This window comes from Filicampus tigris, chromosome 2, assembly GCF_054856515.1.
Source record: "Filicampus tigris isolate MCC_2025a chromosome 2, RoL_Ftig_1.0, whole genome shotgun sequence".
In the NCBI taxonomy this organism is placed as follows: domain Eukaryota; kingdom Metazoa; phylum Chordata; class Actinopteri; order Syngnathiformes; family Syngnathidae; genus Filicampus; species Filicampus tigris.
Window position 1 is genome coordinate 11,818,694 of NC_141218.1, and position 279,918 is coordinate 12,098,611.

The 279,918-nt window shown below is 40.4% G+C and overlaps 2 protein-coding genes across 14 annotated transcripts; one reads left to right on the top strand and one right to left on the bottom strand.

Annotated features, from left to right (window-relative positions):
• The first annotated feature begins 13,541 nt into the window (after window positions 1-13,541).
• On the top strand, window positions 13,542-157,985 carry LOC147151401 (uncharacterized). Of its 12 annotated transcripts, none has more exons than XR_015084783.1 (9): window positions 13,542-13,813; window positions 14,929-14,979; window positions 27,562-27,652; window positions 45,998-46,134; window positions 75,325-75,443; window positions 83,660-83,783; window positions 106,752-106,825; window positions 106,975-107,024; window positions 112,961-113,985. XR_015084783.1 is itself a non-coding variant. In XM_086022577.1 (9 exons), exons 6-9 carry the CDS (start codon window positions 46,097-46,099, stop codon window positions 83,934-83,936), a joined length of 357 nt encoding a protein of 118 aa, XP_085878703.1. In that variant the 5' UTR covers window positions 13,542-13,813; window positions 14,929-14,979; window positions 27,001-27,163; window positions 27,275-27,435; window positions 27,562-27,652; window positions 45,998-46,096; the 3' UTR covers window positions 83,937-84,026. The 12 variants fall into 12 exon arrangements, 9 of the variants coding, with proteins under 9 accessions (XP_085878703.1, XP_085878751.1, XP_085878695.1 ...); XM_086022577.1 differs by lacking the exons at window positions 106,752-106,825; window positions 106,975-107,024; window positions 112,961-113,985 and adding exons at window positions 27,001-27,163; window positions 27,275-27,435; window positions 83,861-84,026; XR_015084790.1 differs by lacking the exon at window positions 75,325-75,443.
• A 13,127-nt stretch (window positions 157,986-171,112) lies between these two features.
• On the bottom strand, window positions 171,113-275,048 carry fat4 (FAT atypical cadherin 4). 2 transcript variants are annotated; one of them, XM_086023900.1, is made up of 17 exons: window positions 269,635-275,048; window positions 221,413-221,544; window positions 214,995-215,256; window positions 213,856-214,206; window positions 208,974-209,896; window positions 207,425-207,599; window positions 194,237-194,417; window positions 192,098-192,348; window positions 187,012-191,361; window positions 185,487-185,591; window positions 185,034-185,341; window positions 180,982-181,067; window positions 179,491-179,670; window positions 179,050-179,174; window positions 176,657-176,874; window positions 175,273-175,534; window positions 171,113-174,053 (listed from the first exon to the last, which is right to left on the bottom strand). In XM_086023900.1, the coding sequence occupies exons 1-17, from the start codon at window positions 274,714-274,716 to the stop codon at window positions 172,150-172,152; spliced, it is 14,895 nt and encodes a 4,964-aa protein (XP_085880026.1). In that variant the 5' UTR covers window positions 274,717-275,048; the 3' UTR covers window positions 171,113-172,149. The 2 variants fall into 2 exon arrangements, with proteins under 2 accessions (XP_085880026.1, XP_085880027.1); XM_086023901.1 differs by lacking the exon at window positions 185,487-185,591.
• Window positions 275,049-279,918: the final 4,870 nt, after the last annotated feature.

Sequence of the window (279,918 nt, forward strand, 5' to 3'; positions counted from 1 at the left end):
AATTTTTAAACGCCCCTTTGAAAAAGCAGTTTCTCGTTACAATTGTAGCTTGGTGGAGGTAATGTGTAGTGTTAGAGTTGAAACGCTTGACCTTGTTTGTGCTAAGGCTATGTCTAAAATAAAAATATTGTTCTACTTAGTTGTAACATATTGTGGCTACTTGATGCCAAACAAATATGTTGAATTGGAGGGATCTGCTTCTTTTAGTTAGCGTTGCACCATTGTATTTGAGAATCGACTTATTTTCTTTTCGAGCTACCAGTCTCATTGATAAAATATTTCCACATGCCTGGAGCATCCATACGGCAGTAGAGTACACTGACATCAGTTTCATTAAACTGCTTTCCTCGCTGTCAGTCCCGAGGTACTGCTGGTAGGATTTTTTAAGTCGAGCAGCAATCGGAATAGCTGAAGCTAGGGAGGTTAACCGCTATGCTCCCACCACCAGCTTATTTTCACACTCTTGGAAATCTGCACAGATGTATGAAGACTGTGTCGCTTTGTTGGCTGGACATTTCACTGCCCATAAAGCGTTATAGTCCGGTGACGGCAGCAGATGGGCGAGTCAAATTTCCTCTGTAAATTGGCTTATTGGAAGACAAGGTACCCCCAAAAAAATGTTATTAACGGTTAGCCAACTTTACTGTAAATGTCAAATGTTGCTAAGGAGTTGTAAAATCGGTTCAATCCCTAATAGGAAGAAAAGTGCTTTGCCACCGACCTATAGCATCTATTGTCAAATACACATCTTTTTGAACAACAACGGCCTTAACACTCACCCCTGAGGAAGGCCACGGCTTACTCTTTGGAGCTGTGAGTCAGCTCTACTTGTATCTGCATATTGTGATCTGTTCTCCCAAAAAATTACCGTTCCAAAAATTCACTGTATTCACACGTTAGCCACTTTGCACTCAATACCTGTACTTACACTAGTTATCTGTACTTACACATTCACAATTAAATATGTTCTCCATATTTTCTATTACTTTTTCGTCTTCTCAATAAAACACATAGGCTAACCGACAGGAAGGCCAGTTCATGTTTAACCAGTCATCACTTAGCTAAACTGTGTTGAACTTAAGTTTAACTTCTTTGTGGGTTTTATAGTTTTGGAAGAAGTTAGATGTGGTAGGAAACAGGCAAGGCTTGTTTAGTCATATAATCCAAATCAAAGTCAAGTCGAGTCCCAAGTCTTAAAACTGACGAGTCAAATCTAACCCAAGTCCTCCCCACCCTACTTGAATGCACTCAATAAGGCTTATAAGGACCTTGCCATCTGTCATAGCACAATGCCGTGTACATGGATGTGCGTGAACCCTGACTGGCTCAACCCAAGGGTGACGGCGGGGGCCCCCAGACAGGCGCTCGGATCGTCGTGTTAGCAGGTGATGCACGGTGTGGAGGTCGTTCCAGTTTTTAAGCTAGAAAAGTCTGTTATTGTCGTACTGAGGCCAATGTCAGCCTCTGGCCTGCGGGACAGATGTGTTCCACGTGGAGCGTTCCCGTCTACGGCCTGTTTACACTGGCCACATTGCAGTATTACAGTGAAAGTATGACTAGTATTCTCGCTAGTTGTTCCCAGGATAATCTTTCCAATTCATTCAGCGAGTGAAGTCTTAGAAGGCAAAAAGTATCAACAATGGAGTAGGCTGTAGATGCTAATTTGATGTTTTTTCTTTGACTTTACTGCGATGCTATTATAGAAAAGGACATGAAATGATTCTTATTACGACTTAGGCAAGAGGTACAGTGAACCTTTTTCTGTGGAAGCTATCTCAGCTATTTTCAGAAACTCTTCTCATTTTTGGACTTCGTTTGTAATGCCCTTAGATGCCACAAAATTGCTCCAAAACCCTGGCTTACACAGAAGTAGTAACTGGAAGTATGAGTGATATGTCTTGACTGTTTTAAGATCTTTGTATGTCGAGTGGAGTGAAGTTTAGCTTGGGTCGTTAGGATCTTTTAAAAAAAGTTGTTTTTTTTAAATGAAATCTCTGTCAGACATTTTATTTTGAATGCTACAAGCTTCAATTTTTACAAGTAATGTAAGTTTAATTTGAAATAATATTTAATTGTTTTAGGATGAAGTTTGCGGCATATTCAACTTTTAAACTATTCATATAGCCTTTTTTTAAACATTCATTTTATTTTTTTATGATTGGCATCAATTACTTGCTGTTTTTTGCTATTTGTGGCAGAGCTTGGTTGGCCCAAAATGCTAACACACAGCTAACAGCTAGTGGCTAACAGCAGCTAACACAAACACTAAAACTAACACGAAAAAAGCTAAACAAATGGCCAATGTATGGCTAAAACAGCACAGCGCTAATGTAAGTGCTAATGAACTGCTGCTAAGATTTAAGGTTTGTGTGTAATGTACCCCGCTTTAAGGACACAATTATTTGTTTTTACATTCACTTGCAACACTGGTTAACTTCATTTTAAATGCAAATGACAATTACATTTTTTATTTAAAGCAGTGTTTCACAACCTTTTTTGAGCCAAGGCACATATTTTACTTTACGAAATCTCACGGCATACGACCAAACAAAAACGTCATGTGAAGTTCAAATACTTAAATAATGATGATGTCACCTCAATTTACTTTCAATGTACTCAGTGTGAAATGTGGACCTGCGTAGTTGAACATTAAGCTATCATTCTGTTATATAAATGGCAACAGTTGTGCACGCAGGTAAATTGTAGCTTCTTTCATCTAGTGTAAAAAACATTTAATTGTTCTTCCTGTCACTATACGTCTACGTAGTAAATAATTTTTGGACCAAGTAAATGAAATTGAATTTCTGAACTTCCTGTGGCACACCTGATGATCGGCCACAGTGGTTGTGAATCAATAACTTCAATCATTGCCTGCACAGTTTACATTTTTCTGATGCTTTTCAATGAAGAAAAGCTTGAAACTGGGTCGAGGGTGCATGCTTTAATGATTCACATCTTTCTTGCAGAACTTGTCAACTCATTTCAAGTGAATTCAAATAGAAGGTGCACCAGGTTGTAAACATTTCCTACGCTGTTTTATTTGTATGTGTGTGTGTGTGTGTGTGTGTGTGTGTCTGTGCATGCATGCGTGCGTGCATGTGCGAGTGTGCATGTGTAAACATCTGCAATCTATTTTCTGTCAGACCTGAAATGGCTTTCGGGTGCCAGGGCACGACTGTTTCCGCCCCCGTTTTTCCTCCTCTCCATCTTGCTTTTCTCTTTTTTAGGCAGCTTTTCTCCGCACACGGTCACACAGTTTGCCACCTTAAAAGACAGCTGAGGACATGTTGTAAGGGGTCCTGAGTGGTCCTTTATGGGTTGACATCTACAGAACTGCAGACTGGTCTTTGCCGCACCATCCTTCCTTTTTATCCATTGAGGACTCCATCATGAGCTTCATCTCCATCCATTGATGTATACACTGTGAATGGTGACATTGATGGCTCCATTGTTTTACTTGATTCTCAATGTGGCCCTTTTTAGAGGGCAAGGAACTATATTTGGTAACATCATGTGAAAAGGCCTCATGCTGAGGCGTTTGAACCATTTGATTCCTAAAACTAAGAAACTAAAATTATTTGTAATATATTCATGATGATTAAAAAAATTGTTAGATACTGTAAAATAACTATATAAAAACTTACATAATAGTATAGCATACATTTGAATTGTATATATCACTGGCGTCGGGTACGCATACGTTATGATGTATTATTAAATGATAACATAATTGGTAAGTGATAACTTAATTTATGCATTAAAAAAATGCTCCTGCATAAAATTTACATAAAAAATATAAAACATTGACTGAAATTGACTACCTTCAGTAATGGTTATGCAAATAGAATTGTCAGTATTATTTTTAAAAATGAAAAGTAAATAAATAGCAACACGTTTGGTAACTGGCACTTTTTTAAAACACTTTTTCTCTTCATAAATGTTCCTTCTTAAAATGTACATTACACACAAATATTCAAAATGGATTAATTGAATGATAATTAAAATAAAAAAGACTACACCCCTTTCAAACTGATTTCATTTAACATGATTACCTTGTTTTTTATTAACCATTTTATTGACTTATTTATTAAACTGCTGAATATTGTTCCTTGTGAAGTTAACATAGAAATGAATATTGAAACAATAATAGACAAAAATCTGCATGCATGAAATACCATAATCAAATTGAACAAGGTGGATTTATTTTTAACAGTGTGTAAAATGAATTGAGAAACAGCGGTTATGCCTCAACTGGCCTCTTGATGTCACGCTTGCACCACGATTTGGCCCAATAATACAGGCCAACTTGGCATGCGCTGTAATACTGAGACCAAAATGTGTGTTCAATTAGCAGCCCAGTCAACAGCATTGTCTCAATTGGAATGTCAGCCCAGTTTTACGATAAACGTCTTAGGTTTCTTTTATCTCACACTTCAGATCCCACTAAGGAACTCAAGGAGATAACGACAACAGCTACACTTTCTTTCCACACTCTTTGAATTGATAGCAACTTTTTTTACATCATGTTTTTCTTTCCATCCTTTTTTCGTAAAGCAACAAAAACTAACAACAAAAGCAAAACAGATGGGCAAGTTATGTCTAAAACAGCAGAGAACACTAATGTTAATGCTAATAAACTTCTAAATGTGACCACTTCACAGTAACGCACATCCAGAGGCTAACACGTTGTAGCACACAGACGGAGGTTAAATGAAAGCTAACAACAGCTAACAATAACACTGAACTTAAAGTAAAAGCAAAACAGATGACAAGTGGAAGTCTAAAAAAAAGTAGGGGGCGAACTGCTAACTCTGGCCAGTTCACTGCTCACACAAGGCGTAACACATTGTAGCAAGCGTCAACATGTTGTAACAGCAGCTAATGATAAATAAAAATAATAAATGCCAAACAGATTGCCACTTTATGTTAAAACAGTAGAGGGCGCTAATGTGTGTTCTGTCATGCCCTCTTAAATGGTCATGGATCACACAATGCTGATTTCCTTTGCTTTATTACCATGAGTGGTAACAGCATTCACCTTGATACCAGCTGACACACCTGACTGATTAATTTGAGCCAATGTTCAAGATGAAATGTTCCTTCGCTCTTTCTTCTTTGCTGATGTACCAACTGCAAATCACAAGGCCCGCTCTTAATGGCCCACACTCAGAGCTCAGATATTGAATTTTAACAACCTGCAAAAATGTGCCACCTCATGGTTGATAACAGACATCCAGAGGCTAACACGCTGTTAGGACACAGAGATTTTTGGCTCATATTGGCTCACAATTAGGGATGGGAATTTCGACTAATTTGCGACTAGTCGACTAGTCTATAAGCAAGAAAAATGTACATTTAATACATATTGAATTCAAAGTTTAAAATGCAAATATTTTGTGTATTTACAGTAGGGGTTATTTCAGCCCAAACATTCAGGACTGTTTGTTAATTTAAATTCTATTGATGTAACTGACTGAATAAAAGTGAACAATTGAAAGAGAAATACATTTCTGATACATTTGCCAATGCAATGCATGGCATTTATTATGAATAATGCAATGAATAATGGTACCGACTCCCAGTCCAGCAGGGTCTCATTCGCCATATGTTAGGTGCATTATCATGCACACAGGCGACGGCTTTATTTTCTAGTGCCCACGTACCCATCACACTCCGCAGGAGAGCAGCCAGGTTTTCAGCTGTGTGTATTTCCTCCAAGGTGCATGAAGCACACAGCTGCGGAGATGTCCTTCGTCCACATACGTTATACACGTTATAGTCATGTAAGATTCGGTGGCTATGGACGTCCATCCGTCTGTAGTTAAGGCATTGGCCACATAGCTGAACCGCTCAAACGGTCATAATATCTACGCTTTCATTTGGTTATGGCTACTCTCGAGTTGGGGCGTTATTGTTTTGCGACTTGGCACCACGTAGCCTGCTCAGGCTCGATATACAGCCTTAATTTTTTCGAACCGTTTGCCCTCAACAAAAGAAAGCGGCAGCATATCGCCCCATTTTACAAATTAGTTGGGTAATCTTTGCTGTGCTGTGAGCATCACAGCGCCTGGCTGGAATAAACGCTCTCAAGCTCGTCTGCCTGGCCCCGCCGCCATCGACCTGCAGGTTCACATCGAGATTTACTTTGGATGTGGTTTGTCATTGTGCCGAGAGAGTGGTTGTAAGCGAGTTTATGATTACAAAGCCTACAGATGACCTTGTTCTCATCTGCTGCATCAAAATACTGCCAAACGGTGCTGTTGTTTTTCGTGGTAGCTTTGACATCTTAAGTTCAGAATTTACTTTTCTTCCCCAAACTTAGTGTCCCCGCCCCGGCGGGGGGGGGGGCAGCGGAGCAATTCTCTCTCTTGGTCCTCAGCTTGTTCACAGAGGACGAGGCGTGAGGAACAAGATGCGTGACTCTTAATGCAGCGACTAGTAAAATACTAAACATTTAATAAATCGTATGGACGGTTAAACGACTAGTCGCGCACATCCTTACTCACAATAGCTATAAAAATGAAAATAAAAGCAAATCAGACAAATAATCCATGTGTAACACAGAGAGAACATTCAGGAAAGTGCAAACTGCTAACGCTGGCCAGTTCACAGCTAACGCACACATAGATAGCACACAACAAATTGAAGCTAATGTGCTCTTAATGTGCGGCTAACAGTGGCTAATAATAAAAGTAAAAACAAATCAAATGATCCATTCATCCATCCATTATCCATTTATGTCCAAAACAGCATCAAACTGCTAACACTGCCCAAATCACACTGACACATCCAGAGGCTAACACATGTTTGAGGCGAAAAGCCTGTTTCACAGTTAACCGCAAGCCTAATACAGGAAACCCTTGACACCAATGACTATTTTCCCATTATCCGGGTCTTGGACGAAATTTTGTAGCATCTTAGGGCATCACAGAAAGAGTACAAAAATATGCCTGAAGGTTATGAATTGGTGATTTTGTTCTGCAAATAGCTGAGGATAGTTTCAACAGAGAAAAAAATGGCAATTAGGTGAATTTGTTTGCTTTATCTTGGCCCAGATCGTCCAGCTTCTAAATCAGCAGTATTGCCTTTTCTTCCGTTATCTACGTGTTTGCAGTGTGTTAGCCACCGCGTAATGTGTTTGCTCACTGTCGACTTCTGTTTGCTGTGTGCACTTTCAATGTATTAGATCTTCTTGTAGCTCTGTGTCAACAATGTGTTAGCCTCCGCTATCTCTCTGCTTTCAATGATCGCCTTTGTTTGTCGTGTTTACATCGTTTTAGCCTCTGGATGTGCTCAACTCATGAAATGGCTAGTGTTAGCTGTATGTAAGCATTTGTATTAGCACTCTCTGCTATTTTTATGTGAACTGGGTGTCAGGTTTACTTAAATTGTTAGTTTTATAGTTATATGTGCTGCTATTAGTTGTGCGTTAGTGGTGCCTTAGCAATATGAGTTTGCTGTGTGCTATGGTACTCTAGCCTATATATTGAATTGAAGATGTGAAAAGCTTAAAACAAAATGAAATAAAACAAGTTTAATTGATATTCGAAAAGTAGTAGGGTGAAGTAAAAATTTATTTTAGAAGTGTGTTAGCTGTGAATTGGCAAATTCTAGAAATGTATTAGCATCTATGTTAACTTCTGTTTTAGTCCTAAATTGGCCGTCTGTTTAGCTTGTACAGCTGATTGTTATTGTTAGCTATTTTTATCCTCAGTTTGGTGTGTGCTACTGCGTGCTAACCTCTCGATGTGTGTTAAACTGATATAGCCAGTTCACATTTACATTCTTTTAGCTTGTTACATTATGCTTCATTACATTTGGTTAGGTTACCATCACTTATATTATGTTATGGTTCAACATGATTGATACATTACGTTATGTTACTTTAATATATGTTAGAATGTGGTATGATATGTTAAGTTATGGTTTATGATGTTACATTGTTTTATACTCTGTGTACTTGGGTGCTCAATCATAACCGGCAGTACTGTAGTTCAGAAACTACTGAGTGTGTTGTAAAGTCTTCCACCTGCCTGCAGCTATCAGCAGCATTTTCGACAATGTGCACACACATTAACCCCCCCCCCCCACCAACTCACACAGACACATAGTACTGTAGGCTCCTCGGTGTGGGGTTGAGGTCACGTTCTTTGTCCAACTTAGCAACCTCTCCTCGAACTTTGGCATGGCGCTCTGACACAATAAAACAGAATCCCTCCAGCGAATCCCATCACTCCTGCCTTATTTTTTTTTTTTTTGGTCTCCAAAGTCATTTCCAGGCTTTTCCAAATCTCGCTCCCGTACCGCCTCGCCTCATCCAAAAGTATGCTTTCAATAAAGCTCAAACACGGTGCGTGGCACACTCACGGCGGCCGCCACGGCGAGGAATATGTTTGCAATTAAAGAAATATTAATGCACGGGTGAGTCAGTGTTGTGTGCTGATGTTGTCATGGGCTTTGTGCACGTTGCCTGGTAGCGCCACTGTGGGAACACAGGCGGTGGGTTGGAACCAATAGCGAATTTCTAATTTGTTTATCATGATTATATTAACATCAGGATCTAGGTCGATTAAAAACACATTTATTAAAATCAAAACATAAACATGGCGTTTTCAGTTTAAAAATGTTAAAAATCATTTGAGTTTTGGTTATCCGAAGCCTGTTACAGAAATATATTGAATTTTGTTATGTGATGTTACCATATGTTGGCTCTGTTACGTTATCTTACATTTTACTATTTGCATTACATTATCTTAGATTATGTTATATTATGTGATGGTGCTGAATGGTAGTTGTGTTACATTATGTTGTGCCATGTCATTTTATGCTACGTTATGTTATATGCTATTATTTTATGAACTTTTATATTATGCACTATGATGTTGTGTTACATTACGTTATGTGCTCTTATGATATTGTCGCTGTCATGTGAAAAACACTTATGTCCATTTTTTTTCATTTTCTTATTTATACATGAATCATGTTTCTGCGTTACAGACGTTGTATTAAAGTGAAAATTAAAAAAGTTTCCAAAATTGGAGATAAGTGTTTTTCACAGGACAGCGACGATATGTATGATTGCATTATGCCAACTTTGCTTGCCTCACTAAATTGTGACTCACTAAATTGATTTACGGTATGCTGTTATGCTATGTTATGTCAAGCTATGTTATGATACTCTGTTATGTTATGTACATGTATGTTGTGTACATGATGTGACGTTATATAGCTTGTGCTAGCATTGGCATTTACATGCCTGCCATTTGAGATGGAACTTTATCAATATTGTTTAACGTTTCATTTCGATACATTAATTACCGTATATACTTAGGGGTGTGCATTTCAACAATAAAAGAACATTTTATACGTATCTCGATGCACGGGGTGCAATATGATGCTTTTTTATTTTAAAGTGGAAATAATATATTCAGTTCAGTTCAGTTGGAGTGCAATTTGATTTGATACTGTATGATACGGCTGAGTTCGAGGGAATATGATGCAATAAGTTTCTTGTTGTCAGTAGGCAACTCTAAATATGGCATCTCCTTCAAAGATACTGTCATAGCTCTCCAATAAAAGACAATTCGCAACATTTTGAAATGGAACGATTAGATTTGATTTGCTGCATTCACATCTTTTAAATCCAAACCGATTGTCCGATTAAAATAGTTTTTTTACACCCCTAATCTTAATACAGTGCATTTCAATTGACGTATAGTATTAATTGTCTAAATATTGTAGGGTTAGGATGATTTTTATGCATATTTATAGGTGATTGTATATTTATTACATTTTAACTTCATCTTAATGCATTCCATTGAAAAAGGGCTACCAAATTATTGTACCTCTCCCCAGTGTCAGTATCGTGCGCTGCTATTGGTTCTAAATGCTGTCACATAAGTGTAGGTTTCTACTGTTGTACGTTTGTGATGCCTTCCATGTTCCCGCAAACACGGTGTTGCTCTCTGCGTCTGTGGATGAGAGCGCAAACCCAAAGTCCACACAGCAAATGGAAACAACGTGTGTGAAAACATTCCACATGTGATGTGCGTGACTTAGTATGAAGGAGATCTTATTAGTGTGTACCTTTTGTATATGTACACATGTTCTGTGCGAGAGTAAATCCTTCTCCACTGGCTGGCTGATATCCGGGCCAAGAAGACGCGGGTGACATGGGAACCGAACCATCTGCATCTCCTCCCGCTGCTCCGCCGCCGGCCAGTAACTTGCTCCAGCTGCCTCCCTCCCAATGGAAAAGAAGGTCCAGGGATGCTCCCAGACGCATGGCCGTATAAAACAATGAAAGACAGTGGGAAAAGTCAGGGCTGGGTAAGCCTATGCACATGTCGGGGCTCTTTGAGTTACCACGCCGTACTGTTGAGAATCACTCGCACTGTCAAGCAAGCAACCGACATGCTGTATATCAAGTTCACCGAGGTAGTTGGCAGTTGTCGTACACAAAGTCACAGCACGTAATGCTGTTACGTTTCGCTAAACTATGTTCGGCAATGCTACGTCACACTAGGTTATGTTACCGTGAGTTATGGTACACTAGGTTATATTACACTGTTATGCTTTATGCTAGGTTATGTTACGCTACGTTATATGAGTGATTGTCCACTAGTGGGCCGTGGACAGCTAGCAAAAAATTACATGTATATGTATGTATTCTGTTTTTGGGGTAAAATACCCAGAGGAACCATGTTAGGTAAGCAACAGGAAAATTAATACTCACTTGTCCTGTAGTCACTGGTTTACTCTGTAAATATACCTGTAAAAACTTCCATAAAAGTGGGTTGTGACTACAACAATATGATTTGGATCAAAGGATGACAACAGTTTTAGAACCACTGTGTTATATTACGCTAGGTTATGTTGCATTGTGATACGTTACCTTGTGTGATGTCACATTATGTTACACCATACTATATATATATATATATATATATATATATATATATATATATATATATATATATATATATATATATATATATCACTTGGGGTTATGTCGTGTTATGTTATAATCAGATGTGTTAAAATTAATGGTTAATCGACAACTTATCAACCATCAAGTTACAATTTACAATTAGTTTGATCATTGATGAATTGTTTAGAGCACAGGTGTCAAACTCAAAGCCCGGGGGCCAGATGCAGCCTGCGACATCATTTTATGTGGCCCGCGAAAGCAAATCATGTCTCTTGCAAATTGTCTTCACTTTTAACAAGACTGTGATGTACTGTAAGATATTGCAAGCATTTTTTTAATAGCAATTCCTTCTTTAAAATAAATGGAAAAATAGTCGAACAAACATTTGTTTATTGGCTTCTGATTTCAAAATTAGTTATCCATCACTTTGTTGTATATATGTTCCGTAATAATGTAAGGGGGTCATACATTTACAGTATATGGGTTCACAGTCATAACGGCCATCCGAGGGACACCATAACTACGATGTAGCTCGCGCCAAAAATGAGTTTGACACCGCTGCTTTAGAACCATTGATTAACGTAAAATTCCTTTGATTTCAGCCTCTCAACAGTAAATATTCTCTGATTTCTGTAATCCTCCATGAAAGCAGACTGATTATATTTGTGTTTCAACAAAAAAAAAAAATAAAACAAATACCACACACAGACACATTTACGATCATCTGCTTTTACTTTGGAAAATAATGATCAACATTTTCGCAGATTTTCTGACATGTTTCGGACCAAACATTTGTAACCAAAAAAGCATGAATAACCGGCAGCTGACATGAAGTTGAACGTGAAGCAGCTTTGGGTTACATTAGGTTAGGTTGCGTTTTGTTTTGCTACGTTACTTCATGTTGCGTTAGATGACATTATATTACTGGATGCAGATTTAAATGCTCTTTGTTGGAGCTAACCACATTTTACCTCTGCAGTCTCTGTTAAGAATCACGCTGAATGAGTCACTTGATCATAGAAAAGCTTGCATTTCGACCTCTAATTCCTGGTCGGACCACAGTCAAGGCTCAAGCGGGGTACTCTTTCATACTTTCACGCCAGAACTGTCAGAAACATTTCAAAATAATTGTAAAATGTTTAGATAATTTTGGAGTACAGCGAATCTTTAATGGCAAACAATGCAACATTTGACCGCCATTTTTGGGAAAATGATGCCTCAAACGTCACGCATAAAGGATTCCTTCTGCGTGTTGCAACATTATCAAGAAACAAAAGGAATGCTTTTTAGTCTTAGTGCATTCCAAATACTTTTGTTAGGCTTCACTGTGAATGTCAGCACTTTATATCAAAGTTAATGCATATTTCAATTATTTTTGTTCTTACAGTGCTTTGATATTGTGTGAAACAAAAGATTTGAAGAGGCTCATTTTAGTCGAGTTATTCTGGTAGAGCGCTGACCATAAATTTGTACGGACAAGGCAAACCAAATTCTATGTTGTCGCATCTCTTTCATTTTGGGGTTTCTTTATTTAACGACGCTGTACTTTTTCAACTTATTTTCTCGGGTAAGAACATACAGTAGTCAGCATCTGGTTCAGCTTCAAACATCATAAATCTGCAGCCATGTTTCCTGGCTACAAAAACGCTCTTCGGCGATTTGCAGAAAATTGCCAGGGCAAGTGCTGCCTTGGACCTCGTTCCTGGGGGCCCGAGGCCAAGAACGTCGCCCTTGTAAGTCACAGTGGCAGGCAGGTTAAACACTGAGCACGGATGATTACCGTATCCAAAAAGAAGCAAAAGATTCCCTTCCCCCCCCGGACTATTTTCTGCATTAAATTGCCGAAAGGCAGCGTGCCAAAGCACTTTAGGACCACAAGCTCCCTGAAGAAAAACAATGTCTTCAGGTGGAATAAAGAGCATCTATTCATGTGAGCGTGTTTCCATTGCTTCTTAGTTTCTGTTTTAAAACTACCCCGCACAGGCAAATTCAGGTACTTTTGAGTGTCAATTAACCCGGATGGCTCGGTGTCAATGGCTTGCGGTTGAGCCCTCCGCCGCAGACAGGTTTTTGGAGAGTGTCTGGCTGTGAAAGACAGGACGAGTCCTGTGGGAAAGCAGATGGGAGGTGTGGGTTCTGGAGTGGGTTCTGGTGTTTTTTTCCACAGTATCTAATACGGGATCCTTCTCCGGAGGTATGCGGTGTCACAGATGGTTCAATGTCTTCATTTAGTCACAAAAAGTGGGCGTCAATTGCTATCTCTTAAAGAACTCGGCTTCGGGATCAGAGGACGGCTGGTTCATGATGTCTCAAAGTGCTGAGCAGTGAATTCCACTTCTGACACAAATGTGGCAATTGACCCTGTCTGACTCTGTAAATTTGCATTTGTAGAAAAAATTGTTTTTGTTGTGTTTTGTTTTTTGGGGAGGGGGAGCTTCCGTGTATCAAACAATGCGTTTCTCTTACTCTGTTGATTCCACTTCTGACACCGATGTTGTGAGGAGTCTTATTAGAATGGAGTATTGTTGTTCCGATACCGATACTGGTATCGGATAGTGTCCCGATACCGCATTAAAACGCTGGTATCGGATCGGGTTGGACTACCAAATAAAACGCCAATACCGGTTATCGATAATGGTATCATTATTTGAATGCAGCGCGCCTATATTTGAGAGGCGCATGCGGAAGGAAAATACGAGGAGAAGCCTTATCCATTATTAGCGTTATTGGTCATCGGTCTACTTATGTCTAGTTTGGTGAAAAAGGTCGCTATAAGGACATACATCGCCACATTGGAGGCAGTTGCTTGGGGGGACTTTGATGCTATCAAGAGGCTGAAATTACTTTGGAGGCATGTCGGCTGGATCTTTGTCTCGTAGCAAAGTATGTTGCTTTTGTTTGACACAGTACATCGATCACTAGTTTAATGGTGTAAAACGTCTTTCATGAAATGGTTTGTGTCCAGAAAAACTCGTCTTTATGACCCGTCGAAGCTTTTCGAGCTCGCCCTAGCTTGCTAACTGCTAACAAAGAGACGAGTTTGTTTACAACACATCGCTCAGCAAAATGTTCTATAATGTTCCATCAACGTATATGAAATTTGTATACCTATATAATTAACAGATTAATGTTGAACAGCAGTGCGAACTAAATACTGAAGAAAAGTAAGAAGAAAACAATAACTGATATAAAGTCAACCGATCATAACCTTGTATGTTATGATGGCGTTAAGTGGTCACGTTGAAGATTTGACAGCCATTGTGCGCGTCTGCTTTCAAACAACTTCGTTTTTGCCTCCGGTTAATTTGAATCACTGCCGGTATCACGAAATGAAATCTCTGGTTGACCAATTAGAACAACCATAAACAGCACAGGTGTTAACCATTTTTAGAAACACATAACGGACTTCTGTTATCTCACTCACTGCCTGCCCCTCTGGCAGCATACAAAGGTGATGTCACGCATGGGGGTGGGGGGCGGGGGGTGTCGGTTAGAATCATTTTATATATTTTAGAAGTACAAATGCTGCACCTTGCTTTATTACAAATGTACATTCATGTGAATACAGTATGTATCCCATGTGTCACTCTCACAAGCACAAAGAGCTATGAAAACAGGATGTTTATTCAACATACTGTATGTATTTTGTGTGTATAAGTTACTACAGATACTATAGATATGAATAATTTGACATCCAAGTGAGTGTGCAATTCTTTAGAATTACCCCAAAAATTGCGCTTATTTTGGATTTTTTTCAAACGGCGAGGTATTGGTACAGTGTCGGCAGCCGCACGGAGTCACACCCTGTCTGACTCCAAGAATGTAATTTAATATATGGAAGAACTGAAACTACAGGGCCTCTGTGCTCCCACAATAAGATTTTTTCACAGTGTTGATCCCACTTCTGCCACCCAGGTGGCAAGCAATCCTATCGGAATGAAAGTTGTCCATTTCCATGCCTTTCTGTGACTCTTCCTGTCTCTCTCATCTAATCTCAGATGCAACCTGCTGATGACATTCAAAGCTGAGTGGCCATTTCCTGTTTGATGGTGAGGTACTGTCGATCTGTTTTTCAGTGTCATCTTGTTGTGTCTGGTGTTGTTAAAATGTGAACAGCTTATTGAAGAGGACTGTTTAAATACAAATTCTAATTCAACCAGGAAATGTAATGGTACATTCATGGTCCAAACACGTGTTGTTAATTTTGAGGCTCATCTCCTGGTTAGTCACCCTAAAATTTCAACCGAAAGCCGAATATCCTTAACGTTTTGTGTTTGTTTCCTTGCCATGTAATCAATCAATACGAAATTTATGGACTACACGTTACAAATTTCACTCTCTGCTTGCTGAACCGCTGAACACATCTGTTCGTTTGATGCCTCTGTACATTTGTTTGCACGGTTGCCCAAGGAACAAAATGTTTCCAAACAGCTCATCTCCACCAAAGCTTCGGAGGTACGTTGCAGCGGTTTTTGAGGCCAGGCCAGCAAATATCAAAAGCGAGCACGCTGGCGAGGTGCAAGTGAGGATGAAACACGGATTGGAGTGGGTTTAAAGGTGGCCTAATATGAAATAGAATAGAATAAAATAAAATATGATGTGACCGCCATAAAAAACATGTCACTCAATCTGCGCTGAGATCAGTTTTTCGGACGCTCGGTCCACACCGCACACGTTATGACTAGTAACGACAAAAATTCAATTTCTACTCTGGCCCATCGAGTTTGAATTTACTGTCAGCTGATGTATGAAGTTATTATGACAAGTTTTGGAGGAGCTGGCATTTACCAGCCGCAAATTAAATACAGCAGGCACATTTTTTTGATTGTTCTCTCGCTGGCAAAATCAATCGACGCATAAAGAATGATGTGATTTACTTTTCCAGACGCTTCGCGCCGAGCAGAGGAATGAGCTGCCGCCGAAAATATTCTCACGGAACACACCGCATGTTTTCTACGGTTTTAGAGTGGATGCGTAATTACGACAAGACTACTTTGGTGACGTAGTTAAAAATCTGTCAACTATGTGTGTGTCCAAGCATACAGTTAGGAGGCCACACTAAATATAGCCAAGTGAGCCTATACTTTACTTGAATACTCTCATATAGGGCTGCCTGCAACTAACAATTATTTTAATAATCAATTAATCTACCGATTAGTTTGTTGGTTATGTGATTAATTGGATTTAAGAAAACATGTTTTGATTTCTATCCTTTTATTCAAAATCAGGACATGTATTTTATATTTAAAGTGCAAAAAAATGCACTAAAATCTTTTTTTTTTTTTTTTTTTTAAATAATGTGGTTACTGGTTTGGTCCGTGACGTCAGAAAATAGGCAAACATGTTGATCATTGTTTTCCAAAGTAAAAGCAGATGTTTGTCAATTTCTTATTTTGATTCAATACAATGATCAGAGAAATTAAAACAAAAAAAAGTTAAAATGAAATAAAAACGAACTATATAATCATAATAACTATAATCCCAAATCATTATAATCCTTGTGTATATACACTTTGTGTGATTCCACCAACCCCCACCCCCCTCCAACAAAAAAAAAAAAATATGTGTCTTGTCTTAATAAATGCTGCGGAACATTGAAAGAGGACATTTTAACTGGGGGCATGATTTGCAACCGAATGTGCGTCAGAATGTATCAAAAACAAGTAATTAGCCATTGGTTTTATATGAAAAATATAAACTTGTAAATTGCACCAGATGCCACTTCTTAAGGTTTCCCCACCTCTCGTTCACCCTGAATTCTAACAACTAGAGCCGAGATCTTGATGGATGTCCCAAATCAGTCGTGCTTTGTCGGTCAGTTGAAACACGTGTGAACATTCCAAGGATCAAGTTGACCCCTCCAAAAAGTGGGAGCAAGGAGTTTGGCTGAGGATAACACATGTAGACATGACATCATTCCCATTAGGGAATTTCTTGTCTCATTGTACCCTCCTAGTGGCTGCAGTCTAGTAGTAGAAAGTAAAGTGTGGAAAAAAAAAAAACAACAACCCCCCCCAAAAAAGTGGAGCAATGAAGGCACTATAATGCCCTCACATGTGGTAACGAAGAGCCTGGTCACCGATGCACTTTCATCTGTTTATTGACTGGACAAACAGTCCAACACACAAAGACAAAATACACACACAAGGAGCAAGTCCAACTCCTGCCGGTCACTCACTAGGCTACGCCCCTTTATGGCACATCTCCAACACACAAATACAATTTCACCCTCTATAATGGCGAATATTTTCTAGTAATTCACGCCCACAAAGGTTTATATTCACATTTAATTGCCACAAGATGGCAGTAAAACACTTTTTTTTTTTTTTTTTAAAACAAGGCTATGGCCTGACTAACTGAAGCTCCTTCCCTCACTTCAACATAGTTCTTTGGCTCCACGGTGGCACAACATGGCGACACAGCATTATTTTTATATAATAACATAAATGATGGAGGACAGGACCAGAACCAAAAAGAAATAAATAAATTGGCTTATTTGGGAATGCCAAACCCTGGATGAGCGGGAGTTTACTGTAATGTTTAAATATGACTTGGGCAACTATGCTTAGGCTAACATTATCTTGCTAGTATCTCTACATCTTAAAATTGGGAAAATTGAATGCGTTACGAGCTTGGTCATGGAATGGATTAAATTTGCAAGGCAAAGCAACTGTATAAGAAATGCATACGAGTTGCTGGTTTTTTTTCCTCTTCCTTTTGAGGAAATTATTCACCAGCAGTCATTCTTCTGACCCTTTCTTTTCACATGTTTAGTTAAAGTGACCCCTGCGGTTGTGAATCAGCGTTTTGGAATGCCTCCTGTTCTATCGGAAGTTACTGGAAAAATAAAGGCTGGCGCACTGTTTCCTCTTCACATTTTGCAGAGGAAAGGACAGAAGGGAAGTTTCCCAAATTCAGATTTGACGCCTTCGATGCTTTTGTGCTCTGCGCCCATCTCGTCGTCCCCGAGCCTTGGCCCAGGCGAAGCGAGTCAAACCCAGAGCGGCGCGACCAAGATCAACAAACTGAGTTAAATACGCCAAGGGGGGTGGAGGAGGGGGATTGGGGGAAGCAAAATAAGCACGGACGCCGTTCGCGGTGCCGTGGCTCGGCCTTGGGAGTAATCCCGGGAAATTGATTAGTCAAGAAAAACAGCAGCATTGTGGGTAAAAGCTTTTGGAAGGCAGTATTTCTAAGATGCGGCTGGCTCACTAATAATATGGTAATTAGATCAATATGTTTTTTTGGACGATTCGCTATGAAACGAGACACCCGGGGAGGCCACGCCACGGGCGTGACGGCGCAAAACAGATCCTTGTCTTTTTCAAATACACAAAGGGGTAAAAGTTTTTACGCATTTAAGCTCAAGAAGTTCTGTTTGCCAGAGAATTTGTCACGTTTATTTTTTAACTAGCTACCAAAAAGAGTTCAGAAAAACGGTTGTTATTGGGTAATATCCATTAGTAGTTCTTTTGGTTGCGATAATTTGCAAAGATAACATATAACAATCAAATTCGCATAACGTACTGTACATTTTTGTTATGTGTCATACGGCAGTTTTCTTATTTCTTCTTCTCCTTGGTGCAGTAAGCCTCAGTTAGCTTGATGTTAACTCGCTAGAGCGATTATAAGATAATGCTTTTATAAATTACAGCCATTTAATGTTTGATTTAACCTTTATTTCAAATCACCACAACCACAAAAAAATTAAGAAAAAATATGTATAATAGAAGTATTCTTTCATACGGGGAAACAACTGTAGAGCTTGTCCGAAAAGGAGTAAGAAGTAAAGCTTATTTAAATCCTACCCCTTCACTGTTATGTAAGAACTGCAGTCCTTCTAAATTCTTTAAAACTGGTTAAAGATTGGATTTGTATTCAATTAAATTAGCATTTCCACTCAGTGTCCACAATGTGACGTTAGCTAGTTAGATCATTCTTACATTATGTGTGAACCTTGGCTGGGAACTTAAAGTTGTCATCGACACTGTTGTCATAGTCCATGAAAATAATGTTATAATAACAAATTTCTAACTGAAACTGGATAAAACTTCTCCATTTTTGTTGTTGTTGGTGATTCTTATACTTATTATCTACTCATATTTGAATATTCTAGAACTGGTATGTTTAGGTAGCAGATGTTAGCAGGTTGCTAATGTTGTATGATCAGGACAACGCAGTAAAATAAAGGCCTTATGGCAAATGCTTTTTTTGGTACCAGTCAGCCATCATTTCAGTGAAACACAGTGGTTTTAAAGATGGTTGCTCAATAAAGAACATACACAAAAGCTCTTATTATGTATAAAGTTGACTATTATTGTACCACTAGCCACCACTGTAATTGGTACCAGCTATGAGCTGGTGCTTTACTACACCCTGGATTTGGTTATAACCTATGGCTTGTCTGCTGGTGTGTCCTCTGTTGTTGACTTGGCAGTGTCAGACCACTACTGTGTCTATTTTAACATCGCCAGTTTTAACCATCTAGCAGTCCCGGTCAGAACAGTGAAGAAACGCTACCTATCTTCTGAGGTGGCAGCAAATTTTATCGAGATCTTAAAAAACACTCCTGCTGACATTTTACCTGCACCCTGTGATCTTATTGTTGACAATTTTAACCTACATCTTAAATCATCATTAGATTCAGTAGCTCCACTTTTAATTAAAACAACAAAAACAAAGACTGTACCCCCGTGGAGAAACAATGCTATCAAAATATCAAAGAGAAAATGCAGGAGTGCAGAGAGGAGGTGGAGAAAAAGTAAACTTACAGTACACTATGAAATTTTATGCGAACAACTGAAATCTTACAATAAAACAGTAAAACTGGCAAGATCTTCCTATTTCTCAAACCTCATTACAGTCAATAAAAACAACCCCAGGGTTCTCTTCTCCACCTTTGAACTTTTAACTAGTTCTGATTTTAATAAGTCCCCACAGAGACCAACAGATGCTCTCTGTGAGGACTTTGCAGACCACTTCAGAAGTAAAATCGATGACATAAGATCCAGTCTTTTAGCCCGTCAAAACACAAGTTTTAATAAACCCGGACAATCATATTTACATGAGGAAACACTGGAAAGTTTTGCCCTGGTTGATGCAAGGACACTTGTTCGAGTTTTCTCCCAGGTAAACCCAACAACCTGCCTTTTGGATCCAATTCCCACATTTCTTTTTAAGACATTTTATGGATTTTTTGAAGAACAAATTTTAAATATAGTCAATTGCTCTCTTCAGACAGGCGTCTTCCCAGCTGCCTTTAAAACGGCGGTGGTGAAGCCCCTTCTGAAGAAGAGCGGTTCTGACCCGAGCGTTTTTAATAACTACAGACCCGTATCCAACTTACCGTTTTTAAGTAAGATTTTAGAAAAACTGGTTTTCATCCAGTTGAATCATTTTTTAAATACAAATAATATTTTGGAGAAATATCAATCTGGTTTTAGGATGAACCACAGTACGGAGACTGCTCTTTTAAGGATCTTAAATGATATTAGGTGCACTGCAGACGTGAGAAAACTCACAGTCTTGGTGCTACTGGATCTAAGCGCTGCTTTTGATACAGTAGATCACCAAATTTTATTAAATAGACTTAAAAATCTAGTGGGCATCTCTGGTACTGTTTTTGACTGGTTTTATTCCTATCTCACAGACCGATATTTCTTTGTAAGTATGGATACTTGTTCCTCTAAAACTCATGAAATTAAATGTGGGGTTCCTCAAGGTTCGATTTTAGGCCCCTTACTTTTTAATCTTTATATGCTTCCCCTCGGGGATGTCATCAGGGGACACGGCATCAGCTTTCACAGCTATGCTGATGACACGCAGCTGTATATTGCCGTGTCTCCTGATGACACAGGACCCATTGATACCCTTTTAAATTGCATTTTAGATATCAAGTCATGGATGGCAGATAATTTCCTACAGCTCAATGAGGACAAGACTGAGGTCTTAGTTATCGGTCCCGAAGGTCAGAGAGAGAAGCTTTTACCAAAACTACACATTTTTAATCCCTCACACTGTGTGAAGAACCTTGGCGTCATTTTTGACTCTGAGCTCAGTTTTATTCCTCATATTAAAAATGTAACCAAGATTGGTTTTTATCACCTTAAGAATATCGCCAGAGTCCGCCCGTTTCTCTCTCAGGCTAACACGGAAGTGCTGATGCATGCCTTTATTTCCTGTCGTTTAGATTACTGTAATGCCCTGCTCTCTGGCCTCCCGAAAAAGAGCATTTCACCACTGCAACTACTGCAGAATTCAGCCGCTCGGGTGCTGACGAGAACCAGAGGGCGGGAGCACATTACGCCAGTTTTGAAATTGCTGCATTGGCTCCCTGTGTGTTTCAGGATCGATTTTAAAGTACTTTTATTTGTTTATAAATGTGTTAATGGTCTTGGGCCATCTTATTTATCTGATTTGCTTTTATCATACCAGCCCTCGCGGATCCTGAGGTCCTCTGGCGCCGGCCTTTTATTTGTTCCAAGGGTGAGGACCAAAATGCATGGCGAGGCTGCATTCAGCCATTTTGGTCCTCACCTTTGGAATAGCCTGCCAGAGGATGTCAGGTCTGCAGAGACTGTTGATATTTTTAAGAGGAAGCTCAAGACACACCTTTTTAGTTTGGCTTTCAACAACTTTTAAATAATTTATCTTTTCTTTTGATTGAAGATAATTCTATGTTTTGCTTTGAATGTTTTAAAGCACTTTGAGTTGCATTTTTATGTATGAAAAGTGCTATATAAATAAAATGTGATTGAAATGTGATTGATACAGTCCAGGTCCTGAAAAATATTTTTGAAAAAATATTAAGTTTGGTTGAGTTTTGAAAAATCATTAACTTATAAAAACAATTCAGCAACTGTTAGTCCACCTAATTATATTATATTGACTTATTTAACAAATACTGACCTAGTTCTGGTAAACATTTAGAACCATATGTTTATGAAAGACTTACTTAAGTCAAATTCTACACCAACTATGGTATATAGACTATAGAAAATGCAGAGACAAACAGTTTTGGATAAGAGACGAAAGCTTATCGCCAACTGCTAGCTTGGCATGCACATTACAGCATTTTAAGTCAAGCTTAAAATGATTGGCTGATGTCATGTAGTGTAGAAGTTTAATATAGACCTACTGCATCACAAAGCATGGCTAGCAAACATGTTAGCATTTAGCTCCGCCTGTGCATGGATTCATGCTGCAATGATTTATGCTTCCTTGTCTGGCTGTGGTCATTATCTTCCAAACACACATTTAACTCATTATTTTTTTATATGGGCACTTTCGCTTTGCTGTGCCAAAAAATGCCAGCTAGTCTGCCTCTGCACATGTCAAAAAATAGCCAGCCACACATATCAATTGCCGGTGTGTATTTTTGAAAGTATAATATCATGTGCAGGGCAAATTATGGCAAAAGGGTTCTGACTCCCAAACCGCCTTTTGAATGTTGTTTCTACAAATAGATTAGAGAATGAGCGGTTTATGGAGGCGCGCCACGTCGGATAATTTATCAAACGCTTCCCTGCGTAGTAGATAATTTCAGACATACTGCAAGGATCATAACTTTATACGTGACAATTTATTGCCAACTATGTCTAGCAGTCATTCATTCTTCATTTTGTTGTTTCTCTTGGCTGCACTTGCACTGCTTCCAGTACTGTATGTGGATGTTGTATATTTTTTGTACAATCAGATTTAAACCTGCATGTGTTGCCATGACAATGTAATCTGCCCAGGGCCTTCAGAATCAGTAGTGCAGGAAAAATTATGTAACCTAAACTATGTTAGCAATGGGACTGTTTCTTTAACCAATCAGATTTCTAATTCTCCCTCACAGGGCCAGAACGTTTGCCCTCAATGTCCTCAGCATTTTTCCGTCTTGTTATTGGATGGTCAGGGCAAAACCTGTTGGTAGAACACAGTGCCGCAAATGGCAGCAAAGCATATTTTGGCGTTGAAATAAAACACCTCAACTAATGTCAACAAAGTTCCTTGACATCAAAATCCAACAAAATGGCGGCAATATATATATATATATATATATATATATATATATATATATATATATATATTTTTTTTTTTTTTGTAGAAATAAAGCTCTTCAGCACCAAGATGCCACAAGATGGAGGTGAAGCGCTGTTTTTGTCCTGACAGAGCTCCTCAAGTCACTTCAATGAATATTCTTGGGACCAAGACGCAATGAGATAGTAGCAAAACATATTTTTGTCAAAGTGAAACTCCTCACCTGACTTCAACATAGTTCATTGAAATGAAGATCACAAAAGATGGCGGCAAAGCTCTATTTCTACCAAAATGCAGCTTCTCAAGTCACTTCTACATTGTTCCTTGGCACCAAGATCCCACAGGAATCTCATTTTTGTCTGATTGAAACTCCTCAAGTCACTTCAACATAACTGCCTTGGCACCAAGATGCAACAAATTAGCAGCAAATAATGTTTTTTTTTATAGAAATAAAACTCCTCGACTATATTCAACAGAGATCCTTGACACCAAGATGCGATGAATAACGGAGGATAGGTTCCACCCCAAAAATCTACAAACGCTGAACTATGCGAGAGTTATCTGTACTGTGTTTTGTAACGTTGTGATTGGTTTCTATTATCGTGGCTTGATTGTGGCCCAAAACACCGTAAACAATGTTGAGTATGGATTTGCAAGGCTCTACAGCCACACGAAAGCCCCCCCTCAACCCCCTTCAGGAAAGACAGGCAACGTTAAAAAGTGGCCCTCAATATCATACTGGGTCCAAATCAGATCTAAACAAATAAATCAAGGCCCGCATTCTTTGGAAGCATGCAGCTTGCCACATCACCAATGTTAACGCCGCTGCCGCATCAGGAGGGCTGAGCTTTGGTTTCACCATTTGCCCCCGACCGCCCCGCCTCCAACCCGGTAGGGGGGTTTACATGAGGTCATGTCGGTCAGCCACTTGAAACCTACAGAAGCAACAACAGTGTCATTGCCCCCCAACCCCGAAGACACACATTTGAAGAAGACGTATGAGGCCGCGGCTGACTTTGGGCCGTAATGAGGACAAGTGCTCGCGAAAGTGGATGAATGGGTCAATCTGACCCGCAGCATCACAGGAGGGCTTTAATAGAAAAAGGACCAGATCGTCTGTTTCCCGTCATTGTAAAAATGTCAAAGTAACAGCGACACAGTTAAGTATCTGCTCATAAATAGGAACGAGGAAGCTCCTTTTGGGAACCCCAATCTCGCCGGCGTGCAGCACTTGGATTGGATTACGGCAATTACGCCTAATGTCTTTTTGGCTCTGCTCGTAGGATGTGATCTAAGGATGGGAAGCAAAGGCATGGTTCTTAATAAAAAGTCTCCCGAACCTCTCCTCTGTTGAACAAAAATTGGAGAATTTAAGCCGTGGGGTTGTTGACGCAAGTGTGAATATTTCCAATAAGCGGCGGAGAAGATGAGACGCAGCTGCTTCTTGTCGGGAGTGACACAGTGAAGAGTGACTGGCGACTGGGCTTGTGTGAGGTCTTGATGGCCGAACTTCCTCACTTCAATCAACGGCCACTTCCTGTCCAAGATGGAATATTAGGCTGCCCGTGATGACATGTAGAATTACAGGTGGCAAAAGTACTCACACTCTGTACTTATTGTAATGGACTCCTAAGAAAATAAAAGGGAGGAGGTGTAGGAGCCGGGCAGAGGGTTTTAGGAACTGTAATCGTACACTTCCCTGCAAGACAATGTGAGTCGATAAAACTGTTAGGGCGACGGTGCCCTGTACGATTACAGTTCCTAAAATCCTCTGCCCGGCTCCTGCGCCTCCTCCCTTTTATTTTCTTAGGAGTCCCCGATTGCAAAGGTGTTCCAGCTCTAAGGGAAAGGGTAGCGAAAGAAGCTGAAACACTCTGAACTTGTTTTGTCTATGTGTGTGTGGGTGTGTGGGTGTGTGAGCCTTTATCAGACATGTGGAAGCAAAGCACACCAAGCAAGTTGGGCCTTGATATGGAAAAAGCTAAAGCCAAAACCTTAAGCTAACAAGCCTAACCATGAAAAGTCTAACACATGAATTATGATATACATTATTATTCTTACATTCCCTCCTGTTTTTATATAATATAAAGCTAAACCTACAAAGCTAATAAAGCTAACAAGCCTAATCATGAAAAAGCTAACACATGAATCATTATATACATTATTATTCTTACACTTATGGAGAAGTACATTCTTGTATTAAAAAAACAGATTAAAAAAGATTTTAGGGCTGAAAAAAATTAACAAGCCTAATTTGACAAGGAAAGGAGTAAATAAGATGTATTTGTTTTAAAATGTAGGGAGTAGAAGTAAAAAGTTGTCAGAAAAGTAAATACTCCTGTAAAATACAAATAGTGTCCCACCGCTATTCGTCACGAATAGCGAAAATCCACAAGTAAGCCGGTCACTGACGCCACCACCAAAAAGGTTTATCATTGCATATAGTTGCCAGAAGATGGTGGCAAAGCACTACGTTTGTTAAAATGAAACTTCGCAGTGCACTACAACATTGTTCTTTGGCACCAAGTGGTCACAAGATGGTGGCAAAGCACTACATTTTGTCTAAATTAAACTCCTCAACTCACGTCAACATAGTTCCTTCCCACAAAGGCGTCACAAGATGGTGCCAAAGAGCAAAATAAAGTTCCTCAATTCACCTCAATATTGTTTCTCGGCACCAATACGCCACAAGATGCTGTCAAAGCACTACTTTTGTCCAAATAAAACTCCTCAATTCACTTCAACATCTTTTCTTGGCACCAGTATTCCTCAAGATGGTGGCAAAGTACTTCTTTTGTTTAGATGAAACTCCTCATCTGAACGTCCCTTGGCGCCAACATGTCACAGGCTGCAGCAAAACACTACTTTTGTCTTAATGAAACTCTTCAACTCACTTCATCTTAGTTCTTGGCACCAAGATGCCCGAAGATGGTGTCAAAGCACTACTAAATGAAGCTCCTCAATTCACGCCAACATCGCTCATTGGCACAAAAGTGCCACATTTCAGGTTCACTGTACCTGCTTAAGTACAGAAACAAAATATTTGTTCTTCATTACCCCCCATCTGTGTAGAATAATTACAGCGAACATGCGTAAGACGCCGATGTCAGCCGTGCGTGACAAGAATCAGTGCCTTCCCCTCGTGTTGTGTGGGCTCATTAAGGCCCTAAAAGGGGGGGGGGGCAGCGCCCATTCATGATGAGACTGAGGGGCTGCGGTCACAACTCAATGTGTCCCATATGAGATAAAACTCCAGGGATGAGTTCAGCGGTGGTTGTGTCCATGGCATCCAAGCTATGTTAGTCAGCACTCAAAAATGAGAACAAAAAAAATGTCACATGATGTCACTGCAGTGTTTGTGCTGCTTTCTTCTAAATTCGACTATCATGTCTTTTGGAATGCAGAGCAACTTTTCTAGCCCATATTTGGAGGTGCTCAAGCACCCCTAAATTGAATCTCAGCACCCCTTGAGTTTGAAAGTTTGTTTCATTTTATGTATATATTTTTTAAATGTATGTCATTTCTAAACAAGCTAGAGAAGCGTATTAACATACAGTCTTTTGTTGTAACGTAATAAAACATTTCAGGCCCCCTGCAAAGTTTTTCAGTGATAGATCATTTCAACAGACTTTCTTGACACCAATTACAACTATTACTAACAGGTGAATTTGTAAATAGTGAACCATGAATTGACGGGGCGGTTACTGTACTACAACAACACTGACGAGCGGTACCGTGCTTCAACCACTTATGACACATTATTATGACCTCACTCACACATGGATGCCATTGAAAGATGCCTCTGACAGCATGCAAGTGTGTGTATAAATATTACTTACTGGAGCCATTAATGCAAAGTTAATGACTCATACTGTGTGTGTGTGTGTATCTGCGTTTAAAGCCATCCAGACATTTTACAATCAAAGAACAATCTGCTGGCACACCGTCAAGATGACTTAAACCAAGCCACAAAAAAAAAAAAAAAAAATGCACGCATGTAATCATTCACAGGGTCAAAGTTTTTTTTTTTTTCTTTTTCCTTCCAGAGACTTTCCAGACTATTGTTGAGTGTTTCTGGACAGCGAGCGCTGGAGAGTGACCAGCAGAAAGGATCTTGAATCTAATATATGGCAAAGAACTACACAGTTCTTTTGTATGCATGTGGTACAAAGGAAGTCCTGACTGGATTATTAGCCAAGTCTGTGATGTGTAAGAAACACGTTAGCATCACTCATTCAGATCATCTGCGTATAACCATGCAACATATGTAGATGGATAATATAGCAAAACTCACGGGCATGTATTCTTTATCCCCGGTAGAGAACAACAAACATGATGATAGCCATCTTACTGAGAGGCTGACACTTGTATCTCAAGGCACCACTGTATTATGGAAAACTAACTTTTTAATAGTTTGCATACAAAATAGTTGAGTCTCTGGAGTGCCTGCCCACCCATAAAGTGTGAAATTCAACAACCAGGTAAATGTTTGTGTTATCTGCCTATTTGTAAAAAGGTGTTTGTGAGTGTGCTGTTCTGAATTTTGCAGAATTGTGACTTCATAATTCAACATATTTAACTGTACATAATCACCACCCTCCAACCAGGTTTCTCCACCTGTGACTGATGGCTGGGGTGGGCGAACATGCACCATTTTCAAGCGACTTCGGTAGAGCACTATCATGGCACGGCCGATAGGTAAGCAGAGCTGCAGTGTTGTTGGATGCTTATTAGCATTAGCTTCTTATTAACTTATTAAAATGTACAATGGAGCTGTCAACATAGTGGGGTGGTTGGTATTTGATGTGTCCCTAGTGTGGTGATGAAGTGCTGCCTGCACAAGTGAAAATACAATAGATCTTTGCTGATATAGTAACTGCTGGGCTAATAGTAGCTGTTCACCTTGCCGCAACCACCTATTGTACGTCATGGTAACAAAATCTATGCTTGTTATTGGGTTAGGGTTGTGAGAATGAGTTCATTTTCGTGAGACAACTCCACCCCCCGAAAACAGGGTAATTTCCAGCTATCACTTTTGACGACAGGGGTTTTTGACAAAAACTTTAACACCTGTGGACGGGTTTTAAATTGTGAAAAAAAAAATGTGCATACTCTTATTGTATCGCTAAGCCCTGATTAAACATTGTTTTAAACTAGCCTTGCCAGGCACTTCATTAGGTGCACCTAATGAGAGCTGCATCAGATTTGTGATTCACATTGTTATTTATTTCCTCACAACATTGGTATTACGTCCCAACGGGGTTTGAGAGCTCCACATAAATAAACATGAGGTCTGGAAGAGAAAGTGGCTTCCCCATCCAAGAGCTCCGCGTTCTGCAACGTTGGTGACTTTTGAATCCCAAAAGGAAACATTCCCATAACATGGCATATGGGCAGTGAAAATTGAGTTAAGACCCCTCTAACCCTCAGACGTAAATTACATCAACCCCTATTGCTTTTTACTTTTGAGAACATTAAATTTAAAACATTTTGTTTGTTGGAACAAATTTATTTGAGCAGTCACCTTATTACCTTACACTGACAAAACACAAACCCAATAAGGATTAAATATCTCAAATCAAAGCAAAATTTGGTTGCTCTTCGTCTGGGGTGTACCCATAAAATTAATAAATACATGAATACAAATATTGGATTTTTTAAAAATCTGACTGTATATGTTGAGAAACCTTAAAACATCCTTGGAGTGAAAGAGATTGTATTTTCTGTAATGCCTTCTTTATCTCATTCATACTATATGTCTCCATAGAGCTTTAATTATACATGACGTCCTGTGGCTCCCTAAAATCCCATTCCGTGTGGTCTCCGTTTGAAATACTGTATATATATATATATATATATATATATATATATATATATATATATATATATATATATATATATATACACAGTGTGTGTGTGTGTGTGTGTGTGTGTATTTTATGGTTCACTGCCACAGTTTATTGTATAATAAGTAGATTACAGCCATTGTGGTGTGGATAAATGACAATACGGCCGTGGTGGAAAACCTATTTCATGGCCGTATTGTGAGTGAAACTGACAGAAACATGCACGTGCTTACTGTCTTAGAGATGGAGACGGAGATTTTTGCCTTTACATTAGGGCAGCCTTTTCTTTGCATTTGTAATGCAAATATGTAGCAGCTGTATTGGTATATATTCATTCAGAAAAAAAGCGGGTTTATCTGTTTTTCTAATCTTACTACAGCAACCACACTGAGGTTTGCTTTATCCTGTCAAGTGGATATGTTTAAGGCAGGTTCAAAGCCGTTACTCCGCAAAAGTATTTGCAGTCAATTATTATGTGGTATAATTTGAAAAAGGGCATATTTCTATTACCGACAAATGGGGACCAATGTTCCAATATGAACAAAGATACTGCACAATTTACTTGTCCCTACCTTAGCTTTGGGGCAATTCAGACATCACTGTTTGATGTTATTTATTTATGTATTTATTTATTTATTTATTTTAGAATAAAATGCATTTTATTAAAGCAATAAAGTCTTTTCAAAAACAAAAAGTATGTTTTTTTTTTTTTTTTTTTTAGAAGAGATCTATTTATTTGGAAACTAAAGGTTTCTTTTCAGGATACAATTTTTAATAATAAGTTTTATTTTTGAAACATCACATTATGACTTCATTTTGGAAAAATACAACTTTCATCTCTAAATTTGCTTTCAAATTCTATGAAACTCAAAGGATTCCTTTATCTTATTCTTTGGCTTTTTCATGCTTTTTGACGGGAGATGCTGACTGCTTTTTGGACAGCAGTACACAGTGTTTCAGCGTGGGTTAATAGTTAAGTTTGGCCGATATTGAAAATATTCAGTTTCTTTGTTTGGTACTGTATGTTCAAAATAAACATTTAATAATACTTTATTTCACTTAGTATTCACAGTATTAGTATTTCACACATTCATTTACTTTGGTGTAAATGAATGTTGCAGTTTATTTCAACAACGGAATATTGATTCATGCATTAATGTAGTAATTAACCAATTATAAAATACATTTAAATACAGGTGTGGATTAAAAAAAACTAACAATTATAAATAAAGTAATTGTATCGCTTGCAATAAATCAGCTAATGAGATAACAGAAGAAAAAGCGAATAACGCTACTTTTGAACAAGAGTGTAAATTCCAAATGCCCAATTTCAAGAAAAAAAAAGCCAAATTAATACAACGATTTTTTCATTTTACTTGTCAAAAATAAAAATGCTTGTTGGGCTGGATTAAAGAATGGAGCCCACAGGCCATACTTTGCCCACCGCTGGTATTGTATAAAGGCTGCACTGTATGTGATTAAAACCCCCCCAAAGCCCTTCCATCTCCCGTGTCGTCATCATGTCGCCGAGTTCACGGCCGCTATCAGTGCTCGGCACTCTGGCGTGGATGAATCATGGAAAATTGCGGCAATTATCTTTGGACCGGATTCTCTTCATGTTTATAACCTTTAAACCCGTGTTGTTGTTCCTCACGCTCATTTCCACAAGAGGAAATATCAATATGGCTTGAATCAGGCCTGAGAATACATTATTCTTAATGGCTTGCAGAAACTTTACATGCCAGCGAGCAGAATACTGTGGTAAAGACTTCAAAGTGATGTGTGACGTATGACAATGATCACGACGATGAGAGCTATAGTATAGCGGTGATTCGAGGTAAACTCCAGAAGAGCTCATTGTACGCTGCGGAAAATTATCGAGTTTCACCAATGTATGGATGGATAATTAATGTATCCTTTGTTCATCTATCCTTGCCATCAACTTGAAGATGATGAAAGTTAACCTATGTATCCACCTGTTGCCAATTATCCAGTTGCAAACGTGAGAGGATTCGGTTGCAATACTGTGAGAGGATTTCAATAACGGGTGTGAGAGCATTTTAGTAACTTATGCGAGAGCATTTTAGTAACTTGTGCGAGAGCATTCCAACAGTGTGTGTTAATGTCTCAGTAGCATCAGAGCATTTCAGTTGTGTGTGCAAATAATTTTACAGCAGTAAATGAGAGCATTTCATCAGTGTTTCAGTAGTGTGGACAGAGAGTAGTGTATGTGTGAGACCATTTAATTTGTGAATGCGACCACATTTTTGTTGTTTCAATCGTGGGTGAGCAAAAAAAACAAAAATCAATTTTACATAAGAGTCTTTCAGTAGTGTGCTAGAGCATTTCACTGGTATGTGTGAGAGAATTCCGTAGGTCTGAGCAATTTTTCAGCAGTGCCTGAGAGTTTTTCAGTAGTTTGTGTGAGGGCATCTCAGCAGTGGATGAGTGTTGCAGCAGTGTGTGTGAAGAAATAATTTTTCAATTTGACAAGGCTATTAGCCTTTCATTAGTGTGGGAGAGCATTCCAGTAATACGTGTGAGAACATTTCAGTACATGTGAGAAATTCTTCAGCAGGGTCAGAGAGTTTTTCAGCTGTTGTGTGAGAGCGTTACAGTAGAGTGTGAGAGCATCTCAGTAAGGAATGAGAGTTTTAGTCGTGATGCGAGCAAATCATTTTTCAGTAGTGTGTGAGCGATGTGAGAACATTTCAGTAGGGTATGTGTGAGAGTGTTTCAGTAGTGTGTGTGCAAATGAGTTTTCATTCGTTAGTGAGGGCATTTCAGTGGTGCGTTTGAGAGCACTTCAGCATTATTTGCGACAGCATGTGTGATAAATTTTCAAGATTGCACATGAGAGAATTCCAGTAATATGTGAGACCTTTTCAGTACTGCATGTGGGAGCATTTCAGTGGTATGTGAGCCATTTATTTTAAAGGAGTGTGTGAGAGGGTTTCCGTAGAATTTGTGAGATAATTTCAGCGGTGAGTGTGAGAGCATTTCAGTAGTGTGTATAACAGTATTTCACTAGAGTATGAGCAATTAGTTTTCCAACGCATTTCAGTAGAGAACCTGAGAGCTTTTCTTGGTGAAATGAGAGTGTAGGGTGTGTGAACATTTTTTTTTTCAGAAATGTGTGATTAATGTGAGCATTTTAGCAAGGATGGTGTGTGTTCAAATATTTTTTTTCTTATGAGTCAGGGCATATGAGCAGTTGTGTGACGGCATTTTACTTGCCGCCGTGATAGCATTTGAGTACTGTGGACGAGTTGTGTGTGTGAGTTTCAGTATGATGTGTGATAGCGTCAATAGTGAATGTGAGTGTTTCAGTAGTATCAGACAGCTTTTCAGTTGTGTATGTGAGGGAGTTGCAACAGTACGTGAGAGTGTTTCAGTAGTGTATGAAAGTGTTTCAGTAGAGCATGAGAGGCTTGTTTTGGATTTTTCATTACAGTTAGTTTTTGTTTCATTTTTAATTTGTTTTTTTCAATTAAGTTAGTTTTAATTAGTTCTGAGAGAAAGTTCGTTAATTGTTATAATTTTTTTTTAAATGCTTCTTTTTAGTTGCGTTTTTATTAGTTGCACAATTAGTTTTAATTTTGTTTACAAATATGGAGTATTTGTGCAAAATTCTTAATAAAAAAAAAAAAAAAAAAAAAGGTCACTAGGTATTGTGTAATAAAGTCAACTAAACTACAATCCTCAAACAACCGGCCTTCCTTCTTCTATTGCTATGGATGTACAGCAATATCTAAAAAAAATGAACTCCAAAAGCGCATATTTGATATTAATTGAAAATGATTCAAATGAAGGACATTTTCCCTGTAATTTTAGTTAGAAGGTTCATTCAAAATTTCATGTAGTGTTTGCTTTTTAAAAGCATTTTTGTTTTCATTTTTATTTCATTAATGATTTTTATTTTATTTATTTTTTTTTCAATTTCAGTTAGAGTTATTTCGTTCGTTTTCGTTAACCGTAATAATCTTGGTGAGAGGTCATGGTGAATTATGTCCGTGACAACCTCACGTAGTGCTGCGCTCGTGGATTAATTCTCACTGCGGGCATTCTAGTTTTGCACCGTCGCTGCCAGAAAAGAGACGTTAACGAATGGAGGACAGACAGACCACCGCGACGTTTTCAGAAAGTGGGTGTTCTTCTCTTTGACTAATTTATTGCTATCTACCACAATAAGGGAATTTCACTACAGCTCCCAAACACGCCACGTTCCAACCCTAGCCGCTTGCGACCCGAGAGTTTTTATCTTAACAGTTGCCAGCAGATGCGAATATACGTTGATGAATGTACTTTTCCCCTCATTTTAAAGCTTGTCGTTCCTGTGCCGTCCCTCCCATCCTCCTCAGGCCAGTTTGTTCTTCCAAGGCCTCGCGCGGGCCTGCTAATGCAATCAGGCCGAAGCTCACTCAGACATAAAATATAATAGACGGGGAGAGCGTAAAGAGTTATTGGATCGGGATGAACGCTTTCCTCTGAGTTCCGTTTTGGTTCAATTTATTGGCCCGTCTGACCTCCTGATAGTTTGCTTTGTTTGCCATCCAAACTGACGTCGTCACAAAGCGGCCGCGTGTTCGAAGGCTGCCGTCATCCGTGTCGCCTACCGGCGGATGGATGAGATTTAAAGTGGGCCCCTAACGCCGTGACAGGTGGATCCAAACACGAGAAGCAGCTGTGGGTCCGGCGGCTTGCAAGAAATTGACATTGGATAGGAACAAACCAAACAATGGAGCTGATGGATTTCCAGGTGAATGGATGGCGGCTGGAACAGCAGACGCAAGGAAATGAGGTTCGTGAGGACCCGTTTACCTCCAAACAGATACAAAACTTAAGAGTTACCCAGTAGACAACAGACCTGATTTGGTTTAGCGCTGAAGTGAAAAAGCCACACCCCCGGAATGCAGATTGGCCAATCACAGTGCAGAACTGAACAGTCACAACACTTTTTTTAGGAGCACTCCTTTGAATTCAATGATACAGTTTAATATAGTTTTGCTCTTTTCAGATGTACGGCACATATTAGATTACGTTTTGTTTTGTTGACGCCGATGAATGGATAAAGCTATGCGGTCGTTTGCAAAGTTAGTTGATGTTGTTTTTTTTCTAGTAATAAAATTGCCTTCTTTCCAGGAAACACTGAAGACAAGTAAAATCGATAGGTTAAACCCTTGATATAGAGTAGAAATACCTTATTTAAAAACACTCATTTATATTCTAAGGTCATATTCTAAGGTCTTTCAGTACACTTTTAAAATAATATAATCACATTTAATAACATGATCTATTGAGAGAGAGCACAACAGGAATAGTGTCCTGATATGTTACAGTAAAAAAAAAAAATCCAATTATTTTCCCAAACAATCTCACAATGCTCACCAATAATAATACCCAAAGATTACATTGTGAAATGTGTCAAATCAGTCGGTGTAAAAAACAGGAGTAACATTAAATTAAACATTGAATCTTTAGCAAATAGGCTAAGCTTGAAATGCTTCCTGTTTTTGCTCTTCTTCTTTAAAAATTACACAATGTAAAGCAATAGCGTGCCGCCATCTACTGGACAAAACTGAAATCACACCTCAAATAAACTGCAGTCAAAACAAAATTGAGTTATAAAACAGAAAAAAAAAAATATGTGAAATATTATGACCGCAAACCCCTAGGTTAGGGGAGGGTTGTTTACTGTATTTGTTAAGCAGAATTAACAGAACAAGAGGTAATCGCACTTAAAAAAAAAATCTGATTGGAAATATGTGCCGTTATACTCCATGTGATTGTCCAATGACGTAAACATGCAGTCCAACTGTAAAAGCTCACAAAGTGGCCAAAGAAGACATTGAATACACTGATGAAATTGTGCCCGTTCCAGACATCTTTAGGGCGGAAAAAGTCTGCCATTTCCTAAGAAATGGAAAATGGTCACTTCTGGACTTTCCCCCTAATATAGTCGAGGATGATGGGCTTGGATGGCTCTGGCGTGGATGGTGAATGACATCAACGTGGTCATTTTGGAAATCTGCTTCTGATCTCGACCCAGGAATGTCATTTTGCCGCAAAAGGAAACTGGATGACTAGCAATTACTGTATTTACCTCCGCCGCAATACGTTTGAACTCAGTCGCAAAAAAAAAAAAAAAAGACTTACATTACAAATACAGGAGAACCTTGAGTTCAGAGTTTTTTGAGTCACGAGCCGTCCAATTTTTGCTTTTGTATCGCTATCCTAAATTTGAGCTATTTGAGCAAGCTCCACATACACCACTACTAGAGTGAAGTGAAATTCATTAAATGGGACAACGAGTTATACACACACAAATACAAAATGACACACTCACAAAGAGCTGATCTAACCCACAACTCACAGCCAGATGCTCACACATAGACTAACTAGCCAATGTCACTCACTAGGCCGCACTCCTAAAAGATGCACATCTAACACACATTAGAGTCTAAACAGTCATTACTAGGGCCCAACTGATACAGATTTTTTTTTTTTTGAGGCAGAAGACAATTCTGATATTTGCCAGGATAAAATTCTGATAACCGATTAATCAGTCAAATACTTAAAACAAATTGTAAAATTACTTATTTTCTGGTCCCTTAACACTTACAACAATACAAATATACAGGCAGAACATTTGACTGTTTCATAACACTTTGTCCATAGATATTTGTTTAACTTTACAACAGAGAAAAAAAACTCAGCAAAAAGAGCAATTTTAGGGATGGGGTGTGTGTGAATGTGTGAATTATATTTGTCTTATGGTGTGATGTGTAAAAAAAAACAACAAAAAAACAAAACATCAATTAACACAAAAAAAAGAAATTGATCAATTTCAGCCGATTTTAAAAGAGCTAATCGGTTGATCCCTAGTAATTTATACTTTATAAAAATAGTTTATTTCTTTGTATTGTATTTTATTGTGTTTTATTCAGCTTTTAGACAAAAAATGCAGTTTTTACTCATCAAAAGAATGTAACCATGAAAAATTGTGTTTTATGGGATTCTGTAATGGAGTAATGGCATTTCAATTCATTTCAATGGTGCAAATTGATTTGATACGGATAAACTGAGTTACAAGCTGGTCACAGAATGAATGAAACTTGTTAGTCAAGGTACCACTGTAAGTAGTTTAATATATGGACTTGTGTGTTGATGTTTTGGTTTGTATTTGATTTTGGAGAGTGGAGTCTTATTTGGATCCGGGCTATTCTGTTAGCATGTCTTTTACAACCACAGCCATCCACATGCTATGAGTACTTCATTTTCATGTTACACTTGACAAGTTAATGTTAAGATAAATGTTTACACGGAAAGTATTTCATTTTGTTGGAATTAAGAACAATACTGTATGTACAATGGGAAAACCTCCTCCATAGGGATATACAGTACATTTTTGGCCACTGTTAAAATTGTGTTGGAATTTAGGCCATCATACATAATTTAAGATCATTTACTCCTTCAAATGAAAACCATTACTGTTGTTTGGAATTCTTTCTAGTGGCGTGTGCTTGTTTTGTCCAAGCCACAAGTGTTACTGACAAAATGAAGACATTCCTTAGAAAATATTCCGAATATTACTAAGAAGTGATGATAAGTGAAGTGTTGGCCGTCATTTTGGAATACCTTTACAACTCTCCTAAATATTGGATTGATTTTAAATAGATTTCATTTGAGTGCAATTCCAAACAAATGTGGTTGGAATTTCACTCACTTCTACCATGCAGTCACACCAACAACACCTTCACATCCGTCAAAATTCACTCACAGGAAAACAAATTTTGATGGAAATGACTAAAATAAGTGGTGAAAAAAAAATATTGCGACGTTTTCATCAGTGGCCCTGCTTCGTCTCATTGAGGCGTTCAGATTAAATTTTTGCTGTCTGGCTTTCATTACTTAGCCTTGTGTCACTCCTCATAGTGACTGCTTCCATTTGTTTCATCATCGTTCAAGCAGAGTCCCTCGTTCTTTTTTTTTTTTTGAACTCGGTGATGGTTTTATTGACGTTTGCCTGACCACACACACACACACACACACACACACACACATACACAGAAATCTTGTCATGTGGGTACCCTCAGTGATTCACCCTTTAAACTACGTTTATTGCCTCGGACCACACCTGTACACTTTGTCCTGGAAATGGAACAAGCCAATAATTAGTCCCATTGGGTACATTAGTGAACCTTGGAGTTTGAGGGACTTTTTTGCTTTACAGGATTACATAAAAACATTGCACAGATTTCCACCAAAATGCGCCCATAAAGACAGTAAAAGGTTTGATTGTATTTTCACTTCATTACCAAGTTACTTCAATTCAACTTAAACATTTATTTAAATTCAGACGTCATTCATTTTCAGGATGTCGAGTGGATACAGGACAGTAAAAAAACAACAAAAGAAGTTAGAACAAACATGATTGAAAACGATGGCATTCAAAAAGCTTTTTTTTTTTATAGGAACTGTAGTGTTGGATGTGTTTCTTCAAGGGGCAGGGCCAACACTGAAAAAAATGCTGTGCATCATTTACTCAATTTTATTTCGTCAAATGGTTGCACTAAATAAATTCACTTAAATCCAGATAGATTTTTTAAAGCAGACTATACATGTACTTTAAAAATGTATCTGGATACAGATGATTTTATTTTGTGCAACCACTTGAGAAAATAAAATTGAGTAACTTCAACCATACATTTTTTGCAGTGTAGCAAGTGACATCATAAACTTGGCTGGTTAATGTGCGTTTGAACGTCCGGGCATGAATGGTGGCAGTACCTTGCATGACCGATCCCAGAAAACAGGTGAGCTGTGATGTTTGCAAGCTGAGCCCGTGGGCACTTTGAGGTCAATTTCAGTCGACAGCAGGTGGCACTACAGGACAAAATGGCCGCCCTCTGACATGGATAAAAACGGGTATATTATTCTGCTTACTTCTTATTCCACAAATGCAATATAAATCAGAATACCATGTTTGGACTAGTGAGGGCACATAGATCACATAGATTCTTTTTTTTTTTTTTTTTTACTTGATTTCTGATTTAAGTCAAGCTTACCACAGTTTGTCACATTTTAGGCATACTTGTTCTCATTTAATTGTACCAAATGCTTTGGCTAGTGAGTGTACATAACGTGTATATGTCTGTCATTGTTTTTCAATATTCCCAGCACTTTGCATCAGAATTCAAAGCGTGTGAATGTCAAAACTGAACAAAAGGATCCTAATCAGCCTCATGAGTTGCAACCGCATGCACATCCGCTAACAACCACGACAAACAGAGATCAGTTTCAAAAACGTGCAAACAATAGAGACTTTGCTATGAGTGGTACAAATGGATTATGGGTAACTAAAGCTCATGTTTGACAAATCCTCATGCGTTTCAAAAGAGGAAAGGCACGTCGGTTTCAAGTGTTTCCAAAACAGACAAAGCATATTTTGGTAACAAATTCTTCAATTGAGATTTCCTCTGCAATGTTTGACACTTAACGTGATAATTAGGAGGAGCTCCGCGGGGGCTCAACCTCCCCACTCCCTTTTGACCTTCATCAGACTCACTTGGCTAATGACGCAACCCCGCCGCTTGGCTTTTCGGGTCGAACCATCTGTTCTCATCTCCCCGGGACGCAGTTTGGTCGGGAAATGATTGACTTCCTCTACAAAAAGTCCTTCAGACAAGTCAAAGTGTGTGTCTGTGAATGACAGCAGTGTGTGGAGTCTGAGGTTTTGCTGGATGGACGCCAGTTCATCGTTAAAGTCCTGAAACACCCTTTAAAGACCAAAGCCTGACGTCAGTCTAATTGTCCGCTTCCACTGCTGATCAGTATTTGCTGCAGGTCATTATTAATGATACTTACTTGGATAGCAATCTTAATGAAGTAGTCAACCCAAACCTATTTTTTTCCAGAATATGCTCTATGCAAGACCACTAGTTGAAACAAGGCATTCTGATAAATATTGCATTTGTGGAATAAGAGTTAATCCACACGTTTTTAGCCATCTCTGGGGGCGGCCATTTTGTCACTTCTGTCGACTGAAAATGACATCACAACTGCGCAGGGCTCAGGGAACGACCAATCACGGCTGACCTGATTTCTGAAGCTGAGCCATAATTAGTCATTGCATGAGCCCTGAGAAACTGTGATGTCATTTTCAGTCGGCAGAAGTGACAAAATGGCCGCCCCATGAGATGGTTAAAAAGGGGTGGATTTTGCTGCTTAACTCATGTTCCCACAACGCAATATTAATCAGAATGGCATGTTTCAACGAGTGGGCCAGCTGGGAACATGTTTGGGTTGATTTCCACTTTAAACACTGTTGGATCAAAGTGTTACAGTGAAAACCTGTCATAGTTTTCATATGAATGGTTTTTTGACAATTTTTGTGGTCTAAAAATGTTCCCGGTTTTCATGCATCTGGAAGGTTATTGTACGAAGAAAATGAAATTGGATTTTCCGGGAATCGTTGCGTGTTCGTCCAAAGCATTTCCGAAATTTTGTATGAGGGAAACGTCGGCATAACACATCCTCTCAAAATACAAAACTTCCGAAATAATAATAAATAATTCTATATAGAAATAAAAGCATGCAAGCTAATTAATACAGTTTAAACACACTTGAAACATTATTATATTTTTATGCTTTTATTTTGAAGCCCTGACTTTTGACAGGATGTTACGCCACTGTTATCGCAACTTGTCAGAATGCAGACCGGGATGCTTGTGATTGCCTTTCGTTAATAAAAGCTTCCACTGCGGAATACCCCTTTTTATGCAATGCGACAGAAAGTTACGAGTGCCGGCCATTTCCTAACGAAGGCAAGAAACACACTAGAATTCAAGAAAGAATTTGAAATACAAAGCTGGTCTCTCAGCTGATGTGTATCACTTCAATATGCTTCCGTGAACCGTACTATTTCCCTATTTCGACAGGGCTTTGGTGCCGTCTTGTGGCATCTTGTACGTTTCAGAAAGTGCAAAAGTATGGAAGGGAACCATATGACCATGATGGTAATATTTCGATGTTGTTAACTTGTAACCCAAGGCAATAAGCAATAATAGTGTACTGCTCCATAGATTTAAGACTATTCCAAAGGGAATCTCTTACATATTAAAACAAAGACTCCTACAAATAACATGTTCTCGCAGCTTGTCTCTGATCATGCCAACATTGAAGTATAGTGCGACGAAACGTGATTTCAAGATCGTGCTGCTCGGGTATGGCTCTTGGCAGTTAGCCGGTCTCAAGACTGGAAGTCAAAACATGGTGGCGCCGCACATTCATAAAACACTGGACCAAAAGGTCTGCATTCAAATGGCTCTTCCAGACATGGAGTGCAAGACTTTAGGTCAGGGGGAGAATGAGTTTTCTAGTGGTCCACAGCCTTAAATGTCAAAAGTCCGGAGAGGCAGCCTCGTGGTTACTTAAACTTTATACGAGCCCACAATGGATAGTCGGCCAACTTGCGGATGGGATCTGACACCATCTCACCCGGTCGGAGCAACAATGATGTGAAAATGTTGCCCTCAGTAAGGTCGAAGTAAAAAAAAAACAAAGTGAGTGTTTCCATTGGCAGGATTATGACTGAGATCTACAGTACACGGGCAATTTTGCCGTCTCCCCTTCTGTCTGCGGAAATGTTCCAGTTCAATTCATACCAATTTAATAATCAAACCAGTGTGCACCCTGATTCTTAATTCCAAGACATTTCAAGAGGGACGTTCAATCTTTAACAATCAATACCCCCAAAAAATATTTCATGTTCCTTTGGGCAGTTATAACAAAAATCAATACGGTTGTGCCTTCAGCTGTGCCTTTTTTCTTGTATTTCTTTTCTGGTTTTTCAATCCATGGCAATATTTTCGAAAATAAGTCATCCTCATCTACTCTCTGTGTTGTGCAACAGCATACCTTTAGTTTTGAGTTTTGAGTTCTACAATAACACAACACGTTATGAATCTGAAATATGTTCTTTAAAAACATGGGCTACCCAGCATTGAGCTGTTGACAGTTCATCCATGGTCAACCCCAAAATTATTTTTACAATAAAATGTTTCTATGCATCTTCACTAGTCAAAGCACAGCATTCTGATTAATATTGCATTTGTAGAATATGTGTTAGGCAACAAAATCCACCCGTTTTTAGCCATCTCAGAGGGCGGCCATTTTGCCACTTCCTGTCGGCTGAAAATGAGATCACAGTTGCTCAGGGCTCACTTACGACCAATCGCGACTCACCTGTTTCCTGAAGCTGAGCCATAATTAGTCATTACATGAGCCCTGACCAACTGTGATGTCATTTTTCAAGTGGCAAAATGTCCGCCCTCTCTCCAGCAACCTGCCCTGCTTCCCACAACCATTTGTGGCAGCTTTCACCACAGTGCACCCATTCGAATGGGAAAACCCCTTCTCCCACTCACGCACCCGTAATAGCACATCAAAACAAAGCCGATTGTGTATAATGAAGGCGTTATGTTTGCTGAAAATGTAAACTGAAAAGGAACATGAAAGATTCACAATGGGATGTCCCAAAAAATTCAATTTGAAATATGAATACAGCAGCCCCCTGCTATTCTGCGGTGCATCATTCAGATGTCTTCACTCGTCTGTATTGAGAAGGGACGACCACACCGAGTCGACATGAGAGTAAGATAGGAACCAATCACAGCAAACTTGCCTTCAAAATTGCAGAGGTTAGTCTGTCTGTAATATTTTTTTTTAAAAGTCCTGTGTGCATAGAGATTGAGCCAGGATGCGACGTAGGTCACTTCGGGGCACTGGAGTGTTGCACCCCTCCTTGGTCCTATCTGTTGCATTGAAGAAGAGCTACTGCACATGGCAAGCAACAAGATTCATTGGGTAACCATTTTTGCTCCCCTAGACCGAAAGTGTCATTATCAACATTTTTATGAATTTTTTTGTCATCAAGGAAAATAATGGGGTGACCAATGTGTGAGTGGTGGGGCAATTACCTACTAGCACCTTATTGACCACCCGCCAAGGTCAACTATAAATACAAAAATGTAATAGTCCTCGTACATATTACGGGTGGTGCTGGAACTATACTTATATTTTATATAATCTAACTTCCACTTCACCGTTGTTGACTATTTTAAATAACCTACAATTATTCTGACTTCGTAGTGACGAGCAGGCCCCCCCTCGGCTTCCACCCTACCTTCCAAGTGTTTTGCAAAAGAAGAAGGAAAAAAAAGCAATGCAATCTTTTCATATGCCTTCTGATTTTGGAGTCTCCACAAGAGCCACAAATCCCCCGGGCCGTGCCTCCACCTCGGACCACCCGTCCTCAGCGTGTATCACGCTTGAAAGGAGTCATGTTTTATCACAGACACGCCAGAGATAAAACTTCAGTCGACCTCCTAATAATGCGAAGCAAAGTGTTTTTCTTGTATCCTGAGCTCCCTATTAGGTCTGAAAAACAACAGGACCTGAAATGCGGATGTAAATCATCCCAACGGGCAGTCCCAAAATTGCAATTGCTGCTTTCTTGTTTGAACTAATAGGTGCGGATATTTGTCATGCGGCAGCCGCTAGGTGCTCAACTGTCTTCAACACATGTAGGTTTTAGTGGGCGGGGGGCGGCCGGCCAAGTCGTTCTCGGTGGACGGCAGCCAAAAGGAATGGAAACAACCTCAACCAGAGAGAGAACAAAGCGCACAAACAATCATACCGTAAAAAAGAAAAACAAGCAAAGACCTTATTTAGTCTGAGTTGAGTGATGGAGTACATGCACTGCATTTTTATAACACAACAGAGGGATTGAAATATTTACATTGGCCAACCCAAAGACAACACTTGATCTCCAAGAAGCTAACAAAGGCATGAGGCCCGTACACTTCATAAACCACCCCTCCCTGAATATTTGCTTTTCCCGTTATGGCCAGACCAAGGTTGTGATGGTTAACAAAAACTAATGAAATAACTACAACTAAAATTGAGAAAACATTTTTGCTAATGAAATAAAATGAAAATAAAATAAATGAATAGCTGAAACTACGTCTTACCTCAGTGAAACTAACTAAAACTAACTATAATTATAGTAAAAATGTCCTTCATTTTCAACTTTGCCAATTATCAATTTTTTTCACTAGAAATGTTTTTTTTTTTCATTATTGCTTTATGTCCTTACAGAAGAAGCAGAGTCAAACAGTCGTTGGAGTCGTAGATTACTTTATTACACAACACTTAACTTTGTATTTTATTGTACACATGACAAATAGACCATATTAAAAAATAATAGTAATAAAACTATAAAACAAAGTATTTAAAAAATAATAATAAAAACAAACCAAACCTGCTTAAAAGATGATTAAAACTAACTGAATTAAAAAAAAACGGAATGAAATACGTAAAAGCAAACTACAATGAAAAATACCAAACTATTAGAACCTGCTCCGGACACAGTGTTTTTTTATTTTTTTTTATAATTGTGTAGATAGCTGGATAGGATGGATAGGATTATGCATCCCATGAGGGAAATTCGATCATGGCAGCAAAATTCACAATTACACGCACCAAAAAATTACAATGTTTCACAATGTTACCCAACTCTGTCGCATTTTATCTTTCATGCCCCAATTTTTACACAATACGTACGGTAATGCCTTGTGAAAATGTTACTTTCCTTCACACTGGGAAAAAAGTATAAACTACGACTTTCCTCCATACACCGGGTACAAATGTGAACCATGTCCAAATGTTTCCTCGCTTCTTCTTTCAGCTGCTGATGGTTTGATATAGGCTTGGTTTTCTTGTCGCTTGTGTTTACTTGGCGTGGAAACACCGCATTCCATGCCAAGAGAATCACGTTCGACAATTTGGCTCCGGTAGCCTGACAGGACTCGGCCCTGGCCTTCCACAATGGCGACGTTGAGAGAGGTTTTTGTGAATCAGCAATAGTGTATCCTGCAATTACGCACGATGTGAGAGGGATAAAAAAAAAAAAGATCCTTTCAGCACTTTAGTTTGACGCAAATCGTCATTTTTTTCTTAACGTGAGCCACAGGTACATGTTAATGCGCCCCCCCCAAATCATATTAAACACGAGAATGCCTCGCACCGTGTAATGATCCTCATTATATACTCGTTGACAGATGAAGTGCTATAAAAAAGGAGAAAAAAGAAGCGCGCTTAAGTCGGGTCGTCTAAGCTGTCAGCATTGGCTTCCCGTTGCCCCAGCGTGGTCACGACTGTTTCATTTCCTTTTCCGTGCAGGTAAATCCCCGCTCCTCCTTTTCGTCATGTTTTTATTACAGGTCAAGTTTTTAATATTCGTTCCTCAAGATAAGACAAGGTTTTTAGCTATATGTATTTATTATGGCTTCTGTGGGGTTTTAAATGACATGGGACTTGGTGCACTGTGGGAAGAAAAACTTTATTAAAATATGTCACATATTTGTATTCGGTTTCAGTGGTCCCGTAGAGAAAAGCTTACTTAAAGACGGTCGGGGAGACATCATTATGAACGTTAGAGGCTATATGTAATTTACTTACAGTATATGTATCGCTGCTTTTAGACAGTATATAGGGGCAACTGGGTTGGCGAGAATACAAATACAGTGGAACCATTTTATTTGGAAATATGTTTTTACATATGAGAGAATGCAAATATGAATAAGCACAGTGAAGGTATAAGTAACATAATACGGTATTTTTATGTCATTCAGTGAATATGGTTGTGTTGGATGGATATAAGTTGGAAAAAAAAGTACAACTGTCAACCTTGTTTCTTAAACTAGCCTAAAAATGCCAAAGGCAAACCAAAAAAGTTCTATTGAAAACCATTGAAAATTCCATTTTTGCACAAGCACATAATACTTTGTTTGACAGTGCATCCAGAGTACAGGCAGTAAAACAAAAATATTACAATAATTGGAGACAATAAAGAGTATGCAGTATTTCCATCCAGTACAAACAATTAGTATCGTTTAATGAACCACCCACCATATTAAAGACATTTTCCAAGCTAAATACTTGAACACCCAATAGATATTTTGCATGTATTGTAAATGTCACAGTTTGTGCTCGAAGTCGGTGGCTGCACATTGTTGCCGGTGACCACAAATTTCCACCGACTTCCTCCCGAGACCTAATCAAGACTTCCTGTTGCCTTTGGAATTCACAGATATGCGGTGTCGCCTGCACTGATTAGCAGTGACAATAAAGAAACAAAAAAAAAAGCAACAAAGGCTCCCCAAGGCGGTGGCTTTAGCCTCAAAGAGATATGATTCACGCTTGCGGTTTGTGGTGGAAAGCCTCAGCCACTGGTAATCACCTCTCACTTCCTTCACTTTCTCTCGCCTACGATCACTGCACTCATTACGGATCCCTTAAAGCCTAAGATGATATGGAAGTAAAAAACAACAACTTTGCGTTCCCTGGGAAAAAACTTTACGTTCCCTTGCAAAGATTGCGAGATAACGCAAAGTTTTTCTGCGAGTGACCTTTTTTTTTTTATGCGTGTATGTACTTCCGGGTCATCTTCTGGGTAAACAAAAGCAACAAAAGGAGCATTTTCAGCCGTAGGCGAGTTTAATTGAATTACCTATCTGTATAGCCAGCTACCTGCTAATTATCCAGCTTGCTAGCTAAGATTTCAATTTGGACAGCTGCCTTTACAGTTTTAATTTTATATTTATCCATCACATGGCGTTTTTTTCTTCAGCAATGCCTTGCTACTGAAATTATAGGTGCATTGATATTGGCTAATTATTCATGTTTACATACACAAATTCAGTTGTTTCAATTTGGACTACTGTTCTAGTTTTAAAATTGTCAGCCGGATGACTTAATTTTACCCATTCAAAGTTTGCAGTAATATTTCACGACTTTCTCCTACTGAACTGAAAACTGTGTTGTTGTTGAATAACGGTTTTCCTCAACATAAATATTGAATTCTGGACTACTGCATTTAGTTTAGTGGCCTTTTTTTGCCTGAAAATATAGATTTATGAATGCAGTTTTACATCTTGGGTGATTTCCGCGGATAGTCTAGACAGGAGAGGACAGACTTTCCTCATCATTTAATTCCATTGAAAAATGGCCAAATGGCCTAAAAGCATCCCATGGTGGAGAAAACCAAACGTAAATGTGAAAATCAGCCTTGTACTCAGCAATAGTTCACTCAGCAGCCTGTATTGATTGTGACAAAGTGCCCTACTCCGCACAGGTATATTTTCCAGCCGTGATGCAGCGCATTGGTGTCACCACCCAGACAGGTGGCTCACAGCTGATGGAATGGTAACTCGAACCCTTCTGGCTTGTCTGCATGAGCGCCGTTCTGCACCTCAAGCCGCCCACGTCAAAGTAAGTCCACCCCCACAACCCCTTAAGCCCCCCCTCCGTGAATGATGCCGGGGTCAATTCCCAGCAGTGGCAACTGGATACGGTAGCCGGGCAGCAAATGGAGCGACGTGGAGGAACTGGGGCGAGTTCACGGTTGCGTAGAGTTTCACGTGTTGTCGACAGCTCGCCGGGTGCCTGAATACGTCAGCAGCATGACTCCTATTTGTTTTAGTTGTGGGTGAGTGTTTTTTTTTCCAGGTGTTGTTGTAAACCCCCTCTGTTCCGTAAACCGCAAGTAATTGACGCGTCCCCAACACTGATGGAGAAAGTGGTTTCTACAATTGCGACAAGAAATACAATATATGTTCTGTCAATCATCTTCTGGAAATATTGAACACTAAATATGGTTAAAATCGCATTCCTCTTTGGGGACTCCAGTACAAAAGGGAATTAAATGGGCTTTCTACACACGCCAACATCTTGATCTGAAATAATCTGCTTACAAAACGCACCGAAAGCCATCTGACTCAGACAGAGGGGAGAAAAAAAAGACCACACAGTTTTGGAGTAAGCGAGGCGTTCACGTGACTGGCGTACTCCGGCTTGTTTGCACAGAAGGTGCACGTTAGTCGGGCAGATTTAGCCGCAGCTGCGTGCAGCCTGCAGGTATGTGTGGTGCTGTCGCGCTTTGAGCTCGGCGGGGGCCACACACGCCACCACACGCTATTGGTCACTGGAAACGAAGAGGACAAAGGTTCAACCTTTTACAGTTATGGATTTTGCTTGATTTATGCAGAAAAATTATCCTTGTTTTTAACTGCAACGAGCAAATTGCCACTGTTGCAAACCTAGACTCCAGATGGCATTTATCCAGAATACATCTCAGTCAATTTGCATAAGGAAAATACAAAGTATCATCCACTTTATTAGGTTACACCTGCAGTAGTACCAGTTCAAGAGGAGCATCCAAAATGTGGCTTTATAATGATATGTTTTCATTTACACACTCTCTGAGGTATACTTACTGAATTGTATTGTTAATTATTATTATTATTATTATTATTACTGTTATTATTATTGTTATTATTATTATCATTATTATTATTGTTATTATTATTGTAAAATCAGGTCTACAAAATAAAATATACATAAATAAATGCAATAACATTTTAAAAAGGTAAAATGATAAAACAAATAAATACAAAATTATGTTGACAATATTTTAGGAGTGTAAGTATATTGTGCATATAATAAAGATTAAAAAATAAAAAATAATAATAATAATAATAAATTCAGTAACTGAATGGGACAAGGACACAAATCTCTCCAAACCTAAAACATGAGTTTAAATAGGCACTAAAATTAAATAAAAAATATTTTTTTTTAAATGAAATACAAATTTCAAATTTCAAAAATACAAAACACCAACAACTGTGATAAACATCTCTCAAAATCTGAAACCTGAGGAGAAAAAAGTGAAATCATATCCTCAAAAAACAGCAAGGTAAAAAAATAAAAAGCTCCCAGAATCCTAAACCAGTGAAAAAAACAACAACATACCCACAAGAGCATTTTATTTACTTTACTTGACATTGCCACTCCCAGAACATTTTTGTGTTGATTATCATGTCTGTGTCCATGCCGTCATCGACCGGACTAATTACTCTGGCGACAAATCCTGGCGAAGTTTATCGGAGGCCTCCGCAACATGGAGACAATTTCCTTCTGCTGTCTTTCACGTGTGGAATAAGGCTTTGCTAATCAAGTGTAAAGCCTGTGCCAAAGTGACCCGGGCTCCAAAATATTCCCCCGGCGGCGTCCCACCGTACCGGACAGCTGGAAGCCATTGTGCTGATCGACTCAAGGAGGTCACGAAGCAACGGCCAGCCGCGTGCGCTCCGTGCCTAATCGTTTTATTCCGAAACAACCTTGGAAGGAGCGCAGAAGCACCTATGAGATGCATGTGAGGGGCGCTTGTTTTTTCTGGCTGGTTTAGGAGTCCTTGAAGGCACCACTTTCTGTAAGGGGCACGTGGCTAAAGATCATTTCGCACATTATTGTCCTCTAGTTCAGTGATTTCCAACCACTGTCCTGTGAAATAATCCAGTTTCACTTTACTGGTCTGAAAATTAGTAGTTCATCTATCTATCTATGCCAGCGACATATAGTGACAGGCAGGACAATGAAATGCTCATCCACTGGATGACAGAAGGTACAATTTACAGTACTTGTGTATCTGCAAGTTGCAGTTTAAACAGCAGAATAATAGATTGGTGTTCAACTATAGAAGCCCAGATTCCACCTGACAGGGTTCGACATTCATGGTGGCCTGATGGCGCTGTCTCGAGACACCACGTACGTTACAGATATTGGCCCGATCGGGCCAGCAGAAATGTAACACTAATTGTACTGAATAATATGATGAAATCAACACAGTCCTGTTTCTCTTTTTGTTTTGTATGTTTTGCATGTAAAAAAAAACTACAAATAAGTACACAGAATATCTTAGAAAAGAAATAAAACAGTTTTAAGATGCTGAATGAAATGAAATAATAATTGAAACTTATCATATTATATCATGATTATACGGTACCGTTTCTGACAGGCCACCACAATGTGGCCCTATAGACCGTCACTCTAAAATCGCTTAATTTCGAATGTTGTCTCTGAGTAAATTGAGTCGATTTCATCACTTGTGAATAGCGAAAATCACAGAATAATTGAAAGTCATTCAGTTACATTACAAATAAATAAATAAATCAGACCAAAAATTGAATAAGCAGGGATATACCACCAGCAAACGTGTTCCATGAAAAGCAGAGTTGGCTCCACATGCCCAACCCATAAAAAGTTACAAATTGTTTTTTTAAATATTAGAGAAACCAGAGCTGTGCACTTTACCCTTTTTTGCCACCCTTGACCTGGGTACCCTTCCGTCCGCGACCCCCTGCCCCGTTCCGCCCCCCGGCCATTGACGCCGCCGCGGGAGAGATCCTTTTTAAGGATCATTAGCTGACTAATTTACTATTCGAACTCGCTGTGGACACACTTCAAAATGCGCCACTAGTACTTTACTACTTACCCAACTGCGTGTGCTTACTTCCATTGCGAGCGGCGGGTTTGATTTTGTCGTATTGTATAATTATTTGGGTCCAACAGACGGCCAGAAGTCGCATTCTACAAGTTACTTACTTATTTTCCACACTTCCCTTCGTTCACGGCCTTCAAAATAAAAGCATACCAGCAAACCACTATACACAGCAGGTTTGCTAATGCGTATTTCCGGAAGTAGGAAAGACGCCAGAAGAAGTGCATGAACTCCACCTTGATGTGCCGGCGTCATACTTGCGTGCTGCGCGCAGCTTAATATACTCCCGGACAAAAGTTGTTTTGAAACAATTGAGTTCCAAGTCGGGGGGCGTCGCTTCAAAAAGACAGCACCAACAATGAATATCGTACCTGCTACAACCATAAAGGAACCGAGATGACTAGACTATGCATTTAATTTTATTACCAAACTAGTTTGCTTTTGCAGCAGCAACGAGCTGCGTGCTGCATCCTCTCTCTCCCCCTCTCATGTACATAATGGACTGATCAGAGCAGCAACAATTCCTGATGTGTGCGTGGCATGTGTCGCAGACCTGTCGCCAACACCGCAATGCGTCGGTCATGTGAATCAATGCGGCAGTTGTCGCTCGCGCCGACGTGGTAGTAGAAAGAAGCCTAAAAAGAAGCCTTTCACTGAGTAGGCTGAGATGAAATTTGGCCGCCTCGCAACCACGTCAAACGCATGAGGGTCAATTAGTGGGCCGGACTAAAATCCACTTTCGGCCATGCTTAGTCCAGCCATTTTTTAAAAAATCTGTCGCCCTCCGCCCCAAAAAGGGGCACCCGGCTGGGCCAGGGACAGACTGCCCAGCTCTGAGAGAAACTTTGTACGCTGTTTAAAGTGCTTCCTATTAGCCCCAAACACATTTCAGCTGTTTTACTAGGCTTTTCCTGGCATATATGTAGTCACATTTTCAAATAGATCTCATTGTTCAAAGTGTTCAATCAGGAAAATGCTAGAAAATAATTTCCAAGGTAGGAGATACAATGCAACATAGTGAAGGCACTCATCATCAAGAAAGAAAGACATAGACTGGAACAAAACTAGTCAGGGAAACTGCCAAGAGGCTGACAGCAACATTGAAGGAGCTTCAGGTATTTCTGGCAAATACTGGTTGTTTATTACATGTAACAACAACCTCTTGTCCTCTTTTTAATATTTTAATATGTCTGTGCTATGAGATCGAGTGGAAGCATTAGCTTACAAAAAAAAAATCAAATTCTCTCCAACGCATGTCAGAAAATGTATTATGGTTCGATGAGTATGTTCATATTTACGCAAACAGGCTATTTTATGTTTTTTTTATGCCCCCCTGTTCTTATCAGTAAACAACAGTTTGAGGCGGTGACAGAGGCTCTTCACACTTTGCTTTTCAGCCACAAGTGCATTGCCTAAATTCCCAAGCTTTACTGCAAACGCCATCTAGAGCATGGCCTCAAAGTTTGAAGATCATTCCCAGGATTCGTCCATGAGGGTCTTAGCGAAAGGTTAATTAGGTGGTGAAACGCGACATCCATGCTACCGTTCTCGTGAACTTCGGCGCTCCACCCCTCTCGCCTTGCCACTCTTTCTCGACCGCCGCCTGTAAGCCGAGACCCCCACACGCCAACGCCAGCAGCTGAGCGGCAGCCATGACCTGTCAGGCGGCATTAAGTTGGAGCGCGCACACATGGTGGTGCGGCGTTGCCAAAACAGACCTCCATTCACGCTCCCACCCTCCGGGAGTTCAATTAGAAGGACCCCCCTCCTTTCACCAACCCTGATATGAACCCTGGGAACAACCCACACTCAACCACAACTGCCCTCCCTTTGAAATGAGTTTAGGGTAATTCCACTTCCATAATGAGGCACTACAACAATTTTGACAGCATTTTGTCATCAACAATAGCAGGACCAACTCAAGCTAATTTACGAGGCACACTGATGCAGTCACAGCGAGGTTGTTGATGGTCACTGGGCCGAAGAACAAATACTTTGTCACCGTAGGTAAGAAGATTTTGCAGTTGTCTTTACTTGAGTATACAGTGGACCCTGCATACTCGCTGTTGGGCACACAGGGATTCACTTATTCGTGGATAACTCTTTCAATGTCAGCCATTTTAGAAAAAGAGAACCTATTGAGCGCCAGCCAAATAAGAGCTTCCTGACTGATCTTTGAAGGCTCACGGAATATTATGTAGACACAGAAACTACCAAATGAAAGATTAGACTCTAAAAGTTTGTTTCTATCTTATTCCATTGTTTAGTAATCCGCCAAATTCGTCCTCTGATTGGTGATTGGAAAGTATCATTTCCTCCTCCCATACCAGCCACTCAGGGTCAGCGCGACTGACCCTGGTGCATCGCATCGGCTGCACTGTTGATCTTTATGCTACTGGTTAACCCATCAATAGCGTTTTGTATTGTTTGTTGGACTTGTGTGTTAGCATTGAGCTAGTAGACTTTCCCACGGTTGGGTTAAATACACAATGTGTAAAGTGTATTTGTTTTCATGTTTGGTTTGACAGTTAAACCCTTACCCGGAATGGCAATAAACAGCTTGAAGCCTTTTTTTGGTAGAATTGTTCACTATTTGCAAATTGCTGCTGGTTGGGAATTGAATTGAGTTGAGTTCGCTACCACCATCTAGTGCTTAAATCTCAAGTCTCAAGTCAAAGCAAAAAATAAATAAAAAAATCAACCAAGCAACGGCATGTATGTCAAAAGGTTTTGATTGATTGAAATGTAAGGGAGTTATGACGCAAAAAAACTGTCAGCGCAGACATGGCGAAACTGTAATCAGTGCTTCTATATTTACCAGAGTCTTTTTTTTTAAACTAGTATCTGTACTTCTACTTGAGTACTGAGTACTCTTGCCCCCTTTGGTTATTGCTGGATTTTCAGCACCTTCGTCATAAAAAGATCACATCAGGGGAGTTTTGTGTGCGGGATTGTCAAAGAAAAGGACATTACGCTCTGTTGTCTGAGAGCAAAGTTTGTGTTGGACCGACTCCACGTGGAGGACTCATGGATGGAGATTAGGGACGAGCCACCCAGAGAGCTGCAGAATGGTTTTAATAAATGCGCTCAGCAAATAATACACTTGTTTTCTTCTTGGGCCAAACATAATATTTACTTGGTAGAAGGCCTCACACGACCCGTTGGACGAGTTTCTTCAGTCGTCAGTTTGAAAACGTCCAACTTTGGGAGATTGTTTTGTTATGGCATCCATCTGAAGGAATTAGCTTGATTATTGGCACAGTAAAAAACATGCACGATATGATTTCAGTCAGATGGAAAGTGACACCAAAGTATAATCATTCTGTCTAAAAATTTTTAAAAAGCCTGACAAATGAATCCAGTCATGAACCAAAATTCAAGGTTCGGTGCGTACCTTTGTTCTTAGGTCATAGTTCGTTTCACATTTGGCACGGTAAGTGGAAAACAATTCAAAGCTGCTTATTTTTTTGCGTGAACTGGAACAGATTTAATGGAAATGAATCAAAAAACTGACCCTCCAAAAAAAAGGTTATTTTAACATTGTCCAATGAATATATTTCAAAATCAAATAATGTACATTATGAAATACAAATTAAGAATGTCATATAATTGTTGAAAATGTGTAGAGACTTGGAACTGTGTAGTATTTATTTGTGTAGATACAGCGACGTAAACATGTTTTTCACTATTTCAGTTTTCCAGATTATAATTATTTTTCCGGGGGGGGTGGGAAAAAGTTCATCGGATGACACACCTCCGCCTCCACATCAGATCTTGAGCACCTTAGTTTGCATCAGTGGTTATGTGGCACAACACATGTAGACAAGATAATGTTCTTTGTAAGAATACTCACAGGCATAAATCTCTCTACTGCAATAAATTCCTAGAACGACTAGTATTACTGCGGCTTATTGAAGAGTGACGGTGTCAAAGTATATCAGTATGTGTGTGTGTGGGTGTGTGTTATACTGCCCCCAGGTGACCAAGGCGTGCACAGGAGAAGGAGTGGCACAATGTCCATTGAATTGAAGCAATAAAATGTGGCAAACTGTTGAAATTCTTTAGAATTTGTTTAATTAACTTCATTACAGTATGTTTTTATGAAGTATAATAATATGGAGTGCTGTTTTATTTATTATAAATACACTACATAAATATTTTTTGGGGGGGGCGGTCATGCGTGCCTCTTAACTTGAGTGTGACTTTAGACAAAAGTTATAGTTAATAAAAACTAATGAAATAACTAAAACTGAAAAAACTGAAATTGAAAAACTGAAATTGAAAAACAAAAATCGTTAACAAAATAAAAACAAGAGTGCATTTTAACAAACTATAACTAACTAAACTACAATTCACATTTATAAAAATTACAATAACTATAGTTTTAGCAAAAATGTGCTTTGTTTTAGTCTGTCAAATTATTTCATACATGAGCTTTCATTGTTTTTGGTGTTTATTTTAAACATATTTACTTTGGTATTAGAATAGTAGTTTACCAGTACTTAACTTTATCCCCCAATACTTACTGGCCTTTTTTTTAAAAACTTGCACCCTAAAAACCTAAAACAAAACAATTTCAAAACTTTTTTTTTTAAATAAATAAAAACGTACAAATCTGCTCTTGAAACTAATTTAAAGTAACTGAATTTAAAGAAAACAAAGGTCAAACAAAATAAAATCTAACTATAATGAAACCCCCCTGCCTCAGACCCCAATTCCCAACTGCACAACTTTGGATTATTGCCATCGTAGCAGTTTTATCATAACCAGTGTCCCACGTTTTGATCCCAAGTGGATCCGTCCAATCAACTTCTTGGCCTGTGCTGATTTGTCAAACAAAGTTTTTCATGACATAATCCATCTGTTGCGTCATAGGAGTTCTTGCAGATCCGGAGCTCACTTTTTGTATAATATAGCAGGTCCGCAGAACATGCCATGTTGATAACATCACAACTATCCCGCCCCCTTTCTATATGCATTTCACAATAGGGCATTGAGCAGATGCGTCTCAAAGACAGGAAGCATCCTAATTTCCATCACCATTACCAAATCACCTATCGGAGTGTAATACATCTACGGTGTGCCATCACATGACAGGAAGCAGAGGCAGCACATCTGGCGACAATCAGGCCACAGCATTGGAGTCTTGACAGCATCAGTCGTGCGGCGGGCCGTCCGCTCTCACGTTAGCCAGAGTCCGGAGTTTTGTACCCCCCGTTCCTCCGCCTGTGTGGTTTTTGCCCCGGAGTGTGTTTGTACAGATGACTGCCTAATTGCGTTTAAGACCTCGACCCTTCCCAAAAACGCACTCTTCCCGGCAAACGTGGGAAGAAAAGGCGTAAATACAGCAAGTTGACACTCAAATTTGTGGAAACACATGCAAGACTGGGCGAGGGACTTGTCACATGACAATTGGCCAATTGTGGTCAAGTATTGTCAGCGAGTAGATCGTTGCATCATTTTGGGGTATTTTTTTTACTTACGTAATGTAAACAAAAAAAACAATTGCTTTTTATTATAAATATAATTTCGCTCTGAGCATGACATTACTTCATGCTGAGATTTGTCAAGGATTATTAGATCAGAAAATTCAGCTTCATGGAAAAAAACGCTAATATATTAAATACTGTAAAAAAACATAGGTGATTTTTTTTTTTTTTTTCCAAAATGAGAATATAATCATATTTTGTTCATGTCTTATGAGAATAAAGTCATAATGTTATGAGGCAAAGCAATGTAAATGACAAAAATCAAATTGTTTTATATAAGAAAATAGTTTTAATTTGACCAAAAAAGAAATGTTTGAACGTTACAATAATGAAGTCATAATTTTACAAGAATGACGCTGTGGTCTAACAAAAATAATTCTGTAGTTTTATGACCACAAAGTCCTAATATTTCAAGAAATACCATGACAATATTAGGATAAATGAATCCAATTTTTTTGCAAATAACCTTGTAAAGACATGTCAGAATTTTAAGAGATTAAATTTATATTACTCTGAAAGAAACAAATAAAGTCTGAATTTTCTGACCAAAACGACCGAGAAAATAGGTGAGCTGCGATTGGTTGTTACCTGAGCCCTGAGCTGCGATGTCACCGAAGTGGCAAAATGGCCGCCCCCTGATATGGCTAAAACAAGGTGGATTAACTTTAATTCCACAAACGCAATATTAATCAGAATGCCTTGTTTCAACTAGTGCATAGAACATATTCAAAAACTGTTTGGGTCACCATCCCCTTTAAGTCATGTTGCATATCGACTGCTATAAAGTTATGATTTCTCCAGATGGGCTGAATTTTGCCAAGGTTTGTTGACATTCACTTAAATGGCTTCTAATGTTTCCTCCCATTTGTTGAGAACAATGTTAACATTGGCGGTACCCTTTTTTTCCCCCCGGTTGTAATTTACAGATGGCCAGCTATTTCACTGGCGCATGGAAGCTGGACCCGTTACTGAATGACATAACAATTAAACGCAACAGCGGTGTGCTCCGTGCTATTAATCTCGGAGAAAACATCATCTGCGCATGCCGAAATTTGAGCTAAAACAAATAACGCTCTACATATTATGCACGTGCAGGAAATATCGAGTGACGCGCTGCGAGATTTCCCGAGCTGGCGTAAAAACCTCAGCTGCATCTGAGCGTATTAATTGGTTATTTTGGGGGAAAGTAAATGACATGTAACAGCTGCAGCTGGACCGCCTTGAGAAAACAGTGAAAGCGTCTGTGCCCGTTTTTTGACGGCTACTAGCACAGGAAAAGCGAAGATATGGTCAGCACTCTCTGGCCGGACCACTTGGGTTTTCTGCACAAGCTGTCAAAATGTGGGTCAAAAAAATGTATTAACGTGTGTTAGCTACTGAACCTTAAAATTGAAATATTTTGGAAATTTGAAAATATACTAAATTCACTGGTCAACAGATTTTTACTTTTTTTTTTTAAATCAGAGATGCAAGTAAACATTTCTAAGTTTTTTTTTTTTTTGCGCTGATTCAGAATATGTATTCAATTTTTATCTAGCTTATCTAATAGTAATAATAATGATGTGCAGCCCTCACTGAAACGTAATTGTTGAAGGTGGGGGGGGGGGGACAGCTGCTGGGGGCCGTGCTGGCCAAGACCGGCCCTCAAATACACCGGCCGTACGGGAAAATTTACATATTTTCCCCAAATTCCCACCCGCCCCTAATAGCAATATATTTAGTAATATTTATGAATCCAGGGTTACGGTTCGCAACAGGTGAATCTTTTTTCGGAAACGTCAGAGCTAGAAATTACAACGCATGGTGAAATCCGTATTGCGCAAGCTATCATAGGTCAAACTTACAAACAAAAAATGAAAATATATCAAAAACCTGATGTGCTAGAAAAAAATAGACATTTTTTAAATCAATGTCAAAAATACATTTATGAACTTCTGGTTTACAAGTGTAATTGTTTGTATACATTTTAAATGTTTGAAAATGGTTCTGTAATAGAGCCATTCTGAAGTTTGCTGAGTAGTGATGTCACAGTTTCAGTTTACATCAGACCACACCCAGCTAGGCAGCTAGGCAAGGTGAAAATGTATTTCCCGATAAAATGATGTCAAAGTCATAAGAATACAAGTAAAAAGGCATTTCAGTATTGTCTTTTTTAATGTTATTTTACAAATATGCTTTTAATAATACATTCGGAATTGTATGCATAAAAAGTTGTATCTTTATGACAATATTTGAAATATCAGAATTTTTCAGATTTTGTGAAAATGAAGCTGTTCTTGAGGAGAAGTTTTACAAAAATGCTAGTTTTACAAAAATGAAGTACTCTATCGTTGGGGAAACATTAACTTACAATATATACTCAGGTATGTAAGTATGTATGTAAGTCTTACAAAAATAAAGTGGTGCAAAAATAAAGTCATACATTTAGGAGAATATGTCACTCAAAACATACAGAATAAAGTTGTGATAATAGAAGACAAAGTAGTAAAAAAAAAAATAATAAATTTCCAAGACAATATTGTCATTTTACAAGAATTAAGTTGTGATTTTATTTGAATAGTTTAAATGTTATATGAATTGCTATAATTTTTGCAAAGTCCTCGTAACCTTAGGAAAATATAATCCTATTTTTTGTTTGTTGTGGGGCAAAAAAGCAATAAATTTATGAAAAAATTAGTGAGAGAGACAGAAGATTTTTTTTTTTCAAATTTTACAAGCATACTGGTAGTCGTGTTTTTACAAGAATAAAAATGCAATAGAATAAATTCAGGATTGCATGTGAAAAAAAAATGTTGATTTTAAAAACACAGGGGGAAAATTGGAAATTAAAGTTGTAATAATAGAAGAAAAAAGTAGTCATTTCAAAGTGAAAACATTCAGTTTTCTTTGAAAAGAGAAATGAGAACCACAGCGATCATTTGAGCCTTCTGAAAACATCAAGCTCCTGCAAGTTTTCTATACGAACTGCCGAACCAACACCTGCGGCTCAACCATCCACATTTCATAATCACATGTCAGCATCGCAGGCGCCTATTGGATTTCATGTCGTAAAATTGTTTTTAAATTGGTCTCGGGCTTGTAGGTGGAAAATGATAAAATGGTTCCTGTTACGCTGTCAGCTTCCATCAAAAGAACCCGACTTAACACTTTTAGGCAAGGTTGACATGTTGAAGAATGAGCTGACATCAGCGCCAAAAGTGTCAATTTATTGCACGGGTCTTGTTCCAAGCCAAAGAATGTACAGTAAAATTGGCCAAACTTTCAAACGGCTGCATTTGCACTGATGATTTTCAGTGTGGTTTATGGTGTTCATGGTCACTGCAGGTGGTCCACACCCTGCACTGCTTACCAGTCAATCATAGGGTAAGATGTAAACATGAAATGGACTCAAAGTCCCAAAACGTTAGGGATATTCGGCTGAAATTTCAGGATGAACATTCCAAAAACATGCATTTGAGGTTTAGTGAAGAGACTATGTGTCCCTAACAGTGAAGTCGGTAAATACGTTTTATTTATAGAGTGTAACCTTGATATACGTATTCATATAACTTCTTTTACATCAAAATTTTGTTTTCATACAAAAAAAAAAAAAATGTGATTCTGCCATTCATTTTTCTGAATGAATGCATTCATCCAAAGGGTTCAACAGACAACAAGGTATGTTCCAAAATGCACACATCCTATCAAAAGTCAGGCCTTCCAAATAAAATCATGCCGCGTAATAACTTGTCAAGTTTTAATCGTGATCAGGATTTGGGCCACAATTAAATGAAACTGATTGTCGGCACTGGCATACGGCATGTGAACCGAACATGGCCCAGGACCGGCAAAGGAGACTCTGGCAAACAAGATGTGGGTCACTTGTTGAGTGAAGTATCCGGCCCAGAAATCACTTTAAAACTCTGGGCCATATATGTATAGCCAGACTTCATCCACTCTTAAATGCGGTTTCATTTTTTTTTTTCTACACACATTCTTATGTTACATCACAAACATAAGAATCGGATTACATCATCACACGCACACGCGCACGTGATGTGGATCACTAAAGGACTATAATCAGGAACCAGTTCTGGTCTAGCATAGGGCCAGAGTAGGGCCAGCTATGGTTTTATGATTTGACTGAGATATGGGCCTTGTGTGGGACCACATGTGGATACCAGATGTGGACCACTAAAGGATAGTCATTCATTGAGGTATGTGGGCCAAGTGCAGGTGGGTTGTGTGGCCCATCACGGGGCCACACCAATTTTGCTGTCTGGGTCATGTCGAGAGAAGAAAGTACAGCAAAAATTAGAGATGAGGAGCATCATGGTGAGTCACGAGTGCCTAGAAAGGAATGAAAATATGTTGTCTTTACTTATTTATTCATTTAGTTAACCGCAGGTAAATTCTAAATTCTTGGGTAATTTAAATGTTTTCAATTGATTTATTCTTATTTAAAGTTTCATTTTGGACTGAAAATTGTTTACGTATTGTTTGTTGAAAAATACCGCAGTAAGAAATGTGTTTTCCTTAGTTAATGAATAGTTGTAATTCCAGTGATTTCAATAATAATCAAAATAATTGTGAACATCATTTTGGGTATAATTTCACAACCGTAATGTAAAGGTAAGGTTATTTTCAATTTTTTTTTAAAATTAAAAAAAACAAAAAAAAGTTAATATTTTTGTGTTTCTGGAATTTATTCTTTGGATTGACATTCATTCCTGTAGGAAATATTGCTTTGGATTTTGTATGATTCAGTTTTAGTCTGACTTTCTGGAACGGATTAATCACAAAAACCGAGGTACAACACATAGAGGACTCACATGGTTCTTCACATGGTTCAAATACAAAATCGCAAACATTATTCAGTAAGAGAACAAATAAACAATCAGATCTTACCAGAAGGCCTGCTTTAAAAAACAAAAATCCTGCTGTTAAAAAAAGCACCTGTTAATTTAAACAGAAATGCATTCGACAAGTAGAGAGCAACGGACTGAAAAGCTCATTATATAATTTTATTTCTCAGAAAAAATACTTTCACTTGGTTTTAATCTTGTTTTAGGGACAGTAAGTAAAAGGTCAGCAGACCTCAGTAACCAAACTAGACAATGAAATGACATCAGTTTGAAGAAGCCTGACCACCGAGGGCTCTGCGAGTTCACATTTTGCCCTGAATCCTGAAATTAACTGGGAGCTAGTGCAAAGATGACAGAATGGAAGTGATGTGGCTGAACCATTGGGATCGAGACAAAAACCAAGTGACGGCCTTCTGACCTAATTAGAGACGGTCGAAGGAAGTTTTGTTGAGACAGAGGAAGAGAGAATTGCAATAATCAAGATGTGAGGAGACATGAATGTGCTTTTCTAGTTCAGAATAAGGAAATATTTTAGAAATACAGTAAACCACCTATTCACAGCGCTTTGGGACCAATCCCTGCTGCAAATCATTGCTGCAAAAAAACAACAACAATTGTCAACCATGTAGATTTCTTATAATTGACTATATTAATTGTTTAAACAGTAAATATATGTCTAACTATGATCCCAAAACCATATTATATTTGTCTTACAAACAAATGGCTACACATTATTTGATTTGGAAAAAGTGCATTAAAATTCCAAGTACGCTGGTAAAATATAACCTGTAAAAATATATTTTAAAAAATTGACAAGCAATAATAGCTTTGTTGTTGGATTGCGGTATTAAAGAGAAGCACAAAAAACATGAATTTGTGAGTTTTTCAGCAAATAGCTGATGATAATTTCCCATGTATCTGGAACAGTTTTGTGTCAAACACAGCAAAATAAGACAAAATCTTTTCACAAGCGTTCCGTTCATGTTTGAGCCGAACGAATCAGATTATGAGGCTTTATTACCTGTCTTTCCTTGAAAACATCTTTTGTAAAAAAGGCAAAACATTTTAGCACACAAATTGTCCTCCAATTGTTGAATGATGCAACATTTATTTTTATTTTGATCTAACCTTTATTTGTCCAGGTAAGGCAACTGAGAACAAATTCTCATTTGCAATGCCGACTTAAGATGCAGACAGTAGAATAAAATAAAGCAAAATAAAAGCAAATACGCAACAAAACAAACTGTACAATCTGATATAGTTATAGTTAGTTATAACCCGGTGCGGCTTATGTATCGTTTTTCATTATTTTGTCATAAATAGAATGGATGCGGCTTATACGAAGGTGCGTCTTAGGCTAGGTTCACACCGCAGGTTTTAATGCTCAACTCGGATCTTTCTGCTATATGAACACATGTGTCATCAATGTGGCCCGCTTGCGCGGAAGGAGAAACGTCACTCCCGACGTTGTGTTTCGCGGAAGTAAATGTGGTCCAACGTGTCGGGGCATTTATATAGTAAAGTGATTAGGTCGGAGGTAGAAATACACTACAGTCTTTGGGCGAAATAATGAGGAGAGGCTTTTCTCATCACGAGGTGACGCTTTAATATCTTATTTCATGGAGACATCACTAACGATGATGTCACGTCATAACCGTGCGTAAAAAATGAATCGATCTGAGCAGTGGCTGAATTACTACGATCGCCATAAATGTCCACTTTATGCTTCATGTTTCATGTGGGATTAAATTCAAGTAAAATATAAAGTTAATAGTGTTACTCAAAACAACTTTGCAGATTCGATCCGCTGCTGCCAGCAGTTTCCCTCTGCCTGCACGGAGCACATTTTGGGCTCCGGATGACGTCAATGTCGGATATATGCGACCTGGCCGTTCAGACCGCGAACGCATTGGAAAGGATCGGATACGTATCCGATCTAGGACCACATATGAAAACGACCCAAGTCTCATTTGAAAAAATCGGAAGTGAGCCGTTCGGACTGTCGTAAAAAAATCAGATATAGGTCGCATATGGGCAAAAAAAATCTGATCTGGGTCGTATTTGCCTGCGGTGTGAACCTAGCCTTATAGTCCAGAAAATATGGTAATTTGATATCGGAATGAATGAGGGGAGTTCTTTTATTTGTTCCAGAGTGTTTGGGGCAGAAAATTGAAAAGACGATTGACCAAAAGAAGTGCGGACTTTGAGACGGAGAGTGCGGGTGGTGGTATGCCTGGTGAGCAGAGAGATGAAGTTGAGTTGATTTATAAACATGGCCCAGTGAATTTGTCGTACACTGTACTTATTGTGAGGTGGTGTAGCGTGAGTTTGAGAATGTAAGACCACCTCACACTCAGTTTGGCAGTGGGAGTGTCAGGACACTTTAAGAGGAAGTGGTCATCTGCGTGAGTTGCGTGACCGGCATAAAGGACCCACTAAAACACGATAAGATCCATAAGAATCCCTTAATCCCTCGCCGAGCAAAACCACTCTCAGGCCACCATGAGGCATACCTACGAGGTTCAAATTCCTCCGCCTCGACACAAGGCAGAACGCTCTATGAGTGTTTTGGCTCCCCCTTCAAACTCCTTTGCCATTTCTGCAATTTCTTTATGGCTTGCCAATAGTGAGAGGCCTTAAATCTGTTTGCACTGGCGGCGCTGAAAGAATGTACATGTGTTTCATTTCAGCTCAGATAAGACCACAACTTGTCAGTCCGAGGCACTGAGACGTGTCTGTCTCTGCTGTCACGCGTGTTTTTCAAAGCTGGATGTCGTTGGCGTGTGATGATGGACGAGACACTTTTAAGGGGTTACAGCGCTAGTTGGCTCGGCAACAGCGCGACCTAATGCACACAATAAAACCTTCATTGCCCATTTAGTAATCTGAAATATGCTTTTGGGAGAAAAAGGTTGTTATAAGAGAGCGTAGCCGTGTTTCCACCAAGCAGTGCTGCTCAGTTCATTTTGCCAAGTTACAATTTAGAACCGTAATACTTGATCTGGTTTGTGTTTCCATCGAGGAGTCTCCAAGTGGGATGGTCACACATTGAATTCTGGATTTACAAGTACTCAGTTTAAAATTGAGTGGATACAGTAGTTTTATTGTCATATTAATCATTTAAACCACAAATATAGCTCAAAGTATGATTTCAAAACACATTATTAGTCAGACTTACTGTAAATGAACATGTGGTGAAGACTCTAGGAACCTAGGCTAAAATTAGCATCTCCTTGACAAACTGTACGAAGAGGTCAGTCAGTTAGCCAGGGCTGAGGCAACATTCTCTCTCTCTTTATATATATATATATATATATATATATATATATATATATATATATATATATATATATATATATATATATATATATATATATATATATATATATATATATTAGTATCTAAACTACACTAACTTATCTAACAAAATGTAATACGACCAAGGGTGTCACTCTAAAACCTAGTGGAAGTCATCCAAAAACAATACTACAAATGCGTGCAAAATGTCAACTAAACTAAGCTAAAATCTTACCCGCATTTAAACCGTCGAAGCTATATAGAATGTTTTTTGTTTTTTTTAACCACACGGCGAATTGACACAGCAAATTGGGGATCAGAGAGCATACACAATTCATGAGTTCACACAAAACTACCAAATGTCCAATCCCACGTGGTGAAGTGAGTCTTTATTGATGCCAATCAACTAAAATTGTCCCCAGATGGTGTGGGGGTTGACAAAGAGGTATGGAGGTAAAACGCATTCCCAGTCGACGTTACTGCTGCTCCTCCGCAAAGTGATGCAATTAAGGCGTGCCCAACAAAAAGGGGGTTTACCTATTCTAATGCCTGGAAAAGCATCCGGCATGGCACCTGCACACAGAGGAGCAAGCGACCAATGGCCGTAACACCAATGCATGGGAGTTCATTTGCACCTAAAAATTAAGGGATATTCAACTACAACACACATACAGATAGGGAGACTCCACCTTAAAAATTTGGAACTGTAAAAGCTTTTTGGGTTAAATTGGAACAGAATAAGCTTTTGAATTAAAGAAACACCTTCAACAAACAAAAACAAACAAACAGTCCAGTTGCTTCGGTTTAACCTGCAAATTATGACCTCGATAACTGAGAATCTAGACCACAGGTATCAAACCCCGGTTCTCGAGGGCCGTTATCGAGTGCTGGGTGCTGATGAGCTGATCATTGAAATCAGGTGAGTTGCAGCAGCGAGAGTAGGAAAACATGCAGGAAAGCGGCCATGGTGGACCACAGTTTGACACCTACGATTTGGACGGACAATAATCAAAAGCACCGTTATGAAGACCTGCAATTGGCTGGCAACCATTAAAAGGTGTATCCCGCCTCAGTCATCTAACATGCATCCAGCTACCTCGTGACCCGAATGACAACAAGCACTATAGAAAGTGGATGGATGTTTTGAAGGCACAACATTTTAACATGTTCCACATTAAAACTGTGACAGCAAAAAAAAAACCTCAGATACGCCAGATGAACCCCTATAAATCCAATACATCCTGATGGAATCTACAAAGTAATAATAATAATAATATACTAGGCGTAAAAGGGATCTGCTGAGCACCAATTCACCTTGGTACGATTGTTCCAAGCCTTGAAGACGTTCCAAACAACCCTAATGTGGTCGCCTCTCTGTGACCTCCATCATTTTGAGATCCGGTCTGGTCAGGGTTCAAGACACGTGTTGCATGACTAGTTGTTATTCCTTTGGTGGAAACACAGCCTTGTGGCAGCCACTTGTATTCTTTGGATCACAATGAAATTTGGGATTGATCAACCGCCTTCGTGGTGGGTCCATAAAATAGCCGGCCCTAACATTTATGAGACCACCATACGTGACTCGTTCCATCTATTCAATTGACAAAAATCCCATAACTCCACAGTTAAGTATTGTCATCACTTAGCACAGGACTGACATATCATTATAGATTGGACCTCACGTATCGTCAAGTCAACATCATATATTTAACTTATAAAGAGAAACACTTGCGACTTTTCTCTTTCCAAACTATTTCCAGAGAGCTGAAAGAGCTCGTGGAGATTATTTATGATACGACGCCCTTGGGAGCAATTTACTGCAGCGTCGATTTTGATACAACACCTTGAAATTGTCTGTGATGTAGAAAATCCGATAAAGATTCATACCTGTTCTTTGGAGCCCATGTTTTCCCTCTTAAGGTATACATAATTCAAATGGAACCTCACACGAACCGAATCGTTACCGCCACGCAGAAGTAGTGATTCTACCATTGCATTTGCACCTTTTTGTGACATTAAAAAGTATCCTGTCAGATTGTTAAATTGTGTAGTCATGTTACTCGATTATTTGGCATGTTCTACTCCACTGACTTGATTTGCGGTTCTAAGTCTGTCTCCCTTTACGGCTGGACAGTCATCGAATGTCCAACTATCTGATGTGTCAGTACTTTTCCCACAACTTTCTGTTCTGTAACAAGAAGCTGACTAGCAAATTCACAACATCCCCGCATTCTGGTTCAATTAGAACTGGCATATTATTTTCAGTCCTCTCCATCTTGCTGTTCACATTTCAACATCATAAGACTAAGACGGCACAAAACAATTGATCAACAGTACCAACAACAAACAGGATACTGTTAGAAGGAAGTGGCGCTGATCTTAGAGTGTCACAGAATGTCATCTGCAGCTGGACAGAGATACAGGGAGACTGGTGGAGTCACAGAGAGGCATAGAAGTGGATAGCCCATTTTGCCATTTAGCTTCTTGTGAGAGAGCAGCAAGTTTTGCAAAAAGGCCTAAAGTTTGACTTTGCATTCCAAATTTTAGAGGTCAATTTAAATTACTCTTTAAAGGTTTGAGTGCATTTTAGCTTCATCCTGGAATTTCACCTCTAACCTCTTGCGTAAAATACAACAAATGCCGGATATTGAACTTGAACCAAAACCCATCAAAGGCAATGATACTTTAATTACTGATCACTAGGCACTGGTGTTTGTTTACTCCATGCAAACAAACGTTCTGCTTTTTTAATCTTTGGATCTGACCCAACTTTTTGGCATCCCACCACACATTATGATCCGAGTTGGTACGACTTTGACTTTCTTGTCAACACAAATGGCAAATGCCAAAGAAAGAAGGGAGAACGGTTGGGACGCGTCTTGCTTGAATTACGAAGTAACGGCATGCGTGACCAGAATTAATGGGCCTTCAAAGAGGACAAGTGGTTGAGAAACAATAGCGGTCGCGTGACAGTGTCATCCACATGAAGACATGAATTAGAAGGAACCAAGACACAGCATTTTATCAGGGTGCAAATATGCAAATATCTGGAACCTTGAACTCCAATAAAACGGCCTTACACACATACCGACAACCTGGTCAAAGTTGAATATTTCCTGATGTATCTTAAGGTTATGCACAGAGATGATACATTAGAGAGTATATTAGAGATTATATACCGGTATATTTATTATATAAGGTATGTTAAATTATCCTGGGAGATTTTCTCATGGTGTAGGGTGTGTTAAGAATGATTTTTCCCATCCAAGTCAGCAAAGGTCCAATTTTTGGATATTATCGAAAGATTATCCTGAGCCTGTGGTGTTGGTGAGGGGGTTTTCTCATAAAAATCTGTGAATTTCTGATTATTGGATGCCTCTAAAAATTATCCTGAGAGATTATCTTTGGATGTGAGGCATGTTCCGAGTGATTTTTCCCATTAAAGTCATCAATGGCCCAATTCAGAGTCAGAGTTCTCGAAAAGATTATCGTGAGCAATTATGTGCCGTAGGGTGTGTTAAGAGTTAATTTCCTCTCCAGCTCTGTATATATGTATATATGTGTATAACCAGGATCCCAAAGCAAATTATATTTGACTTTAGAGGTTCCATATATGTTGTTGTTGTTTTTTTTAACTGAGGGAGACATTTAACAATGTCAGGAACTTTATGGTATTTACTGTATCTCCAAATTGTATGTGTCAATAAACGTGTAGGGGGGAGGTGTCTTTAATTTAGTTTATGGATGTTAGTCATAAAAGGACTTAATGTTCATTAAAGTCAGTTTACCACAAACGTCTTCTGGAATAAAATGCTGGAAAGCTCAATCAACCACAGTAACACATTTGATGGGTATGGAAAAAGCTAAATGTCTGTCCTCATCAGAATGCACATGGACTATATTTTCCTCACTAGTATCTCCATATTCTTTTAATATGGAATGTAATCAAATGTATTTAGAGATATATTTTCATTCAATTTTCTAGATATCATCCCATGCACTCTAACGTGTCTCCAGGTGCAGTGTCTCTTCGGAGCTGTGAAAGTGATTAACTTCAGATTTTTTATTTTTATTTTTTTAGTGAGAGGGTATTTCCTGCTGCTGACACATTCGAATAAATGATGTGCTGAGTTGCGGTGCCCCTCTGTTTTTACAGTGGCTCCGCTCGCAGTACAGTAATCCGGAGCCTCTGATTTATTTCGGTTTCTTGGAATCCGGCCCACATCCCTTGGATTAACATGTGTCTGAAAGCAGATTAATTCAGGACTGGTTGAGAAGATGGTTGGAGGAATCGGCGCCATCATTTTTTGCATATTTTACGTGATCTGGCTTGATGTTACAGTGAATAATTGTAAACCAAAAAAAAAAAAGACCATGAAATAGAAAGGACTAATGCAGTGTTTCCCAACCTTTGTTGAGCCAAGGCACATATTTTACATTAGCAAAATATCACGGAATGCCATCAAACAGAAAGTATGTATAGCTAATAGATGAACATGTCTCATTTTACTCGCAATTGTACTTACTCAGAGTGAAATTATTATTTATTATTCCTCATGGTATTTAACAGATGAATAACATTTGTAGATGTGTGAAAGAGGGTGCAGTGAAGCTAACCTCAGCACACATTAAAGTACCAATAGCCCCTTAAACACAGAATGTTCAATTCTGGAAATTTCTGGCTTTTCCCTAGTCGCCAGTCAAGGAAGAATCAGAGCTGTAATAGAGCTGGTGTGGATTTAAACACCATACACTCACTTTTCCCACCCTCTTTGGTTGAAAGCAGTGGTGATTGTTGAGTTTTTTTATACGTCACACCTGATGCTGGCTTTCTTGTGACGCTATACAATAATCCCAAGCGGACCGCACCCTGATGCAAATCGCGCTACATCCCAGCTAAAAATACAGTATGTGTAATTGCCGATATTATTCGTTTCAACTGAACATGTATCACAAACTTATCCCATAACAGGGATCAACATAACTAGTTGAAACGAGGCATTTTGATAAATATTGCGTTTGTGTAATAAGAGTTAATCCACCTGTTTTTAGCCATCTATGGCGGCGGCCATTTTGTCACTTATGTCGACTGAAGATGACATCACAGTTGCTCAAGGCTCAGGTAACGACCAATCACAACTCACCTGTTTGCTGAAGCTGAGCCACGAGTGGTCGTTATCTGAGCCCTGAGCATCTGTGATGTCATTTTCAGTTGACAGAAGTGACAAAATGCCTGCCCCCTGCGATGGCTAAAAACTGGTGGATTTTGCTGCTAGACGCACATTCCACAAAAGCAATATTAATCATATTGCCTAGTGGGCCTGCATAGAACATATTCTTGAAAAAAATATGTTTGGGTTGACTTATGCTTTAATGAAGAAATCTAAATACTGTATCTTTTTTTCAGAAGGCTTGTTACAGTATGCCAAAAACAACAGTTTGATACCATAATGCAAAACATATTTGTTTTTTTCTGGAACAGATTTAATGATGGAAAAGGGATGAAAAAAAACCCCCAGTTAATTACCCAGTTAATGAAAAAAACATCATAAATTAACAAAATACTGTACAGTAATGCCCCGCAAATAGCGAGTGGAGAATAGTGAAAAACTTTGATACCTGGCCTTAAAATGTGAAATTCAGATATTGGTATTCAAACAATAAATATACCCAAAACTATGATCCCGAAACACTTAGTCATTTCAAACCCACCTTATACCCTTAAAAATGGCTTACAGACAATTTAATTTACCAAACACTCACCAGTAATAATCCAGGCAAAATTTAGCCTCTCCCAAAATACAAATATTGTCTCTGAGTCAAGATGGATCACTTCAACATACTTTGTTGTCAGTATTTTCCTGTCTCGCTTTGACGGCATATTAGGGCATTTCATAAATAGCACAAAAAATGCGGATCGGTGAGTTTGTGAATAGCACACAGGGGATTACTATTGTTATGGCTCTGAAGCAGAAATTTTGTGCGTGAAAAAGGCTTCTTATTCACTTTCTTGGTTCACTTCAGTCTCTGGAGTTGTTTTTTTTTTTTGTCTCCGGAAGCTTCTAAAGTTCACTTAAGGCTGCTTTTTTGTGTTCTGGGGTCTACCTGCCCACACAATTCCCACCAAGACACAGCCTTTCTATTTTCTAAAAAACAAGAACATCAATCAGTCCTCAGATCATATCAATAGTAACAGGTTGAAGATTGCATCCAAACGTGTTCTTTCCCACAATGAACACGAGACTCCCGCATGTACTGCACAACCTCGAATGCTTGACTATGAGCTGACAAAGTTTAAACCACAGGTTGTTATGCGTCAGTAATTAATTTAAATTACACAGCTGAGATGTCGCTTCCAATGAAAACGCATTGAAAATCATGAATGGATTAACTCCAATTATTTCTTTAATAGTTGTTTTTCCAGTCATGCGGTAGCTCGTCCCCGTGGGTGCGTCTTCATCGGGGTCAACTTGCAAGCCAACGTCTCCATTTGCCATCAGATGTCAGTTTTGGATCTTTGCAAAGCATTGGCGGTTTTTCTCAGCGTAAACTGATCCGACGGGGTGTTCGGAGATGGCTGCTTGGTGTGATGCCAGTGATTTTATTATTTTTTTTTAATAGAAGGTATTAGTGCGAAAGTCCCAGACAAGACGGCTGCTCTTTTCCATCTATTACAATATCGAATATATAATACGCAGGCATCTTGAAACTAATTCCAAACAAGGTTATTATAGCGAGCGAAAACTAATGTACTGCTAAAACGAAAATTGAAACATGTTTGTTAATTAAATTGAAATAAGAATTGACAATGCTTAAAAAAAACTATAACTGAAGCTACATTTTATGTTTACAAAACTAACTAAAACTAGCTATAAGTAGAGTGAAAATGTCCTTTGTTTTCATCGTTGTCAATTAATTTAATACATGAGCCTTTATTTTAAATGTATTTATTTTGATATTGCAGCACCGCTTTTAGCCGGAAGATGGAAGGTTGAACAGTTGTCTGGGAGTTGTCCTTTTCCTCCGTGTTGCCTAGAAGTGATGTAATCTAGCGGAAGCCAATAAAAAAGCGCCACGAGAGGATTTTACTCAGAGGCAACAGCCGTGCTTACAGTTTGCGTGTTTGGATTGGCATGGCTGTTTTTGACACTTAACTCAGCCCGAAACGCCACGCTAGGTAACAAGTGTTTTCCTTTTTTTGGTTCATATATGAAAAAATATATATATTAAGGAAAATTGTACACCGTATAATACTTAACATGAATTCAAGCCACAAATACAGTTTAGAAGTTGGCAACTTGACAAGCAAGAGATGGAAAGTGAGACCTTGCTAGTCCTAGATTTCTAGAAGACGTTAGTGTTGTGATGCATCTAAATTTAGAAGATGTATTATGCACTGAACTCATTGTACTTCAAAGTCTATACAGTACCTGTATTTAATTTACAGATTGTTGTTTTTAAAATAATGTTTTTGTTGCATTTTTACTACTCAATACTTTCTGTGATGTTTTTTTTTTTTTTTTTTAATCTGGCACACTAGAAATTCACAAAAAATAATTAAAACAAACTAAACCTAATAGAAACTAAACTAAAATTAAGAGTTTTCGAAAAAACTAAAACTAATAAAAATTACGGAACTAACAAAAAAAAAAAATTAAATGAACTTCATTTAGAAAACAAAACTCAAAACGAAATAAAAACTAACTACTGGTATAATGAAAATTTCAAAACTACAGTATTACAACCCTGTCTGGGTTAGGCTCTGTATAGATAAATGAATGCCAAACGTGTCAAGTACCATAATTAAAGTGCTACATTTTCTTCTCACATAAAGACACAATTCTTAACAAAGTTAAAACAGCTCTACCAAATTGAAACCGACATTATGATAACATAACATAACATACCTGTGTGTGTTTTCTAACACCTTTCAATTGGCCGATTGATAATGTTTGTTCTTGTTAAGAGGTGAATGGAGTTGGATGGTAGAAGGTGCTAGTGGGAAGTTTACAGGGTGCTTTTAAACGCCTCAGAAGGTTTTTAAGGAAATCCATAATTGTCGTTAATTATCCGGGTTGGTGGTGTTTCCACCAATGCTGATGGAAATGCTGGAATGTGCTGACCCAACCAAGCCAATGGAGCACTTGATGAATGAGTTGAGCAAGACTGTGGTGGGTGGGGGTCTCTTCTTAACAAATTCTGCCAAGCCAAAGAGGATGGATAATCTTCACAATATCAAACCAGCTCTCTCGTCGGGATCAACCACACATTGCGTGGGTTGGCGCTCCATATATTATGTCAAACATAGCCGCATTGTTACATGAAAGCAACAGACAATCGATTGAAAACAAGCACAAATCTGGTTCGGCTTGAGCCAGCATTTGATGAAAAATCCTGATCGGATGGGGTTGTTAAAAAACAACAACAAAAAACCAACTTGTTTTTCTCCCCCAAATCATACCGCAGTTTGCATGCCATGGGGGGAAGACAACAAAGCTTTGCGAATCACAACTGACCAAGCGTGGGAGGCTGTGGAGAAGTTGGCAAATAATTGCATATATCAATGTCAGTGCCAACATCATTCTCAAGCTTTGGAGGAAGCTTACCAGCAGCGTGTAGCCGCCCTGGTATTTGTTAAGTTGCCACCATGCCAGTCACGAATCTACAGAGCTGATACTTAGTATCCAACTGGGTCCATGTGGTGTTCTTTCCCAATCGCGTGTGATTCCCTCTGGCGCTGCGGTAAACTGAAACCGTTTCTCCCGGCCTCATCAGTCAAGTGTCTCGTTGTGACCCAGACATGTTATACTTTTGCCGAGACTTCCAAAAGCCACACTTTGGCAAAGATGGTAAAATGACTTAGACTGTGTGCTTAAGTAGAAGTACGCATACTTCCTCTGCACACTAAATAGTTTCCCTCTCTTATTAGCTTATTGTTCTAAGAAAATTCACGACATATTGAATGTAGCCTTGGTTTGATTTTTATCAAATTGTGTTCCTAGAACTGAGTAGGGTAAACACAAAATGCTAAATAAGCGAATGGTAACTGAAAAAAGAGACCTTATTTTGATGTGTTTTTTTCAGATCAAACAGCATTTTTGAGGACAGAAGCTGGTGGTTTTTAGGCTGTCACATGACAATTCACGAATTACATTGTCAACAAATGTTTACTATATTTTTTAAATCAGACATGCAATTAAACTTGTTTAGTTTTTTGTGCTGATTCGAATCTGCCCTCGGTTTTTCTCTAGCACCTCAGGTTTTCATTAAAAAAATAAAATAATAATAATAATAATAATAATCTATTTAATATAGTAATATATTTAGTAATATTTATGAATTAAGGTGTAAGTTCAGCAACGTAACAGCTGTAAATTACAATGCATTGTACAATTGCGCAACCTTTTATAAGTCAAAACGTAAAAACAAAAATAAAAATATCTAAGAAAATCTGTTGCGCTAGAAAAAAAGTAAAAACATTCTTGAACTCACTGTCCAAAATATGTTTCAGGACACATACAGCCCTATCTGATTTAAATTTGTTTTTGACTAGTGTTATTCTTTTAGGCATCATCGAGCAGTTCTCTTAAATTCGATCTTTGTTCTCCAGATCAGTTGCAGCAACAGTTTGGCAGATAGTGAACAATTCTTAAAAAAAGCGGCTTCAAGCTGTTTATTGCCACTCCCAGTTGAAGTTTACTGTCAAACTAAACAAAACAAAGAGTAACTAATTGTGTATTTAACCAGTCCACTTAATTTTACCACCAAAGAGTTTGCTAGCCTAATGCTAACACAATGCAAAACTCCACTGACAGGCTCAGGAATAGCATCAACATTGCGGCGTTAATCAATGGTTATTCAAAGGCAAATGGTGCAGCAACACATGTAGACAGCCAATATAATGATGCAGGCATAAGTATTATCTGTCAAAAATGAATATATGCTGCGAGCATCGTCTTTGTTTATAAGTTAAATATCGCTATGTAATTACTCGTGTGAATCAACAGCACCACTGTAGTCAAGTAAACTAAATACCTGAAAAGTCCACTTAAAAACAATAACATAAGTATTTGTACATTGTTACTTCCCACCTCTGTGGTTCAGAAAGAAAGGAAACGGTGTGAAGGATATAAAGTCCGCCGGCCTTCTACCGGCTGACACCTCCACTTGCAATGGGGATGGATCACCCGCACCGGCGCGACTACTAATGATGATGTGAGCGCAGAGGGCAGCGCGACGGCATCCATCACATCAAATGTTTTCTGAACTTTATGGATTATCTGCCACACCGTCCTAATCGTGTGCACATGTGGAGCTTGCGGTACAGACGGGGGGCCAGCCAAGCATAGCGGCGGCGGCTACTGTGACCAAGCACATTTCAAGACTCTTAGGGGAAACCTTCTCAGGTTCGTAGCTACACTACATGTCAGAGGTGGCTAAAACTCAGCTAGTCTGAGATTCCATCTTCTAAAAGAGTGGCTTCTTCCATCTGTTGTAGCATGTTCCCTTACACATTGCTTTACGGTGACTGTTTGGAAACTCAGTGTGTTATTTAAATGTGCCGTTCGGTTATTCAGAGTCAGTGGCGGAGCTAGGATTCACGGCTCACCTGTTTTCTGAAGCTGAGCTATGATTGGTCATTATCTTTTCAGTCGACATTTTGTCAGTGACAAAATGGCTGCCCCCAGAGATGGCTAAAAACGGGTGGATTTTGTTGCTTAGCTCATATTCCACAAACACAATATTTATTAGAATGCTGTGTTTCAGCTAGTGGGCCTGCATAGAAAATATTCTTGAAAAATATATGTTTGGGTGACTTCCGCGTTAAACGATTGTCGATGGGTAGTGGGTATTGTGGTGGTGGGTGCAGATTAGGCCTGCACAATGTGTCTTTTGAACATCGCGATTGCGATGAGCGCATGCGCGATAGTCACATCGTAGGACGTGCAATGTTTTAACTTTTTTTTTTCTTAGAACACGCAAACTTTTGTTTTGCCTCAAAAAAGCAGCAAACTACTCCGTGCTCTTACACAGGCTGTCTCGCTCACCCCCTCCTTCCTGCCAATCAGTCAGCGGCCCCTGCCCCTCCACTCTGCTGTCTGCTCTTATCAGGCGACATGGAGACGACGGCAGAAGCGGCAGTGGATTTAGTCCCCAAAAGAAAGTCAACATCCATAATATGAAAGTATTTCGGCTAGAAAAAGGAAGATTCAGAACAACAAAACATCCTTTGCTAACAGTGTCTCGCCGTTGTTGCTGCAATCGCCGTCACAAGCCCCTGTATGAGCAGTTTAAACTAAGAAGTGGGATCTGAGGTGAAACTTCATCTACTCCAGTCCAAACAGCACCGACAAATCACGGATGCAATATGTTTTACAGACCATTTTAGTTATTGTTATATTTTTGTGAACAACTCAGACAGTGAACAATACACCTGCTCTTTAAGTTTTAATATTTTTGTTCTAATTTGTTTACAACTTTTCTGCAGTTTCCAAAAGATTTTTTTTTTTTATCTTAATGTTATATTTTTGTAAACAACTCAGGCGCTAGTACACCTGCTTTTTATTTTTTAAATATTTTATAGTTTAGTTTAAAGGTGTTTATAACTCTGCTGCTGCTTTAGAGGTTTTTTATTTTCTTCTATTTTTTTTAAATGACTCAAGGGTCTAGTGCACCTGCTCTTTTTTTTTTTTTGTTTAAAATATGTTTAATGTCTTGCTGCTGTTTACATTGAAGTGTGAAATCCATCCATCCATCCATCCATCCATCCATCTATTATCTATACCGTTTATCCTCACAAGGGTCGTGGGCGGTAGGCAGGGGGACACCCTGAATTGGTTGTGTGAAATACAATGTTAAATAATCCATTATGTTACAGAGACATGACCTCTGTGATCCCTTTTGTATACAGCAATCATCATTCACAGGATGAACCCCCTTAGTCTGGATTAAACGATATTATATGAATACAATGATGTCATGGTGCGTTAACCAAATTATTCCCAATCAAATCTATTCAAGTCATCTGGTGAAAATTCTATTTTTAACATCGCAATATATATCACAACCCCCCCAAAAATCGCAATGTCATTTTTTTCCAACATCGTGCAGCCCTAGTGCAGATGGCACATTTTTCTAGTTGACACGCATGCGCCTGGTGTATTTTTCCATTTGAAGCTATTTTGCTGCCTACTGGAAATTGTTCGTCAGCTGAGATGGTGGGGGGAGATGTAACCCCCCTCAGGTGAATGCCACCCCCGTTGCACACCTTTGCACGTCCCTGAGTGCAACAGGAGGAGGTCTCATTCATTCTGAGCCAAAACTGTTCAGGCACAATTGTAGACATGATGTTTGGATTGATTGTTAGCCGTAGCTTGATGCTAGCTGCCAGCTGCCAGCTAAGACCACAGTTGGAATCAAAACAAAAAAGTTAGGAAAACAAAGAAGAAAACTGCAAAGATGACGTATTTTCGGACGGCTTGTGTTTTTGCAGAGCGAAACGAGGAGCTTCTGTGTGCTGTGCCAGTGTTTTCTGGCACTTTACGCTCGTTGAGTTGAATGACACTGCTACAGTTCGACTTCAAGCGTCACCTTCCGAAGAAATGCAGAGAGGTAGGAAACAGCTGGTCTATCGGACAGCGGCTGCTTTCTCCTGTGATGTTAGAACAGCTCGTTTATCCACCATCGGCTATGACAACATGGAAACCGAGCTCCTACTTTCTCGCTCTCTCCGGGTGTTACTCTGGCCTTGAGATCGGGCGCCCGTTGGAAGAATCAACAATGTCGAGGTCCCACACAAACATATGGGAATTTGTACCAATAGGATTCCCGTATGGGGAATTATTTAACAGCCATCAGAGAGCCAGTCTCCTCCAAGGCCAAACAGTTCTAGATAGGATATGCACCAAATTGTTCACCTTGATAGATAACCACCTCATGCACAAACCTTTGGTGTCTGCGTCAGAATCACTGTCATCATCAAAATGAAGTAGACAAATTAAACTCTGAGGACTTATCATAAGTAGCCAACAAGTGTTTCCATCTCTCCTTTTATACAATGTCCAATGTGTTATGATACATATCGGCTGTTTCAAGATTTTTGTATGTTGGGGTGGAGACATCCTTCAAACAAAAAATAAGTTAAACGGGGAGTTTCCACATCAACATTTTGAGAAATAATGGCATGCAATTTTGTGGCAGTTTCATAAGGCACAAAAAACCGTTAGAAAAATAAATGGTTAATGCTCACCAGAACATCCACTATTGTCATGCTCCCGCCCCCACAGACACTTTTTATTGCATTCGTCTTATTTGATTATTATTATTCGATGTTATTTGTCAGCATTCCTGTCTGCAGTAACTTCTTACAAGGTATTGTCATGATTGTAATTTTCTGACGCCACAGTGTGAGGTAAAGACAAATTGAAACCCTATAATTGGCGGAATCTTTAGGTGTGGCTGAGGAGTAATTAACTGGGGAGCATGTTTAATTGCTTCTGGTGTGACTTGACAACAAGAATTTGCAACCGTCAGACTGTCGTTAACTTTGAAAACGGATTGAGGTTTGTACAGTAAAGCAGGGTCAATCAGAAGCAGATGTATTTATAATTCCTCGTATGGAAGCCCATCCTGACTCAATAGTTTCTCCCTTTATTACACAGTCTATAAAACAATCGCACTACAGATCATGACGATCAGGAATCGACGGTTACTGTTCATTCCACAACAAACAAACGTGTTTGCCATGTGGATTCAATTAGTCAGCAGTTGCTTATCCAGACGTTGGCGTTCCATCGGTACCCCAGACCAGCTGTCCATCCGCTAATTTCTTTTCGTTTAGGTCCGCCTGGTCTTCCGAGAAACATCTACACTGTCTTCGCCCGCTAGTGACCAACTGTGTGGTACTGGTAGAGAGTTCACAGTTGGTTGTTAGGACAACTGAAAACAGCTGTCTGATGCACAGGACAAAAGTCCTGATGAGAGTTAGTGGAGGGAATCCAAACAATGAAGTACTGAAGCACTAAAACGCAGCATGACGGGTGTCTCGCATAAAAAAAAGGCAGTTTGCGGTTGGGTATTTTGTTAAAATGCGTTGGTGGATTTGGGCAGAACATGTGGGTAGGATCGTGGGAGGTGTAATAGCCAAAAAGTAATCCATACAGGGAAACGGGACAATAGTTATTTATTCCTATTTTAATGCCCTCGCATGTCAGAAAAGAAGAGCCCCAGTCACGGATACAATTGTCAGACGTTACTTGGATAGCTAGAGAACAGGAAAACACAAACACTATGAGCACACTTATGCGTGAGCTGCTGTCAACCACAGCTCATGCCCAGCCACCCTCACGCAGACATCACACCCCACCAGGCCCTGCCTCATTTTAGGTTTTCACATTGTCTTTGTTCAAATATTAACATGTAAAACATGCTTAAAGTGGAAGTCAACCCAAACGTAACTCATATTCCACAAACACAATATTAATCAGAATGCTGTGTTTCAACTAGTGGGCCTGCATAGAACATATTCTTAATATAAATATGTTTGGGTTGACTTCCGATTTAAACATATCAAAACACGTTTCAAAGTATTATTAAGTGCCTGTTTTCACACTCTCGCTCCCAGTTCTCCAAATAAGAAGCAAAGTGTTCTTTTTTCAAGCTATGCGTCATCCCAGTTCGGGAGGATGGTAAATAAACATTGTGTTTATGTAAAAAAAATGTTTAAAATCTGTGCGATAGCGGGGGTACCAACAATAAAACGGGATGTAGTCTACTATAATACTGTAAGTGTGTCTCAATTGTGTGGAAGGGAGAAAACAAAAACATATATAGAAAAAAAAAAAAGGTCTCTCCATAATCATGAATTTACACATCTGGAACTTACTGCATCTTCTGCAATAATCGGGGTTTCACTGTGTCTTGATGCAGAATAGTCCAGGTTCCAGTTATTTTAGCCTGAAGTCTGTCTGACAGCAGGATATCAACCCCTTGTGATTGCCTCACTAACATCTTTGCATCCTGTCCCTACAAATGATTTCCAGGCAGCATTTACAACACGCTGGATTTACAACAAGATTACGGGGCTCTCCTTTGACCCCGGGCTGTGCGTTAGGCAAGAGTCAACTTCCAAATGGCCTCCCCTCCCTCCATCCTTCCTAACTCCTCCATCCAGCATCCAGCCAGCGACTAGCATCAAGAACAATGGCTTATTCTCCTGCGCCAGTTCTCCATTACGAGGCCTGTGGCTTGGCAGCGCAGCCGTCCGCCTCAGATTTCAACCACATGTACTGTGCTCAAATCAAAAAGGCTACGTGCTGGCAGTTTGGCCACATAGCTGAGTGCAGAGAAGCAGCTTTAACAGAGAGGCAAAAGACAAGATGGAGTAAACAGTCAAACGGTACGCCGGAGAGTAGCAGGAAGTCACCAGGAGTAAACTTGACCAACATTACGGGTCATGACACGGACAGATTGACTCCCAGGGGAGTCGTTTTTGGAATGCAGTCAGGGATAAACCCCCTCCTCCTAAAAAAAAAAAAAAAAAGAACAAATCCAAGGGACAGTAGCATTTCATTGCAGTCCAAACACATATTTCTGGGGGCCCATCTGTCATCAGAAATACGCTTATATGGTCCACTCATTTCAAAGGAGCCAACACGGTGTGATATGAACGTAAAGGCGACGGTGATTTCTGAGCTGTCTCCCAATAAAGCCTCCATCATGTTGGGCTCTCGACTGAACAGCTCTTAAGCCAAATAAAACATGGACGTCAAAGGAAATCACACTTTTAATGTGACAACTCTAACTTAAATGAATGTACGCTGCAGACAATACAGGCAGAAAACATGATATACTGAAGCGTATGCTTTCAATGAGCCCTTATCTACGAATAGGTAGGTGTGATTGATACTTTGATGTTGTTTTTAGACATTTAACATGATCTATGCTCTATAATGCCTGCTTCATGTAGGTTATAACAAATACCTGGAAGACAGATGTGCAGATTTTCCATAGGAAAGGAATCTTTAATCAAAGTAGATGTGAAAACTGCCACGAAGGAGAAGAATATGTGCAACAAGACTAAAAACCCTATCGTCTGTTTCATTTGAGGCAGATGATGTGAGGTTGTGAAGATGACCGTGTGAGGGTTCTGTTTAAGTTTTTTTCCATAGACAAAATGTCCCTTTGTCGCAATTGTCCCTGCTCATCTAGAGCAGTTGTTATCGGCTCATCTGTAGTAACAGTTAAAATTTGTTAGTTTCTTATTAATTGATGTCTGTTGGGCTTAGAAGTTGTGAAGTGCCGGAGAGGAATCAAATTTCTGATTTGTGTCTCGCACTAGAAACAATGAGAGACTACTGAATGGGTTTCCGTCTGATTCATATCACATCTTTTCTAATATGAGGGGCGAAATTTGGACCCAGACGCAGACAGGACATGGAAATGGCAAAGTAAAAAAGTCGCTGTTGAGTGAAAAACACTTATGTCCAATTTTTAAATTTTTTTTAATTTTCACGTTAATGCGATGTCTGTAACGCGGAAACACCACTCAAGTAAAAATAAGAAAATTGATAAAAATGGACAAGTGTTTTTCACTGGACAGTGACAATATACAAAAATACAAAGTAACAACAGAGAGCAGGGCCGGATGCAGACCACAAAAAATACGAAGCAACAACAGAGGGAAGGGTTTAATTAATGCAATGGGCAGAGACAAAAGCTTGACCTTCTGACAATGTGTCAATGACACAATAAAGTTGACAACATTCAATGGCGTCGTCAAAGTAATTGCCAATTTGGCGTCATCCATTTGTTTAGGATTCCTGCTTCCTTTTAGGGCTCATTCGGACAAATTCACAGATTCAATATCTGGCATGGGTTCTTGAAACATTTTCGTACGTCCTGTTATGACAGACATGTCCAACCGATTTGGTGTCACTCAGTGAAACTCATCTGTCGCTCTGTCGAAAGTGCGACTCAGGGACTTTTGAAGCGTCGCCTTCTGTATCCCTAAAATTCATCCATTTTAAATGGGATACACACGCTTGCAAAACTGGTGCATTTTGTAGCCTGTTGAGAGCCTCCAAAAGGTCATAATAAAAACAGGTTTCAAGAGGGCCGTCTCAGCACACTCTGTCCAACTTGTAATGATTGGTAGCAGGGTAAAATGAGTCAAGTCTGAATAATTCACTAGCCAAAGGCGATATAAATGATGGAAATTGCAATATCTGAAACTCTATTCTCCGCTCAGAGTCCATTCGTACATCATCAGACACCCTGAAGGCAACAGAAAGCCATTCGAAGATGAGGTTAACCTAACAAAAGCAACTTGACACCCCAACAGATGGTCCAGCATCTCGAGGGGACGCTGGTTCCACTTTGTGGCCATTTACTCTCACTACGCGCCGCAGCATTGCTGCTTAATCTTAATTTCTCATCCAAACCAGCAGCTACCTCCAACCCCAAAAGAACCGTTTCCTTGCTGCTCAATTAGACGAAACCATCATACATTGGGGTTGAAGGTGAAGTGCAGCACTGGGGAAAAAGGGAGGGATGTAAGGGCGGGGTCCAGTCCACGAATATATAATGAAATGGGAGTGAATAAAGATGTGCATTCAGTCAGTGTCCTCTATCGGAACCATGTCCTGTTAATGGTTAGCATGTGTCTAAAAAAAAAAAAAAGTCCATGCTATTGATTGATTTCCAGGTGGAGTCTTTTGGAAAAGAAATCCTGGGTCGCATTCACTCTTCTTGGCATTGTAGCTTAGTGTTCACAACGCCGTTTCTACTGTTGACAAGAACAGTCAAAATGCTATTTGATGTCAGTTTTAAGTTGCCCTGTGTCTTTGTTCCGAGCGTGATGTGAACCAAACCACTTGAAAAGTGGACAAGGACCGCCCGATCAGACGCCTGTTGTGAATTTTGCCATTCAGCTTCCTGTTGCCCCTCTTGTAGGGACGTTTATGGGTTCAATCCTCAGCCCCCCCAAGATCCTGAATCTTTTTCCCAGTGAACCATCAGTAGGTGAATGAGGAGACGGAGGATTCACTCTGTTTTGATTTGGCTTTTTGCAACACTGTGTTGAGGTGTTTATGTCCACCGACGTTCCTGACATCTTCATCATTTTGATGTTGAAATGGTTTGCTTAGCAGCATAATAATACGTCGTCAGGCAGCAGTTATTCATTTTATTGTTCTAGATTTGTGACCGACAAGTGTTTCTCATTTCATAATTTACTGTAACTACACCGCGTTAATGTAGGTTTGTAATGGACTACGGCGCATTCCAACTTGCATACAAATTTGCCGCTGTGGGAACGGAACTTTGACATAAATCGAGGACCCCCTGTACACTCGAGATCATGATAAAGGTGTCGTGGATGCCGACTGACTTTAAATTGGCTTCGGGTCCACTGACAGGAAGGAAGAATGGGAGGATTTCAAATTAAAGAAGCTCCCCAGGATGTTCCCAATTCCTGAAATCCAATCCACATAAGTTATCATTTGCTAAACCAATTTACTTTAGTGTTTCATTTGTTTAACAGTCTCTCCTATTCGGCTGTTTGTCCATATATCTAATTTCGTATGTCTCAGGACAATCCTCGATTCCTCTCCACTCTACTTTTACTCCACGTCTCGCCCATATTTTTCCACGCTCGCCATGTAATTTAGGTCTACAATATGGGCTACAGTTTAACATGCTTTGGCAAACCTCCAAGTCTGACTACCGACGACTAACTCTCGACAGACGTCGACCACACCTCCGTGGCTCTAAAAGCTCGGCGTTATTTAGTATTGTGCGCAGCCGTGAAATTTATGAGCATAATCGAGAATGAAATGCCCCGATGCTGTAGCGCTGTGAAATGGAAAATTGCAGATTTGTATGTCAGTGTCTGTCAGAAAGAAAACATGAAAAAGGTTACCGGTTTATCCTTCTTTCCTGGGTTCCATCTGGTGTCAGAAATTCTTGAAAGTGTTTACATTTGGATAAAGTGCCAAAAAGTGTGGTCTTTGATAAGAAATAGCTATCTTACTGAAGCATTTGCAGAAATGTTTCCTCAATCAGTACACTATACTTTTTTTTTTTTTTTTTTTTTTTTTAACGTGGCCTCACACGTCTAAGTAAATATACTGTACATTTTTGCAGATATTTGACTTTTGTGTTTATAGAGAGTCAAACGTATGCTCCATCCACACACAATGATGAAACCTAAATTGTTTGCTATTGTTTGTGGTTCATCTGTCTTGTAGACGTGGTTTAAATTTTGTAGCAACAAAAGCAAACTCTCTTAGACACATGTCCCTAAAATGGCAGTCCTTCTGTGTCTTTTGGGGCATGGGTTCTTGAGACCTTTTTGTGGTTGTTCTCATGACAGGCATGCCTACCAAATGTCATGTCGCTAAACAAAACTGGCTTGGGGGCTGAATTTTCATTGAGGGTCTCCTGGATTGCCTGGACAGGGCCAAATTGGTTGCTTTATACCAAATTGGCAGACTTCCTCTGTCTTTTCTATTATAGCCTCTTGTGACTTTTTTTGTGGGTTTATTCATGATAGACATACCTACCAAATTTCATGTTGCTATATGAAACTGGGTTTCGGGGTGAAATTTTCTTCAAAATGTGCCGTGGAAATAGCTAAAATGACCCTACAACGGCAGTTTGAAACCAAATTAGAAGACCTCCTGTGTCTTTTCAGACATGGGTTCTTGAGATTTTTTGTGGGTCTACACATTTCATCTTGCTCAATCAAACTGGCTTCTGGCTCTTTAATTTTCTATCAAGGTACCCTGGAAATGGCAAGAATGGTCCCAAAATGAGCACTTTAACCCCCCCAACAAAGAAAACTTCCTGTGTCTTGAGTCTATTTTGTGGTTCTACTCAAGATGGGCATGTCTACCAAAATTCAGGATGCTGAGTGAAACTGCCTTTGGGGGCTGAATTGTCATAACAATTCTGTGCGGTGCTACTGAGCCAATTTTAGAGCGTTACGCCTCCACCAATTTTAACACATGATCATCTTTCATACCGGAACTTGTTTACATCATTGGGCAAGTCTCCACACTTTAACTCATCTGAGAGACCGTTTACATATGTGCCACAGATTTGGTGAGCAAGACGGTTCAAATGCTCTCAGCAATTTCACCTTGGAAGAAGTCCATGAACCCTGGATGAAATTCTCCACATTTCAAGGCCATACAATGAAAAATAGCAGGTCTTTATAACAGTCTAATGAAAGCAAACATTTATCTGCAAAAACAAGCAGCTAAAGTTCATGTCTGAGTCTTTATTTTCTTTATTTTTTCCTTCTACAAAGACTTAAACATTGTTGTAATAGCCAGATGAGGACATAGTGACACATTCAATTAGGCCGGCAAGGTGAGAGTTTTGCAATATTTTCACTGTGTGACAATCGCAGACCCCCCATCCCTTACCTCACCTCTGTCCCGACTATCTTAATAATGTGAATTATGTCTTTTCATTTGCCAGAACCTAATGGACGAAGGTAGCCCAGCTTGACTTCCTGTTAAAGGCAAAAACTAACAAGAGCTGTATTTACATTTGGCTCTGCAGTCGACTACTTGACCATGTGGCACGCAGGCCTGACCAGGGGGGGAAGTGACCTTGTGCTCTCATGGTTGTCTGTTTGAATACGATGGGGGAGCTGGTAAAAAGAAGCACAGAATTAAAAAGAAAAAAAAAAGAAGAAAACCAGCTCTCATGCAACCTTCAAGTGCACTTCAGCTCCCTCCCCTGCTGCTAACTAATTATCTTTGCCTGACAGTTTTTTACATGAAAAATTGCAAACCCGCTGATGGTGTTCTTTTTTTCAGGCAAACTGAGCCGTCAACAGAATACTGAATGGAAATCCTATGCAGTCAATGAGTGCTTGAATCCCAAGTTTCCTCTCTGGAACGGCTTGGTTTGGCACCTTCACTTGCTGCCTGCATGCCTTCAGTAAGTGGAAAACCTGCTTTGATCGATTGAAATACAGGCAGCTTGGCAATTGAATAATGTTTTTTTGCCTTCAAAAGGTCTTGTGTGAATAGCATCAGTCCCCAGACCTGGCTGTTAAAGAACATTCTATTCCTTGCCTTCAAAAAGGCTTAACTTGCTGCTTGTCTGTGCTTACTGTTGCTTATTATTCATTTTTTTTTCATAAGTGGGAGACAAGAACACTATTTGATTGAAAACAAGCAACTTAACCATAGAATATTCAAGTCCTTTGCCTTCAGAAAGTCTTCTAGGCTGCTACTCAGTGTGTCTTGCCTCCTTCACTTTTGTCTTCAGTAAATGGGAAAAAAAATCCACTATTCACATGATAACAGGCAACGTGGCTATATAAGAAGGTTAACCTTCTTGTCTTCAAGTCTTCTCTGCTGCTTCTCTGTGGATCTTGCTTCCTTCATTTTTGTCATCACTAATTGAAAGAATGTTCTATTTGGTTCAAATCAAGCTGCTGCTGTGGCCTGTTCAAAAATACTCCATATTCTTGCCTTCAAAAAGTCTTCATTGCTGCTTGTGTGTTTGTCGCTGCCTTCACTTTTGTCTTCAGTAAGTGATAAAACCTTAGACATGATAGAATATTCAATTTGCTTACCTTAAAAAAGTCTCAACTTGCTGCCTTCACATTTGTCTTCAGAAAAGCAAGCTTCATTGGGTTGAGATCAGGTAACTGATTTCGGCATTAAAGCACATTCGATTTGTTTGCTATCAAAAGACCTTCATCGCCGCTTCTCCATCTATCTTGTTGCCTTCACTTTTGTCTTCAGTAAGTGAAAAGCATGTTGTATTGGGTAAACGTCAGGCCACTGACTCGGTAATTCAAGAATATTACGATAGTGACTGCCTCAATAATCTCATTCCAGAGCACTGGATGTGTTTTCTTTGGTAATTTTTAATCTAATACATGACATAATACAACACCAATACAAGAAGATATTCCTTGGTGGTCATGTTTTAAACTCATTATGCTCACTTACTGTCCTTGCTGCATTTTAAATTACTACACTATACATTACTTCACTTTTGTGACATAATCAAACAGGCGCGTGTTGAGAATTAGCGAGCGAGTGGTCTTAAACAGTTCAGCTGGGACGCAAATTCTCCAGCTGCAACGCAACAAGACTCATAAATTGTTCTTATTTTCGAATTAGGCACACATAAGGGTTATTAAAACGACAGCCGGTTGCCATCTTTTTAAACACCAGGCCATTATTTCCAAGATTTTTTTTTAAAAAAGGCCACAAATTCTTACTTATCACTGTAGTTATTTTGTGGTTTTGTTTTGTCCATGAATAAAACCTGTGCGCCTTGTGCAATCACCACAAACCATGCACAATTAAAGACCCCCATGCCTGTTACACCATATGCAACTATATAAAGTCCAATAAAACTAAAGTGCTGATGTATAATAAATGTTCTCTCCAAAGAAATACACAATGGTATACTTTTGTTTGTTCATTTAAATGCTGTATTTACATATAGGCCATGTAGTTTTGTAAATTAGCCGTTATGTTTATGCGTTACAGTAGGCAAGGCAAGACAGCTTTTTGGTGTAGTGCATTGATTGATGCTCGGAGTTGATAGAGTGGCGCCTGATGAGGTGGCTCGGGCAACTGGTTAGGGTGCTTCGGGACGCCTCTTTAATGAGGTCTTCCGGTCACGTCCAACCAGTAGGAGGCATGCTGGAGTGACTAAGTCTCCCAGCTGGCCTGGGAATGCCTTGGGATTCCCCCGGAATTTGGATGAAGTGGCTGGGGAGAGGGAAGTCTGGACTTCACTGCTTTGGTTGCTGCAACCCTGACCCGACCCTGGAACCTAGGCTTCAGTGGATTGGATAATGGATGGATGGATGGATGGATGGATGGATGGATGGATGGATGAATGGATAGATGTTTATTCAGTGTTTGGAGCATGAGCCAAGGCAGAATCCACTCAGGGGTAGATTGGGATTTTTTTACTTAATATCTCAGGAAATATCACATTCACATTGGCAGAGCACACTTCTAGTTATCATATTTGCTATTGTTCACTAGAAGATGAACCCGACACAAACTCCAATCCTGACGCTCTCTCCGGTTTGCACAATTCGCTGTAAACAAAGAGGATATTAATACGCAAATTTAATTCTCTGTAGTTAGCCAGAAGTCCCTTGAGATGCATTTTTCAAGGGCTATCATGGCCAAAATCGCACGCCATTGTTTGTTATTGCAGAGCAGTTGCGCACTAAAACAAACTGTGGCTTGAAAATGTAGCTCTTGCCATGCAAAGTTGTCACGGCCGGTTTGTAAAACCTTGGAACCTCCAAAGTGGAACACAATCCATTCCAAAACCAAGCTGTTCTACTTTCAAAACATTTTTTTTCTCCCTATGAAATTGATGAAACCACAATAAAGCTACTCAATCACGATAAAAGAAAAACACACAAAAGCAAAATACAGTACAGCTAAAACGTGTGCTTATATGATTTTTAAAACCAATAAATAAACAGTTACTATAAAAAGTCTACACTCCCCTATTTAAATGCCATGTTTTTGAACAGTAGAAACATTCGAGAACATCTGAACTTTATTTGGGGGTAATCATAGTCACTTTAAATGGCGGCAGGTGTGTGCTGACTCCCATTTAACATAAATGATTGGTTTAATAAATGATTCTGAACGCAGCCACATCCCTAGTTATGGGGGTGTGCACACTACTGCAAGCTGTACAAGTTATATGCCACATTAATGCTGGAAAAAGTTTTGAAATTATTTATCTTGTTCTCTCTTTTTTTTATCAAAAATATCTGGCATTCAAATAGGGGTGTGTAGACTTTTGACATCCACTGTACTTGAGGTATAAAGTAAACATTTTGATGTGAAACTTGATGTGTATCTTAATACATTAATTTTCATTTCTAATCCATTTAATAATAACACAATCGTATTTAATATGATTAATCTTTAAATGTACGACATTGTAAGATTTTTTCTTTTACTATTGTATATGGTTATTGACAATATTCATATTATTTAATAGCTAAATCAAATGATCATTGTGTTTGGTAGTACATTCAACTGGGTGGACCCCCTAGTTGTTGCACGTACACCAAAATGAAGAAACAAAGTACAAAGTACTCTACTCACCATGTTTTTTACATTAATGTCACTCAGGCTTTTTTGTTTGCACACGGCAGTGCCCGCCGTTCATATGTTTTGGTGCCAAGTTATTGTTCGAGCGGGTGAAAACAACAGAGCGGTGGTCAATAGCAGGAAATGAAGGGCTGGAAGGGCTCGAATGGGCTCAGCTTTTCAACGGTGAAAGACCACACGGAGAATGCTTTTGTTTGTCAAGTATGCTTGCTTGCTGCTTTTACACTTGAAATTAGGCCAGCAGTGTAATGCAAGTGGCCAGCTAGACTTTTTCTGTCATCAGAATATTATGGAGCCTTTTTGAACCTTTAGGGCCACTGTACTTCTTACAAAAGGAGTACTTTTCTATTATGTAGTGTACTTATGGAGAGGTAAATATTTCAATGTGATCTCATTTGGAATACTTATCCATGTAGGAAGATGGTGTGTGTGGTTTTGTGTTTTGTTTTACTTAATTAATTTTAGGTTTTGGCTTATTTGGACTAGCGTAAGAAGATTTACAAAGATACATTAAAACATTCATAATATGTACAGTATTACTGTATATTATGTAACTAATCTGCAAATGTTGGTTAATTTTTAAAAGTAATGATTTATGTTATTGTTATTTATTGAAGTTTAAAAAAAATGTATATATATATTTTATTATTGTTGAAATGCTTGATGTAGATTGTGGTGGGTATGCTTTGATTATGATGGCTACTTTATATAGAGGGATAAACGATCAGAAACACCTGTAATTATGATACATTGACAATCAACACCAAGCATTATGCTGCATCGCGACCCTCGTGAGGATAAGCGGTATAGATAATGGATGGATTGATTAAGGCTCTCGTATTAGATATCATTTGACTGTGTGTTAATGCTGCCTTTGGTTATACATTAAAGTACAGTACAGTACAGTACAGTACAGAAGAAGCCCAGCTGCGGTCCAGGAAGGTTTTACATTTATGTTTTGGCTACGAGGGCCAAATTTAAACGTGCTCCATTGCTCCGACTTCACATTATTTATGTGTCCAGCCGTGTTTAGGCTGAGCTGAAAGACCGAGTCTTTATTTTTCTTTGGGGTCTTGCCACTTTTCCTTCTCAAAATTCCTTTATGACTGTACAGTCAGTCAGCGAGTGAAGGCGGCAAAATCCCAGCTAAATTGACATTCCTTATTTGGGCGTCGATATGGATAGGAAACTGGACTGGCATCCAAATGTGTTCACACTCCCACGTCTTGTCCTCCAGGTGCTGATGTGTTATAACAGCCGTGAAATGAGCCTTTGAAGGGACCACGTCTATTTTAAGGGTGGGGGGGGGGATTTGCTTTCGAAATATTCAATATGATTTTTAGTTTACCACCAGGATTAATTAAACCTCTGGCCGTTTAATTCCATCGTCTGATGCAGAACACATGGTTGGAATCAGTTTTTCCCCCACCCGGCATGTTAAAGTTTACACTTTGGATTGTGGCTTACAACCGGGTGGAGTGAATTGTCGCCAGTGTGAGGGGGGAACATGTCATGTTCTGAGCTGAGTCAGCGGGGATTTTGCATTACTACATCCAGCAGGTGGCGCTGGTTCTTACATAGTTTAGGTGTAAAATGATTGGGTATGGATATACTGTCGATGGAGATGGTCTCAGGTCTTCAGTAAGATGAAGAAATAATAGTCATTATTTGCGGAGGATAAAGAATACATGCCTGGAACAGACTAGACTTAGTCAAAGGGGGTGTTGCTGACTCACCTTCATGTTCAGGTGACATGCATGGTCATGGTGGGGCTGCTGGAGAATATTCCCGCTCACGTGATAACATGCATTAGGGGTATACAATATATGCTCTGCAAAAAAAAAAACCCAAAAAACAGCCAGACTTTCAATCTTGAGGCGACATAATGCTGCAAGGCTCCTGCAGATTTAGGATGAGGCTGAGTGTTAGGACACTTCTCACACAGTTGAGCTTATACATTTGTTCTCAAGCTATTTTTCAGCTCTTTAATTTGGCTGATCATGGGGACAGACCAATGGCATTTATTTGTGTAAAAAAAAAAAAAAGACCTTATTTAGACATAGTCGGTTTTTGCCAAACAGTGACATGTTTTAAAATAATTTTGTGTCGGTCTGACTACCTATTCCTGCCTCCCCACCCTGTCTTATTTCTGCTATAATTGGCAGCCCCAGGTTACCACGGAAACAGCATCGTAAGCGTCTCAGGGTGTATTTTTGTTGCAAAATGAACTGGCAGAAATATTTATGTTCATTTGGAGTAACTCCCTCAGTGTGTGACAACATATGAGCAGTTCTCTAGATTCACATTCAAGTGCCTGCTCGCTTGCTAAATTTGATTTCACGCATTATTACTATGTCCACGATTTCCTATGGGCGCCAACGTTTTCCAAATCCGATCAAATTCGCCTGTATTTTCCTTTACACTGAGTGTTTGCTGCATCAGTCTCCCCGATTTCACTCTGCTGTTTCTCATGGGAAGTCTCCTAGAGACACATTTTTAATTGGTCTTGTATCCTGACAGGAGGCAAACCAAAATCAACACAGACTATTTTCGAGCGGCGTGGCGCGGCCTGCAAATTTGACCGCACACTCCAGAAGTCCTCGCCAGCTTCATCAGTCAAAAAGGTGTCAAAAAAAAAACTGAAAACTGCGAGAAGACTAAGTGTGTCCAATGCAAACACCACTTTGGGAATATTCTGCGTCCAGAGCTGGGCGGCGGTCACATGCAGAACTACTGAAGGCAGTCAAGTGAAGAAAATAACTTTAAAGTGGACATATTATTGAAAATCTTCAAAAAGACATATTCATTTAGTTAGATCTCTGGAGTGCCCGCACAACCATCGAGTGTGGCATTTTTCAAAATTTATCAGTATGTGTCCATGAGCAAGCTGAATTTCTGCCACACTTTTATGTAAAAGTTGGTCATTTACATATTTGAGTTAATTTACATAATACCACCTCCACACGAGTTTCTCTGCCGATGACCTCGTAGCTAGGCTGGGTGAAAATCTGGGGCATATGAAGTCGCAGCCGGACTGTTGAAAACACTCAAAGCCTAAGGAAAGGAGGGATGCATTGACTTTAGTTTGATGCACAGATTACTCTGGTCAATAGCATTTTTTTAATCAGGAATAGCTTTGTGTCCCTTAATGCATTTTTTTCTGCGAATTTAGGTCAAGGTAGACTTTTGAAGATGTTATTACTTTTTCCTAGCACGTCAGGTTTCAGAGATATTTTCATTTCTTGTTTTAAATTGTCCTCATGCGTACTTTATCGCTATGATGTTTCAGAAGAAAAAAAATCACCTGTTTCTGAATCTAACCCTTAATTCATAGATATTACTAAATATATTACATATTATCTTATTATAATTATGCAAACCTCATGTGCTAGAGCAAAAATAAGGGCAGATTCGGGGAAAAAAAAAAAGACTCTCTAAGCTTTGCCCTCATGGGTAATACAGTCAACCCTTTTCTTGAGACAGTACCCAACCCCCCCAAAACTTTAAGTCTTAAGTTTGACGAACATGTTGAAGACTGTTGAACTGTTTTTAGTTATGGAAAATAAAGCATAACGTCTCTTTAACAACGTATGCTGACATGTTTTGACGTGTTGTTTGTGTTCGTTGAGCACTGCTACAGCCATATTTCTGCTTATTTTCCCCGAGATAACGGGTTTTATCTTCGCCAACCTACAATTGTTTTATGGTGTTTGGGAGAGGAGACACCCTGAATTCCAACGAGAGTCATATGCGTTGACGTTTAAACGACTTTGGCTTCATGAAGGCAGCCATTGGTGGAGCCCGGCCATTTTGCTTATCGCACGAGCCTCGTTCAAATAAAGCCACACCGGTAGCTCACATTCAACATCTTGCTCCATTCCTACTAGAGTTCATATTACAGGCAAATGCGCACTGATGCGTATCACATGAATAGCTATGTAATATCTTTTTTTTTTATTGCGTATGCACTTCCATGTCCCATACGCACTATATTTTGAATTATTAAGATGCAATTAGACCAGCAAAGTGTTCAACCTGGACTACGGCAGCCCCCCTAAAAGACAAAGTACCCCAATTAGGTGACAAATAAATGCCATCCACAAGCAATCAATCAACTCTAAGCAAACAAACAGTTCTCTGTGGTAATCATCACCTAAAGGCACATAAATGTCTCCTCAAATGATCAACTTTAGGCAAAGGCAAGGCAACTTTATGAGTATAGCACATTTCAATTATAGGAGCATTAACCAACAAACAGCTAAAGACATTCCAAAGCAAAGAGAATACAAAAGTATCTTAACAAAATTATTAAAAGAACAAAGACTGACAACATTCAAACACCTTACACAAAGTATTTAAAGACATTCAAAAGTAAAGTGAAGAAATAAAAAGTAGCTTTCTAAAATTAGTGAAAGACAACAGTGAAATTAATTTTAAAATGCCATGACCTTGTTCAAAGGCATGGAAAGAAAAAAAACATTCATTTTAATCTGGATTTAAAAGCATTTGGATTCGGGTCTGACTTCACTTTTGTTGACAGTTTATTCCATGTGCATGCAGCATAACAGCTAGATGTTGATTCACCATGTTTGCTTTGAACTCTGGGCTCGACTAATTGGCCCTAGTCTGCTGACCTCAGAACCCAACTGGCTTAGGTTAATGTATTCACAATTTAAGCCATTCAGTGATTTGCAAAACCAGTTGCAAAATTGTAAAATCTATTCAACAGCTGACTGGGAGCCCGCGTAAAGTAAAGCTTTTAGGACTGGAGTAATATGTTGTGATCTCTTTGTTCTGGTCAGAACCTGAGCTGCAGCGTTCCAAATGAGCTGCATCTGTTTTATGCTCTTTTGAGGGAATCTTGTCAGAAGACCATTGTAATAATCAAGTCTACTTGAGATAAAAGCATGGATACGTTTCTCCTGGTCCGCTTGGAGCATGTAACCCTTCAATCTGGGTATGTTTTCAGATGGTAAAAGGCTGTTTTAGTGATTAAGCCATCAAATAATCAACTTCAAACTCCTCCCTTAAGCAATCACAGAAGAAAAAAAATCTCACCTCAATCAATCCAGAAATCATACATCTTAATTGTATAATACATGACCTCTCAATTAATCAACTCTAGACAAACTCATCCCTCAAGCAACTGCCAACCTAATACAAACGAACACCTCCCTCGAATAACTATCTTAATTCAAACACCTCCCTCGAATAGTCAACTTACTTTAAACGCTCCCTAAAAAACATCCAAATCAGCCAAACAGCCTCCTCCAAGCAACAAGAGGAATAAATGCCTAAAAAAAAACCAACCCGAATGTAAACACATCCCTCAAGCAACCATCAACTTAACTCATTCACTGCCAGACATTTTCAGCCCCCCTTTTACACTGTTTGAAAAAAATAAAAAATATATATAAATAAGTTGAATGGCTGGACTGTGAAAACTGTTACAAATAAATACGTCAATGGCAGTGAATGAGTTAAGGCAAATATACGCACCCCCTGCCTCAAATAACCATCAACTTTAAATTCATCAACACTAAACCTAACATTGTGGTCACACAACATTGTGAAGCATTCACACTCAGCCTACAGGAGCCATTTTCATCCCTCACTGGGTGCTGCTGTTTTTTTTAGCGGCCTTTTTTTTTTTTAATGCCAGCGTAAAACGGGGCCCATCCATTAAAAAACAAGACACCACAGTCATTAGCTGAGTTTCACAGCACAGCTAGCAGAGTTTGACTGCCCTTCTTCAACAGCATGTGACAAAGCTGCCACAGAGACCCCCAAAATATTCAATCGCTCCTCCCTTTAAGGCCACAAACTTATATGACGCAAAAGCTGCTGCTTAAAGGATAAGCAATTAGAGGCATAGCTGGGGTCGTCTGAGAGCGTGGCGCCGAGGTACTTGAACAAGCAGACAATTTACTACCACAAGTTCAATGGTCAGGGTTGTGTTGGGAGTTTTTTTTTTTTTTTTAAGCAGCAAGGAGGCAGATGAGGATAATTTCCAAAAGAAATGACAATAGTGATGATAAATATGAAAATTTTATAGTATGACGTGCTACCAGCTTGTATTGTTATTGTTATTAGCTTTGGGTAATCGTTGGCTGTTATGCTAACGCTTAACTCATTGAAGACCTCATGCAGGGTTGAGCAATTTGATTGGAACTGGATCAGGGCCCACTGTTTTGGATGGGCAGAATGACAGATGACAGAAACAAATATTTTATGACGCACAGCCAAGGCCGGAGAAGGACTCATTTTCAGCCCTGGAGTTTCATGGCTCAGACTGGCACACTTTATTGTGGTTCACAACTTTCTACAATGTTACCATTATTTCATTCACTGCTATTGACGGTAAAGACTTCAAATATGCCTTTTAACTGGCCCTGGTCGTGAATGAGTTCATGGGAAACCGTAGACCACCGTAGACGGGCTAACCAAACTAGCATCTGAGTGGCCTTGTTATAAAGGATATTTCAACACAAACTGTTCAGCAACACACATAGACAGACAATATGACAATACTCACAGGCATGTATTCTTTATCCTCTGTGACAAAGGACTAATATTACTGTAGGTTACAGAGTCACTTACGGTAGTTGAGTGAGACTCTTTGTAGTTTATCTGCATGACTGCAATCTACTGCCGTTCATTGGTTAAGTTTTGCAAACCAGAAGGAGATACAAAAAAGTGAAATTGTAAATGCTATATATTTTTTATTATGAACAATACTACGTGCTATTTGTATTGAAAAAAAAAACACATTTTAAACTTGAACGGATAATAGCATTCACATTCATTTTAATAGGGACCACTCTACATTGCAACTCAACCTTAGCAGTGATGTGGCCCCACATTGCAAACACTCTTGACCCCTCTGCCTCACTCCCATAATTTAACACTGATGGGAAAAATCCTAATGTCATCAGCTAATAGCAATAACTCAAAAAGCTCGTTATTATCTGCCAGTTTTTCAATCTGTTTCATATTGTGCTTCCAAAAATCCCCCTTTTTCGGCTCCAGTGCTCACGTCAAAGAATCGGTGAACCCTAATGATAAGCATTTTATCGTCGGCCACAAACAAATAAACGCGGTCTGGCATTCCAGCCGGCTCCGTCCAAGGTTATCGCTCTCCGTCCTCCTTGGTCGTTCGGGGTCCAAGCGTCCGACCACAAGCGTCCATCCAGAAACCGCAGAGGCCTCCGGGGTTGGTCGGTTTATGCAGTGCAGCGCTTTGCCTTTGGTCGCCAACCCTCAGGAAAAATAAACAAGGCTGGAAAACAAGGGTTAGTCAAACAGAAACAACTCTGCGGTCATCCTCATACTTGCATTGAAAACAACACCAGAGGAGAAGAATTTGCAGGGTGATTAGTGCACTTAAACAACAGTTGTGACACCAACAATAGGAAGTAGTGTGAGATGGTATATATTTGAAAGTTAATTTGTTACTTTGAAACCCTCATTGTATACCCTAACCCTGATTTAAAACGCTAACTTGATTTTGCCCCTTGATTAATTTTCACCTCGCCCCCCTCCGAAAAAAAAATTATAATTCTTATTACTTTTTAATTTGAAATTTAACAAACCCCCAAAATTCTTCAAAAAAGACAATATATAAATGGAAAAACTGGGAAAAATCCCAAATATGAAAAAAATATTGGAAAAAAAGGAAACAGATCCGCCAAAATGTGAAAAATGCGAATGAGCGATGTTCTTTTTGGCCAGGAACTGTCAGATGCTCATGCTGAACAAAGCAAAATGCTGCAGAATCTTTTTGTAAATATGCTAGTTGATTGTCTGGCCGCCATTGAAGGGAAATCTCGCAGTTTCGGTTTGAAATATAGCGTTGGTGATAACAATCCTGGAACTTCCCTGACACACCTCATTTATTATTGCATGGTGACAGTTCAAACGCTGAAGTTTTGCATAATTTTAGGCACATTTTTTCCAATGATGTGAATCGGCTTCAGAGGTTCTGATCCAGTATGGAAGTACATCAAAGTCTTAAGTCAAGGATATAATTCAGCTGTCAATAGCCAATTACTTGAGGGTCAGTTGTGTGAAAACGCCCACATCCTGACATCCCAGTTTGCGCTGTTTAAATGAATTCTAATCAAATATGTCAGCTTTGCTATAACAACAGATTTAACACATGGAGCGTATGTTGATTTTGTATTGAAGTATGATGATGTCCACTCAAGGGAAAGAGGGAATTCCTGATCTTTTCCCCCCCAAGTTTTCAGTAGTTAGTGTTTACCATTGGACCAGCAGGTGGCAGTAGTGCACACTCAGCACTCAAAACCACAGTGGAGCTGCCTCCAGCTGTGTGAAAAATGAGCTCTAACACTAATAAAGAGAGAAGGTAAAGCAATTAAAGTTTCTTGGCTGCAGCCGTGTGAGAAAAATTCTACCTGTCGGACGGCAACTTTTTCTGACATGACTCACATCCTGGGAAAACGACGATGAGAGAGATGGTTAGTGTCTATCTTTTTACATGTTTGGAGTGGAAACAAGCAGAAAGATAAGGCGGGACGTCACCTTCTGTCTGGCTTTCATCACGGGCCCGCAGCCGGAGAGGGAGCCGGTCCGATTGGAGCCTGAGTGGCTTTTAACACAAGGCAGCGGGACACTGAAGAGTGGAAAAAAATATGATGAGTTACACACTTTAAAGCGGTTGTAAATTCTGCCCGAGAAGATGACCTCGCCAAAATACTTGAGAACATGCAGGAGAAGACGGTTGATTTATTCATTTATATTCTAAAAGGGGACATTATGGAAAATTACATTCTAATTGGGCCAAATCTTGTCATCTGACGATTTCTGAAAATGTGACTGTTATCAGGGCTGTTTTGCGTTTTCTCATTTACATGATCCCACCCTGAGACAAGTGATGGCCGGACAACAGTAATCACCGCTTATTTGCTATCCGCTATTGACTTTGTTTTTCTGTGGAACCTTTTCCAGCAATCCACTAAAAAAGTCACTTATTTTTCTTTCACTCTGTAACACCCCAAGATGCCACAAGGTGTTGCTAAATCCCTCTCTAATACTAGAGTAGTAATCGGTGTCAATGAAGTATGTTGACATGATACATTTTGACCGTTCTAAGTAGGACCGGACAATTTAATCGACTGATGTTAGCTTTTAAAATCTATCGATTTTAGCCATTTTTTAACACAAATTAACACATTACAACATCAGACAAAGATAATGACATTCAAAAATTCCCCCCAAAAAAATCTTCAGATTTTTGCCAACTTTTCTTTCTTTTGTAAAGTTAAACAAATACTAGAGGACAAAGTATTGTAAAACAGTCGAAGCCAATTGTTCTGCCTGTAATTCATATCTTTATTGTTGTAAGTGTTAAGGGACTAAAAAGAAATTATTTTATTAATTATAGATGTTTTTAATGTGGCCAATTAATAAATTATTGGAATTTTATCCTACCAAATATCGGAATCGGTATCAGGCTCAAAAACTCCACATCAGTCAGATTTTAGTCCTAAAATTATTTTATGTCAGAGTGGATGTCAAGTTTAGCCTGAGTTGTTAGTGGAAGTTAGAGAGTCTTGACCACATGCTTTTGTTTTTGCTCTGCTGCGTGGCTATTAGCGCACACTTCTGGCGTATTTTTGCAAATACAAATGAATCTTTAAGCCATTTATTTTTAAGATGTAATGGACCAATAGCGAGCGTTAAAAGCAACAATATGTAGTTTTGCCTTAATACAACAGCTTCAAAACCACGGTGACACTGACTTTTTTTAATACAATAATAACAAACCTTCTGGATCGGCCTGGACACCTCTTTTGTAGCCTGCACTAGCATCAACGCTTATCACATTATTCAAAGTCTTGTGCAATGCTTTGACAATTTTTTGGTTGGCCACTAACGATTATGATCTTTTTATTATCTTTTTATGATCAGAAGTTGTGACACAGACTAGCTTTGTATGTCGGGAGGAGCTAAATATAGCCTGGTTAACCAAACAAAAACTCCTGATTTTGCTCATTCTTGGCCCCTAAGTAGCAACTACAAGTCCTCGTGCCGTTACATAAAGGTCTTTTTACAACTCAGTCATGATTACGGTGTCCAAAGTGAAATAATTTACGCTCGCGCGGCCGACGCAGGCCCCCTTTCTTGTCTTTCGCCGCCGTTCGGCGAGGCTTTGGCTATATTTCACGCCGCCGTTGACCTCTGAACCTCCAGGGCAGGTCAGGCCCGGGTAGATCAAGCCGAGTATTTGCGGCGAGCGCCACATGGGCCGCCAGAGGGAACCCACAAAGGCCTCGTCCATTAATCACGGCCTCGCCTTTGACAGAGGTGACCTCTCCTCTCAAGTTTAAAGTCGCTAATCGCCGTCTGAAGGCGAACGTGCCAGACGGCCGACGCTTATCCGAGACCTTAAACGTGTCACGTTTGCTTATCTTTAATAATGACCATTGTATATTCACGTTACCTGAGCAAGATCAGGCATCGACATTTTAACAAATGCTGACAAAGCTTTAGTAAAGCTCAGATCGGTTGACCTGAGGTTACATTTCTTGTTGGAACCTTTCGTGTGATGCCACTGCAGACTTTAAATGCCAAACCCTAAATACAAGATTTACAAGTCAGCGCATGTTAAGTTTGCAGATTTTGCTCAATTGTACTTCATAATTTTTGGTTCACAATCTACATGGATGGATAGACATACAGTACATAGAAATTTGGTTTTAAGTCTTTTTCATTTTCTTATTTTGATTTATCTTACTTTTATTTTATATTTTTTTAATTTGAATTCAATTCATTTTATTCTCTTTACCAATAGCAAAATTTAGCAGTCTTCAAGGTAATTACAGTAAATACTAGGGATATAACGACGATAATATGCATTTAAAAAAATAAAAATCAATATTTGAAATTTTGATCACAAAAGGTTTAGTAATAACAGTCAAAGTTATTGTACACGTATTCATTTTCAAGTTTAGTAACAAAACACTGATAAGACAAAAAATGTAGTTAAGCAGTCAAAATTATTAGTTTATTTTCATTTTTTTTATAAGTTACAAAAAGTTATTGTTTGTAATAAGGACGAAATGCAGATGTTAAAATACAAACATATTTTGGTTTTAGAAGGAGTCATTTATTTTGTTATTTCTTTTTCAATCGAATTGAATCAGAATCGGGAACTTAAAATCAAATTGAATCGGGGCTTGAGTGAATCATTACGTTCCTAGTAAATACCTACTAAACCTACTTTCAAGACTTAGTAGTATTCTGTTGCACATGAAGAAAATATCATAAATCATAATCATTAAAAAAAAAATCATTTACAATTGTTATTATTATCATCATATTTTGACTTTTGACTAAAGGTTCCTTGTAAAACTGAAACACTCAAGCAGGTCGTTAATTACAGTCACTATCAATCTGAAAAAAGAAGTAAAACAAAATCAAAATACTGTACTTCTACGACGTAAAATAAAAAATCGACCTATGTGTGCATAGCTTGCGATAGCGCATTGAAACAATTAAACATGTTGCCTTTAAATGGCTGTTTGAACCACTACACTATCAGTGTATACATGTAGAAGCATCCATCCATCCATTATGTACTTATCCTCATAAGGGTCGCGGGCATGCTGGAGCCTATCCCAGCTGTCTTCGGGCAGTAGGCGGTGTACACCCTGAACTGGTTGCCAGCCAATCGCAGGGCACACAGACAAACAAACATTCACACTCACAATCACACCAAGGGGCAATTTAGTGTGTCCAATTAACCAACCTTGGATGTTTTTGGAATGTGGGAGGAAACCGGAGCACCCGGAGAAAACCCACGCAGGCACGGGGAGAACATACAAGCTCCACACAGGAAGGCCGGGGCCGGATTAGAACCCACGATCTCAGCACTGTGAGGCGGACGTGCTAACCAGTCATGTAGAAGCATTACATTCTAATGTCTGGGAAAATCCACAAGTTGTCCAGTGAGATGGATTGTATCAGTGCTTTTCTACTTGCCTTCACAGTGCCACGCTTGGACACAACCCTTGTATCACATTTCATTCGACTGCGCATTTATAGCTAAACTCGTGAATGATTAATAGATTATAACGAAGCTTTGACTCATCCTGTGATCATTGAGTCCACTGAGCACACTCCTGAGGTATGTCCATGTGATACGGGTCAGGCTCTTAAAATTTTACGAGTGTCCACTATGAGGTATCCTACGGAGTCAGTAAATGTCTGTGCAAATTAACTGTTTTATCCATCTTTTCCCAGTGATGAGTCATGGTAGCACGCTCCAAAGCTAACTGGGCTAACGACAAACATGACTGATTGGAACCATGTGGACATTTATGCGAGCTTGCCTGAAATTACTCAGTGTCACATTTGCCACAAGCAGTATTACTTCTGCCATGCCTGAAAGTGAAAAGGTACAGCGAAAACTCTGGTGTGAAATGTGCTGAGCAGTGTCAGAAAGATTGTCAGTTCTAGTCTGGGGCTGCTTCGCTACTCCCAGCAAAGGGTGTGTTGAATGAATTGTCCCCTGCACAGATTCTAAACAACCAGTGCTGGAAGTATCAAAGCAGCCCCAGAACATAAACCCGCCTCCTCCAAGTTTCACAATAGGTACAGTTTCAAGTTATTTCAATGACCAATGTGGCTTTATCTTTCTTTCACAGTTTACCAACCATTTCGTCCATGTGTGTATGTTAAACTAAAATTTAACGGAGATTAAATAGCTCAAATCCAGAAACAAATATATTTCTTCTGCCTGCCAAGATATTTTTCTTACCAGGCAGTTTTTTGTCAGAGCATTTCACTTGCCTGAAACATTTCCTCTCATTAATTTTTTTAAAATTAGGTATTTTTAAAAAAAATCTTTTTTAATTTTATTACTGCTTATGAGAAAGTTTACCTCAAAATAAAATGTACCATAGGTGCAGGTAATACAAATGTACCACTTTTAAGACGTCACTGTGGGTTTTGAGGTTACCTATGTTTACATGTTTTAAGAAATCTTGCTAAGTCGAATTAGCAGATAAACTTGCTTAAATTACGGAATATATTCACCATCTGAGTTATTTTGTTCCAATTTTTTACAAGATCGTTTTTTTTTTTTTTTTGGGCAATGTAGATGCAGAATTTCTTGTATTGGATGTGATTAGAAGTTCACCTAATAAAAATGTATTGCGAGTGCACATTACATTATCCACAGCTGGCAGCAAGTGAGTGGACAGGTTGAATCAAGAGAAAAAACGAAAATGAAGCACTGAAGCCTATTAAAAGGCACGCAACTTAATGAAACAAACAGGTGTATCTCTATCGCTCCACTTTAAAGCGCTGCCAAATGTTACCAAGCCCATTACGTGAGAGCTGACAGGAACAAGAGGGGCAGACATTTTGTTTCCCCAGATGCAGCGGAGAATAAACACATCCTCATGTTGCGAGCAAAGAATGTTTATACTCTCACCTGCTGCCAGCTGCTGCTGCTGCCAGCGGGAACGCGGGCCAAATTTGTAACAGGGATGAAAGCGTTTTTGGAAAGGCCTTGTTGTGGGCACATGTGATGATAAAAGCCACTTTTATCCTAGTAGTGAGGGTCACGATAGCTCATTAATCTGAGTTAAATTGCATCGAGTTGACTGTTGATTAATCGTGTCTTGAAGCAATTCAGCCAAAAAGGAGCTCAACCACAGAAGCGTCGTTGAATCGGTATCAGCAACTGTGGTAGTGCACCAACTTATCTTTGAGTTCCGAGCCATTGTTTGCGTAAAGTGGAAAAATAAATGGTGCACTTAAAGTGGAAGTCAACTCATTGATATTTTTTTCAAGAATTATTTTTTTGCAGGCCCACTAGTTGAAATGCGGCATTCGGATTAATATTGCGTTTGTGGAATATGAGAAATCCACCCGTTTTTAGCCAACTCTGGGGGCAGCCATTTTGACACTTCCGTCAACTGAAAATGACATTGAAGTTGCTCAGGTAACGACCAATCACGGCTCACCTGTTTTCTGAAGGTGAGCCGTGATTGGTCGTTACCTGAGCCCTGAGCAGTTGTGATGTCATTCTCAGTCGACAGAAGTGACAAAATGGCCGCCCCCGGAGATGGCTAAAAACAGGTGGATTTTTACTGCTTAACTCATATTCCACAAACGCAATATTAGCCAGAATGCCTTCTTTCATCTAGTTGGCCTGCATAGAACATATTCTTGAAAAAAAAAATGTTTGCGTTGACTTCAACTTTAAGGTATGATAATGCCCTCACATTTGGGAAAGGAGAGACACAAATGCACAATCAGCCGTTTATTGAATGGGACAACACACAAATACAAAATGACAATACTCGCAAGGAGTTGCTGTAGGTCACAACTCACTACCAGCGCTCACACACTCACACACACACAACCCGACTCCAGCTCTTGGTGTCACTTGCTAGGCCACGCCCCTTTAACACGAATACTACCTTAAATACAATAATTACACTTTATAAAATCAGTTTATGGGTTAGGGTTGTAGTCTGAACCAATGGGCAAAAAGTGTGTGTGTGTCTAATTTATGCACTCCAAAAATATCATACACTGAATTCCATTTAGTCTGTCACATGCACCGTTCAATTTAACACACAAACTTGAAAGTTTCTGAGGAAGTTTACAATCAGCCTTCCTTGTTGGAAGGAGAGAAGAAACAGCGGGATTGTTATTCAAAGACTTCCACAGGCCCATCAGCTTCTTTTGATGATGCAGTAAACATATAAGGGTAACACTTTATATAAAATGAATCCAGATAACCCAGTGGGGGAATGGTAATTGGTTTATTTTTCAAACTGCTGTAATCTTCAGTAAGACATCTGCTTCATCAGTCTGTATGAACTTCATGTTTTGAATTTTGAAAAAAAAAAAAAAAAAAAAAAAGGTTATACATATCAAGGCACCCGACGATGGTCACGAAATTGGGTGGACAAATCTTAATAGGACGTACGAAAAATTCCCAAGGACTCATACCTGATATTGAACAGGACGTCAACCATTTGGTTTGAGGCGGCCATTTTGATGGACTCTTAACAAGGAAATTATCCCGAATGAGCACAAATCGGAAGCAGTTATCCTAGATTCTTCGTATTATTATGAGAAGGAGGAGGAGGCCTTCGACTCATTTGTTTGGTTGTTTGGTTGTCTGATTGCATATGCTGTAGCCAAACATATTTGTCTGGGAACTCACTTTAATGTACAATGAACCATTTTCATGTTGTGAGAATTGTTGGAGAATATTATACGTGCTTAGCTGTAAGCAATTTTTTTTTCATTGGACAATTATTTAAGATAAATTGGAATATAATTAGCTTTTTTAGGGGGGGGTCAGTTACTATTGCAGAGGTTAGAGTTACGGTTACCTTTAATTCTTGGCCCCTAGCTTTGCAAATAATAAAATATGACTGTATTTCTATAATTAATATATCGATAAATAAATAACATTATCAAACAATGTTAGAGGGAGAAACATGGTTGCACACCAACGACCACATCGATCTGTTATACTGGACGGGAATGCTAACTCCTTTCGTATAACGCAAGATCGTCTCTAATAATGTTAGTTAGCGACAGAATTTAAATGTGCTCAGCAGTTAGCTAGTTATTGTGCGTGTCTGAACAATAGCGATTTTTTTTTTGATCCCTTGATACTTAAGTAGGATTATGAGAAAAAATTGTGATTTACTAAACTCAACTCATCCTTCTTTATATAAACAACATAAAACAACATTGGAGCTGGGTTTGCCTATATTTTTTGCACAATCAGAGGACAATTATTCAATATTTCAAGATTAACGCAATTGAAATCGGAATTACACATTTTCCACTTAAATATGCTTGTCCATGCAAAGGTTCGGAGTCGGTAAAAGTAAGGTTTTCCGTGCCAAAACCTGAACAGATGTGCTCTCACTGACTCTTCATTTTGCCCTTTTTTTCAAACTTGTAACTATTCTGCTGTGTCCTATTAATTAAAACAGATGCTATTCAATTATGGTTTAAGTGCAGGGACATTTGTTAATTACATGCCTAGCTGTGTGTTTTTTGCTGAATGTAAAATGAAAAGGCTCAGTGTGTACTTTCTGGAAAGTGGCCATGTTTTTTTTTTTTTTGTAGTATATGTCTGGACGGGAATAACATCTTGGGAATATTTCATGAGCAAATGAACAAACGTTTCAGATATACGTGGAATATGCTTATCTGGTATAAAAGAAAAAAGACCAGGAGCTCACAGTCTTCACAGAGTTCTGCTATTGATCTTGTTTGTTTGGCTCTGACCCAGCGTCGCACCACAATCGGAAGACTGGTCTGCGTTCCAGACTTCTTAAGACGTCATGCGCTATACCAACATGCGGGATGACGCGCCCCTTTGCGAAAAACCAGCCTGGCCTCAAACGTCGGCCCGCAGATACGACCGCGTGATGGAGTGTCTCCGGGCTGCTCCGTAAACAGAAATAAATTCTGCGCTACACGGGTCTGTGTTGTGGAAGCGGCCACAAGTCTTGGCACCCATGCTGATAAAAGGAATCTGTTTATACTGTCAGGCGGCCAGCAAATCAAACAGCTTTCATTGAAAGAGCCAATAGTCCCTGATGATGCATTCATTATCAATCAAACACCATCTGCTCTTTCAATTACTGACAGGCACATTTTGTCATTTACTGAATAGTGGTCGGCCAATGTCGAGGTAAACAAATGCAGGATCATGCTATGACGACAATTTAGTGTTGCCCCTTTGTCGAGCATGCAAGTTTCAAATTTGATAGTAATTGGACAAAATCTCAAGGACAGGGATAGGCAACTTAAATGCTGGAGGGGCCACAACTACGGATCACGCACTTCCAAACCAGATGTATGACAAAAATGCTGTTCTACATATGGACAAAATAAGTGTATATGTGCAAAACACATGCTCTTAATATATTTCATTTTTGATAATACATTTTAAAAGAGCCACCATCCTAACCCAACAACAAAGGGTTTAAAGCAAACAACAAATTAACCACACACAATTTCTTTCCAGTGCAACGGGCTCTCACATTAAAAATCACCATTCAAGGACGGCACAAAACTGCTGACCAAGAATCCAACATTAAGTGCAAGAACTCGATTTCTACATTTTTTTTCACAAAAACCAACTCACTCAAAATTGTAATATTATCGAGGTGCTATTGAGGTATTATTCAGGTTTGTCCAGCATATCATTCCAAATCCACCCAAAAATATGAGGCCTATTCATGTTGTAGTGCAGGGCGGTATAAGATGCAGTGCAATAGCAAATAAGACATGTCTGTCATCTAGTGGTAATTGGTTGTATTAGATCTTAAAACTACAGTCGATCCCTGCATATTCGCAGTTTGGCCCAAAATTACCCTCAAATGGTGTCTTCAAACCAATATGTCTGTGCCTTTTCTGGCCTGACTTCTTGAGACTTTTTGTGGGTTTACTCTTGGTGGAAATCCCTACCCATTTTCATTTTACTATATATAATTAGCTTTGAAGATTCTCACTTCTCCGAAATGAACCTCAGATGGCCGCTTCAAACTAGAATGATAGCTCATGCATGGGTACTTGAGACTTTTTTGTGGATCTACTCATGATAGACATGCACACCAAATTTCAGATTGCTCAGAAAACTGCCTTCAAGGGCTGATTTTTTTTTTAAGGTGGCCTGGAAATACCCAAAATGACTCTCTCTAAATGACAGGCCTATTTTAAAACTAAATGACTCTTTATGTCTTTTCTGGCATAGTTTCTTGAGTCTTTTTTGTGGGTCTACTCATGGCTACCAAATGTCTTGTTCCTCAGTAAAAGTAGCTTCAGGGCTGGATTTTCAAAACTCGAGCTTGATGTGTACTGTGTACTAGTATCAGTTTACAGCGCCGGTTCGCAGGATTCAACCGCTGCTTTTGTTCGTCTTTCTGAGCTGTTGACAAATACCAAGAGAGCAGGCAGAGAGGGCTGCGTAGGGATTAAAAATTGGATTAAGCAGGTGTCAAGTGCACATGGCGTCGCATTAAACCCCGTCAAGTGTCGGCTTTGAAATACAAACACCTTTGGGCTTCAAGCCATCCGCACCGCATCATTCAAAAGATGCTTCGTCAAAGGACGACACCAAAGCGTGCTATGTGTGCAGCGAGTGTGTCGCACATGTGTTTCGGCAACACCTGAAGTCCGGCTTTCATGTCAAATGTGAAATATGTGCAACAGCTGATCGAAGGCAACGCTGCCAGCATTTGCTACAAACATGCCAAGTAGCAACATGGATGTTCATGCTTCATTATACGATACGTTGAAGAATACACTGTTCGTTTGCCTTTTGTTTGCAGATCATATAAGATGACTGGACAAGTTAAGTGCATACAAAGGGGTGTAACGGTATGCGAGGAATGCTCATTCCTTGGTACCTGCGGTTTTAAAGTCACGGTTTGGTTCATATTCGGTAACAAAAACAAAATTTAAACCATACAAGTGCAGAGTCAGGAAAAATGAAAGAAAAGGGACAAAAATAAACCAAAAATGGGGCAGAAAATGAAATATGCAACAAAAAAAGAAAGCAAATGCGACAAAAAAGATGAAAATGTCGCAAAAATGGCAAAAAAATATGGTGAAAAAGAAAAAAAAAATGCAACCGCAAAGTTCAAATAAAATTTAAACCAAAAATTCCCAAAAATTATTTTATGTTCATTTATTGATTTCACTTGTATTATGGCTATTTTGTTGTTTGTATGTGAAGTCCTTTGTTACAGCTCTAGCTGTTGTGAAATGCGCTATACAAGTAAAATTATATTGTATTATATTGTATTGTATATCACTTAGTACAATTTAGCCACTTCCTTGTGTCATTTTCTGGTAAAAGATTTATTCAACATCTCCTTTTTTTTTCTTTTTAACTCAAACATTACAACAACTGACTGGAAGTCTTGAGACATAATATCCCTTTACCCATTCAAAATTCGTTTTCAAAGTGTTTTTTTCTTCTCTCTATCAATTGATCGCAGCCGCCAGGCAATTTGTAGCACATGCGGGAGCTTTTATGTAAATATTCAACTGTTTTACATTTCAATTGCCATCGCAGGAAAGATGGCAAACAGTGAGCTCATTGAGTCTATCAGGAATACGTTATCCCTTCTTTCGTGTCACTTCTTGATTCTTCATTTGCAGTTGTAAGGATTTATATTATGCTTTGCAGACACGTAGGCCTACAGTGTGAAATTAAGACACAAAAAGCCATCTTGTCACCTCCCATTCTTTTTATCTTGGTTAAAAAAAAACTAAATGTGATGTCATGGCAACGTTTTGAAAAGAAAAATCAAAATGTTACCAACATCAGCCATTTTGTGTCAGTAATTTGTGTTTTTTGGTTGTAGACAAAAAATCTGACCACATGCTGACATTTGATTTCTAAACAGATGTTGCTTCAGGATATCTTGTCGTAATAAAAATCCAAATAATCCTTTATTGAAAATTTCTAATATATCAACCCGACACAAAAGCTTATGAGTAATTGCCATCACATCCACGACACGCTGTGAGAAGCAGACATGCCGCTTGTTGCATGTTACTTCCATCACTACATAATGTCGTCCCATGCCAGGAAGCCAATCCAATTTGAAAGCGACACCACTGGATTTGGATACATGCGGCGCTCCGTGAGGATCGCTTTCCGTTGCGTTGATGACAACCTGTTTACAACATCAGCATATGTTCAATCATTTGATGATGATGTTGATTTCCTGTTCTTTGCTTTAAAATGTGTTTGGTCTGAAAGGGCTCAAAGATCACCTCGCTGCGGGACTCCAGTTACATGACTTGACTGGAGTCAGACTTCAAGGGGAACTCAAGGTAAAAATTGGGCCCCCACTTGTCTTATTCTGTTTAATAATGTATTAGTGGAAAAATAATTAATCAGATTAATCTGTTGTCATCAATCTCGGGGCGCTGCCATTTTGTCCTGCTCTACCATCTGCTGCTGATTGAAATTGATGTCAAAGTGGCCTCGGGCTCGCATTGAAAATGTCACATGATCAAACCCAGAAAACAGGTGAGCTGTGACTCAAACAACTATTTATCTTACGTTGGGCACTTTCAGTACTGTTCCTTAAACTGAGCCGCTAGCCGTTACCAACAGCTAGCCAGCGACCGTGACCAGCTGGGAACTTTCTCTGCCTCATCTGTCGGTCCTCTACTTTAATAGTCCATCATCAGAGATGTCAACTGTTACGTATTGTCCGTATTTTGTTATGGAAATCACTGAACGCGAGCTTGTTACGCATGTAACACTGATTATTCCGGGTATGTAATAAAAATTATGGGTCACATTGGTCAAACTATTCAAAAACAGGCAAAAATGCTTAGTAGATGTTTGCGATATATATATTTAACAACACGCCGGTCCGCACCAGTAAAGTTGTGCTCACACATGCGCAGTGGAAGCTAGCGGACGAGTCTGACGTTAGCCTAAAGCTAAAGTTAACAACTAACCCTGATCCCCGTTAAGCCGTAACAGAAATTCAGGTCCAGAAATTAAAAACCCTACCACAGTTTGTCTTGAGCCACAGGTACTTCTACTCAACTGAGCTCGTTTACCTGGCGGTTGAGTAGAAGCACCTGTGGCTAAAGCCAAACTGTGGAAGGGTTTTTACTTTCTGGACCTGGATTTCCCATCTCTGATTAGACAACAACTGTGTGCTTACGAGAACCGTATTCATCATAGAATAAACAAAATGCCATGGCACTTTACGACACTGCATCGTTATGAGTATCACTGTCGTGATACTCATCGTAGTACGCCGGCTTGTTGAACCATAGATGATATTTGCATTCTTTTCTTTGTTTGTTGAATTACTTTAGGTTGGCAGGTCTGCATCATCAAGGTTTTTTTTTAGTTATATTTGACTGAAAAATTTGTCAATGTGAATTTGCGAATCGGCAGAAGTTCCCTGTACTAGTAACGTCAAGGCGAGTTACTCTCCATGTCATTCGTGGGTCACTGGGATGTTAGTCTCCTAATGATAATAGCAATGCAATGTGCACAGGTGCTGTCATAAAACAGGATAAATGGCAGCAGTAAAAAAGAAAGGCAAGAAACACATTATGAATATGTCCGTATGTCTGCTGGTAAATGATGTGTCATAATGGGATAAACATGAGCTGTTTTCACACACACACACACATGCTCACACACATCTTGATTCAAAAACAAGCTGTCACTTTCAACCTCCCTTGCAGAGGTCACTCTGTCTGGATCACGCCATTTTGCTTTTCGCACCTGCAATTTATTTTATACATAGTTTTGAGAAATCTTCCCACTTTCTCGTTACTCAGAGGCAAAGCAGGGGTGGGATTTAGCCAGCGAACCTAAGGGGGGGTTGATGTATGATCACATGTAAAATAAAAACACCTGCAGAGCAAGCAACGTGTTTTTTTTATGTCATTGATCACGTTAAAAGAACACGTTTTTTCCGCCCATAACATCCTTGCTTGATTATACGTCGGATGCGAGTCACAGCTCCAAGGCCGTGCGGCACCTCCTTGGCCGTGAATGTGAGGATCCTGTTCTACACGTCTCCTGCTATGAGGAGCGCTGTAATGTAGCAATATGTTTAGCGTTGGGATTGGAGTTGCATAGAACGGCACTGTGTCATACTGAGAGCTGTTTCTAATAAGGTGAACCCTCGCCAGTTGAATGCGAATCAGCCACAGCAAGGGCTATGTTTTCATTATTTTTTTCAAGTATGGAATAACAAAAAAATGAACTTACAAGGAGATACATTTTTAAATTCATATTCATTTTTTCTGTATGTGAAAAGAGAAACATATTTATACATGTTTTTAGTGTTCATTAATTCCTTTTTCATGATACATAAAATTTTGATGCAACATTTTACGATTGCCGATGTTGTTATCCAAACAGCTTTCAATGCTACAAGAGACACATATTAAAAGCAATTAAAAAAAAGAGCGAGGGAATGCAACAAAAGGAATACATTTTAAGCCCCCAAAAATGACAGAAATCCCCCAAAAAGTCACACAAATGCAAAAATTAACAAAATAACCCAAAAGAATAGACTGCAGCAAAAAGGGAAAAAAATTATAGGATAAAATATGACAAAAATAAATTAAAAAAAATAATAATAAAAAATAAATAAAAATAATATTTTCTGACCCAAAAGTACGAAAAAAGAAACAAATTAACAAAATGTGAAACAAAACAAAAACAAGTATTTCAACAAAAAATAATACATTTTAAAAAATGACAAAGGAAACAATGTGGAAAAAAATGGCAACAAACACATTTAGACCCGAAAAAAATAAATAAAATAAAATGTCGTGAAAAGTGCCCCCCCCCAAAAAAAAATTGGACAAAAATAACCAAACCACAATAAAGAAAATGCAAAGAAAGAAAGAAAGAAGAAAGAAATAAATTCAATAAATAAATAATACATTGCAACAGAAAGTAAAAAAAAAAAATACAATCAACTTATGAAAAAAAAAAAAAACACCACAAAAATTACAAAAACAACCATAAAAAATCCCCCTAAATAGAAAAAACAAAAAGCAACAAAAGAACCTGCCAAAACAAGATGTTTTTGAACTTAAAATTCAGGCTCTGACAATTGTGGAAAAGGAAGTGGCCAATTTGTTGTGTGTTTTCTCCTGGATAGCAAGCAGTGCTTCCCGCAGGAACTCAGTCAGCATTGTGAGTGCAAAATCCCAGCACAACACTCCACCTCGTCGTAACCCAATCGTCTCCCTCTGGGAAATCTTCTCGCGTCCTCGCCATCACACTGGTCGTTGGCGCCAATTCAATTGCGTTGCATTAGCTGAAGAGGAAGTGCGTCTCTACTCGTCAATCCAAAAAACAGCCGCGCCACTCCAAGTCTTGAGTGGGTTTTTGTTTTGCGGATTTTCTCATTGCACATACAGGTTGGGCTGTGCATTGACTTTGCATGCGTGGCTGCGAATACCTGCGAACAGTGAAAATCTGCATATAATTGACACCCATTATAGACGTATTGTGGGGAAATTAAAAAAAAAAAATTGTTAACCCCTAAAATTCTTGAAGAAAGTGTGGCACTCTCTAATATTCAGTAATGAATTCAAAATATGTTTTTCCGTCGCACTTTTTGCATCAATTCAATGGACATTTTGCTGCTTCTTGTGTACACACCTTGACCACCTGGGGGCACAATACAGACATACAGATATATAAAGTGACGGTCACAGCTCCTTAGTAAATCAAAGTAATATTAGGTAAATAGATATTTAATTAATTCCATTAGTGAAATTAGATTGTTCCAGCAGCGATATTCACAATTATACCGATATTAGGAGCACCCATAAAGTCAAAACAAAAAAGCCATTCTTTATAGAGAATAAATAATATAAATCTGTGAATATAGTTATATTATGTATCTACATGTGTTGCTGCACCACTTGTCTTCAAATATTCATTGCTTTTAGAGTTAGGATACCACAACACTGTCATTTTGCCTTGTTTGTTAGGATTAAGCTCAGCAGACTTTCAGTTAAACATCCAAAACAAGAACAAAATGCTCTAAAAGTACATGCTTTAAATATTTGGACCAATATTTCTAAACGTGTTCCTTTTCTTCAATTTTTTTTCTGAATACATTTGAACCATTGTGTGTTTCTTTCTCAAATCCACATTTTCCCGTTCTTCATTAATATTGTTTTTGTGCAGCAGTGACAGTCGTTTCCAGTTACTGATGTTGTCATCCAAACACCCCCCCACCCCCTAAGCAAAATAAATTCAGGGACACAAAAAGCCACACAATGGCAAACGAAACAATTGTTTCCGTGTGTTTTTATTAAGCGGGTCCTCAAACAGTAAACTTGTTTTCATTGCTTTTTGGTTAAATATGCGGTTTTGGCATTTCCTAACATTGTGCTGCGCACTAAACAAGACACTGAAATAGAGAGGAATGTACTCAAGGACAAGTCACACTTTCGTTTATTTATTTATTTTTAATGTGCACATTCCATTTCTTGTGGAGGCTTTGCATAATTTGACAGTCAGATGTGATTATGTGGGGAAAACGAACATTTCATCTCTGAACTTGAAAGAGTTAATTCTCCTTTTCACCCCGTCTCATGCAAATTGCCAGGTATAAATCTAAATCCAGACTTTTATATGAAAGTGTGTCACTCATATATCTCCTCACTGCAGACGGTTGAGTGAGTTCCTTGATAGACGGGCGACAGTCTGGACTGCTTTTTCTAAATGCTCGCCAGGTAAAAGAACTGTATATATTAAAAAAAAAAAAAAAAAAAACTTGAGTTGACAAAGATTAAAGTCAAAAGTTGTGCTTCTGTGGGATGTCTGGTTATATAAAGCTGCTCTTTGGAGGACATTTTTCAATTCACTTTTCAGTCTGTAGTCTCGCAGTAAAGAAAGCAATCTTTTAAGGTTTTTTGTACGTTTACTTTTAAAAGAATGTAGTGTTCTTTTTTCCACAAAAACATTGACTTAAAACTACTATCAGTATTAAAGATAAAAAAGTAATGATCTTTTTTCTTTTTTGCCAGATAATTTCTTGTACTCATTAACTGTGTTTTTGTAAACAAGCTTATCTTGATGCAACATTTCCCTATTATCAATGTTGACATTCAAACATTTTTCAAAAGTTAACCTAATAGTGGAAGAAAAAAAAGAGAGAATATAAGGGAGAAAATCCAACAGCAAAAAGTAAAATAAAGGTATGACAAAAAAGGCAACAAAAAGTAAATAAATAGATCCAAACATTGGACAAAAATGCAACCAACAGTAAATGAATGCTTAAACAACTAAAAGGTGACAAAAAAGACAAATGCAACAAAAAGAAATCGGATTTCAAAAAGATGAAAATAAAGATACACAAAAAAATGCAAAAAATGGGACAAAAAATATGAAAGAACGGTGGGGGAAAACAAAAATATATAAATGGGACAAAAAAGGGGCAATAATGATATGACAAAAAGAAAAAATGCAACAAAAAAGAAAGACATTGAATGAAAAATACAATAAGACTATGACAAAAAGAAACATATGAAAAGCAAAAAAGCAACAACAGAAATGGGCAAAAAAAATGCCCACTAACCCTAACCCTAACCCCAAAGACAACAAAAACAAGAACATCATAGTTAATTAAAGACAAAAAAAGACAAAAACACTACAACAAAATGCCTTATAAAAGAAAAAAATATACCAACAAAAACATTTTTAAAAAGACATTAAAAAAATACAAAGCTAAATTATTTTTCAGAGTCAATTTAAAGTGTTCATGAATGAATAAAATGCTACTCAAGTAATTTTCACAGTTTTTAATAACATTCAGAAGTTCAAAAATAAAAAGTGAGCAACAAATAGCTATTGTTGGAGACTTGTGGAGCGAGTAGTTGGGCCTGTGGGTTGAATTGTTAGCAACATACATTGATTGGCCTCAATGGGTAATGTTGTCGGACGTCAGTGCCTCGCAGCGTTTGTCGGCGCTCTCCAAATGACTTCCATGTTTTGACTTCTTCCTCTCACTTAAAGGAAGTAAAGCAAACTAAAGGGTGATTATAAGCCAGTCAAAGACAGTTGAGCTCATTAGATAACAGGAGTCACTCTGTTTTTATAGGCTCGATTCTCTGCGGGGGTCTCACAGCTGAGTCTGCTAACAATATCAAACAGACGTTTTTTCGTTTCCAGCTGAGGTGTTGGCCTGTTTTCCCAAAACACGACCAGGATGGAACCTTGTCGTGACGACGATGACATCATCCAAGCTGCGTGTTCGTTTTTTATTGTTTTTTTTTTTATTTCCGTGTTTTCCAATAAAGCTGACTTGTTCAGACTTGAAAACCAAACCGGATAGGAAGCCAATCATTGAAAATGATATATTGTAAGCACGGTGTTTAGCGGATTGCACGTCTGTCCCACAGTTTTGGTATTCATAGTTTGAATCCTCCTTTTTTTTTTTTCTTTTTTTGTATCAGCTCATTGAGGTTCGGATACGTGCCTGACGTCGGGCCACCATTGGCTTCATTTATTGTAACAAGACGGAAATGTCGACGAGGGGGCTTGTCCAGATCACCCCCCCAACACCCTCCTGCCCCGGCAGGCAACGTGTGTGGAACGTGACCACCTCAGCGGCCCGCCATCTTGATGGATTGCCACCATTGCCTCTTGAGTATTTCGTGTCATAGGCTAGGTTCACACCGTAGGCAAACGCGACCCACATCGGGATCCATATCTTATTGGGACAAAAGTCTATCATCCCAGCCCTAGTCATTACTGTAGTTCATCAATTAGTTGTTGACTGACTGTTGGTGATAACATACTGTAATAGTGACTTGTTGGAGGCTGTCAAGCTAGCTCTTTAGTAAAATATACAGTAGGTGGCTAACTTGTTAGTTAGCTATTTAGTGAGCAATTCATAAATAGCAATATTGTTACAGACAAAGGTTTGTTATTTTGTTCATAGTTATTTAGTTAGAGGCTAACAAGCTCTCTCTTCAGTAAAATATAGCAAGTTAGTGATTTGTAGTTAGCTGGTTAGCAAACTATAGTCCTGTAGTTAGTAAGTCAATCAGTTAGTTAATATTAGATAGCAAAGTTATTTGTGGCAACCCGGTGTTTAGCAAGATATATTGTAACTAACTAGCTAACTAGATAGAACTAACTGCATTTGATTCTTTGGCAGGCTAGTTACATACATGGCAAAATACTGTATTGTGTTATGATCTGTCTTGGTTGGTTTTGGTTTCCAATTTAGTTTCTTGTTTTCCTTGTGTTCCATTTGTCTGTTTGTCTCGTTAGGTCATTGGGTCCACCTGTCCTTGTTATCCCAGTCCCTAGTGTTAGCCAATCAGAGCCCTCCAACCCTTTGCGTCTTTTCCAGGTGTTCTGATGTTGTCTCGTCAATTTGTCTGTATTTAGTTTCTATGCTTCTATGCTGATTCCGTGCTTTCTATCAGTCCTCGTTGGTTCATTGTCAGTTGTCATGTCAATCTTGCTATCAAAATCCTTGCGTTTGTTTAGTTTCTTTTGATCCTTGTTGTTTTGGTATATAGTATTATCCCAGTGCTTTGTTTGCCTTTTTGTTTCCTTTAAATTAAATAGTTTTGATTGTACTCTCTTTTGGCCTTCTGCCTTCCAGCGTTTGGGTCCTCCTCCACGCCAACCGGGACAGTATTGCACATATTATATAGAGCAAAAAAACTTGGAAACAGGGCAATGGGCTATTTCTGGGTTTAAATTAGAAGAACATGATTTATACTTACATTTCTTGTTGGGTGTTCTTGGGATTTATTTCATCACACGGCTTGATGGATTAGCGGGATGCTGTGGCTTGGACCAATCAGTGACGTCGACTTAGTTTATTGCCAACAGAAAGCATCATATTTCAAACCAAGGAATGAAAATCATTTTTTTTTTAAATGTAACCATGACGGTTTCTTTTCTTTTCTCTCTTTTTTTTTTTTTTTGCATTGCTGGTTGCCAAAACAGACACGGGAGTCGGTGCATTTGTCCGCCACATCACACATCTGCCCCTCCAATCCCCCCACCCCAACCGTTGCCGCAGACCCTCCGCCAGACATGAGGACACGGCCCGCCTTTGGCTTTGTGACTCCTCCGTGGCACCGTGATGCACCGTGTGGAAAGACTTTGTTGCTCCTGTAGTCACAGCTTGTTGTTGCGCACACATTTTTTGCAGACATTCTGGCAAAAGGCGATATCCATATTGGTTCAATCTAGAATATTCCTCTGTGTGTACTCCTCTGAGCTGTGGAAAAATCACTCCTAAACTGCTTTGTATAATCTTTCCACATGGGATACTAAAACCAAGATAATAGCCAAGAAAAAAAGCTTGTGATAGAAACAGTAGATAGTTGGTCATGGCAGCAAACTGGTGAGTGGCTGTGGCTGATAGTGGTTAATAAACTCACGAACTGACTACAGTTAGTGACAGATACTAGCACTAACAACACAATGTAGTTGGTTCCTGAAAAAAACAAGTGGTGTCTTTGTTTGTACAGTGGGAGCATTTCAACCATTAGCTGTGAATTTCTATGGCAAGCTAGCTAATTAGTTAGCAATAAGGATAGAGAGATAAATAGATGGATGGGATACTGTAGGTAGGTAAGAACATGTCATTGTCTTCCATTAGTCAGTTTCTTTTACTTGTGCATAGGCATAGGTACACTATAGCTCAACTTTTGGCAGCCTATCCAATCCAAACACATGCCCATGTTAAGTGCAATGGAAGAAAGGTGAACAGGTCAGCGCCATCCATCCTCTGATGTGATTAATGGAAATTTCCTGGCGATGTGACTTAGATGGAATCTTTTATTCAGACAGAAGTGCAAAGCCTGTTTTATCATCTCGCTAGGAGGCCTTGAGCCCGACCTTTCTATGATACTTTTCAGTCGATGTTCATGAATTCTTACCCGTCGCAAGCAGTTTGACAATATGAAGAACTCGCTGTTGGAAAATAATGATAGTAAATGTCACAGGGAAACACATGGAAAAAAAAGAGGATAATTTGGTGAAATGCTGTGGTTTGGAGGCGGTATAGGGTTGTATGATTCCTTCCCACGGACCGGTCACGGTGCTCAAGCGTGCTTTTTTGGGCCCTCACATTCCACATTCCGGCACAATTTGTTCACTCATCCATTTCAAATGATAGAACTTGGCCGAGTCCCGGCTGTTGACGCTAATTCCATGCCGTGAATCACAGAAACGTGCCGGCTCGCTGGCAGTTTAAGTCACCATCAAAATGTTACCTTCGGTTTACTGGAGCACTTGACAGTTGACACTTGCTATAGTGCGAATACATTTATACATGCTTATACATATGCAATAGATACAAATGAGACATTTCGTTTGTATGTTTGTTCTTTAGTTAGTTAATTAGTATGTAGTAGCAAATTAGTTAGTGGCTACCAAGGTAGCTCATTGGTAACGTTGAACTGGCTAGATAATGTCACAGATTGTGAGCTGATTATTTAGTTATATAATTACTGTAGTTAATTAGTTAGTTAGTTAGTTAGCTAGTTAGTTATGTGGCTATCCATATATGGTAACTTTGTGGTAGACTGAGTGATTTGGCCATATACTGTATAGGTACATAGGATAGTTGATCAAAAACCTCAAATTGCAGAGCGGTTGTGTCTGCTAGTGGCTAACAAGGTAACTAGTTATTTATTGACGTCTCTCTAGCTGACCATAAAACATCAACATTAGTTTTAGTGACGCACATGGTAGTTGACGCAGGCTATAGCACGTATTTCTCCAGCATGGAGTGCGTGTCAAAAGCAGCTGGTTTGTGTCAACGGGTCTCGGCGACCAATTATTTATGGAGGATCAGCGCATGCATTAAGCGGGACATGTCTTGATATTTGGGATATCCGGACCTGGGGAGACGAAGATCCGAGGGCATATGTCAGGTTTCGATACGGGAATCCTGATAAATTATTCTCGAATGTGCCGGATGTCTCCCGCGGACCAAATCTAAATGAAGGAATTTCCACACCACACTTTTCTTGGTGCTCCTTCCCACCAGTGGAAACTTCACCTCATGCAAAGATAAGAATGGGGGAAGGGATGGTGAAGGGGGGTGACACACAGATGGAATACATTATGAGTACCAGGCATCCTCACTGGAAACCAACTATCCCAAGAAGAAAAGAGGGGAAAAAACATTTTCACATTATTTGTTATCCAAAACAATGTGGAGACTCGTATGAAATCATGTTTGTGATACTTACTTTCGTATTCAATACAATTTTCCTTCAAAAGTTAATTTGTTCCATAGAGCTCATTGAACCCTATATAGCTAAATAGTGATATAGAGAGCAATATCAACTCAGTGTCATAGCAGTCGGTCAGCTTTCAAGCGATAGATAGCAATATTCACATAGATTAGTTAATGGCTTGCAAGTGAGTCATATTGTCCAGGCAGGCAGTTATCAAGGGGAGCGTTGGGAAAGTCAAATCTGACGCCCGTGCACTACTCAGAGAGTGTTTGGATGAAGCAGAGCATGCTGTCCCCTGTTAATTTATGAATACAACCTATGTTCTAAATCAATCAGCAGCTCATGCTTGATGCGCTGGCACAACATGTCACCATCTGGAGCACCAAGAGCAGGGGTCACCAAGTCCTGTCCTCAAGGGCGCCTATCCTGCATGTTTTCCATCCCTCCCCGCTGCAACACACCTGATTGAAATGATTAGCTCATCAGCAAGCTTTTCAGAAGCCTGATAACGATACAGATCGTTGCAGCAGGTGTGTTGCAGCAGGGAGGAATAGAAAACAATACAGGATAGGTGCCCTTGAGGACCGGACATGGTGACCCCTGACCTAGAGCGTGCACCAGCACTCTTTTGTTTTTGGTGAACTCTGAATAACTGAATGGCACATTTAAACAACGCTCAGAGTTGAACCAGTGTACGGTCAGAGCATATTTCTGAATGTGTACTAGAAAAACAATTCATTTGTATGTTAACCATATATTGTCACTTTGTAATTATCAGAGCTGGGCATCGGCCGTCCGTCCCTAGGTGTCCGTCCTGCATATTCAATCGACCCACGTAGTCCCAGTCGGTCGGAGTCAGCCAACCGTCGTCGAGAACGGACTTAACCGATACCGCGTCACATGCAGGTCCAGCACTCCTGACACGTGGTCGAGCAAGGAAACAATAAAATATAAAAGGGTGTGGTGTACCTTGCCGTCCCACAGACGCAATGACATGAGTCCCATATTCTTTTTATTTCACCGATGACAACGTGTATGTATGTGTGTGAGTTGTTTTTGTTGGATATATTTAGTTTGTTTGGCAGCGTGTCTGCTCGTGCGGCGCCTGCGTGTGACATGAAGATTACGCTCTCAACAGCGATTGGCTGTCGCCAGCGACGGGCCGGGACCACGTGGGTCGATTGAATATGTAGGACGGAATCCCGGGGACGTAGGGCCAATGCCCAGCTAGATAAGTCGAGTTTATCATTTTTTGTAGCTAGCTGGCAATAAATTCGGTGACCAGACATCCCGGTTTTACCAGGACAGTCCTGGTTTTGAGCCTTGTGTCCCAAGTCTCAGCGGATTTCGCCAGCCGCATTGTTTTGTCCCACTTTTCTAGTCTCGTCTCGTCTCGGCATCCCGTTTTTTGGGGTTTTTTTTCCAGTCAGTAAGCCAATTGTTTGGGCCATGTGTATGTCAATCACACAATTGTCATAGCAATTCATACGGCAAACCAATTAAAAACGAGTTTAACTGTTAAATGTCTTCCCATTTCATGTTCATATTTGTGTCATATTGGAACGAGAACTACTTCGTACTGCGTGTCAAAGAATCATGGCAAATGTAATCAGTAACCAACGGGAGCTACGAGATTCCAATGTTACAATGTGGGACTACGAGGTTCTGTTGTGCCAAGCAAAAAAAGGTTGAGTAATGGTGAGTGCATTGACTTTTATGGCGCTTTTGAAATGTCAACCAAGATAGCATTTAGAATTAGCTGAAGTAATAACGCAACCACGATCAACAGATTGACTAGCGATTCAATTTGTTATAAGTAGTTCCTGTTGAGAATTTATTGTTTATTTGATTTTCAGCAAAATTTGAGTGTCCCGGTTTTTAATTTCAAAAATCTGGTCTCACTAAATCCCATTCACGTCATAGTAAGTAACAGCAAGCAGTGTCCAGTCCTCCATAGCACTTATATGACTGAGCGTCTTCATTTTGTCCATTTTATTTCCTCACAGAGAGTCTCGAAGTGCGACTCTCAGCGTCCGTCATAATTCATTCCCTGTTTTCCTTGAACTGAACTCCTGAACCTGTCAGCAAATCCCCCACCTCCATGTCCTCTGTGTTTCCACACTTGGTCCAGTAGTTCTCCAGATGTACCCACGAGGCACCAGGAGAGGAAACGCACCAGCCCAACAGTAATGACGAGGAAGCGTGCGTGGGCGCAGCAAGCGCTCTGGTGTGGCAGGGCGCATATTTCGCTGCCTTTTTACGACCCCACGGCAACCGTTGTCGGTGATGGCGTCGGCAGCTTCATTTACTCACAAGAGAGCCTCTCAAATGTGTGATAGGAAACGCTCACTCTGCTTTTATGTGGCGAGACGTTCAAGTGAGGCCGAAAACCTTCTGTAGAGTCATGTTGATCGCTTCAGTCTTTCAACACTCCTTGAAACAATCTTCGTAGCTTGCGGTAAATCACAAAAAAATAAGTTAATAATACCGTAAATTCTTGTTGATTCTCATGTCAGTTTTAGTGAGCAATGTTATATACCATGTATACCACAGATGACATACATACAGTACAAGTCCATGTCAGTTAAGATTAACAAAAAAATAACTACTCATTAGTCCCCCTAGTCAGAGACTGAGTAAATAGTTTGGGACACAACTTGTATATTTGGTAATATTTTTATTTGATTATTTACAAAAATAAATTAATCAAATATTTAGATAGAGATGAATGGGGGAAAAATACATTTCAATGAGACAATTTTACTGGGTAAAAAAATCGTCTAAATTAATATAACAAATATCACAGTCTAAAGGCAGTGAGTTAGTAGAAGTGAACATTTTCAAGTAGCTGCAAGCACGAATTTGACAGGTTAGAGTTGCCATATGCTTTTGAGTGCTGTTCAAATTTGATATGAAATCTTGAAATTATTTTAGTTAGCTGGCATTGTATAGACATCTACTTATCCAGTTAGTTAGTCAGTCAGTCAGTCAGTTGGTGTTAAACAATGAGAAGCTAAGTGCTGTAGATATTGTATATAGTACATAAGATACGTTTGATTACTAAAACCAAATTTGTGCCATGAGACATTGAGTAAACGCAGCGATAAATAGTTGATATATTGTAACATGGAAAATGCTTGATGAATTCTTTAGAAATGTGTTTTCAATGGCAGACCATGTTAACCCTCTCAGGCTCAAATTAAGTTTTAGTAATAGCTCAGTAGTACTTCTGAGTAAAAAAATAAATAAATTATATGATACGAATGTTTATTAATTAGGGGATTAGCAATTAGTTGTTGCAAATCTGCAACACCTGCCTGGTGCGGGTTAACAGCCCTAAAAGCCATAGGTTATAGAAGTGCTAGCAGAAAATGTTTTGAGTTCAAATTAAGTCAGAACTACTGGACAATGAATTAGGTAAATAAATGGTTGCTGTATTTGTGAAACAACACGTAGTAACTTAAGCCAACTTTTGTTTTGAGGCAAAACCTCACTGACAAGGGCAAAGGAATGACGCTCTCCCACTTGAAACTGACCATTCCACTTCTGTACATTTCACACAGCACACGTAACCACAGATAAACTGCCACAGTATGACTTTTACACAAAGCACACTCAGTCTGATTTCTCCATCTGGAGGCTTCCTCAAACCCGACAACAATAAACTTTTATTGAGGAACGGGGACAACTTCTGGACGCTGTGATTTCTTTTCTTGGGTGGGCCGGTGGCCTCAAGTAAGTGACGAGCATCACGATGCACAGCTGGAGCTCAGTGTGGACCTCAAACAAAGAGCTTATTGGCTGCTTTGGCAGTGTTGAACCACTTCCTGTTGCCAAAGCTCCTAATTGGAAGCCTGGCTTAGATGTTTTTTACCGTTAGTACATAAAAATATTGGGTACAAAAGTTGAAACCTCCATGGATGGACAATGCTGTATTCAAAACCGTCCATGTTTTTTTTGTATGGGATTTGGCTTTGTGTCCACATGCTACACGCACGCTAATAGGTTTTTCTTAGGAAAACCTGGGCCAGGGTAAAGATTTTCCAAGTCTCAGGTTTCAGCATTCGTATGTTGATGGGAAAACTGGTTTGGCGCTTTGTTAACCTGATGTTGAAATACGGTATGATGTACACACTGGGTATGTGCTTCTAAAGAGGAGTACGGACAGTTAAACAATTACCAAAGTTTGAATTCCAATATGATAATCAGGCTTGACGTCTCTTTATATTGTTGGTCTACCCAAACAATTTGTGTTGTTTTTGATGTTTGTCTTACTACTTACTTTCTTGAGGCTTCTGATTGGCTTAAAGTCCTGACAGTTAGGAGTCAGAACTGTGAAACAGAATTCAAAAGACCATTGCAAAAATGTGAGTTTCACTTTGATATTCAAGAATACCTTTACATCTATGTCCTCGGTCCACACATTATTTTACCTCTTGCTGTGCCGGAAATTATTTTCTTCAGGCTTGTGAAATTAAAGGTTGTAGATGTTGGTCTTGATGATTTTTTTTTTTTGGTGAAACATAGTCAAGTTCCAAAGGCTTTCGCCAATGTGACAGATAACATTTTTCCAAATGTTATCATACTTAAAACCAATTAGCGACTAATCCTCTTGTGACTTTGCAGTCTTGACCCGTTTTCCGTTGTACTGCTGATAACAAAACTGAATGTGAGTCATTTGCTGCGCCACGCCCTCTTAAAGCACCAAACAAAGAGTATGCGACGCCTGTGTCTTATTAAAAAGGGCCTTGGTGAAACTCAACGGTCATGCCTGAGGACCATTTTGATTACTTTTGACACTTAGTGCTGGGAAACCCGATTTTCCATTTCGCAAAAGGGGATTGCCCGACAGGATTATTTCATCACCATTTTGATGGCCGTCTAATCCTGCAGATTTGAGTCTTGGCGCGCCGAGGGTGAACACCAAGACCTCAGCGATCTGCTGGGACTTGTGAGGAGGACAATAGTAATGGCTCTTCAATCGGGGGATTCAAGCACAATAGCAAAAGAGTGAAGTCATTCGAGCCAAGATTACAGACGAGAATCATAGAAATGATTCAAATGAAGGCCACATACTGCAATCATTTATGGGAAAATTATCAAAGTGCAGGCAGTCATGTTGACATGAACATAAGAGCAGGACGACCTTCATGTGAGGCTCTACATATCAGCCCTGACTTCCAGCTGTCAACTATGTCAGTGGAATGAGTTCCATGGAGATGGAGCTGATGGCATGCATCCCTGGGAGAACATTTTTTTATCATCGTGCGGAAAAAAATCACGAAGAATGCAACTGAATTAACGTTTAACATTATTGCATGCTGCGTAGGCGTGGGACAAAACATCAGGTGGAAAATCTCATTTTTACCTCTCACAGTACAGTACTAACTAGCATAATAGTACATTGTCAATATTCTCTGTTGTACCAAACATAATGGACCAAGGAAATATTTTTTTGTTATGATTGATATGATTGATCATCACTTGACCTTGATGAAGAATAAAAATATCACAAAGACAAGATGTGATCGTTAATACTCCTGTGTTATGGAACCACGTGTGCAAAACCTTGGATAATCAATGTTACGAGCAGACACTGAAGGTTACATTTGGTGAGTAACTTTGTCGTTAAGCTTTCATTTCACTCAAAAGTAAAACAGCAAAAGATCTGTACATAGCACATAGCTAACCTTGTTGTCTAGCTAGCTTGCAAATGTGTTACGTTCAGTACATTGGTGAGAAAATTTAGACGAAATAATCATTATTTCTGTATTTATACTTTTTGTGACAGTTTTGTTTGGTGGTGTGCGGTGGGATTTTTCAAATAAAAAATATGTGCCTCGGCTCCAGTGAGGTTTTGGGAACATTGGAGTAGACAAAAGTGTGCCTGTTGATTTTTGATGCATTGCTTATGCCGAGCTTGCATTTATCTGGGTTAGTTTAAGGTTTTGGAAATTATTTTTGAACAAAAAAAATCGTACCATATAACATTGGTAGAGCTTGCATGAACCGCAGTAACCTGACCTCAGTGAGAGATGAAATATGATTTGCCCCCCCCCCCCCCCCCCTTTCCATTTCAAGAGCATCCACGTAGAACCCGTCACTACGGGGGAAAGTACGGGTGTGATTTATGACATCAGCGAGGCTAATACCGCTTCATAAATTCAGCCGTCGACGGTTCTAGTAATTGAACATGTGCTCCGCTAGCGCTACATCAAAATTACATTTGGTAGCAGTTCTAAGAGAAACCTGCAAATAAAATAGTTGAGGTAAAACTTTGGATTCTGGTGGGGATTAATCAATTTTAACACTCGGCTGCTACATTTCAGAGACAAACTGTGTGTTTTGGAAGCAAACAGCATGTCAAAATATTTCACAGAGTCTGAGCTTTTAAAGCTAGTTACCATGCTGCTCTGGAAATGTAACAACACGATGACTTTATGATATTTTAGCATTAAAAAATGGCAGCTTGGCCCCGTACCACAGACACGTACACAACAACGATCGTCGGCTTCTTGTCGCTCATGCATATTTTTCTTGACACGATGGTCCACAGCTGTGTTTCATTTTTGGGCTAAAAAACGAGCTGCAGCAACACGATTTTAGATAAATGTATCTGGTTGTTTCCACAGTTCTTTTTTCGCATGTGGGACCGTGTTCATGGGTCGTCATGGGACAATAATTCTTTACGTACCCGGCCGGCTTGGCCAAAAAGCAAGATCCTGGTGATTCTGATGGAGCTTTTTTCTTCTTTTTTTTTTTTAAATGGATGTTCTTGTAATGAATTACAGTCCTCACCTTCAGCATACGACAATGGTGAAGGTTACGATTAGGGACTAATCAGTGAGTATCCAGGCAGTAAAAACCCGTGTGTGTGAATTGGCCAACGCTTATTTGGCATCACATTCAATACACGCCACTGAAAGGCTCTCTTGGGGTCACATCAGCCAAGCAATGAATTCCCTGTTTGTACAGAAACTACAAAATGCCTAAAAGGAGTTGGAAGCTCTTACAATAATTGCAAGTGTGTGTGTGTGTGTGCGTGTGTGTGTGTGTGTGTGTGGGGGGGGGGGGGTAATTTCCCGTAAGCTAATTTAGCCAGTTGATGCAACTTTAATAACTACTATCCACACTTTGGCTATTCATAGTGCTTGGAAAGGTCTTTTTAACAGGAGATAGAATTTCAACACACTTTATTGTCGCATTATTACTCAAAAAAAAAATAAATCCATTTATCTGCCGTCACAAATAAAACACGCATCATTTACTCCAAAACAAGAGCCAGGCTTAATATGTGACTGAGTGTGATTGATTGGGATCATTGATTGGCACAATGTTGAGCAATACACCAAACCATATGCATGTGCGCACTGCGGAAAAATGCAATTAGATGACCTACGCTTGTGATGGCACACTTGTGAGCCGAGTGTGTTACATATCATCTCCAGCCAATACTTATGTTAAATGTTTTTCCACATCGCCATATGTACATACTTTCCATCTCCATCCTCCTATGAGAGAATCACTCACATGAGACACGTTATTTCCAGTACCTGCCTCCATAGCACTGAATAACACTGAATTCTTTTTTTATGGATTAGTGTTTGGTTCATTTTATTCTATCGACTATGTGTAAAATTAGTAATGGTTTTTCTATCTATTTAATTTTGCAATTACGTGAACTATCGAATTTTCCTATCACGGCTCAGCTTCAGAAAACAGGTGAAGCCATGATTGGTCGTTAGCTGAGCCCTGAGCATTTGTGATGTCATTTTCAGTCGACGGAAGTGACAAAATGGCCGCCCCCTGAGATGGCTAAAAACGGGTGGATTAACTCTTATCCCACAAAGGCAATATTTATCAGAATGCCTTGTTTCAACTAGTGGGCTAGTAGAACATCTTGAAAAAAATGTTTGGGGCGACTTCCTCTTTAAATAATACAGTATGAAGATGCTTAATATGAAATAGTCATTGAAATCCTCAATATACAGAGCCAGTGTCTAGCAGGGCCACCCCAACATGGCTCATGGTAAAAAGATCTTGCACGTGAGAGGTTCCACTGTAGCACCGGAAAACTATTCATTTGAAATGAGAACTGACGCGTGTTTCTTATGATGGTGTATTTTCTCAACCAGGATTACACATGCCCTGATTTAGTGCTCTATCTAGAGCCACTTCTAACAGATTTTCCTCACCATCGTGTTTTTGAATCCTTCCTGTAACCCAAACACTTCGAGGCTCCTTCTTTTTTGAGAGAGATTTTAATCTCCTCACTCATGCTGTTATTAAATACTCTTATGATTGTTGGAGCTGCTCCACGCTGCAGCGGATAGAGCACACATACAACAGAGAAGGTAATCCTCCGAAATGCCCCGTGCGTGTTTACACTGACATCCCATCCCGCACTCTCGCTCTCCTCTTACTACTACTGTGCGACGCTGTCAGATCTTGTCATCTATGTGCAGAAACAGAAAGTTGGCCGGCCGACATGTTCCCCCCTCCGCCCTTTCCACGTCCAAATCATCCAAATCAATCTGTCCCAAGTGCTCCGTTTGCCTCCTTCCTTTGAATGGCCTCAGATCCTCTCGTCCCCCCTCAACTTTGTGATCGCTCTTTCAGCCTCCACGCAAACGGCTCTAGCAGACGCGGAGACAATCAGAATGTTTGCACAGGCCTCATCCTTGACAAGGACAGGCTGCGTGTGCAAAATGAATTTGATCAAATGCGCACTTAAAAATGAAAAAAAAAATCAAGGGCTGGTGGGTGGGAGTGAAAATCCTGCAGCTACCGCATGAGGTGGCGTCCCTCCAAGGCAAACACTCACCGGTGCGCATGCCGAGACGGACGACTACGGGTGTCTAAGCCAGGCTCGCAAAATGTATAGTAGGTTATACCCCTGTTCACTATTTATTTTCGCAGTTCAAAGGGCTGGCAACAGCCCCCTTCGTGTGCGCAATTCGGTCCAATGCACCTCTGATTGCCACAGTGAGGTTTCGCAGCACCGCAACTGTTGAACGGGGCGGATCAGGTGCCAGAGACTAAACTGCACATCTGCGCCATGGGATGCAAAGGGGGCTTCGAGCGTAGGACGCAAAGGGATTACGCTTAAAACCGCACTTTTGCTGCCTGAATTTGCGGCCTGATTTTGTGCCGCCAGCTGCTTTAAAGTGCCAGGCTTGATGTTCGGAACGGTCTTGATAAGTCATGATATGCAGTTTGTCCAGTATGGGTGCTGAACTTGTCTGTAAAGTGTACCTGCTGCTAACCGACTCACAGAAGGATGTGTCGTGCTGTATACAGTGCAACCTGTCAGCAAAGGACAGTTTTGATGTTTGGATCGCGGCTACGGAACTTCCTGTGTTGCCTTTTCATGATTTCAAAAACATTATCTTAGCTTAACTGAAGTCTCTAAATTGCCCATAGGTGTGAATGTGAGTGTGAATTATGTTATTGTGTTCGCAATTGACTGGGGACCAGTCCAGGGTGAACCCCACGCTCAAAGTCAGCTGTGATAGCTCACAAAATGCATGGATGGACTAAATCAGTGATTCTCAACTCGTGGTTCAAGACCCAAAAGTGGGTTGCGAAGCCATTTTTTGCTTAGTTGTGGGCAGGGAGTCAAAATTTATGGGCGATCCTCAGTTTCTGATGGTACTGACATACAACATTTTTAGGTCACGCACGCTGAGTTGGTAGAATTATTTTTTTTTTCATTGGATTGTTTTATATCTATGGCCGAGAAGTGTTTCATAGAAATATTTGCTGTAATTCTGGCTTGGTTACTTTGTTAGCGAAGGTTAGTGATTTAGTTAGTTTCCAACTGGCATACAAAATCAGGTTTCTTCGTGGCCGCCACACACGGTGATATTTAGTGACACAGTGACATTTAGCATGCATCATACATATTATACATAGTTGGAAAATAACATCTTGACAGGTATGTGTCAGAAATGCAATGAAACACAAGTTGCAGTTGCTTTTAATCAAACAACACCGTTGGTGTTTTACAGCATGATCATGTAGATTGTTAAAACTGTGACAGTTGCATTTTCTAAAAAGTAGACAAACTCCTGATGTTCCTAACAAGAATTGATCGGTGCCAGATATTCTTTATTGTACCGACAGGTGTCATGTATATCACTTCCTCAATTTCAGCATGTCTAGTTATGTTTAAAGATTTTAAAGCTATTTTTAAACAATGCATGTTCTTTATTTTTCACTTTTGTAATAGCGGGTCACCACTTAGCAACTCTGTGAAAATGTGGGTTCCATCAGTCTGAAAACAGTTGTGAGCCAATGGACTTGGTAACGCGACTTCCTCCCACTTTCCAAATAAATGCATGTTAAGTTAATTGAAAACTCCAAATTGTCCATTGGTGTGAGTGTAAATTCTTGTTTCTGTGATTGACTGCCAGCTAGTCCAGGTTGTACCGCACCCCTCATCTTCCTTCAACCAAAGTCAGCTGGGATAGACACCATTGAGCTATAGAAAATAGAAGGACGGATGATGTTTTCTCAACTGTTGAACTGCCTGTATTCACAGTCAGAGCCGTAACCAACCTGAAAACCATGAAGCTGTCTATGGGTGGGAAAAAAAACAGCAACGGTGAAGCTGTGAGACGATTGAAGAGGGGAAATGTTTCAGTAAGACAGTTGTTGCAAACTAGAACGCTGGGGAGATGACACTTTCCATCAATGTTCAATGTTGCATCAATTGGATGCAATCATCAGTTTAAAGTTACATTTTGTTGAATGGAGACGCTTTTGCTCTCTCTTAGTGTTCTGAACTCCTGTTTCCTCATGAATATTAATGCTGCCTGATGGATTCGTGGCAGTGAGGAGGCCTGCACGGAAGAAAGTCTTAGTTGTGGTTCTTCTCCAGACCGCAAACTAGCTGCAAGTGAATCAACAGCGCTTTTACTCATTGTGGCCAAGTATGCGTACTCCAATTGCCCCAATTGCTTCAAGACACGATTAATCGAGTGGATGACTGGCATGCAATGGAAAATGGAATGTCTTTATTCACCATTTGGACAATTTTGGGGCAAGTTAGTGAAAGGACAAATGCAGTTTCGCCTCTGGTTGCATTTCCTCAACATAACACTTTGACATCACTGTGACACATCTTCATTCTCATGTAAGCGTACACTGACGAGCGTATAATCCGCACAGTTTTTTTCGCTTCCTCAGATGTGAAACAGATCCACCCAACAATCTGAGGTCCCGTGCCAACTCTGAATAGTTTCTCCCTGGGCTCATGCTTACACCCCTCCACCAATCCCGAGGAAAATTGGTCCGTTAAGTTTTTTGGGGGGGTTTTAAATGCAGCTGGAGGCACTGGCAACTCCCGAGCTTTTAAGTCAAGACGAGCTAGGTTTGACATTCCAACCGGGATTTATGGGGGCCTTCTCATCATCTTTGCATTTTGTGTTGTGGTCTGAAAACATTTCAATTATATTGCGTGGTTGTTTTTTTTTCTGTGCGTAATTGTTGCGGTCCACCGACCCGAGAATACCAAACATGAAAGGCATTATTGTGATGTCTGTTATCCGCAACTGTCACGCTTAAACGCCTTGTGGTGGTTTGAGCCAAGGTTTCGACCCGGTTTTTACCCGCAGTGATGGGAACAGCTTGTGAGCCGGAAGCGTCGTGCTGGCGTTGTCTTTCCAGACGCAGTAGGATGCTTTTAGGCGCATGCATAGCGTAGTTTGGATTCTGACAGCTGACCTTGTCTTCGCTGACACTTCCGTCCCTCAAAGAACCAACCCGTCTCCCGTACATCACGGTATAACGGAAATATATCAGCGCGATAAGTGTACGAAAGCCAGTCCATCTTCCTGGAAGACAGGTGCGGAACTTAACATATGCACACACATATCGGCAGGACGATTGCTGCTAAAAGTATTCACGAGGAAGCAAGCTTCTCATATCTCTGACATGAAGGCATTAAGATCGGGATGAAAGAAGCAGATGTGCGTAATAAATCTACGTAAGAGTTGAGTTAGTTTCAGCAGGGCGCACATTTATGTACTAATATAGATGGCTGCAAAAGTTATTGTTTTTTGTGCGTTTTAGTAGAGAAAAGTAGCTTGCTTAGATTGGCAGAACCTATGAAAAAATATATATATGTAAAAAATAAAATGAATGTTGTATTTTCAACAGAACTGAGTTTTACGGAATCTCTATTGTCTTTTGGAACAATAATTCCTTCATGTTACCCATGATGTCTTCTGACTGATCTAAACTAGTAGTAGTAGTATCAGTAGTTGTTTGTGACTGATATAGTGATACAAAGGAACAATGACTGATCATTTTACGTTAAAACGCAATTGTTACCCATCAAGGGTTTTGGCATTAACCTTAATTGGTCGTACTAGTAGAAGTACTAGTAGTTTTACGGGTAAGATGATACAAAGGAACACTGCAACTGGTAGAGTGCAATGAATGTTCAAATTGGTTCAGGGCCCAATTTGGATTAATTCTATCAATGGACATTTGAAAATAAATTGAGAATTGCAACTGGTAGAGCACAAAAAATTCTGACATGATAGTTCAGGGTTCCGTCCTGATTGTTTTGTGGTAACAGTGGCTAGTATGATAATGCTAGCCCTTGGATCCCTTTCACATTTTAAGGGTTGACATGAAGAGAATAATTTGTGCAACTCTGAAGGTCAGTGTTGAAGAGCAACTGATAGAATGCAATGAATACTGACACCACTGTTCAGGGGCTCTGTCCTGTTTAGTCCTATTGTTTTCTGGTAATAGCAACTTGCATGCTAACTACCATCTTAGGTCCCTTTCAAAATAGTAAAGATTGTTTGTGAAATTATCGATGGTAATGTGCAACTGGTAGACTGAAACAATGTGCAACTGGTAGACTGAAACAGATGCTGACATGTTGTTCCAGGACAAAATCCCCTAACATTGACAACATCTAGTTTGCTAACATTTTAACTGTTGTGAGCCAACACTTGGAATCTTGAACCCCAAAGCACACAACAAAGGTTGATCAAATAAATTGAATTTTATTAAACACAAGGTGTGCAAATGTTTGATATAACTAATAAGGTTTCCATGGAAAACTAACCAAAAGAGATAGACAAGGCCTTGTCAAAGGAACGATGCCAACTAAAGTTTAGAAAATAAGTTAAAATTCACTGCACAATTGGCCTACAGACTGAGTAATTAGAACATGGAAACAATATAATCTTTATTAGACAGGTTAAGAAGGAATTGAGCACAGTTTGGAAACAAAGGTTTTACTTAAAAGACAGATGGGACAAGAGAAGCACTTAACTGTGTATTGCGGGGAAAGTTAACACAAACAAACAAAATACTGAATAAGGCAGTGTTGATAAATAAACAAGCAAGAGTCTGTCCTCATTCATCTGCTTCCCCTGCGCTTAAGAACCTGGCTTATTGTCACTATAATTGTTGTGTCCACACCAGCCCAGGCAACCGGAAAAACACAAACACAAAACATGAACGCACACAGATAACAGGAATATGACACCATCACGAGTTAATACTATGACACAGTCCACATTTGGCTCCAGATACGATTCTAAAGAGAAACGCAAGGGATCATTTGATTTCTTACAGTTTGGCTTCCTTTCCTGTTCCTGCTCTTGCATTGGCCTCCGTCCCTTTTTAGCAAGCCTCGTCTCGGGATCCACTTGGAAGCGTCTACGGTGGCCTTGACTTCAGATCTGCACTTGAATGTGTACAATTCATCCCTTTGCTTGAAACCAGACTGCTGTCTTCATGAAAGAAGGCAGGGGGAGGGCCGAGGGATGGTGGGCCAATGTGGTTTTCATATTCACTGATGTAGTGACTTCATACAGTGATTGGGGACACACTCAATGTGGTTCATTACAAAAGGTGATGGTAGGAAATGGCCACGGGGTTTACAGGAAAAAGAGACATTCTGGCACAACAGTAGTTTGCTGCTTTTGCTGGTGCCAAGTAACAAACTACAAATACTTTGTTACTGTACTTTGTATTTTGTACTTTCAGACAGTCTTTTCACTTTACTTGAGTATGAATTGTGACGACTTTTCACTTTACTCCCTACATTTGGAAACAGATATTTGTACTTTCTACCCCTTACGTTGTCAAAAAGGATTTGTTACTTTTTTTCCAACTCCGCAAAAGCATAAAAGATGCAAATTGGCCATTTCATAATCTTCATAAACAATAGTTGGCGCCTGGATACATCTGGGTAGCAGCAAATTTGACTAACTACTGCTGACCTCAACTGAACTTATGACAAAAACTTGATGTGTTTGGGGTTGCACAGCCAGATATTCCCCAATACTTTTTTTTTCTTTTTTTGCGATTTTTTTTTTAAATGAACAAATCCAGTGGAAGCTGTGGGTGAGGAGGATCAGTCGAGTGGATGTCGTAAATAGTTGTACAGAGAAGACTGCGTGGTGGCGGATTAGACACTTCTAAAGGGACAGACTAGGAAGCAAACCTCAATCAGCAGGTGTCCATCCATCCATCCGTTATATATATACCGCTTATCCTCACAAGGGTCACGGGGAGTGCTGGAGCCTATCCCAGCTGTCTTCGGGCATTAGGCGGGGGACACCCTGAATTGGTTGCCAGCCAATCGCAGGGCACACAGAGACAAACATCCGCACTCACAATCACTCCCAGGGGCAATTTAGAGTGTTCAATTAACCTGCCATGCATGTTTTTGGAATGTGGGAGGAAAACCGGAGTACCCGGAGAAAACCCACGCAGGCACGGGGAGAACATACAAACTCCACACAGGAAGGCCGGGGCCGGATTAGAATCCACGACTTCTGAACTGTGAGGCAGACGTGCTAACCAGTCGACCACCGTGCCGCCTAAATAAATCAGCAGGTGTGTGGAAGACATTTTCTCAAAGTTATGTATAAGATGTTTAGTTGGATTCTCTTTGAGTAATTTTGAAAAATGTGATGGCTGGCCTGCAGGTAGACTACACTGCACTATTAAGCCGAGCTATATGGAGGTCAAGTGTAAGCCATCACAGCTTTCTCAGTCAGATAATTGCAAATGTGAGGTGTGTCTGAAAAGATCCAGGACTGGTGTCACAAAAGATATATTAAGGTCCAAGCTACTCCCCTTGGAGTCTAATTATCTCTCCCAGCCTTCTGTGCCAGGCCTTCATGCACTCCCAGAAGGATTACTCCAGAATCCTCCGCAGCTCATCACAGACATTTTGATGTCGTCCACGTGTTCAAAGCGAGTCCCCTTGATGATCGTGATGAGCTTGAGAAACAGATTTAATTACAGGAGGTAGCACAAGCACAGTGATGTTCCCCTTGGCCAGGAACTGTCAGATGGTCAGGGTCTTGAGAGCAGGCACAGTTTCATGTTGAAGCAGCCACGGGTTGTCCTGCCACCACTCTGGCCTCTTTGACTGAACAAAGTAAATGCCACGTGATCTCTTTGTTGATGTGCTGGTTGAACCTCTGGCCCACATTGCAGAGGAAGAGGAAGACTTGACATTTTGGTAAAAAATCAGGTCCAAAGTGGCCTGCGGCCCGATACCGGTCGGCGATGGCCCGCACAAATGTAAGAAAACAAACAAAAAAATGTACAGTACTTCCGGTTTATTTATTATCCGAGGCTGAAAAACATTTTATTTTGAAAAGTGACCTGATTCTCTCCGTTACATCCATCTATGACTGACTCTTAACGCATGTCAAGTTGTCTCCATCGCGTAACGCTAATATTAAATGTACAAGCTAGCAAATGAGTAAAATAAACAGATGTATTTGGAAAGTTTTTCTCCCCCCCTACCTTCCGCAGCCCCCACCCCCCGGACGGGGAATAGTTACAGGCTCGCGAAGGGTGTAGACTTGTATGAACCGGTCCATGGCAGAAAAAAGGTTGGCGACTACTGGCCTAACGGACCGTAAGTCAAGGAGCGTCAGTTGCTAAAGTAACCACAATAGGCTAGGCTCATTTACACGTAATGCTGCTAAGCTAGCCTATAGGCTACGTCTACCATGACCAAGGTTAAGTCTATCTCTTGAATTTCTACCACTCCCATTTTTCGTCTCCCTTCTAAGTAGTGTACCTCATGCAACAACTTGGTTTCAACTGACACTTGACACATTCCAACAACAGCAGTTCAGAAGGCTAAAGTAATCATTCAGGTCATTGTGATTGTTCTTTTTTACTTCCTGTAAGTAAAACATCATGAATCCATGAATCACTTCTTTTACACAAGTATCTGTGCTTCTACTTAAGTACAAAGTGTGAGTACGTTTGCCACCTCCGGCTGCGTGCATGTGTAGCAGCTGCTTGTGTCTTTGTTAGTATCGTTGTGTGTTGTGCATTCCTGTGCTTTGCGTAGCCCTGTGATTGTTGCGTGCATAACTGGTACTGAGTGCCAGGCGACGTTTGGCTGAACCCTGCGCCGCACACGTGCATCTGATTTACAGCATTCGCTCGGAGCGTCTTTAGTTTCAAGCATACAGTATACTGGATGCTAACAGCTTTTCCAACAACTGCTATTTATCTCCCCCCGAGTTTGCGTGCCTTCCAATCATAGCGTGTGTTCAATGACTCTAATAAATTGTCCTAGTGTGAACTAATAATGAAAAGCTTCTCAAATGTGGCCTGAACGATTCATTACAATCGCTCATCGCAGGATGTAAAAAGGCCTTTGTGACACAATGTGCAGCTGGAGGCCTCTTGGCAGCCTTTCCTTAACAATTTGCTTCAAGGCTTTTCAAGACTTTTGGGAGGGAAGTCCACTTTTTGGATTTAGTTTTTTTTCCTCCACTGGAGAAAATGTTCATAGGACCCCCCTCATAATCCTGATGCTAATTATACATGACTACACTGTGCACCCCAAAATGCTGTAAGAGTTAAAATGTTGTCATGTGGAAGCGTTACGGTAACAAATATCTACTTTTTGAAGAAAAAAGGTTATGTTACTGTATAACAGAAAAGTTACATTTTCTTTCAATAAAAAAAGTTACATTATTTACAACAACAAAGAAGTATTTTGTTGGGATGAAAAAGTCTTCATTTTAAAAGAATAAAGTCATATTTTCCCAAGTTAAAATCATAATATTACAAGTCAAAATTTATTGAGGGAAGTCAGTCATGACCTGGACAATTGGGAATCTCCAATTTAGCCAGTTTAACAGTTTAACTCCAATTTAACTTTTTAACATAAGTTAAAAACAGTTTTTTTTGCAAGCACAGTGACTTTTTTTACCTTCTGTGACAGTAAAAAAATGACTTTGTTATGCTATTAGGCTAACAATATCAGAGCACATATTGACAAACAACCGTTCACACAAGTTAAGAAACCAGAGAAAGAACCGGGAGAAAACATGCAACGCCTCACAAGCAAGAACTGAACCAAGAACTTTAAACCTTTTAACTGTGGGGCAGACGTGCTAACAGCGACTCGACTGGGCTATTAATGAAATGTGTTACTAGTATAAAATAACATGATCTTATTTAATTTTGAACGGTTCCCAGTGTCCAATTTTGTGGACCTTTCAAATACTTGTTTACATTGAAGGTGGAATTACCCATCATACAGCATTAGTGACTTTACTGAATTGTTTCCACTTTTAACATAAAATGATTTAATGTTAAATTGTTCATGATGTGCGGTGATACGCTTTCACAATATTTGTTGGTTTTTTTTTACATGAACTTGGCCTGCAGCAGTAATATTGACACTATGTGAGGTTTTTTGTTCGTCCGAAGAGAGATGTTTATTTCAAGTAGAGGAAAAGCACATTTTTCCTATCATCATTAACCCCACTGCTTGTGTTTACACTTTTTTTTTGCATAATTGGCATGTGGTGCTGTTATTTGAGACGGCAGTCTTCTTGAAAGTCATGCACACTGTCTGCTTCGGTCTTTGTCACGACTGCATTTAATGTAATTAAAGTAGAACAAAAGTAGCTGTGGCACACTTACTGGCTTAGTTTGAAATGAGATGTTTTCCAGAGGATGGAAAAAAAGAGCGGGTTAACGATTTGAAACACATGCTTGTGCAGGAAGGCTCAAATACAGGGAAACAAATGTGCTTTTAAGTTATTTTTATCGTAAATTAACAGAGTAGAAACTGTATAAATATTAAATGAGAGTAATCTGTTAAAATTAATATCACTATGATAAATTTTAGTGATTGTATGTCAATTCTGGTGAAAAGATTGAAGAGCTCGTAACAACTAGGTTCTTCATTCCTTAAAGTGAAGTAGACCTAAACATTTTCTGTACAAGAATATGTTCTATGCAGGCCCATGAGTCGAAACATGGTATCCTGATTAATATTGTGTTTGTGAAATATGAGTTAAGTAGTAAAATCCACCCGTTTTGGTCCATCTCAGGGGGCAGCCATTTTGCCACTTGCTGTCGACTGAAAATGACCTCACGGTTGCTCACTAATGTCATATTCAGTCGACAGAAATGACAAAGTGTCCGTCCCCTGAGTGGTGGAAGTGGGCCTGTTGCAAAACAAATTGAAAAGATGTCACTACTTTTACTTTTGTCTTATCAAGTGACTCATCAGATTGTTGTTGTTGTTTTGTAAAAGCAAACAAAAAAAATAATTGCTCCGATATTAACATTTTATATAAATAGTATATTATTTATTTATTTGTATTTTATTTATTATGTATTTTAATTTTATTATTTATTATATAAGATTATTATTTAAATATAATTATTTTACTTTATGATTTTTTTTAAACAAGTGTGAATGCTCAGAGAAATGTATGGATCCACAGTGAGGAAATTCTAGAAAATAATTATACATATAATTAAATAATATTTGAATATTTTTAGGAAAAATACTAGTAGACACATCAAATAAAAAAAATCCCATAATTGCTCGCGATTAATCATATTTTTCAACTACCAAGTTTTTATGACGCTTGGAACCGATATTTACTTGTGGAAAAAAATGTTGATCCTTGAATACGATTCTTTTTCCTTAAAATACAACTGTTGAACGATACACCAAAGATGTACAACTCATATGGTATTTGAATTTGGCTTTGCAAATTGCACAAATTATTTTGGATTTCACCAATGAACCATTGAGCACCTTTTTAAAGTAAAACAATGTAAAAGTATGTCTTCGGTCAGTGACTCTCCTCTAAATTTGACTGCAAAGTGAGCAGAGGTCAGCTGCCACAGGAAGTAAATAAAAATGAGTTAACTGAGTTATTTTTTTTAATGCGTGAAAATATGAAAATATGGCTTACCTCATAGCCTTGATCTCAACTGCTTTTAAAATAATTCGAACATTTGGAGACTCTGAACAACACTACTCCACTACATGAGTTTCTCAATGGCAGGTCAGCTGGCTGGTTTACACATAGACACCTGTGTGGATTAAGCTCCAGTTTCCTTCTCCCAAAGGCCTCCAGCCTAGACTGATAAATGACGCCTGGCTCTCTGGATGCATATCTCACTGACACGCATGTCACAGGCGTGCTGCTCTTGTTTCATGCTGGAAATCTCGTGTAGATCGAAAATAGAAAGGTCGGGCCGTAAAGCCGCGGTGGAGAGTGTTGTCGCTGCAATGAACCTTGATGAGTGTCGTTTGGGGTCTGAACTTCTAAGTTCATAGAATGGCAATAGAAATACTTCCGCAAGCCAAGTGGCATTAAGTCATTGGTCATCGAGTCATATGTCATCAAGTCGTTGGTCCTCAAAGCATTCTTATGAAGTCAATGATCATCGAGTCTCTGCCTCAAAAGTAATTGGCTATCAAGACATTTGTCATCAAATCATCAAGTCATTGCAATCACCTCGTTGGTCATAAATTCAATGGTTAAAAGTTATTTGGTCACAAAGTCATTGGATATCAAGTAGAGCTTAGACTCTCCATTCGTTTACATCAGCGAAGGAAGTTCGTATTGATTCACATCTTGCGTTTTTCCGAAAAAACATGTCGGAGTCCAACAGATGAAAAATCCAATTGGATTAAAATGGTAAATGGAGTACACATATATAGCACTGTATCTACATCAAATGGTGGATGCTCAGACTTTTAAAAGCCTCAAATTCACTTTTTCACAAAGTATTGTGAAAATAGTGGCAGGCAGCTACCAGCTTACTGCTGCTGTTTTAACCGCTAAAACGTCAAAAAGTTTTACTTTTTGGTTCAAAATGGCTTACTTTCACCAGAATCCCACTCCACATTGTGGCCAAAGGTAGAATCCAGGTTCGTTATCGGGCCTGTTGATGTGCTACAAAATAAATCCTCCACACGGGTGAAAATCAGCGGCATCCAAGAGCTAAGCTAACTAGCTGAGGAGTTAGCTTTCGGGGGCATACGCCTTTCATATTTTGCCATGTGTGACAGTGTGAAAGTGGACCTAACAACAGTCGTGTTGATGAACTGCCAAAATGGGCTTCATCGACTGATTTAAAGCTAATTATCTTTCCACCTCTGGTGTAATGCTTGATAAAGCCACTTGTTTGGAAGTAGTGCTGTCAAGATTAGTCAAAAAGTCACGGCTGCGGCCACGTTCAAAATCGCCTACAGTTACCTTAATAGTTGACATTGTTGTTTATTTATTTATTTGATGCTTCTTTTTTTCTGGTTTTACAGCCTTACAGCTGTAAACTATTACATCTGCATTCACATGCACATTCAAAGCAGCAACATTTCTGCACAAAAAAAAAACAAACGTTTGCATTAAAATTCACTCAGTGCCAGACATTTTCAGACCCTCTTTTACCCTAATGTTTGAAAAATATTTTAAAATATATAATTAAATTCCTGGGATTGAATGGCTGGACTGTGAAAAGAGAAATAAATATCTCCTCGGCAGTGGATGAGTTAAATACATATTGATTGATTAACTCATTCAATCCCAAGGACATATTTATATGTCAAGACATGTAAAGTGCCAAGGACGTATTTATGTCTTGACATATAAATATGTCCTTGGCACTGAATGAGTTAAGATCATATACATGCTGATTTACTGTTGGCATGCTATGTTGGAAAGACACTATGTCTTTTGTCTGGAGCCCGAAAAAACTTCTAAATGTGTCTCCCCCCGACTCCCTCCGCATTAGTCACTGTATTTTCATTTGTGATAAAAATGTGCCACTGGCACTTTCGGTGATCCTTCAAGTGCAAATTTAAAGGACATGTTCTTCATTTTGTTCCATTCGTTCGTTCCACAGATCCACAGGCATCTCTGTGCTGTTCACAAGGATTAAGACGACACAATCCAGTCTCCAATACAACAAGGACAAATGTTAAAACATTTGTGGCAAATGAACCGGTCGCACGGCAGTAATGGAGCTTTCCAATTCAGTTACGCTGATAATATCGTGGCCCGTTTTGGTAGAAATGCATACAACTCATACTACAAGATTTTGTATTTAAGGGGTTTATAGCAGTTCAATTAAGTAATCAAATCTTTTGTCATCAAGTGATTGGTCATTATTTCAATGGTCATGAAGTCAACGCCATTAAATACACACGGTAAATAATTGGTTATCACGTCTTTTTTTTATCAAGTAAGCGGACAACAAGTTGTATTTAGTGACTTCCTGTCAGCATGCTTTTGTAAGAAATACACACTTTAGCATTTGTCTGGACCACAAAATAACTTCTAAATTCATTCCTCCATTGTTTTTATACAGTGTCGATTTCAAAAACATTCACTTGGAGGCCAGTATTCAAATATTTGCCTTTTGAAGCCGCGAAACACAGTTGTCAAGTAAAAAATGTTTTCGACGTCCTCGGTTAAAAAGCAACTTAGTCCCGCAGCAAGCAGTTAGACAAACAAAGCTGTCAAACCATAGTTGTTTATCAGCTCCCAGAGTTCCAGATTTAGTTTTTTTGCCCAAGTTAACCCGTCGGCTCGAGTTAGTCGTCAACGTCCAGTTCAGAGGACGAGCTCAGTGGGAGATGTGCCGCCACAATGGAGTGCGGCCTTTCAAAGACTTCTCCAAAGAGTCCCGGGGAAGCGGGATAGTGATGCCAACGTCTCGGTAACACCGTAATCCCATTGTCAAATTGGAGGATTAATGTTCCTTTCGTCTTTTGTTGTTTGTGTGTGCATGTGAGATTGGGGGGAGGAGGGTGGTCTTCGGGGGCCCGGCGGTTAATGGGTGAACCAAAACAATACGAGGTTCGCAGTCAATTACAGGTCGCTCCCTCTCAACCTTTGACCTGATCTGTTACTGCCGACTGACATTCTTCTTTTTATCGACTTGGAGCAACAATACTCTGAAAACAGGAAAGCGCAACAATGACAGAAATTGTCCCCAAGGACCAGAAACGACCTTTCCGGGAAAAAAAAAAACGTTTTACTCAATGAATTATTATGAAAGGCCTTATGTAGTATATTGGGACACAGTTAAGACTTTTGGAGAATAGAGACTTTTGAGGTGTATTTCTCCCAGATGTTTGGTCAGATTCCAAATACAATCTGTCAGGCGTGAGATTTCATGCAACTTCAGAATTGTATTTTTTAAGGACTTTTTGTCGAATTCCACTCTTTGCAAGCTGAAAGGCAGACTTTCCCGGTGAAACTTTACATGTATATTGAAAAGTCTAGAACATTTCCAAGTTAAGTGTTTGTTAATTTGGGACATTTTTCTGTGACTCAAGACTATATTTATAAGAAACGTCTGGTCAATTAAAATACCTTTGGGGAAAAAAATTGGATTGACACGACCCAAGTTGCTTGGATGCTTGATGACGAAAAGGATAACTTTTCCAGTTTTGTAAATGCTTATCGAGTAAAGCCGATTCCATAATCTTGAAGGAATTGCTACACTGCTTCTTTGTTTTCTTTTTTTTTTTTTTTTAGCTTGAAATGTCGAACATCACACAGCGGAAACAGGAGGGGGCCATGTTTGTCCTCACATGAACAGGTGGAAACATTAACCGTAGTTGGCAGGTTCTCCTTGATAGGTTGGGGAATGATTTGTGTGTGTGTGTGTGTGTGTGTGTGGGTGTGTGTGTGCGTGACGTCGTCACGCTCCCAGAGTGCAAATGAGGCAAATGAATCTCGGTGCACTTGCTAATTGATTCCTCGTTTCCACAGACTTTAAACAAAACCGGAAGTTTTAATCACATCACCATTGGGGGATGATTCGAAATGCATCCGTGGCTTTTTCAAAAGTTATATTAGTGCCCTGAGGGGGAAGATGAATAATCTCCTGGTAAAAACACAGTGACCATATAAGCTCATTCAAAATGTGTCTTCATGGCCTTCTTCTCCGTTCACATCCAACTGTATAGTACAAGAGAAAGTGCAATGTGGGTAAAAGAGTGGGTCTGAGTCCATTCACAAACAAGATAACTCAACCAATTAGAGAGTAACATTCCAAAAACTGCTGAAATGCAAGTTTTCACCAATAAATGTAGGTTATGTAGAATTTAAAATCCCCCCCATTTTTTTTTTAAATCACTCTGACAGCATGTATTATTCCAGCTTTTGTGACCTGAATTTCTGTACTGGAATTCCTTCTTTCCTGAACAGCTGATGTTTCAGCAACTGTTCACACGTCATTGGACGAAAATTGCCGTCAATCATCATTTGCAGCAGCATTGACTGGTTGGATGTCACTCAGTGTGTGTACAAGTGTCAACGGTATGAAAGATTTTGGGATGGAACTTGCCTTACACTGCTTGGAAACGGCTACCTTCTCAAACATCCATTTGAACTTTTTTGATGAATTAGCTGTGCGTGTTAAAGAGCAAACAGCTGTTTTGCAGAGAATCCTTTTTGGGAGGAAAAAAAAATCCAAGCAGCATAAAAATTTCATCACACTTCTTTAATATCGTACTTTGTTTATCGTCAAATTGTAATCCTTGTCTTCTTTTTGGTTTTGTTTTGTTTAGTTTTTTTTGGTGAAATCCCAGAAGGCGTCTGGCCTATATGAGTCGACATCCTCGGACTATTTCTGCATTTCGTTAGAGAAAGTTCGCCGCTTCAAGGGCATGATTAATGATTAAGCAGGCAAAAGAACTTTTCATCAAAGCTGCGCGGCATATTGTTAAACTTAGCAGTGCTTCAGGTTATAAACATTAGATTAGCATTAAATGTAACGTCGGTGCTGTAATATGTGAAGAATGCATTTTAGCTGAACATTTTACGCTGTGTAAATATCCTGTTGGGCTTTAATGGGGTACATTATTGAGTTATTGTCACAACTGTCTACAGTTATATAAGCAATATTTCCAGCATTTACTGTGTTTACTTTTACTCTGGAATGTAGGTTGGAATATATGTAGCACAAGTTAGATTAAAGTTTAGATTTTCAAGGTGCTACTAATGGTCCCCAAGAAACCCCAAACAAAGGTTGTCTGAAAAAAAATACCTAAGCAAAATAAATTCAATTTTAAGACAAAAAATATATATATATTGTCAGTTGATATCAATAATAGTTGAAATCTTTCTGTTTCTGACTTCTGGTTCTTTGGTCTGCTAATTCAAGGTCATTTGGTTATCTTTGACTGTATTGTGGTACCAGTTAGGTAAAATTAGCGGTTATCATAAAAGGTTAACTATATGTTTCATAAGTGTTTGGGAATAGGTTGAAGTTTTGGGCTCATTTAGGATTAGGGCTGCAGTAGGGTTGGGGTTAGGGTGATGGTTAGGTTGTGTTTAATAGGGTAGAGTTGAAGTTCACACCACCATCTTCTTCCAAGCAAATGGCAGAGGTGGGTTTGGCCCAATTACGTTCATAAACCAAAGGAATCACAGCAAGGGTTAAAATTAACTAGAGTTCTTTTAAAATTGATATTAGGGTGTTAAGTTTTTGTTGGGGTAGAGGTAGGTTTAGGCATTGGGTTAGGATTACGTTACAGTTAGTGCTTTGGGTTAGGGTTAGTTGATTTTAGGCCAAAATTATGGTTAAGGTTTAGAATGATGGTAGGGTTGGGTTTACGGTTTGGGTTCATTTAGGTTTAGTGTTGGTTTAGGGTTAGGGTGTAAGGTTGATGTAGATTCAGGGTTTTCACCACAATCCTGAAGTTATCTCATTTACTTGTTTAGGGGCTAATGGTTGACTTGATCCGGTTACTGTGTTCATAATAGACCAAACAAACTACAGCAAGCGGTAAAATGAACTAAACTTCAATTGCAATCTGGGTTTAGATGCTTGCTTTTGGTGGGGTAGCGCTAGGGTTAGGCGTTGGGTCTGGGTGTACGGTTTTCACAGGATTAGTAATTGCATAGTACAAAATTATTATTATGACATAGCTAGGCGGTTAGGTTTAGGTTTTTGCTTCATTTTTAGGGTTGGGTTGGGTACACCTAGGTTTCTCGTATCACCACCAAAGGGTAAAATCAACTCAAATTTGACTAAAACAGACATAGGGTGCTGGTGTGAAAGCACCCCTCCAAACAACCTCTTTCTTGTTTTGTGGTTTGATCGTGACAACGTTCATATTCTCCCCATATAAAACATCTGTTTTCCTCACTTTATCCTGCCAAACGCAGCCATTGTTGGCTGAAACTGTCACCAAGCCATCAAGAAGCAGTTTCCTAAAAAACACATCTAATAATAGTCCGGCTTGATCACTTCCATTTCTAACGTACAAACGTGGCGGCGGTCCCAGTTATGATCGTATCTTCACGTTTTTTCCACTACGCGTTGAATCGGTCCCAGGGACGTACCCTGGGAAGGACTTTTAAATGAACAAAGGACAACCTGTGCAATGAACCCAAACAAATGGGAAGAGCAAAGCCATTGCCAACATGTAGAACTGAGCCACAGCAGCATTTTATGCACATTTAACAACACTTGTGTTTACATCCTGTGGGATGCAGTTTGGATGAATGAATACCTTGGTCATTTCCTGGCATGTGATATGAACGCACCGCAGTCGAGGTCGTCCAGCGACATGACAACTCAGGTCTTGTTTAGTCTCCGATATTCCGAGAGTTTCCTAATGAAATAATCCAAATAGGATTAGTGCGAAGCCTTTGAAGTACAGGGCGCTCTGCTTCTGGCAGCGTTGACCAACGGTGATTCGTTTGATCAGCGCAATCAAATTCAACTTTGGGAGAGGGGGGGTCCCGCGGCGTCCGAGCCATTCCAGGAAACGAGACTTCTGGGTCGCTTCAGTTTTGCAATGAGAGCAGAGGTTCCCTCAGTTTCCTCAAAACATGTTTAGAAAGGAAAACTCTGTATGATGTAATTGGAATGATCAAACTTTTTGGGTCCGGTGAAGAATTTTTTTTCAAGGATCCCCCTCATGGTGCTAATGCCAAATGAACACAAATACCGTGTTTAAATTACATTTTCAATTTAAAAAAAAATCTACATTTTCCAAGAACAAAGATGATTTTTGTCAGAATAAAAAGTTATAATCTTATGAGAATAGTGGGTTTTTCCTAAAATAAAGTCATAATTTTATATTAATGTAAAGGTTTAACAAGGGGAACATTTCATATATCGCTGGCATCGGGCCACTACCTCATAAGTCACATTTTGGTGAATTTCATATTTTTTCAAAAATGTATACTATTAGTCAATCCACATGTGTGCGTGTTATTTTTACACATTATTGACCTATCTAAAGTGTTGAAAATGGCTACCTCTCTTTCACGATGCAATGCTAATGGTTAAAAAAACTGTCCATTTTTGGGGTCTCCTGAAAAGTGACAATTTTGGAGGTACAAGGTTTTGGCCCAATGCCAACAATATATATTCTCAATAAAATTCTCCCCAAACGTTTGTTCTCAAAAAAATAGTACTTTATTTCTGTAATAATACATGATGACACGTCACAATTATTTCAGAGCTTTTAGTTGGACCAAAACTAAGGTGGAGAAGAGTTGAATTGGTTTATTCATTTTGTTTTATGCATGCCAGTTCCCATAATACATTTTTAAATGAAACCACATAATTGCTTTGTGGACCCCAAGCAACAGACCTGAGTTTAAGAACCACTAACATAAAACAGCTTTTAATAAGAAGACGCTGGGACACTAGTTGAACAGAGCTAATTGAAATGAAACCTAGTATCCTAGTCTCTTGGCGAGCATCCGACTGTGCATTTCTACGGACATTTGAGCTAATTGCCGCTTTCTTCCGGCCCAAACGGGCATGCGAGGGGGAATTTGGGCGCTTGATCTATAGATCAATTCACAAATGTCACCTCTGGGGCCGCCGTGTGTGTGAGAACCGTTGCTTGAAGCTTGTTTTTGTGGCCCGATTGGACGTTATTGAGCTGGGATGGCGCTTTGTGTCGCCATTCATCGCGGCAGGCTGATTGAAGCCAGTGAAAAGCGTCACCATGACAAGCTCAGTCATCTGTGAAAATAAGTGGCGGTATACTTTCACAATAATTAACTGGCAGCCGCGCGCTACGATGCTGTAATGCTGCCTGATGACGGCTTTAGTTTGGCAATGGGAGACGGTGGTTTTAGGGCAGGAAAACAAGTTTGAGGTGCTTTTTGAACAGCAGCATTTTTATTGACAATTGGACTTGCTAGTGTACTCAAACATATGGATAAGGGATTCTCAACCAGTATGTTGGGAGAGATCAGGTGTGTCATGGGAAATATTTCAATTTCACTTGATTAGTCTGAAAATGATTTACTTACAAATAAAGTAATTTTGTTCTGTCTATGCCAGAAACATAATAGTGACTGCTGGAACAGTTAAATGCTCTTCCATTAGAGGGCAGGTGTACATACATTGACGAACGAGTACCCCAAGTTACGATATATTCAAGTTACAAGCTGTCGCTTGGTTCTTTGCTTACATGTTTTATTACTTATTTTCTTTTCAAGTGAAATCTGAGCAGCTGTTTAATGAATGGGGCAAACAGTCAAAAACACTCAAAAAATGAAAGCACTCTCAAGGAGCATGTAGCAGATGCTCCCACTGAACTAACCACATGTAAATAGTCAAGATGAGCAGGAATCAGACTTTCTGACCTCACCCACTAGGTCGTGGCCCTCAAAGTCACACACACCAATACACAGACAATCATTCATACTCATTTCTTCACATTCTATTTTATTATGTTTTTGAGTTAAATGTTATGATATGGTGCTATTTTCTTTATCAACAACATAAACAAGCATTTGGGTTGGAGGGATTTTCGTTTCATTTTGAAAGGAAATACTGTAAGTATATTGAGTTATAAGCTTGGTCACGGAATTAGCTAAACTCACAATGTATTACTGTAAGTGACCCATGTATCCACTTTTTTTGTGACTCTTCTTTGGTGGTGTGCAATGAGATTTTCCAAAAGTAAAAAAATGTTGAGAAACACTGAGTTTAAGTTTCAGTGTTGGCATCCTTGAGTGTGTCACCATCCCAACAACAACATTAAGGCGGACCACAGTGCTTATAACACTTCTACGGCTAATTTTACACCGCTACTGCATTACCAACCTACGACGACTTCTAAACCCACATGTATGCACGCATGGTATTCGAATATGACAGTAGAATAGGCATCGAGTTGAGTTAGGGTTCAAGGGATAAGTTTATGGTTAGGGCGTGGGCACGGTTTGGCTTTGAGTTTGAGTCTGGGTCAGGTTAGAGCTAGGGTTAGTGTTCCAGGGGGAAGGGTTACGTTAAGGTTAATATTAGGTTTAGGGTGCAAACTTTAGAATTGAGTGGATAGGATGGGTTTGGGTATAGAGATACAGTTAGCGGTTGGGATGAAGATAGGGTCATTGTAAAGAGTGAGGTTACAGGATGTTACGGTGGGGTAGAGTTATGAGAGACTGTACTAGGGTTAAGGGGTAGGGTTAGAGTTTTTTTATTTGGGTAAGGGTGGTTTGTGTTGGGTATTAAGGGTAGTGGGTTAGGGATAATAAAGTGTTCTTGTGTAGGGTTGAGTTGGGTTACGGTTTTGATAGCGTAAAATTGCTTGTCAATACCTGACTGTGCCCTTCCATGTAGCATCTCAGACTGCCCAGTCCACGTCATCTCGTCAACATTCTGTTAGATTTTTCGAAATTGTATCTGCTAGTCAACAATGCACTCCCAAAGGAAAATGAGAAAGATGATGTTTCAGCAAACAAGAGGCGCTACCGCCGAGCACTCTGTGTGCCTTGGTGTCAGGCTTCTCGTAAGTACAACAGCGTTCTTACTTCTTGTTGTTTTTTACATTCCCCGCGGATGAGAAGATTCGACAATTGCGAGACTTGGCCTAACACTCAGACCACGACTTTTTCTTTTTTCTCATCGCCCTGAAGCACTCAGATTGAACAGCAACCCATGTTGAGTACTAGTTTGAAACGGATATTTATGGAAAATTAAAATTCAAGACACTGGTTTACAGAAGGACCAGGGGGAAAAATGGTTATAACTCTGGCTCGGTTCACACGGCAGGCAAATGCGACCCAGATCGTATTTTTTTGCCCATATGCGACCTGTATCAGATTTTTTTATGACAGTCTGAACGCCTCAATTCCGATTTTTTCGAATGCGACCTGGGTCGCTTTCATATGTGGTCCTAGATTGGATATGTATCCGATCTTTTCCAATGCGTTCGCGGTCTGAACGGCCAGGTCGCATAAATTGTATACGACATTGACGAGCCCAAGATGCGCTCCGCGCAGGCGGAGGGAAAGTGTTAGCAGCAGGGGGATCAAATTTACAAAGTTGTTTTGAGTAACGCTATTGACTTTATATTTAATTTTAATTCAATCACACTTGGAACATGAAGCATAAAGTGGACATTTATAGCAATCGTAGTAATTCAGCGACGGCTCAGATAGATTCATTTTTTATGCACCGTTAGGATGTGATGTCATCGTTGTCTCCATGAAATGAGATATTAAAGCCTCGCCTCATAATTTCCCCCAAACACTGTATTTATTCCTACCTGCTATGTAATCACTTGACTGTATAAATGCCCCGACGCGCTGGACCACATTTACTTCCGCAAACACAACATCGTGTGTGACCTCGTCTCTTCTTCTGCGCATGCGGGCCACTTTGACGACGCATGTGTTCATACAGCAGATAAGACCGAGGTCGCATTTTTAATGTAATATGAACCCTTACACAAAAAAATCTGATTTTTTTCAAAAAGCCCAAATTGAGCATTAAGACCTGCGGTGTGAACCTAGCCTAAGACTACTTTAATGCTAGCCACCAAGGTAATGTCAGCAAATGTAAACCACATCACAAATTTTATGAACAACTGGTTGAACCAACATTTCCTTCGGTTTAACCAAAACAAAACTGAGGTTAACTGAGGCAATAAACAAAAGAGGGCTGCTGTTAGTAAACACTTGGAGTCCGTTTTTCAAAACCGAAGTCCAAGTGTGAAATCTTGGGTGCTGATAGACTGGGACTTGACTTTTAGCAGTCATATCAAATCAATCACTAAAACAGCCTTTTACCAGATGAAAAACATCTCCAGACTGAACGGTTGCGTGCTCCAGGGTTATTAGGAGAAGCTTATTGATGCGTAGACTTAATTATCGCAATGGTCTTCGGACAGGACTCCCTCAAAAAGCATCAAACAGTTGCGGCTCAGGTTCTGACAAGAACTAAGACATCAGAACACATTCCTCCAAGACTGGCTCCCAGTTAGCTGTAGAATTGATTTAAAAAGTCTGCTACTGGTTTATCAATCGCTGAATGGTTTGGGTTCTAAATACTTGAAGAAAATGTTAATTGAATATAAACCCATCGGGGCTCTGAGGTCCGCAGACTCAGGTCAATTAGTGGAGCCCAGAGTTCAAAGCAAACATGGTGAAGTGGCATTTAGCTGTTATACTGCATGCAAATGGAATAAATTGCCATCGGAAGTGAAGTCAGCACCAAATATAAATGTTTTTAAATCCAGATTAAAAACTGTACATTCCCCCCATTCCCTTGACTAAATTGTTTTAACCTTTTTTTTTTTTATTTCACTGTACGGTCTTTTAGTAATTTCAGAAAGCTGCTTATTGTTATTTTCCTTCTTTTAAATGTCTTTAAATTGTTTGGGTGCTTAAATGTTGTCAATATACCTTCTTTTACTCTAATAAGCTTTGTTCTCTTTGCTCTGTGGATATCTTCAGTTGTTTTAATTTGTTAATGCTTTTTAGATGTTTTTTTTTTTGGTTGTGTGAAGCACATTGACTTGACCTGTGTATGAAATGTGCTATATAAATAAAGTTGAATTACCTTCCCTTGCTAGCTATCTGAGAGTGGTTAATATCAGGAAATTGAATTTGAAACGTACCTCCATAGTGACAGTACGAATATAATTGAAAATGTTAAAAACATTAAAAACATTTAAAAGCCTTTGTCCTTCCTGGCAGCTGACGTGGATGAATTTGCTTTCATGATATAACCCACATCAGTTAACAACATTGTTGGTATGTTTTTTTCCAAGTGATCTTCAAGTCATTTTGCATGGCGCAAGAAGGAACAGAAACAATTGGGTCCACATCTGATTGGTCAAGTCCAGTTGATTTGCGTTTGATTTCGTAATGCTGCGTTGCAATTGTTGTTTAAGTGTCAAAAAGGTTGTTGTACTTGATGTGTTTTATCTGCTCTTAGCCACACCAACTCTCTCATAATCAATCAGTGGCCTTTTTTCTCTCTCTCTTTCCCCACCTGTGACTTATTGTTGATCAGTCTAAGTGTATGCAGTTGTAACACACAGTGGGACAAATTAGCTTCTCACAAACAGAATAAACAAACGGTTATAAAAGCCCAGGAAACACGTTGGAGTAGCAGTGATTAAACCAATGAATCTTCAGCGGATCGTCCATCCTCTGAAAAGTGATGTGAGACGTTTTGTCCTAAATTAGATCGCTAAAGTTTAAAACAGTTGCAGTGGTTTGGAGCTAATTTAGCATAGCGAGCGCAAAGTTTAGAAAATCCTCCCAATAAGTGTATTTATCCAGATGGACCTGTTTAATGGCTGGGATCTATTCCTTACACAGTGCAGTGTTCAAAGATTTATGAATTAGCCTTTAACATGCAAACAGGAGGACGCGGCCAAAAAGCTAATGATTGCCCCAAGTGAGTCACACCATAATAATAACAATTATCATTCCAAGCCCCATAGATGTTTCACACACTCAATTTGTATCATGCCACAAGGTATGTCCCAAAATAGACAAAAGATGATTTGAGCATTTTTGTTTATGCGCATAAAGCAATGCCCAAGCATGGTTCTTAATCAAAACCGGTTTAATTCAATAAAAACACATTCCAGGTTGTGTGAGCACATTGTGTAAAACGTAAGCTTTATTTAAACAGTGCCCTGTGCCAGGGTGAAAATCAAAATCTTCTGCAAAAACTGCTGGGATTTTTTTGTTCTTTTTTTAAATCCTCCGACTGCACTGTGCTCAACTTTATTAAACTAACAATGTCAGATCATTCTATTAACTCCTTCGCGTTGTCATTTATCTTAATCTAGTCCAAGTGGGCTGCCAAATTGCCTTTCACAAAGCAGACGGCTCTCATTTAAAGTACTTAAAACAGGCCCTCGCATATTTGCTTAAGAAGACTCGTCTGAGTGGTAGATTGATCACAGGATGGGTTATATTTAACGGATGACATTAACATGTTACCATTACCAACTCATCAACCACTGATGCATGGCCAGCGGTGGCCGTTTCCGTCCTAAATAAAGTCCATCTTTGGTCCTTAAATATAATTACGGATGAGGTCTGCTAGGTTTTGGAACACCACCAAAACATTGGCTTTGTCAAAAGTCGTCAGTTATTTTAAATGTCCGCAGCAACTGCGGCTACAAGCACGACTCGGACAGCTGCCCCTATTTTAGTGTTTGGACGTCCCGATCACCGCACTCGCCGACCTCCCAGCATGGACTTACTTTCTATTTATAAGGCATTGCAAACATTTGTGCGTACAGTGGAACCGCAAAGATTGAGCTCAGTAGTAGCCATTGATGTGTATAACCTCTATGAATAGTAAAATAAGAATATGTCGTCAGATGGCAAAATAAGGCACATCACTTACCGCCGTACTTACCGTAGTGTTTTTCTTTTGTTTGTTTTACGCCTTATGTCTTTTCCAAACAAATATTTTTTGTAATTTATATGCTACGAACTGCAATAGAGTTGCCTACTGCACATTCCAATTTACGTACAAATTCTGGTAACATCGGACTCCCTGTAACAAATGGATGATGACTGCAGCCACACAAAGCCAGTACAAAGTGAGTTTGATTTGTCTTGCTGGGTTTTGTGCAGCTTTTTCCTAAAAGGCACATTTTTCCTAAAAGTTTTGCTTGGATTCCATTGTAATATTGCATGTTATTTTACATTCTACTTTAGGATCCACTCAAACACAAACCTCTGACTGATGTCCAATAGATGCATACGTGTATGAGTAGTCAGTCCCAAGGGTTAATGCCTATCAAACAAGTTTAAAAACATTAGAAAGAAAACATCAAAAGCTTTGCGTTTGCGGCCAACGCAGTAGTGCACGTTCCAAACATAACGCCTGAATCTATCTATTGAAAGTCAAAGATAGCCGTGGCCATGTGGCGTATTTATTTTTGACCTTATCTGTCATACCAACAGCTTCATCCACCTCTGCACAGCTGCTGCCGATGTTTTTATTCCACATTATAGGCGCTCAAATATCGCTTGTATATTTGAAGTGCAGATTTGGTTTTCCTATATATATATAGCAGCAGTACTCTGGAAACTTTATAGTGTGGGTTTAAAGATTTAGAAATCACAAACGGGCTTTTTTATAGCCATTAGACAAAAGAAGAAAGTTGTAAAACTGAAGTTGTGACTCATTTCAACAAATTAAAGAAAGCAGATCTGTTATAAAACTAAATTATGTCCTGTTGACAGTGTAATTATTATTCTCAGCAGGTATATCAATATGATGATGGAAATGGGCAATTTTTTTCCTATTTGTTTCCCGTCTGCTTTTAACATAATTGAATTCGAATCAAAAGCTGTCAGTATTTTTCAATCAGTGGAACAGTTGATACAAAATGGGTTTTGAAATATGAGATTGTTGGGATCTGTTTTAAAATAAGTTATAGAGGGTACAATAAGCCCTTTTTGGGTGGTGAGCCTGTCGTGTAACCATGAGCCATGTTGTGGTGGCCCTGCCAGAACCGCCACTAAATAAAATGGTTTTTGGACCCTTTACAAGTTGGAAAAAAAAAAAAAATACACACAAATGCCAATTCTCTGTGATTGGATGGTCGAGGGCGCGGAACTGGAGGTGGAACTTCCGCCTCCCAGTACAAAGGATTTCCACTCACACGACATGTGACAGTGCTAAAAACAGATTCGCTTTCGGGCTCACATATACACTATGGCATCAAGGAATGACCCCTGAGTGAACTATGTTGTGTTTGCTGTAATGTCGTATTTTTCGGATCCAATCAATTACATCATTGATACAGTAGATCGTTCAAATTATGACGTAATAATTAAATTATGACATAATGAAATCGAATGGTACCTGAGGCACAAAAAATGTTTGCAGCACAGTCAAAAATCAATGATGATTGATCAATTTAAGTAGGTTCAACTCAAAATATTGACTAATAAATGTTAATAAAGCAAAAATGTGTTGATTTCATCGTATTGATGTAAGACGTGTACCGGCCCAATTGGGCAGCATCACTGAACTTCGGACGGCTCGACACAGCCACGTAGGCTAGTGGCCCCGGCCATCGAGCCTCTGTAAACGTAGATCCCTGCACCTAAAAAAGGCTTTCCTCAAATGCAGAGGGTACAAGGTGTCTATTAGGGGGTGAGGCTTTTATTTTAGAGCATTTATTTTTACGCATAGTTTTGCACTACTGTAAAATATAATAGGATAAGGCTCTAGATGTCTGATTTGCCGCTACATGAGTAGTCGTTTGTATGGTCTGAGGTTATTTTTTTAAACTTTTATCCAGAGGTAGCTTGTTTTCATTTCAAACATGTTCAGAGTAGATGAAGCTGGAGGTTCCATTTGACATTTTTTGTAGCAAGGTTGTTTTATGGCAGCAGTGATGTACAGGCAAGGTCACTGCAAGGTTAATGATCTAAAGACTTTTCCAGAAGTTGTGCACATTGAACTGTAAAGCAGAGCTTACAAAAAGTAAAAATAATTTTGTGGCAACATCATCATCATCATCATCATCAGCGTAAGGCCTGTCTTTTATCTTTGAATTTGTGGTGTTCTACAAAGATGACCCAGTTTCGCCCCTCTGTGATAATTAAAGTTGTGTGCATACAAGGATAAGAATGTTGAATATTCATATATTCCAACGCTACTGAGTACACTAACCGAGCCCAATTATTCTTTTTTGGCATAATAATTGCTGAGGAAAAATTTGGGATTGTGATGTGTGGAAACTCAAGAGGATGGTGAATAACAGCATGAATGGACCAGGCCTGGAGTTTAATTAGGGTGTGTTAGGGTTATCACCATTAGTTAGGATTCAAATTAGGGATTGTTACTGGTGCAGTTTAAGTTTTGAATTTGGGTTTTCCAGTGTAAGGACTAACAGCAAAATTAGATTTCGGAAAGGTTGTAGGGCAAAAGTTAGTCTGGGTTAGGAGCAACAGTAAAGGTTCGGAATAATAATTATGGTTTGAATTAGGTCAGGAAGTTTAAGGCTCTATCCCGAAGTGTAGATTAGCAATGGGCACTGATTTAAAAAATAAATACAGAATGAAAATGAAAAATCTTTTTATATACACTATATGTAATATAATAAGAGACGCATGTCTATATTTATAAAGAAAATATTTTGTCTTTGATTTTTGTGTTTGTTTGTGACTGTCAGTTGGCCGTTTGGTTTTGAAAAGAGGGTAAATAAGACGCCAATTTTAAAATAACGTATTTAGAATTTTAAAGTTTTAAATTTAAATTTTAAAACTAGGACCATTACCCCAGTGTGAATTGCTGTGATTATTTTTTTCAATCAACATTTTTTAATAGAATTTATTTAACAATTAACTTGGTTTAAAAAAATAATATAAGAAGAAGGGGTGGGGACAGAAAATGATTGGGTATGGTAAACAACAGAGGGAGGAGATGGGGGGGCGAAGAAAACATTTTTAAATGGAAAATAGATTGGGGTCTAGTATAGGAAAGGAGAGTGGAGGGTTTTGGGCTAGGGTTAGGAAGAAGTGGGGTGGTCAGGGTTAGGGGTAGGTTTTGCCCATAGGGAATGAATGGGAATTGGATGTGCACCATATTTGTGTAAAAATGTCAAAACATTTCCGACTTTAATTGGAAAATGGAACCAGACGTTGGAAGTACTACTTATTTCGGTTCCATGATTCTAAATTTGGGCGGCACGGTGGTCGACTGGTTAGCACGTCCGCCTCACAGTTCAGAGGTCGCGGGTTCGATCCCGGCTCCGGCCTCCCTGTGTGGAGTTTGCATGTTCTCCCCGTGCCTGCGTGGGTTTTCTCCGGGCACTCCGGTTTCCTCCCACAGTCCAAAAACATGCATGGTAAGTTGATTGGATACTCTAAATTGCCCCTAGGTGTGATTGTGAGTGCGGATGTTTGTCTCTGTGTGCCCTGCGATTGGCTGGCAACCAGTTCAGGGTGTCCCCCGCCTACTGCCCAAAGACAGCTGGGATAGGCTCCAGCACGCCCCGCGACCCTTGTGAGGAGAAGCGGTACAGATAATGGATGGATGGATGGATTCTAAATTTGCTGGAGGTTTGGATGGGGAGGGTCTCCTTCCAAGATTCGCTCCAAGGTCAGACTTATATTTTCCCACCCAATTTCTTTGGGCCGGAGGGTCGGATTCTAAAATCTGGAACGGACCCCTCACACAGGACTCAGGGGGGTTTGTGCTGATCATTTCTATGCCAGACATGTGGGGGTTTGTTGTCGACTAAATATGCAGGATGGAAACTCGGTGATGGAGGGATGATGCCCAGCTCTGAAAAAAAACATAATACAACTAAAAAGAGGGCCCTTATGAATACTTACAAGTCTGCAAAGTTTTGACCGAGACATTTTTTTTTCAAAGCATTGCTTTCAAAAGCTATTGCAGAAAACATGACTACACCCTTGACCCCAATGTACATTAGTGCTGGTATTTTTTTAATGCCCATTATTATAGTTAGAAATGTGGCCTTGCTCCTTGCTGAGTTTCGCCACTATTCCAGCTTCCATCTATAGTGTGGCGGCACTTCCTGCCATTGTGTGCCAGGAAAACCGAGGCCTTCTTGGCTGCTCTCTAATAACCCACTTGATGCAGGCCTGAAACGTCACACACTTGAAAAAAAAGAAAGAAAGAAAAAAATGGAGCAGGCCAACTGCAAACACATTGGGTTTCTGGTGAAGTGCCTCAAACCGCTGACCAGGTTGGCAAAAGAGGCTCTTGATCTCAAACAACTCTCTCAAAAAGCTACTCAACCACCTACTTGACCAAAGCACAAGTCACTTATGAATATAATTGAAAGGTTCGCACCTGGGAAAAGCTCTGGCTCTGAAGAAAAAGAACCCTCCATGGAGGAAACATTTCATCACCTCATCAACGGGCTGATTCCGACTGCATTCACTTTTTTGTTCACACATCTGATCCACGCGAGCGAATGAGAGCGCAGACTTCCTTCCGTGCCCGGCGCCAAAGCTTTGGGATTTGTGGGGAAACCGCCCTTAAATCATCTCGGTGGCGGGGGTGCTGCCCAAGGTATTTTCATGTAGCGGACCGCCTCTTTGTGGACTTGCATGGTGGTTGACCTCTAACTGTTACATATCTTTTAACATGGCAGAAGGTGGAGCCTCTCTCATCTTAAGAATGGGGTTTTGTACAAGATCTAATGACTTTCACACATCGTCCAGAGAAATCGTGACATGCATGACTGGTATCTTTTTTATCAAAAGAAAGGATCCCCAACTTGAGGCCCATACTCGGATGAAAGGTCAAAAGAGATCCATTCTTCTTGTTAATAGCATTGTTCTTCAATTTGACAGATTGTCGACAGTTGAAGGCTTGACCATCCTTCATATTTTAGTCGACGAATGCTGTATATATTTGTACACAAATTGTTCGTGCCCTTCGGTTAGAGGAAGAAAAAGCCGCAGCGGTCACTGAAATAACTTGACAGCGACGAGACTGGAATTTGCCAAAATGCATATTGACAAGCCACAAAGCTTGTGGAAGAATGGCCATTTGACAGATGAGACAATACTGGAGTTTTTTGGCCGAGTCACATTAACTTTATAGAAAGAACACTGTCGTACCAACTATGAAACATCTTCTGGGGTCACTTTGAGAGCTCAGGCACAGTGTTTTTCGGATTCAATGTAATCTCAACACTATCCAGGCATTCTAGAGCAAAATGTGCTGCCCAGTGTCAGGCAGATTGGTCTCATGGGTTCTCCAACAGGATAAAGGCCCAAAGACACAAGAATGCTAAGAACGATGATGAGTTCAGAGCTAAATCCTGTTAAACGTGTAGAACGACCTGAAACGTGCAGTCTAGGTACGGAAACCTTCAGCTGTGAGACAACTGTGAAGCAGTTTCAACAGGTGCGCAAGTCCCAGTGACTGTGTAAAAAAAGACATCTCAAACCTGCAGTTTTGCAAATGTTTTTTACTCTTACTCATCAATGTTAATCCAAATGTTGAACAGTTCCAGAATTTTGTAAACCTACCGTATGTGGTTTGGATGTACATTTGTCATTGTCATGTCCAGCTTTTAAATACCAGCGTTGACCATCTCCACGGCCCTGATGAATGATGATGTTTTTGCCAGGGGGAGTAGCGTTCCGTCCCGCCGTCATCGGAGGAACGTTTGGGAGGACAAGTGAACTCATCAGGCTTCATTTTATGCGCCCTTGCTCAAAATAATAGCTGGCGCGAGAATTTACGGCAAACCTCAAAGCAGCCTGTGTTTGCTAAGTAGTAAAACTAAATGCAGCCTGGGATGGGATGGGACTGTGCACCCGTGTTCAGACGACGTGTTCGCTGACACTGTTTGGTAAAGACGTGGCGAGAACGTGGTTCTCCTTTGAAGAAGCCTCATAAAAATACTTGAAAGTGATCCAAGATTGACTTGTTGAAGTGGTGGGTACAACAAAAGCATTAATAGGTCCCATAATTGCTTCTTTATAGACTCTGCTGCTTTCCTTTTCTTTCACAGCTGCGGAACTTCTTCTTGACAGGGCACAACCTGCTGCCAAATCCCAATAAATCTCTTTTCCAAATGGACTGGAGGTTCACCTCGCCACCTCCCCTCTCCAAAGGCCAGCTCCCCCCCAAATATCGGAGTGTATTTGAGATCTTGAGAAGGTGAAACCCAAGAAGAGGAAGATGCGGCGTCCAAAGAAAGCAGATTGCGAGGGTGGAATCCGAACCAGGTGCAGCGCTTGGAGGGTCTTCACAAGACTTTCCGAGACCACTGGATTTTATCGTACGGAAATATTCAGGAGAAGCCGACGTCTCTGACCTGCGAGCTCTCAGACGCTCTCAGATAACCTCAATAGCACTGATAGAAGAACTAATAATTGACATTGTGGTTTGAAGGTGCTGTTTTTCAGAAATTTCTGACATTTCCTGGGATCAAACTTCAAACTCCTCCTCGGAAAGTCTCCTGATCGCCACCAAATTTTAACCGGTTGTGTTGGGTTCCCAGTTCTTCACGTTAAAGACATTCTGTTCCAGCCTCCCCAAAAAAACACTGCATTTTTACAAATACATTACAACGCAGAAAAGAAACCACATTTTTTTGGGCTATCCCATTTCACTTTTAGACATTTTACGACTGACTTAATAACACAAGAATTGCGATTCTATTTTGATAAATACGAATAAATTGGGATTTCGGTTGAGAAACGCTGCCTTAGACTATTCCCAACACCCAATAATCACATTTCCATTAGATAAATCTCGTGGCTTAACACCGAAAAAAGAGGTCATGAAAAGGATATGCAGTACATATAATTAAATAGTTTACTCACAAACTGACTTGGTGTGAAATCTGCGACAGTTTGGTTGAACACAACAGGTGGATACACACATTAACTGTTGCTTTTGCCACCTAGTGGTGGAGCATCTAATTTGTCATTATACTCTCTGTCACCGGCACAGATAGATGATCGAAGTGCTTTTGGACCAAAAGTGAAACTGGATAATTTCCTGTGGTGCAGCGTTTGGGAATGACCTTTAGACACATCAATTTGAATTGCCAAGTATATGAGTTTGAACCAAATCTGGTGGGTGTGTCATGGTCGGCTTTAGCCATTGGCTGTTGAATTATATTTTCATTGCGTCTTTGAAAACCAGATTGCAAGTAAACACGATCTGCTGATATCTGATTTCATGGGTCACCCCCCCCCCCCCCCCCCGTCTTTATGCTACCATGCCGCATATTCAAAATGTGCCACTTGGGAGCGAAATAATCGATTTTCGAGGTCTACAGGCACCGCGGCCTTCCTCTAAGAATGTCCTTCTCGACTTTTCCCACACTTGGAGATCCAGGACTCAAGGCGTCTTTTGTTCTCTTGTGGGTTTTCCCTTCGTTTTTATACCGATTCATCCTTTTCCAGCGTATTGTTGTCAGTCTCGGGCGAAGAAGGTTACAATAATAAGAACCTCCTCCTCTCGCCTGTTTTAGTTGGTCACTGTCGATGTCACTCGCTCGCCAACGTGTCCAGAAATGACTTCATTGACATCTCCACCTACGAGTGGACGTCACTGAGGCGTGCATGTGGTGAGACGTCCGTGTTTGTGATGCTTTTGTTGGCAATTCCTTGTGACAAGGTTGTCAATTAACGCCACTATAAAGTCATGTGTGTCATTATGCAAGTGCAGTTAAGGATTTTCTTTTAACCACAACCATGTTATAAGGTTTTGTTCCAATTGTGAAAGCCAGAATTTTAGTGACTGATACATGAAAAGATGTTTTTATGGAATATTATACTTTTTGTTTGTGGAAAGACATTTATTACAAATTTAGAATTTGTTGCCTTGCAAAGAGTTCAACGGAAAAAACGAGCAGTCCCAATTTCCATATCATTGTTTGCCATTGATGCATTTATGTGCAGTGTTGACGCCAGTTTTGTGATTTTTTTTTTTATTTAATGTGCTTCCAAGACTTGGAAGAGAAGTCATTTGCGTTTTTTAAGAAATTGTGTTCAGGTTTGAAAACAATTGTTCCCATAGTTATACAGATGACATCAAATGTTTGCCATGTGAAGTTGGTAAGGACTCACATGAAATGTTTTTACAAATCACTCAAGTGTAACCAAAAAACTAACCACAATCAAACTGACTGAATACTGAATCATTTACCCTCACTTCCAAACGTATTTGAACAGTGGACCAATTATGTTACTTATGCCTGAAAACATTTACGTTTGATATAAAAAAACCCAAAATGAACGACACCCAAAGGAGATCAACAATTCCTCGTTTATTTGACCTCTGGGTGGTTTGGTTTTGGAGATCCTACAGTATGTGCAAATTATGTTTTTTTGTTTTTGAGAGGAAAAACATACAACAATAGCGATAGGGGTGTCCAATACAGGGATTTCAAAATCCTGATGTGTCATTACAGTATTGACGGGTTTTCCAGTTGTCGTTGATATGGACCAATATTAGCCGTCTGTTGGGCTGGCTCAGCTCCAGGATTTTCTCTCTGGAAGGATAAAGGGGGGCTTGACCGATACATTGGGGAGCTGAGAAAATAATTAAAAAAAATATTCTTTAGATTCTAAAGAATATTTTTAAAATTATTTTCTCAGCCGAGATCCTGCCATGACTTTATAATCAGATGAACCCATTCATTTTTTTTCTTGCTGCCACTTGTTGTCTCCTCCACCTTGTCAGAAAAAATAAAGCCACAGCTTTTCGTTTTAAAAGTAACAAATACATGTTGCTGAACCGCAGCTCTAAGTACGGAAACGGCACTGGGCCACTTGCTGTTTGATTGCTTAGCAACCTGCAATAAATATGGCAAGTTTGAGCTGTGCTGCCATCCTCCGCGCCCTACCCCGCAGTGAACGCCGTTCAAAATAAGTGGTTTTAAAGCACCATTAGGGTTGCTTTTGAGGGGGGAAAACATGGCGATAAATGCTGTTCATTGGAACAGTGGCTATGTTTTGAGCTTCTGCTGATGTTGAACCTGCAATCTTCTAGTTCGTAACTCAAGTCTTTAGTGTAAGGAAGGCATCAAGCTGTCATCACATCATATCTAAAAATGGGTTTGTAAAAATAAAGTGTGAGGGTTATGAGTTAGGGGTTACGATTCGGGTTAGGGTTAGATTCCGAAGCGTATCCAAATGATATGAGTCAGGGTTATTAGGGTTGTTTTTGACGGGAAAACCGTAGTGATACATACTTTTCATTGGACAGCGACTATATTTTGATCTTCTGCTAATGTTGAACCTAAAACCCTCCAGTCCGTAACTCAAGTCTTAACTGCATGGAAGGCATCAAACTGTCATTGTGTAATATCTAAAAAGACGTGAAAGAAGGAGATCTAAAGCTTATTTTTCGATCAAGCAGTCCTCCTCAGACCACTTTATCTCAGCTGCGTCGCAATGGTGGAGTCTGTGGAGGCGAGTCAAGGTCATTATCATGAAGACCACCTTGCTTAAGTCACACAAAAATACCAAACAAGGCCTCTCCCTGCACTGCGGCCACGCGGCAACGATGACGGGGAAGGGGGCGTGGGGAAAAGCTTTTGAGACAGCGGAGTCGAAGCTTCTTTTTCCAAGGCTCCCATCAGCAGCTGACCCTCCGCTGAACTTGGAGAATTCACACTGGCGGCCAACGTAAGCAGATGCCTCGCTGTCAGTCTCTTATTTATGCGTTAGACCATAATGCGAGGCTGCCTGTGATACTGAAGAGTCAACACCAAATGGAATTTGCGCTAAACAATCAGACCTTTCCTCCTCATTCATGGAGAAACCACCCAGGTTTTTGCAAGGAGGCGTGCTGAGCCCACACACTTTTTGCCACAGCAGCTTTGGCCCAATTAACGCAGGCATCTTCTGGGTCTCGGAGCGGCCTATCACCAGCTGGGAATACTCAACAGGCTGAACTCCTAAAGTGGAAAGAGCTTTCAAATGACACAGAAGAGAAATAAATGATCCCTAATAATGCATGTTTGCACAATTGTATAGTTGCCATCAGAATTTTGGGTATACACCCAACATGCTGGACATTATTGTCGTAAAAATTGACGTCACTGCTTTATGTTACTTTAGCAAGAAGTATTGGGAGTGTTCAACAATAACGGCGTTACTAACCGTAACCAAACACAACATGTGTTATGGACCCATGAAACCAAGATTGAACTTTTTGGCCATAAATCCCAAAGGTACGTTTGGCGCAAGCACAGCACTGCTCATCAACAAAAGAACACCACGCATACAGTTAAGCATGGCGGTGGCAGCATCCTGCAGGACTTGGACAAGGTGGAGTGAATTATGAACTCTTCAAAATAGTCGCCAGTCTTCAAGCTTCCACCCAAAAGGAATAAAATGCCAGAAAAAGCATACCAGAACAGCTGAACTTTATTTGGGGTATATCAGAGGCACTTTAAATGGTGGCAGGTATGTGCTGACTTCCATTTAGCATGAGTTTGAATGGGATCGGTTCATCCTGAACATAGCCATATCCACAATTAAAAGGTGTGCACACTTGTGCAACCACATTATTTTAGCTGTATGTATTATTAATTCACATTTTAATTCTATAATATACTATACAAGAAAAAGTAATTGATTGAGAAAAAAGTCATAATATTAGTGGAATTAATTAGTTTTTCTTATATGACTTTAAGTGGCGAGAAAGTTTCACTTTTTTTTAATAAATATGTTTTTATTCGTATTGGATTAAAATAGTATTTTTGGAAGAAGGAAGACAAAAAGGGAGGAAGTATTTATAATGTACTAATGTTAAAGTCTGAATTTTCTGTCTGAGACAATGTGAACATTGTGAAAATCGGGATCATTATCAGGCTTCTGCAGAACCTGCTGATGAGCTGATCATCTGAATCAGGTGCGTAGGAGGATGGAAACATCTCAAACCTTCACTATAGTGGCCCTCGAGGACCAGATTGAGACACCCCTGGGATAAGCGCTTCAGTTAAATTGGATGGATGGATTTTTCACATTTTGAGAATAAAGTTTTAGTTTTATAGAAAAGCATAAAATTATACTCAACATAATATTGCAGGGCTGAAAAAAGTCTTGCATAGCAAGAAAAGAGTGGCATTGAAAAAATAAATCGCTTTATTTAAATGCCAACAACAAAGTATGACTATATAGGAATATGACCTTCCCATTCAGTCAATACAGTGGAAGGAAAAGAAGAAGGAAAGCGTGGATCTTGCTCGTGAGGTCAAAGCAGTATTTTACCCTCACTTTTATAACTAATAATGCAAGATGAGGGTCATTCAAAATCAACTGATCTGCAATTTATTTTCAATTCAAACAAAACATACAATGCCACATAAAGTCTATATAAGTAAAAGCCCAATTACAGTCAGGTTACTCATGTGGCGGACATGACAGAGGCGATGTCTCCGATAAAGGTCGGACTTGCGCAGGGCAAAAATCAAATATCTACACCCCTCTTTTTTGGGGTGGGACTGCAGTGCGGTGATTTAGCGCTGAAATGAAGCGTCGGCGTCATCGCTCAGAGAAAGTAAAAAATAGCTGCAACGTGCAAGCAATTTCTGCTCATTAGGCTTCTATTTGCACTCCAATTTGAATTGTTGTTTCAGTATTTTCCGCTAGAGACGATGAAAGCGTCGCCTTGATGTTGATGGCGCACGGCCGCTCTCAGCACTTGAGGGCTTGAACTGCACACATTTTCCTACCGACGAAACAATAGAAGCACAATAAGCATCTTTTAGTGGGCAAACATGCCACTTCTAACAGCTAGTTTGACGTTCGTGTCCATTTTTGTGCGTTTCGGATGGATCCAAATCAACGTCATTTATCCAGAAAATGCTGCAAGATGACAGACTGTCCAAGCCAAAAACAAGATGGCAAAAGAAACTTAACAACCAGTCATAGTGGCAAACCTCAATTCTCAACAGGATCAACATTCGACAAAAAGTACAAGATTAAAGTCAATTGTTTTCTGAAGTTGAGCCATTATTGGTCGTTATCTGAACTCTGAGCAACTGTGATGTCATTATCAGTCAACAGAAGTGACAAAATGGCCGTCCCCTGAGATGGCGAAAAACAGTTGGATTTTGCCTCTTAACTCATATTCCACAAACGCAATATTAATCAGAACTCCTTGTTTCAACTAGGGGCCTGCATAGAACATATTCTCAATTTGACTTTCGTCTTGTAAAATTGAATTAATTCATAATCAAATCAAAATTCAAAAAAATGTTACAACAAAAAACAAAACGTTTTGTGAGATTAAACTTGAATAAACTAAACTGTAATGTTGGAAACTTTTGCAAAATTAAAATTCCAAAGATGGACATATTTCTGAACAAAATTACAATTTAACCCTCTGAATATTACGAAAAGTCATCATATGACTTGTTTTCCGCTCAACAAACATGACTTTTTAAAATATGATTGTCACCATACCAGCCTTTTTTTTCTTGAGAAAATACAAAGATGGACATTTGAAGCACAATTTTTTCAGAGAAATATTAGTCAGATCCGAGTTTTGCATCATTTAAACTTCAAATTCACCACTAGATTTTTTTTTTTTTTGCCACTTGTCTTTGGTGTAGAGCCTCACATTTCACACTCTCACTGAAAACCTTTCTCTTTGATTGCAGTTTTACTTTGTGTGGCCGTCGCCCGAGGCGTTTACAGTCTCGCTTGCCCCTCCATTGAATGCGAATGAGGCCGAGAAGGAAACAAGGTGCATTATGTAGGTGGGAGGTAACCGGGCCATTGAGGGACAATTAGCATGAAGCCCACAGCCTTTTGGAAGGACTAAGTGAAAAGACTTGAGAACAGATAGCGGGGCATGGGAAAATCCAACATCTTGTTTTTTTATTATAATAACCCCCTGCAAAATTAATGTGCTTCATGCTCAGCTGTCAAGTCGGAGCATTCCCGCGTCCTTTTGAACGCCCCTTTGTTTCTTTATTTGTTTGGATGTGACTTTTGTTTCCCGACGCCTGTTTTCAAAGCCCCAAATTCCAGCAGGTGTCAGGAAAAGAAGCACCGTGATTGGATTGAAAATGGTTGGCATGTGGCGAGTGTGTTTTGAGTGGACACCTGTGTGTCAGTCTACATACTTTTAGTCAAATTCAAGCAAGAAGACCCTCTTGACTTTTAGAAAAATCCCTTTGCCAAAAGGGCCTTTATTTTGTGAGCAGACCGACAATTTTTAGAGAAATGAAACATATTTGATCTGTTTTTGCCTTCCCCCCAAAAAAGAAAAAAAACTGAAACGTGTTTTTAATAAGGAAAATAAGACCATGAATTTCATAAAACATAATAGAATGTAAAGAAATAAACATGTGTGTTGGGATTAATTCATTGAGACTCCTCCTAGAGTGTGCGACTCGGCCACTATGGGGCAGTATAATACCGTCATGAAGACAAACAAAGAAGTCTCACAGCTTGCCGACTGTAAGTGACTCAGTAAGCTGCAGTGATATTCGTTTTTGCTGAGGATAAAGAATATATGCCTGTGAGTATTGTTATATTGTCTGTCTAATGTGTCGCTGCACCGTTGGTGTTCCAATATCTGTTGCTGAAAGTGTTAAAGCAACATCGATGCTAATGGCTAGCCCGTGCCAATGTTGTTTCCTATTATGTGTTAGCATTAGCATTAAGCTTTCAAACTAAAGGCTAAGCTATGTGTTTTATTTAAATGTAATATGTAATATATATGTAATTCACATTTTTAGCTTGAGAGGAAATTTGAACTGAGAAAGGCAATAAATAGTTTTAAGCTATTTAAAAAAAACAAAGGAACTCATAATAAAAAAAGTGTTGCATTTTAAATCACAATTGTAATGTTGATGGGGGGGGGGCAGGGCAAATCGCAGTTTGATTACTTTCCAAAATTGTTTAGCCAAAACGTTGAGGCACAATGTTGCAGGGTTCTCAGTGATATGTCGCAACAAACAGAACCTATCCCAAAACTCAAACACACTAAACTTTACATTTTGCCATTTTTCTGGAGTTTCTTCGTTGATTGTAGATTTGTGGATTTTTTTTAAAGAAGTTTGTCCTTGTAAAATGTCACCCTAATCTGGAAAACCATTCACAATAGTCTAAATGGGGCTAATATCTTGTAGCCATTCTGATCCAAGGCATAATTGGAGTCACCACTGTATTTACGTTACAAGTTGACTCACAGTGTGCTGGATTTTCTGCTTGCACCCCTAAAATTTCAAATAGTGGGGCCACGGTAGTGTCAATGGTTACATTAGTATGTATTCCCCCCTGAAGGCGTCCTAGTGTAAAGGCACTTAATGCTCCACACATGATCAGCAGCCGCTTTCTTTGATAACATGTGTGTGGAAGCTGTGTAGCTGCCCATGTGTGCGTGTGTGTTGTGTGTGTAGTGCGGCCACAGCGTGAAGCCTTTCAACACACATGAAAGCGAGCCTCCGGAGCTGTCGGAAGAAAGTTGCGCCTCGACCGTCCCGTCTTATTTGGCCTCTCTTCCAGTAGTAACTTTTAATCGCAAACGTTGTCGTCACGAGCTCACGCCGCAGACTCGCCACGCCGCGCCATGTGTTTTGTGATGCCCCGTCACACTTTGCTACTTCAGCGATATTTTGTGCTCTAATTAGAAGCCACTGATTTACTGTTTGTGCCGGTCAGCCCGGCGCGCCTGTTTGCTGTCTTGTCTCGCTAGTGAAAAGTCCGCCGGTGCCACGGTTAGCGGCGCTGACGTCGGTAGCTCCGCTTTTAGCCCGCGCCGGACCGCATGTCCGACAAACAATCCGTCAATCTGCGACCGCTCGCTCGCACACCAAAACATCGCTTAATGATGTTCGACAAGTGTGGCGAAAACTGCTGCGCTAGCTGGCTATTTAGTACGAAAACAGTTTTGGGCTTAACTCAGTTGCAAGGATGTCAAGCGATTTGGTGAACTCTCGCTGAATCGGAGTTCATCTGATAGTGAACAATTTGTCAAAAAATAGGCTTCAAACTGTTGAGCAGAGATGGCAAATTCAGGTCCAGAAAGTAAAAACCTGCCACAGTTTGTCTTGAGCCAACTGTGGCTTAAGTAGAAGCACCTGTAGTAACTTTTTACTTTCTGGATCTGGATTTGCCATCTCTGCTGTTGATTGCCACTCACATGTGAATATTTTGGGCAATTTGAAATTAGAACTTGTCAAACTAAACATAATACAAAGACAATTAGGCGTTGTGTACTTTAAACAACCACGTAATTTTGGTTAAAGTCTGCTAGCTAAATGCTACATAGCCAACATTATTGACAAGCTAAGGAACAGCATCCATGGTCCTGAATCCATTCATGAAATGTTGATTGAATATAAACGCTGTAGGGCTCTGAGATCTGTCGACTTGAGTTCAAAGTAAACATGGTGAAGTTGCATTTAGCTGTTATGCTGCACACAAATGGAATAAGATGCCAACAGAAGTGAAGTCAGGCCCAAGTGTAAATGCTTTTAAATCCAGGTTAAAAACTTCTCATACCTTTGATTAAGGTCCTCTAAACAATTTTAAATCATTTTTTTCTTTTATATATTTTAGAAACCCACCTTTATTTCTTTCCTTTGTTTTTAAATGTTTTAAAGTTTTCTGTTTATGTGTTTAAATGTTGTCAGCATACATTCTAATAGTTTTTGTAAGCTACTTTTGAATGAGGTTAACTTGTGTTTGTAAATGCTTGTAGGTGTTGTGTCTTTGCTTGTGCGAAGCACATTGAGTTGCCTTGTGTATGAAATGTGCTATATAAATAAAACTGCCTCCGTTACATTTATTTATTTATATTATGACAACATGCTTTTTAAGTACATTTTTTCTTATATAAAAAACACCACCATTTTTTTTGTTGGTGTTTTATGGGGTGCCTTGCCTATTTGGCAGTGCTTTTCAGAAATGGATATTTGAACAAAAACGGTGCTGCAACACATTAGACCAACAATATAACAATACTCACAGGTATCCATCCATCCATTATCAGCATGTTTTCTTAATCCTCTGCGAAAAAGAAGTATCACCACAGTTAACTGAGTCACTTACAGTAGTTGTGAAAGTCATCTTTGTTTTGTCTTCATGACTGTGGCCAATTCGCACACACCGGCAGTCACAATGAATGAATCATGATGCACAAACTGCTAAATTCTTCACATTCTGTTTAACTAAACTAAAGTAAACTATATGTTTTTATAGAGAACAATATGATATAGGTTATTTCCCTTTACAACACATTACAAAATGTTGTGTTTCTGCTCTGTTTTATGAAGTACAGTATTATGGAGTGCTATTTTCCTGTGAATGTTGTGACCAAACCCATAAACCAAGTGAGCAGTAACGTTCGTAATGCGAGCCGAGGGCACTTTGATGCCTATTTCAGCTGACAGTAGAGATCAGTATCGGACAAAATGGTAGCACTCTGAGACAGATGAAAACGGATGCATTATTGCAAAGAACATTTTTGCCTTAAATTCCCTTTTGAAAAAAAAAAAAAAAAAAAAAAAGCTCAACCACAAAAACTTTTTATGTTTAGGAATGCAAGTAAATAAATATAATTTGACATTTTCAAAAAAAGTGCTTTGTTATGTTGTACATTTTCTAAATTTTAAACTGTATTTTGGGCAGCTGTGGCATAAACCTGACCTAAAAATAGAGGCCTTACCCTTAATAAACATCATGGTAAATTGTCCGCTGACCACTTTGTTGTCTCAACGCCTATTGTCACAGCGGTCATTTAGTCTGCAAACAGTCGTATTTCCCAAGTACGTACAGTACGTGTCTACAGGTTGACTTATTTGCGGTGACAACCAGGCTTGATTTAAAGGCTCACAGGTCAAGCAGTGCATGCGGTGGGGTGCAACATTGACACAAGGGTGGTACGCAGCTGCTTTTGGAGCCCGCTCAAGCTAACTGCATCCTGTGCGGACACGGAGCGGGTTTACACTGGCATGCGCCACGTCTCGCCCTGACGTTCAAGGACGCCGCCTTGATGTCACACAATGAGAATATGTTGTTTTTTGGATTAGATCGTTTGGAACCATTCAACACACACTGGTATAAATCTTCAACTAAGTATGCTAATATTGGTGTACCAGCGGTGGCTAAGACATTCGGCCAACTTTTTTCGATTATAATAACAAAGTGCCAGTAAACAGGGTGCTTTAAATGAGTGCTAATATGCTTTGTGCGTTTCACCCTGTGTTTTAATAACATCTTTATTATTTTATTTTTATTACATTATTGCAACTTTTTCATTATAAAAATCTTGAGAAAATACATTTTTAAACTAGCTTCTCATATTTTTTTTCTTGACAAAATATAATTTTATTCTTGTAATAGTCCAACGTGCAACAATAATTGGCAACTAATCAATTATCAAATTAATAATTATTTTGGTAATCGTATGGATACCATGTTTCATTTCAAATATCAACCACTCAACAATAAATTATTGTCATGTCATGTCATCTTCCAAACCGCTTATCCTATACAGGGTCGCGGGGAGTTGCTGGAGCCTATCCCAGCCGTCAATGGGCGAAGGCAGACTACACCCCGAACTGGTCGCCAGCCAGTCGCAGGGCACACATAGACACTGTCACTGAGCGGGAATCGATCCCACGCTGCCCGCACACAACTCAGGCGTGTGTACCACTACACTATCAGTGGACACAATAAATTATTCTCAGATTTATTTAGTCATCCATAAAAACAGACTAATTATCTCTGTTTTGTTTTTTTCGTTTTTCAAAATAAGACTTTTGCAAACATTTGTGTTTACTTTGGAAAACACTGCTCAACATTTTTGCGCACTTTGTGACATGTTACAGACCAAACCAGTGTACTGAATCTTAATTTAGATTTGTGCATTTTCTGCACTGTCAGTTAAAAAGGATGGGAATTATTATTTTTTTTATCCGATTCATTGATGAAATAATCTACAGATTAATCGAGCAGAAAATAATCATTAGTTGCAACTCTGTAGGGCTAGGATGTTATTTTTAGTTAAAAAATAAAAAATACAATTTTGAAAATTTGCCCATTGTAATTATACAGTGGTATCTCTACTTACAAAATTAATTGGTTCTGGAAGAAATTTCTTAAGTAGAAAATGTTGTAAGTAGAGACGTGTTTTCCATGTAAAGGCCCTAATATGTTCCAAGGCCCCCGATATTCAGGCATATATGTTTTATAAAGCATAAAAATGTATCAAAACATGTAACAAATACATGTTACAATTAGATTATTGCACAATAAATGAGAGTTGTGCATAATGTAAAAAACAAAGAATAGAATAAAGAATAAAAATGATGGTCGTTTACCTTTTAATTGCCGTCCTCATCGCTTTTTGCCCTCTTTGGTTCATGTTCTCTCTCAGAAGGGTTTTTTGCCTGGCGCTTTGTAAACAACTGATTTAATAACGTGGCGACTGTCGATACACTACGGTCATATTCTTTAGCGAGATCAACCAAACGCATTCCTTTTTCGTACATTTCTATTATCTCTTGCTTTGTTTGTATGGACAAAAAAAACTTGCCTTGTTTCTAATTCGCGTAAAACTATCGGAACACCTCATGGCCCGAGGGGCAAATGACAAAGACGCTGCATAGACATATCGATCACATATACTGTATACCTATCTACCTGTCTAACTACACACATAGACACATATGGAAGACGTCCCTCTTAGCGAATGGGATGCCAGGAAGATGTGGTAATAGAGGTAATAGCCAATGGCAGAGCAGCTACGAGTATGTTGCGTTCAGGAAACTCTGGAGCTGCGAGTAGCAGCCCATACTGCGAGTAGCAGCCCACACTTTTACCTTTCGTATCCTGAAATTTATTTCGTAACAAGAGGCAATATTTTCCTGCTGATGCGTTTCGTAACTTGGAACATTTTGTATGAAGAGACGTTCATAAGTAGACGTACCGCTGTATTGATGTTTTGTTTTCCTGTAATAATATATCACATGCATCGAGTGTCACTTAAGCACAGCCAATAAAATATTATTTTGAGCAGTTTTGTTGAGTAGAGTAGTAGGGTGTGTGCGAGGCAGGCAAACGGTGTGTGAGGAGTTCAAAGAAGCTAATCGTTGTTGTTGTTTACATGTTGACCCACATAAAAAGAAATAATACGCATGAAAGATACATGACCAGCATGTTTATTATTATGCGTCCATCGGGGGGGCCTCCTCCGGGGTCCCAATTAGCAGAGTGTTTCACGGCCGTGACCTAATTTGATTTAGTTTGATAATTCGAACATTAAGCAACCTTCAAGGACATATTAGTCATCATTGTTTGGCTATTTCTTTCCAGACCTCTTCGGAAAGTGCAAAGCAGATGTTGATAATTCAGCTCGCAGTCGCGGGTGATGCGTTCACATGGGACATTACAAAGGCTTTAACATGAGTTCAGTGAAATTCAGCATTCCAACACTTTTATTAAAAATCCAACCAGTGAAAGACTATACTGTAAGTATGATTCTTTAAAACTGGTATAAGGAGAAGTCTTTAAAGTGTAAATATCGCATTTCCTCAAATAATTGCCCCCTCTTTAATATACACCATGCCCCAATTAATAGCTGAGCTGCTGTTAATAGTGTCCATGTGTGGCGCAGTTCACATCCTAACCACAACACACGCAGCCTGTAGAGCATCTGTAAAGCTGACGTTTAAAGGTTTTCAAGCGGAAGTGTCTTTTAACATTAACCTGACAAGAATGACTGATTATTCATGACAATATTAACAGTTAAATATGTCGGCCCAAAATAGAAACCATTTCATGTCTTAGAAAACATACTTAAATGAAGTCGAGAAAGGTGGTTTTTTTAATGTATTAAAAAAAATTGCATTTATAAGTGAAATCCATATAGGCTTCTTTTTTTTTTTTTACCCCTGTGGCATCACATTAATTAGTCGAAATTGATTAGCTTTTGTTTGCTTGTTTATCACATTCAATGCACAGATAGCATACGTCAGATAAAAATACAGTAGCTGTACACTACATACTGAGGAGGATGAACCTACTTAAATACAATATTTAACACGGCCCTTTTTCAGAGATGCATCCAAGCTTTGATTCCAGCCAGATTCGACGCAATTAGATTGTAAATCCGTACAACGGCAGACAAACTGGCTGCTTTTGATTTACTCGACATTCCTCTGGAGAGTTTAAGTAAAGTTTTTTTTTTCTACGCACTTTTATAGTCAAATGCGGCACTTTGCTTCTCAGCCACACTTATACGAAAGGATGGATGAATGAACACAGACTAAAGGAGGCGCTATGGCTGTAGCTCATTATCATCAATCTTCATAACCATTTCTCTGGAGGGGGGTGGCGGTGGAAGTATTTATTCTGAGGAGCCAATATCAGCAGATCCGTGCCACATCCTTTCATAAATATTCCTAAAGGCAACATGGAAATCATTTGAACGGGGACTGGATGTTTGATTACATTTTGCGGCTTTGTGGGGAAACACTGCATGAGCTCCATGGGAAGTTGAAGGGCACCTCGGTCGCACCTTCAGTCGCAGGTTGTAAAATCTGCAAAGTGCATCAGCTGACGAGATTGTCACATTCGGCCGTCGCGAAAGAGATTTTGTGCTCGGAACGCAGATGGCATTGCTTTTTGGATAATGTTCAAATTTAGTGTGTTTCGGACTGTGCTTGAGATCTCCACATGGGCCAAAAATGGTAGCTTCAGTTTCAATCACGTTTCCCATTTGCATAGACTCAGTTGTCATAGAACGTTTGCCATTTTTTCAGGACTTACTTGTCATGTTACTGTTTTGGTACAATATCACTTTTCTAATACTAGTTTTTTCATATTAAAACATTTCTCATAAAATAATCACGCTTTTCTTCAAGTAACACATTCTTGTCAAATTGATTGCCGCCGTCAGATTGATTAACGGTAACTGTTTTTTCTCTGCTAATATGACACTACAAATATGGTCTCGCAACACTTCTTTTTTTGTTGGCCTACTGGTGTGTCTCCTAACTACATTATTCTCGAAAATTATGAGGTTTTTTTTTGTTTTGATCAAATGTTTTTCCTGTAACATTACAACTATTTTCCCAAATTATAACTAATTCCATAAAATTATGACTTAAGTTTCCTTATTTAATTAAATATTGGGATGTCATGAAATAAAAAACATGAAAAACACCCCAAAAAATCCATGTTATTGACATTACATTTCCTTGGAATATTTTTCTAGTTTAAAAAAAAGGAAAAATAAGGGACATATTGACAAATTCTGGGGAAAAAAATGCACCAAAAATCTGCCAACAGGGAAACTTTGCAACTTCCAAATTAGTACTGATTGACTGCACTGACTTTGTCTAAATGGCTTGCAACAAGATCAACAGGCAGCTTTAAATAAATATTTTTTTTATTCTGTTATTGGCTTTTTACAAGTACAAAGCATACAGCATGTTATAGTTTTATAAAAAGTGGAAAATACTGACGTTACATATGTAACAGATGTAAAAAATAGGTCTTTAACCCTTACTTTCCCCGAAAGTAAGAACATACATTTCGGCTTATGAAAAAATATCCATAAAAACACATCTTAAGTAATTTAAGTTAATAAACTGTACAAAAACGAAGCAACCTTACAACATAATGTCAACATAATGGACGAAGACACCGATGACAAATGACTCCACGTTTGAATTGGGTGAACATACAGTGTACAGTACACAGTCTTTGTTTGTCTGTTTGGGTCATTTAAGAAAAATCTTCCACAAGTTGTCATCATGTTGGTTGAAAAACAAAATGGCAAAGCATTTTAAATGCAGACCCACAAAAAATAAAAATAAAAGACACCACATTTCCCCCCATGCTGCAATCCTCAAATGTGTGTAAGGCAGGCGACTTGATTCATCGTCACTCTTGGAGCAATTAGCCAGCCTTCTGTGAGAAAACAAAACCCCAGGCGGAGACTGGGTGTAATTTACATCAGAGTGCTTACTTTCACGCAGTGTCTGCAGGTGCCCTCCCTTCAAAACGTACACGCTTCCTTTACGATGAAATTAAAACTCGACCGACGACGTATGAACAGGAGTTTTGTTTCGTTCTACAGCTGGGAGTGTTAATTTAATCTGCCGTCTTATCTTTCAGGCTGCGAGGGAGAGGCAATTTCGGTAATAAGGAACAGAAACGTTTCACCGAGATAACACGTATGGAGGTCAATTGAATTCAGACACGGGCTTCTTCAAAGGGCGCAAACAACGCATGACGGGACAGCCGGACGGAGACTGGTAAAACCTTTCCAAGGTGAATTCAGGTGTCGTTGGTTCTGCCTTACTGCATTGAAAGTCGTCGTTATTATTTTTTGATTAAAAAAACACTGACATTGTCCGGCGTTCTTTTCTGAGAACATCATCATAATATACAACGTGACAATAAATAGTCTCATACATATTGTTCCGCTTCTCCTTCATTTAGAATGGTGACCGAACCATCGCCACTGTTCATTTCTATGTCCTTGGCAGACGCATTTTCAGGAAGCATTGCTAAGTCCTTGAACACGTCGACGTAATGTCCAAAACCGGGGCCCCAGCTCAAAAGATTGTCCCAGTTGAATGCCCCGGCTGGCGGGCCCAGTTTGTGAGGCAGGGTGTTGTGCTGCTCAGTGGGGGGCAACTGGGCCATGCCAGGACCCCCTTCTGCCCGGCGGCTCGAGTACCGCCTCTGCTTCAGCCTCCCGCCGTAGTCCTCGTCGTCCGCGTCGGACTCATTGACTTGCGAGAGCTTGGGGACCCGGGAGCTATAAGAAACTGGTTTTTCCCGGTCATACTCCATCTCCGAGCAGGTGAAGGAGTCATGTGAGTCACTCTCCGAAGAGGATTCTGGGGCGGGGATGCCGTCAGCGGGGTTGCGGACCCGTGAGAGAGGCCGGCGGCAGTCCTCTTCGGAGCTGGAGCGCCCGTGGTCAGCGCTGCAGATGCTGGGGTTGCGAGGACGCGGATTGTTCAGCCGCTCCACTTCCTCGATGGAGAGTCCCACGGGGGGCCCCGTCTCCAGAGGGATCTGCTCAATTGGCTGCTTAAGCCGACTCCCCGGGCGAGACGTGTGGCCGTGGCTGGCCATGGTCTGTGGACTCTTGCTGCGCCTCCCCAGCCGGGTGGCGTAGTTGAACATGGGCGGTGGCTGGCACATGTCATTGTGTAGGTCCAGGGGGCTGCCCTCGCGGCGAGCAAGGTTGAGCTCCCTGGTCGGGGTGTTTCTGTAAAAGGAGGAGGGCTTGGTGAATGGAGCCGGGGATTGTCTGGAAAGATGGTTCGGTGTGGGGCAAGCTGAGTGGGCGTGGCTGAGCGGGGTGGATCGCAGTGCTTGAGTGTACTGAGGTTGGTAGGAGTAACTGGTGGCACCCAGGGGCAAGGGGGACTGCCTTGCAAAGCCCAGCGGGCTGTGCCTCTGGATGGAGAATTTGGGAGTGTGGCTTCGGAACTGCTTGTAGTGCTGGATGATGTCCGCGTCAGACGGCGCAATGCTGCTGGCGTTATCAATGTCATAGTGCTCAATATCGGCATCTGGCCCATTACAAGGGGCGCAGGGAGCACTCGGGACGGCCTCATTGTTGTGCGGGATGTCAGATTCATCGTAGATCAGATATGGATTTTCCCTCTCGATGATATCCGGCTTAGGATTCCCTTCTGGTTGCTTGCGGACCGTCATATCATCGCCGTACGGCGGGATGTTGTCTGGGTCATCGAACGCCACATTCTCACTGCCCTTCTTCTTTTTCTTCTTCTCCTTGGGTTGCTTCTCCTTGGAATCCTTTGGCACTTTGGTTTTATTGCGGTCCTTGCAGTGGTTGCACAGGATGAGACTGAGCACAACCAAGGCGAGCACCGTGGCACAGCTGCCGACAATAGCCGGGACTGCCCAGATAGGGAGAACCATGGATTCCGTTGCGGGATTTGGACTGCAGACAAAACCACCGTTGTTGGCTGTCTGACACACGGTCCCTTGAGGGCATTGCACACCTAGGCAGGCCACCTGGGTCTCGCACGTCTTTCCAGTGTAGAACTCGGAGCAGACACAGGTGAAACCCAAACGGGGATCTGGCACACAGCTTCCATGGTTCTGACAGGGACTGGAGGCACAGTCGCCAGGTGGTACGCATTGGTACGTGTACCACTGGTTGATGCACATCAGGCCGTCCCAGCATGGGCTGCTCTCGCACAAGTTTGGACCTCTGCAACCAATCTTTACAGATGGACTGGTTTTCGTTAAGACAACGAGGCCGTGTTCTCCGGAGAAAGGCAGGTTCTCGCCATTATATTTCACATAGGCCAAGCAGCCATCGAAACCTGCGGACAAAAGACGAGAGAAAACAAACAGCTATTAGGGGCTAGGAGGACACAACAGTTTCCTGGAGTGAGATCAGTGCTGATTGAGTGATTTGCTTGGGCTTGTGCTTGCTCACTTCCTCTCAAACAAACAGGGACTGGGAGCTCTAATCACAACAAAAGGAATACTGTTTGGACAGCTAATTGGTAGAAAACAAATATATGCTTAACTTGCGGATTTACATAAAGAAAAATGGAAACCGTTCTATCCAAAACAGAGAGTCTATCATCTGAGCTGTTGTAGCTTCCAGACATACATCTGTGTTCGATGAGTGCATCTGTATGTAATTTAATCTCTGGCTTTGTGCATTGTCAAACAACACTGCCTCAGTGATGCTAATATCGCTTTTTTATTATTAAATGCATTGCAGTCCATATTCAGGCCATTTTGTGTTTGATCGCTAAACACTGAAGATGCACTGCACTGCTCAGGTCAGAGTTGGTTGACAGGGAGTCTGCATGCTCGGAAATATGCCCTCCTTCAACAAATCAGGATTTTTACCGTATTAGTCTGTGGCATTCGATTTGTTTTCCATCCCCTGAAAAATGTAAAATTTACTATGCCGCGTTCTGTCTGTCTGGAAACACTCTGTTTCACCTTTTCCTCATGTCCTCAATACAACCTCGAGGATAGCTGATCCACGATTTAGGTCGAAAACGCAGGAAATAAAGACATAAAAAACAAATGTCCTCAAAGGCAAAGCACTTCAAGGAGACGTCAGATTAAATCATTATGTGTTCTTTTTTTCCACTCTCTGGGATTTATATTTAATAAAGCAACATTTGTTCAACTACTGTAAATTCAAAGCAGGTAACTCTCAGCAGTGTCAAACTGAAATAAAGTTGTTGAATGGCCACCAAATACAGTCGGCAATTGGAAGAACACATGATTAATTCATTTCTCTGGGGTTGACAAAAGGGGCTGCCTAAAATGCAAGAACTGGATGTTCTTATGTGCACTCATGTATAAGGGGCTTCAAGTTCCACTGTAGTGCTGCATCAATAATCCAAAAACACCACAATAAGGCTAGATTGCCACTGCAGTGCCCAATTCTGATATGATGGCGAGAGCCGATTTTTTGGGATACCACTAATACAGCATTTTTAGACCATATTTGTCTGCACGGTCACTGTAGTTTACATCAACAGCAGCAGTTGAATCAACACTGTAGAGCCTCACCTGCCGCAGTTTTCTGCCGTGCGGGACCAGGCGGGATCCCTCCGAGGGAAATGGTGAGGACGCCAAGACCTCCAAAGTCCTGGGTGGGAAGTTGGATTACGCGGGAGTGGCTGTTGTCCACTTGCAACAAGGTGGTGGAGCCATTCTTAAGCAGCATGAGGGTGTGCCACAGACCATCAGACAGCACCACGTCCCCCATGGTTCGCTCCACTTTGCCGCCCACACCTGCGTCCGAGATGTAGTGGATGTTGCCGTTCCTCATCTGAGGGAGGATCACATAGTTTTGGTCATCAATGAATCAAGTTTTTCCCAAACTCACACTGCCCTTCAATAGCCCGACAGAGTTGGCACACTCCACCCACACAACATATTTTGCCTCTGTCTTCACTACCCACTTATCTTGGTTTGACCGGGTATTAATTTATCTGAGGATTACTCATAACTAGGCCCAGTTGTTTAAGCTACACAAGGTCTTCGTCGTGGCGGTAGTGCCTCACTGAACTCCTCAAAGTCTTGGTCTTGATTTAGACTTAACTGCTAAAGTCTTGTTTTGTCATAGCTCTTATAAAGTCTTGCTTTTGATTGGGTCTCAACGTCTTGGTTATGGTTTTGTGTTAATTCCTCAAGTATTGGTCTTGACTTAGCTTTAGCTCATCCAAGTCTTGGTCTTGAATTGGACAGAACTTCAAAATCTTGGTGTGGATGTAGTCTTAACTAATTTAAGAATCGGTTTTGATCTTAACTCCTTACAGACTCGGTTTTGACTCGGTCATAAATCCTTTTATCCTACATCCTAAACACTTTATTCCTCAAAGTATTGGTTTCAACTCCTCAAAGTCTAGTTCTAGAAACTGTAGTGTTGTTGTTGCCCTCAATTCTCCAAAGCCTTAGTCTAGTTGTAGTTTTAACTCCTTGTGGGATTGGGATTAATTTGGCCTCAACACCTCAACATTTTAACTCCTAAACAAATATTGGTCTTTATGTAGTCTTAACACCTGAAAGGCGTTGATTTAATAATCCACCTGGAAAACGGCAACATAATGTTCAAGATGTGTATTTTCACATTTTGCTGACTGGACCGTCCCTCTTAATAATTGCTTTTGTTCCCTGGCGCTGATAAGTCAAACTCCAGACTTCCTCTGTGATCATTTTCAATACTTCTGGGGCATTAACTTCCCTTGGAAAACATTTTATTCCAGACCTGCTGCGTTTCATTATTTATAAGTCAGATCAATTTGATGGTGTTTAACTGAAGCAACAGCCTGTTTGCTGCTCCCATGGAAGTCATGCGTGGAAATGGCTGGTGATACATTAACAGTACTGGACAAGTACGAGGTGGGAGTAGAGTTTATTTGCAGAAATGATCAAATGTCTGCGCTCCTACCTTAACAGTGGTGTAGTTACTGCTCTCCTGCACATGTAGCAATGTGCCACTTTTGCCACGCGTCCTGAACTTGACCTCCAGACGGCTGGCAACGATGGGGTCGGGGATCCCGCCCTGCAGCGACCTCCTCAGCAGGACATCGCGCTTGGGGCCCTGCTTCAGAGCGTAGTCCAGGCGACCGGTGCCGTCAAGGGATAGCGCAGTGTCGGCCGTGATATCTGTGCAACAGACGGGGACAAAGACAAAGAATCTTCATCATCTGTTACATTCTTCAAAGTTCTCCAGTGGCTTTGAATCGTTGCTCATTCTGCAGCTGCTGCACATTCATGTGTCAGTTTTTTTCCTTATTCAACAGCCAGAACCGCAAATCGGGCCTTCATTTCTCTCTGGTAATTACAGATACCAAAGCCAAACTGAAGTATGCAGGCCAATAAGAGGGTCCCATGTGTCACTGAGATGAATATTAGTGGAGTACACTTGTAACCAAAGTGCCTGAAAGTAGCGCATGTGTAGAGTAGAACATGGACTGTTGTAATATTTGGAAGTAAACCGCAATTTTAATTCCGCAACGTTAAATCCATATCTGGTCTTAACTCCTGGAAAAGGCTTGTTCTTGACCTGATATTTAGTCTTTCAAGTTGTTTTCCTTACTCACTAGCCAGAACTACAAATCCAGCCTTTATTTCTTAAACTTGTCATGGGATGAGGAAACAACATGTAAGAAATGTGTCATACGTCTCCGTCCTGGCTGCAAAGTACAATTTGCCTGAGACAACAACAAGGCGACAATAATGTGAGGTAGTTGAGTTGCGTGGCATCTTTTTGTGAAAAGGCTCACCTCGCATGCACGTGTTTTACTGCGCCAACGCTGAAACTTAAGTTTCGATGTAGTTGTTTTTACATACATCGGTTCCCTTCTTTTTACACGGTTAGCATATTTCAAATCGTCCTATAACAGAGTAATTATTCAATGAAAAAAAAAAAATCCTCAATCTATTACCCGGTGTGATTCTTGAATATATTGTATGGTTGAGGTAAAACCTGCCATCTTTGCCAACGACAGGAAGATCTATGCCGGCGACGCTGTTATAACGCTGTCGACACAGCAATGCCAGGCGGGCTAGCTCTCGCCAGCTGTGTCAACACCATCACTCTGTCTTCACCTTCCGAGTTGCTGAAAGATGCACAGCTGCACCACACATTTTTTTTTCTGGCCATTTTTATGAAGAAGGAAGAATAAGACAAACAGCTGTCAAACACACTGTTCAATAAACCTTGCTTTGGTCATCTCCACGTGAGTTGCGTGCTAGAAATAGTTGAAATCAGCAGGGTTCTTTGTGAAAGCCTTGAAATTTGAGCGGCAGCGTGCCGCCTATACGTTAAAATCTGATACCGTATTAATCTCGAGTTTATCCACAAATGGTCATAGACTACCCCATCAGGCATCCTCCAAATATTTACCCATCCAACCATTTCCTTGAGTTTTTTTCCCTCTTGAGAATCACAGATGAGCTGGAGCCTATCCCAGCTGACTTTGGGAGACAGGTGGGGTGCACCCTGATCTGTTCGCCAGCCAATTGCAGGCACAATGGTTTATTTACTTAAAAAATGTCAAAACTTCTTGGTGCTGGAACAGAAGGCAGAAGGTATATTAATCGCATTGTGCACCTTCCTCTTGACAAAGTACAGTTGGTTTGATAGTATTATATATTATTTATGTCTATATTTATTAATACATGTACCACAGCCTTTTATTGTTTTTGTTTTATTTATTGTATTGTAAAGTGCTTTGTTACAGCCCAAGCTGTTATGAAATGCGCTATATAAATAAAATGGTATTGTATTGTATATAAGACGCAGTATTGTTGGATGGACTCATTTTGGATCAACAATGAGTTAGTCACCCGCCTCTGTGTTCGTCCTTTAATATCCAGAAACAGTCTCTGAAAGTTTGAAGAAATGACTTGAATGATTCTTGCTATCTAGGCCACTATTTAAAATGAATAAAATTCTTGTTGATTTCACATAAATATATAATCCCTAGCCTCGTTTACACCATCATCCTGCAAAATTGCATTTTCTTGCATTTGATAACCTACAATACAGAAGTACGTTTCCAATGTGAAATATCACAGCCCTGTCCCGCCTATGCTACTACAGCCGAAGTCGGAAAATTGCTAACTTGACACAGAACAGCGACACTAGAAAAAGTCACTGGCGTTACAATTGTAAGTCGTCACTCTGGATATTTTTATAATTAAAGACACAAAGCTCAGACTGATGCAATTGGCGTCATGACTAACACAATGACTCATACAAAAGGGGAATCATTAATAATCTTGAAAGCAGAATTAAGTGCGCTCAGAAGACACCTCAAAGGCACATTGACTTACATTTCTCACAGTATTTGCCAGTGAAGCCGTCCACACACTGGCACTGCTGCCAAGACCAGTGGTCCAAACAGGTGCCCCCGTGTCTGCAGGGGCTGGCGGTGCAGGCTGCCTCCATTCGTGGGCATCTAGGACAATGAAGGACAATCAGATCCGTCAGTCTGACAGGCCGAAAAGAATCTCCAGGAAAAGAAGCAGATGGGCTTTCTCGAAAAGGAGTTCTGGATGATTAGCATATTAAAGGATTTGCCCTCGCTTCAACAAAAAAACATATCTGTAACCGGTTTATGGTATCTCTCAGCTTTTGAGAATGTCTGTAAAACCGAGCAGATGTCCCACAGCGAGAGGGAAGACGGACAGATGGGAACAAGCGGGACAAGATGGTGAGAGGATGAAATTAGGATTGAAGGGAGTTGGGGTGGTAGGTTTGGGGGGGCTGCCGACCTGTCAACGATGCCGCGCGATGCCAGCGCCTGACTGGGCTCCAGCGGGCGGCCATTGACGGCCAACTCCATGATGCAGCCCACAAAGTCATGGGTGGCGACCTGACCGCGCCGGTGGAGGACGGACTCCATTGACCTGACGCCCCCCACCGACAGCCGGTTGGGCTCCACGTCCAGGATCCTGCACACACAAAGGAAACCCACAATTCAATGTCGGCATAATGTCGCTGTCCAATCCGTAAAAAATCTGTATCCGCAGAACTGTCCTTCAAACATTCAGACCAGATCAGATCATTTGCTTTGTTTTGGGGACGAGCGATGATGGAAAAGCCGACTTCTCGTACTTTGTTTTGGTAAACCTGGTGTCAACAACCTTGCTTGATTGATAATGAACACAATTGATCCATTCATTCAAATAAAAAGCAGGTGGCTGAATTTACTAATAATGTACAAATTATGTTCATTTTGAAGCATTTGTTAGCTTTGTCAAAACTTTGACGGATTTCTTTGCATACGTACACTCATTTTAGGAATTGAAATAATAGTCTCAACTAACAAGTATTTCTCTTGATGTCAACTATTCAGAGTTGTGGTTTTTCTTTGGCGTCAACTCCCCAAGGTCTTGATTGTCCTCAAAAGGATGTATGTCTCCCAGCTTTGCAGGAACATGCAATTTTACCTTGATACAACCCACTCAGATCCAATACAAGATGTGTATCAAAAATGTATCTGTATCAAAGTTGGTCTACATTAAAACACAACTTGTATTAAAAACTGCATGTGTGATTTTAATCACAAACTTGCCATCACAAAAAAAAGTTTCGACCAAAATTTCTCAGGGGTTAGGTTCCTTCAGAATGACAAATGATCTCACGTTCAAGCTGGAACAAACATATCGTTGAGAAAAGAAAAAACGTTTTCTTAATTTTATTTGAGGACAACTTGGCCATGGTCAGCCCGCGTGAACTCGGCCAAGCGAGCTTCTACAGTTACCTCACTTGTTCCCGACGTGGCGCTCGGCACGATGACTATGAGCTGTTGCGAGACAATAGCGGGGCCAGGATGAAGGAAAACTCATTAACACCACACAAAAATTACACTGTAAAGCCTTTCCTTGAGTACTCCGCAATTTTCCCGCCGCTGTTATTGGCGGGATAATTTTACGCCCCTCTAACAAAGGCCAAAAACGTTTTTGGTTAAATGGTGACGACCGGCAGACACGCAACTTCTGACAAAACTTTGGCTATGCTCGGCTAGCATGCACTGGCGGGAAATGTGCATCGAATTATTTTTTTTTTGGTGAGTTACTATGCTACACAGAAGAAGAAACATCATAACAGGTGGAAGCAAACATTTGGATTCCGCCATAATTACTTGTGGAGTTTTCCAGGCGTCAGGAATTGGATGTGTCAACCCTATTTTAGTGTATGCAGTTGAACTGAAGAGAAGATGGAAATAAAAATGCTTGCATGTGTGTGCGATTTTATCTTACCAGTCGGTGTGAACGGCCACGTTGCTCACGGCACAGTAGCCCGGTTCCTGGTCGTCACCGCATAGGTCCACTGTCAACGAGGCGGCCTGTAGGACAGCACATGGCGAGTCACGTGGGTGGGATCCTTCCCAGACAAATCCAATAAACCAAAGTGTCCGCTTTGTACACATGCCAACAGTCTTGGAAGTTGCAAGGAATCCAAATCGCACAATCGGCCCTTGTGTGCAGCAGTTGTTGCTCCGTCAAAAGTACAAACAGCCTGTCAGCAGGTTTCTCACTGCCGATAATTAGGGTCAGGCAGCACTTTCGACACATTCCACATGCAGCTCAGTGGAACTTGCGTTCGGATCTATGAATATTTATGGTACTCAGGAGTACAAGTCAACTAATGAAGGTGACAAGCTTGAGAAGTTTTCTTGCTTTGGAGACTTTTTGAGGTTGAAACACAATTTAGATATGTAATCTTATGTTTCATACAATAATGAGGGGTGCATTCGTATTTAGATTTTTTTGGAATTGCACAGAGGCATCCTGAGTTCCCACGCGGCTGCCGCAAATAGTGAAGAAAAAACAAAAAAAAACATAATAAACACAAAAATAATTGACACCCCCCCCCCCTAGCAATTATGTATATTTGCCTATATCAATAGTTTAAATTGAATACATGGCACAAATTATGAACAACACTTTTGTCATTCTAAACTTTTCCATCCATCCATTTCTTGTACAGTGTATCCTGTTCATGGTCACAGGGAGCTGGATGCTATCACAGCTGCCATTGTGGGAAAGGCAGACTACAACCTGGACACTGATCACCAGTCAATTACAGGATAGAAGACCCTCCATAATTTCCACTAATAACCCAGGCTAAACTTAGCTCCTCCGCAACATGCATAAATGAGAAGAGTCAAAATCTATCAACATTTTTCCTTGACACCAATTGCTACTTTCCCATTTGACAGGCATTTTCTTGTGGCATCTTAGAGCGTTATAGAAAGAGCACAAATGAGTTTCTCAGCAAATAGCTTTAAACACGAAAAGGTGGATTTGTAAATTGTGAATTACAAATAGGCGGTCGTTTATTATAGTCATATTTAGGTTTTTTGGTCCGGTACATTGAAGTACCAAGCTCCCACGTGCTCAGTCTCTTGCTAAGGGACGTCAAGATTAGTGACATGCTTTTGGCAGTATGTCAAACATGTTAACTCGTTCAAGTGCAGTGTGGAAAAAAAAAATTATTACGGTACAATCACAAGTTTTTTTCATTTAGCATTTAAACAGCCTCTCTCAAGCTTGTGATGGAGCCAGTTTCCTAAAAAGAAAAATATTTAAGATGTTAAATACTGTTATATATTATTAAATATAATTGTGTAATTTTACTCTTTACACTATTTTGTTTATTTGAGAATGTATCACTTATTGGATAATTTACTGCTGGCTAATTGTGTTCCTATTTACACAAAATAAATTTTGGGGGTATTTTACGCCCTTACTGTACATAATGCGCATTGAACTTTGTCCTTAAAACGACGGTACGTAGCAAACTCAGATTTTTCACATACCCTTACACCTATCAAACAAAATTCTACACAAAGAAATTTATTCAAACTTAGACAAACCAAAACCAAAAAAATACCATACTTTTCTGGACTATAAGCCACTAATTTTTTTCCACTCTTTGAACCCTGCGGCTTTTAATGTGACCCGGTTTATTTAGGAATTTTTACTAACGAGCTTCAAGCCACCAATAGATTTACCCATAGTCTAATCACATCTGACCAATGAAATTACCGAACACGTCACAGTGGAGCAATGAAACTGTCAACCCTCTCACTGAATATGAGGGAGAGAGAAATGCTGAAGCTGTGTAGGAGCGAAATAATAAAAGAAGAGCGAAAATAAGTATGTTGAGTTGAGTCTGATGCGCATAGGGACCGACTTCCACCATCACTCTCAACGGACAAAAGGACAGCAAGTCCGGCCATGAAGCGACAGCCCGTCACGTCTGTGCATCCCCTGAGTCTCCCCAACATGCAACAAACTGGTTTCCAAAGGCTGCACTGCTGCATGGCGAAGCTCGTCGGTGAATTTGCCTTGTGTGACAAGAGAGACTGAGAAAAGGTTCTGGGAAGCTATGTTGTAACTAGCTGTGTTCAGCATTGTTTGGGGAAAACAAAAAATGCGTTACTTCTTCTTTTTCAAATATCCAATGTTATATTAATTATAGCATTAATACGAAGTAGCCAATGTATGTACAAATTTGTTTATATGGCTGAATTTGTGTTTTGTAGTCCAGAATTTATGGTAATCCATCTGTGGCATTGTAATTTAGCCTTCGTTTTCTTGTTTTAAAGAGCACAAGAGCTCTTTTCTTACACACAGAGTCACATGCACACAAAATATTCTTATTCTGTCACTACCTGTTGAGGACCAATGCTTTACAGTGGTGTTAAGTGATTAGCCAGCAAATACATGTAGGAGGGCGCCATTAGAATTGTCTATAATACAGTAAACCTTTCTTCGGCTGTCAAACCGATACGGTCATGGTTCTGTGCTTCAGTGAGAAAATTACTTGATGATTGCCAAAACAATTGAGCTCCCAAAACTGTGAAAGTGCAGAAAAATCGAAAAATTAAGGGGACCACACTGCACCCCTGCTGGATCTTGAGTAAACATGGACCACATGGGCCTGGGATCTCAGAATACAAATCATCTACAGCCCCAATGCATTTCTCTCTCCGCCACACATGAAGCTCACATACACTAACATGACCCTTTTGAAGCACCATAAAAAATGTCCGAACCAGATGAACATTTACGAACCTCGAGCAATCAAAGGCCGTAAAGCCTTATAAACGCTGCTCACTATCCCGTGCCTAGCTGCGGTCTGGAGATTTGTTTTTTCTCTTTCCACAAAGCCTTTGAAAGATTGTCCACAGTGCTTTGTCTGCGGCAGAGGGAACATGAGTAGAGCCCCAATGCAGACCATTGTTTTTGGAAGAACCCGTGGAGCCGGTCTCTACTGTGGCGGAGGTTCAGTACGTGCTGGTTCTTATTTGTCTTAACCCGGTTCTAATAGTCCAACCAATCAAGAGTTCAGTGATGAGTTGTTGTTCCTAATCAACCACACCGAGGGCTAATTTGTCAAACTCTATTTTTAGGCTACTTGCTCACTTGGTGATTTCTTGTTGGTACTGATTTATTGGACCATTTTTACCGGCCTTCATTCAGCAGTTGGCCGAGTTTGAGACCTGTTTGTTTTATCGTTTCTCCAAACAAGTGTGATTGTTCTTCCATTGGCTAGAAGAGGAATCGGGCAACGGGCGATGCGAACCCAAGTAAATCAACCGCCGGAGTTCGGCCCTTACTTCAATTTATGGAGTTTGAACAGTGTCATGCATTTGAGTCTGTTAGTGTCCTTTGACGAGACAGAGCCCTGAGTCAAGATATAGAGTGGTACATTAGCTTCTAATGCTAATCTCTGACTGGCTCGCTGCCATACGCTTGTCACTTGTGAGCTGAAGACTGAAGTATCTTCTTTCCCTCCACTTCCACAGTCCCCATATTACTTTACAATCCATCACTCAATACTACCTACAAACCAACAAATTAACTGTTTTACCAGGCCCCCCTGTGAAATTTTCAATTCTCTGTGGGAAAAATTTGCAGTCCAGTGGGACGCCTATTTTACAAAAGCTTTGACAGGGCTTGGATGGATTCTTCTCCCAGTTTCCTTCCCGCCGCATGTCTGGCAAGGTGAAGCCTCTCATTCAAGAGACACAATTTCAATCTTTTAGGCTGTTTTAGATCCTTGTATGGTAAATCACAAACGAGCAATAGAATTGTAATTACAAACTGTGGATGCTGTAAGCCGAGCTACCAGTGGTCTGGGAGACTGCAATTATCTGATGGTGCAAACAACAAGCTGGCTGCTGTTTAGCCAGGAAACCTCAGGACATAAACTGTGTTCTATTCTGTGTCCCTCTTCCTTTGATGCAATTAAGCTGTTGCCTTAAACCTCAAACACGTCGCATAAAAGCGGCCACTCTTACCATCCCAGCCCGCCTGGCGATGACTGTGTGGAACTGCCCGTCGGACACTTTTATCATGGTCATCAGTTTGTATGTTCCGCTTCCCAAGTTGAAGGAGAAGCGCATCCGTCCCTCAAAGATCTCCAGGGCCAAAAACTCTGCCTTGTCTCCGGTCTGGTTATCGTGGTTGTACATGAGCAAGGCGTTGTTCTTCAGGGTGGCAAACTTCATGTAAATGTAGTTGTTGTTGGGGTCCAATGACGGAAACTCCATATAGGAGAGCTCCTCAAAGCCATAGCTGTTCAATTCGCAGTGTTTACCGAAAACCCCTGAGGACAAAAACAGAACAAATAAGAAAATGACGGGTTACTTAATGTTATGTTGTCAAAACAGAAGAATACTTGTGCTATGAAATATGATATGAATGGAATGGGGCTGCTATTACACATGCAAGTTGCCTCCATTGTTACTCACCAAATGGACAATGACAGTAATATCCATCCACCCGGTTCTGACAGGAGCCGCCATTAAAACATGGGTTACACTCACAGTGATTGATGATGGAATCACATGTTTTGCCTGGGTTCACAAACAACACACATTAACACGAATGAAGTGGTGAAAAACAACGTAGGGGAGCACATTCCCCCAGGCTTACTTGCACAAAGCTTTCATTGCCTGATTCTGAGTCAATCAAATAATCTTGCATTTCTTAAAATCCCCTTTATATACAATACGTGACAGAAAAGTGAAATACTACCTGCTCTAGTGTATTTTTTTTCCCTTTAAGTCACTATTTTAGGTTCAATTTGATCCAAAGCATCTTGAAATATTCATAGGAGGAAAAGTCCACATAATTGGCAGAGTCTTCTCACTAAACAAGGCCCAATGTGAGATCAAATTACTCTTGGACAAAGTGAATTTGTTGCAGTGATGAAAGACAAACATCTAAAATGAACACGAGTTGCTGAAATGAAACGGGCCGGGAAAGCGTAATGAACATCAAAACATGAGGAATGTGACATTGATAATAACAATGGGACTCAGAAATGTGACATTTATAATCACTGTAATGGACAAGGCACATGCAGGAATGGTGCATGGCAGACGTCAGACGATAAAGTGTTGCGAGTACGCTTGCGGCGATAAATCCTGACGAAAACTTGCTTAATGGAGAGTGACTCGGCTGCCAAAAACCAGCCCGGGAAAACAGGAAGACAAAAGTTCACGGCGCGGGCATGCAAACTACTGTAAGTCAATAGGTGCATTTCCTCAAGAGGGTCATTTATCTTGATGAAACCTAAAGACGTGCTCATTTTTTATTGTCATAATAAAAATGGACAGTAATGACTAGACTGGGGTAAAATTGCCTTGCTTTGAAAATGTCTTTCAGATGTGTCGACTGGACAATGAGCCCCTATCAAAATGAGTGTCCTAAGTAACGCCAATTAAAATCAGCTCCTTGTTTTAGCCAAGCTAACAAGTCTGAGTGGTCATTAATTTCCCAACATAAAGGCCTGATTGAATCTTGTATAAAGCTGCCAATTTGTCAAGCGCCCGGATCTGTGATTAGTGGATCATACAGTACACTGTTGGATTACAGTTGGATAATTGACTCTGTGTGTGTGGTCAGCTCTGTGTAGGCACATGATGCAATGTGATACACTCTCAAACCAGGGTCATCTTTGCAGCATCCATTTTATTAAAAGCAAATATAGATGCCTGATATTCACGTGATACCCCCATCCCCAACGAGCAATCTAAAAGTGTTTCTGGCAAGTATGACTGCGACACCTCAGACTCAAAACCAAATATTTTCTTTGGAGTTTGTGCTGTCAGCTGGTAAAATTGTATCAGAGTGTATCCTATGTCCCATAGGCTATCCTTTTATCAGTCGCAGTGACGAAGTGGTCAGACATAAAATGTGACTGCTATGTCTGTGGGTGTGTGTGTGTGTGTGTGTGTGTTGTGCGTGTGTGTGTGTGTGTGTTTGTAGTACCTGCAAATCCGGATTTGCAGAGGCAGTTGAAGCCGCCGGGGAAATTCTGGCACAGTGCCCCATTCTTGCAGGGATTGGAATGACATTCATTTATGTCCCTCTCACACGCCATGCCAGTGAAGCCTTCAGGACAGGTGCAGGAGAAACCCCCCACCAGATTGTGGCAAGTGCCCCCATTGTGACAAGGCGAAGGCTGGCACTCATCGACGTCGGTCTCGCAGATAGCTCCGGTGTATCCCGGCCTACAGCTGCAAGCGTAAGGCTGCAGGGCGTGGTTGGATACGAGGATCACCGGGATGCTTTCCTCTGTTTTCATATCAGGCCCAACAGTGAGACGCCTCTTGCAGCTTCCCCCGTTCTGGCACGGGTTACGTGTGCATGGATCGTGGTCCACTGCATCTATTTGCACACCACTTTGTCTATTCAAAATGTCTTTGATACTCTGGAAGAATGTGGCCACACCACTGGGGTTCACATATTGTCCATGTCCTCGTTTGATAGCTGCCATCACGAAAGTCTGGTTGTTAAGCTCAAACACACCATAAAGCAGGACCCCTGTGCCTAGCCCCGCTAGCTGAGAGTTGGCAATGCGTAGAAAGCTGAGGTAATGGTCGGTGAGGAAGTTTCTGACTCCGTGAGACTGGAGACGGATTAGAATGCTGTTATCTACAGTGGCATTTGTGAAGCCCATGAATAGGACCCGGGCTGTGTTGCTGACAGGACCGTGGACACCATCACTGCTTCGGATGGTTAATTCAAAGTTTCCATCTGTTGAACGTGCTTTTGAGTTTAGGTTGCATGTTCCAGTAGGAATATTAAACAGCGCAGAGGAAGGTGGAATAAGGGAGCAGTGGAACCTGTCTTGAATGTCAGGGTCTTGGGGCTTAACATCTCCCAAAGAACCTCCAGGAAATATATTTCCGAAGTAGTGAACAAAGATTTCCATTGACCTCGGCTCTGAAGGGTTGTCATTTTGATCATTTATTTTGACATGTATGGTTCCTGTGGAGGACATTTGAGGTACACCAGAGTCCTTGATCACGATGGAGAGATAGAAGTCACTAATCTGTTCTCTGTCAATCTCCCGACTTGTGGTTAGCATTCCAGCTGGACTTAGATTGAAATAGCTGTTGGCAGAGCCAGAGCTGAGAAGACTGTATATGTAAGGTCCTTGATTGGGCGGTAAGTCTGGGTCGGAAGCTGTTAACGTAGTGACCACAGTGCCAGATTTCTGGTTCTCCATTGCTTCAGCGTACGTGGTTGTCAGACTTGGACCATTATCATTGATATCTTCCAGGTTCACAATCAGCGTGGCGCTTCCAGTAGAAGGAGGTGTGCCAGTATCCACAGCGAGAATGGTTAGATTATACACAGGCGTTGTTTCTCTGTCTAGCTCGGCTGCAACAGACACTTGGCCAGTTTTGGGGTTAATAGTGAACACCTTTTTGTCAAAGTCTGGAGCGATGGAGTATGAAAATCGGCTCCAGCTTGGGACGGAGTCTGAGTCCTCGGCACTCACAAATGTAACCAGACCACCAGGTGAGAGACCTTCACTGACTTGCATATCATACAACTCTTGAGAAAACACTGGAGGATCATTGGCATCGAGTATTGTGATGTTCACAAAAACCTCATCAATATCTGCACCACGGATAACCCCAGCATTTTTGGCCAACACTCTAAGTGAAATCTTTTCCTCTTTCTCGCGGTCCAGCACACCTGTGACATAAATCTGTCCGGTTCTCTTGTTGATGCCAAAGCCTTTCCTTCTGCTTTTCCCGAAAATGAGGTAGTAGACTACTCCGTCGTCACCTTGGTCACGATCACTTGCAAAAACTTCCCCAACCACTGTGCCTTTTGGAGCAGCTTCAGATATTTCAAAGTAGTACTCTTTGGAGACAAAGCGGGGTACATATTCATTGGCTCCCTTGAGTTGAATGTTGACATTGGCAAAGCTGCAGCGCTCCTCGTCTGGGACGTTGAATGCTTTCACTGTCAAATGGTAGACCTGTTTAGCCTCATAATCTAAGAAGCCCTGAGTGGTGATGGTGCCCGTGTTGGGATCAATAACAAAGAGGTCACTGTCTGATGATTGTATGACATAGGCCAAGACTGCGTTAGCTCCTGAATCAAGGTCGATGGCATTCATTTTCACCACAGTGGTGCCACTTGGTACATTCTCCTGTACAATCGGGTAGTACTCGTCTGGATCAAACAGTGGAGGATTGTCATTCACATCGGTCACGTGAATTGTGACAGTGACAAAGCTGGATTTTGCAATCCAACCGCCATCTGTGGCTGAAACTCTCAGCTCGTGTTGTTGGTTTTCTTCAAAATCCAGAGGCTGTGCTAGGGATAACACACCTGTTTTACTATTAAGTGCAAACAACCCTTTGTCATTGCCTGATGTAATATTATACTTAATTAGGCCATTCATTTCTTTGTCTTTGTCTCTGGCTGACAAGGTCCTTATTGCTGTTCCCGCAACAAGGCTTTCAGGCACTGTAGCTGAGATTTGGCTCTGCGAGAACTCAGGTGTGTGGTGGTTTTCCTCTGTGACGGCGATTCGCACTGCCGTTTGTGTGGACAAAGGTGGATTTCCTCTGTCGCTGGCCGTGACGTCCAGGAGGAAAAGCTTATTAATGTCAGATGTGAGGGGTGACGCAACAGTTATCCACCCGCTCATTTTATCTAACTTGAATTTACTAGAGCTGTTACCTCCTGTAATTAAGTACTCAACTTCAGAGTTGAGGCCAAAGTCTTTTTTGTCATGAGCTATGATTTTTATTAGTCTGGTACCAACTTTGACACTCTTTGTGACAGGAGTAAAGTAGCTCGGTGAATTGAACTCGGGAGGATTATCGTTACTGTCAACGATATTCACAATAACTGTCGTCTCACTCATCAGAGGTTTGAGCCCACGATCTGAGGCTGTGACAATGAAACTGTGGCGATTGATGTTCAAACTGCTGGTGCCTGTCGAATTCAGATATCTCAATTGTTGCTTCACAAATATCTCTCCAGAGCTGGCGTTAATTCTGAAATACTCCGACTGGGACCGAATAAAATAAAATATTTTGCCATTGAAACCTTCATCGGGATCAGTGGCTGACACCTGCGTCACCAAGGAGCCCACCTCAGTCAGTTCAGGGTAGTCAAGGTAATATGATGGACGACTAAATCTGGGGGCATTGTCGTTGATATCTGTTATGAATATGGTGACATCTGTGCTAACTGTCCAGCCAGAGTCGTGGGCAGACACTTTGACGATGTAATGGTCTGTGTCCTCCCTGTTGAGTGGCCTACTAATCGTTATGTCCCCTGTGTTCGGATTAATACTAAATGGAAGGCTGGTGTCTGTGATTGAATAACGACTGACAGCGTTTGCTCCAGCATCCTCATCTGTGGTGGTGACTCTCGTGACCGTGTAACCTACGGGCGCATTCTCAGCCACAGTAGCGCTAAAGATCTTTGAAAACCGGGGGGCGTTGTCATTTACATCCAGTACACTGATTTTCACTTTGACTGCAGAGTTTTTAGGTGGCAACCCTCGGTCCGTGGCTTTGACTTTCAATGTGTACTGGGCCACCTTCTCACGGTCGAGTGGCCTGGTGGTTCGTATCTCACCGGTGGCTCGACTGATACTGAAGCTGTTCTCCTTGTTTCCATCAATGATGGCATATTCTAGCTGCCCATTAGGTCCATTATCCAGATCGACAGCAGAGACCATTAGCACACGCTGAGGTGACAGATTCTCCAGTATCTCAGCATGGAAGGGGTCCTTATCAAACACCGGGTGATTGTCATTCACATCCAGCACAGTAATATCCACTCTTTCATACGACGAATATGGTGGAAAGCCTTGATCTCTGGCCTCAATCCAGAGAACGTATTTCTGAATGTGTTCATAATCCAATGGATGTCTGATGATTAAATCGCCGGAAAGCTGGTCAATGTGAAAGGCGTTGTCTAGGTTACCACTGGCGATGTAGTATGACAGCGGCCCGCCCCTCCTGGAAGACCCCGTCACGGTTGTCACGAGGTGATTGGTTGGCTGGCTCTCAGGGAAAGTGAAGGCATGCTCTTTCAGCTTGATGACTGGGAAGTTGCCGCCGTTGACGAAGCGTACCGTCACGGTGGTCGTGTCAGTTTTGGGGTTGGCTCCACCATCTTTAACCCGAACCGTTAGGGTGACCTCGGAGGTCCCCGTCAGCTTCTCGTTGGCGGTGATGGCTCCTCGGACAGGGTCGATTTTGAATTTGTCAGAGTTGCGTCCCATCAGGGAGTAGTGCAACTGGGCGTTGGATCCAGAGTCTTCATCGGTGACAGTAACAGCAAAGACCAAGGACCCTGGACACACAGAGCAAGTGCTCATTACAAGATAGGAAACCATATATTCACTTGAATTTCGCTAAATGATTTATATTTTTTTGTGGTTAGTATGAATTGGTTCCGAATTGGAGTCCCAGTGCCTTTCCCCTTGGCATTGAACTCTTTAAACAGTTGAATGGTAAATTCATTGTGACATTGTTGTATCATGATTATTGAATTTGTCCCTTGAGCATCGACACTTTGCTATCATTTTGCACTCCCTGTAGAGCCATTATTACTCATTATTATTACTATTACTTATCACTTGCACACTTCTGTGGCTGACGGGTGTTACTACACTAGTGTACACTTTGTAATGTTTACTGACTCGATGTACTTTGTACATTTGTCTTTATCCATCCATCCATTTTCTACGCTGCTTATCTTGTTCATAGAGCATGTAGAGAAATGATTATGTTGGATAATTTTAAAAAGTACACATCTACATACAGATACAAATTACTTCGCCATACCTTAGATTTTGGCCAATTAAAAGCACTTTTACGTTGAAAAAATATATTTGTTCTTGTAAAGATTATGTCTTTTTTGTTGAAAAAATATGACTCCTAAGACATTTATGTCCTCAAAAAAAAAAAAAAAAAGAAGAAAAATTCGGAATCCTACGGCATTCATGGGTGCATACTGCATAATAGTTGAATATGTTTAATTGGCATTTGGATCTTGACGGGATACTTGAAAAACTTCAGACTTTTACCTGCCGCTGTGGAGGCGGGGATGTGGGTGACGTAAGGGTGGTGGTGGAAGCGCGGCGGGTTGTCGTTGATGTCGGCCACCGTCACGGACACAGTTGCCGAGCTGGACAGGCCCTGCGGCTGCCCTCCATCTGTCGCCACCACTAGCAGCTGGTAATTGGCTCGCTCCTCTCGGTCCAGCAGGGAGCTGGTGATAATCTGTCCGGTCGCCGGGTTGATGGAGAACTGTCCATGGCCTCCAGTCAAACTGTAACTGTTTGGAAAGTGTGGAAAAAGAAATTTACACTGAGCACAAACTAATGAACATGATAAGAGCATGAACAAAGGTGTGTAAAATCCCAAAATTTGAAGAAATTATTAAAGTCCCACATTTCTCTACACATCATATACTGGCGTTTGTGCCTTTTAGTGCAGTGTGTTTCAGTCGCATACTGTTCAAAATAAAACAAACTCTGAGTTCCATTAAGTGTTTTTTTTGTTTTTAATTATCATTATACAAACATATTTACACTGTACTATTTTGTAACGGCCCATCCAAACATTGTTGCAATGAAATTGGGGTGTTTGGTTTCTGTTTGACTAAATAAATACATAAATTAAATAACTCATTAATATGAATTAATTAAAACATATAAATAAATTGAAAATGCAAAATGAATTATTAATTAATATAATTGATTGAAAAAATACATTAAAACAGCGTCATTTACATACCTAAATAAATTATGAATTTATTCATGAATTGATGTAAATAAAATCAATCCAACAATTACATAAACATATTGTTAATATAATCAACAAGGTAATACATAAATATTTACCTTTTTGAATTTATTTCAAATTTTAAATGTAAAAGGGCAAATATAGAGGAAATTGAGCTCCCTTATTATATACATGAGACCTGTGCCTGTCTTACAGTAAATGAAATGTGTTGAATCTGGTTCACACTGTAAGATGTGAGCATATGTGTGCGCATGCAACACTGTGTACATACAGTTCGTCTGCCACTTATGAGTTTATTTTAAGCTTGCCAAAGTGTTGTCTACAGAGGGCACCGTTTCAAACTACATCAACAGAGATATATTTCAAGAAAAAAAGATGTCAAATGATTAAATTCTAATTTATCTAGTCCAGCATCAGTTCTTATTTTCTTCTACATCTTTTACGATATGACTTCGGTTGACATTCATTAGATTTAGTGATGTTTTTGCTTTGCTGCTCCTAATGTCTAACTGCAGCAAGAAAAAAAATGCCTCTGTTTAATATTCACTAATGGCCTTTAATAAGTTACCATGTAAACACCCAAACCCATAAAAAACTAAGTATGCCTGAAAAGCATGCAGTAGAACCACATACAGAAGCATCATCTATAAAAACTCATCAGCATGTCGGAAAGGCTGCGAATTGTTCCGTCTGAAACCGAGACCGGACCCAGACACAAATATAAACCGGCACAGAAATGTAGAATGACGTCGCGTACTGTGAAATGTTTCTTGAGAAAGCAACCCCCACCCTTCTGTCCGAAAACTCTACAGGCAAAGTATGAAGGCAACACGGAAGCTCAAAAGACCTTTAAAAGCCTTAACTCCACCTTAATGGACTGTGAGAACCCCGACTAACAACTGACGGTAACCGGCTCTGGTCTCCATTAAAGGCCCCTGGTACCCCCTGATGGGTACACCTCGTACTGTCATAGACAATTAACTTCCTCATTACAATGTTTTGGGAAACAGGAGCACACTGCGGTACCCCCCCCAGCGCATACCCAATAGGGTTTTCTGAGAGAGAGGAGGGGACGAAGTTGAGTCAACGTCCGGTTTGAGGGGCTGGGGGTTGGGGTGAGCCGGGGGGCTGTGACTGTGGAAAAAATGACAATCAAAAACCATAACAAGAATTTTGGGGTGACTAAAACGCCGCGTTGGAATTTTTGACTAATAAAACATTGGTTTGGAGGGACAACCATCAGGGAAGCCGAAAGGGTACCACATTGCTCAAGTGGTTTGCCTTTTCGCCTGGCAGTTTTAAAGTTCTGGGTGAGAATCTCAGCTCGGCTTTGCGTGTTCACCTTGGGTTTTGGGTAAACCTGATGCTCTCTCACAGCACATTAATGTAGCTGGGAAACCATGGTTTCTAAAGAGTACCTTATGACGCCATTGAGGCCCATGTCGGCATCAGAACTGTTCACCAGCAGCACGTCGGTCCCAGTGGGGGCGTCCTCCATAATGGTGGTGTGGAAGGCAGATGAGGAGAAAATCGGCACGTTGTCATTGATGTCGTCCACCAGAACGGTCACCGTCCCTGTACCGCTCAGCGAAGGAGAACCTGAGGATACAGGAAGAAAAACCATTCGTTTTGGATTTGCGTCCAAAAAAAGGCTGCAAACTTGAAATCAGATCGTTCAGAAGTCTTTCCCGGGGTCTCTTATGTGAAGGTGCGTGGCAAGGAATAAGTCGTCTGTGGAATTTGAGTCTGGAGAAAGGTTATTTTCGTCGAAAAAAAACAGTGCGAGTGACGAAAGCAGTGCCCGTCTGGGTCCTGAGAGGACGGATTGTAAATGAGAAGCAGCTGAAAATCAACTTAAAAATGCAGTAACAGCTTGGGAAAAAAAGATTCGGACGTCTGTATTGCTTGAACTTTCTAATCCTTCCTGAAATGGAACACTCAGTAGATCTGTTTCAAACAGCTCTGAAAGGAACAACGGGCGGATGCAATAATAGGACATTGTGGTAAGGTATTGTGAAAAAGCAAAGACGCATACCGTAATAACTGTTTATAATTTAAATGGTTTAGCTTGTATTCTATTAATCTGTACTCATTTGTGAGATGCTTAAGAAATGTATTGTACCACCTCTCTCATAACCAAGTCGAGTTCATCCAGTGTCATTATGAACTTTAATGGTGACACTTTCGACATTTTAAAAACGAATGGGCAATTTCAAACTGAATTCATCTTCAACAACCAAACATCATGAAGTGCTTTAATGTGGACTCTTTACGTTTCAGTGTCGTTTTACCATATGGAACAAACTGAATTCACCATCGAACATCACTAATGACCACAAAATGAGAACTGACCATCCAGCATCATGAGACGCTTTAATGCGGACTCTTTCCATTTTTGTGTTGTTTTACCATTTTGAACAGAAATGGACGATCTCAAAATGAATTCCCTTTTAATGGTATGACTTATCACCACCTGCTATAAAGTCGAGAAGAGACCATCAAGCATCATGAAGTGCTTTAATGCAGATGATTTCAGTTTCAGAACTATCATGACATTCGGCCTTTTTGAAAATGAAACGAGCAATTTCATGCAAAATTGACTTTAAAATACATGTCATATCTAATAATAAGAAAGAAACCTGTACATATCTGAAATTGCTTTACAATTCCTGCCCTAATAATCCTTCTTAAAAACATCAATGATTTTATGTTCCTTGGTAGATTTGACCTCCTTCACAAAATAATCATTTAATTGCAGATATCGATATTGATTGTGTCCCTCCAGTTCAAATCTATCCCTCAGCTTTTCAAAACTCAGCAGCTTCCCCCTTTCAACTATTGTTCATGTTGCTGGTGTAATAAATAATTTTAAATCATCCATTGCATTCATTGATTTATTCCCTCTGTTTGTTTTTACTAGGTGCCAATTCTACATTATCATTTCCCACGCTGATTTTACTGAGATTATTAACAGAATGGCTGATTTTGACCCAACCTTGTTCTCGCTTAATTGCTTTTCTTGGATAGAGCTTTAAAAGCACAGGCCTGAACTCTTCATTTTGGACAGACTGTATTTCCTCAAATAAAGGCCTCCCTAAAAAAAAAAAAAATGGATAAAACTGCAATTCATAGGTCAAAGAATATCGTTTGCACACGCTACTAACTAGCCAACCCATTTGAAGTACTTGTTAACCAAAATAGCAGCACCAGAGCAGATTCTCGGATGAATTACAACGGGAAGTTTTGTATTAAAAAAAAGACATTGTGTCATCTGCACGCCATGATTAGCATTCTCTTCGACATCGACGTGGTCGCTCCACCTAGTCTGCCTTGTTTCCTGACATTTCTGCAGAACAGTCATTTTGATTTTACTTTCGCATGACAAACGGTTTGTACCAGTAGCAGTTTGTGTTTGATTTACTGCCCCCAGGCACTATTTATGGCCTAAAGTCACAGAATTTAGAATTTCAATATGTTCATTATAACACTATTACCCTACCCGACTACTGGCCATGAAATAATAGAAAATGGACCATAAAACCAACCACCGAGTACACCGAGTGTTCAAACGCAAAACGAAGGCTGTTAGCTGTGCATTCTGAAGTCTAAAAGCCAATTAAAGTAATCAAATGCAACATTATTGGGCTTTGCTTTCCTGAAAACATCACTGCACTGCTGGACTTGAGTTAATAAACAAATATTCATCCTTAAATCTACCTGGCTTTTCTGCTCAGTACACGAGTGGTATTTAGAATATACAGAGCTGAATCCCAGAGGGGAAAATACGAGGTAACGGTAAACATTTTGATCCGCTTCCCCAAAAAGGCCCTGAAACCATAGAAGACATCTTTTATTGACTCATTACCAAAAAATGAGTCACGTCCCTCGCAGATGCACTTCGGGTTCTCCGTTTCCTACTAAATATGGACAATGTTGACTTTTAGGGGATGGCTTGTTGCCACCTTTACAAATATTTAGAAGAAATACGGAAAGACGTGTAATTCCAAAATGATTGCAGATTTATACAGGGAAGTCCGCTGACAAATGTGGTACAAAAAATCTTTGGCACGATCGAGACGTTATTATATTAGTGCATATTATCCCAAACGGTCAATCCGCCCTATCTTGTGTTTTACATTCAAGTTTTCGTGTGGTTGTCCTGGCAACAGATTAGAGCTGATCCTCTTTAATTGATCCCAGTGTCTGTATCACTTTAGCGCTGCTACTGGCAGCCAAAGTGTGTTTGGCAGTCAGGCTGTTGTTAATCAAAGATGAGCTGCTTAGTGCTCACAAAGGCTCAGCGGCTAGCAAGACGACATCGTCTACCAAAAGGCTCAGGGAGCTGACAAGTGACGTTTTGGGAAAAGGTGAGATCACGGTCGAAAAAGTACTCAAAACAGATTGCTTTGTACAAAAAGTCAACAGTTGGTCAAGGTTGGTCCGTTTTTTGCTGTGTCGCGAGACAAAATTTCAGTCCTGAGTGAGCTTCAGATCCTGCTGCTCGAGTGAAGAGAAAAACAAGTGGAGCAACAAAGGCAGTGTATAATGCCCTCCAATGTGGACAAGGAGAGCCGCGGTCGCCAATGAACTTTCAGTTACTTATTGAGAGGGACAAAGTGAAACACGCAAAAGCAAAATGAGAACACTCGCGAGGAGCTGCTGTAGGCCACAACTCGCACGCAGACGTTCACAAGTAAACCGGTCAACTCCAGCTCCTGACGTCACTCACATGGCCACGCCCCTTAAATGACCATGTCCAACTCTCAAATTCTACAGTATGCACAGTAATTACACTTTATAAAAATCAGTTTACCTCTTTGCATTCACTTTTATTACATTCAATATAATATACATAGAAAATACTAACGGTGTACAAATCTACAATAAAAGACGATTTGATATAAGGCCTAACGATACGATTGAAGAACAGTACATTTTGAAATGGAACAATTCCATTCGCTTCAATTCAATATGGTAATGCTGTTGAGTGTTTTGTTTCTCACGTTTTTCTTTGTTACTTTAATCCATTTTTAAATTTTGATTCAGTATTTGGTTTATCTATAGTAGTTTTTGTTTAGCCTTTTTGTAATAAATCCTTGGAGTACATCCTGCACTACTGCCTTTTCCCCTTGCTTGCTTGCGCTTGGGTCCTCCACCTTTGGCAGCTACTCCACAACAGAAAGCTATTATTCTGTTGTAAAAATGTCACCAGGTGGCTACACAAGTTAATTAAATGGCTAATACTACAATTGCTCAGAGGTTTGGTCAAGCACCGCCATGTCATATATAAAGGTACTTCAGATTGCTCAGAAAAAGGGAGCGCATTGTTTACTTCGATGTCCATATACAACAATGCATGGTTGAAGGTAGAGACATTTTCTGAATCGTTGCGTAATTCCATTTGGATAATATCAATGGCTAAACTGCCCAAGGTATGAGTTGAACTTCAGTAGAAGGTCGGTTTACTGTACTTTACCAAGTCTAAAAGCATTTAATTGTACTGCCTGTCACCAAACATGCCACTGTACCTCTAAAATGTACTTAAGTACAGTAATTAATAGTATGGTATTTGGATTTTGTTACTTTCCCACCAATGCTCAAACTATCGGTAAATCTCTCATGACCCAGAAATGGATCAGCCAGTGTAGAAACTGGATGTATGGTTGGATGGATGGATATCAAATCCGCAGGTCTCAAAATACCTTCGATAGCATTGTTTCCCTATTTAGATCGGAAACACACACAAGCTGTGTGTTTGCATCCAAGCTCAATGCTTTTGACTCCCCCGGGCGCAGGATGTGATGTCACAACCTGTTTACCGTCTGGGGAGAACACAGTCAGCCTCCTTCGCCAAGCACTTGCGCCACCTTTGACCCGCAAATGCCTCGTCCACCGCAAGCGTGGGGACGTCGCTGAGGCTAATCCTCCGTAAGCGCAGAGCACACTCGCCCCCGCCTAAAAGTGCACTCAAAACACCCGCCCGAGCGGCCCTGACCCCGCGCCGACCCCGACGTTGTCGACAGGCGCGGGGATCAGACGGGAAGCGTTTCTCACATCTATCTCGGCAGTATCGCTTCTCGCCGCTCGGCCAAAGCCTCGAGACGTGCCGTCTTAGCCCCTCGGAGCCCTCCGATATCACATAACCCCCTGGCAGCTGTCTCCGCCGGGCCTGCTGGCCAACGTACGAATAGTTCACATCGCTCCTGTTACATGGCGTGGGCCGACAGAATTAGCCGTCTAGCAACTGGATACCTTGGCACGAATGCGAATGCGTGTTAATGGACATTATGATTGTTATGCTCAAGGTGAGATGCTCGAACCATGGTTGAGAAATCAACATCAACACCGCAGCCGCAATATGAGATCTGTTTCCGATTCTATCAATTACTCCCCGACATCAAGCGTGTTGGAGTACATGGGTGGGCAAACTTTTGTGCTTGAGGGCCACATTGGAGTTTCAAAAACAGATGGACCAAAACATTCATCGATGCGCTTAAAAAAAAAGGGAAAACATTACTATCCTTTTATTCAAAAACAGGACATTATTTCAAATTAACAATGCAGAAAATGCACACATTAATTTTGATTCAGTTACTAGTTTGGCCCCTTACACGCCAGAAAATAGGCAAACATATTTGATCATTTTATTTATCCATTTTATTTATTTTGTTTCAACACAAAGATAATCAGTTCACTTTCATAGAGGACTACAGGAATTGTTTACTATTTAGAAGCTAAAATTCTGAGCATTTTGACAATTTTAAATTTAAAAAAGTTATCGAAACGATTCATCAAATTATCGAAATTATTATTGATTCATTTGATAATCGATTAGTTGTCAATTCACGGTTGCACTGCCAGCATAAATTATTACTTTGCCATCAAAAGCCCTTTATCAGTCTCATTTTTGTTGTCTCATAGTTGGAGGTGTCACACACCTAAACAATATTAGCGTCACAGTCGCTGTTCTTCTTAACATGTTTCTTTTCACGAAAAGCTTGTATTCTCCACTTTTTGGTCAGAAACCGGTGTAAAACCAACCCATCTTGTACTACTAATTACTAAAGAATGAAAAAAGCCTACTCGTTGGTAGTTCCAGTGCTTATACTGGTACAAACCACACTATTCTGTGCAACTTGAAAGAGCAATTAAAATACTTCAAGATGCAAATATAAATAAAGAACTACATTTTAATGAAGCCATTTTTGTGAGAAAAGGCTAAATTAAGGCAACAGCTATAGAGGACTATTGCTAAGTCAATGCTGCGTGGGCCGTAATAAAGAACTGAGAATGGCAGTATGTGGCCCGGGAACCATACTTTGCACATCCACTGTTCTAATAAATGAAAAAATCCTGCGATGCTTTTAAAAACCACAATCACATCCTCTTATTCCGCAATGGAATGACTGGACAGGAGTGGAATGAGCCAGCGCCACATCCAGTCTTAGCTTGGAATCTGCCGGAGACTGTCAGGGTCATTGATCGTTAAGACTGCAGTCCAGCCAGGTGCCAGCTGGGCGGCCCGAGTCCGGTATCGAGCAAATGACATCATTTTTTTTTTGTGCCGGAAAGAGAGCTGTTGGAAATTTCGCAGCAGGAATGCCAGCTGTCTCGGCGGTTACAAAACAATTTTTCCGTCTGCAATTCCCACCACCCCCAAGGCTTTTGTTCTTCTTTGTTCAGTAGTGTTAAATCGACACTTTAATGTGGCCTCGGTGCGCTAATTCAAGCCTGTCACCAAGCAAAATCGCATTCCCAAGCGAGTTAACTGGATTATGAACATAAAGTTGGTTATTTTGTCAGTTTTAGCAAAAATGATGTTCATTTGAAGCATCTCTTTGATAGGACACAGCTGACGTCTTTGGGGCATGTCAACGCTTCGGCTTAGGCACAAGACATGCGGATGTACGGTGAGAAAAAGAGCATGGTTCGGGTTAAAACAGTTATTACTGTTGAGGTCTTGAAATTACACTCTCGCTCGCTGTTTGAAAATGAAAAATTGCGGTTGCGAGCCTAACAACAAACAGAATGGTTTGGATTCATGTCTGGAAACAGGGATCCAGTGTTTGCTCATGTTGCAAAATCTGTCTTTTTTATTTTGATCCAACCATCCCTCCTCCCCTCATTCCTTGGACCCTCACTAACTAGTGACATCATCATCAGCATATCAAATGAACTCTGAATTGAATCCCACCAGATAAAACATCACAGGATCATACACAGAATGCTCATAAATGCGTGACAAACTCAAAAGTTTGCATTTCCGTCATCCTTCCACTAATTTGTGGCTTATCCATCAGACAAGTGATAAGGCAATCAACGAATACCTCACCTCTGTTGGTCCATGAGCGTAATCTTAATTCAGGCGGGTTAGTCTGGGAGTCATCTAGGAAAGCAAACCGCCATGACCTGACACTCTTTTGTCTATCAAACAACCCGAGTTTGAGTGGAAGACAACTGGAGTTTTACTTGGTTAATAGCCATAAAGCTTATTTAGTTCTGATTTTAAAGTGGAAATCAACCCAAACACATTTTTTCAAGAATACGTTCCCAGCAGGCCCACTAGTTGAAACATGGCATAATAATCCAGGACCATTTAGGCTGTGTGTTTAACCTCTTGCGGTGCGTTAATTGCTGAACCATATCTGAGCAGCCTCATACGGAGAAACCCGGAGCAACTCCAAGCACTCGGTGTCTAAAATAACAAGCTTTCAGGGCTATGAGATCAAATGAGACCATGTGACCATCTGTTGCTTCCTCTTCCACCCTAAAGACCCACAGACAGTTTTTTCTCCCCCCTGCGTAAGCCTCTCAGCTCAAAAAGCATTGTCTCGTGTAAACATATGGCAGAGTCTAAGCACCTTATTAGTGTACATTTCCACTGGACAAATCACATTAACCACCAAGAAGGTGCCATGGCCATACTTTGTGAACAGGAGGGGGTACAAATACATGTGTTAATGGTGATTAAGCGATCTGTTTTCTGATGCTGCAGCTGCTATGACAGAGCATGCTGATGGCGGGTGGGGGGAGTGTTGGTGCTATGGTGTTGATTCAGAAGAAACAGAGGCTCCCACCTCCTGGGAAAGGCTGTGAGTTGCCCTGAGTTGGCCAGCCTAAGCTGCGCTAAAACGGAGGTTTGGGTGTCTCTGCTGGCACAAGAGATAATCTGTCCCTTCAATATGCGCCCGACTGATGTTTTTCGTGAAAAAAAGTTAAGCCGAGACGCACACAGGAAGGCTGACATGTTCAAACAACCGGATTCATTAAACGGACAACACACTGATGGATGCATGTGTAAATTTTATGAGATGGCCCATCTGTGGACTGATGCTTTAAGCTAAACGCTTAATTACGCTTTATGGACTGCGGCTCGATTGTGCTCTTAAGGGCCGGCGTAAATAAAATGACTGGAGAGGAGAACATTGGCCGCAGACGAGGCAAAATTGACATTTTTCCGCCTCTGAGAACCTGTTGCCTTGCGACAAAGCTTCTTTTAATGTGACCCTGTCCACAGCAACCCCCAGTGAATGGCCTCAGATGGGTTCAGGCTGAGAGATGTCCCCAGTGCCAAACCCCACAAATGGAGTAAATACATTTTTCTCACAAGCTCAGCAAAGAAAAAAAATAACATTTGTAAAGTATGAGATAATATTTATCATGCGCAACATCAATCAAATTAAATCTAAAAATTAGACCTGTTATTTAATTACTGAGTGACTGCCTTTGCCTTCACCTCTTCTCCATATGCTAGGAAGATTTAGTGGTTTGGACGCTAGCAAGGAAAGAGTATTAAGATCCAAAGATTTTAAAGCTTGCGGTAAAGTTTAATGAAGTGATTTTACTTTTGTGATCTTTTGACAAAGGCGAAGTTATTCACAGCGTTGTAGAAACATCTAGAAAGTAGAAATAGTGCCCATGTAGTCAGTCCCTTTTTAGCATTTTAATGTACAGTGGCACCACAAGATCCCATACACTAGCACTAAACTGCTCAAAATACCCATTACCGTACAAATAAACGTGTCTTTTAACATTTGGATAGCTAACAAAAGTCGTTCGTGGATAAGAGTAAGTACTAGCTGTGATAAAATTAGCATAGCAAGAATGTGACGTGCTGGCCGGGAGAGAAAACATCATAAAAGGTGCACCTAGCCAAGGCCGATGCACACAAACCACCTTTTAAACATTTTATTTTGTACACTGCCCCAAACTATTTCCATAAAAACAACACATACCGAGGGGCAACCACAGAGAATATCTATTAGAAAATGCTTGCAAAACGTGCCCATGAGCACTAGTTAGCTTCTTGCTAGCGTAACAGTTAGGAAGAGACAATAATTGTTTGTGACAGAAATAAAATGACATTTCAATTGAATAAATAAAAACAAGTGTCCATGACTATTCTAATGCCTATTAAGTTGTTGTCGGTTGGGTTTGAGTGGTTTGTGAAAGCTGTAATTATTAGTCGTTTCCAAATGAAACATTATTGACCATATATTAAGACTAATAATGGAAGAAGAGACAATTTATCGCACTGCAGTTTTGGTTTCTAGCTAATGAATTTGCGGTTGTGTTTTCTTGTTCTCATTTATCACTGATGTAAAACATTGACTTGTTTCTTGAAAGACAATTGATGAAACAATAAAGATCAAGGAAAGCCTTATTCGTACTCTGTTTGTGTTTAACACATCTTTCTTCACCCCAGAGAGATGCCCAAATATTTCAGCAACCATGTAAAAAAATGCAATGCGCATATACAAATACTGAGATTGTAAAAACATGGGCTTTCTGTCTGACCATGTCCACCATAATGGGCATGGGATTAAAGATTTACTCTAGCTTCCCTTTAATAAATGTGCCCATATGCGGTCAGGGCATGTCAGTGTGCCCTGAGGATGTTCTCACTACCACACACAGACTCTGACAAAAACTCTCTCAAGAAGTTCAGAAACAACATGATTTAACTCACTTCCATGCTTTTTTGGTGGTTTTTACTTAGGCCCTGAAAGTTAATTTGTACTGTAGTGTTGGTTTTGTAGCAGTGAAATTCAGGTATATATAATTAATTTTCCGGTATTTTTGCATTTTGCCTGCAGATGATGCCAGATTTTGGCAATAAAATGTAGTCATTTACTCAGGAATGCTTAAACAGCTTTTCCCATAAACAAAGGCGGTGAAATGTTCCGCTTGTGATCTCTTTACAGTCCAGTGGTTCTCAAACTGAGGTCCAGTGATCTCCAGGGGTCCGTGAGTTGTAGCTGAGGGGCTCCACAAAATAAATTGCAGTAAATTATGTTGTATCACTTGAAAAAAAAAGGCCCTGGACCCAAAAGGATTGAAAACCCCTGTTTACTTGACTCTTTTTTTAAAAAGAGCCTGAGTGAATGCCACATTTCACTTGTTCAGTGACGTTTGGATCTTTTACACAGAGATCCTGCAAATTTGGCTCCTCAATGGTATTACTCACAACACAGCATCAGACAACTCAATGGCAGTTGTCAAGTGTTAAATTTCACACACCTGCAAAATACCGTTACAGGCAGGTGGCGGATGGCTTTTTCTGAAATTACAGCTTTGAAACAATTTCCTAAGAAAAAGCATTGCCGTGATGACTTTGTTTCCTTGTACAACAGCGCAGAGTATGGAAAATTGCTGCACTCATTGAAGACCAACATTCTGGCCCTGTGAGAATGAAATCTGATTGGTTGAATAAATATTCGCATTGCAAATATAGTTGAAGTTACATCGGCCAGCACTACTGATTGTAAAGGTCCTATGCATTACATTAGACTGACTTAGGCCTTGTCGACACGTAGCCGGGGTTTTTTAACAACCCTATATCCTATCCGTTGGCTATAACCAACGCAGCGCCGCGAGAATCTATGTTGACTCGCATGAAAACACACGTCGCGCAATGACGTCAAAGCATTGTTGTCGCACGGTGACGACGTAAATCTCCGGGTGTAACCGCCCAGAGCAAAACGCGGATCGGAGATATCCGGAGGTATCCGCAAATCTCCACTGCGGCCGGAGTTTTGCATTTTCACTGAAAAAACTCCGGGGACGTTTGCATGATAGGGCTAACCGCAGGCTTTTATCCGGCGTTTTCAAAAAACCCGGCTACATGTAGACAGGGCCTAGGCAACACACAAAGTCTGAAATCAGAAGGCGGAATATTTCCATGATGACTTGAGACGTCACAGAAAAAAAGGCAGAAACATACTGCGGGAGACACTATAGCGCAACTCTGGCCTGAAACATCCATCTAATCGTAGTCTCGGCACTGATATCTTGTCCGACGGGCTCGTTTGTCTTTCCGCCGCATGTCTTTGGGTGAAGATCTGGCACCATGGGGGAAGATAAAGGCGGCCTTTGAAATATCAAATGCGGTCAGGAATGAGCCGCGCTAGACTGCAGACGCAGAAACACGTCTGCAGCGTCCACCTTTTCAGCCCGTTGCGCCAAATCATGCATGGGGGAAGCATTTGCCTCTGTCGTCTCGGCGCCCAGGCCTCAAAAATGTGAGAAAAACACTGCTGGATAATTTAGACTGGGCTCTTGATTATGGGTTTTTTTGATATTTTGATATTCTAACCCAAATCCTTTCTCTCTCTCTGTCGCTCTCGCTGCCTCTCACCAACATTGTACTGAAAATGTCTTGTCAAAATATTTTGGAAGCGCTGTCAAGGGCTCTAAATATGGACTCCATGTGAACAGTGCAAAAAAGCCGTCCAGCACTAAATTAGTATGTTCACTCGTTGGGCAGCTCTGTCCATGTGGCACAAACTTCTAAACACAATTTTCAAGCGCGCGAGCCCATAAATATAACATGAAGAAACCCTCAGGGCACAAGCATCCACCTCAGTCCGTGTAACATGAGAAAAATCCATAGATACATGTAGAAACAATATTAATTATAGATAGGCAAATCACATTGCATCGGGCCACAGCCCCGCACGCTGCTGCCTTGTTGGGATATAACTTTGTTCAGGAATTTCTGTGTAGATTTTCCGCCATTGTCTACAACAACCACAAAAAGCCAAAGAAAAGCTACAGACACGTGCAGAACCAGTTGTTTAATGAATTATAGAATACCCCTGATGTGGTACAATTCAAAATTTAACCAAGAGACTCCAGTTCAATAAAGGATTAAATGGTGTTTTGCTTTTTCTTTGTCTTTTTTTTTTGCACTAATTGACAAAGTTTACTTCAGTGGTAATGAGTGGAGTGATTATAAATGCTTATTTTAGTGACTTTTGGCTCCGTTTTCTCTTCAGACTCTGTTGAGAACAAGTAGCCAATTGCCAAGTTGCATCGGCCTAGCATGTGGCCGTCATGGCAATGAAACCCTAATTCATCATTAGCAAATTTAAAGTGTACTGATTCTTGAGTGTTTATGTATTTTGACCTTGGAATGCCAGAGAACTTTTATTACACCAAGCAACTGTTTCAAAATCTAAAAAAAAAAAGCACAATATTTCTTCTTTAAAGATAACAGAACTGTTTTATTGTTTTTCCATCTTAATATTAACAGTTGTATGGCCTCTTGTATGGCTATTAATAATGTTAAAATGTTAATTTAAAGCATTGCCTGTCCAGTTAATAAGGCTTTTATGATGGTGACAGTTGGACCCTGGAACAAGTTTTTTCCATTTCCGTCCTCAACTGATATCTTCTATTTATGGGCTGTCACCAATTTGAAGCATCGAACGGAGAGCACGAATGTCATAAAATGTGTTGCACAAACAGAAAGACATGATTAAAAACAGCCATTTCGAGGAGTAAAAATGAAATTCCATCTTTTGTTCTTTTAAATTTATGGTGTCGTAGTAAGGTCGTTCAAATATAGACCCCAGGAACTGTCCATCAGCAGCCATACCAAAGACTTTGATCATAAGCCAAACACTGAGGACTCCCCTCCAGTCCTTCATCTAACCCTCCAGGGACCATTCAATGCAAATCTTTGAAACAATTCTCACTGACGCCTCTGCACAGTCCAAAATACAGCACATGTCCAGGAATGATACAGAACCACCCATAGATCATGACAACTATGCCGGAGTGGCTTTTTGGAAGGGGGGACGAAACATATACTTAGCCGGGACACCATGTGATTTGGCTGCAACAAGGCAATGCATGTACTCCTTTAACTGCACATTAACTGACCTCCGAGCAATAACAAGTTAAGCTTTTATCTGACTAAAACAAGCTCTACCGCCATATCCAAATAAATCCGAGATACTATTCAGTCAAAGCCGCTCAATGAATTTCTAGGGACCAGATCATAAAAAACACCCGCTAGTTTGCAAGCTAAAAACTCTCCAATGTTTAACTTATCGGGCCACACAAAACGAGCGCTGCACACACCATGAAATCAAAATATTTGTTGACTGCACACAAGTTTGTTATATTCTTTCTTGGGTGATCTGGAAGTATATTATTGAACTCCAACAGTGAACATTTAGAGACCGCGCTAACCAGATAAACCAGATAAATTGCACAAATGAGGAATCTTTTCTGGAACTGAAATAAGATCTTGCAAAACCCAAAGAAAATCACCCTCTACGCCAAGCTCTGTAGCTAAGAACTTCGGAATTACGTCTTACCCGAGTCGGTGGCTGTGATCAGCAGTACGTATTTCCCTTGAGCCTCGCGGTCAAGAGTGTGAGTCAGACTCAGTTGACCGCCGGACGACAAGCTGAAGGCGCCTTCGTCGTTGCCGCCACTCAGCATGTAGCTGAGCTGACCATTGGCGCCTTGGTCGTCGTCCCGGGCGACCACCTGAAACAAACGGAGAAGGACGTTTCTTCTGCATCTGTATGACTATTTATGCCAGAACCGTGTTTTTCCGCAACAGGGAAGTTTGATATACACCCTCTGTGTTTATTTGTAATGTGGTGGATATTTAATGGGTTAGGCTCAGACAGAACAAGGTTTGAGAAGAGAGAACAGGCCATAGAAAGCAGCAATAGAGAACAATAGCATTATAAAACAGTGTACTGTATGACAACTGTAATGTTACATAAGAGTCAGATTACATCTGTTATGCCGACTAAGAAGGCAGTGTGAGGAAGGCATGCAATGCGTTGCAAATAGGAAAGGACAAGACAGGGGTAGTGAGACGGGCAGTTATAACAGTGTGTGGTGGGAGTGGCTATGTAGTGCTAAAACATCTATTAGGAAAGATGTTTCAAAGTGCTTGAATGTGGATAGAGCGAGAACTCTATCCATTTTCTACAATGAGGGCCAAGACTGGAGACTATCTCAGGTTATTTAGGCTCCATTGTGGACTGGTCTGGGCCCAATTTTGCTGCAACTCACATCAAACTATGTCTGCTAGGTCTGAAAACTGTTTTACCCCCCTCAGAGTGTGTGTGGAAGCCAAGTGATTTGTTTTGAATGAATCTCCAATATAAGAGAAAATGATTTGTTAAATTGCCCATCCATCCATTTTCTATACCGCCATATCTCATTTGGTTGTGATTTGACTGTGATAATCTGTATCTGTATGTCTGACCTGATAGAGTTGGCTGTGACCAACAATGTGTCATGTTGACTACCTGAGAGTAACAGTGTTCCACCAGAGGGTTAATTTCATCACAGTGGTACTATGAAGGTAATTCTCGAGGGCAGGAAGTTCATTACTTAGTCAATTTGCCCAATAGGATTTTCTCTGGGAATCAGCAAAAAGGGGGAAAAAAACAACTGATTCCCAGCTGACTCGAGAGAAGGCGGACTCTGGAAATTAGTCGTTCTCCTCCATTTTTATATGCGGCTCATTTAAATCACCATGGTGGTCATGAGCGTAATGACTTCTGTGGCGCATTTAAGCCAAGCCGCGTATTTCGATGAAATCCCGCAGAGGCCAAATTGCGCGGGACAAATTGTAGCCTTCCATCATTAAATCATCGCTTCACTCATGTTTTTCTCATGACATGTGGTTAGAAAAAACCAGCACCACACCAGTGGCAGCGATACCACTCACATACCTGCACTTATTGAATTTGGTACAAGAAATGACTTTACGGCATTATCTCATTTGAGGTCTCAGGACTGTCATTCAAAAATACATCAATCTGCTCACTCAGACACGGTCTGTGAATGTTATTGATGTTTCTAACAGTTTAAGTGAGTCAATCTAGTAAATCTAGTCACCTGCAGGATGTTTCTCGGTAGCTCTTGAAGGTTTTCCTGAACATTGACCGTGTAAGGAGAGAGCTCAAACACAGGCGAGCAGTCATTCACGTCGAGTAACACGATGTTGACGGTTGCGCGGTCTATCCTTGGACTGCTCCCACGGTCGGACGCTTGGACAACCAGCGAGTACGAAGACTGGACTTCACGGTCCAGCTGCTTGGCCACCGAGACCATCCCTGTGACCGAATCCATTCTGAAGTCTCCGTTGGTATTTCCCCCTGTGATAGAGAAGCGGATTTGCCCATTTGTGCCTTCGTCTGCGTCGGTGGCAAACACCTGGATGATGTCCGTCCCGGTCAAGGTGTTCTCCTCGATCTCAATGTCGTAGATGTTTTGCGAGAAGCTTGGTGTGTTGTCATTGACATCCAGAACCAACATGGTCACGTCCATGGTGGATGACAGCGGTGGCTCGCCTTTATCGGTGGCAACCACCGTCAGAGTGTAGTTAGCAAGCTCCTCTCGGTCCAGTTCTCCAATCAACCTAACATCCCCATCTATGGTACCAATGCTGAACTTGTTTCCGAAGGGTCCCTTGAGAGAATACTCAACGTAGCTGTTGGGCCCGCTGTCAGCATCCGAAGCCTGGGCGGTGAACACTGATGTATCCACTGGCGTGTTCTCCTGGATGTACGTCATCTTTTGGGAGATGAATATCGGTGGACAGTCATTGACATCCAAGAGGATGATGGACATTTGGGCGGTGCTGGTGAAGCGGGTCATAGGAGGTGGAGCTAAGTCATTGACTGTGATCACCATGTTGTAGAAGGACTGCGTCTCCCTGTCCAAGGCCTTCTTGGTTTGTAGGACCCCCTCTTTGGTTATAACAAAGTGGTCCTGTGGATCACCTGATGCAATTTTGTAGAGAAGTTGTGCATTGGGACCTGCAAGACACATCATGGGTAGACCAATGAGAAGATTAGATGTGACAAAATATTGATTGTATGGTAAAGGATTTAAATATTGATCATTGCTGTCCGATACTCAAGTATGGACGCTTATAATACAGCATAGATACTCTAGAAAATGTACTGTTTGTCTCTCTAGTGACTGCCCAACCATCAGGTGTGAAATTCGACAACCAAATAAATCTTTTGGTCCTTGTCTTTTTACATAAAACTGTCCCCATGCCAGGATTTGCTGCCTATGACTTAGAGACTCTGCTCGGCCAAGATCCACCGCTTTTTTCAAGTGCTGGCCGGACTACGCTGTCTGAAACACTGTGTCATTGGTGATGGTCAAAATTGGTGACAAGGTGCCGCCTTCAAAAGTGAAAATTGAAATTATTATTTTATTGTCTTCATGGAAGTTGCTTTTTTTTCCTCCAGACTCTGGGCTACTTGTAGTAGCTCGCCTATTAATAATCCCCCAGATCACCCTGTTCATTAATGCAATGTAAGCCATAGTCAGTGTTAGCCCATAATTGAAGGGGTGGCACAAGACAGGACTATCTCTCAAAACAAGGTGAATTCAAATATTATAATTATATAAGGTGACAAAAGTGTTCTAATTATTGATCCTTGGGGTATTTTGATCAAAAGTATGTCACAGAAATGTTTCACGGACATAGGGGAAGCGTTTAAAATTGTGGAAAAGTGCATGTCTTAATGTCAATATGAATATGAATAACAGAAAGCTAAAACTCTCATGAATAATCCGGTTATGTACTTGCAAACAGCCTTAGGTCATGTTTTAGTCAATTGTGTTAACATGGCAACTTCCAAATCTCACACAAAGGGCATACATGACAAAAAATAGCTTGCAAGGGTCGCAATGGGAAGTGGATGTCTGCATCCCGAATAAAAAAAGGAAACCGGGAAACCACTGATTGTTTTCGGTGTCCAGACGTGAGACAAGGTTGTTTTTTTGACATGCTGTTTTCTTCCTGTTTGCCAACAAAAAGTTTCACTTTTTCAACAGTGTGTCCAAAAAGCGACTACTCTCAGTTCAACCCTTTGTCTTTCAGCTGTTTCCTAATGAGCCAAGCTAGGTAATATTACACTTCACGAAAAGTATAAGTTCTGCCTGTAAAACCACCTGTTGAACTGTAACCACACACAACCAACAGTATAGTACCTAATGGTCCAATGTAAAAGATATGCTACCAAAGAATACCCGACACGGACATGTAACATCTGGTCGTAAGTGCTGACTGCCTGCTATGTTTAATCGAGTTTGTACTTGGCTCCCAGGCCTAAATTTGGAGTATTAACTAAACCTGGTGGCTAGAATTCATTTGGAAGAAACCGACGCAGGAGCAAGTACATTACATTGGGCATACCTCCTCTTTCCCATTCTATTTTAATTAGACAAACTGATTGAGTGAGTTTAGAGCTCAAAAACACAATGACATTCGCAGTCACCATAAACAAAATATAACTGCACGTCGTGCTCTCACAAGACCTTGGATTACAAATGATCTCGATAACAAATACATTTTGCAGGATTGTGGAAGGTCGAACATTTTCCCCGGCATCCATTGTTCTAGATGACATTGCTAGATATGCTAAACGTGCTTAAATGCATTATCTGGCATCCATTTCCACAAATTGTGGGCACGCAACAGATGGAACTCCCCGTTCTTGTCTTTGCAAAGTGGAAGATGCAATCTTGGGCACATGGCAGGCGGCTATCGAAAGACAAACATGTCAAAGCACTTCTTTTCACAATAGACACATTAGTTAAGGCACTACACAATGCTTTAAATGATTAGATTTGAGTGAGTATATATATATATATATATATATATATATATATATATATATATATATATATATATATATATATGAAAGTAACTTAACAAAACAATTACTCATCCCTACTGCTGTTCTGAGCCAATTCTGATGAAACAAGATTGTGATACATCATCACATAAATCTGAGATCCCTGCATGAATAGTCCCAGTTTACAAATTGCATCTCTTTTTGTTTTTTTGAATGTAGTCCTATTTTTAGAAGCTAAAGGCCTGTTTCCCAGGAGAAATATTAAGACAATAAAGTTGTACTTTTGAAATTAACTCATGAAAATGTGACTTCATCCCCTGCTAAGCTTTTACGCCTTTTTCTTGAAAAAAATTTGACTTTTCATCCAGACGAGGTAAAACTTGTTTTTTTGCAAAAATTATGGCTTCCTTTTCTTTATTTTCACAACTTTAGAACATTACATTTTTTTTCTCTAAAAAATACAAATTTGTTCACGGAAATGTATGACTTTTTTTTCACGAAAAAGGCGACTGTTTTTTAAGGTCAATAGAGCTACACGTGGCAGTTGCATAAAATTGCAGTTAGGATTATGAGTATCCAAGGATCCAAACAGTTTGAGAACCCATGATCTAAACTTGACATCAGGTTCAATTCAATAGCTTTAGAGGAACTCGAGGGGTTGAAACGATCTTAAATTGAGCATTGGTAATTCAACTCAACAGGGTAGTCATGTGGAAAGCATCTGCACCTTCCCACACCCGGGGAGAGCGTATTTACAGTACACAAGTAATCCCTTATCAAAGGCATAAGTGCCACTTCCATCTGAGTTCAGGCCGCGCTGTCCACAGACAAAGGAGGGCTGGGTCAAAGGGCAGGGCTTCGGAAGTGCTAACAATGGCGGTGTTTTATTTGGACAGTGGGAACGGGCAGCTATACGTTTCTGAGATTTGCGGTGAGGAGGCCGGCAGCAGGACTGGACGCCATATTTCCCTGGGAATGTAGGTCACAACCAGCGCATTACGGCGCGCATGTAGCGGTAATTACAGCGGGCTTGGCAAAAGCCACTACCTGATCTCACTCTTAAACTCATGGTGAGCGTGTTGTATTTAAGAAGTTATTTGATGCGTGACGTGAGGTTAGAGTGCCATGATATATGATGTACGCATGAGATGAAATATGAGGTTGTACAAAGCCAGAAGATGACTATAGAGGGAGAGTAGAAGTGTATTAGTTCAACAGGAGGAATCTTATTTGTTGATCTGATTTAAGACACTTTCATATTTGTCATTTTGGTCATATTTCCCCTTGGAACATTAGTTGAGAATTCCACGTCTGCCATTACCAAAGAGTGGCTGGATGTGCTGCGGTATTTGTCTGGGCACAGAGTAGGCATTTAAAAGAAAAAAGAAAAAAAAAATACCGCAAATATTGAAATTCCTGGAACCCGTCATCCCTCCATATGACAAATGGTCCAAACCACAGGTCAACTTTGAACAGGCCAGATAAATATATTGAGGAAGGCAGGCAAAGCTAAATAGTAACCAGACATTCCAAATGCTACACCATCAACAACTTGAAAAAATCTAAACATACAAATACATATACACACAAAATACTAAACAGGTTGCTTTTTATATTTGCATTTTTAAAATTTTATTCTTTCCATTCATCCATTTTTTATACCGTTTTGTTAGAGTCACGGTTTTACTGGAACATATCCCAGCTGCCTTTGGGCAGAAGGCAGATGACACCCTGGACGGGTCACCACACGCACATTCACACCGTCACTAGGTGGGAATTGCACTGCCTGCACTGAAGTGCGGAGAATGTGCCACTATAACGTGATTTTTATTTTATCATATATATTTTTTTAATTATTTGTATTTTATTTCATCATTTTAGATGCAAATGTTGTCAAAATCTTGTCAAATATTAAGCACCTATCAGTATGAGACATTACGTATCAGTGTGCATGCATTGCCATAAATCAAGTAGAAGGGCACCTACTTTTGAGTCCAGCAAGTGTGTGTCTACAAGTGTTTCATATGAGTGAATAAGTGTCAAAAAAGTGATTTCATATGTCAATATGTCTTAGGTGTTTGCTGTACTGTACGTCTGTTCATTGTCTTCCGTGTACATACCATCATCTGCATCACTGGCACTGACAGCAACAATGCTGGATCCAGGGGGCAGGCTTTCCAAAACCGATGAGCTGTACACGGTGGTGTTAAACCTTGGCGCGTTGTCATTTACGTCCAGGATGTTGAAGTAGACCCTGACCGTGCTAGCCTGCCCACCACCGTCCAGGGCCTTAGCCGTCAGGATGTAGTACTGCTGATTCTCGTAGTCCAGCGGCCGCGTCACGTTGAAAACACCGGTGACCGGGTTCAGCAGGAAGGTCTCATCCTCGTCATCGTCCTCCAATGAGTACGTGACCTCGCCATTCACCCCTGAGTCAGAGTCGCTGGCAAGGATCGCCGCCACAATTGAGCCTGCGAGGCAGTTGATGACACAAAAAAACCTTCAAGGATTTGCTTTTCACTGCCTATGCGATTAAATGGAAACTCAGTGGGGGGTTATCATTGCAAGGTTTTTTATGAATATTGATGACTCACCCGCTCAATCAGAACTGGAGAGTTTTTCAAATAAAAAGCCCTAGCAGACTGCCAGTCATTCATGACATTGTGCCATTTCTAATGGTACATTACCAAGCTGGCTGCTGAATTACTTTGATGATTGAAAATGGCTTTTACTTCCTGAACACCATTCATTTTCTGTACAGCTTGTCATCATAGGGTAGCAGGTGGGATGCAGCCTACCCCTGCTTATTCTGGACTGGTCGCCAGTCAATCGCAGGGCACATATAGATGAACAACCATTCACTATGAGGAATATTCAATGAATCCAAACATGCGCATTTTTGGCATTTGGGAGGAAGCCAAAGTACATAAATAAAACCAATGTTTAGACCATACAAACACTAGTAGTTGAGATTCTAACCACTGACCTCAGAACTAAAAGGCTGATGAGCTAATCACCAGGTCACAGTGCTGCTATACCAAGGATACTTGAACTCAAGTTCAAGCCTCCGACCTTCAGTTGTGAGACAATGCAACACTAGGAGCAACTAGGGGTCCTTTGCTCAAGGATACTTGGTCACAGAGGTACGAAGGATCAAATCTTCAACCTTCAGTTGAGAGACGACCACTCCAACCACTCATTTAATGATGATGCAGCTCAACTGCCGCCCTAAGTATGAGACACCAGAAAAAGTCCCTACCTGATGCCGTATCTTCTGGGATGTCGAACGAGTATGTCGGTCGCGAGAACTTGGGCGTGTGGTCATTGACGTCCTCGACGGTGATGTTCAGCCTCATGTCGGACGACTGCTTCCCGTCATCGGCTCGCACCAGCAGCGAATAACTGGAGCGGCGTTCCCGGTCCAGCTTCTTGGTGGCGATCAGGTCGCCAGACTCGGGGTCGATCCGGAAACTGTCGTCCGCACCGCTGATGATCGTGTACGTCACCAGAGCATTTGGGCCCTTGAGGTAAAGAGGAAAAATAGGTGATCGGTTTACAGCTGATGTCTATTTTTGTCTATTATCCTGTTCAGAGTTTTGGGAAACCTGAACTCCATCCCAATTGACTGTGGGCATAAACCAAACTGCAACTTGAATTGATCGCCAGCCAATCGTAGAATGTGTGAAGAGAGAGAACTCTTTTTATTTAGCAAACTGAACATTTGTCGTCTTTCAGCTTTCTGAATCAGGAGGAAGACCCTAATGGAAAAAAATGGTAATAGCGTTTTTCGAGGCATTGGACTTTGTTGAACTCTGTCTCAAAGTGTGCCTGCAAAGGTTAAACTACTGACCGATTAATTGGTGATGAAATTGACTCTATCTAGCAGGAAATCTGATTATTTAGCCACTAATGATAGCATGGGTCTACTCCAGATCAAAATTGTGACCGTTGACTGACTCTTGTACCTAACTGTCATCTCATAGACAACACCAGACTATGATAGAGATTTGAGAGAACACCATGTTGCTGCCTTGTACAGTTTAAGCCTCAGAAAAATTCACCCTTTCAGAAGGGACTTTCCATGTTTTAAGGTTTGCCGAGTTCCTCTTGTAAAGCAGCTAATATATCCTCTGGTACAAGCTGCACAGCACGTGACAGACACTATTGTCGCCATGGCATGGGGCTTTGGAACCGGAGACGAGGCCCTGAATGTGATATGATGCATGAAAGAGGCTGATGACAGAGGCCTGACGTTCAGGTTTGTGCTGGCGACAATAGGAGATCAGACAACTGTCTCGCCTTGTGGGTTTTTATTTTATGCGTTAAATAAAAAAAAGCCACATCAAAAAGCGGCTGCCATTCAGTGGGATGAGGCGAGGGGTCTGGTTACAGCTGCTTAAAGGCCAAGCGAGAAGAGTCTCTTTCGGTTGTATCTTGGGAGGTTGCGGGATGCTTTTTGATCCTGCCCTCACAATAGTGTGTTTAGATAAGTGTATTAGCATATTTACTGGCTGTTGCCTGATGACAATTGTATTCACATGACACGGTGGACTCCAGTGTATTGTAGCGACCCTGTTCTGTTGGTACGGATACTACGGAGTCAGTGTAGGAGAGCAAGAGTAGACGGCAGCATCTGCTTCAAAAGTTCAGCACAGGTTTAGTTGTCTGCGATACGGAAACCAATTTTATACGAGAAGATACTGACGGCAGGAGGAAAATGGAGTGCCAGTTAAGCAGAGACTTATTATGCTGCCCTTTGACGTATCAATAAACCGCAAAAGGCAAACTAGGCTAAAAAGTTCAAAAATATCAACCAAGTTACTACAGTCACAATTCAAATGAGTTCTTATTTTGATTTTTTTTCTTGAATGCCTGACCTTGTCTCATTGCATTACCAGAGACCCCTTCTGTGATCCAGGCGCAATAAAACCTAAAAGTAAGAAGGCAGCCGGCGCGAGGCTGCAGTCATCTAAAAACCCCGCTGTCATCAATCAGTGTCTCTCACTCTGGCAATCCCATCAGCCACCTGGGCTGCAAGCCGGAAACTAATGCTCGTTGGTTTGCCAATTAATAGTCGTGGCAAGCGGGCCACTCCATTTTGAGAAAACGACCAGAAAAAAAAACTGCATCAATTCTTCGAAGTATTTTTTTTTTTTTTTTTGCAAAGAATGTGATTAAGATCTTACACACTAACAGCACTCTTATTCTTGACCTTGACTCAAGCTTACTTTACAGCCCTCGATAGACACATCATTGGGAAGGGGAGGCGAGAGGGAGAGGGGGGTTAACCAATTAAACAGCAGCCTTCCAGTAGAAGCAGAAGGAAACTCATTTAGCAGACCGAAGGCTTCAGGACAAACTCTGCAATGCAGACGTTTGAAAAACTACGTGCTGACACCCGTCACCTGTTTCTATTTGACGCGGTGGCTATCCAGGAAAAAAGAGGTAGCCGCAGCTTTGTCTTGAATTGGTTTCCAGGCCTTTTCGTAATCCAGCCAAGATGGCAGTGATGTTGACGTGTCAGGAAGGGCAAAATGAACCATGCATACAGGAAAACCAAGAGGAAGGATACAGTACACTAAAGCCCTAACCACTCCAAAAATATTCAAAATTTCCTATATTAATAGTTTCAAATATGCCGCGTACTATGATCCCAAAAAATGTAAATGTAATTTTACAACATTAACCTTAAAAATAAATGCTTACAAAATATTTGATTTTTTAAAAAAATGAACTGGGAATGTGCATATACTGTACTTGCATATTCAATGAAAAATCTGCATAACTTACTCCAGCCTGAACCTATCTCCTCCCCAACAAACAAAGTAATCTTTCAGTCAAGATGAATCACTTCAACATACATCTGTGACCATAATTACTATTATCCAATTAGCCTGAGATTTGGTGCTATCTAGTGGCATGTTAGGCCATTACAGAAAGAGTTTTTCCGCAAATAGCGTAGGAGCCACAGAACATTAAAACACAAATAGGTCAATTCGCAGATATGCTTCACAATTGTAAAACAATTTTTTGGGTACATTTTTTGGTTCTGCATATGGTTATTAGCAGTAAGTACCCTCCAAATGATGTGTTGTGAAAAACAATACTGTGTCTTTAAGTTATTCCCGAGTTAGACTTCTCGGAAGTTGGGGGTTCCGTACATCAATTAGGGTAGGAATCGTGAAACTCAGTGATCTTTTCTTAGGCGCAAATCAGAAGTTTCCGAGTCTTGGTTTGCACATACCCGAAGCCCCGTACTGCACATCTGCACTGACCTGGCATTTGCATAATAGTTGTGGCACACTTCCTTGGGCAGTGAGTCAAGGAAAGCCTTGAGAAGTATCAATGGACAAAGCAGCTGTTGGTCTTCTTAATGCTTTGACTTCAGCGAAGAGAAGGCTTCATAAGCTCCCAGTAGGTGATGTTCATTTCAACACTCAGTTGCTGAAACCCCTCTTGGAGCACCTGCTGTTGCAATTTGTCCTCATTAAAAATGCACATGTGAAATTTTCCACGGGAGTAAAGATATCTAATAAAAAGTGTCAGTCAAATGAGGTGACAAAGGTTTTCAAAGGAGCTTTAACCTGTATTGGTCCAAGGGCTTAAACACTGATTTAAATTCAACCTTTCTGGGGTGAAAACGGGCCCAGCCAGACAGAATTTTATGACACTGTTCGGTCTGGGATATGATGTCTGCATTCAGCCTGTCAGCTGGTCAACAGCTTGGCCTCAAAGGGGAATCTTCCGATCTGTTCCCGGTGTCAGTGCAACTTAGGTTTCCTGTGCGAGGATGTGGGCAACGAACTTGGCTGGAGTATAACTTTTACTTCTTACCAACCTTTTTATTTTTACAAAACATCTCCAGTACCCTTTTCTTTTTTTTTTTTTTTTAACTCGTCTCTTTGTAAATGGGATTTTTTTTTTTTTTCACCAATGACGAAAATAGCTCATGGGCCGCAGCTCAGACTACCACCCCCTTAAATCCGCATAAGGAAAAAGTGAGCATAATTTCAATTCCATATGCTTTTTGAGATGAAAGTCCAAATAATGTCCCTAAAATCCAGCATTCCAACCCGACTCTCAAACCTGCCTTGGGCTCTGAGATTTACAGTCGATATATAGAGTCTCAAAAAAAAAAAAGCCCATAAGTGCCACTTTATGATTTTCCTCACACGATGCGGGGGCAAGGCCAACAGCTGCACGTTCAAAGTCGTGTGGCCTCGTCATTTAAACTTGAGACCATTCTCAGTCTTTGTGATCTCAATGGCCCGGCTTTTGCCCCTGGATTTAATGTTCATATTGTGACTAAGCATCTAACGATGGGAAACCTGTCGCTCATTGAAGGGGGGGGCGGGGAGACTGGTGATGTCATCCAAAACCAATGAATTCAGACCGAAAGTTTAGTTCTGAGGATTTCCCTTCTGGTGAGGCACGGCAGCTTGAGAAAAATGACAAATTAATGAATCACGTTAAGATAATGTCGAGGCTTCAGAAAATGTGTTTGTTAATGAAGGTTGATGAATTATTTTTGTCTGAAAAAAAATTCACAAACACCATGAGTGGTTTTAAATTTGCTGTCCAAATTACAGTTTCAGTAGGGCTTGACTTTACTACATAAATTTTGTGATTAATGGCTGGTTTAGCCAAGAAATACGGACAAGAATAGTTTAAGTCAGAGGGCTTCTATAGAGGGGTCACATCTTGAGAAATATAAGGGGAAAGTTTTAGTTGTGAAATATTCTAAAATAACTTTGAGGGTTCGACTGAGTTTACTGACAAAGGCTAATTAATTATTTAGGTCTCAGAATCAAAATATCTGATTAATCGAATTTGAAAAATTAGTTTAAAATTGATGTTAAAATTATTACTATTGGAATATGCGTTTAAATGTAAAAAAAAAAAAAGTGTTTCTTTTAGTCCATATAGATTAGAGATTAAATAAATGTTGCGGCGAGATTGCAACAATTATCAATATGTAGTTTAACCACTTAATTCTGACAAATTTAGTTCAAAGCTTTGGGAAGTTATTTTCTTAAAGGCTAATGAATTATTTTGTCTCAGACTCAAATTATCTAACGTCATGTCATCTTCCAAACCGCTTATCCTATATAGGGTCGCGGGGAGTTGCTGGAGCCTATCCCAGCCGTCAATGGGCGAAGGCAGACTACACCCCGAACTGGTCGCCAGCCAATTATCTAACGTAAAATTTAAAATGTTAAATTTTACCTTTAGATGTTAAAAAAAGTTTTTTTTTATGACATTATTTTTGTCTCATACTATAATTATTTTACAAAGTTGCCCTGTAATGAGTTTAAAATAAAATGATAAAATGATGTTGTTTTAGTAGGGCTGTTTCAAACATGTCTTTCAAACATTAAAACAAGGGATATAAGTTAGCAACAGTTTATTAATATAGTATTTTTTAAAGGGTATGCCAGTGATGTAAAGCACGGGGGATTAGCGGTAGGGCAGGACACTCTCCTGTGGGACCTCTCAGATAACGTTAAAAAAACGTGAACGTGAGACATCGGAACAATTCCAAGTGCACATGTCAGCGCTGTGTCTCAGGGGATTATGCACGAGTAGGTCAATGTGTTGGTATGCTCGAGCAAACGAGAGTTGGTAATCTGCCTCGGTCAGGTGCAACAAAGGTCAGAGGCTAATTTTAGCCGTGCCGAGCTAGCGTCTGTCACGGCCGCTAATCCCGCTTTGTTGGTCGAGTGGCACGAGTGGGGCGCGGTGGTGTGAAGAAGCCACTCATGTTGATACACTAAGGCTGGATTTACACCACCTGGGTAGAGTGACACAATTCTGATAGCTCTCTTGTTGATGAATTTGGTTAACGAGTTAACAACAGTGCAGCGTTATTTTACAGAGAGTACATGTGCATTGCTCACCTTCGACAGGCAAAAGTTTGAGAAAACTCAATTCAACATTTTATCACATTAAAACCACAAATGTAAACAAGTGTAATAGGTGAGGTAAGGTTTTAACCATTTCCGGAGTTAGACTTAGTCCAAGGCTTATACTTGGACTACCGACTTTCCTTATCAGAGAACCGTGGTTGTTTGCCGTGGGCTGTGCTCAAACTTCAAGTCTTAAAAACAATTGTGGTCGAGTTGTCAATTTTATTGACTTGTGTAGACCCACTTCTCTAGCAACTACCTATGTAAAAAGCAACTTCTAGGTGTTTTAGTCACTGCACTTGAACTGCAGTCAAAGCGGAAGATATTCAACCCTTCAAACAGAGGCCCAAAGAAACTCTGTATTTGTGTGAATTTAGCGAAACAAAATTTATCAGAACGCCTTGTTTCAACTAGTGGTCCTGCATAGAACATGTTCTTAAAAAAAATTTGGGGGTTGACTTCACCTTTAAGTAAATTTACTTTGTTGTTTGATTTCACATTTGATGAGTGCTAGACACGCACTTCAGAGATCTAACTTTTCATACAGAAGCAATTAAAAAGCCAATTTTCCATGACTTCTCATATCATGGTAGAATTTCATTGTAACCAACTCCCGAGTAGCATCCCAATGTATTGGCGTTTCTACGGTGCGAAACAAAAATTCAGAACCCATTCCGAATCCAAATCACTCCCGTGGTAGCTTGTCCAGGCGCGGTGCAAACCAGGTGCAAAAACACTGCGAGGCCTAACAGAAACTTGGGGAGCCGTTACCTCGTCTGCATCCGTGGCTGTTAGCTGCATTATCCTGAAGCCGTCCCCCACGTTCTCCTCGATGGTTACGTCCAGGATGTCGTTGGGGAAAACAGGCGGGTTGTCGTTGACGTCCTGCAGCGTGATCTCCACCTGCGGGGGGGAAAAGGACCACCAAGGTTTCAGTTAGAGCCAAGCCAAAACGGACCTGACGGAGATATGAATAAACGCACATAGCACAATGTTTTTTGTGGTTACTGAAAATAAAGCCGTAGCTGTGGATCATTTGCGAACATTGCGATGTTTCCTTTGGGTCCAGAAAATCGACCGCCGGTACCACATGAATAGCGACGCTTTCTGTCTCTGGAAGCGATATTAGAGCGTGTACTATTCCTGATACAATACCCCAGTCGGCTTGTCTCAAAGTGGTGCTCAGGGAACCACAATGCGGGTTCCAGCTCGACCTCACGCACCCCGCAGGGCTGCGTAGATTACTATGACCAAAGTAAAGACCTGCTTCACTTGAGCGTCTGAGAGAGAACAAAATAAACACACATCACGGGCGACCGCAGACCCCCCGGCTGGATAAACTTTGGGCCATGTGTTACGCTAATCGACATTTAATGCACGGTTTGCTCATTGTTTATGGAAATGATGCAATTCAGAGTAACGTAGGCCTCATTTCATGCAAGACCACGCTTGGTAAACCCGCCATAGCATTCCCCACCAAATATAATTAGATGCCCCTTTGCATACTTTCATCATGTACAATGACTACTGACTATTACTGATGCTATTCACATTTGCATAAATCATATGGATGGTATTTTTCCAACAGAGTGCCGCTGACTATTCTCGCCGCTATTCACATCCTCTTCTGTATACTTCGTATGTATTGATATATGTGCAGTTTACCACTTTCTCTGCTGCCCAGTGGCATTGCTTGATGTTAAAAATGCACTATGTACATAAGGTGTATATATATATATATATATATATATATATATATATATATATATATATATATATATATATATATATATATATATATATATATATATATATATATATATATATATATATATATATATATATATATATATATATATATATATATTTATTTATTTATTTATTTTTTTAATGATGATGTGTGCTGCTACAACTCACTTTGCTGTTACAAAATGACTCATTTCGGGACAAACAAAGGCTTATTGTACCGTGATGTTTCTTAATTATCCTATCATTTGATCCTGAGCGCAGCCGTTACTTTTGCAAGGACGGATTTTGCAAGGACGAGTTGTTATTCAAGCTTAGCAAATGACTGAAAAGCCTCGGAGACGGCGAGTGAGACGTTTGCGGTTTCAAATGTTCCCCGTCTGTTTGTGGCCGTGTTACATTTCCACAACTCAAACTGCGATCCCCCCGCCGCCTTGTCCACTAACCCTGACACGCATTTCAAAGGCGGTAAACACGCTTTTGAACTTTAACCGCCATTTTTGCTTGGCATTATTTGCCTCGATGAATATGGAGGATAATGATAATTCGGGAGGATTCTTTCTTTACTCCCCGCCTCCCTCCCTAAAAATACATACATGTGTGAGTGGGAATACAAATAGGAAATGGGGGGAATAGAGAGGTCGTCAAATGTCAACAATGGGTTTGGTTTTTATGAACAGTTTCCTGCTCTATGCGGCGAGCGTACAATGAGTCTCAAGGCCGCGGTCGAACATACCCGGCCGGCTATTGCCAGGAATTCATTCTGCATTCTACGACACACGCACGCAACAACAATAGAGGGAACCATTCCCAACAGCTGCCACAATGTGCCTTTTGGGAAAGAGCAGTGGAGATTACAGAGAAGTCAAAACTGTAGCTGATGAGGCAATGATTTTTAAAGTAACATATTCCTCATTTTAGACAGCACAGTGCCCTAGTGCTTAGCACATCTGCTTTGCTGTTCTAAATTCTGGGTTCAAACCTACAGAGCGACATCCTCTCCCTGTGCTTTTTGCGGCCACATTGCCAAAACATCTATGTTATGTTCATTGAAGACTAACTTGTTCATTGGTGTTTGTCTTTAAGTGCGCTGCAATTGATTGAGTCGACCGTGTACCCCGCCCATGTATGGTCAAGGCTGCCGTCCACTTATTAGTGTTGTGATAATTGCAGAAGAATGAGCGGAGCAGCCTCTCGGCTCAGAAGTTGGGTAAACGTGCCGCGATGACAACGACTCACAACTTGACTCGAGCCGAGGGAACGGGGCTAAGTCAACAAACAATGAATATTTATTTAGCACCCCGTGTGTGTGTGTGTGTGTGTGTGTCCCCTTGATGTGTAAATAATGCATGGCCCACTTGTGAGAACTAGACTAATTAGGTTAGAAGCGCGCTTTTGGGAAATAATTACGCCTTAATTTTTTTCTGCGGTTTGCATTACCCACGCCGCGCACTGTGGGGAAGGAGGGAATATTTCAAAGTGCTTTAGGGGGAGCATTTGTTGATTCTGAGAGAAAGTAGCAACAAGAGGTAGGAGTTATATTTTAGCTTGTAGAGCTGCATCGCATAGGGCAGGTAAAGACCATTAGTTCAAATGATTATGTTTCACGCAAACCCCTGTTTCAAATTGCATGCCGCCTCCAGACTTGTATTATTGATGCGCTAGTATGAATGATTCACGGGTCAAGTGGTCGCCTTACACGCTCCATTATGTGTTATTATGTATTTTCCTAAAGGTGAAAAAGTCAGCATTGTGTACGCACAGGAATGATACCTGGAATGTTGCTTTTACAGTTTGTACAAACTTGTAAAAAAGAATGAAAATGAAACTGCGGCCACGAAAAATAATAAAATAAAATTTGGAAAGTTTTAAGTAACATTATGAGTAGTCAAATATGTTTCCAACTGTAATGTGTCAAAAATAAAAAAAATAAAAAATACAGTGATTCCCCACATATTCTCGGTTCAACACGATTCTCTTTTTCATTCCATTTTTAAAACCTGTCGCTATAACCCATTTTTATTCCTTGGTGTTCAACACAGCACGAGACTTGAGCCCCTATTTTATTGTCTAATTATGTTTTTAAAAGATGTTATGTTTGTCTAATGTTTTGTGTTTGATTTTTATTCATACACAGCACGTTATCAGGTGCTCTTTAAATAAAATAGAGTTGAGTTGAATTCACTATTGAAAAATTCACCAAGTTTCTTTCTGTAGAAGCTATCGCTGAAAAAGTCATCTATTGTTATTGTGTTCTGAAATTCCCTAAAATGCTTCATAATCCTGGCTAAATTGAATTAGTGTCAAGGAAGTCTGCTGAAGTCATACATTGTGACAACATCTTTTCAAGTTTAGCCTGGATTGTTAGTGGAAGTTACAAGGAGTCTTTGCTGCATGTTCATATACTGTACAAGTGCACTTCTGGTGCATTTTATTTTATTCTTTTTAAATCAAATTATCTGTAAGCCTTTTTTTGCAGATTAATGTTGTAAAATGCATTTGAAAATGTGTTAAAGTGGTTTGGAATCATAGGTTGTGCTATATTTATGGTTTCAACGATTAACATAGGCAATTCTAAACAATGTTAGAGGGGTGTCAATTACTCATGGTATTTGCTATTTGGGGCAGGGCTAACATGAGTTTGCTGTATTATGGTGAATGCAAATACAAATTCAAAGATGCACTTCACCCATCTCACTTTTTTTGTGTGAAAAGAGGTTTATAACTGTGAAATATCAAATCAATAAAAAAGTCAAGCCTACCACATGTAGTCTGTGAACTTCACGTCTTTTTCTGAATGCCCATTGCTCACACATTTAATGTTCACTGACTTGAAGAGTCAAAGGTTTTGTGTGACTTCATCGATGTATTTTTCCCCAAAATTGTTGGATCTAACATTGAGATTTAAAAGTAAATTAAATGGGCCTCTGTTGCTTACGTTAGTATCCGGGACTACTAAGAATCTATAAAGATTGAGATTGTTCTTGCTTTGACAGGTAGTTATCCCAGAATGTCTGGAAATAAATTGGAATAATAATGTAAAATAGTGAGTTTTGACCTCTTCTACCTCAATAAATCAAAGTTCCTTTTGGTTGCCAATGTGTTGGGAGTTTCCAATGCTGACATTCGACATTCCGCCAAGCTTAAAACGACAGAACACGGAATATACCAAAATTAATGTTCCGTCTTACCACTGCCACGCGAGAGGAACATTTTGGGAATCTTGGCTCCAGCTGGATGCAAAAAAAAAAAATGTCACTTGGAGTCATTTTCCGACTCAAAGCTACAAAATGGTGAAGGCTTTCATATGAGTCCCAGTTTGAATGGGGCCTCCTCGAAATGAGGATGAAAATGCGATCTGTGTCGGATAAGTTCCCAATTGACTATGCTGGAGCTGTATTATTTGAGAGCGTCCACATATTAAACCGATGGCTTTTAATAATGGATGGAGGTTGTGATTCCAATGCTTCAGCGGCACGTACAGTATCTCCACGTGACAAGTTTGGAAATTCCAGTTCCACATAAAACACATCTTTAAAAAGAAATCTTGATGAGAATAATGTTCTCCGATAAAGCATGGATGATTTCAGGATGATTAAACTTCTTGTAAGAAGCTGTTGACAAGTCAAGGTCAAGACGAAGGAAGTTCTCATTACACGTTGCCTCTTAACATTGAAGGGCTCACTTTGTAAACAACAATTTGCATTGGAGGAACCTCATCTTTCAAATGTAGACTGAACTCCAAATATAACACTTCATCATCAAGCAGATAGCTGGAATTGTACACTCTTAAATCTTTTCCTCCCCTTGCTTCTGGGAATACCCGTACATCCCATACGTCTTATTTCATCACTCACAACTTCCGACACTGTCAGACTCCCTTTCTGTAACAATTTCTATGTCAAATTATTTTAAAATTCAAAATGGCTCACTTACTGACACATGGAATAGGCAGTTAACAAAACATTAACTTAGTTGTGTAATTTCACACTTGATGGGTGGGCAGTCACTCCAGAGACCCAAGTATTTGTATACAAGCTATTAAAAAGTCAATTTTATGTTCAATTTAAACAAGCTAACAAAACACAAAACACCAAAAAGAAGAATTCTTGCGCTCACATTGCAAGTTCCTTTGAAGCAGGACCAAGTTCTCCTACACCATTTAGAAGCAATGTAGATTAAAACAAGTCTGGGTCCCTTAGCTTGAGAATCAAGATGATTTTGTCATCTAAAAAAAAATCATCCAAGAATACATATCACAAAGCCTTCTCATATTCCAGTTACGTCTACTCCTTACCACTGACTGCAAACCATCAACTGTTTAAGAACCGCACCCAGACATCATCAGCAAAGACTGTAAAAAGTGATTCCCACAGCTTCTTTACCAATACATCAGAGCTGCCAGGGCTTAAAAAACGAATTTAGGTTGGAACTATTCCTTCCTCAAAAAGTCCCAGCTGTCTGATACAATATGTCTTGCGCTTTACTTTGAAAATAGACGAGCGGCCGTCTCGACAAAGCCCAGGCCTCGTGTCTGCGTTCCTAAATCCAATCGCCGCATGGCAAAGAACCCGCAGAGTACCATGCTGTGTAATAGAAATTAAAGTGGTAGAATACTGCGTTTAACATCATTTATGTTATTTATCTGGTTCATCATTGGCTTCAGAAAGGGGCAAATACCCTGGTAAGAGCGCCATCTTGACAAATTGTCCTAGACAGGTCAAAGGGATCTCTTCCGTAAAGCGTCTTTGGCGCATTTAATCGCAAACCGGCTCGCTCTGTCAAACAAAAGCCCGCGGTGTAATTCATCTTCCGACCGCAGTCATCAGGGCCTCGGGCTAAAGTGCACAAACTCCAGCGAGAAGGAGGGAATTTGAGCACGCCGGAGACGGGAACATGCACACGGACGAAAAGCTAGACACTGGCCAAACCTCAACTCTCAAAAAGTCAGGAAATACGACCGCGTTCCTCTCAAGTCCCACCGAACTTTTCAGCGGGAAATACAGGAGAGCGACAAACAAAACAGGAGAGTCTGCCCTGGATCACAAAGCACCTTGGCCTTATGTAACCAACGAGAAGGAGGAAGAGGGGTGGGGGAAGAGGGGTGGGGGGTTGTCGAAGGGAGTCCAGACAATGTCAGACAAGTGGCTCTAATAAAGGGGATCACTGTCCTCTCGGCGGACCACTTCACCACCTGTTAAAAGATTGTTTATCTACAGCAAGACCCCCTCCGAGCCCTCTGAAAACTCGTGCCAAGCCGAGCATTTTGGGACGGATCCATAATCCAACATAACAAATCACCCACTCGGTTATGCAGTCCGCTACGGTGATTCATTGTGGTTCTGGATTCTGATCCTGACGGATTAAATGCAGAGAAAAAAGAGGTGGACTGCGGCCCTGATCAAGAACCAGATACCTTTCTGTATAGAAATTTATTTTTAAATGAATATCGGTGCGGTGCACAGGGCCTCTACAAATCGTCTCAACAGGCTGAATACTCACTCCTATTATGAAAGTTTAACTATCTGGCGAAAATGTATATAGTCGAGCAATCCCAACCATGAACCCCCCATGGGATTTTTTTTGGCCCCAGGCACCAATTTTACTGATCAACACAGAACTGGGAGGGCATTTCTATCATAACTGGACGCACAAAAAAGTCTCAAGAATGAAAGTCTAAAACTGAACAGGAAGTTGGCCATTTTGTGGTTGGAAGCAGCGGCAATTTGTAATATTTGAAGATGACAAAATAATTGGACTTGAATTGCAAGGCATGCTATACATATCTCCGCTTCAAGACACAGCCACATAAAAATCATTCCCAATTATTGCTACCTTTGAGGGCCAGATGCAAAGTTTAATTAAACCAAATTTGGAGTGGCACTAATGGAAGCAAGAGACAATTTTGAGCTCCTTGAAACTCGAGCACTACACAAAAGTATCAGTGACATCACCAAAATGTGCAACATTCTGTATCTTTGCATTACGAGGTCAGAGAGATGTGAAAACAAGCATTTTCTGCGTCCTGTGAGATGAAAGGCAAAAACAACAGAAATAATTAGCCAATTTGTGCTTGAATAACCCACTTACGGGTTTTCTTTTGTCTTTGTTGCCTGAAGTCAGCCATCTTTTAGAGGGCAATATTGATGCACTTCATATGCAATTACTTCCAGTTACAGCCTGTAAAAAATAAGGGAAAATATCTCCAAAAGATTTTGACTACTCTTAGAAATCCATCGGACTGTTCTTTCAGAGGTTTGGACAACAGTTTATGTTAGTTTGTTTGTGTTTGCATGATAGATAACTTCAATCTGATAAACTAGTTGAGTCGAGGCACTTATTTTACATTTGAAAAATTCTTACGACACACCACTAAAATGAAACACAAAAAAACTACAAAAACAAAAAAGACTTAAATAACAATGGATACGCAGCCCCCAAAAAGTAAACAAGGAGGCTAAAGACTGTGAACAGTTTAGAGATGATGTTGGAGTAATTTGATGGAACACTAAGTGGGCAATGTCATGACATCATTGATTCATTTTTTTCAGAATAAGACCAATATTCCAGAACAATACATGTTTGGAATGATAAAAGTAATAGCCATCTTATTCCAAAAACTATTTTCTTATTTTGCTCTTGACCAAGTTTGGATCCGTCGAGCGATGGACTTGCTATTACGTGACATTCATCGTGACTGCACAAACTAGTACATTGCGCATCACTCGTAACCTTGAAACCACTTGTGTTGGAATTTTCTTAAAGCTATCATTTGTTATTCGCTGAAAAACTGACCAGGCCAAAGCCCTGTCTAATACCAAAGTCTTGCTTTGACATCATCTTGTGGCGTCTTGGCGCCAAGAAACTATGTTGCCATGAGTGAGGAGCTTTGTGTTGTGCCTTTCTGCCATCTAGTGGCAACTATAAGCAATTAGAAAAAAACGTTTTAGGGGTGCGTCAATGACTCAAGGGTTTTCTGTGATCACTGACAAATGGCAAATCAGAATACAGCACCAACCCAGCCCCTGATGCTCTTTTTCCGAAACATTTTGTTAAAATTTCCCATTTCCTGTGGACCTACTGTAAACCTTTTAGGCTTTAAGATGCAGTGCGAAATAAATGAACAGATCTGAAATGAAGTCAGTGAAAGAAAGGGACAAGGAAATGTTAAATTTGATGACAAAAAGTACCCCCTGTCAAATGTCTTCCCATTGAATTTCCACCTGTTTTGTTCTCAAATCAATCAAAAGTGGTGCACCAATCACTCATGGCTCTTTCATATGTGCGCGACAAATAAGCCAATCCCCCCCCCCCCCCCCCCTTCAACCTCATGCATCCTTTTGTACGCATTTCCTTCAATGCTGCAAGGACGCCTTTTACAAGGCTTTGCATGTTCAGCGCAGCGCATTATCATGAAGATGGACCTTTTTGGAAGGGCCATCCATCTTAATTAACGGGCCATTTGTATGCCCTTCAAGAACGCATGGGAAGGAGCGTCGCGGCTAAAGACACGATCTCAGGCCTCCGGGACTTCATTAGCGGATTAAAAAAAATAAGAACTTCAATGGACTCCCCATGTCGCCAACACATTTCATTATCTCCCTGTGTTCATTCCCAGTTTGCGTTTTAAGGGTTGAAAATGGAGCAAGCGCTTACTTGTGTTACATTCCTTTGGAGTTCCACATAATTCGGGGCAGCCTCTTGGAGATTTACAGCCGAGCCGTGACAGCGGCTACTGAAATGAGTCGATTATGATTCCTGACTGAGATGTCAACTGTCAGGCTTGGTATCATCTCTTCAGAATTGAGGCGGAAAGGTTAAGTAATAATCCACTACACTGGAAAATGCTTAAAGTTTGGTAAGGGTTTGATTTCACTCACTACAGTCAGAAAAACAAAACAAAAAAATGGGGGGGAAATGGTGTTGTCCAACACTCGAAACATTTTTTTTTCTTTGAGGAGTAATTTTGCTAATCAATAACTTCAATTGAGTATCAATTTTCTTGTTTTGATGAGCAATTTTTCTTCCGGTTAATCCCAGGGACCTGAAGCAGGGTTTTTTTCATTTGTATGACAAAAAATTTGCTGCAGCTCAGAAATATTTTAATATTTAATAGAGTACGGAATATTCTAGTGCATGGATAAATTATAGTTTTGCTTAGTTAAAGTCCTAAAAAAGAAACTAAGACATTTCAGTTCATAATTGCAGAGCTGCCAACCAACAGAAAGTCACTTCCAGAAACAATGTGTCTGAGTTTCCATATTTTTAAAAGGATATCCAGAACATTACTATGGGACAGTTATTGCAATATTATTATACAATGCAACAAAATAGACAAAAAATCATAATCATTACAATATTGATAAATGATGGCTTCAATATCTATTTTATAATATTAAAATATGATCAAATGGAAAGTGACATGATGTATAAATGAGGTTGAAAAGGTCGACTGTATTACATGTTGATTAATGTTCTTATCAATAATAGTAAAAGTCTTGACATGCTTCACTTATTAGACAATAATCCTCAATAAGGATTCTAAGATCTTTACCCAGCTCAAGAAATAGCACAATTTTCTCAAATTCACAATTTTTAAATCCTAACATCAATATTTAAAATCTTTGGCTTGGTGGTGTATTTACATTTATACTTAACTGTCTGTCTTAATGATTTTATCCTCAAAAACTCATCAACAAACCCTGTATTAACCATTTATGAAACAACAACAAAAGAGTGCATGTTTGTAAACAGTTTATGCTTAACTAGTGACTCATTAATAAGCCATGTATTAATATTTATGAACCATCGAGTGTATGCTCTGAAGGGTTCATACACAGTTTAAAACTACGTTACGAATGACGTGTTGCTGTTTATGAAGTCTATAAACAAAGTGTTACTCAATGACAAACAATGTATAAATAACTTGGTAAGCATGACTAAAGTGTTGCCCTACCAGTTGCAACAAACGTTCTTGTGCTTCTTCCACAATAAACTCTATATTAAAAAAAAACATGCACATGCAGTATTATTTTAGCACACCGAAATCCATGATTTGAGCTTCAATCCGGCTGGGAAAACAGACGGCGAACACCTCCTCCTCGATAAATAACACTGAGGCACCCCGGTGAAAAGCACTTAAGCTCCCAGTCTGACCACAAACTGCTGAAATAAAGCACCTGCAGACGGCCTCGGTGTGCGAGCGGCAGTAGAATTGAAAACAAAATAAAAACGTGGAGGACGAAAAGGAGAGTGAGTTCACAAAACGTTAGATTTCGCCTAACGTTTCGTAAAGTGTTCACGGGAAAAGCCAGTCAACAAGAATGAGTGCCGGTGCTCCTTAGAAGGTCACGGGAGGACTGATTACTTCCTCAATGCGATGAATTTCCTGTTCAAACAGGAAGTGGGAGCAGGAACGCGACACAATGAGGCCTCGCTCGGACACTTGAAAGATAAGCAGCAATGCACTTTTAGCGCAGGGTTTCAAAGTCTTGACTTACTTAGCAGTATCGCTATCAATGCCAATACATCTGCACTCAGGAAAATGCTCCAATACTGCAAAGCCAATGCCGCGTTACAAGCCTGACATGTACCTAATGTTTTGGGCCAAATAGTTTCTTTGTATTTCATCCTATAACAGAGTTTAAAGCAGACTGTCTTTGAGCTCAGAATTGCTCTTTGAATTGTTTTTCTCTAGACTGAATAATTTCAAAGAACTATCATTTGCTTTCTGTCAAATTCTTGACTACCCACAAGGCCCCCACCCGCGTTTTTTTTTTTTTTAGTATTCTTACGCAGAAGTGATAGTAATGAAGAGCAGAAGTTGGTAACCCTGCCTTCCCCACCCCACCCTGTTACCCTTCGCCCCCCCTTCATTTCCCTCTCCTGATCCATAAAATATATGTCAGAGCCCCAGCAGAGGTCAGGGAACAAACGACGCCCTTGTGTTAAACCGGGCTTTCCACCCTCGGGCGTCTCACAAAGCAAAACTTTTGACCTGACGAGCTGACCCTCCAAACACTGGAGGGAGGAAAGCTCGAAGGTGTTATGGATGAGCGCGGGGACGGACGCAAAGAAAGAACGACAGAAGAAAGGGAGGGAGGCAGGAGAGCGGGAAGTCCGAGAGCTGCTAACCCTCCCTCACGGAAGCCTCTGTGGGGCCTTCGTGAGTTGGCAATTAATCGGCTTCCTCGATGGAGAATGAAGACAAATTGTCTCTCTGCCATTCGACCGTGTTGGAGCGCCACTTTTTTTTGTGCGGACTCGGAGCTTGTACGGAAGAAAAACAAATAAAACATTGAGGAACCGTTCCGAATCGTTTCACTCACAAATGCTCATCATATGCGGTGCTTAGCAAATGATTGCTGTCAAGTGAAAACCTTGTTTGTCCAAATATGGTCAATTTCATATTTTTTTCATAAATCGATACTATTGGTCTGTCCGCATGTTGTCTGTTAACATTACGTATTAACAACAAAATCTATTAACTCTTCAACACTTGAACTCTCTGAGAAATGTTGTCAAACTTGGCCTCTTCCCTCACTCTGCGGGAACCACGCGGCATTACGTCACCTCAAGATTGAACATCTGGATGTTTTTTATACATAAGCAAAAAGGAGTTAGGTTTGACAATTTTGAGTAAGCCCATTTCAGTAAAAAAATATTGTTGTGTACAGATTCATGTCCACAAATTACATTACTTAGCCAGCTCATCGTTTTATGTATTACATCGTTCGTGGCTCTAAGACCTTTGAAAAAGAGTTTGGGAAGATGGTGTAACCAGTCATTTGCTTTGCTGTGATATCAAGTAAAATTAGAGTTATTTATTTGCCATTCCAAAAGAGAAAACGTGTTTTTTATTGGTTGAATGCAATACCTAATTCTCAAACGTCAGTAGTATATTCAGTGTTCGTTTATATTGAAAATGATGTTGAACCCAACTGAAAATGAAAGAGTTGTCATTAAAGCTCTTTGTGACTAAAGAAGACAACTTCCAATTTGGCATACAGTGTTGTACTTTTACATAAATTGATGAAAACTGTATTTTATCCGGGATATTATATCGGGTTAGTGTACGCGACGTTAGTGATACTGTTACTAATTTTAACATTAGTTTAACTTGTTCATATGGTTGAACGTAGATTCAGTTTGCGATTCCACATTTCTGTTCAAAATGGTATAACATTGAGAGAACTCAACTGAAACCGTAAGAGTCTGCCTTAAAGCTCTTCGTGAGGCTGGACAGTTTTATACAATATTTTGGTGTTCATTCTTAACATCTAATGGCTGACCGTGAATTCAGTTAGAAATCATTCCTGTTCAAAATGGGGGGAAAAAGTTGGTTAAAATTAAGTCTGCATTTAATTTTCATTTTTACAACAGGAGACTGTATAATAATTAGTTTTATGAATCATACATTTTCATCCATTTAGTTTTGTCATTTTCAAAAAGTTTGATTTAAAAAAAAAAAAAAAAAACTGAAATGGGTCCTAAGGCCTCAATTCCCACAGACAAAACATTAAAGTTGTCTGGTTTCTTTTTTTTTTTTTTTGGGGGGGGGTAACACTATTGTGATTCAAACCAATTGCTCTGCGTGACGTTTAATTGAACCTCGGGCTGTTAATCCAGGGAATAAAAAAAAAATCAACTAATCCAGCTTAAGGCCAGGCAAACCCTTTTTTTTTTCTTCCTAATTTTTGTTATAATCACGTGCCTGTGGCTGTTTGTTTGTGTGGGAAATGGCAGCTCTGATCCACAGGGGGAATTTTAACGAGAGAGGTAATGATTGGAATCTGCCAAAAACGCCATCCTATTCACAATCTGTACATAGGTTGCCGTGGTGACAATCCTGCCCGAGAAAAGATTTTGTCATTTACGTTCATAGCATCAATGCAACAGCGGGACATTTTTTGGTGCGTCTCACTCCACCTGAATGCTGATAAAGTGCATAAAAAGAGTGAATACTATGTTTAGAGTCCCTAAATGCAGAAAGGGAACAAATAAGGAATACAAGTTATTTCATCCTATAACGCAAAAAGATATAGGATGTTAGGTATGTTGTGTATGGAGCTAAATGATGGCATGCCCCTCACTTAAAGCATTTCCACATGAATAAATCGGGGTTTACTGTAGCTCAGCTCATAAATCACGCACGGGTTTGAGAGGGTTCCAACGCCAGGCGCTTTTTGGTGTGGATTAGTCTCGCAAACAAATGGCATCAAAAGCTGTGACGAAATTCCTCTTGCTATTAGCGCATACCACAGAGGACTGATAAGTATAAAGCTGGAGTATATGAGGAGGTGACTACAAAGAACACTCATAAGACACGTACTTCATGAGATGATGCTGGAGGGTTTCCTAAGTTGGTCATACTTTATATAGCTGAAGGGGAATTGAGGTTGAAATTCTTCAGTCTTGTTCAAAATGGTAAAATTCAAATCAAATTGGAAAAAGGTTGCATTAAAGCACTTTAGCTGGTTACGCGCTTTCTCATTTCTTTTTTCAGAAATTGCTCGCTACTGTTCAAAATGGCTTGACGTTGGAAGCCCTCAACTGAAATCGAAAGAGTCTGCATTAAAGCACTTCATGATGCTTGATGATCTGCCTCATTTTCTTCATGACAGATTTCGTTAGAAATTCCTCATTCCTATTCTCATTCGGTACTAAATAGAAAGAGCCGACATTGAAGCATTCTGCTGAATGTTTTTTTTTGTTTTTTTTTGACAAGTGGTGTTAAGTCACAAGGTTAAAGTTGAATTCAGTGTATAAGTGGTATAAAGATACCTTAAATGAAATCGAAAGAGTCAGAATTAAAGTACTTCATGATGCTGGATGGTTTCATCACTCTTTTTTTATGAGCGGTGGTCTAACGTCATATGGTTGAAGGTACATTCAAAACTGCTCATTCTCAGGGTTTTAACGTCCACAGACTTCAAAATAGTCTGCTTTAAAGCATTTCATGACGCTCGAGATTTTCTGGATTTTTTTTCTTTTTTTTTAATGACAGGTGGTCAATCATATCTTTCCCCTGTAGTTGTAATTGAGCGTCAAGAAGAAGAGAAATAAGCAAATTCCACTTTTACCAGTACAGCTGCATTTGCAAAGCGAACCCATTCATCACAAAGCAAGGCTGCTATATTTCTTTCTAACCTATAATCTATGAGCATCCAATGCCCCAATGAGACAAACACCGTGGCTGTAAAGGCCTCCCACAATTAATGCATCAACAGCTGGAGAGACCATTCGGACGCTCCTGAGTATTGTTGCTACAGCTGACAAATACTGGAGGTTAATGAAGGGAGGCTGTCAGAGGGAAAGGGAACATATGGAGGGGTGCAATGTGGATTTTGGGCCAGCGAAAATAGCAGAGGAGGAGTTGATGTGATGGGAAATCTCTAGTTCAAATTGGCTCAGCAGTTAATTCTAAGGACGACAGCACCACTGGAACTAACACCACTCGCTTTGTTGCAGTAAAAAAGAGGTGTCAAATGAGCCCTGTTTTGTCTTTATGGGCAGAGTCTCGCCTCCCAAACACACACAGTAATCTCCACTGCTGAACCAATCTTGAACCAGAGGTTCCACAGTTTACATAATGCATAATACTGATCCTTTTTTTACGATATTTGCTGAATACATGCAGTGTTTTGACGCAATTAAACCTCCACTGACACTAATTAAAACTGTAATGGTGTCCAAATTTAGAAGTGAGTGACTGCAGCCATCAGTCTTTATGGCCGCGCATTGATGGGATTTACAAGCTTGCCGACATGTCACAACCCTGGGAGCTATATTCACTTATACAGTTTATGTGTCAAATGTATCAGTGATTCACGGAGAACACTGTGCTTAGCTAAGAAAGCTAATGAAGAAGTGAATGCAGACAGATCGAAGAGAAAATTTGCCTCTCTCTGATTACTGATGATAATTCAAAAGAAGAAAAAAGCAATAGACCTAAACATTGTCTAACTGGGAGCTAGCCATGTTAGCTTAGCTACATAATTAGCAACTTTTCAAAGCGCTACTATTAGAATCATACAAAAGGAGAACAACAGTAATAGACCTAAACAAATGTAACTGGGAGCTAGCCTCGATAGGTTAGCTGTCTAAATAGCAACTCTTAAAAAGCGCAATAATGTATCAAAAACATTTGGGGGTAAAAAACGAGAAAGCCAAGAAAATAGATGTGTGATGAACTGAACTGCCTTTCTTGAGAAAAAGACATCTGGCTCTTTTTTTGTGTTGTTTTTTTTTCAAAGGACTGGTTTTACTTGACAAATTAAGCCACTCACTCATCAGCGAAGAATGATGTCAAGAGCCAGAGGGGGCCAACAAAGATTTTAAATTTCTCTATTTCAAAACAAGATTTGCTCAAAGGACGTGGAGCGGCTTTTAGCGGAAAGTACTTGGAAGAGAAAGAGAAAACACATGACGTGTGTAAGTGAGGAGCCTCTGAGATGGCACCGTATGAAAGCTCTCCGCAGTAAGAATATACAGCGCAACAGGCCAAAGACAAAGACCAGCTGAGGCTGAAACACTGAGCAGAGATTCATATAAAGCAGAAGTGCGCAAGTCCAATGCCCATGCGGTCGTACAATTAAAACCTTCAGACAAAATCGGCCTCTAAATGTGTGAATTTGGGGCTCATTAGCATCAGACACGACCGCCCCCTCAAAACTGGATGATTTCAGCTAGCATTTAAAAAGTAAATTTACCAAGTAAGTATTTTATCTGCTTATTTACAAAAATATGCCTATGAGCAAGCCATTCTGAATTTTACTGAATGATATGTCACAAATGGGTTAATTTACAGTCAAGTCAGATGCCCACGCCGAGTTTTATCCACCTTTGACTTGGCAATCAGGCTGGTCGAAGGTTTGCCACTTTCAAGCAATGGGCAGACAGCATTGTCTGAAACACTACGATGTCAAAGCTAAATGGCAAGCAGATCTGCAATTTCTTTTGTTGAAAACATAGATCAGGACTTAGACAGCACTACTTAGACAGCCCTACTCTGTTACGCTAATGGACAAATGTGATGAAGTGCTGCGTCCATGAGTGAAAGTGGAATCTGTACTTTCACAATGTGCGTTTGTTCTTTTTGTTTTTTTCTTTAAACTGCCACCGTAAGTAGTTCCAGCTCATCTTGTTACGACCCCCGAGTTGCACTCATCATGGTTATGAAAGCCATACTTGGCATTTGCATGAGACAGGACTGCTCCCTCAAAACAGGCCGATCTAAGTGAGACTAGGAAATGAGCTGCAATTCTTGACTCTTTGGATAGTTTGATGGAAAACATGTCATCGACTTGTTATTAAGACAGGACTTGCTAGAATTTGTGTGGGCAAAAAATGCAATGTTAAGACTGTTTATTGTGTGATGTTTTAATATTGACACTGTTTTAACACTTTACTTAAAAAAAACAACAACATTTTTTGTTCTATTATTTCCTCTGGGAAAAATCTTTTTGGGGGTGGTAAATGATTCATTTTCTTGATTTATGATACAATGAGGTAAAAACTACTTTGACTATCGTGTTAAAAGCATAAGTTCTGGTGCTTAAGCGTTTTAAAGGCTGTTCAACACTCGGACTACTTTAGTTCTGCATTTTTGGGAAAAGAGAGCTCAAATCGACACGCTTTAAAAAGAAGCTTTATCACTTGAAATCCTTTGTTTGTGTTGTTGCCACAGAGACAAATGTTCTTTCCCTGGCCGTATAGAAACTATTGGCTGGACCTCAGACTTCAGTTGGAATCCAGACGTCCAGGGAGCAAAACCGAGTGGTATAAAATGCACTTAAACACCAACTATGCATCGACATGCATTGTTGTTTTCTCTTTGTTTCTCGTGTCTGCAACAGATTGACTTTTCCGGCGAAACGGTTTGACTCAAGCGGCTCCAAAAACAACAAGTGTGCAATTGGGCTCTAATGGCCCTCGAACTTCTCTTCTACTTATGCTCATTATCTGCTTCTGCAGATCAAGTCGACGTAAAAAATGGCAACAATGGAAAGTCGAAAGGCGGAAAACACATTGCCACCGGCGGAACCCGATCTTATTTCTAATACATCTACTTCTGCTGTTCATACTGTGGACAATTGACAACCTCTACTTGGCTGCAGCGCCCCGTTTTCTGGCATGTCTAGTCCCGACTGATGCCCTCTTCACAGTTTCCGTTGTACGATTCAAATTGAAGCAAGCATAGTCGGTACTGTGCCGTGGAAAATCGGAATCAGCATGCTTTAGCGCAAAAGTTGCCAAGGAAAAAAAGCATATAGGACCGTGTTTGTGCCATATTTCGCGACCAAACTCAAACTCGAGAAAATGAGGGGAAAACGATGAAAACGGTTAAAACAATGAACAAGAATAGCCCGAGGACAAAGTGGCAAGGGCAGGCCGAGGGGGAGCGAGCAGACTGTGTGGCGTGAGTTTTATTGTCTAACTAGTTAATAGTGACTAACAGGCCTGGCCATGTGAAGCGGCCATTCATTCGCCCAGACGCCGTGATTAATCCATGCTGGGCTTCGGGAGCGCGGGCAGTGTGCGCCTGTATGGAAAACAGGAGGGGAAAAAAGAGAAGGCTCTTTCTTGTCTCTATCTCACAAGCCTGGCAGCCCTAATTGCTTAATTTCATAAAGGGGCGCTAGTGTTGGCCCTCCCTCCACCCCCTGCATCTCAAAGCGACCCGCTTTGGTAGTATCGCTACCTGCAGATTCCCACGTTTTTGTTCCAGACAATAGGCTCGGTTCTTGGGATTGGTCATTTTACAGGGTTCTGTCTGCATCGGGTCATTCTCCGCCCACCCAGTTATTTCAACCTGAGGAGCCTGAGGTGATATCATAGCAGTACATTTTCATTTGATATCTTAGAAGTTGATTTTAAAAAGTGTACTGCTTCAGCATAACGGACTGGTAAAACACAGCGTATCGATATCACTCAATCAATACTGTAAATATACAGTATTTGTAAGCTAACATCTGAGTTCAATTTCAGTTCTTCAAGTTTTCCCTTTCATACCAATGTATTTTCTCAATATCACATTATCACTGCATTGTGATATTGTCATACTGTATCACGATTCCCACCCCTAACAGTGACCAGTCAGAACAAAGCCAGGTCTTTAGTATGTATCAAACTATTGGCCGATTTCCTCAATTTTACAACAATATTTTACTCAATGTTTACATTAACATTCAATAACTTATAATGGTAGGACAAAATATTGATTCTGTGGTACAGTATATTGATACAGTATTGATATGTGAACATCAGATACCGATACTGTCACTCTCCACGACTGTTTAACTATTTTGTTATTTTTCCTTACATATTTTGTTTGTTTCTTGTATTTTTTGTTCCAATATTACATAACGGATATATCATGATATTATTGCAGTATATCTTGTAGTATACTTTGGTTGGAAACAAGGGAATGTACTGTGTCCTGAAAGGAACAAACGACGGTTACATCTGCCTAAATACTGCTGGGGTATTGTTGGCGATGGTTTAGCGGAAGCAGCCGACGCCATCGCACCAAGTCGATAGGTCGTAGCAGGACCGCATTTGTGTGGAAGAACATTAAACACAGTCCCATTTTGAGTGGAAAACACAAGAAAAGCTCTGATCTTGATCTGATAGAGAAGTTTCCATATTACCATGGAACATTTTGTGTGGCGACTCCTTTGGTCCTCACTAACTGATGGAGACATTTTTTTTTTTTTTTTTTAATGTCTGGCTGCACAAATTTAACAGCAGCCATGTAATGCAGATGATGACGGAGTGATTACATTTGACTTGGCGGTAATGCAGTGGAACCTCCAAAGTGGAACACAATCTGTTCTGTGACACTGGTTGACTTCTTATTTGTAATACGCTCCCCTCCAGCTATATCGCAATTTTTTCTGGAAAACGTATTTGTTGTGTGTGCGTGTTGAAATAGCTTTTGCAATATGTTTAAAAAGTGTGTTTAAATAAGCTTCACTATGATTACAGCATTTGGGCGGAGTATTTTAAGGCTTTAACTATGTAAAAGAAAAACGTCTCTCTCTTCTCTCTCTCTCTGTGTCATAAATGGGTCTGGAATGTGACTCCAGCAATTAACTGGGAATCACTGTCATGGTTGTTTGTCTATAAGTGCCCTGCAATTGGCTACGTGTAGTCCGGGGTATAAACCGTTTCTCTTGCCACAATGTCAGCAGGGATAGGCTCCAGCTTACCCGTCACACTAATAAGGATAAGCGGTACAGATAATGAATGGATGGATGAAGTATAAGTATTCAATCAGTGAATCCACCTCTGTGGTGGTAATACAAATGTTGATGTCTTATGAAATTTACTTTTCGACTTTCGGGGTTCCATTGAGTACGAGCGCCCCCTGACAAAGGAAAGCTGTAGTTCAAGCTGCTCTTATTCATCTGGCTGGTAACAAAAGAGTCACAATTGTCATGGGAATGTTTATGGGCCATGTACACTTTAAGAAAAAAGATTTTTTTTTTTTCATACTCAATTTGTTGGAGATTGTCATCCTGCGCCCTCTCCAAAAGGAAGAAGCACTCCGCCCAAGTGGAGCGCCATATGGAAAAATCTCTCATGGAAACTTGGGAAGGACACATTCTGGATAGAGTATTTTATTGCGAATGTTATTCCAAGCGAGCTTCCATTTCATATTGAAGAAATATGAATTATGGTCCACTGGCATAGAAAGCATGAAGCTGATGAAAGATGTTCTGGTCGAGGCTTCATCTGTACCAATAGGGAGAGTTTGTTTTCAAAGAGCACTTAAAGGAATTACATGCATGAAAGCTAATAAAAGACAAACACAAACAGCGCCCATCCACTCACATTCTTGGGGACCTATGGCAATCCTAAAGGGACAAAAATAATTCACGCTTGTCAGATCAGACTATTTTCCGAGCAGAACACACCCCAAACCCCTGGATAATCCATCAGGAAAATATTTTAGAGATATCCGACAATCGGGTCTTTGCTGAATATGGTCTGAAGCGGGAAATCAGGCTCAAATGACACCCTATTATGTTAAGTTTAGGCTAAGGCTTAGGTTAAGGTCTGTTAGGATTAGAACAATATTTACGAACGAATTGTTCATCTTTAAAAACAAATAATCGGTGGTCTCCAATAGGGAGCCAAGGATCAATAGTCTACATTCTGATTATGATCTTTGGATACTGAAATCGGAGTGGGTGAATCAAGCTTTAAATTAGATGTACCCCGCTTTGGTTTGAATTAGGGTTTGCTCGGGTTGGTAGTAGAGAAAGGGTTTTTATCTTTAAAGATTATCAGGTATAATTTTTCCTCACAATTATCAGAACGAGGCATTCTGACGAGAATCACGCCCGATTATCGATATGCGCATACCACGCTTTAGGCTTCAAGCTAACATTTGTTAGGAGTAGAGTTAGGTTTATTGTTCAAATTTAAACTATTTCAGTTTAGGATGAGAGAAAGGGTTTCACGTTCAAATTTGGGTTAATAGCTAGCTAGCTCCGATCACTGGGCCTTAACTGATTTTAATTGGAAAGGTGGAATCAAACTCAAGAGAAGCCCGATTATCGGCATGTGTGCACCTTACTTTAGAGTTCAGGCTAAAATTTGCTCGGAATAGAGTTAGTGTTCGAATTTGGGGTTAGTTCGGGTTAGGAGTAGAGAAACCCTACTGGTTCAAATTAGGGTTAATATTTAGAGAGATCTGATAATCGGGTCCCTGCTGATTTTAACTGGAACAGGGCGAAATGCTCAAATTACACCCGATTATCTTTATGTGTCCAATTGCAGCATTCAGGCTAAGATTTGTTAGGAGTAGAGTAAGGTTTAAGTTTCAAATTAGAGTTCATGAAGAGATAGCCAATAATTGAGCCTTTGCAAACTTTGATTGGAAGTGGTGAAAAACGCTCAAATGTGGCCAGATTATCTGTATGTGCCTACTCCTTCCAATCCCAACTCTTGTGCCTTTCCCAACCAATCAAAAGTGAAGTATAAACACACTACCATGAGGGACTTTCAACCACAAAAGCCAAGTGTGCGTTATCTGCAAAGCGGTCACGACTGAATGATTGACGACGGGTGTGGGGAGGGCAGCGGCGCAAGGCTTTGAGATGAGCCAGGTCTAGGTAAGGCCCCCCTGGCCTAAAGGCCAATCTGTCTCCATAAAAATGACGTAGTTGCCCCAAAATGAAAGCTGGAGTGTCAGCATGCTCGGATCCTATGAGAATCTTCTCACAAGGAGGGGCGGCGGGGAATCTACGCGTACGAGCATTAAATCAACAAGTATGGGTCCAATGCGGCCTTTAAGAGAATGGTTCTCAAACTGCTGTCCCTGGTCTGCGAGCGGAAAGATTTGCAATAAATTATTACATCATATTATTTAAAAGACATAACAAACCAATAAATCCTCCAGACTTTAGCTTTGCACCAGTTAAAGCAATGGTATGACTGTGACATATCACATAACTTTGACATGAATAAATATATTTACTTTTAGAACAAACGGTGTATAATTACAAGAATAAGATCCTATTCTGATCCTATTCGTGAAAAAAGGCATAATTTTGAGAATACCTTCTTAATTTTTAGAGGGTAAAGGTGTCTTTTCCAAAATAAAATAAAGATTATTATGAGAACAAAGTTGTATTTTTGAGATTCACATTTTTTAAAATGACTTTCCTCCATCATTAAACTTTGACTTTAATGTCATAACATTCCCCCTAAAATCTTACTTTATTCCTTTAAGATTACGAAATATTATCCGAATAAAACTTGTCTATTTTCTTGTTTTTTTTCTACCTATCTACAGTACCGATATCTATCAATCTATCTATCGAGTTATACTGACCTACATCTAACTACCAATCTACCAAGCTACTTATCTACCTAGCTACTTATCTACCTAGCTACCTATCTACCTAGCTACCTATCTACCTAGCTACCTATCTACCTAGCTACCTATCTACCTAGCTACCTACCTATCTATCCATCTATCTATCCATCTATCCATCCATCTATCCATCCATCTATCTACCTGCCTACATAGCTAGTTAGCTACCTTTCTACCAATCTAGCTAGCTAATTAATCAATTACATTTGTTTGTGGAAAAAAATGGCTTCTCATAATATTAGAACTTCTCTATATAAGTTAAAAAATACATATTGCTATCATCACCTTATAACTTTGTTTTCCCTTGAAAAAAAGCAACTTCTAATTTAAGAGTAAACATGGCAGTTACAGTATGCTTAATTGGCATTAGGATTATAAAGGGGTCCTTGGAACCATATCTCGCTTGTAAGGGGTTTGAGAAAACCTGCTTTAAGAATCCATCACACTTGTTTAAAGAAAAAAAAAAGCAAGCAAAAGCACATTTTTTAAAGTTCACCCAAGGGAGGATAAACTCGCTGGCTGATGGAGGGTCCGGGTTTGACCCTCAGCGTGCAACGCCAGACGTAAGGCGCTCCCACCGCCATCCATCAGCATCACCGCGCCACTTTACGCTTCTATAAAAGTGTTAGCGCGTCTTCCACCCGCGTCTCTAAATCAGCGGCGCGCAGAGAGACAAGACGTCGTAAGTAACGTAAAACTAATAAGCCAGCCGCTAAATCTGAGAAGCTTTCATAAATATGGAGAGGCAGTAAAATGGAGCCTGGCGCACCGTGGGGGGACGCCGTCCTGCGGCTCAGGCAGTTTTGTCGACTCAAACAAAATGAAAAAATATATTTAAAGACGAAAGAGATACAATGAAACATGAGACCTTGGTGGTACTTTTCTGAGAAAAAAAATTAGGAATGCTTTGATATCCGCCACATTTTTGTTTATTAAACAGACTAAAAGCAGAACAATATGTACAATATGCTAAGCGAGGGCTAGTTAAATTTTCACTTCATTATACGTCCTTGATACCAACTACCACTGTGCTATGAGCCTGGACTTTGGCGACATTTTGTGGCAACAGAAACAGAACAAATGCAAACAGTTGAGTTTTTTAGCAAATAAACGAGGTTAAAAAAACTCATACAATGGTGCCTTGGCTTACAAGGTGTTTCGTGATCATCATGCTCATAACTCAAAACACTTGTATCTCAAATCATTTTTCTCAATGTTGTGCATGCCACGGCCACAGGGGGCAGTATAATACAGACATAGAGACACACAAAGTGTAAGAGAGTAAGACTCATGAAGCTGCTGTAATATTAATCGTTTTTTCACAAAAGATAAAGAACATATATATATATATATATATATATATATATATATATATATATATATATATATATGTATATAGTTTGACAGTAAACCTCAACTGGGAACTGCATTAAACAGCTAGGAGCCTGTTTTTTGGAAGAATTTGCTCAAGGATGGCAATAAAGCACTACATGAAGCTCCTCAGCTCACTTCAACAAAGTTCCTGGGCACCAAAGCAACACTTTTCTTGATTTGGCGAGCGAATTGAAAATTGACAAATAGCAAATGGCGATATGTAAATGGCTCACACGATGCTGAGCTTTTGTTGAATTTTACTCGTCTATGAGCCTAAACTGATAAAAGCAGCCCCCATACCGCATTTTGGAAGGGGAACACAAACATTCCGACGCACTTTCATCTCCATTTTCCGTGATTGCCGCTGGCATTTACATATCCCAATTTCTTTCTCCCCTATTCAGGCCGTTTATCAGTCGCCGTTCCCTACTCGGCAAAAATCCCAAGGATTAAAGAACTTTTTTTTAGGGTTTGGGCGACTGGCGGAATTGAAGGGTAGCAAGGAGGAGGGAGGGGTGGTGGCGACAGGATAAAAAGAAGTTTAGGGGAGGCCTTAGAAATGCAAAGGAAGTGGCCGTCTTTTTTATTTATTTATTTATTTTTTTAGGAAGTTCCCAGCTCGGCCACTTCATTAATTCACGCTATTTAACAAGTTGCGGTGGGCCTTCTTCGTTTCTGTCCGCCCGCAGCCCCCACCCTTTGCACTGCAAACAACAACAGCGCCATCAGTAACTGACAACCCCCCGGGCGGAGGGGCTGCGGCCTCCGGGGTCGGCGCTGCAAACAGAGCCACGGGAAGCAGAACCTTGCCATTCACGGGTTCGGCCTTTATTTGTCGGCCCTGGTTGCTGCCCACCATACACATTCCCCATCATGGGCGCCCGTTTCCTATTGGGGATGAACAGAATAGGAAGGGAAGGAGGGGCGCTCATCACATGCATCAGTATGCACATTCTAAACTTTTCTGTTTTTAAGTCGGCAGGATTCGTTAGATGCTGGTAGAAGGTGGAAAGTCGGGAACATCAAGAACTATTTCAGGGTACTAACTGAGCACTAATTTGTTTTGATTTAGAAATGTATCGGCAGGCATCAAGTATTAAATTGTTAAAATGTCAAATGGATAATCTAAATGTACTGATCTCATTAAATGACTATTATCTAATTATTTATTTTTATGATGTATTTATTTACATTAAAAATTGTTGTTACTGATTTAAAAATCTATTCATTTAATATTACTGTCATGTTAAAATGAAGTTATTATCTTTAATTGATTTTAGTTGATTAAGTATGAATTCATTTAAAGCATTTGCAATTGATTTGATCTACTTCATTTTATTTATTTCATGTGTTGTCTGTTTTTTAGTAGTTTCAGTTTCAAATGAAACACTTTCAATATCCTTTTTTCAGTTGACTGTAATTATTTATTGACTTATTAATGCAACCTAATTAAGTATATATTATTCATAATTAGATACATTATTTTATTGAAAAATCACATTTTTGTTTTGGGTTCATAATTGGTATATTAAGGAAAGACTAAATTAATCGATTACAAATTTCTACATATTGTAGGAAAAGGACGGAAGATATTAAATTGAAATGCCCTCAATATTAAAATGAATTTGTCCTTCAAGTGTCTTAAATTCAGGATGAAATACTTATTAATCATCATTTATTATATTGTACTGAACAGATTGGGCAAATATGTTCATTCACGCGACACAAAAATTTCCATGTTTGGTTCAATGGTTATCGTCACACATTTATTCTGTGCCAATATTGGTATACGTTTCTGTTGTCAATCACCCCCTAAAAAAAGCAAAAGGAAAACTATTATTAAGATGCTCACTGATATTAAGTCTTGCAATATTCGATATGACGCAGGTTCCTGGATTCCCGCCCAACTTTTTAAGCTTTGAATTCGTAAAGTTACTAAGAGCACTGAGATTTTGCTGTTGGGAGGTGTTCCAAAAAACACAGATTTCCCCCCCCCCCCCCCCCCCCCCAAAAAATACAGCATCCAACTATGGTCCTGAAGACAATATTGTACAAATATGCATTTTGTTCAATAACGGCTTTAAGCCAGACGTGCAAAGGAGCCCGCTGGGGGAGCCTAATAAGGACGTAAGCTGACAGATCAGCGAGGCTCCGAGACGTGCGCACGTGCGATGCTTTGCTATGATTGTGGAAGCAAAGCCGCGTTAACCTCTTGGCGAATTGGTCCAAATTAAAATGGCATTAATGCCCCGTCTGAGCAGAGGCTACGCGGAATCCCACACCAGATTCCAGAGGCCTCACACATCACTCAGCGTGTCCGGAGGTGTTGAAATGTAAATTGCCGTATCTGAAAACTTCAACATCCAGCTGTAAACCTAAAAACTCCAGCTGCAAGTTTATTATCTCGCACAAATGGAAAATAAACATGCAGTGTTATATTGTCGAGTGACATTATCTCTACTCCGTGATCTGCTTCAGTGCAGTGGTTCTCAAACTTTTTGAACGCAGGGATCCCGTATCATGGATTTTTTTCCTCTCACAATCCTAACGCCAATTAAACACAACTTCCACATGTGACCCTAAATGCCACAGGAATTTAAAAAAAAAAAGTTGCCTATCTGCGAAAAATGTTGCTATTAAAAACAAAGTCACAATAAAGTAGTATTTCAAGATTTTTAAAAAAAAAATCTTTACAAAAACAAAGGCCTATTTTGTTGGGATGAAAAGCTGTGATCTTACAGGAATATTGTCAGATATTTTCAAGAGAAACACACTTTCCAAGGACGTCCTCATAATCCTAAAGCCAAATAAATATAACTTTCACACGTAGTCCTAAATGCCATAGGACTTAAAAAGTCGCCAACTTGTAAAGTTAAGATAACAATTTATTTTTGTGTTGTTGTTTTTTAGGGATGTGTGTGCATATGAAGTTCTGTTTTTTTTTTCAAGTAAAAAAAGTGACAGTCTTAACAAAAGCAAAGGCATATTTCAAGAAGAGAAAATGTATTACTAGCAAAATAATGTCAGAAAATCATAATAGTAGGATACTGAGGTCAAAGCTTAATAATAATTTCACATGTGGATTTTAATACATCTTATTTTCTTGTAATATGACTATTCATTTTAATTATTCTGTAAAAAATAGAACTACATTCCCCACCAAATGCTACACCTTGTGTTCTTGAAAAGACATCACACTTAATTCCTGTAATAAAACTTCATGCAGGTTGAGCTACAGCTATCTAATATTTTCCATCGTGACGTTCTACTGTAGTATATGTGACTTTGAGTGTGTATGGCTTTAAAAGACAGTCCCTGGCCAGGTGATGTGGGTGTCAGCGAATGAGAATTTACAGTTTGTTGGCTGTTAACTGACCAACACATTAGCCAGTTAGCCAAAACTAAAGTTGGGAGGAGTAATTGGCTTGTTATTTTTGTTTTATTAGCGCGGTGATCACCATGTGTAGTTAAGTACTTGTTAAAAAGATACGACATAATCACTGATTGCAAATTATTTCACAGCCCCCAAGCGAGGAATTGATTACCCCAGTTTGAGAACCACACCTTTCATGAATGAAGCTTTAACAAATGTCTTCTCACAGGCCATTCGGAGCGACAGTGTCTTCTTGTTGATTGAAGCGAGGACAATTTGAGTGTTAATTACCGATATAGTTATTTCGGGATGCCAATGGGAGAGACCACCGGGGTAGCCTCGTCCCCCTGAATTATCACAGTTGCCTTTCAGGGTCTCGAGAAATCCTCAAAAGGCGTGGACTCAGTGTCACACAAGGCTTTATAGAGGATCCCTACTAAGTCCCACAAAGGACAAAGCTCTCTCTCTCTCACACACACACGGTCACACACACTTATAAAAAATCCATATGAAGTAGGGCTGTAAAGGCACATGTATTCAGATTCAGATTTACAGAGAAATACAGAGTTCCCACACAGAACATATTATATAAGGTACAAGAGGTATACGTCTACCCCGCAAACAAACACAGTGCAGCTCAGCCTCTGGCTTGTGAACATCACGACGAGTCAAAGTGTTGAAACGGCATCTTGCCATAACGTGACGATTGATGTTGCAATTTCCTATTTCATTTTATTATAGATACTGTTTATTTGAGAAGCTTTCATTAATCGGAGAATTTGTTAGCAGCAACAGAAAGATAAAATCAGAGCATCATTTCAGTATACATAATTTTTGTTACATGTTTGTTTGGTGGTGTGCTGTGGCTCAATACCGGTTACAAACACTGCCTTATTATCCCAATAAGAATCGAACTGTAATCTTAAAAAGGAAGTCAACCCAAACATTTTTTTTCAAGAATATGTTCGATGCGGGCCCACTAGTTGAAACAATGCATTCTGATTAATTCTATGTTTGTGGAATATGAGATAACAAAAACAAAGCAAAAACCACACATTATTAGCCATTTCAGGGGGCAGCCATTTTGTCATCAATTTTCAGTCGCAGACACGCAGTCAAAGCCGAACCCGTACTACATATTGGGATGCCCTTCGTGGGATCCAAAGAAGCAACCGTGTCTATCTTAAAGCTTAACGTACCGTGTCATTGATCACAAGCGGGGACAGGAAGACATCATCAGACCTGAGGTAAAGCTTGAAATCGCTGGAAGTGAAGGTAAACTGTCACTTATAGTCACGGTGTCATGTGTCTACCACTCCAGCTGAAAGCGACACACTGTGTATACCAACATATAGATAGACACTTGCGCTTGACTGTTTCACACAACCCTCCATTATTTTTTTCAACTGCCTGATGACTTCAAAATATGCGGATAGGTAGAATGGATGGGCTCTACTTTTTCGTCCTTAACCAAACAAGGGGAAAAGCTTGGGAATCACCTGGCTGGGCCCAAGAGATCTTGGCAAGCCCCATGCCGGGCCAAAAGGGCTGCAGTGGAAACACTCCCTTCAGCAAACAAAGGGGCAGAGTGCCCCGTGGGTAAGAATTTGCTCATTAATTCGACTTAGCTCAATTTTGCACGCTTTTGTTTCAGGAAGCGCTGAATGACGGAACGTCCAAACAAAGACAGCATTGAGATATCTTTGCATGTGTGGCGAAAAGTCATTTGGCTTTGATAAGGCCATAAGGCACAGCCACCGCCACTTTAGGGGGAGGGAAGTTTACGATCCTCCACTTATTACGACATCTCAAGACTCTCAAAGGGTCTTTAACAGACTTTTCCTACCAATTAAACGCAATGTACATTGAAACGTTGTTTTTAACTTTAACTTTCATTCAATTGACAAAGATAGCGCAGGTGCCCCTTTTCACGGCGACAAAAGTCCCCTCAAGGTTCTGCTGTTTTGGTTAGCAGCACAACATTGTGGACCGACCGCCTGTCAAGAGTCCACTGGAAGATTAAACGTCATCAAAAACAGTGCCTACGCATAACATATATCAGGAGCATCAAAATTCTCACAGTCTACTGGAAGCCTGATCATAAAATATCTCCAGTCCCCGCGTCGGATCAACTTTGGGAACTCGTTTACAACATGTGGTAAGACTCCACAATGAATGTGCTTTGATAAGTGCTATTTTTTTGGTTAGTAATATAGTTGAAATTGGACCAGCATTTTTGTAATGTCTCTTGTGGAAAACAAATGCACTTACTGTCTTTTTTTTTTCCTGATGGGAAAAGGTAGCCATTTATTTGGCGGGCAAAAACTATTTAGGGAAATACTGTAAATCTACCAAACACAGTGCACTTACATTTGATCCCCCCCAATGGTTGCGAGGCAACTGTTGAGTTTTTCATCAACCGCTTCCAAAAACAGCACTTTGGCTCACAAGACAGGTCCGGAGACAAGCGTGAGGTCATGCGTGATGAATGGAACTTGATAAAAAGTTAAGTGTCTTTACTCCAGTCAGCCCGGGTGACAATTGAGAGGAGGTTCCCTTTAATAGGGTTATCTTGACTTTCTCAGGGCGTACGCTTTCCTTGGCAGGGACGGCTGAGCTTGATACTTGGTCTGGCATTCTGGGAACTTTCTCTTCTCAAACTGGGAAGAGAGGTTATATTCTGAAACATTTGTGTGTCCTATTTTATCACTTTTGTGTTGAATTTTTACCCGACCTTTCTTGCTCTCTCTTTCTCACTCCCTCTCTAGTGGGGTTTAACCTCGGGTCACCACCAACTTCTTAATCAGTTCAGCACATGACCATGCCTTTCAATCCCCGCATACCAGGAGGGAAGCACTCCCTGATACAGTATATTACGATAAAGAGCTCACGCCCCAAAATCGAGGGTCTGCATCCCCCCTCAGTATGAAAGCGAAGGGCCTTGACACATCAATGGGAAGATTTTGGTGTGGGCTGCCGGGGAGGGGCAAAGAAGCACTTTTTCTCCGGAAAATCCACACTTCAAAAGGCGGCGGCATTAGACTGAAAGGCGGGATGGGGGATGGGTTTGCGGGATGAGGATGGAGTCCCTCTGCAAAGTAAGCAGACTTACTGCGGTCACCAAGAGAAAGAATGCAAAGGGGAACTGAGATGCTAACCAAACCTCTTTGAAGAAAGTTTAAACGGAAAACCCGAAATTCATCTGAAAGGGATTCACGACCTTGATTTAAGAGCATTTGACTCTCATTGTGTTCTTATTATGAGACTCTCAGTCAAACACCGGGAAGACGGGGCAATTTCCTGGGTTAGAGTGAAGAGCCCAAAAGGTTAAGGGTCAAAAAAGTGCTCTCAGAAGGTTAGACGGCAAGTCGCTGTAGGTTAAAGTGCAGACCCTGATGTTGTAATTCTTCTTGCTGGTCGTAAAAACCGACAAGGTTTGAAACCCCCCTGCGTCTTCTGAGTGAGTTTGAAAGAAATTTTTTAATTTTTGATAGAACAAATAACATGGATGCGTACAAAGAGATGGAAAACAGGCTGGATAGGGGCTCTTGAGGACCAGACTTGAGCACCCCTGCTCCAGATTATGTCCGGTGGTCTTTAATACTGCGCAGGGACACTAATTCACCTGAGATACTGTTTACTTGCTTCGGTAGGTGCTGAAGATTGTGGCGTGACCGCCTGGCAAGACTCTAACCTTTTCCATTTTTTCTAAAGGAATCACACACCGGGTTATGAATTAGGGCATAGATTCTACTTGAGGGACCGTGACTATTTGAGAAAAAAAGTTGATTGACTGGCTTGGTAAAACCGACAGTGTTTGACCCCCCTCTGAAAGTTCTGCGTTTCAACTCAATTTACAACTAAATCATTTCTATTTCTAGTTAATCTGTCCTCAAGACCATAGATTGACTTTATACTCTTAGATTATTTGCTTGACTGACTGCCTGTTCTGCACTTTTGCTTTTCGGGGTGCTGAATCATGGTTTTGATGTATTTTTGGCAATCTTTATCAATGTTTAAGTCACTATTTATGGAACACATCCAGAAACAGCCCCCTTGAACATCCTGGAAATCTACCCACATGCAGCCCACGTACAATATTTATCAAGAGGCAAACAGAACCAGGACGCCCCCATCAAAGAAAGGGCCTCGATAAGAGCGGCTGGATAACCTTTTGAGAGAGACGACATGTCAGATAGAACAGATAACTAAAAGCATGAGTATAGTGTTTAGTTCATTGGATACATGCACAGTGGATTTTATCTTTCGCACCAGATTACTTTTTCCATCCATCCACTTCCAACAGCGATTGCCCTAATTGGGGTCCTGGGTTTGCTGGAGCCTATAATAGTTGACTTTGGGTGAGAGACAGGGTAAACCGCGGACTGGTCCCCAGTCAATCACACCAGGCAGACAAACAGGCATTCACATTGACATTCAAGTTCAAGTCATCACTGAAGTTAACATGCCTGTTTTTGGTAGGTGAGTGGAAGCCAAGCTAACGACAGAAAAAGCCGCACAAGCACAGACCTGAGATTCAAACCCAGAACCTTCACCTTGTTAACTGTTAATAACTGCTATGACCTTCGGTGTTGTGACTTATGTTGTGAGTAAGGGTATACTGTAGCTACTGCTATAGTGGATCAACAAGCTGACATCATTGTAAGTCGACCGCAGCACGACAGTCAAAAGCCACTAGCAGTCACTAGCGAGTCTCTTGATGTTGATACACAAGTAAAGAGCACTCATCTCCAAATGAAGACCACAAACACTCAGAGGCCATGGGACACCGAAACGTGGGGGGTTGTTGTTTGAGGGGTCGGAGAACGAAACGGCAACACCTCTGCCGCCACTTGACAGAATGAAAAAGCAGCGAGAGAATTGTGGGGAGGGGGTGGGGGGTATTTGAAAGAGGGTGGGAACTGCACTTGAGTCCCCAATGGAGGACGCAAGCATCCCAGCAGCAGCAGCAGTCAGTGGCCAGGGTAGTTGTAAAGTGGGGGGGGTGGGGGGGACACAGGGGCTACTGTTCCCATTCACGTCTTTGTCTCCCAGGAGCGCTCTTGTTTTTCCACTGCAGAGCACAATGAAGGCGGCGTGCAACCCCCATGCCGACCCTTCCTTCCCCTGTTGTCAATACAACACCTATCAAGACCCTGAATGGCCCAATCAGCCTTCCCAGGAACATCAAATCACTGAAAATGGAAAGTGGGTGACAGCTAAAACATGAAATTTTGTTTTGTCACATCCTCGATTAAAGATACAACAGATGAATTCCATCCCTGGTTGTGCCCATAGTGTTTGGTAAGGGGGAATTTGGAAACCAAACTGGCAAAAGTTGAATCAAGGCAACTGGACTCTTCTTGGTTGTTGTAGGCAAAGTTTAAAGGAGGACTCCATACCTCAAATTTAGAGCTGAGGAAGCCTATTGGATTTAAGGTGAAACGTCTTTGACAAACAAGAAGAGTCGAGTTGGCTCAATTCAGCATATGTGGATTACCATGACCTAGACCGGAGATGACTGAGAACAAAGCAAAAATGCAAGGTTTGCAACTCAAGGACAAGAGAAACAACAACTACTACGACATCTGAATCATTGGTTTTCGCCGAAACATGTCAGGTAAATAATAACCTTAAAAATAACCTGTCTGATATATAAGAACCAACGATTCAAATTACAATTAAGAGACAGAATGAACATTATTCAATAACTCCGACATCTATCTAAGCAACAAAGCTAAGTAAACTATGTTAACTTCACACTTTAGCTTTCTGGTTGCTGGTCCAACATTTACTCGGCTTTGTGTTGTTTATGAATTTAAGTGACAAGACAAATTTATGGACAGTATGGAGACTGGTTACGGACCATTAAAAACAATGTGATTGTACTTGCTTTAGTATAGCTAACGAACGCAAGTACAAGTACGGAGTGCAAATAAATAGGTTAATGTGCAAATATATCTTATGACTGAGTCATGATTTACAATATTATACTATGTGTAAACCAAGTAATGACTTGAGATGCTTGAAATTTAGTAGGGCCGAGGCCCGGGCCACTTACCGGTTTCAAGGTATACCATGGTTTTAAAATCAAGCAAGCCGACTTGATTTCCTTAATTTTTACCACAATAACTTGAAACTTGCTTGAAATTTGAAGGTTGATATTCAAGACTTATTTAATTATGGCTTGCTCTTATGTGACTCCCTGCCAATTACTCTTCTGGCTTGGGTATTGTATTGTTTTCCACAGATTTGTGCGATTAGTGAAATTGTTTTTAAATGAAAATGACTAAAAACACAACGTTTTTTTTTTTCAAAAGGCAAATTTTATGGCGTCTTGTCTGTTCTGGCATGGTATCAAAATCAGATAGCTGAGCGTTTTGAATTCCGTGCGAAATTGATTGACATGATTTGTACTGCTTGGTGGCTCGGTTTCAGTTTTGCTGTCTAGAGAAACCCAACATGACGTCAGCTATGGGAAGGAAAAGGTAATGGAGAACCCATTTCGCCACATCCCCGTCTAAAATTCCATCGCCAATGAATCGATTGTGGTCAATTCGGCATAGCTTTTCCGGGCTTTCCTTAACGGCACAAAAAGGAGGGAGCATGAGGGGTGACGGTGGGAATGCTAGGACTAAACATTTAACTCCAGCCTTCTGACCCAATCAAGTGGAAGAGAAGACAGGCTTTGTCCATCTTGGCCCATCGAAAGAAAAAGTCCGGGAAAGGGAAAGGCAATGTAAAGATTTTGCCAAGCTTTTGTCACGCCTTGAGGACTGCCTCAGTCAATTGCTGTCAGATCAAGACGGCAAGAAAAGAAAAACAGCCGCACTCGCCTTTTATATTTAAAAAGGAAAACACTCCGTCTCCACGCCAAGTCGGGAGAGCCCCCCCATAGACGGAATTACACAGTTACTTTTAAAGCATTTGCATTTAAAAGATGGCGCGCAGGCCTGAATGCGGGTCGTTTCCCCCGTGTCCATAGAAACACTCGAAAAGGTAGAAAATTCACTCGACTGAACTTTAAACGACTTTATTAAAGTGTCACTAATCAGAAGTGAAAGACACAAGGTCTTAGTGTTTGGGCAAAATGCACAGTGAAGAAAAAAAAAACTACATGACCTGTTAAGAGCATTACTTTGAAAAGCCTTGTTGATGTCCACCGTTGCACAAACGAGTAAGGAGCGAGACGTCGGGGGAAGAAATTAATACAAGAAATATGCCAAGAATCTTGCATTGTGCTGAGTTCTTGTGGAAATGTGTCGTAATACTGTAATTCTTTCAATCCTGGCTGCATATTTGAAGAACCAAAAGAACTTTTTGGGTGGTATTTCATCTTTTTAATATACATTCCTACATTTTTATTGTAAAAATATATCTTATTTCTTAAAAATGTACTGTATTTTCTAGAAAAATTAACTACTTTTTATTGTAGGACTTGAAGTTCATCCATCCATTATCGATACCGCTTCTCCTCACAAGGGTCACGGGCGTGCTGGAGCCTATCCCAGCTGACTTCGGGCAGTAGGCGGGGGACACCTTGAATTGGATGCCAGCCAATCGCAGGGCACACAAAGACAAACATCCGCACTGGACTTGAAGTTTTTGTGAAAATGTTTTTACACCAACTTTTTTGTCATAAATATAATACTTTGTAATAATGATAATTCAATATGTGTCTTTTTTCTTGAAAATATACAAATTATTATAAGAACACAATGTTTTCCTGAAAACAGGATTTTTTTTCCACATAAATGTACTACTTTTTTCCTGAAAAAAAATTCTGGATTCAATTAAATCCCACATTATTCTTGTAATTTAAGATTTTTTTGCTAGAAAATTATATTTTTTAATTAAATATACAACTTTATTTTGTTGGATTAAAAATATATTTAAAAAAAAAAAAATTGTTTTAAAATGTTCATTAAATTTTCATCTACCAAATATGAAACTTTTTCTCTCCAAAAAAAACAAACATTTTTCTTCCCGAAAATATACAATGCTATTCTCAATAACATACGTTATTCGTAAAAATATATGACTTTATTATGCCAGTTTTATGATTTGTTTTCTTTAAAATATACAACTTATTGCCTTTGTTTCCCTTGAAAATATACTTTTTTTTCCCCTTAAATATTTACAACATTTTATCTTAAGATATATAAAACATTTTTTTTTCTTTAAAATGTAGAACTTTTTAAACGTTATTCTCCAACATATGTCATTTTATTCTGGCAGAGTTTTGATTACTTACTTACTCAAAAATATCAAACTTATTCAGAAAATACACAATCATATTCTTAAATATGTTAACATTCTGGCAGGCTTACTACTATTTTCTTGAGAATCTACAACTTTTTTATTTTGAAATACAGAGTGTCCTAAAAGTCCACTTCTTTTTTTTTTGACTGCAGTGAGTCCAACGCTGGTCTCCGGATAGACTTTCCCTGGCTTCGCGCGAATGCCTGCTTTAGGAGTTCAGTCTTTTCATCACTGGTGGTAGTAGCAGCGATTCGGCTGTGTGGTTTGTCAAGAACAGACCCTTTTTCGAGAAACTTGCCACTGACTTACTTGAATGACACGTTGGAGCAATGCAATGGCCATAAAGCTTTTCAAGCAGACTTGGATATTTTGTGACTGCTGTTGTGCATTTGAGTCATCAACTACTGTTTATGTAGTTTGACAAAGTGTATCGAGTGAAGCTGTTGATTGCTATGTTAGCATCTCGCTAACTACCTAGCCTTTCCAAATCATTCTGGCACGCAGTTCCCCAGCAGAAAATCGCCACTGTGCCGGCGTAATGGGATAACAACCCAAAGAATAATCCCTCACACACAATGGCGAGGTTTGAAAAGACCTCTTTTGAGCCCTCTGCGGCGAATTTTACAGCCGCCAACCCACCGACGATGTAATCTCTGCTAAATAGAGTCCCGGAGAAGGGGTGTCTCCTACACCTCCCTCTGCTCCATCGGTCCCCAAAGACATCGTGAGGCCTCATTTCCACAAAGTCCACGAGGGGGGTCGGTATTACGATCGAAAATAATAACAGTCAAAATAGATAGGACGGGGCTGAGAGAAGGAGGGCAAATAAGGTTGGGTGGTGGATGGAGGAGGTGGGGGTCTACACCGCCTCTGATCTTCCAAGCGGGTCCTAATCATATACATCCCAAATGAAGCATCCCGGGAATTGTCCAATCCGCTAATTTGACTGTGAGAATGAATCAAAGACGGCTCCGAGTGAGGAATGCAAAGTAACAGCAAACAAACAACAAAATCAACAATGGCCTAATGAATGATATGAATCTGATTTAGCCAAATAAGCAAATTTAATGAGGGGAAGCAAACATATGATTTGGAAGAGGAGAGCTCTTTTATTTTTATTATTATTAAGTGGTACCCAAGGAACTAATTTCATCCTCTTTGCACAATGTTTTCTGTGATGTTCTTCTATTTTCCCATTAGACTGTCTTTGAAATAAAACAAACTCAAAAATAAAAAAGCAGCCTCTCTCTCTCTCTCTCTATATATATATATAGATATATCCATCCATTATCTATACCGCTTGTCCCCACAAGGGTCGCAGGCGTGCTGTAGCCTATCCCAGCTGTCTTCGGGCAGTAGGCGGGGGACAGTGATCCCTCGCTACTTCGCGCTTCAACGTTCGCGCCCTCAGTGCATTGCGGATTTTTCAGAAGCATTCATAAATTAAAAATGAAACAACACAGCCATATCGGGAGCAATATTGCAGAAAGACGCATTGTTTCAAAGATATGAGTTGACACGGAGACTTTGTACATACCCCCAGGCACTCATAAAAGGCGGTGACTGGTTCCCAGCACGAGATCGACCAACGAGAGCGGATTTAAGTGGATTTAATTTTTCAACGCACTGAACTGTACGTGAGCTGACTCGGTGCGCGTCATCGCAGCCTCTCGCTTAGTCTCGTCCTATATTCAAATGTGCCGTTGATTTAGTCAGAGTCAAGCCGGATGCTTTCTCCTCCATATTTGTAATGACGTGTTTGCTTTAATAAAGTTTTGTAAAAATCAGATAGTACAGTACAACTGCTGTGTTTATAATTCGTGAGCGCAGCGCGCTCCCGGCCGACCAGCGGACGACTTAAGACATCGCCAAATAAAGTGTGAAAGTGTTTGTTATTTTTGTCTTAGGTTGTCTTAAAGCCAATTAACTTAACTACAATCCCGCGTTGCATTTTATCCAAAGGACTTTATTGATGTTGTTGTGTAAAGATAAAGTTAATGCATGATCCCCGGCGGCCATGCTTCTTCTTCGTTTTTGAAATGAAGTAGGAAGAGAAGAAGAAGAAAAAGTAGGCAAAGAAGAATGAGGGAAGAAGAAGAAAAAGCGGCCGCTTTTACTTTTCACGACGGCGACACGCGTTTTAAAGTGCAGGATTGGATAAATTACACTATGGCTTTCTAGTTAAGGTAAGTCAATTTTATGATAAAAATTTGAACTTTAACGTAGTTTTTAGCGAACATTCCGTCGTGCTCGTCAGCTGTCGCGGTCGGCTAAATTCTGATCACACCCTGCAAGCAAGAATATAAATACTATTATATTCTTTATTTAGCATTTTTATAGTTAAATTGATTGTTTAACAAGTATTTAGAAGTGTGGGAACCACGTTGGGGTTCGCAACAGCGTAACAGAGGCGCAAATCCCCAAAATTTACCAAATTTACCAAAACTACACATTTTTAATCCCTCACACTGTGTGAAGAACCTTGGCGTCATTTTTGACTCTGAGCTCAGTTTTATTCCTCATATTAAAAATGTAACCAAGATTGGTTTTTATCACCTTAAGAATATCGCCAGAGTCCGCCCGTTTCTCTCTCAGGCTAACACGGAAGTGCTGATGCATGCCTTTATTTCCTGTCGTTTAGATTACTGTAATGCCCTGCTCTCTGGCCTCCCGAAAAAGAGCATTTCACCACTGCGACTACTGCAGAATTCAGCCGCTCGGGTGCTGACGAGAACCAGAGGGCGGGAGCACATTACGCCAGTTTTGAAATTGCTGCATTGGCTCCCTGTGTGTTTCAGGATCGATTTTAAAGTACTTTTATTAGTTTATAAATGTGTTAATGGTCTTGGGCCATCTTATTTATCTGATTTGCTTTTATCATACCAGCCCTCGCGGATCCTGAGGTCCTCTGGCGCCGGCCTTTTATTTATTCCAAGGGTGAGGACCAAAATGCATGGCGAGGCTGCATTCAGCCATTTTGGTCCTCACCTTTGGAATAGCCTGCCAGAGGATGTCAGGTCTGCAGAGACTGTTGATATTTTTAAGAGGAAGCTCAAGACACACCTTTTTAGTTTGGCTTTCAACAACTTTTAAATAATTTATCTTTTCTTTTGATTGAAGATAATTCTATGTTTTGCTTTGAATGTTTTAAAGCACTTTGAGTTGCATTTTTATGTATGAAAAGTGCTATATAAATAAAATGTGATTGATTGATTGATTGAAAATAAAACTGTACAATTAATATCCTATAAAATAATAATCATAATCACAAGTCCGACTCTACTTTGTGGGTTTCACTTATCGCGGCGGGTTCTGTTCCCCCATTAACCGCGATGAATGAGGGATCACTGTATGTATATATATATATATATATATATATATATATATATATATATATATATATATATATATTTTTTTTTTTTTTTTTTTTTTTTTCTTTGGGGGGGGGGGGAATATTCAACTTTTGTACCTAAAACGCCAATTTTAGTACTAGTGTACCTCTTCTTTTTTTATTTCAGTGTGGCCCTAAATCGGAAAAAATATCTGAGAGGCAGTGAGAAAGGGGCTACCGTTCCCTCCTGCCTTGAGAAGAGGAGCACATTGCAAGCATTTCCAACAAAGTGTCAACAATTGCATGTAAATTCTTGGGATTGTTGCATCGAGGCCACCAAACATTTGCAGATGTGCACTGCGCTTGAGGAGCGTCAGCCCCACTTCATATTTCAACGCTTGCCCCCTTAATCACCTGCGCCTCAAGGGGGCAACGAGCAGGGAGATCGTCGATCCCGAGTGTGCTGCAAGACCGCAAGATAGCGCAGAGCCGGGGGCCGGACGGGACGTTTTGACAGACGTGGGGTCGAGGGTGGTTGTGGGCTGGGGGGGAATCAAACTGGTTCCATATGAGCACAGCTGGCACGGCTGAAGCCCGAGGCCCATAGCGGCCGCCTCCTCGTGCAAAGTGGAAGGCGGGTGTCGCGTGGAAAAGTTCAAGGAGGGGAATCTTAAGTTTCACACACGTCTGATTGGACTGATTGATCTCAATGTGGCTGGCTTGGAAGCCACTTTTTAAAAAAACAAAGCAATTTCTTTGATACAGCTTGATTTCTGCTTAAATGGTTCTACAGTTTCCACACTGGCCGGCTCGAAACTTCGTAACGACAGACTATGACATTTGGGGATCTTTTCACAGATTATCTTTGCAGTATTCCAAACATGAGACTTTTCGTTTCATTTTCTTGTGAATGAAAGATGGGTTATCTGGTCGGCTAGCTTGCCATGTTTCTGAGAGAGAAAGAGAGAAAGAGAGAGAGAGAGAGACAGAGACATCTTGCTATTTTGCTGGCAAGCAAGCTAGTTAGCTAGCTAGATAGTTCGATAGCTTTAGATTGAGAGAATACAGTGTATTGCTAGATAGATCTTGCTACTATGATACTGTAGATGGAATGATAGAGGCAGACAGATATACAGATATATCATTTCTAGCTAGCAAGCAAAACAGGTGATGAGCAGTCAAATTATGACTAAAAAGTCCAACCTTGTCTTAATCAGACCATAACAAAATCTGTCATACACAAGTGGAAAAATTGCATGTAGTCCGATAACGTACTTTTTATTTCCACTGTAGATGATCTATTTCTCTGCTTGCTGCAAGTGCCCCAATACTTTTTCATATATTGTGTATTCCCAATTTTTCAATTGAAAACGTCTGGAAGAAGAAAAAAACAGTAGGACCTTGACAACAACACAGGAGAAAACAAAGCAAAAGTTACATATGCATGCTAAATCATAAAAGAGCAAGTAGTACTAGAAAGGGTGGCGAGGGGCTTTTTAGGGGGCTCCTTCTGGAAAACTCATAAAATAAGAGCAAGGGAGGGAGGAAGGTTGATACAATAACATGGACTCTCACTCTTGTGGTGCCAGTCGATCTTCTCTAGTGCTATGTGGCCTTTCAGATCCCAACTGGCTCCTAAATAATCTCCCCACGCATGCTCCCCCATTTTCATCATCGCTTCACCGCCTGAGGAGATGAGCTATGCGTGTGTGTTAAAAATGGATCAAAAATTGGAAATATTGGAAAATACTATGTGTGAAACTTGACCTTTGCAGTGTAGAACAAAATGTACATAGAAAGTGCAACTTATATTGCAACACATGAAGACAAATCTACAAGGTAGAATAAGAACAAACAAAAAATGGGAAAAATTTAACAAAATAAATTTATATATATATATATATATATATATATATATATATATATATATATATATATATATATATATATATTAAGTATTAATATTTATCATTTATCATAATTTAAGCATTTTTTTATCTGTATGTTTTTTTTTACATCTTAAAATATTTTTAAAATCACAACATAGAAATTGAATCGAATATGGATAATGCATTTAATTCAGTGTTAATTTAAAAAGAAAAGAAGAAGATTTCAACAAATAATAATTACAGAATATATTTTCAAAGGGTCTGGCTGCTCAAACCAACATGAGAAATGCAATATTTGCAATTTAGAAATTTAAAAATACATTTTGAAAAATTACTAAGTAAATAACTGTTTCTTTGGTCCAAATGTCACGATGGAACCAGTCGTCCAGCATTGTCTTGCGTGGGTGGGTGGGCAGCCAATAAAAGCAAGTCGGTTATTGAAGATGCAGGGGATGATAAGGTTGTGGATAACTTCTTTTTACGACGTTCAAAAATGACTGTTTGACCTCTCTCTCGGTGGAAAGTGCTGATGGCAAACTAAGTGGAGCGTTTTTTGTGTTCTTTGTCCAATGGAAGTGCAGTTTAAATTTAAACACGATGTCCCTCAGAAGGCTCGTATAAGACAAGCTGGAGGAGGAGTGATGCAGAACAAACTGTGCAGGCCTGTGCTGTAATTCACGGTCTAATTGCAGTATTGGGAGATTATTTTTTGCATGAGTATGTGCACAGAGCATAATTCACGCGTTAATCTGGACGAGGATGTCGCCGCAGTCGAGGCGAGACATGTGGCGTCCCGCTAGGTGGTCGCGTTGGATGAACGCGGTAACAGGGAGTGGCGCTGGTCGTCCATTTTATGTGACAATGGCTGTAAAATGTGAATAAACACGCTTGCTCGTCCGCTGCCAGAACGACACTCATGTCTGACCATTGGGTGAACTCGTGCAAAAGCAACGACAAGACTTATTGTTTATTGTTATTAAAGTAGAAGGATTTTGCAAAAGTGACTTTTTAATGGCTTGTGTACAAATAGTTGGCTATCCACTCATCATATGTGAAATTAAACATCCGTGCATTATTCTTTTTTTTAATTTTTTTTTATAGTGGTCACAGGTGATCACCAGCCAATCGCAGTGCACTTACTGACAGACAAGCATTCACATTTTGACATTCACACCAACAGTGCATACAAAAAGTCTACAAACCCCCTTTTGGACTTTTGGAGGTCACATTAAATGTTTTAATTGGTGTAAAAAACAAAAATAAAAAAAAGACTTACTAGCATTAAACAAAAACAAAGAAATTATTCAAACATATATGTATATATATTATTCAAACATATATGTATATATAAAACATATACTACAAGACTTTGTGATAGACAGCAACGTAATTGTAAATTTGGCAGCGCTAACCTATGCTAACCATGGCGCGAAAATCTCAAGTGGAATTCGAGGTGACGTTGAATTCGTTGCCTTTCTGCTCCTCAAGTAAAAAGTAAACCGCGGTTAAAATAACACACACGCATGCTCGGCACTGCATTTTTCTCTCTGTGTGACTTTTGATTGTCACGCGTCATTTAGTGGCAGTAAAAGAGTCTGCAAGTTCCTGCCTCTTACAAACAGAATTCATCTCCACTGGGAGTTCCTTGTTTTTTTTCTTTCTTTCTCTTGTGGTCTGCACTCTTGATCAAAAAACATTTTCTCTTTTTTTTGTGCAATCAGAACAAGAAGAGTGATCTAAAGTTTCCGAGCTTCGCTTTCACTCGAGCGCGGAAGGCTTGATTAAGAGAAGTCGGGGACTGGGAACGTGCAGGTAGAATTTTGGATAAATCATTCCGAGTATGACGACAACCCTTTTTATAAAGTAAGATAATATAGTAAAATATTGATGTTATGCTTCAGTATCATTTGTTTAGCCTTGAACCATGGTTGCCTTGAAGTCAGTGATTTTCAAAGTGAGCTACCAGTACCACTAGTGCTACATCCGCACCATTGAATTAAAAGTTCAAACCGTTCAAAATGTTCGTGGCTTAAACTTTTTTTTTAATCCAGCACTGTGTATTTGCTAATTTTAGTTCAATTGTATATAACCTTTACAGATGCAGTGAAGTAAATCCAGATATTTGTTTCGAAATACATTATACATGTTTAAAACTAATTATTGAAACCATGCGCAAAGACAAAAAAAAACTATTTTGTTCTCAGATGTAGAGATAAAGGTCTGTATTTTCATTAAGGGCTTAAATTCCCTGCGACGTTTGGCATGACTGCACGGGGGCTGGGAAGACCCAAAGTTGGTGATATTCGCCACAGTCTTGTGGATCTGCGAGTGGGAGGGTTGTGCTGCGGTGGGAGTGCTCACAGCCCACTTCCGTCATGACCAATTCAAGCCGCTTCTTTCATTCCCTTTTAATACAGCGCACTAGTCACGAACTAGAGCCTGAACCTGCTGTTCACATAATTCTAAATAAAATATGTCGCGTAAGACGCCTGAGCATCCGCAAAGTTTAGATTGACTTTCTGCCACCAAATTTTCACTCCACCAGGCGGATCTCCAAGACACTATCTGCTTGCCTGCCAATCCTGCCGAAAACCAATCTGGCAAATCAGGATCTGCCACCTACAGAAATAGAACCCTTAGCACTAAACAATTCTTCACCATTTCGGTGTTCCTAATCAATTTTTGGAGGGCTAAAATGGTGCCTAGTGACACATTTGAAGTCCCCTCCACCCCACTATATGAGTACTTGAGCACCTCCACTCACATTAATGGTTATCCGGCACAATGGGAGGTGCTTAGTTATCAGGCCCAAGCCTGTTAGCTCGCGAGCTAGCTGGTGGCTATGCTGCAAGCCTTGTGACTAACTGGCAAGATGTATTTCACACACCGAAACTTTAAGATGATATTTTTTCACAGCTCAAACATGTAAGGATGTGTAGGCATAAGATGGACATCGGACAAAGTAGCATATCATATTTTAGTTTGGAGTATTGGTATTTGATTGACAGTTGAGTAGGGTGTATTTTGAGCGCATTTAGTGGACACATCCACAGCAGTTTTTCCTCCATTTTGAAGCTTCATTTTATTCTTGGCGATTTTTATAACTATTCAAATAAGGCTAGGTTTGGTCACAACAATCTTCTCTGTGACGTGTCAAATTCAAGACATTTATTTTCACTTTACTGGGACTTTAACCATCAAAGCAAAAGGCATTCAAATGACCATAGTGTAACAAAAAGAGCAGGCTACCTTCCCATAAGCCCTTGCAACACAGCCTGCATCTGGCACTAAAATGTTTCCATGCCCCGCTCTCCCCCCTCACACACACACACACGCACACACACACACACCCATTCCCCTTTCTACCAACAACTCCAACAGTCTTTTCTTTTCCTCTTCAACCTCACAGCTCCAGCCCGGACCCAAGCGTCCATCCAAAAGGTCCACGTCCATCTATGTTCTTTTTACTCATAAATCTGCCAAGTCAAGGCGCTGCTGGCACGGACCAAAACATAACAAACGCAAAAAAAAAAAAAAAAAAAGAAAAAAAAATGCTGCTGTTGCTGCTGCTGGATTGTTTATCTACAGAGGCAGCGCATAAAAAGGAAGGCCTGGCTGTGTTTACTTTGGAGGCGAACAATGACTTACAGAGCAGGAGGGACACGAGCTGATGTGCCACTTGATTGGGTTTCAGTTTGGGGAAGAAAAAAAAAAATGTCAGTAGTAGTGCAGTCAGCAAGGTCCGAACGCAAGGATATGAAAGTACATAGAAGGCTGGAAAATACTCCAGAATGATCAAAATCACCAAAATGTCACCAATTGTTCAGGTCATTTTAAACACTTGTCCACTGAGTCCAATTCACCAATCGCCCTTCTTTGGCTTTTTGCAGTGCTTAAAGCTGAATTCCAACAAATGTTTGAAGAATTTCAAATTAGAGCTATTTTGCTTTCTTCTTTAAGTCAAAAGGGAAAGAAGAAGAATACTTGATGCCTGCAAATACATTTCTAAATCAAAACAAATTAGGGCTACATTAGTACCCTGAAATAGTTGGTGACGTATTAAATCCGACTGAAACTTTCGCCTAGAAAGTTGCGCAAAAAAGTTTGACATTGTGCAAGACTTCAGCCAGAGTGCTTTGCTTTTTCTTTGACTTTTTGCAACACTTTGAATCAAAATTTGAAAGTGTCACAAAAAATCATGTGAGATCTCAGTTCAGTGAGCTTGGAAGTCTTCATTTAGCTTTTTCTTTGGCTTTTTTCAACACCCCAGCATTATTTGCTTGACACAATTAGACTCAACAATTTGTTATAAGACATTTTTGGGAGAAATACACCTCAAATGTCGCACAAAATGTCATATATGACATCACCTGAGATCTCAGTTCAGCAAGTATCAATGGAATTATTTGTTTGTTCTTTAGATTTTTTGCAAAGTGACTATATTTAGAGACTATTTGCGGCGTTATTAGAGACTCGTGGAGATTCCCTCCAGAGCAGGGTTATGTTCACCCCTCCGCATCCAGACTGTAAATGATTGGTGCTCGCATAACACTACCACTGGCGAATACAACCACTTTCAGATAGAGGCAGTAAACAAAAAATTACTCGGTTGTTAAGTTTCACACTTGATGGGTGGAAAGGCACCCCAGAGACTCATCTGTGTGTATATAATCCATAAAAAAGTTCATGAATCACAATAGTGTATGTCCACTTTAAAATATTGCCTCTGCAGTTAATTTATGGTTTTGAAGATGACCAGTGGCATGGATGATTTCCATTCATTCTTATGGGGAGATGTGTTTCAAAATCCAAACAAACGAAAGGGACAAGATTCCTTCCACCATAACATTACAGGATGTGATGAATGTCAACTTGGATCAAAATGGAAAAAAAACATCCTCCGCAATAGTGTGACAATGCATTCCACAACAATGGCTACGTGTGCAGCCAAGGAGGCATCGGCCCTGCCAGGAAGCAGCACAAAGACTTGGATTCAACATGGAACTCCATTCTTCGGAAAAATGGCCCAAGTAAATCAAGTGCTTATTACATCCAACTTTCTTTCAATCTATTGAGTACGTCATGTACGGACCTGCGAGGACAAATCCTAACACACACGCAGACAATCAGAAAACAGAGCTTCCACAGCAGGTTTACTTCCACAGCAGGTTTACACAAAGCAGCCACTTCCCCTCGTGTGACCAATCAATGAAGGGAAATGCGACGGGGTCATGACCCCCTCCGCTTGTCTCCCAACCACCATTCTCTCTAGTTGCTACCAGGTATCTGCCATATAAACACTGCGCTGGAAAAACATTAGTCTAAGTCCGACGGTTTACACTACGAAAAAAACAGCGATTGAAAAAAAAAAAAAAAAATTCGGAGCGCATTTCCACATGTGAACTGCTCGGACTTTTTATTGGATCTCACGCTTCTCCTAATGCGGCCAGATGAGCCTCAGCAAGGTAAAGTCATCTCGGCGTGGCGGACGGGGGTGACGAAGTTCAAGCATCTCCAGTTTGAAAGTCTGGGTATGACGTCTCATTAAGACAGCCAAAGTGTGCTAAGTGGGAAGGCCTGAGGGCGAAGGGAAGGAAGAAACACTTGATATTCTGAACCAGCCTCGGCAAGATATTCAGCAAACCGAGACTGAATTTACAGCAATATCGAATGCCCTCTCTGTTTTCCTTCATTTCAAGTGACACGCGAACAGCTTTCAGATGAGGCTAATCAATGGTACTAGCTAGCTTGCTAGCCTAAATAACATGCTAACACTAACAGACATGACATCATACATTGGCAAATAAATATGTGCCCTAGCACTTTGCACAAATCACATTAAGTCATTAAAATGATCTTTTGGCATTTATTAATCAATGTTTAGTAAAGTAGACTCCGCTGCTAACAGTCTACATAGCTGCATTGGGAGAGAAGCAGAAACCAGTCACCCATTTTTTTAGTATAACAATATTAGGGATCTCTGCTACCACCTTTTTCAGACCGATTCCACTATAAGTATTCAGTCTTTGAGTACACTAAAGACTCATAATTTTGGTGTACAAAATTTAACAGAATGACAAAATTGTGAACAAAGACGTTCTGACGTGGATGATGATTTGCCGATGTCTTTAACTGCCTCAGCATAGCACGAAACAAGTACTTACTTGATGTGAGATTTCTTTTGCCTTAAGTATCGGTGGCTGGTATCAACAGCCTCCATGAGTACCTGATACATTAAAATAAGGCGGGTAATGGCCCAATACTGTTTCATATGTATCAGTGCATAGTTCATTCATATATATATATATATATATATATATATATATATATATATATATATATATATATATATATATATATATATATATATATATATATATATATATATATATTTGGATCTGCGTACCTCTGTAACATAAAGAAATGGTATATTGCTCCTCATATTACTGTAGGGACATCATACAACTGTTATGATGATGCCCAGTGGGGTACATTGGGGTTGTCTACCACCGAGCAGTTCTGGTTTGACAATAAGTCTGCATCATACCAGCAGCTGTTTCGTATATTTTGACCGCCCTCATATCGCTAAATACAGTAAATATTAGATCCAGCTGTCACACTACAACCGCAATAATAAACACATTGTTAGATTGATCACCAATGATTCAAAACAGAGCATTACAACAACAGGAAAGTGAGAAGTCTCGTAGCGTCTCTCATTCGATCACGCAAGTGTGTCTCGTTTTGTGCACGCATTTGTGTTTCATTGGAGGGGAGAAAAAACACTCGCGTCATGAACACAAACACCCGGCCAAAGCTTTGGTTTAACCCTCCCTGCCCTCAGCATCGTCTCAGCCGGGCTTTAAGAGGTCGACCAATTTTAATGGTCACTTATTGCCTGTGGAGAACTTCTCAGTCATATCATGGAACCAGCCGGGACCACCCCCAGTGCCAAAACAGCCCCCGGGCTCAAAAGTAGAACTGGTGCACACACACACACACACACATAAGACGCATACCTTTTTGAATAACTCCCTCTTAGACATTGAGTAAAGCCATCAAGAGCATTGAACTTTCTAAAGCAGAGGTGGGCAAAGTATGGGGCAGGGGCCAAATCTGGCCCACCAAACTTTTATAATCTCAAGACTTCTGGAAAATTGGTCATTAAAATGTACTTATTTATGTATTTTATGTACGTATGTATTATATGTATTTATTTTATTATATAATACATCGATTTATTATAGAAATTATGGAAAAATAGTGAAACTATTTTACAAATGCATCAAAAATATATTTATTTATTAATTTATTTTTTTCATTTTCAGAAGTAATTGGTTATTATAGTTCAGTAAACCTAATTATACTTTAATTATTAATAAATAAAATCATTTATCTCAAACCATTTGGTAAATATTTTAGTACAATATAAAAGAAGACTAGTAAAAAGCAACAATTTTACAAATACATTTTAAGATATATTTCACTTTAATATATTATTTATTTAAGGGTTAGTTAATTACACTTTTTTTAAACATTTTTTTTACATACTTTTTTCATTACATTTATCTCACTTCGCAATTGATAAAACGTAAAATAAATATGATTTTGAATGTTAGTGAAATGTAATGATTTTACAAATACAATTAAAAATATTTAAATATATTATTGTCATTGTCACCATCATCATCACATACACTTTTAACCTTTTTACCTCATCTATGAATGACTTGGCCCATCTGTCCCTTTTAAAAATCCAAAGTGGCCTGAAAGAAAAAAAGGTTTGCCCACCCCTGTTGTACTGGGATCTGTTATTAATCTGCCACATTCATATCTAGAGATAAAATAATACTGCAAGTAATAGTGACACAGAACGAGGCCGTCTTACACGTTGCCCAACAAAGTGAATGTTCAACAAACCGCAGAGCTGTGCGTGAAAAGTGAATTAATGAGCGGACAAATGCATTACGTGGCTCTATTGTGTGTGTGACTTGGACTGTGTGTGTCACCCTCCTCCCATTCCAGCGTGGATCTTGATCTCATTAATATGTCTGACAAATGCCAGCACGTGAGTTCATGAACTCCGAAAACAAACAGAGCCAATCAAAAAAAGCGCTTGCTATGTACTCACCTCGGCACGCTGCGTCCTGGGCTGGCTCGCGTCCGTCTCAATGGCGTACACGTCCACCAGGTAGAGGTCGGAGCCTTTCTCCCTGTCGAGCTCCGCCGCCGTCTGTATGACTCCGGTGTGGCGTCCGATGGTGAAGAGACGTCCGGCGGCTTTTCCGCCGCTGCGCACAGCCACAATGAAGTACTCGACTTTCCCGCCAGAGCCTCGCGGACTGGAGGCGTCCAGGGAGATGACGTTGGTGCCCGGCGGCTGCCCCTCCTTGAGGATGGTGATGTACTTGGGCTGCGTGAACACGGGGCCGTCCAGGCCCTGGAGGATGATGGTCATGTCAGTTCTGGAGGTCTTGCGCTCGCTGCCGTGGTCGGTGGCAGACACGGTGAGCGTGTACACGAGGCGGGAGGGCACCAGCTGCGAGGCGAGGCGGATGTCGCCGCTGTAGCGGTCCATGATGAACGTGTTCGAGTCGCCCTCCACCAGTTCGTACTCCACTTCCCCATTTTCCCCCTCGTCGGGGTCAAAAGCCACCACCGTCGTCAGGATGGAGCCGATTACAATGTTGGGCTCGGCCACGAGGGCATTTTGGGACACAAAAGTGGGAATGTTGTCATTGATGTCCGTGACCCATATTGTGACGTTTTTAAAGGCGAAACGTCGGAATTCGAACGGCACCGCCTGGTCGGTGGCCTTCACAGTCAACTCGAATAGGTTGGAAAACTCCCTGTCCACCTCCTTTGTGATATAGATGAGACCGGAGCTTGGGTCGATGCTGAAGTGGCTTCCTCTGGGGACCTGCTGAACAATGGAGTACTGCAACTGCCCGTTGATGTCCGCGTCCGTGTCGTGAGCTGTGATTGTCATGACGGAGGCTGAGATGGGCAGATTCTCTGGGATGGATTTGAAGATGTCGCCAGGGGTGAAGACGGGAGGATTGTCGTTGAAATCCCTCACGTGTATGATCACAGGTATTGAAGAAGAGCGCTGGGGTCGGCCGTTGTCCCTCGCCGTGATATTGAGCTTGTAAAATGACTGTGTTTCGTAGTCCAGCTTTTTGAACAGAAAGATGCTGCCCGTGTTGGGACTGATGCTGAACGTGCCGTGGTTGTTTGTGGCGGTGATGCTGTACGTTATGTCGGCATTCAGGCCGGAGTCAGCGTCGCTCGCCGTCACCGAGGCCACCAACTCGCCGATCCTCATGTTTTCCTGCACGTCCACAGAGAGTGAGGATTTGGGGAAGGTTGGGGAGTTGTCATTCTCATCCAGTACACTGATGCTAAGCATACAGGAGGAGGATAAGGGCACAATTGCAGCATCAACAGCGATTATTTTCAGAGAATAGGAGGCTGTCAATTCATAATCCATCCTGCCGACTAACGTGACTTGTCCCGAGCTGTCATCAATGGTGAACTGTCCCTCCTCATTGCCCTCAGCGATGTGATAATGAACCAGTCCGTTGTTGTTTTCGTCGACATCAGAGGCGGAGACGCGCAGCAGCTGGGTCATGTTCTGCGCCGACTCAGAGATGGAGGCCTGGTAAATGTCTTTGGTGAACTTGGGTGCGTTGTCATTGATGTCTCGTATGTAAACCTGCACTTTGGCCTGGTCTCTGAGGGGTTTAGGGAGACCCTGGTCGGCCGAGATGACGACGAAGCTGAAGGCAGCGGCGCCTCTTTGTCTCACGAGCGACTCGCGGTCCAATCGCAACGTACTCGTCAACTCCCCCGTGATGGTGTTCAGCTCGAAGTTGGGCTGCGGAGTCTCAAATGAGTATCTGACGTCGCTGTTTGGCCCAAAGTCCTTATCCTCGGCGTGGACCAAGCCGACCGGGGAACCCCTCGTCTGCTCTTCCTCAAAGTGAAAGACATAATTGGTGCTGTTAAACAGGGGGCGGTTGTCATTGACGTCGTCTAGGATCACGCTGACATTGACAGTGGCGCTTAGCGGTTCCACGGCGCGGTCTGTAGCCACCACCACTAAGTTATAGCGGTCCTGCAGCTCCCGGTCCAGCTCTGCTTTGATGTACAGTTGCCCATCTGGGAAAATTCCAAAGACGTCCCCTGTGTTGCCGCCGATGATGTCGTACATGATCTCCCCGTTGAGGCCTGAGTCTTTGTCGGTGGCCTCCACCGTGAAGAAGCGGCTATTTACAGGTTCCGACTCCAGGATGGCGACCTCGTAGGAGAACTGGCCGAACACAGGCGAGTTGTCGTTGACGTCGTAAACGCTGACGATCAGCACCAAGCTGGAGGTGTGCCGGGGGACCCCCGTGTCCGAGGCCAAGACCTCAATCTCGTAGGATGTGGTGGTGACCTCCAGAGGCCCGGTCAGCGTGATGAGGCCGTGCTTCTCGTGAATGTGAAACAGACCTCTGGGGTTTTGCTTGAGGCTGTAGACCACCAAGCCATTGGCCCCCTCGTCGGGATCAAATGCCTTGGCTTGGAAGATTACGTGACCAGTGCTCCAGTTCTCCACGGCGCTCACATGCTCCACAGAGTGAATAAAGTGGGGGGCATTATCGTTCAAGTCCTTCACTGTGATGTTGACAAAGGCCTCTCCTGTTATTTCGCCTGCTCTGGCTACGACCTTCAGGTGATAGAAACCCTGCTCTTCTCTATCTATCTGACTGGACGCTGTGATTTGACCGGCTCCGTTTACAGCAAAAAGCCCTTTCTGGTCCCCTGAGGTGATCAGATAGGAAATATTAGAGTTTAGATCTACAGTGGTGGCCGACACAGTCCCTATGACGGTTCCAATGCCTACATTCTCAAACATGACAAAGGTGTAAACTCTCTGGCTAAAGATGGGAGGATTATCTTGTGTGTCTATTACAGTCACAGTGACAATGGCGTGGATGTGCGAGCGCAGCCCACCGCCATCTGCAGCTGTCACCTGCAGCTGATAAGTGGTTTTCACTTCTCTGTCCAATGACGCCAGCGTGGTGATTTTACCCGTGTTGCTGTTCATGTGAAATTTGGAGGTGTCGCCTGCCGTGATGATGTATTTCACTGTGCCGTTGCGACCCAAGTCAGGGTCTGTGGCGGAAACAGTAGTGGTGTAAGTGCCCGGGGGCTCATTCTCTTTCACGTTTGCAAAATACTGCACAGGGTAAAAAACGGGCCTGTTGTCATTGATATCCCTCAGGGTGATGTTGACTTTTCCAGCAGAGTGCAACGGGGGCGTGCCTGTGTCTGCTGCCTGGATGTGGAGCAAGTAGGAGGCCTGATTCTCCCTGTCTAGCTCCCCGGCTGTGCTCAAACGCCCCGACGCGGCATCAAGACGAAACAGTTCGCGAACACCGGGCGCCGTCTCGGCGTCCAATGAGAAACGGACTGTCCCATTCTCGCCCAGGTCGTCATCTGAGGCCGAAAGCACAAGCAGCTCGGTGCCAGCGGGGGCATGCTCCACCAGGGAAGCGTGATACAGACTTTGTGTAAACGTGGGCACTTGGTCGTTCACATCAGTAATGCTCACAATGAGTTTAGTGTACGAAACCTTGGGCTGCAGCCCTTGGTCTTTGGCACTAATGTTGAGCACAACTTGGGACGCGACTTCCCTATCCAACAAAGCGGCGCTGGTAACCAGGCCGCTGTTTTCGCTGATGGAGAACCAGCCCAAAGCGTTTCCAGACACCAGCGAGTAGCGCAGGTTGGCATTCTGCCCAGAGTCGCCATCTGTTGCAGAGACCCCTTTTATGTAGCTGCCTTTGGGGATGTCTTCGCTGATATCAACCCTGTACAGCGCCTCCTGGAATATCGGCGGGTGGTCATTGATGTCATTGACAAATATTACAAGACTGGCAAAAGACGAGCGCGCCACTGGCTTGCCGTTGTCCGACACCGACACCGTTAGGTTGTATGAGGAAATTCGCTCCCTGTCCAACACGCTGGCCACTTTGATCAAACTCAAATTGGGTACAGGGGATGTGTGCACCTCAAAGTGTCTTTGCTCATTACCACCTAAGATGGACACTGAGATGTTACCATTCGCAGTGGGGGAGTCTGAATCAGACACTGTGAGCAGCGCGACCACCGTGCCGATTTGTGCATTTTCATCGACAGATGCAAACTTAGACGTGGTGGGGAAGTACCTGAACTTCACCACCGGGTCGTTGTCATTCACATCCAACAATTTGACGGTTGCCTCTGTCCTACCAGACAACGACGGTGCCCCACTGTCCACCGCGTGGATGGTCAACGAGTACTCCCTCTTAGTTTCATAATCCAAACTTTGTTTTATGATCACGGTACCGTCTTTGGGGTCGATTTGGAAGGGGGTGCCCTCGTCTAGGAAGTACCTGATCTCCGCATTGGTGCCATCGTCCTGATCGGATGCTGTGATCTGCAGGACGCTGGAGCCCACCGCGGCGTCCTCAAACACGCTCGCTTGGTACTGTTCACGTTCAAACGCGGGCGGGTTGTCGTTGATGTCCTGAATGGTGACGTTCACCTGCAAGTAGCCAAATTTCTTAGGGTCCCCCTTGTCCTCCACTTCGATCAGGAGCTGGTAGAAGGGTGTGAGCTCCCGGTCCAGGCCCCCTGTCGACACCAGGTGCAAGAATGCGCCCTCGCCACTGGGATTGACTGTAATATCCAAGCGGAATTTCCTCTGCTGGTTGCCCTTCACTATTCTGTAGGTGGTGTGGTCCACGCCGTTACTCCCGATGTCAGAGTCAGTCGCTGTGTCCAGGATGACCTGCCGGCCGCTGCTGGCGTCCTCCTTGAAAGACACCACGATGGATGCATCCGGGAACACGGGCGCATTGTCGTTAATATCCAACACCACGATCCTCACCTCCGTGGGGTAGGTAGGCTGACTGGAGAGCACCACCACATTGATGACATCGCTCTGCAGCAGCTCCCTGTCCACCACAGACGAGGTGGAGATCACCCCCGTGCTGCCGTTGATGGCAAAAAGTCTGTGGCTCTCGCTGAAGCGGTAGGTGAAGCCGGCGCGGGTCTCTATCTGACCCACGTAGGTGCCCGCGGGCTGCTCCTCCAGCACGCGGAACTCTTGGCGGACTTGCGTGGACGCCGAGTAGCGCGACAGAGTCCACAGCAGCAGCAGGAGCGAGTGAAGCCGCGCCATGGTCAGGTCAGCCAGCCCGGTGCAGCTTTATGCATCCACGCTAGAGCATTATAATCCAAACTCGGGGAACGTGGAAAGTGGAAACTTAATTTGCGACGGCGATCTTCTTTTGAGCACTTAACTCCAGCAGTGACGTGCGCTCCTCATCAATGCAGCATCCGCGGGATGGTGAAAAGCATTCCTGCAACATTCAAGAAACTTTTCCTCCCTCCCTCTCACGTTTATGCACCCCCAAAAAAGCGCGTCGAATTGTCACTGAAAGTATCCGTGCATAAAAGTGGATCCGATGAACGGCGCGCACCCGTGGAGGGATAGGAATAACGGTCCACTCACGCTTGCACTCAACATTGCGCCGCTACTCCGCAAAGTCTCACTAGAAAAAGTTAGAACAAAGCTGGAGTCCGGGCAAGCTCCCTCCCAGCGGCGATCCCATTGGACGGGGCTGAGCGCGCTCGCACCTCCTCCGTCACTTTCCATTGTTACATGCACACGCACGCACACGCACGCACACACACGCACGCACCATAACACGCGCGTACACAAACACGCACACTCACACACGCCTACGCACACTATTCCTGCTACTACAGGAGCTGTCAATCATGTTGCACGCAGATAATTATTAACCCTCGTACAACTCATTACTACGCCGGTAAATCAGAGTATGTCTAACATGTTTTGAAACTCCCAAAGCACAAAAGCATAACTTTTCAAAAGATTACAACACGAAAACATTGAAAATGTAATAATCACATCTTCAATCAAATACAGTATGAAAATATGTTGCATTTTTAAAATAATTACCATTTGTCATTTGCACAAAAAATGACGGATGGCTATTTTAATGTAACATAAGATGATTCACTGATAAAAGTAACTATGAAAACATTTTTGGTCATTTTTTTACACTCATAAAAAAAGACATTTTCATACTTACGCTCATGTTAAGCGACAGTGTCAGTTTACGTGGTGATGGGACACTTTTAAAGATGGGTAAGTAGCAGCATCTAGTGGCAAAAAAGTGCTACAGCAACAGCCAAATTACATCGACTATATTCCAAGTAAAATATACTGTATATCTAGATGGAAACGTTTTGGATGTTAGTTTACAAAATAAAAAGTATTATTTTTCAAAAACTAAAAACTTTAATTAAACATTTCAAATGAATGTAAAATTGCTATTACAGTTGTTCTCAAATTGTAAGCGCAGTCATCCAAAACAACAGGAACAGATAAATGGATGATAAAGGAAACAGGCACAAAGACAAAAATCGATGGTCCAGGAACAGGATCAACAATCCAAATTAAATAATGATTAACAATGTGATGCAATTGTAATAATAAAATATACAATGTTATTACGTCACAACTATTACCAATGCTGTGAGTTCCTGCTCTTACTAAATTTACCAGTGCTGGTTGTGTTACTGTTACTAATGTTAGCAATGCTGTAAAGGCTGTGATGAGACAGCTCGCTGTCTGAATGCAAAGTAGGACATGAGTCAACTCCAGTAATTGAATTAAGGACGGACTGACACGGGCGAGAAGAGAGAGAGCGTCAAAGCAGATTATGTCCCGCAGGAGACGTGATTAGCATTAGCATTAGCAGGACGCTAAACCGGCCAGCTTGCAGGCGGGCAGGAAGCTTTTGATGGAGCGACTGCACTTGTAGTTTTGTTGGGGATAAGTGTCCCTTCAGGACAACAACACAAGTAAACAGCCTTCCTTCATCTACAGTATGCAGGGACAGGAACCAAGACCCAAATGAACAGTTCAGTAACACAACCATGAACAAAGATTAAAATGGGCAGCTCAGGAGCAAATATTCAAAATGGATCTAGGAGCAGGAATAACAATGCAATTAATGTTTCGGGAACCGGAAGTAGAAAGATCCAAACAGACATGAAGAAGCAAGGATAAAGACACAAATAGATGGAATAGGACCAGAGATCTAAATGGCTGGTCCAGGGACAGGAACTGTAATGCAACTGACTGGTCCATGAACTGGAACAGCATTCAAAATGGATGTATCAGGAACAGGGAAAAAGATCCAAAATGGACAAACCAAGATCATGGATCCAAATGGACAGATCAGGAACATGGACAAAAGGTTTAAAATGGATGGAACAGGAACAAATATCCATTTACATGGAGCAAAAGGAGAAAAATTAAAACAAATCCAAATGGACAACCAAAACTGAAACAAAGATTCAAATTGATGGTCCAAGAACAGGAGCAAAGACCTAAATGGGCTGACCAGGAACAACGTTTAAATTGGGCATGGGAAAAAATAGCCAAATGGATGGAACAGGAGCAAATATGCAATTGGATGGTGCAGGAACAGAAAAATCTGCAAAAATCCAATTAGCAATCCAGGAAGAAAAGCATTCAAATGGATGGGACAGGAACTGTAAGAAGAAAAATGGATAGAACAGGAATAAAGATCCAAATTTTCTTGAAATAAGTACCAAGATATAAAATTAACAGCTCAGGAACAAGAACCAAGATCAAAATGAAGAGCAGGAACAGCCTCAAATGAATGGAACAAGAACAACGATCCAATTGGACTCAGCAGGAACAGGAGAAGCAACAAAATGAATCTAAATGGATTCCCAAGAACAAAACATGCTAATGCGTTGACACAGGAACAAGAACACAGATCCAAAAGATGACTAACAAGAATAAGAACAGGAATAGAGATCCAAATGGACGTTCCCTTGCTTTAAAGAAGTGACATTGCCGTCGATGTATTGTTGCGCCATCTGGTAGAATAGTGATATTGTTACATTTTATTCTGTGTAAATACAAACAGGTGGCTTGTGATGTTTTCATACCGTTTGCACAACATGGGAGTGCGCACGTTTGTTTGCCCATGTATGATTCCATGTCAGTTTGTGATAACATGCCTGCTAATCCAATTGATGAGCCTCAAGCAAAGGTGATTGGTTTGTGTTGCATAATTTACCTTCTGAATATAGCCGTTTACATAACATGGGTTCGTGATTGTGTACATCAGGAGTCTTCAATGCTATTCCTCGAGGGCCGGTTTCCTGGATGTTTTACATCTCTCCCTGCTGCAACACACTGATTCAAATGATCAGGATAGTTATCCAGCGTCTGCATACCTTGCTGATTATCTGATCAGGATAGTTATCCAGCTTCTGGAGACCTTGCTGATTATCTGATCATTTGAATCAGGTGTGTTGCAGCAAGGAGGAATGAAAAACATCCAGGAAACCGGCCCCCGAGGAACAGGATTGACGACCCCTGCTGTACATTGGTGTTGATGCTTTCTGGTTCCATTTTAAGTCCTTTGCCAACATCTTGTGGCATCTATGTGCAAATACAAACCCCTTTCAGGGAGCGTGACAATTATTTGAGATTGTTACGATTCACGGCAGGAGGTTCATTGCATTTCGACACATCAGGAGGGATTTGGGACTTTACTGAAGGACATCAGCTCTGGGGCCTTGCACATTTTTAATTCGCAGCAGACCTCGCTTCCTGCCTGTCTGTCTGTTAAAAACAAAAATGACTTTAGCACACAAGCAAAGTGTATTCTCAATGTTTTTTTTTAAAGCACAGTCAGGCGAGGTCGGTAAATAAAGTCTGCAAAGTTATTTTCCAGATGTGAGTTCAGACCTTTTTTAGTTGGTTTTCCCTTCAAACTTGCAACTTTGGTAGGCAGTTACTCTGTCTTTACACATTCAGACGGAAAATTATGGAGACCAATTCATCAATCATTGATATTTATCAATGCAGTTTTCTTGAAATATGTTTATATGGCCCTTATATATTTATTCATCCCATTTATAGTCTTGTAGTTTACATACTGGTTTTATTTTCATTTCTAAATGTGTTAATTTTTGTATTTATCAGTTTGTTTATTTTGTTTTTGTTTTTTTGTGATGGCAGCGACAACTCCTGTCATCGCCGAGCATGGGTTTGGAAGAAGTTTTTGACAGTTTCTGAAGTCTTTAAAAAATTTTTTGCTAACAAAAGATGACTTAAATGATTAAAACAAGAACTTCAGCTGTGATGCTTATATTAACATTATGATGTTTGGCATTCTGTCTGCAAACGAGGGTTGCACATGAGTGTATGAGTGGAGAAAAAGCACACGTCCTTCCACTCCCCACTCCTAATCACCTACACTTGTGTTGAAAAAGGACTAGGTAGCACCTGCACTGCCACCTGTGGCCATCTGCAGCAAATGCAAGGGAAAATAAACGTAGCTCCTACATTGTTTTTTCCAAAGGTATTTATTTATGCAGCCTATGTTTTTTTTGTTCATTTTTAGATTTGTTTTACTTTCATTGACTTTTTCCATTTACATTAAGATTATATTATATTTAACTGTGGCTTTTCCCAAACTTTCCCCATCCAATAATTGTATTTTTAAATTAATTTAAAAGTTATTGTCATTGTTATTTAGCAGGCTATTGTTGTCACATTTCTAAATGGATTTTTTTTTATCCTATTCAATGTTTTTTTTTAGATGTAGTGTTCCATTTAGGACAGTTATCATTTATGAATACAGTAGTTATCCATTTCCGATTTTTCTATTTTTAAAAGTATTTTCTTTTCATTGCAAGTCTCGCTCTCGTCCCTGTGTCACTCAGAAAAAAATAAATACAAAGAAATAAATTAACAGTTTTACCCACAGATAAATAAAACTCAACATAAATAAATCACCCTAATGAAGAGTAAAAGAATGAAAATGGGATTAATCTATAAAATTAAATTAATCACAATTCCAATTCCAGGAAAATTACATTCAAAGCAAAATAACACTTTTTTTAACAATCATGACAAGCAGCACGGAAAATGGAAATAAATGAAAAAAAAAACTAAATTAAAAAAAGGTATGAGAATAAGCAGAGTTCACCCATTGTAAAAAAGAATGAAATAACACATTTTGAAATTCACTATTGTAAACAGAGAAAAAGTGAGGATTATTCATAGAATGTTAGCATTATGAAATATTTCTTAATTTATTTGATTTTTATTAATTGCCATTAAATGTACCATTCATTTTAAAGACGGAATAAATGAGCTAAGTAAATTATTCCTGCTTTGTTTTCTTTTCTTCTTTTTTTTTACAATATGAATGAGTCTTTTCTGAAATATCAATAATTAAATACATAAACAATCATTACAATAATAACAGCAACCTTGCCTTGCTATAAATAGAAACATTTG

Excerpts from the sequence above, each read along its gene's own strand:
- LOC147151401 (XM_086022569.1), top strand. The coding sequence starts at position 46,097 with ATGAGCGCCGTTCTGCACCTCAAGCCGCCCACGTCAAA. Across the intron at positions 75,444-83,659 it reads TTCCGAAGAAATGCAGAGAG|GCAAACTGAGCCGTCAACAG; the intron begins GTAGGAAACAGC and ends TCTTTTTTTCAG. Across the intron at positions 83,784-83,860 it reads TTGCTGCCTGCATGCCTTCA|GTCTTGTGTGAATAGCATCA; the intron begins GTAAGTGGAAAA and ends TGCCTTCAAAAG.
- fat4 (XM_086023900.1), bottom strand. The coding sequence starts at position 274,716 with ATGGCGCGGCTTCACTCGCTCCTGCTGCTGCTGTGGACTCTGTCGCGC. Across the intron at positions 194,418-207,424 it reads GATCACAGCCACCGACTCGG|GTTCTCCTTCGCTGAGCGGT; the intron begins GTAAGACGTAAT and ends CTGTATCCTCAG. Across the intron at positions 181,068-185,033 it reads TCGCCAGGCGGGCTGGGATG|GCCGCCTCGTTGACAGTGGA; the intron begins GTAAGAGTGGCC and ends GCTGTCCTACAG.